We start from the raw sequence: 283812 nt of genomic DNA, 5'->3' as shown, positions 1-283812 counted from the left end.
CTGATAAGGTATTCATTTCAGATCACATTCATGACCAGGTTGGAATAGAGAAACTTTATGAAGATTTTCTGAACATGAACAAAAACAAAAAATGAGTGCATCTGTTTCGGGTAGATTTCTGTAATTACTCCCCCTTGACAATAAATCATGTACCATCGGAAACTATGGAAATGATTTCCCTTTTGCAAGGTGGCACATTTCATAGTAATATGCATTTCTGAGATCAGCTTGAAAAACCTCTTTTCTACTTGTATTATTTACAATGAGGCATCATTGGAGAGACTAACAAACCTGCCTGATGCGCTCAACAAATTTCCCGTCATATATTAATTTCGCTGTGTGTGAAGTTTGGCATGTGCTGTCATTTTAACAAGCATCTTCTTTTTTTCTCATCCAGGCAGCCATCCGAAAGGAGCTCAACGATTATAAGAGCACTGAAATGGAGGTTCACGAAGAGAGCAGAATTTACACGAGGTATATTTTTATCAGATGAGTCAAGACATTGCAATCCTTCATATTGCACTCTCTGTTGTTTCTGTCATACTCGGTCACCGTGGCAACAGAGAGCAGTAGACACATTCACTCCAGAACTGTTCTGGAGTGGAGCTATAAGAATCGGTTCGGGGGTTCGCTCGCGTCGATGACTAGTTTCATGTCTGGAATATCATTTCAAGTGAAAATATGAAAGTATGAGATCTAAATGTTTTTCAGAAATGACACAAGCCAGATTGAGTGAAACCAATATGCCCACGACCGCCACCAAATCATCAAATACAGGTCTTTTAACTGTGAGAGGACATGAGAGCACAGAGAATACCCGTGCACACACAGGGAGAACATGCTTACTATTCAGAAATGCTGCCAAATTTGGAATCAAACTGAAAGGTATTCTCACTGACGTGTTTACCACAGTACCAGACGACTCTTGTGCCAAGTTGAAATTCCTTTAATGTCATGAAAAGATGTATCGACAAAGACATTTCTCCTGAACCCACGTGAATGGCTGCATTTTAACTGTCTAAAACTTTGAACTTATGCAACGTCCGTCGAAGAAAGACAGAGATTTGAGACAGCTGGAAACAGCATAATTTCATTGTCTTTCTGGTTCATCCATCCATCTTCTACAACCTCTTTATCTCACTCAAGGCTCGACTCAGTCTCGGCTAAATGGAAGACGTCTGTGTCCACCAGTGCATCACAGGGCAAACCCACACACATCCATGCCCACATTCACACCACGAGCCATGTGAGAGTCACCATTTAGCCTCGGCTTTTTTAGACTGTGGGAGGAAACGGGAGTACCCGGAGAACGTGCAAACTCTACCCAAGGCCGTGAACCGTGACTCAGGAGTGCTCTCCACCATGCAGCCTCTTCCTTCTTAAACACATCTTAATTGAATGACTGTGGTGTCATGAATCTCTGTAGAAAGCCTGTTAAGAAGCCACTTATTCCAACCAGGCGTGTTGAAGGAGAGACGCCGGGCATCACAGTAACTCTTCAGAGCCAGCAGTACTGCCTTTTTGATTAGAGGACTCAGGCCATTATGTCTGTTGAGTTTTAGGCTCGTGTCACACAATTAAAAAAAAAAAAAAAAACAACTTTATTCCATTGACGAAGCTGAAAGAGACAATCGGGGAGAAAGGAACACAAAAACATTTGATTACTGTAGCTCCACTTTGATAACAACACATGGAATTGTCCACAACCCAAGTGACTGTCAAGACACTGATGGGGACTGTATTTGTTGTTGGTTTTTTAATTTTTTTATTCCGAACCTAAAAAAAAAAAAAACAAACAAACAAAACCGTAGTTGCGTCGATGTTTCAAATTAAAGGACCTCATAAGTCAGGAAGCAAACTCGTTTTTCTAAATATACCAAAAGTAAAGGTGACTATGTTTAGACTCCAGGTTATAAGAGACATAACTTTTGCTTTCATCTGCCCATTACAAAAAAAAAAACTATAGTGACTGTGGGCACATCACTTTTAATCCCCTCTTTATAGATACAGATGTATAGAATGACATCTTTAAATCGAGGGATGTTGCTGTAAATTGTGTCCCATAAATAGCATCGAGATGGGATTTGATTTAATTAAAAGCTTAAGGATTATGTGTGTTCACGCCTCATGGGATCTTTCTTGTTTGTTTAGGTTCCATCGGCCTTAACATCGCCGCCCGTGGATAATGAAGCACTTAAGATGTTTGCGGCAAGAAGTTGCTCCCCGTGCAGACGGATCGCCCTTTTAGATTACCAGAATGTACTGTATAGCTGATCAGGGAATGGCCTGGAATCGACTCAAAACGTGACTGCTTCTCGCTTGCCCTCCATCGCCCTCTCTACTGCATTGCTTTCACTGGACTGAAGTGGTGGCGGGTGAAGACCGGATGCAGTATTTCTCCCGGACGTCAGGGGGGGGGACCACGTGCCAATGAAGTGTGAAGGTGGCAGAGGACCTCCAGGGCCCGCTCGCACCCTGCCGCTGCGTGGTACCCCTCAGGGACTCGGATCTAGTAACAAACTTTAAAGCGGCCTCATTCTGTGTTGCCTTTTTTTCTTCTTCTTTACTGTATATAGGAAAGCTAACTCATCTTGTTAATGTAATAACATACAATAATATCAATAATAATATGAGGATCTGTAATACTTCACACAGTAATAATAGATTATAGGAACAACAAGCTGCATCCAGCGAGCTGGGAGGGTGAAGACTGGGACATTCTGCTTTAGGACTGGACATCTCTGGGATAATGTGTGTTTTATATTAAGTGTGTACAGACCGCTATTGTGATACTCTAGAATGAAACTGGGAAAGATCTAATTACAAAATATTCTGTAATGCACATGGTATTTTATATTGTAATTTTGATCACATGAAGTAGTGACGGTTTTTATTTGAGCCTGTTGTTTTTATTTGGCTTGCCTGTATTTGTGGTCGTGATGTGAGGTGGCCATAAGCATCAAGCTAGTTATAGAAAAAAAAAAATGCCAGTCGGGAGGCTGTTGGTGTTTTCACTTGTGCCAACATACCTAATGCCTAAAGGTCTATAGGATACTGATTTTCTTTTCTTATCACTGATTTCTGCAATCCACTGCATGAGCCAAAACTGAATCCACTACCGTAGGATCTGGATAATCCCTCTTCATTTATACTTTTTTTAATGAGTTTTTGTACTTCCCTTTAAAGGTCGAACATGCAATGCATTCTGTAGCCATTTGGATTAAGGTTGTGCCGATTCTTAAATGTAAGTTGCTGTGAGTGTAGATCAGGGATTCACCAAAACAAGTCAGAAAATGTATAAACGGTCAACAGGGAGTTAATTTGAAACCATGGATTAAGTTTAATCTGGTATGAACATCAGGCCAGTAGCTTACAGGGTTCTCTATACTGTGTACAGGTTGATATGGATTTAAATGATGCTTCTGTATATCTTGTCTTCCTTTCATTTGAAAGAAATTTTAAATATAAAAGTATTATAGGTTGCTATTTTTTTAAGCACAAAATATTAGTTTATGATTAAATGCTAAACAATGGGAATATGTAAAGTGTAACTTTATGTAAAACTAAGTTTGTTTTTAATTGAATGTGGAAATGTTTGAGCTGACTGATTTCCTTTTAAATTGTAAATAGTCACATCTGGATCTAATTAAAAAACATTTTAATTGCTGAATCTTCCATCAAATGACTCTTAATTCACAGGGCTAATCTTACATGTTGGAGCATGAACTGGAATGTTTTAAAGTTTGGGTTACAGCAGCACCTGGTGGCTGTTTGATTTGAGGGGCTTTGGTATTTTTCTCAAAGCTTAAACCTGAGGGGGTGTTTGAGATGATTCGATGTAATGAATCAGCTCAACAACTACAGCAGTACCTTTACAGAGGTTTTAAGATGTTTGGTGCAAGTTTACAGAAAGCCAATTTTTCCAAGAGTGAAGCTGAACCACCCTGAGTGCAATATACCTGGGTACGGTACATCTAAATTTAAAGCAGGTCCATCACAAAATTAAAATATTAATATTGAATCCGAGCACAATGGAAAAGTATAAAGAGAAATACATATGCAAAACAATATATGTAGGTTGCAACAGTAATACAGGCTCAATGGCATACATATTCTTAAAGTCTCTCTCAAATGGATAGATTGTAAATGGTGTGTGTAAATAGCCTATATTATTGTTGATGAGAGGAAAGGGTAATGGAGGGACACTCAAACTGTGTCCTCAGCTGCTGTTGTAAAGCCTGATGGCAGTGAGTACAAATGAATCGCTCATTAAGCAGTGTCCTCTTCGCATCAGCATTTATTTGTAATCAATTTAATGAGACTGACCATTAAAAAAGCATTTCAGCATATAAGTTAAATTTGGGGTTCTTTTACTTTACATATATTGTCAAAGTATTTTGTTTCCGTTAAACGAACAATTTCTACAGTGCAATCTACTCTGCTACTTTTAAAATCACATACCTCAAAATTTGAATGTTCTTTTGGAAGTTGTTCTTGAAAGCCTTCTGAACCAGTCTGATGGGTCTCTTCTGGAGTGTATCACATTAAAGATGTCAGAACAACAACAACAATAATAATAATATTTGGATCACTAATGTTTGACTGCTTCAACATTCACACAAATATAATTGTGCCAAGTGGAGCTGCTATGATAAACGAATTTCCCCATGTGGGATAAATGAAGTCTGATCTAATCTATCAGTGGTACTTTTACAAACATAATTAAAGACGGAAGCGACTTAAACCACCATTTATTAGAAGTTTATAACAGATAAGAGGTTGACAGTTTTTGAAGTAACCTCGTCTCGTGTGTGTTGTGGTGGTCGCGTACCGGAGTGCTCCTGTCTCTTTAAGAGGGCGGGGCTTAACGGTGCCCCCACAGAGCGTGAAGCCTCGCGGGCGTTGCTCGTCTGAAAACCGGGAACAGGCTTTCCTCGTTTCACTTTTTGTTAAACGGCAGGCGCCTGCGTCTCACAGGTTTGTAATTTACCGTTTCCTGTAGAGGGAAAACTGCACAGACATGTCGTACTAAACAGGGCAGCGTCCATCAGCGGGACGTGATGCAGTTTATTCATTTCTGAGGGTCACGCTAGCGATCCCAGCTAGCGAGCAGCGGCTAGCAAACAGTTAGCCAGCCGGAGTTGGACTGTAATTTGTCGACCTCCATTGAGCTTCATTTCAACTGCAGCGACGTGTAGTTTTAATCGTTGATTTCTTGCCGTGGCGATAGCTTGTGTCTCTATGAGCTTTTAGCTATAAGAACCTGTTCGAGCTACCGAACTAAATCCAAGTGGTAGCAAGGACACATGTGTCCTGCCGCACGAGAGCACGCACCTTGTTCATTTTCACCCTCTCCATGTTTGGTCAGTGTTTTCGCTCCGACTGTACCCTCTCTCTGCCATGGGTGTGTTGACCTGAGGTCAGCGCCACGGCTGCAGTTGAATCTGTGCTCAACGTGCTCCACTCCTGCGGACGGTGGTCTCGCAAGCAGCATAACGGCAAGGGCAGATGAGGCACAGCTGGTTGAGGACTGGAGGAAACGTGACACCGAGCCAGACATTGAGATGAGCCCCGAACAGCTGCTGAACCTCGACAGCTTCTACTTAATGTCACGATTCAAATAAAGACTTGCTTGTGCCCGACGGAGCTCAGGCAGCGGCGCCTGGTTGTAGCTGGACTTCCTGTACTTCTGGTTTTACATGATAGGATAAATTATTCGTCATTCGAGGTGTGTCAGACCTCACTAGAGAAAACACGGATCAGACACGGATGCATGGTTTGTTTTGTGTTCCGTTTCTAAAACTTCTGAATTCCAAACGATTCTGTTTTGCCGTGGGGTCCAAGTGACTGCACATTTATGTAAACTGATCAATAGTCAAGCTGCACTACGTGTTTTCTAGTGCACTCTGTATCAGGACAATGATCTGACTTATTAATCTTATTAATAATGGCTTAATTGTTTTACTCACAGTCCAAAAGTGCTGCCACCATGCCTGCTGCCAAAAAGGCTGCCAAGAGGAAGACTGAAGATGTTTTACAGGATAAAATAGAGCCCAAGAAACTAAAAGGTAAACTGTGGGACGGAAGTACACAGACGTTTCACAACTGTAGTAAGTTCTACAGCGGTTTGCAGTTGAGGTCGAGTGAAGCTAAAAACAAATGTGTTTCCAGTATTCCACAGGAGCCATCGTAACGAGGCAGGCATGGTTCTGGTTTTGGGCCAGGGTGACGTGGGGCAGTTGGGGTTAGGCGAGGACATCATGCAGAGGAAGAAGCCGGCCCTGCTGTCACTGCCAGAGAAAATTGTGCAGGTGATAGCTGGAGGGATGCACACTGTGTGCCTCAGCGAGTCTGGACATGTAAGTAAACATCTGTTTGGATTTCTTTTTTTTTCTTGAAATTAAACCTATCTATACCTGTACCTCTTACACCAATGTAAACATCAGTTTGTTTTTGGTTTTTTTTAGGTTTACACCTTCGGTTGTAATGACGAAGGGGCTCTTGGTCGTACAGGACCGGAGATGGTTCCAGAAAAGGTGGCCCTTGACGAGAAGGTGATCCAGGTGTCTGCGGGGGACAGCCACACCGTTGCACTGACAGACAGTGGATCAGTGTACATTTGGGGCAGCTTCAGGGTTAGTTACCAACCATTTTCACCCCTAGAAGTGCAATAATAGCTTACTTTTTTGGGGGATAACCCGAGACCCACAAAAATAGTATAAATGCTCATTTTACCAGACCTTGATTCAATGGAGAATAAACCTAGTGGCTTCGATTTATATATTTAAGAAATGGAAATGAATAATAGTGATTGGGAGTTGGCTAATTGTTTAAAACAATAACTGAGAGGATTCCTGGAGGGGGGGGGTTTGGCGTGTTGGATCATTCCATCCATCTTCTTCACCACTCCATCCAGTTTGTGGTCCCGGCTCGCTGGGTGAAGACAAGAAACTCTTGTCAACACAAAGAGATGGGTCAATTCTAGCTATGAGTCCGGCGCACTGCAACACTCATTTCTGTTCATGTGGCGTCCTTTTCTCCAGGATAACAACGGCGTCATTGGTCTTCTGGAGCCCATGAACACGTCCCGCACTCCCATCAAAGTACCCTTGCTGGAGCCGGTTATGAAAATTGCTTCAGGTAGGAAACATTTATTCAGGTCCATGGGTTACTTAAATTTTTTCCCATATGCTAACTTGAAAAAAATATGACTTAACAAATATTTTTGATAGGGAACGATCACGTGGCTTTGCTGGCTCTGGAGGGCAATCTTTACACGATGGGTACGGCTGAGCAGGGGCAGCTGGGCAGAGTGCCCGAGTGTTTTGCAGACAGAGGAGGCAGGAAAGGGCTTGGTAAGGAACACGAGTTTTTCCAATTTAATGGCAGAAAAGCAGAACAATAACCATCGTATTTCTGCATTCCTTTGAATTGAATTTCTTTTTTCTTGTTTTGTGGCTGCAGAGCGACTCTTGGTCCCTCAGATTGTAAAAGTCAAAGGGAAGGCTCACTTCATTGACACGTTCTGCGGAGCATACTTTACCTTTGCTGTGACAAAAGAGGGACACGTGTACGGATTCGGCCTCTCAAACTATTACCAGCTCGGTCAGTGTGGGATGTTGCTTCCATTTTCAGTCTCTCGTTCTCTTGGATTGTATGTTTCTGTTTTTAAATTATTGCTCTTGTTTAGGCACTAAAAGCCCGAAGACTTGTTTCACACCAGTAAAACTGACATGTTTCAAGAACTCTACCACCTCCTGGGTAGAATTCTCCGGAGGACAACATCACACCATCTGCCTTGATGCTGAAGGTTAGCAGAATCCGTCTGATCCACATTTACTGTGTGGGATTAAAAATTCCACTCGATCCATACCCTCTATTTATTTACCCAATAGAAGTACACACATCCCCCCCCCCCCCCCCCCCCCCCCACCACCACCAGAATGTGTTGAGGCATAAACTGAGAAACCTTTATTAACATCACATATTCCTTTTTCCTTTTAAAGGGCAGGTGTACGGCCTGGGCAGAGCAGACTATGGCCGTCTCGGTCTGGGTCCGGGGGCTGGAGAGAAGAGTGAGCCCACACGCGTGACGCTGGCAGAGCCGGCTAAAGGAGTAACTTGTGGAGCGTCTGTCAGCTACGCCGTCACCAGAGAAGGTAAGGGAAAGTGAATGCAACAGTGGGTCAAGTGATCGCATTTATAGGCCTCATTTACTTAATACAGCAACAAACGGATGTATGTGGCAATTCAATGATGTGTTTTTGACCGCTCGTTTCTATAGGAGTCATCACTGGAGCACATCACATTCTTTTTAAACAGCATACCATCTATAAAGTACAAAATGTCTTGTCAGAGAAGCACACCCATGACCTCACACACATTAACTGAAGGTGTAGTAAATATTTTCCTTTACAGCGAAATCTCAGTATTTCTCCAGATCTATGTGTGTTTGCCTGATTCATACGTCCTCGTCGTGGTGTGATGATTCATCAGCTCTTATATTCAGAAAACGACCATATGCACTGTTAAAATGGTGTCTGTTCACAACCTTGTCACAAAATGAATTTGTCATATGATTACAGCAAAATGCATTCAGACCAAAATTCCTGAAGTTGATGATCTTTAAATGGCCATGGACACACTGGCTAGTTTAGTAAGCACAGTTTAATTAAAGGTATAGGAAAATAAACGTTTCACGACCATGACTCCCCTCATCCTCCTGTGACTCTTAATGCTGCAAAATTAAAATCTAGCATTTTGTTCACATCGTGGTCAAGAAGCTTTTTGCTAACATGTGGCATCCCATCAATTGGGTTTGTACAGTTTGTTAATCAGTGTTTTATTTAGTCTCCTCTCCGTTTCAGTGATCTTATGACAAATTCCTAATATTTGGCCAAAGGAGAGGGGGAAAAAAGCTCAGTCTCTGTGTTTGCTGTGCTTCAGGGTCTGTGTATGCTTGGGGCATGGGCACCAACCTGCAGCTCGGCACTGGAGAGGAAGATGATGAGTGGAGCCCGGCGAAGATGACAGGGCAGCAGCTGGAGAACCGTGTAGTACTGATGGCCTCCAGTGGAGGGCAGCACACAGTCCTTCTGGTCAAAGACAAGCAGGAGAGCTGATGAAAGAAACCCAATTTAAAAAAAAAAAATTCTCTCCACAGCGTTGAGGAGCATTTCAATGCGTTTCAAGGTGGAGCCTGGTTGTGGGTGCTTAAATCTGGGGAAAAGGGGTAAAACGCCCCGGGCTGAGCTGTGTGGAGGTCTCGGCCTCTTTTCGAGACTGCGTTTGTCTTAGCATGGGGGAGTGGAGGTTCATGGCTGTTTTTGGTAGATCATGACAAATGAGAGAATATTTTTTTAAAGAACTAGCTGTTGAATTTGATTAAAATTTAGTGTAGTCATTTCTGTGACTTGCAAAGTTAAAATTGGATGTATGTGATGGTGCATGTATGTAACAGACGAGAGTGCAAGCTGTTTAATGACTTCCCAATCAAGTCTTTTATAATGTTTTCATTAAAGCAATAGTTATCTCAACTCCAGTTCACATGGGAGATTGGCGAGTAAAACACGTACAACTACTGTTCCTTTTTATCCACTGCATATAAATAGTTGCATCTGGACATTTAGTAACACGTCATACTGTATCCTGCATTTTGTTGCTTTTCCTGTCTTGGAATAAAGTTTTTATGTGAAACTTGTTTCTCTCATGGTATCAAAGTTGTTTTTATATTGTTGGGGAAAACAAACCATATGAAAATATACTATATTGTCCATGGATGCAAATGACACATTCTGTACAGGCAGAGTCACAAATGTAAATCAAAGACACTTAAGAATGCTAATGATGTTACAAGTACAAAAAGGTACATCAAAGCCGGGCGCTTTTATTTTTAATGGGAGGCGAAACGCTCGGGGGGGACTTTGCTCCCCTCATCTTCCTTTCATCTGACCATAAGGACTGAAGATGAAGTGTGAGGGCTGAGTCCTCGTGGCAAAAAGCTTCTCCAAACACTTTGAAATGCTCAAGTATCTTTCATAAGCAGTTAATGTATCAACCTGGGCCCTTTGTTGGGTTATTTTCAGCAGCTTGCTCTGTGACCATGCACTGTATATGGTGTCTTCATGGAGTCAGTGCCTCAGACGATCATTCAGGGTGGACGCTAACGCCACAAGACAAACCACCCACCAGCCTCCGATGCCCCACTTTAATATTTTGCTTCCTAAGTAGAAACATTTTCAATTGCCTAATTCATTTCATATTGTTTTTGTATTGGTCCTGATAAAGACTTAACGATTAAGGAGGGTTTATCTGCTTTGCGTTTTCCTGTTGATTCCTGACGCAGTGGATCATTTTCTTTCACATTTCTACTTTGTTTTACTCCAGTTCACCTGATTTCATGTTCTCAAACTTTTACAGCTTTAGGTTCACCTCATCAGCTCTACATTGGCGTGGAATCAATGTGATGGCAAAGTGATCACTGTATCATCTGAAAACATGATAGTCCTTAGACACCGATGTATTCCAACCTGATCTATTAGTTTTACCACAAACTTTCTTTTCTTCATGATGTTGGCTTTCTTTCTTCATCATTCATAGTACTGCTAATCAAACAACTCCTTTGGGACAGTGATTTCGAGTGTGGGAAGATCAAAATTTGATTTGGAGTCCCTCAAGGCTCAATCCTGGGCCCGATTCTGTTAAATATCTACATGCTCTCACTTATATTTTTTGTTGACCCGTTGACTTTAAACTGAATGCCTCTCTTGGCACATCCCTCTCTATTAATCCAGACTTGGTATTGGCAGGAATACTAAACTGGCATACCTCATCCGAGGCTGTATGCTATATTCCTATATAGGAATGACTTTGTACAAAAAAAAATAATAACAATAATAATTCAACAGCTTCTCTCTCATGTATGATACCTTCCTGATTAGTTTGGTTCAGAAAGACATGCAACCTGTATGTGCATGAATGTCTGTCTGAAAGTTTTTCTTCATCTCTGCTTCACAAAAAGAGCTTTTTTTCCCTATGTAATATGCATTGACGGCCTCTCAAGACCCCAGTAATGCTTTCAAGGACTTTTATAAAAATGACATGCAGACACTGTGAGGCCATAATTATACTGAATTAGGTTGTGAGATTATGGAATCCTTCATCAAACATCACAGATGGATGCTTTTGTTAATTTTCATATACTGGAGCGTTGAGTCTGATAATGGTTTAAAATGTTGCACATTTATAACACAAAGACACGATATTTAGACAGGATTTTCACCGTGACATCCTGCCATTAGTTCCTTTCACTGACAGAAGGCAAAATGGAATTTTTCAGAACGCTTGTGGGTGTTAATCTTCTTCTTGTTAAACTAATCACAGTGGAGTGCAAGGAGTCCCGGCCACCTGCACCGCTGCACATTCACTCTCATAATGCAGGGAGGAAAAATTAATCACACCAAATGGCTGATCATCTCTGAGATGTATACGTGGGTTTCAGAAGCTTTTGTTTGGCTAATGTGCTCTTTTGTGTGAGCTTTACACTGCACACGTGTAACAGGCTCTCTGCAGTCTGCAGGATATCGTCAGAAGCAGCATCATACTATTAAAATTACAACCATTTTTGAACAATTTAGCTGTGCCTTGAGAGAGAAGTGGCATATTTGAGTTATCCTACTGCTTTGATGATTAACGTTATCTTTTCATATTATGTTGAGTGCTGATTCTCGAGTATGTCTTAATCAGGAAATACAGAGTTTGTTCATGATTTGAATGCTTTGGATAGGCTTTACTCTGAATAGACGACCTTTTTTCATTTCGTCTATTCAAGGGGACTCTTAGGACAGACCACTTGTAGTCTGTTAGAGAATGTGTGGCAGGCAGTGTTCCACACATTTTACTGTCATTAAATGTGTTTTTAAAATATGACGCAGTTATACAGGTGGACTGATCAGAAGTCCCGAGTTTGCGTCATTCACACCTCGTTCACAAGCCACTACACAGAATACTTATCGATTTGCCATTGTCTATGAATACTACACATTAATGATGAAACTCATACACCCACACAAATAAAAAGCTTTTCTTATTTTTAATTAGAAATACATGCCACAGGTACAATCGATATGGACGTGATTGCTACACCGATTTTACTCCGGAGCGGGTTGATTCATGGTTTGTGTCTTGCAGGTATAGAATGTACATGCATTTGGTAAGAACTGACTTGTTCGGTACAAATGTTGCAAACCTATTTGTGGACACTACCTTAAAATGTTTATAACATTTAAAAATGTTTCAAAACCTTATATTATCACCCTTCAAGGGTGCGATGCTGCTCTGTGTGGAAGCAAGGCAACAGTACCAAATACCCCTGCTGCTGGTGCTCTGAAAAAACCCCACATGTATTTCTAAGAGTGTGTGCACAGGAAATCAAATAGGGTATTATTAGCAAATGAACATCTCTCTTGCTGTTAAGCCGCTGGTCCTCCATCGCCTGCGGACGATGCTTGTAATTACTAGTGATTGCCTTGACAGATTGGACTTCTCGTCTTGCGACTGGAGGCCTCCTCATGAGGCCCGTAGTGAAGAACCGACAGCTGTGCCAGGGCATTAAAGAAGGGCAGATCTCTTGACGTGGCTCGTGTTTACGAACGTGTCACATTGACAGAGTAACACCAGGCATTAAACCCTGTTATTGAACCACTTTGGCGTGTGACTCATACCCTTCAACAGACCTGGATGTCACTGAAAAAAATGGATTGTGTGATAATTACAGAGGTCCATATTATATATGATGGTAGAAATCCTCTCTGTAGACTGCAGGTGAGACGAGCTGGAGAGGCCAGTTTCACAGAAAGATGCCACTGATAAAACCAGGATGAAAGGAATTGGTGAGGGAACTATAATGGAAATAAGTCTCATTTATGATTTTTTTATTTTTTTGTGTGTGTAATCTTGGGTTTTTTACATGTCATCAAAATGATTAATATACATTTGCATGTTTTATTTTGTCTGCACTTGTAGAAACTCCAAATAAATCCAATTCAAGGGAAATGGTTTCACCCGCCCGGACATTTAGAGACCGAATAAAATTTACGCTGGACACGATTTACTGAAGAAGAACAAGCTGAGGTGTGTGAGCTAGTGTAGTTTGGATTGATCGATTGATTGAAAATCATTGACACCAAATTATTGTGACAAAATGTGATTGAATATCCTTCTTTCAAACTGTAACATAGATTTTACAGGGGTCCGTGTGTCTTCGGGAAAACTACCACAACCATTCATAACCATGGGCCACAAGGTATCAAATCCAGCTGGGTCTTTTCTCTATAGAGTTTGCAGGTTCTCCCCGTTCGTTCATGGGTTTCCTCCAGATTCTCCGGTTCCCCACCACAGTCCCAAAAACATGTACTGTGGGTCCCCGAGCCAGACCCTCGATCCCCACCTGCTGCCCACTGAGCGCTGCTCTGTGTGACTGCTACCGATTTGGTCAAAATTGCCCCAAGGAGACTAATACAGTTGTTAAAATAAAATAAATAAAAAAATAAATCCAACAAACTTCTAATAGCCAGAGAGCCAAACTATGTGCTAATATGAATAGTCCAATGCTGCATCTTTTAAGCACAGTATTTCACATTCACCAGCAGTAGCTTTGTGTCAGTATACAGTATATAATCCTTTCTCTGAAAATGTGAGCCCCTCTTCAAAGTAGGTTTTTTTTTTTTATTACTGTGCAGAGCTACAGGTGTCCATGCTTAAGTTACTGTAAGAGGACTTGTCAATCTTGTGAGGAAAAAAATCAAGTTCACTTTGGAAAATTTCCACGTGAAGAACTATTTTAAAGGTCAGATTAAGTTATGGTCAGACTTTAGGATGCTGCCGGAATTAGTTATGACTGATGTTCGAGTCAGTACAGGAAGTGAATAAGTCAGTGTCACATCTCTGCTGGAAACCTGCGTGTGTGTGTGTGTGTGTGTGTGTGTGTGTGTGTGTGTGTGTGTGTGTGTGTGTGTGTGTGTGTGTGTGTGTGTGTGTGTGTGTGTGTGTGTGTGTGTGTGTGTGTGTGTGTGTGTGTGTGTGTGTGTGTGCGCATGTGTGTCCTATTCAAATGGATGATGAGTCTTGTAATACTCCTTAAGGCAATCCAGATTATGTTCATATTTACATTTGTTTACACAATCGGTGAGATGATAAATAGAACTATTAAAGATGCAATAAATGGAGCATATGACCAAACAAACGGGGCAAGTGTAATAGTAATATATCATATGGACATGATGTCGGGGATGGTAATATATGTTGACGGAATACATTATGAACCAAGGATTAAGGCTTGCTTTTCCACAAAATATATTTTTATTTTATTGGTCCAACATAACTGCCAATACAGTAGATGACCCAGTTTCAATCATTCACTCATCAATGGTGCAAAACATTAAGAAATATGGCTTCACAGCAGTTTGATTGTCCGTCATTTTGTAAACATTTCAGTTGAAGTCTGGTGACCTAATTTGTCAGATGGCAACTATTTATACCACAAAGTATCCAGCCCAGTTGTCAAATCTGTTCCTGTATGAGCATCATCCTCCTCCGTTTGTGAACATGTCTAGTTTTGGCTACATGGCAGGGACTCAGTATTGACAGGTTGCACACTTGTCAGTCCGGAGGTGGTGCAGCTCTGCAAGCTTGATTTACAATATGTAGGTGTCTGCTCTGAGCTGTCGGAAGGATGTCATTAACTCGAAATGAACGCTTCTGCAAGATTCTCTCTGTTCTCATTTGCTTCACTTAATTTGAGTGTATGTGTGCCTATAATTTACAGTCAAAAGACAACAACACTTAATTATCGGCATGTCATTCAGTAGCTCGTCTCCTCTGTCCTTATGTGGCTAAACTTTGACAATAAATCCTCTAAATCGAGCACAACAGGAGCCAGATTTAAAAACTGCGGCAGATGCAGGTTCAGTGGGAGCAAATGTCACGACGGCGCCGTATATATTTTGATTGGTCTGCTGAACAAACTGCCTTGGCATTCACAACATGACAAACGTACAGCCAAGCCATAACACAAGCTGGCTTATGGTCTTTGACTACATTATTCATGTTGGTACTTTGCTTTCTCCACAGTGAACACATGGGCACGGGCATGTATATTTCATAGGGAACACACGACAGTCTGTGTTCTGCTGCTTGCACTGTGGAAATCCTTCAGAAAACATGCTCTCTTTATCCTCCCCATCACAAACGTCACTGTCTGTCTTCTGATATGAGCACTTTGAGGCCTTGAATGGAAGCTTTTGAGATGCTCAGACAGAACTCATCTCAATCCTATCATTTGAAAAATGTATTTCAGCCTCTGCAACAGCCAGAAAAAGGGATAATAGGAGACTGAAACCGTCCAATCGGAGTTCTTATTCTCTGCATCGTCAATCATTCAAAGCAGAGAGTGATTTCAGTTGTTAAACATGTGCGTGAAATTAAATTAAAGCTCCCTTGAGTCAAGTCACCTTTATTTATAGAGCACTTTAAAACAGCTGTGGCTGAAGCCAAAATGCTTCACATAATAGACAAAATATAAACTACAATAGAAGAGTAAATACAGTCAAATACAGTAAAACAAACAATAAGGTTGACAACAATAAAATGCACAGGTAGCCAGTGGAGAGAAGCCAGAATGACTTTTTGACACTTTATGACTCCAACATAAAGTGTGTGACAGTCACCCAGCCGTGATATCATAAAAGCATGGATTACTGTTTCAAAGTGCTGCTGTGCCAGAAGCTGAACTTGAACCACTGCCCCAATCTGAGAGTCCAATTTAAAATCACTGTCCATTCTAAAACCTAGGTTTAAAACCACTGGCTTCACATGTGGAGCCATGGGACCCAGTTTGAAAAGAAGGGGTTCACCGGAGCCACTGGGCCAGAACACCATCAACTCAGTTTTGTTTTCATTAAAACTTAGAAAGTTAAAAGTCCATCCAGGCTCTGATGTCATCAAGGCATGACAGAAGAGGCATTTTTCTTTTTAAATGCCCACCAGGCAGGTGCTGCAGCCGGGACATCAAGACATCATGGTCCACGTGTTGAATGCAGCAGTCAGGTCCAGCAGAACCAGAACCACGTGATCACCGCGATCATGTGGTTGGAGGATGTCATTAAACACCCTGAGCAATGCTGACTCTGTGCAGAGCATGCTTGGACCATGTATACAGTGACATTTTAAGTGAGAATGCTCCATTGGAAATAGAATAAAATAGGACGCCACATTTATTTAATAATGTAACCTTGATCACAAACACATCAGGGAAAGAATTTGTCATTTTCAATCGAGCACTCTGCAGGCTTCTCTGACATTTCAACAAAGCATCACTCACTGAAATGTTGAATGCTCTGCCATGTCTTGTGTTTAGACCGCTCATAAAATATTTGCTTCTCTGTTGACACACTGAAATGATTCATGCCGGTAAGTTTATTCAACTCATCCAAATTGAGAATTAAATTTTTAAACATAAAAACTCTAACTCTTAATTTACTCTCTGAGTAAAAAGGACAAATGCTGATTTGAGTCATAGTTTCAGTCACATCTCATGTTGTTTTATTCATGAAAAGATAAAATCCATTAACCGATGGCTGTAAAATTCTTCTGTAGCCTGATGCAGCTGTTTTATCTGTAGTACAGAGCAACAAGTCCATTCAAGACACATTACTCTGATAGTGTCCTTCAAATACATGGGCACTGTGGTTCCCTAAAACATCAAATCGACCTTCAACAGTCCACACCAAAAATTGTTCAAATCCACTTGGAAAAACATGGAGAAAAAAAAATTATATATAATACAAATACAAATGGCTCCAGATATCAGCTGCTGAGCCACTGAAAAGGTGGGAAAGTCATTATGCCGTGAGTGACAGAATAATGACTATGATCTTTTCATATCACTGGTAACATCCTTTAATTGATGAAATGAGCAAATTATCTAAACCGGTGGTGGTTGTCTTTGATTTTAATATTTAAATTTTTGATACTCCCTAAAAAGATGACAAATTGTGACCAGAGATGATGTGCAGTAATTGAACAAAAAGGAATATTATTGTATGTCAATTTCACCAGTATTCTTGTTATTCATATGTTTTACTTTGAGATACACTAAATAATATTAACATTTGGAATCATTTCCATAGAATTTGTTCAAATCAAATCATTCGATCAGTATTACTCTTGCTTTATTTGATCTTATTCTTTCTTCAGTACACTTTGTGTCATATTTTCCAATGAGGGAAGCCTCCTGCCTTCGATAATAAAACCTTCATCCCATCAACTACTTTCACTCACAATACAGAAAATACAACAAAGATTTAAACTTAGAATAAATTACATCAGTGTTTTCAAATAAAAGTGTAAGGTGGAGCCTTTGCTAACCTATATAACAACATAAATACAGTTTTCCAAGGCTGAGGGCTTAAGATATTCACGTGATAAGGTACTTTATATTTTGTAGCCGTGAAACAAAAGTTTAAAGTTCAAACATTATTTAGCCTCATAAAAAGCAAAAGTCGCTCAACACAAAGGTGAATAAGGCATTACGGTACAATTTTTCATTCAATAGACTTAAAGTTCAAAACTGCAGAACTTTTAAATGTTTTTTTTTATATATATATATATACATGACAGTGGTTAAAAAAAGAAAGAAAGTCAGAGATAGTCCAGACAGGAGACAGGAAACATTTTCTCTTCCTGTCATAATTTACAATACATTGTCTGCCATTTATAGTTCTTCGTAGTTATATCATAAGACTTGATCTTCATAATCAGTTAAAAGTGAAGGCTTGCAGTACAACAGCTTGACAGCACATTGAAATTAAACAAATCACATCAACACCGAAATATTCTATGACAGAACAATGTTAGCTTTACATTTCATAAAGTATATATAAATATATAGTGGTTCCCTTTGAAACAAAACTGCATGACTGCAGTGGAAAGATGAGCATCGACTTTAATGTTTTCTTGTATTAGTGAAACAACAACAACAACAACAACAACAAAAGGGCTCCTCTTTGTGCACATCTGTAAGTGTTTACCAATCATGAGTGTAAAACTGTCCATTAGCAGCATTATTATGGAAAGGAAGATTCTTGCAGCCTGCTAATGCATCTCATGGCATTCCAACAGTTACCTCACAGTAATGCCACTTTACCCTCCGGCTCCTCACTTTACAGTCTGAGGATTTCGGTTGTGCACAAAAAAAAAGAGCAGCCTGCCTGCGAGAGGAAACACCGAGTCAGCGGAACAGCAGTCATCATGGCTTCATCAGGACAGCGACATTGTCAGGCTATTTTAATTACTTTTACAAGCGTTTTTCATGAGCCAGAGAAGCGAAAGAAAATGTAACAAATCAATACTGAAAGCGCGGCTGTGCTGTGCTTGTGCAGAAAATCACTTCTTTCATAGCAGCTCTTAACTATGTGTGTGGCCTTGCTCTTTCATTATATGTCCTCTTCTCACCACAACGGCATACATCCTCCACTTATGATCATAAAGGAACTATAGTCTCAACTTAACATTCACATTATCGCATTTTGTATAACTTTCACAGTGTGATTTTGTAGATAAACTATAAAGTGAAATCATGAAGTCAATTGAAAGTCACTATATTCATTGTGTTTTCTGTACTTCAATTTAACCTCACCATCAAATCAAAACTGCACACTGTGTAATAAAGACAATAGAGACGATTCTTAAACTAAAGATAGTCACCACTCAACTCAACAGCAATGGCGTATAATGGAGCATGAACAATTTAAGGGACACACATTCTTTTGAGAGAGTGGCTGAGGATCAAAGTGGAATTGTTTTAATGTGTTGATGTTGATCTGTTTTTCCAACGCTGCAGATTAATAATGCCCGTCCCTGCTGGACCTGTAAACAGGCAGCTGTTTGCTCTCCACTGTGTCATAATGACTCCGGAGGTGATAATGTGTCTTTGTTGTTCACCAGGAAACTGGTCATCATTTGTACGGCAGATGACCCTGCAGATGTCGACAATTAAAAAGCACTTTTGCTTGCAGCATAATGTGATTGTCATCTGTAAATGAATAAAAGCTCCGGACACAGACAAGCAGTGACCAGCAGCGGCTTTGCCTCGGCTGCTCTGTCTTCTCCTTTCTTCTACAGAAGTCGGTCTGGTTTTCATCAAGCACAAACAGGCAATCTGACAGGTCAGGTGACTAATGCAGCCAATCGCACACTGGACACAGTTTCCCCCCATAAAAAGATGCCTTAATAAGATTGTCTGTGTGTTTAGGATCAATGTCTTGCCTGACAGTCTGACCATTGAAGAGATTTGTGTGTAACCGAGACTGAGGCCCAGAGGATTCACCCAATATGAGGGTGAAATACACTGCACCGATGTTTTCTGTTTAACCAGAGCCCGAAATAGACCGATCATCACTTTTGGAACATGTCTGTGTCTTGTTTACACTTTAGGTATATACGTACACTTTTAGAGTGAAATGTTCTTCAGCACAGACACACGCAGGCATGTTTGTGTTTCACAGAGTTTCATCAGATGAAACCAAAAATCACAATCAATCTTCGACTTCCACGGGTGTTCAGACGTCGCCCATCTGTGGATTCAGACTCCCGTGGTGGAGAACTGAGTGATCTCTGTCTGGAGGTCATTCTGGACTGTTCTCCCACCCGACAGATCCATGCCTAGTCATGCAGGCGGTCTCTGCGTGGGTGCCGGGGCACAAACAGATGCGGGCTCCCTGGTGCTGTTGCGTGCCCTGGAAAAACTGCTCTGCTCCAGGCGGGAGCGATATGGCAGGCAGAAATCCCTGAAGCACCTCTTGAAGTTCTCATCCAAAAAGGCGTAGAGCACAGGGTTCAAGCTGCTGTTAGTGTAGCCCAGAGCGATGCACAGGTGCCAGCTGGCCGTCACCAGGAGGCTCTTGTCGTTGATGTCCACCATGGTCTTGACGATAATGAAGAGGTGAATGGGCGTCCAGCAGATGATGAAGGCGGCCACAACCACCAGGACCATGCGGGTGATCCGCCGCAGGTTTCTGTCTTTCTCTTTGGAGCCGGAGAGCAGGCGCACGCTCTTCAGCCGCAGGATCATCAGCCCGTAGCACACGGTGATCACCAGCACGGGCACCACGAAGGCAAAGATGAACACACAGATTTTGGTTACTGTGTCCCAGTACCATTCCGGTGTGGGAAATTTGAGCGCGCAGGCAGTTCTTCCTGAGGAGTTAAAACAATTACAAGTTTAATAGTGCGTCGTGTGGAGAGGCTAATTTAAGGTAATCACCCGGCAGAAATGTTCTCTCTTTTTGTGGTGATTACTCCCTGAAATCAAAACCAAACACCACAGATTCAAAAAGCCTGAACGAACAACTGATATCTTTATACAGTGAAGATCATTTACAGGATTGGGGGGTTTTTTCCTCCCCTTTCGATAATAAAACTCCCTCACCGTCTCTCTCCTTGGTAACGGCCATGACCATCACAGGCACTCCGACGGCAGAAGACAAGATCCAGATGCAGACGTTAATGAGTTTGGCTTTGGCGGGCGTGCGGAAGTCCAAGGCCTTCACAGGATGACAGACAGCGATGTAGCGGTCCACGCTCATCATGGTGAGCGTGAAGATGCTGGTGAACATGTTGTAGTAGTCGATGGCGATTATCACTTTACACAACAGCTCCCCAAAGGGCCATGTGCTCATCAGGTACTTGGCGCTCTGGAAGGGGAGGGTGCTTGTGGCGAGCGCGTCGGCCAGAGCCAGGTTGAAGATGTAAATGTTGGTGGCTGTCTTCATCTTGGTGTACCTGGCAGGTTGGAAGAGGAGGATTATGGCTCACAGCCAGGTGGAGAAGATGAAATGTTTGTTCTGCATGTCGCCGTGTCACATAAATTGAGCCATTTTGTGGCTGACTCACAATTTCTGTTAAAAAGCATGAAGGCTGGCGCCCAAATTATCATTCCATTTCAACCGTGTCCTCCCTTTTATCCACCAATCTGTCACTTCCTCTTTTCGAAATGATTGAGAAGCAGAATGCAGGACACATTCAGTGGGAGAGATCTGTCATGGCAGTACTCTAAATACACACCAGCTTCAGTGAAGCGACGTTCTTCAACCCTGCCTTGGTGTAACAGGCTGGGTTTGACACTACAGAAAATATTCACATCCCATGTTGCTAGTTTTGTTTTCTCCGTTCTTGTTTAACCGGTGCATTTTTGTCTGGATACTTGTCACACTGTTGGCAGTCGGAATGAAGCTGGATTTATCCACGTAAGCCCACAACGTGACACGAGCCGGTCACATCTAACTAAATTGAGTTTGTGAATGCATTTTTTCCTGCCAGACGTGTAAAAGGATAACCGAAGACAAAAGAATGTCTTACCTGTTTTATTTTACTCCCTCACATAAAGAGATTTATTCTATTCCATACCATCCATTGATCTCACTCCAAACGTAATTGCATTGCCAAAGAATCAGGACTGCCTTTTCTTTGTGTAATTGTTTTGAAATTGGAAAAACAAAACTACAAAAACTCTCATATACTTCATCCGCCCACACATCTCTCTACTTCAGCTGCAGCAGAGGGACGTGATAGAATGACACTTTAGGCCCAACACTCACATTATTGCTCAAGCTGATTTAGCCCATGAACATCATTGCAATTACAAACGCACTTTATAGCAGACACTGAATCTCAGTTGTTAATTTAGACAGTTCAATATGCTGGCACTTCCCCCACTCAGATCAATCATTACAGTTCATGGCATAATTCCTGACAGACAGGAATAATTATTGCAATGAAGTAATTTCAAGGCTAAGTTGTTGATCATATGGTCCTGCAGCGCCCCCCCTCCCCCCTCCACACACACACACACACACACACACACACACACACACACACACACACACACACACACACACACACACACACACACACACACACACACACACACACACTCCCTCTCTGTATCTTTGTGTAGGAGGTGCACGTGTGTGTGTGGGTGGTTCAGTTGGAAAGTGGCTCTCAGACACACTGAAATTGTAGACAATTACAGAGGACCACTGCAGAGGTCAGTGTGTGTGTGTGTGTGTGTGTGTGTGTGTGTGTGTGTGTGTGTGTGTGTGTGTGTGTGTGTGTGTGTGTGTGTGTGTGTGTGTGTGTGTGTGTGTGTGTGTGTGTGTGCGTGTGTGCGTTCGTATTATCTAATGGAATACATAACGCATGTCTTTCAGGTCTGAAAATGTATTTTATCGGGTTGTGGGAAACAAGAAACTAGTAAACAAGTTTAATTGCATGTTTTGTTTTGTGGTTGTTGTTTGTTTTGGTTGGTTTTTTGTGTGGTTTTTTTGGTCTTGTTTCCCCATCTTGCCTCTATATCTACGGATGTCACGATTATTCTAAACGTGTTTTTGTCTTACCTAACCACTCCGTACATGACGAGCACATTCCCCAGCAGTCCCACCACGCAGACCAGCGAGTACAGCGCCGTGATGCACACCGCGATGATGAGACGCGTCGTGTCGTTGCTCGCAGCCCGGCTGGTCTCGTTTGAAGGCGCACTCAGAAAATCCTCCACAAACGACGTAGTGTTGTTAAAAGGAGTTGCGGAGACAAAGAACCCTTCCTTAAAGTCGTCGGGAGGAAAAGTGGAAAACTCCATTTTTCTTTTTTTTTAATATATATTAAAATATATATATATATTTTTTTTTTTTTTTTTTTTTTTTTTTAAACAATTTCAAGTGAGAAAGTCGATTTCCAGTGCAGGTGCATAGGAGCGCACAGAAACTGTGGAGCCAAGAGGATGTTGAAGGTTGTTACATCTCTCTCTCTCTTGCGCTCTCTCTCTCTACTTCTCCCCTTCCTCTCACTCTCTCACTCTCTCTCTCTCTCTCTCTCTCTGTCTCTCTCTTGTTTCTCTTTCGCTCTCCTCCTGCGCGCCTCTGCTGCGCGCTCCCCTTGGCGAAGCGCTCTTGTGCGTTTTCCTGCCCAATTCTTGCCCCGCCTCAGCCGTTTTCATTTTTCTTTTTCTCTCAATCGCTTAATTAGACCCAACAACTAATAATGCTTCATCACATCCATTTTTTTTTTTATTCCCTCAACCAAAATAACTGGCTGAAGTCCCACCTGCCACGCAGCAGCTCATCAAATAATGTCAGTCATAACAAGCCTGAGCTTTGTCAGAGCTTTACAGCGTCTTTATTGGGCAATTCCTCTTATTGCCGCACTGTTTTCCAAACCCTGGATCACTTCTCCCACTCCCCATGGCCTTTGGCTTGTTAGGAAAGCTCCATTACTCAGCCCGGTGTTCTCACCAGGCAGCCACCTCAGTGATATTACCTGACTAATCCAGCGGGATGATGCAATTACCTGCCAGTACTACGGCTTATTAAATATTTAAGATGGTTTTCATAGCCTATAGCTGCAGTCAAGTGTGAGGATTTTGAAGTGAGTTCCTACAAATTGTTTCAACAAATTGCCCAGTGAAGTAAATGCTGGTATCAGTTACAGGTGTATGATCACATGCAGTGATGTAAGCAAACAAACAGAGACACATTCATTAGAGAAGTCTGTATTTGCTCAGAGTCAATATTTAATCAGTGGAGGTCATGTTCAGCTGAATTAAATGCAGTTGTATCCCTCTGATGTATATGCATTTGGATAATTTTCATCTGGGTATTTTCACATTTTCATTGTCATTAAAGACAATTCACCATAAACAAAACACTTTTAATTTTTTCAGCAAACCTAATGTATTAATGAAGGCTTTCACTGTTTATTGTCCAGCACAAAGTGCAGGTTGGCACAAATGGCTCACAGTACGTCATTGGTTTGTCTAATTACACAAATGTTTGACCTTATAATCACAGCTGGTGGGTACTTTTGCAAATTCATCAATTATCTGAGGCTGCATTTTATCCACATCATGAACATTAGAAACCATCAGGAATATGCAGCTGCATGTGATCATGTGCGTCTGCTGAAACTGTCACCTACATGTGCAAATGTGCAGTGTGGCTGAGTGGGTTTTCAGCTTTAATGACTATTTTGAACACAGATGAAAAATTATTATTTTAGCTGAGTCTTTCGTGTTCATAATTGTAGTGGTCATTGTGTACTCTACTATCTGACCTTTATAATACTCTCGCCATTAATCAGCCGCCGACAGCGCCGTGCAGAGCATGGACAGTCACAAGAGTATGGCCGTCTTGGTAAACAGTAGCTCCCAAAGCCTCCCTTTTCATTGCTCCATCTAAATATAAATTATGCTTGTCTGCATGGGATGACGAGCGTTAATTGGAATTTTCTGGCTCTTTCTGAGAATTTGTACACAATTTAATCATTATTGAAAGTTTCGGCTTATCTATTCTATGTTGATTATATTTCTTTAGCTTGATTTCAATGTTTCAGGGGCGGATTATGTGGAAATAGGAGCAAGACATTTCAGATAATGGAGTAGTGGGGGACTAATCACATCTTCGAGTGGCTGATTCAGTGTCACATCCATGTGGCCACGGAAATGATGAGAAAAGCAATGTTGAAGAAGCATGACAAAATGTCTGAAGGGATGAAAGTGAGGATAAGCCTGAACAAGAGGACTCAGTCAAACACTGTACATTCAGAGACTGGTTTACTGAGATCTACTTTGATTTTTCTTTACATGCAGATGTATATTTTTTATAGATCCATCTTCAATAGTATTGCATAATCTAAATGTAGATGGAGCAAATGTCATTCATCCACATACAAAACAGACAAAATGTTTTGTGTGAAGAAGGCAGACGAGGAGCAGTGAGTTGTGTTTGCCTTTGACTGCAGGTATGGTTGCAGCCTTCATGTCCTGGGCTCTGTCCAAAAATTAATTTACTGATGAGAAGAGGGAGTGAATGAAGAGGTGACAGGGGTCATCAGATGAACGCCTCCCTTCATATGTGCTTCATAAACTCGACCCACAGCGCCTCCAGAGGGCCCGTCAGTAAATCCCGGCCCGACAGTTGTCTCGCCTCCATACCTACACAACTGTGCCATTGAAGCCTTGATCACAACACTCCATTTGAACAACAACAGTCCTCAAGGAACAGCTCACATCGCCGGTGTAAAATGACTTATACAGCACTTCAAAAACTGGAATCACCCCCACCTGTCTCTGCTCCAGGAGCTGTGGTGGCATAAACCGTTACTTTTAATGTTCTATTCATCACACTAAGGAAGAATGAAATTCTTTAATGTGCGGTCCATAACGACAGTAGATTGAGTGAATAAGATGAGACTACTTCGTGTTTTCTCTGAGTGTGCCTCAGAGAACCAGTGGAAATGTGTGGCGAGCGAGAATACAGGGAAGTGGGTCTTGACGTACAGTCGCCAGCAGGAATCAAATGCAGCTATAAAATGCAGCTTTTGCTCCCGTTGTTTTTAAATTTCTTCCTCTCCCCCCGGGGGAGAATCATTCATGATTAGTCTGTACAGGCGGCATGATTACCCGCATCACTCATCAGCTCAATGGAAACCTGGGGAAGCATTATGCTGATCCTCTGTGCCCACCGACTTTATGTCAGAGAAAAATAAGTATATATATATATATATATATATATATATATATATATATATAGTGTGTGCGTGCGTGCGTGCGTGCGTGCGTGTGTGTGTGTGTGTGTGTGTGTGTGTGTGACACAGTATTGGTGTATAATGATGTAATACAAGTTAATTCTTCCATCACCTGCTGACAATTGATTCATTTTCAATGAATAATCTCTAATTGACTAACTTTATAGCTTTAATAAATTGTCATATGTTGCTGCTGTTGTGGATAGATGTGCTTTATACCTGCTGTCAGCTTGCAATATCTCAGTTGGCAACAGGGGTCATGGTATCAGCTGGTATACTTCACAACTACTGAAAGGTCAGACAATAAAGGGATACACAGAGCCCTACATCTTGCCGATTTATTACCTCTTGTTGCCAGCATCTTTCCTTTGTCGGGCTGTTGCATGGAGGAGCAGCCGAGTGTGTTCAGCTGGGATTTTGGTGATGTTTTAAGCTACCTGTTTGTCCTGCAGCTGTCAGAGCTGAAGCACAGCAGAGCACTGAGCTGCAGCAGGCTGTCACATTTCATCACTATTTAACAATTGCACACAGGCTGTGTGTGGCAAATCAGCTTGTCACATTCAACATGTAATCTTAAGACTCATAGGCAGTGTTATTAGTTTCTCTGGACGCATTAAAGTTCCAAACAATTGCATGTCGTGCCTCAGTGTTCTTGTTTCATCAACAGTGATGACAGGTTGTGGATTGATGTTCCACTGCTTCTCTGCAGAACAGTGTATTTACGCAGGCTGAAAGCCAGACAAAAGAAAAGTAGCCGCTTCACTGATGAATAAAAAAACCAGACACCAGAGACACACTTTGACTTTTTATTCCCAGTTCAGGTCCATTTCATTTGTACAGCATCAGTTACAACATGATTCATCATTCATCATCTCATGGGCCTTTACATTTTAACAAAATGCTGATATATAATAATAATGATAATAATAATAATAATGAAATATCAGTTATCAATATGATCACTTATAATTGTCTTTGTAAGATCAACATCTTCTATCGGTACCAAATAACCAGTAAAAAATTAACCAGAGAGAAAGAGGCGATCATTACGAGCAAAAGAGCTCAGCAGATGAGGACTAAACGTCTCCTTTCATCTGAAGCCCAGGGAGACTGTGCAGCCAGGCACCTGGTTAATTTCAGACTCTGTTGTTCAAACTGATACTCTGTGGGAAATAAAATAAATGTGTGTAAGTGTGTGGGAAGTGTCAGCGGAGAACATCTACTAACTGCCATGGTGACGGGGCCATGCAGAGATAAACAAGAGCACATGCTTTGAAGCATCATGTTGTAGCAGTGTTTTCCCTGCCTGTCAGCTAAAACAAACAAAAAAATAAATAAATCCCGCTTCCTTATAGTGATGATGACAGTTTGTACATTTATGCGTTACTAATTTGTGGAGAAGTCACAGACGCCCTGCTGTGGTATTATGCAGTTGCGGTGCAGAAGTGAGCAGATCATGCTGTGAATCTGTCTCACCCCCCCAAAAAAACATGTCTGCTCTGTTTCAACAAAGAAACTCATGTCCACAGATTTGTTTTCAAACTGTTTTCATGCTGCAACAAGATCTGACTGTAGCATGTTTGCATCGTACGATGGCAGATTCGAAATCATGGGCATTAATAATAAATAAACGGCTCATACGATATGGTGGCAATGAAGCACGGAAAGCAAGATATGTTTATGTTTAGGGTATAAAGATTGGGTAAATTATTAATGGGGAAGTGGGGGTGGGGGGGGGCAAAGGAGGAGAAATCTTGTTAATTTTGAAATTGTCTTTACATTTTTTTGCTCTTTTTCCAACTTGTTTTAGTCACAGGTTAAACTAAATGTTTTCAGGAGTTCTTTTTAAAACCCATGTTGAGAAAATATTGCAGCAGTCAAGTTCATCTTCACTGGAGAATGAATCACAATTTGTATTGCATTGTAGTGGTGTATCAATAACGTCTTTCTTTCTTTCGTTCCTCAGGAAGAACCATGTTATTGATATGGAAAGTGGCTTTACAAAGAGCTAAACTGAGACCTTGGCTATTCAGTGAAGGTTTCATACAGCACAAGCACTTTACATAAAGTGATACCATAAATGACTTCAGTGGGATTGTGTAAGCTGCTCATCGGTAGGCTGTATGAAGCCTGTGGCATTTACCTTTACACCCCCACCCTACAATAACACAATCCAAGCTACAGGTAAACAGCGCTGAACCCGCAACTGCTGTCCTCTGTTGGATAAAATTCTTGATGTTGATAAGGTAGGATGAGATGGTAAGAAATTATGTAGAGCAAAGATTTTTGCCCCGTCTCACAGTTCACACCACACTTTGTTGCTACACAAACACAAGTCAACAGATCCACTCACAGTTACACATACAGGCAGCTTAGAATTGCCAGTTAACAAATATATGTGTTTGGACTGTGGGGACCTGGAAAACGCCAACACGCACACATGCAAACCTTTCAAAGTCCACATACAATAATAATTTTTGGATGTCTGGTCGTGCGCGATGTGGCTAAAACTCCATTTTGACTCAGACTTCGACACCAACTACTGTACGTTGCTTGGCTGCCACGAAACCACGGCTTGCTGTTGCCCAGACGACACACCCGTCACCCGTTTACTGCACAAAATGATCTGCACTTCATTCGACTGCACTTCACATGATTCCGTCTTTCTCTTCAAAAGTGAATAAATCAAAGTCAGAGATTTTCTCTGAAGTATTCGGCCAACCTCAAGGGTTGGCCAGACATTTGGTGCGTGAATGTAACTGTGCAGAGTTAGAGCGAGAGGCGATCAGCTTGTGTATTGAGTCATGAAGTAATTCTCAACATGCCACAAAAGGACTGCTAGTCCACTCCACAAATAATTACATTTCGGGATGAACTACATCAGGGTTTTGTATACAGGACGAGGTTTATTGTCAGGTTTATTTCCATTGGCCTGTTTAGGTCCAGGGCTGCTTCATTTCACAGGCGTGTACTTGCACCTCCCCTCCCCATTTCAGAATCTAATTGATTATTTTAAATTCTTCTCATGATGGTGGTGGAAAGTGTATGACCACCAAACCCACGCATGCATGTTGTCTTCTGCAACTAATGGAAGAGGCGAAGTGAACTCAGCTCAATGTTGGATTCAACACATTTTCTCCATTCAGAGAGGACATTGGCTACGACGTACAGCAGCATCTGGATCCATTACCATCATCCCACTCAACCTGAAGTCTCTCTTATTACATTCATCAATTATCAATGCTGTTTGTGTAAAACTGTCAATTTTACTCTTATATTTCAGAGAAAAATGTTGAAGAAAATGTCAGTAAAAAAAAAAGTAAAATCTGCAATAGTTAGTGTTGAAAAACTGTTGTTGATTATAAAGTGATTTAAATGCATTTGTGCATCTATTTGTTGCACAGAATTATTTTTTTTTGTGACAATTGTTACAGTTTGTGAATTTGACGTAGTTATCAGGTGTTTGTTTTGTTTTTTTCATCCAGTATTGCACAATCAGTTTATACACAATCAGCTATAGTTTTCAAAAATAATGGAAGCAAAAAGCAAAAACTGTAACTTAACGGATGAAAACATTGATTCAAGACTATGTTGTATATTATATGCGCATGCTTTATTTTATTTTATTTTATTTTATTTTTTTTAAGTGTCTTCTCGGGTCAGCTGATCTGTCAGGCTGGGCTGCAAAGAACTTTGTTCTGAAATTATTTTTTTCCTTCAAAAAAGAAAATGCATTATATCATATATTAATTTCAAAACACAGTAAGTCCTTTGCATCCATGTGGTAGAGACATCTTTGAAATACTATAGGCTGGAAATGCAAACGAACAGAAATCTGTGTGAACAAATTACCAAATGAAAGATTAAACACTCACATTATTACAAATCCAGACTGTAATTCTGTTAAACCTGCTGAAATTCCCAGCTACAGTTTTTTAATCATGGCAGCACAAATGAACCTCTTTGAGTGCGTCGACCTCTCAAAATGGCTGCATGTTGTGTGTTTATGCCATAATTGGCTCACTGTTGCTGGAACATTTGGAGTACAGAGAGTTAACATTGGCAGCAGTTCTACAGGCCACTAATATATAGCTCATCTCTATTATTGGCAGAAGACATGGGTAATATATTACCATCATCATTTTGCCATCATGTTTACATTTAATCAATAAGTTGACAGAAAATGCAATTTATATACATATACCCCATCGGAGTTGCATTGTTTTTGTGTTCAAAGTGGGTGACAGAGTCAAGGAAAAATATTAAAGAAATATTCCTTCTTTGGCTCTTTTGCACCACAGTCTACAATTTCATTGTGGAATTTCCCATCACATTGCTGCTGCACTACCTCTACACAAGGCTTTTATACTCTCTAATTCAACATGGAAAAGGCTAGAGTGAGTGTAAAATGTGAAATAAGCAACAACTTGTTTATTTGATCTGAAAATAGCAGTATTTTCCTTCTCGGGATAATTTAGAGGAAATCAAAACATTATTATGTGAGGCACTACAGTGTCCTTGAAGACGTTCAGGCGTTGTGTTTCCTGTACCGACTGAATAAACACTGGAGATTTATGCAGGTCTGCTAGGTGACTGACGGAAATTAAATGTAAACGCTTCATAGAATAAATCAAAAATAACATCTTGTGGATTTAGAATTCATTGAGGCATGCTTGATTGGTTTATGAGAAATTAATTAGTCACAGTAAAAACTTTTATCTATTCAAACATATTAGTTGCACCGGGGCTGCTGATTGCAAAGTTACTGATGCTTGCAAAATCCATTTAGCATTTTTTATTTTCTAGTTTCCTTATATTATAGATGCAGTGAATGATCTACATGTGAAGCCTCAGATAGGATGGCTGCGACTGGCAGGTATTTGCTCTCGGTAGCTGAAGTTTCTGAATAAAAAGCTCTGAGGAGGTTTTTTCCTCTGTTTGCGACAGGGTTTCTTTTCACAGCAATATACCGGAGCGACGGGCAGAGGTTCATCTGACAATTAGTTATGCAACAGTGATTCGTCTTAGTTTTCTGATTCCTGTCTGACAGAGGCGGTCGGCACAGTGCAGACATGACAAGACAGAGGCAGCTGGCACTAACTGAAAGGGTAACACACGTATCAGTCATTAATTAAAGACAAAGTTGTGCTGCTGTCAAATGTGAGGCGAGCGTCTCATTCATTGTCTACGTTTTTGGGGTAATGATGTCACACACGCTGATGACTCAATGGGAATGAGTCAAATGCAGCCTTCAGACTTTGGGTTTGTTGGTTTCTTTTCTTTTTTTTTCTCAGGTTATTCTTCACATCCAATGCTACAGCAGCACTTCTAAAAGAGCCGGGTTACTCATCGCTGTCATCCTGCAATGGCAGGGCCTCTGTCCTTGACCCATAGAGCCACCACATGTCTTGTCTTGCTGCACGCTCTCCGTCACTGCCAAAAACACCCATTATGTGGGATATGAATGCTGTAAAAGGAATTGCTGGGCAGAGAGATGAGTGGCGAGGCACTGAGCCAATAGTCGCATTTTGTGTGCATTGATTTTAATAATGCTTGAGGGGGGAAAAGTGAACGATACAGTGTAAATGAATGCAGAGTGTGGGAAGTAAATGTATGCTTCTGCTAAGGCAATATAAACTTATATGTATATCCGTATTTCTGCAACACAATTCTGGACGCTCAACACAAACTATTTGTCCAAAACATGCTGGTTTTAGAAGACATTTTGACCGCTCGTTGAACCAGTCAGCTGCTCACATTACATACATTCAGGCTTGCAGGTTTGCAGTTCCAGTCCTTGAAAAATGTTTTGTCTGTGTGCTGCTGGAGGTCTTTACATATCTGTCCTCAGCATGCACCTCCTCGCAAAGCTTCAGCTCACTGACACAGCAACTATTATTGTCACAGTCACTGCACAATTCCCTTCGGGGTCGCCGATATCTGCACTAAATCATAGTCACTGTGCAATATGGAGGACGGTGTCATACAGGTGTGAAATGAGACGGAAAAGGAATACGCTCGAGAGACAGAACATTTGTGAGAACGAGAGACTGACAAATATGTACAAAGCTTGTTACAATCCAATCAGACTGTGAAAATAACACAAGGAGGAGGGAAAGGCTTATGTAACACTGCAAAGAAGCAAATATCGCATCTAATTGCACACACGGCTGTGAGAGCAGCAAATGATCATCAGGTCTCTCTGCAACTCGTTAACGAGCATCCAGCTGATAGAGTGAAAATGTGTTTGACTTTCAGCTTCGACAGCAATGCACCAGCGTCAACTTTTAAGTGTTTTCACATTTTAACAGTGTGGAAGGAACCGTGTCAACTGAGGTCAAGGTCTGCAGCAACCACTTGTTTCAGAGAGGAAATAGAAGAGCACTTTGCTGGAATGTTTCTCCAGCTCGTCCAGGTCTTGTAAATCAAAGTTCTCCGCCTCGTTGACTACCTCAGGGTCTTGACGCAGTGCCGGTGGGCTTCGACAGAAGGTGGGTTAATCAGCTCTCTGAGACGGCTGAACATGGACCATACTAAAACATGCTTTGTTTCCAAAATCTTCAGTTTGTGCTCTGTAATTCGTCTGTGACCAGAGAGTGTGAACTGAGCTGTTGCATCCCGGGGTTCGTTTGTCCAAGACACTGAACATGTAGCTGCTCCAGGTGTGTGTGTGTGTGTGTGTGTGTGTGTGTGTGTGTGTGTGTGTGTGTGTGTGTGTGTGCGTGTGCGTGTGCGTGTGCGTGTGCGTGTGTTTGTGAGTCTAAATGTGCAAAGTGCTTTGAGACTGCTAAAAGCGTTTGACATGTAAGTAAACTTTAACTCTTCTTTACCCCTTAAATCTTTCATGCTGTGATACAAATATTATAAAATATAACTGTGAATACTTCTTTCAGCCTAAATCTTACAATTCCATTATCTATCACTTGTTTAAAAAAAAGACCTTGACCAACTAAACTCATTACATCTGGTGCCTTTATGGGGACGGGAAGTTCAATTTGTTCAATTAAATGAGCATCGACTGGGATCTAAATGGCTTTAAAGTTAGTTACAAACCATTTTGGCACAAAAGGAATCAAACTGCCATCTAATCAAAGTGCCACTTTCTTGTTTTTGTACAATGTTCAATTTCATCGTTATTCACACAGGCCTTGTTGGTTGTTTCAACTTGATGTTTCGACACAGTTTTTGAAAGAAAAAAAATGAAAGAAAGAAAAAACAGAAAGGAGGCTTGTTCAATGTTGCTGGGTCATTTGATGTCTCAGCATTATTTTGTGAATATATGTTTAAAATCAATACATTTATTAGTAAGTGAATTTTCCAAGTGCAGTAGGAGAGAATCAGAGGTCTGTTAGTGTCACATGTGATGCGACTAAAGGTTGATGTCCACTCCAGTTGCTGGGCAAATGAGGACGGTGAAGTGAATGAAAGACAGAACAGAGAAAATATTGATTGGGCTGGTGGACCGAAATAGATACATTTAATGAGATCGGGATAACAAAAGAAGAAGAACAAAAAAAGAAGGGAAAATGAGACCGGTCAGAATAGGTGATGAAAGAGAGCGAAGACAGAATCTGAAGAGGATTTACCAAAAAAAAGAAAAGTGCATTTATACTGGCTGGAAAAAGAAGTATGAGTTGGAGGACCTCACTCATCAGTGTGCAAAAAAAAAAAAAAAACAAAGTTGGTAAAATGTGGTCGTCAAGGAAACAGTGTCTAATCTCCATATGAATTCTCCCGGAAAGAACAGGGAAGAGCTCCGATAATTCAGGCTTTGGCCGTTCGCAGGGAGGTCTGCTGCCCTCACTGTGGCATCTGGGCGACGGTGACACAAACTGAGATGTTTACATCAGTATTCAGCTGGCAAGGATGCTGCAAGGCGAATGGAAGGAAATTGAAACTGTAGTTTGTATAAAAGCTTTCTACACAAATGCTGAATTGAAATAAAATATTGGTGTTTTGGGTTTTTTTTTTCATAGTTCACAGGGACGGTCGGATTTTTAGACAAAGTAATAAGCGGTTAGGCTGACCTGAATTGGAAAAGATGCCTGAGTAACACTGTGATTTGTTTCATGAGTTGTGAGCTCGTGTTCAACTTTGGTTTTTAAGAGTGTATTTTCACTTCAGTGGATGAAGTCAAGGACATCAAGCAAAGTTTGTGTGAAATATCAGCATAGAATGACAACTGTATGATTGTTTGTAACATTTGAAACAAACCCTCCAGCAGGCTAACTGTGCTCTCTGCAGACTGAAATCACAGATCAGGGCATTAGCTTTGAAGACGAACAGTACTTTCTGGTCATTTTATGTAATAACCCTCGGCCTGTTTTCTTTAGTGCAAATGCATTAGATGTATTTTGAGTAAATTACCCTCTGATGCTTCGGTTCCCCAGGAAAATGAACAAGACGTGTTCAGAGACGCATTATTGCAAATGTACCACTGTTCCTGCTGCAGGTCCGCAGGCTAATTATGATAGCTTACCTTTTATACAAGATGTACCCTTTCACAAGTGTTTAAGACAGCGTGTTGTCCCAGTGAGTGAGTCTTGAATTAGTTATTTCAACGAAATTACTGAAATTATCACCAGTACAAAGTCTCAGCCGTTTCTTGCAGGTTGTGAATATTTGCTGAAATTGGTGGGTTGCACTTCAAATCGAGCAGTGTTTCAGGCCCTCTTTTTTCAGGCACAAATAAAGCTTTGAGTTGACCAATCTGGAAATGCTTTTCACTGAGTGAGTAAGTCAGAGATCCTCTCCACTGCTTAGATTTCCTAAATAGGAAAGAAAGCAATTCTTCAGAAAAAAGGGGGAAAAAATCATTACAGTTATTTACAACATTGCAAGTCAGACAATGCTGTGGACTCATCAAATTAATTTATTGTTGAGCTCTTTCTGAGAATAAATACAAATGGGACATTACACAGTGCTTAGTTCACAAGAACAGCTTAATTAAATACACAAAGACAACACTGAGGCAGAGCTGTCTGCAGGAGCCAGACAGTCAACAATCCTTCACTTTCTGTAAAGAAACAACAACAATAAAACACCATTCATGCCAACATGTCACACTCCCAACAGCTAAAATAATATGCATGGATTTAAAGCTGTCTCGATTGAAACCCCAGGATACCCACTCAAAAATGTCAGATCTTTTATCACCTCTGCTCTTCAACAATGAAAAGTAAAACCATTCATTCTGTTTCACACTATAGGTTTAGAGCTTGTCTTGTAAAGCAGTTTTTTGCTTGGCTTTTTCCGACAAACTAGAAGTTAAACTTATTACCGTACACATTAATCATGTGAGATTCGGTACGGAAACTTGCTGCTGCCACATCAGTTTGGGTCACTCCTGTACTTCATCACCAAATGTCTCTGACACCTGAACGGGCTCAGAATTTATCACGGATCCTTTCAGATGCTTGGACACTTGGTGAAACCAGATCTGCAAGTGGAAATGCTGCATGTGGCCACAAAAGCAAAGCTGCTTCTAACAGATCATGCTCTTTTTATTATCTTTACTTGTCAAGCTCCTTTTGCTCGAACTGGTAATTCTTGTAAATGGTGCAATAAGATGTGCATCGAAAGTGACGGCCGACTATTAACTCCAAAAAAAGGTTTGCACTGTTTACCCTCTCCAGTATCTCTGAAGCAAACTAACTAACATTTCATAAGTGTTTGTTTAATCTGTAAAACATTTACATTCCTGCTTGATGAGTGACTGTTTACATTCAGCCCGGACCAAGTTCTCCATGTTTACGTGCCACATTCTACACTAAACAATTAAAAAGAGCGACGACACTTTTATCTAACACACACTCATGGTGCAAGTGCAAATGCGAGAGGCAATGCTGGTCTATGAACCCCAGTGGCGGGCCACGCATTTTTGACCTAGGCCTTTACTAGTGCTGGGTCTGAGTCAATCCACCCTCAGTAATGTTTTTATGGCTCCAAAAACCATGTTATGCAGAAGCCACCCAATATACACATCCGCTCGGGTTAGGGTTAGGGTTAGGGTTAGGGTTAATCCAAACCCATTGTTCTTTCTGCAGGACGTTGTATGATTCAGCTCCAATGTACAGTGATGAAAGCTACAAAAACCTTGAATAAATAAAAAATACAACATTCTTTTAAAATCAGGCTGAAGCTATCATACTTTGATTTGTTAACAGTTGGGAGTCAAGAGAGAATAAAAAATAACTGTCATCAATTTGCTGGAAGCTTTTTAAAAGTCCTTTCCTGAAGTCCTGATTTATGATTTGTCTTTCTCATAGGGGTCCAGACGGTGGTTTGTTGGTTGATGCTCTCGCTTTTAAAGAATACCATCTCAGATTTCAGTCTGGTTGAGGGTCTTTGTGTGTGGAGTTTGCATGTTCCTCCATTTATTCAGGTTTTCTCCCAGATTCCAAAGCATGGATTGGAGGTGATCACTTTAAGGTGAAGGTGTGTGAAACAGTCTGTTTACCCTGTGATGAACTGGTAGAGAAGACAATTGGCTTGATGAGTCTTTATCATATTTCCATTACATTTACTGACAAAATGCGTGATTTATTCATGCAATATAAATTTTTTAATTACAATTTTAAAATTATTCCCTGACTTGCTTTCTTCCCTGCTCCATCACAAATCAGAAGCTATTGAGAACCGAGAACCCCCCCCCCCCCTTTTTCTTACCTTCAGGAATCAGCAACATAAGGAACAATAAGACAGAAGTTCAGGAAGAAATCAAGTCTAAAAGGGATGGAAAATACAGACTGATCCGGTATACAGTTCAGTGTGAATTCTGTTTGCTCATCCAGTTTGTCAGCGGATGACTGAATTTGTGTCTGTAGCTTCTGATGGCCACTGACATTTCCAGCTTAGTAAAGGCCAAAGTGCCATTCAGCCGCAACAATATCTGATTTAAATCATAGCAGGCCTGCGCACTAACACACACTCTACTGTTGCACAAGTCCGCTAGCAGTTTTCTTCTCTATCTTAAACGCCATCAATGGTACGCCTCACTATTCACACTTTTTTTTAAAGATTATTGGAGCTGTTAAAAGTGGTTTGGTTGAAGAACCATCTGGATGTGGAATTATGACGAAAGCAGAACAAAGAGGATTAGATTTAATACTGCAGACAGCAAACTGCAGTGGCATAAACTCCAGGGAGATGAGTGAGAAGGATATTATGGAGTTTCTCCAAGACTTGGAGTGACAGAACGTCCCTGAGCGCTCCATTCGAGATGATAAGATGAAACTTTCATGATGAGCATGGAGAAACTGGGTTGTGGTTTTATCAAACAGTGACATGTTACACACAAGAGCATTCATATTTTATCACAGTAATGCCAACATACAAAATGCAAAATGCAATGAATAACATATCGTCTTAAATAGAATCTACATATCAGCTTGTATTGGCAGCTGACAGAAGGGGGGGAAGGAAAACAATCAACAAACTTAAAAGCAGAAAATTATATAGGAGATGTATAATTGTGGAAACAAGAGGAAGTCCAGAGTTGGTCTCAGTCGTAACAGTTTGAAATAAATTGTTGAATGAAAGAGACTTTAAAACAGGCATTAGTGCCGCTAATTGCAACCTTCATTTTTGTTTTAAAACATGCATATTAAAGGCAAATTGTTCAATGGAGGAAGGCAGGCTGGAAACCAAAGCCCTCATTACATCCTCAATGACTGACAGAGCCAACCAGAAATGCTGGATTGAAATAAGTCACCCTGAAGACAGACATGAGGATGAATACCGGGGCTTCCTCTGGCTTTAAAGCCTGTACGTGCAGCCGTCTCACTAAAATCAGCAATCAGCTGTATTTTGAATCCTGTTTATGTCGAGCATCAGTGAAGTTTCTCTTGAAGACGAGAGGCTTGGTGATGGAAATCAATTATTAGACTTTGTTTGTCCTATTGTACCGTTCTGATGAAAGATGAGTCTGTATTTAAACTTCTCAAGGCCCTACAAGGCTTGTTGAATAATTTCCAACCAAAGAGAGGGGAGAATAATTTCCATGAGAATGGTTCCCGACTCATTAGAATAGCGTTGAAGAGGACTGTCTGCAAGTGACATGACATTTTGACCATCATGCATTTGCATATTGTGCAAAGGCTTGATTTTATTCTGCCGTTTGTTGTGTATCTTGAAAAACAACATTATGTTGAAAGGTTGGTTGATCAGTTAAGTTTGCTATATTTGCTTGATTTCATTGGTTGGTTGGTTTCTTCATGAACCTTGCTGACTTAGGCATTCACAGGCTTTCCTTTTGTTTGTCGACAGAATGTACTTCCGAAATGGCAGCATCAAAATGCAATAAAGCTCCGTGTAGGAGCCTCAAACTCATTGACTTTGTGGATTTATTGTTTGGCAGTGTCATATTGTATTCATGTTGTATTGCATTGTCTGCTCATGTTTGCACTTGAGGTTTTTATACAATATGCTCGTTTCAGATTGCCTTTGTGTATCAAGTCTCCTCTCATCAGACGTCACCGCATCAACAAATGTCAGCTCTGCCATTTGCACATATTCATAAAGTGCAGAACACTGACCTGGAGGGTTGAGCTTTTTATGGAGATACAAACTGGTTTCCACACTTTCCGCATGAACGGCTGTAAAAAAAAAAAAAAAACAGGCAGATTTATCTTCCACGCCCAAAGCCACAATGCTATCACACAACCAATATGAAGTCATTTAAAAACATGTATGTGTGGTTTTACATGATGGCAGGATGCCACTGCTGTGTAACAAAAGACAGGAAAGATAAAGTCCACAAACCATTTTTTGCAAGATCCAAATGTGGTTTGTCCTCAAGTCTATTCTAAAAGACCACTGGGCTTTCACCTGGCCCAGGTCATTTCATCCAGTCTTGAAAAAAAATAAAAAAATAAAAAAAAATCATGCATATTTTATCGACTGCTATTTAAGTAACTCTCCCTTGACTCTCTTTCATAAAAATGTGACCTTTCTCTAAAGAGCTTTCATAATCTAAATCCTCAATGGAAACAGACCTTCTATAGACTCCAACAAATAGCCTCAACTATGATGTTTCCATGGAATTCACAGAGTGGTACCAAAGTGAATGAGCTAAACATAGTGGAACAAGGTCAGGTTCTAGAGCTCTTTAACACAGACAGCTGTTGGTGCCACTTTCAGAAACTCTGACGCAAATCTCAAATTCAACACAAACATGGCTCCTGGCTGTTAATTATTAAGCCTCTACCTCTGTGCTAATACAGTTTTCACCCTCCATAGTGCAGAAAAGAGTTCTGGTGACCTGAGGCAGGTGTGGATCAAAAGACTCAATAGGTGTGGCATCTCTAAACATCAAATTAATTTCATCCCACAGTTTTTTTGTTGCATGTAGAAGACCCTGAATCAGCCAGTTCTAACTACATGTCATTCTTTTTTTTTCGTCATTTGAGCACTTTCAACCAAGATACTTTCATCAGCGACAGCAGCAGTAAAGGTGAAACACTAATATTGCATTTTCTGACCATGTCTCGAAACATTCAGCCCTAAGATGACCGTAATCATTTCTCTTAAGCTGCTTAAAATTGATTCCCCCCTTTAAAAAAAAAAAAAAAAAAAAAAAAAGAGCAGGTTTTGCGATATTGTACCAGGAGTATTTTTGCACTGGCTTGCTGGTTAAATAGGCCTGATATCCAAATGGCCACCTGAAGCAGAGCGCTCAAAACTTTCAGTCTCACTAGCTTTCCTGGAGGATGAGAAAGCTGAGGACGTTGAAAGACTTGCACCGGGGTACCGGAGTTCAGGGATGGCACAGTTTCAAACGGTGCAGACAGTCTGAACGCTTCAGAGACCACAGAGGTTACCAATTGAAATGTTTCACAGGGAGATAATGTGTTTCCTGCAGACGGTTGGCATAGCACCACAGCTTTTAAGCTCTGCTGCATGAGCAGGGAAAAGAGAAAGAAAAAAACAGAGAATACCAGCTTCAACTCCAGGCTTCATTAGCTCGTCATACTCAGTCAGATGTACAAACTGAAAGATACTGCTTTGCAGCATACTTTCCTCTGGTTTAATGGCATTTTTTTTCCTAATTCCAATGACCTATTATTTATTATTATTATTATTATGTCACAGTAAATCTTGAATTTTGGCCTCCGTCATAAAGCGATGCTGGTATAGGATGAGAATGAGGCGTTGTGTTGTGTGTTGTTACCAGCAACAACACATGAATAGTTAATATCACCGACACCGAAAGCCAGATTTTCCACTTTTGATACTATATCTACCAGCTGCACTAAAACAACATGAACTGAGTCGTTAGATGGACGCAGTGTAATGTTTACTTTATTTCTTTCATCCTGCAATATTTTTTTTCCCCCAACATGGAGCTTCATGGCCTCAGAAATGACTACTGCTCGGTGTGAAGGCTCAGACTCCTGTCTCGACCTGCGCACGTCATTAACTAAAATGGCAGCAACAGCAGGTCGCCGTCGTCATTTCACATTAACCTAAAGATGGTAAAGAATTGCTCTGTAACGCTTTATTCCCGTGTGAAGCACATTCATAGCTACAAGGTTCCCAACGTCAAATTGCTTTTCTGATTGTGTTATGCAGAGAAAGCTGCATGCACTCTCAAGTCTAATTTATTTTCATTTATGAAGACGGCATGAACTAACAAGAGACAAATGTTACCAGCTCATCACAACACTACAGCAAAGAAATTCAAGCCATTAGAGGAAAAGACGTCTCCCGGTCGCGGAGAAACAAGTGACGAGAGTCAAAAGACGAGAAATCAATACATCAGCAGAATGAGTGGCAGTGTGTAAGCTTTCACTTTAGTTTTTCAAGACAAAGCTTATTATATTGTGCTGCATTTAAGCTACAATTAACATGATATTAAAATATCTCAGCAAACGTATGCTTCCCCCAGACGGTGATGTAATTATGTTCAAATGTTCTGGTGAGTTGTCAAATAAATTCATGATGACTGACAGTGACGTTGACTCCTGAGGTCTGCGTGTCCTGAAGGACATGGACCTATCTGATTGGATGATGGGCATGTACGTGACTGACAGCTTGGCTGACACGTTCCCGAGAAAGACTGCAACAGTTATACCGAGTTTACATCATAGAGGGCTTTTGATTCATGTGACATGCGGCGTCAAGCCATACGTATGGATTCTTGTGAAAAGTCACGTCAGAGAGAAAGAAGCAGCCATAAGGGCTCATGGGTTGCTTCTGCTCAAGATCACATAAATATACGCAGCCTTTCCACAAGTTGTCTGGACAATTATTCTAAAGTTTAAAAAAATGAATCTTTATTTTAAACACGGTTTAGGCATTTCTTAATAAATATTAAATGGTTTCCCATTTAATCGAAACAAGGCGACAAAGTGAAAACTTGGTTCAAATCCCGGAGATGCAAAAGACCAAAGAATTTCAACACTTCACACACGACTGCTCTCGGCAATCACAGCAAGCTCAGTAAAGACACAACCTTTTAATTATTAGAGTATTTGTCATATACGTGGAGGTTATGTTCTTTCATTGAGTTACTTTGCTTGATTAAACGCGACTTCACAACACAGCAGACCTGTCAGCTCCTTCAGAGAAAGTGGAATTATTCCAAGGCTCTGATCACCTCCACCACTTCACCTGAGTGAAGATATTGCTCCTTTGATTAGTCTTGTCAAGTGGACAGCCGAAATCCAGGAAAAGTCCCCCCTGGCTTCACACCTCCTCCATTCCAGTTATTAAGGTCACTGTGCTCCTAAAATCCAGAAATAGTTTGACGCTACTGTCATTTCTTTACGTCCCACTGCAGGACTTCAAAGCTCGATTTACATCCTGAATTTAGGGGCTTACCCTTTCATTTTGAAAAGAAATCCCGATTAGAAAGAATCAATTGCTGAAAATAGAATTTAGTGTCGTAGAGAGAAGAAAAAAGCTTTACTACTTGAGTGTGACAGCTGCAGACTATAAAGTATTTATATATACTCGCAGGACTGCAAGGCGGTGCAGTGGTTGGTACTCTTGGTCCCCTGACAGTCCAAAAACATGCATGTGAAGTCAATCAGTGAGCCTAAATTGCCCCGAGGTGTGAAGGAGAGAATGTGTGATTCTCTACCCTGTCCAGGATGTACTCTCCCTCACTCCACAGTGAGCTGGGATCAGCTGGAGCACCTCACAATCCTGAATTTATGGATGCAGTACAGACGATGGCTTAGATCATGCCTTACCGCTCATAAAAATCCTTGGTCTATTTATAAACCATGTCCAATATTTGGCAATTTCCAAATATAAGCCTACAAGATGGACATAATAACAAATTGGAAGCGAGTATTTCATTTAATATCAATTTGAAATGACTGAAGTTGCATGTTTTTATATGATTTCTAATTGAGCATAATGCAGCAAGCGGGCAATTAAACAAACTGTGTACATTGAAAGTGAGACCTTTAACACAATGGCATGGAAAAGGTGTGAACAACTTTAGTAAATTATATAATGCAATACATTGGAGATATGTCAATTGAAAATAAATATCTGTACGTGAATTATGTTGAACAGCAATTAACTCTGGATTGCTCCAACTTCATTATGATGTAATCAGACAAAATCTCAAAAACTTTGTAATGATGGCCTTCAATATTTCCATGCGACTATTGTGGGTGTGACTCCATCAGATGGATTTGCTGTCTGTTCCAACTTTTTTATTGAAATATGCAAAATTGACTGAAAAGTGTTGCAGTACACACAAAATACACTCCTTTTTGTCAGGGGCCAGATGGAAAAGTTAGTTGGGAGGGTTAAAAAAAAAGAAGACACTGTGCTTTTAAACTTGCATGAAAGGAATCTGCACTTTGACCAGAACATTACTTATGTTGAAATTACTTGGGAGATTTCTTTCTTTGAGCAGCTTTTGTGCTCACGTAGATATTCACCATCTGTTGGAAAAGCAAAAGTCCCCGATCCAAGCAGCTGCCACAAAGGGGAAATATCACGGCATGTTGTAGAATCCATGAATAAATGACAGATCAAACTTGCATTAAAATTAAGACTTATATATTTCTCACTATATGAGAACATTAGATGAGTGGCTGGTTTATGATCATTTATTTTTTGATCTCTAAATATATGATTGTGCTCAATAGTTTAAGTCGATAATCAACACATACATTACTGGTTGGGTGCTATTTTTGGCTCAAGAGTGGATGTGAACACTAAAGTCAAATTAACATGACTGATTGGGCTTTCTGAGCTTGGCCTGCACATCGGACGTCTTTTAATGGTGAAAATGAAGCAGAAGAAGTAAATGAATGCAGTTTAAGCTTACAGGAAACCAGATGGCGGACACTCAGCCAGAGGGCTGCTGGGAAGCTTTCTGCTTCAGTTTCAGCTGAAAAACAAGCTGTACATCCGACAATAGTGTTTACACACGCATGAATGTACTTAAATACAGACGATGATTGGAGAGTAAATTGCATGTTGCCAAAGGAACGAATATGTTTACCAGCAGGAAATGAGATTCACTCTTAAAATGCTGTTAAACGGTTTTGTGATTGCGACAGAAAAGCTTCTGCAGAAGCTCTGGGTGCTTTCACCAGCCTCCTGGACACATACTGAACACATCTACAGTGTTTTCTGGTTTTCAACCTGTGAGGAAAAACATTTTAATTGTGGAGACTGATGGTGGCCATGTTCAGAGTCCTGATGGATTGTTGCCACCTACTGCTTGCTTTAAGTGGTGCAACAGAAAACTTTCACACTCATTGAAATGCAATAAATGTTCCTGTGAGCAGCAGGATTCAGCTTTGAAATGAATAAACTGAGACAGAAGATGAAAGGATGAATATTACCACGCACATAATAGTACAAAACATTAATACGAGATATTGCATATGCATTTCTTTTCTTTAATATTCCATTTCAGCCTAGTATTTAACTCGAGATATCTAATAATGTTCTTTATAAAATGGTTAAAACAAGCAACCTCAAACGGCTATGTACCACATGAGCCATGTTAATATCAATCATCTTGCATGATAATACAGTTACAAGTTGAACTGTGAAACATTTGTGAACGACATCACATCAACAGTATCAGCAATTTTATTAGAATCAGATATATACAGTGTGAAGAGCTGCATCATGACGTATTAGGCTAAATGAATTATGAGTCACTTTACTGCGACGGCACCATGATCATTAGAGATGAGTTCCTGCTGGATTGATTGAATGACTCAGTCATCAAACTGACACTCAAGTTCAGTCATCAAATCTACAAAAAGCAAAACCTGATTATGAACGCACTTAAAAATTCAAAATTTCAAGTAAAAATTGTAAGAACACCCATTTGTTTAAAATCACCGGCTACAATATTTCATGAACTCCCCTCCCCCACAATATAGAAAACAAGGCACACCAATTTGCTCAGGAAAAAAAAAAAAAAAAAGAAAAGAGCTGTTTCACCCTGAAGGCATCAGCAGAACTGAAATGTAAAGAAAAAGTAAATGTTGTCAATCAAACAACAAAGGGCAGTAAATTATTGAGGCACACAGCAGCGAGCGGAGAGGACCCACCTTCCAGCGATTGCCGCACTCATTGCACAAAACAAATGTGGTCATTGGCTCATCAGCGCTGCGCGTTTGCACCTTAACACAGAGAGGATATTCCACTTCAAGTAAGACATTAAACAAAAGGAAAAACTTTCGTTGGCAGAGGCTATCTTTTCACATAATAGGGAGCAAAGTATTTCTTCAATATTGTTGTGTTACACAATACCAGTTTTTTTTTTACTGACAGTATCCAGTTTAATGCAACGCCGCAGCATCGCGGGTCATTTTTCATGATAATGCAATAAGAGCCAGACAAGCTTTTTCTTATGGGATCCTCTTTCAATAACAGTCGCTGCCACAATTAAAGCCTGACTTGCAAAAAAAAAACACGTCAGTTATAAAGTGTGTTTTCTCACACGTCAACTTACTGTAGTACAGCAAGGATCCTAACCAGTTCTTGAGTTGTACCATTGAGGTAACTGAACCATGAAATTATGTGCATACAAAAAACAATAACATGACATGCACTCACACACACCTTTACAAGCACAGTTTTAGTTTAACCCTTTATAGTTCCCCTTTTGAGGTGTTTGGATAGACATCATTTCAACACTTGCTTTCAAAAATATTTACATACCGACTTTTTGGCCTGTTACACGGTTTGTCACGTTCTTGTTTGAGTCTTAAAAAAAAAACGACTGAAGGGTATTTATATGCAACAAAAACATATTACAGTGTCAAACTGACCAAAGCTATCTTACTTTTGATTAAAAAAAAAACCTCTTAGCAGTTTAATCCAAATCCCCACATATTGTAAAAAATACAACAATTTAATAAAAATGTGTTTATATCAAAAATATGATACGATCTGCAACTATATAAAAAAAAGAAAAAAGAAAGAAAAAGCTGGAAGTGACCATACAGGATGAGCCCATCTACCTGGTTGTAAGTGCAGTTCTTCTTTTTGCACTTGCCGCACTGCAGCAGGTCAGTGGAGGTTCCACCAGTTTTGGCCATCTGGTGCTCTCTGATGGCCTCCTGAGTGAGAACGTTCCTCAGCTGCTTCAGCTCGTCGCTCGCCATTTCCTGAACAGGGACCACAAGCGGGAGGGAAACGGCTCGAGGTGAAGTGAAACACAGTAAAGTGAGGTGCGCGAGCGTCACAAGAGGAGCGGTTCGGCGTGTTGGCGGCACACGGGTACCTCGGCAGACATGGTGGCGATACGCCTTAACTCGATGCTTCCGGCGAGCACGTTTCTGCGAAGCCCGGGGTTCTTTGGGTCTTTCAAGTTGCTGATGCGGCTCCGCACCCTGTTCTTATACTTCATATCAGTTGCCTTTATCTCCTGGTAGATATGTGCTTTCACACGGTAAAGGATGAATAACACCAGTGGCGGCTCACTGAGGAAAGTAACAATTTCTCATTCAGTGTATTAATAAAAGAAATGGAGATTAGTGAAACCAGCCGTTATAGTGAATAAGTCATCTGAAGGATATGATCCTCAAGCTCTGCTGCCATGCCATCACAGTTGGCTCCAAAGTCTTTAAAGTCATCTATGAAGAACAGAATATACAAAGCGTCTTAGAGAACAGACTGCGTTGACTTATTGACATGTGACTGTCTTGATGAGCAAGTTGTTCGGTCTCATTCAGCAGAGTGATGCTACAATTGATGAGTCTCAGCCTCACTGTCTGTGCGCAGGGCGGCTGCCATCATCTCAATGCACTTGTCTCTTATGGAGTCTCCGGTGGCCAGGTGAGGGGACAGCGGACCCCCAGCGGAGCTGAAGCCGGGGGACATTGGGCTGGTCGGCGTGGTGGGAGTCTTCGGGGCTTCAGTTTTAACCTTTCTGTAAAAAAAACCCCAAATAAAACACGACAAATAATATATCATTGTCTGAAGAGATATATCAAAGATGCTTGTTTTAATAAAATTAAGAATTTTAGCCTCCGTTTATTTCTTTGAATCACCAATTTATCTACAAATATCTATCAAACTCTTTTTGCATTCTAAAACACATGCGTCCTCTTGTCGCTGCAGTTCAGCATTTCAGTTCAAACCTGAACTTAATTTAGCACTTAATCCTTCTTCAATGTTAAAGTCAGTATCGAGTGCGATAGGAGACCTTGAAACCCTTTTTAAATGGGCTAAATTATCAGTGGATTATGAATCCATTACTCAACCGCAATGTGTTAAATAGTGTATGAGGACTCGTATACCTCTCAACGCCGTCAGTCGAGGGTTTCCTCTGTAGCGGTCCAGGCTGCGGCGGCTTGGAAGAGTGAGACTCCCTCCTATAGTGTCATTCACATTTCATCATTTATTTTCACATGAAACCAATTTAGATGACGGCCGTTCACAGCTCTCTCCCGCTCACCTTTCCCCCGTCAGCTTCTTTCCTGGCGGCGAGCTGCACGTCTTTGCGTCCGCGGATTCCCGTCTGAATGACGACACACACGGAGTCAAAAAGGGCCCGATGTGGGTTTGATGTTTTATTCGCAGTAAACCCCCAAGTGACCGAGTTTCCAAGTCCCTACCTTTCAGGTTTGGAGTCGGACGAGTGGCGTTTCGCAGGCTGGCCGTGTTTCAAGTCCGGAGAGTCCTTCCTGTAACAACATGACACCGACACCCTCACTTGTTTAAGAACAAACAAGATACACATTGAGCTTCATGTCATGTTGTGGATTGTGTTTGCTGGCTTCTGCACACCTGGGTTTTTCCTTTTTCACCTCCAAATTGGGCTTTTTGGGAGGAGGTGGCTTATAGTCAGAGGAATCTTTCCTGACAGAAGGAAACATTTGCATGTGATTCTGATCCTAATCCAGGAAGGATCAATATAATTAGCACATATCCTCACGCACCGAGAACCAGCAAGAGACCAGTTTTAATAATGTTGGCACTCTAAACATTCATTTTCATGCTGCGACTTGCACACCTTTCTCTTTTTGTCTCGTCTGAGTGTTTTTTAGCCACTTTGCTTTCCACCGAATCTTTCCTGCGGGGAGAAAACAGCTTTGGAACCAACGGACTGATGCATGAATGCACATGGTGACATATTAATACAATGCTGCACTGTTTTGAACCAACAGCGATTACAAACTTGGGCCACTGATCCTTCAGAGGGAGCAAAAAAAAAAGAAAAGAAAAAGAAAACCAGCAACAATTGTCATGGATCAGTGAAATACCAAATCATTTCCAGATCCCAGACCTGTCTTTCTTAACGTGATCTGATGGCTTTTTCTCCGGAGGGGGCTTGGAGTCTGCTGGTGCCTTCCTGCTGTGGCAAACAACACAAGGATTTAAAGCACAGAGGGAAACTCCCAACGCGAAGTGAGGGGCTGTTTTCCAGGACGTGTCCATGTAGTGAGAACATGCAGTCTGCAAGTGGAACTCATAGAATCCAGACCTGTCTCTCTCCTTTTTCCCATCCAGAGAGGGTCTCTTTGCAGGAGGTGGAGGAGGAGGAGGGTGGAGGTGGAGAGGAAGTGGAGGAAGAGGAGCATTGGGGTCAGGAGGCTCCTTTCTAAATGAAAACACACCTCTGAGCATCGCAAGTGTGATTATCAGAACGACGCATGCGGGAGAGTCGACGGAGCCTGACCTTTGGGGAGGAGGGTGGAGGTGAAACGGGAGAGGAGCGATTGGAGCGTTTGGGTCCGGTGGAACTTTCCTGACGTGACAAATCGGCATTTGTTTTGAAGTACGTTTCAGAAAACCCTCCCCGAGTTCATATCCACTCCTTTTTCCAAGCATGCACCAAACGACTCCTGACCTTTCTTTCTTTACTTCCACTGACGGTCTCTTAGCCTGCGGAGAGGCGGGTCTTGGGCGAGGATGTCGGGAGGAAGAGTCTTTACTATCCTTCCTGAGATACATTTCACACGAGAACAGATCAGAGCCATGCAGGAGGTCCGGATGATGACACATGCTTGGTGAGGCGCAGCGGCACAGCAGACGACTCATCACAGCATGCAACCGTGAGCAGCAGGCATCGCGTTATTGAGGTTATGTGTCCAGTTTTCACAGAGAACAAATGTCAGCGTAACGCCAAGAGGTCACACGCCGTCATGCAGGCGCGGCGGCGGCGGCGGGACTCCTGACCTTTCTTTTTTCATGTCCAAAGACGGACGTTTGACGGGTAGAGGAGGCCGAGCAGGTCGAGGAGGAGAGGGGAACCGGGTAGGATACAGAACGCTGCTGTCCAACACCCCTCGCCTGGAATGAATAATTCAATCTGAGGCCTGACTGCGCCGTTCTGAAGAGGAACAAGCAGCTTCTGAATCCACCACCTTCTCACCTTTCGAACGTCGACCTGTGGACTTCAGCAGCTTTCTCTTTTTGAGGTTCACATGGCGCTCTCTCTCGCTGGAAGGCGTTGATCGGCTTCTCGTGTCTGCTTTCTTCTCTGCATCGGTCTTTCTTCGCGTCATCGCCACAGCTGTGGCTCTTCAGCTCCTCGTGCCGTTTCTCTTTCCTGACCTCTTCCATGTGTCTTATCTTTTTTGTTTCTTCTGAAGGCCTTTCTTCCCGCGGTTCTGGCCGGTTCTGCTTCTCACTTTGTGGGTCCTGCACAGGTTTCTGTTTCTTGTTTTCCATTTCAAACTTGAGATTCTCTGCAGGTGTTTGTTTCGCTTTTTGGATTTCTTGCACACGTTTCTCATTTTGTAGGTCCTCTTGGTGTTTTTCAACCTTGGCGCCTTCACTGTGCCTCTTTTTGATTTTGCGGTCATCGTTGAGTTTCTCTTTTCTACTTGTATCAGACAGTTTTTTGTCAGGTTCTGAGTTGTTATTCACTGGGACATCCAGTCTCCTGTGACTAACACAAACAAGGGAAGTAGAATTTTGTCATCTCTGTTTAGGGGCCAAATTTCCTTTTTATTTTTTTTCCTTTGCACTATTCAGAACAGATTTACTCGTAATGGTGGAAACAGATACAATCAGACACATTCTCTGTAAAAGTTTCTCTGAAACATTGACATCTCTCCAATTCAAATGGTGGAAACATCCCGCCCAGTGAATGGAGTTTTAGAAAAGAGGCCAGCGCTTTTGTTGAAAACTGTTCATGCAAAAAATATCAGGTTTTTCTTATCGCTGTGACTACCTTGAGAATCATACATATAATAATCACCTCAGTGCAGAATAAAATTTGATATTTAGTTGAGTTTCTTTCATGCAAAGTCAGCATTACAGGTATCTCCAGCTGTCAGGAGAAAACTTCTCCTTTCAAAGTGACGTTTCAATGCCACTTGCACGATGAAGATTTAACAACAGGGCAATTAAGAGGCCCCACCATACAGAAAAACGGTCTTTACTTAACATTTAACAACGTGATGAATAATTTAATAGTGTGTAGACTGATATGTTATAGCCCCCCCCAGCAAACTTTAGATCATCCAATACATTTTAAGTGGCTTTTAAGAGTGCTGTTTATATTTCTGGAGTCAAGCTCTTTTTCCAAGGCCTACAATTGTAGAAATAAGCAGAAATGTGCAATTTTGAAGCCACTTCTGAGGGTCTGACAGTCGACAAGAAGGAAAACTAAGCAGAGCGGTGTTAAATGTCATCAACTGCATCTGTGAAGTTTCTGTGCAACAGCCATAAAACTACTGACCTGCTTTGTGTCTCCGAGGGCGAGCTGCTGGGAGACGTCACGGTTTTGTCGGAGTCCAAACCGTTCTTCATTTCAGCTGCTTTCTCGGCGTGAGAATGGCCAGAATCTGAGTGAGCGTGTGCCGAAGAGAAACCACAGGAGCAAAGCTTTCTGAGTGCCGATGCATTTATTGCACAAACATCAATTTCACTGCTCTGTAAATCTTGTGTGTGTGCGTGTATAAATCACTGCCATGTCATTTACCCAGAAGCCTCTTCCAGTCTTTAATGAGGACCTTTGCCAGGGCAATCACTTCTTCATCTGTGCAGTGCTTCCTGATGCCATTCACAGACATGCCGATCCTCGTTTCCTGACAAAAACACAAATGAATACGGTCAAAGATCAAGGACACCCGACACGACAAAACATTGAAATACCACAAAAATTGCAAACTTGATCACAACAATAAACTGTGGATACATTATTCAACATAGAGAAGTGGGAGAATACTTCAGAATGACAAGTGGCAAGTGTATGGTTGAATAGCAATTCTAAAACTTGACTTTTGAGCTCACCTGGAGAAGTTTGAGTGTCATATTGAAACCTTTGAGTTCTTTCAGCAGGTCCATGGCGCCCTCCTGTAGGAAACATCATTGACACTTCTAATCCGAGTTTTGATAGTCAGCTAAGAAACGTGTTTCTTCAGATTGTGCGACAGATCATGTATCTATATAATCTGTTTATTTAAAAATCTTCAATAACAATGTAAATACATGTTTGATTTGTTTTTATATACTCACTGTTTGTTTGTTTTTTTTTAACTCGTAAAATGTTTCCCAGCAGCCTTTGAAAAGCGGTTTGGAGGGAGTTTATTCTGATCGTGACCTAGAAGTTACTGCAGCCTGCAGCGCTCTAACTGTGCAGGAGCGCCATGAAAATGTCGCGTCTGCAGATTCAGTCACAACACAAGCACGACCTTAACCCGCAGGCCCGTTGTTTACTCTCCGCCGCACGGTTTTACCGCAGAAAAATCTATACTTTTGCAGTAACACGCATTCGAAAGGGAGATCAAACTTGACCCCGTCGTGTAAAGAGTGAATCCGTGACAGAAAAGACGTGTGCGCCAAACACCTGTTGATCGTTCGTTACAACACAGCCCGAGATCGCGTTACATTCCTGCAGAGCCTCCGACCAAACAAAAAAAACAACCGTCGAGGGAAATGAAATCGCGCGCATATTAAAGCCCGATCATAAAGGAAACGTTGTCATTTTCAGAAGAGACGCCGACAGGCCTTGCGCTCAACACGCGGCTGCAGGACAACGCGCCACCTGCGGCTGCCTAAATAGTCTCACCGTGTTATTTCTAGACACCATCTTGTCCAGTTTTTTTGCAATCCGGATGAGATCCTCTTCGCGAGTCATCGCTGCACGTAGTCCCCCATAAACCAGCCAGTGATGTCGAATGGAAGAGTATTATTATTATTATTATTATTTATAAACTTTGTGACATGTGAAAGTTTGGGTCCGCGGCAGGTCGGACTTTACGCACGGTGGACCCCATTCAGCCCAGAGGCGTGTCCTGCTGCGGGATACCAGCTGACACTGTCGACACATGACAACTAAATATAGACTTTGTAGTAGACGCTCCGAAAGAAAAAAAACCCAGATAACCGCACTTTGAATGTGATCCGGACGAAATGTTAATTCGGCGCATTAAAATGCGTCTTTGCAGGAAAATCATCTCCTTCATTTTTTTTTTTTTTTACTTTTCTTGTATTTTAAGAGTTTCTGCAATAACCTATATCAACAAGTCAGTTATAAACCAGGCCTCTGTCTAATGATTAATCTTCTCGAATCGAAGGCAGGACGCGACGTGCGCTCCTCTTTATTTGCACTGTGGCGCCTGGTGCAGCGGTTCACTGTGTTTATTATCGCGTTCACTTTCAGTCTTCGAAGGCACTCTGACATGAGTATAGACTGGATCGGGTCAGGATTCACTCTGCCCATGTCTGTAAGGCTAGAACGCACGGAAACTGTTTAGATATATAGAAAACCACGTCTGTAAATGACAATGGTTCCCACTTTCCGTGAAAGTTTATTGGGTTAGGGTTAGACTGAAAGAAAAGGAAAAAAAGAGAGAACGCTGAGATTGTTTGTAAGGTGGTAGCCACCTGAGGGCGCTGTAGTGTAAGTCACCTTCACAAGTCAACCAGAATCTGACTGGGATGAAACTTTCGTTTTACTCTGAAGGCACTGGACAATCCAGTTTGTACCTACTTTAATAACTATTTCCTTCTGGGGTTTTTTTTTATAAAAGAGTGTGAGAAGCAGGATCACCAAACAATCCACTCCCGTTTATTAAAAAAACATACAGAGAAAGACAAACTAACATTAAGTTGAAGAGCCTGTCCTGTTGGTATATTGGGTTGTCTTGACTTTAACTGTCAGTGTCAAGTCATCCAAGTGAAACACTAAACAAATCTATTGTGCACCTTTGAGTAATTCAGTAGCAAACCTCATGTCAGACAGTAGCCATTAATACTGATGGGAAATTATGTTATCTAAAATGACTTGAGGCTGCAATCTGGTGCCCCTTGGGTCTCTTAGTGTACAGTATATTTGCTGAGGTCAGTTAAACAAACATTCAGACAACAAAATTACTTCAGATCACTTGTGCAAACTTTCTACAAGCTTGATATGCTGGTAAAAAATGTGTTTGTATCTCGTCTCTGACAACCTCTTGGAAGAAGTCACTGACAGTCTGTTTTTATAGAGAAATCTCTTCCAGATGGAAGTACGCTCCGAGGATTTAAAGGCATGTCGTTTTACTCCCCCAGTCCCCTGGGAGCGGGGCCCAGATCTTAGAGATGGCCCTGATGCTTGATTTCTTCTGTCTTGTGTTTCTGCACTGTAAATTGAGATGCAAGCGTCAACAGTTAGCTCGTAAAGCCGTATCAGTTGGATGAACTACCTTGTCTTGAACTATCCTGCAGTTTCTTTACCACATGTCGATTGGATGCTCTTTACCAATTATGTGTATCAGTAGAGAAGTTGGTAGGAACTAAAATCAAGTGAAAACATTTGAGATATTTTAATCGTCAACTGTTGATCTCTGAAATATGAATGACCCATTAATTTAAATCCAAGCTGTGGCGGCTCTCTTATTGTGTCGCGCAGGGATTTGAAGATAAGTGTGTTAATGAGCACAGGTGAAAGTACACGCCAAGACCAAGAGCTCATCTCAAGCAAAGCATATTATGTCTTTACACCACTCTTACACAACAGGCTGACCCTACTACCCAGTGCTGCCTCCAGACAGCAGCGTCTGGCTGGTGGAGCTGCTGCCTGACAACCTGAGAAGTGGGGCAGCTCGCCGTGAGGTAAGAGAGGAAGCAGGACAAGAGGAAGAACCGGCGATCAAGATCAACCCACAACATCCTCTAACTCAATGTCCATTCAAGCGTCGGGCTGTGGAAATGAAAAAGGATGAAGAAATGAAGGCTGTGGCCTTTCTGAAACGTCTGACCCCTTTCCAGGATTCTTAGACTAGATAGACCATCTGACGTGGTCATTTGTAGGAAAAGTAGCGTGTCTGTACATCTTAAAAGAGCCACATTGATCTAATATAGATGTTCAATGTTCATTCCTCAGTGCACACAGATGCATTTATTCATGTTCACAGAGTTCTTCAGTGATTCTCAAAAATATAATCATATGTATGTTGGTTCTATTACATTCTGTTTTGGAAATAGTTTTGCATAATTAAGATGTTTTGCACTTTCCATTTATGCTTCCAGTTCATGATACATTTTTTGATTTTTTTTTTTTTTTTTTTTTTAACTGATCATGTTAGGGACACTGCATTTTCAGTGTCTCTGGTGAGACACAGAGCTCAACTCAGATGTTACTGATTGTGTTTTTGTTTTGTTTTTTTCTTGATTAAAATTAAAAAGACGTGGAATTCAATATAAACCTGCAGCCAGTATTTAGCCGCTCAGCAGAAGTCTTAACAAAACAAGGTCAAGAAGTTGACTCGACTCCGCCTGAAAGTCGACAGCAGTAATTGGACTGACACATAACCTCAAGTGAACTGGCAATACAAGCGCTTTTTAATAGTTTTTATAACAGAGTATAAACAACATGCATGGGTCATGTTTGTTCTATGAGTTTTAAGTTGTTGAGCAGGCAGCTATCAAAAGTTTCGAGTATTTATTGAGCCATTCACTTGGTGTTGGACCACATTACACTTGTATCTGATTCTTGAAAACCTTTAATAATTTAGCAAAATCTGTGTTGCATTTTAATGTATTTACATATAAGGATGAAGCAGAATCACATAGAACTACTTTAATTAAAAACATCTCTGAGGAAACTGGCATATACATTTTCCTATATGAAACGAGATGCTTGTTTATTCTTGTTTACTCCAGACTCATGTTGGTGTTACATATTTACATAACTGCATCGGTATGTGTTTCTATATGAGCCTCTGCTTCTGGGCTCAAGAGTCTATCATTAAACTCTGGGTTCTGACCACATCAAGTCCGATCCAGCCTTTGTTTGAGAGCGCAGTAGAGAGTTAAAGGCCCAGCTGACTGAAGAAAAGAAAGTGCATTCATTACTGTACTGTACTGTACGTGCTTCATGTCTAAACAGACAAAGAATTTGCACGGATCCAACAGGGAGCATCTGCCAGTCTACTTTCCTCCCCCAAGTACCTCGCCCGGCACTGGTGTCTCTGCCAGTCACAGACCAGAGACGCCAGGCCTGCGCAATTATGGCAATCTTTGGATGACATCAGACCAGAAAATGAATGATTTCATTTCGCTGTCATTTTTATTTTATTTTTTTTCTGGATCTGGTGGAGGATTCAGAACCTATAATAGAGCACGTCAAAACAGAGTGGGAGAATTGTTTAGACGTTCACATCTGCAGTTGGCTGGACGGTAATCCCAGGGTGGTGGGGTTGGTTCGTCTGTTAATAATGACCACTGTTCAGCGTCGGCAGTTACAAAAAAAAACAAAAAACAGTAGGTTGAGACTGTCAGAGAGGTTGGACCACCCAAAGACTTTAAGAACATCCTTGTACCTTCAGCTGCGTCTCGGTCTCTACTTACTGCGCACAACACACGCGCACAACACACACACACACACACACACACACACACACACACACACACACACACACACACACACACACACACACACACATACCAAATCTGCCATATCCAACAACGTTTTGGTGGTGCCACAGTTTTCGGCCACATTTGCCCAAAATAACTATTGTCACCACTGTTAGACACAATCCAGCCAAAATAACTAAATGAGTAGCCTAACCTGGTCTGAATTATGCACTGAGCAGTAGATGTTTAACTTCGTTCCTTACAGAAGTATTCTTTTTATATGTCACTGCAGCAGATTATGAAGAAATCCGTCTGTAGTTGAATGGTAGAAGCTCTAAAAGACAGAAAAGGTTAGAAGGGGTTATATAAAATATGTACTATAACTTATCCACAACTGTCAATTACACACTGGCACTCTGGATAGAGACTGACTTATTTGTATGGCGTCTCTGCAAAAAGATCCTGTGGTTCCTCCCAAGGCAGCGATTTGATCCCTGAGCTCTTTTTCATTTGTGCACGAGTTCCAGCTTCCTGCTGACAAACAAGTGCACCAGGCCTCTGGCTTGAAACTGGCAGCAGGAAATAAATCTTTAAAAATAAAGGAGACAATGGATATTCAGTTCCAAAAAAAGACGGTACAATGGCGTGTTGTAATATCATCAAGCTTAACAGCGCGACTTTTATGCCGTTAAGCTTTGCTGTTTACAAACATCATTTTTGCACAAATCCTTCACATCAAAGTGTGCTAATTGACTAAATGGAGTTGCTACGCTAAGGCAGGCTGAATTGTGTTAGTGTGCAAATCCCCTCTTAGTCTCATTTCCTTTTCAACTGCCCACTAATCCAATTACTGCACCATAGATCAAAGCCCCTGACATTTACAGCACCTTTCCCCTCTTTGTGTCGGCCGCTTTTTGCAGTGTTTCATGCTGGAATCACTTTTGTGCAGAGTAACTGCTGTGGTCCAGGAGAGGTCCAGGAGAGGCACTCCATGGAAAATAAAGAGTTGATTAACTGCAGAAATAAAATCCTCAGTCACACATTTGCGAGCTTGATTTTACCTCAAATCGACACTTCATATACTGATGAGTACAATGTTCCTGAGAGCGCGACTCACAATTCAAAGATGCCAACAACACTTTGAAAATGGAAAACAGACTTCGGATTAATGACTGAAAACCTTTGATATCACTTCCTTGATGTATCTGACACACAACACATGTTATCACATCTTTTGAAACATCACATTTTTAGCAGCTGACCCACTCAACTGGATATTAACGAGTTGTGTGTTCACGAGGAGATGAGAAGGAGGAAAGATCCCGTTTCCTAGAGGTGAAACACAAGCGCCTGAACATGGTGAAACTGGGAATTTCCCACTAGGAAAGTGGGAAGCTTCTGAGCGCTCTCAAAAACATAACTTAGCATGGCACAAGTTTCAGTTGAAATCAAGTTTTTCCTCCAAAATCTGTTATTTGGGAGCAAATGTATTTACTTATTAAGTGGACTTGTTATTGATAAGCTCCAAAGCAAAGGTTAACTAATCCAGAAAAAAACTAAAACAGTTTGAAAAGGTCTGGAAGACGTTTGTCAAATCAAAGTGAATACATCACAGTACACTGAGGGGCTGCTGCAATAAAAAAAAAAAAAAAACACACCGCCGTTAACAGAAAGTACACACTATAAACTAGACCTATGCACCATAAAACATTTGGATTTAATAGCAAAGGAATATTTGAAATGAGATGAAAAGAAGCTGTTGGATAGGTTTCAGTATTTTCTTTTATTTTTATGTGTGGAGAAATTTCCTGATTAGGTCGTTGTTATACTTCAGCCATAAAATTCTAAATCTCATCCATATATCAGTGTGGTCTTTCAATCCTGGACATGTGCTTTGTACAAATATCTAATGGACAAGACCATTCATAGCTTCTTTTTTTCTCTCTCACTCTTCCACTTGTTTTCATTTCATTCTTGAATAGTTTTGGGTAGCAGAAGTAACATTTTTAATTGAACACTTTCACTGAACTAAGAAGAAAACAGAAAACAAAAGAATCAATCCGAACCATCCAAAGCAGGGGTCTCCAACTCCGGTCCTGCATGTTTTAAATCTCCCTGCTTCAGCAGACCTGAACCTAATGATGATGTCATCACCAAGGTTGTGAAAAGGTTGTGACTCCTGATCCAACGATTTCTCAGCTGCATACATTTCGGCGTTGTCACAGATTTATTACAACCACATGATTCTTTAAGGTTCAATGAGAAGAAAACTGGGACTGGCCGGTGTGTGCATTTGTTTCTGTTTCGGTTCACCGACGGCACACAATTGGACTCTGTCTACGTGGGGTCCAGGAAGTGAGAGTTTCTCAGAGCAGAGGGGTCGTCGCCTCCCTGGACAGGATGCTTCACTTCATCTGTTCGAGCCTTCCTGTAGGCAGATCATATGCCAACAGTATGTGCTTTATATTTACATTTCCTCTGTTACAGCATTGGGGGAATGTTTTTTTATTTTTTTGATTATATTAGTGGCTGCATATAATGTAGCTCACTGTTTCCAGCTCCGAGCAGAAGAAAACCAAATGGACATCCAGCACATCCGACTGTCCTCAAGAGGAAAGAAAAGACGCAGAAGTAAAACAAAAAAGGATTATGAAGATGAGGAAAAGGAAAGTTATCCAATGAAATCATTAATGTATCTGTGTCCGCAGAGCTTTGGAAATCAGGTTATTGAGTTACATCACCTGGCTGAACACCAAAGGATACGGTTGACACAGGAAACCTCTCCACAGTTGTGTCAGTCCTGCGAGCTGAACCCGGACCAAGTGTAGAAAACATTCCATTTATTAGCGACATTAAGACTAAAGTGAGTGCAGGGTGAATGACAATAAAACATAGTAACAAGTAACAGAGAATTGCAATTTATTGGGTCTTTTGTCTCAGCCTGAACGTGTAGACGTGAGCGTGAGCATGCACTGATTAAGAGTTAAAAACAGGACAAATTAACCAATCATTTATATATTTGATGATCCCTCTATTAGGAGTTATAGATCTTTGAAAAAAAAAAATGAGAGCAAATAATTCGATAAAGTGCCCATTACAAGCTTCCAAAATGAGGGTTTCATGGTTCATCCTTGATGAAAAGCATTCATATAAAAGCTCAGACAGTTCAATGATTTAATATTGTAGGAAACAGCCTCTATTCAAACATACAACATAATCTAATCGACTCATCTCAGAGTCACTGGACACTGAATCTGTCATTACTTTGTAAATAAGAAACAATTTTGTTCTGACTTATGCCGGTTACGTTTTTGAACAAATAACGGGGGTATTTTTCAAAACAAGTCTGTCTATATCTATATCTATATCTATATCTATATCTATATCTTTGTTTCTATATCTTTGTTTCTATATCTATATCTAAGGTAACACTCAAGAGGCATTACTGTATCACCTTTGCTATCATAACAAGGAAAATACTATATCTTTCTATGTACATGCATCAATGTTTGTCTTATTCTTTGTAGTCTTGGCATTCTGTGGTGCTGCCTGGCTTTAGATGATGACCTTCAAACCCCAAAGGGGACTACCTCAGTTTTATTTCTTTCAGTAAAATAACTTGACTGACAGAACAACACTTAAAATTACCAAGGAATATCTGGAACATATGGTAGCCACAAGTTCCAGCCTCTCTCCCTCCAACTGTTTAACAATCGTGGTTAAATAGTTGGAAATATATTCAAGTAATAAAGGCTAAAAGTCATTGTGTTCATGCTGAGAATAAAAAATGTAATGTTCACCTCTGAGTTTATTACTATGCCGGATCAGATATAAGTTCAGTGAGGTTAAACATGTGATTTAGTTTTATTATCTTGTATTTTTAATCAATAAACTCAAGCAAAAAAAATGTTTTTCCCCCACATAAATTGGGCTTTGTTCCTTTCTCAGACACAATCTCTGTCCTTGATTTCATTGCACGTTGTTCAACATTGATGCATTTTCATGTGCTCGTAAAAGATGTATGCTGGTAAATTCCCCCGCTGAAATTGTTAATCCAACAATGTTTACGATAAAACCTCAAAATCAGTCAGTGGTGTTACAATAAACTTCATAGCAGCTTTCCAAAGTGTGACTAGAATTGGGGGAGGGAGGGATAAAGTCAAAGGTTTTATTACATTCGCTATAAGATTTCTGTAAGTTTCCTGCAGAAATGTGGAATGGTTACGGTGTCTTTGTTTTGATGAGGGCTGCTGTGGTTTCTTCTACCATTACAGATGTGTAATGGTAGAGGAATGGCCAAGGACGGTGACAAAAAGTCAGCGTACAGGATGGATCTTATAGGCAGAGGAACAATTTCTCGACAGGGATTAATAAAGTTCTTCGTCCCAATTGTCATTGTTGATACACGCTGCAGATGGACATGGTTTGGAGGTGAACGCATATGTCCCAGCAGTGAAATTCAGACTGGCAAAACAAATCACTGATTTATGTGCTTTGGCGAGGGTTCATTTTCCATCTGATCTCAGTTTCAGATGCAGACGAACCGCAGCTCAGTAGAAATCTTGGTTTGGAATGGGGAAATTGTCATTTTCAAAAGTTCTCCAGTGACCTTAGAGCGACATCAGGACGTGTAGCATTAATAATTAATTAATACCAACAAGAATGGAATCATCATAACCAGATAGCGTGGTGAACTGATAGCCAATAGCACTCACAGCAGGAGGCAGATTGCGGGGGATGAGCGGGCGGACGGCGGGCAAACTTGAAATGTGGAACAATGACCTTCACTGGGCCCCGAGTAAACAAACCCACATCAGATCGGACCCAGGTCCTGGCAAATGGAGATTTTCAACACTGGTACTGATGAAGCACACAACCAAGTCCCTCTCTCAACATTCCGCTTCCTGTTCCGTTAAAGGAATGCAGAAGGGGGACACCAGTGAAAGGAGCCCTCTTGATGGACTCCACATGGCGCCCGACTGGTGGGAAGGTTAAGACGATCTCACATGGTAACCATCAGTTGAGACCACTTCTGAAAATGCTTCAGATCCATTTTTGTGACAAATCTAAGAAGGTAAACACTACTTTACTATGATTACAGCAACCAGAACACAAGGCCCACTACTGTGGAAATGCTGATTATATCACACCATCCATCTCAACAAATAAATCTTTGTCTGGTTTCATGAGTGTAAGAGGATCCAAATCTGCATTTTCTTCTTCTTCTTCTTCTTCAAAAAAGGAGCCTATTTTAACTGATTTCACAAACTGTTTATCTATTTCTTTAAACATCATATTTTAGCAAGTAAAACTAGTTCACCTTCCTCTTCATCACAACAGATTGATTCCGGAGCCATGTTCAAATCCATATGCACAATTGGACATAGAAAGGAGATGGAAAAAGATCTGTAATCTAAAGAATAAGAGCACATGGGAAGATTTACGAAGATTTAGATAACACATTTTTAGATCCCTATATACTACATACATGGCATTCACGTGCAGTTTAGTTGTACATATATCTGTAAATGTAACTCACCTGTAATCACAGACACAAGATGACCTCATGGTATAAACACATTGCACATTGCCTCAAGATCCCCAAAAAACCACTAGAGGTGCCAGAGCTGCACAGCTATGACTTTAGAAGTTTCCGTGAACTTCTTCCTTGTGCCGTGGATAAAAACAGGTTGTGAGAAAATCTGTTTCTGTCCTGCTTCACTGGTGCGGCGGACCGCAGCTCAACAACTCCATGCAGGAGGTGCATTCATACATAGCCCCCAAGTAAACATTAATTTACTCTTAATTCACCCGTAGAGACCATTATTGTGCCCACTGTGAAGTTATAGAACTACACTGCCAACGTGGGGAAAGACATTTTGTCAATAAACAATATTGCATCACTATAATAAGAATTACAAAAATAAGAAGAACAGAAGTTTAAAAAAAAAATCTCTCAAAATCAAAATCCAATCTGAGCTCTTAACATGACAGAGAAACTATTTACCAGAGTTGTGTTTTATTTGTTTTTGCTGTGTTTTAAAGATTTCTGTTCTGTTTGATTTAATGCTTCATCTTTACATCAATGTAAATTGTGTGGCATGGCGGTGAGGTAGAGTTTATTTCTGATAGTCTGGATGGACGTTTGATGGTTAAAAAAAAAAAGAAAGTTTGATCTTGCCCACAAACTGGAGGTTGTCCAGTCATGTTCTCATAAAACCAGTTTTATAGATGAATGAGCTTGATACGAATTTCTACTTTTGAGTCCTTTTAATTCTGGCTGGCTTTTTTAATTCACACAAGCAAATACTTGTGCTCACGTATCTGGAAATTCTTTTATTAACATGCTTCAGTGTATGAATCTTAAAACCAACAGCATCTGTTGCTACTAAAATAAGAACACATAATGTGAAATATAAGATATTTAAACACTCTTAGACTGACAGTTTAAACACTCTGCCATTCTGTAATTTTCTGTGAGCTTTACACTGTAATTTCAGTAACTCACTGGCTCCTTGATTGAATGACGATGATGATGAGGATGATGATGATGATGATGATGCACTGAGCAGATGGTCCCCTCTTAGACTTGATAGCGGTTGGACAGGGACAGAGTGGAGGATTGGGTCAGGTTCTGGCCGCCTCTCTGTGGTTAAACTGTACACACTGCAGCCATTCAGTTGGCCCGGCTCACTGGATAAAGTTAGGATTGTTTGTCAGCCGGCTGTAATGCCAGGAATGCTCAGCGCTACCCCCCTCCCCTCCCCTCCCCTCCCCTCCCCTCCGGGTGCGAGTGTCTCTCACACTTTTTGCCTCAAGAGGTCTCTGCTCTGACACCTAACCCTCTGTGAACTCTGAAGTGAAATGACAGACTCTATTTCTCTCCTGTGAGCTATCTTCATATCATGATGTGCACACAAATTGCATGAAATTACACCCCCCCCCCCCCCCCCTCCCAAAAAAATAAAAAGAGGCTGACCAGTCTGCAGGACTGCACTGGTATTTTGTAGCCGGCCTCATCTGGCCATCATGACATCACTTTCTAAATGAGAGCACACACACACACACACACACACACACACACACACACCCTTGTCTGGTGATTCACATCTTTGGGGGAACTGGTGTCCAGCTGCATGCCAGTCTACTGCTGAACTCCACTAAAAGTCAGCATTATAGCATTCTTTGGATAGAGTTTAAAAAGAAAGTAATCACAGTGCTGATCGTGATTAATGGTGTCATAGATATAAACATTATAAAACATTGTTTAGCTTTGGGGATTTCCATGTTTTCAGATCAATGGGATCAATTAAATGATGACAAGCACTTTGTTAAACAATGAGAATCAAGAAACGTTCCATACGCAGTAGCAATTAATGAGTCCCATATTATGTAAAATTCATTTTATAATGGTTTTCCAACAGTAATATGTGTACTAAATAGTCTTGGGTAGGAAGCCCTCAAAGTGAAGAAAGTCTGTCATTTCCCTCACTTGTTTGCTCCAGTTTTTAGCCAATGTGTTGTCATACAGGCAAATCAGAGATTTTCCCCTCATGATGTCATGCAAGGAAACAACTGCTCCCACTGGTAGTCGATATTCACTTTTTGACCCTTTAACCCAAAAATTACTACTGATATAGTGAATATATTCAGTATGATAAACCACAAGTTACCCTTACAGTTAGCAGGAGAGAGCGATGTGGTCATTACTGTAACAACACAAACATCAAAGTGAGTGATGTATTCCGACACATTATTTATAACTAACCAGTTTTGAAATGTTCTGCTGCAGCCACAGAGTCCAAACAGAATTTCCCTCAACTTGATATGGTTGAATAATTGCGTTACTACGAGCTATAGCGATAAATCAACCATAAACATTAGCACATGGTACCGGAGAGCTGTGTCTTCTCCCGAGGAGTGTTGCGGAGTAGGCGTGGACACACACATCTCATTGTACAAATGCAGAAACAGCGTGGTCTCAGTGGAGCTCACTAGAGGGACTTTTAGATTGGCCGAAATTCAGGACCAAGGCTGGATTTGTGGCAATACACATTGAACACAATGTTGTCAGACCTCTGACACCAATGTGAGATTGATGGAAGAACTGTATACTATGGACCCTTTAAACCCCTAACAGGTAATGTTACATAGAGAAGAAAAAAAAACTTGCCCAACAGCTGTATGGAGGCTTTCCCCTGGTGAGGTGGACGTGCGGACATTTCTCGGCGCTCTGCCCCAGCAACACAACACAACACAACAACACACACATCTGACTCTGCACTGTCAGCTTGCTCCAATCCTGCAGCTCAACAAAGACATGTGTTTCCTTTTTGCACCCTGAGGATGATGTCACATCTACAGAGGCATGTGCCTCTCGAGTGCATCTTAATTCGAAACATCTCCATGTTCTGATTCAGAGCAGTGTGACTTGGATTGAGTCTTAAAGCTTCGTCTTGCTTCGGTGGAGACAACACAAAGAGAGAAACAAACACAACAAACAAAGGCACAGAGTGAGAAACTCCCTGCAGGATAATGGGTGAGTGGGACATTATAATCGCTCCCTTGGGTGAATAAACCCTTTCCTGGGAGAGGTAATAGCACACATACCAGGCCAGGGTGAGTTTGATTTGTGTTGTGGCAAGGAATCGTGAAATCTCTGTCATTACAGCGTCTCTGTCCTGTCATCACTCCAGTTTCACACAGCCCACACACACACACACACACACACACACACACACACACACACACACATTCAAATTAAAGCCTGAATTAAACGTCTCACACTGTTATTCGTGGGACTAAATTTCCACGTCAAGTCTTCCAGAAATTGAAGCTGATAAAAATAATTTTTTACCAACTATATTTAGAATCCATCACATGTTTAGAGTATTTTGGAGTGTTCATATTGACCCAACACTATTGAATTACTGTATTTGAACTTGACTTATGTCCAGCAACTGTAAGAAAAGTGGTAAGCAAACACTTGACCTCTCCTGCCAACACAGATGACTGATAAAGACAGTGTTGCAAGATTGGATACTAAATGCAAACTTCCTTATCAGGACTGAGTCAGACCAGCAAGACATCACTTCCAGCATCCTTACAGCTAAATTACAGCCAGAAAAACCATTCAGGTCAGCACTTTTTCCCTTATTGAAGCCGCATGCTGTTTCTTTTTGTAATGGACAAAAGGATAATCATGTTCAGGGACACACACCGAAGAAGACAAAGAAAAACAAGGGCTCAAATTTTCCATAAACTATGACTGAAACAGCGGATGCAGGTAAATTTGGAAAAGCTGATTGGTGAAAGTGCTGTCATTTTGATCCTGGGCACAGCATGATGGAAAACTCATGAGGACAATCATGCATATGGATTCATGTCACAGCATTTAGAGATTTAAAATGTAATCCTTGGTTCACTATTAAACACAATCTCACTCACTCTGTGGAAGAAAAAAGTCCTTTTTTAACATACTATCCATTTATTAACTATGTGCTTTGTCTTATTTAGGGTTTCAAATAGCTGGAATCAATCCAGCTGACTGTGGGTGAAACACAGGGTATCTGAACAGGTCATTAACTCTATTAAATAGCTAACCCACGGAGATGCACGCATGTGTTTGGTGTGTGGGTGGAGGACAAAGTACTCCTGGAAACCTACACGCACAGGGAGAACATTCAAACTCCACATTTATGAGTCCCAGCTGGGTTCCTCTCGCCGTGACCTCAGTGCTAACTATTACACCACCTTGCAGCCTTGCATAAGACACCATAAAGGTTTAAATACCCACAATACAATGCAAGTTACTTGTTATTCTGAGGGAATTGCCGTCTCTGAAGCACAGCGCACTCAACAAGGAAGGTTACAAAATAAGCAGGTTTTGAGGGAGATGGATGTAGCTTAGAGTTGTGCTTAATCAAAACCATGAGAAAACTTCGCAACGACAGAATGCGAGTACCGTGAGGCAAAAAATTGGGCCTTTTTATTCTCGATTTTCAGATCACATGAAATTACTGAGCCAATCAAGATTTGCGAGGATCCAAGGCCTGTTAATAATTTATATGTACCGCATCATTCCCGGGTTCCGTCTTGTCATCATCTTCATCATTCTGGCTGTGCCTATAAAGATTTGATTTTGAGTCCGACAAAATGACACGGATATAGCATCGGTCAAGAAAACAGGGCTGGGCTTCCAGTGGTAGCATGGGTGGGAGAACAAGCCGGCCTTTGTTAAAAAGCTTTAGTATCACAGAGGAGAGAGAAGCCATTGTGCTTTAGAAAAGCCTCCTTATGGTTCATGTCCCCAGATTGTAATGGATCCTCAGCCCCAGTTTAACAAATGCAAGTCACTCCAGCCAACAGTATATACATTTCAATGGCCCTGGTTACTGGAAATGAACCAACTCCTTGTCATCGACTTATCAAGTGTAGAGCAAACAAACATGGCTCCCTCCCACCCATATTGAAGAGAGGAGGACAAACACTCATTCTATGTCCGAGTTCGCAGCCAAAGCCTCTCACGTTCAACGAAAGCACGCAGTTTATTGTGGCCACGTGACAATATACAAGTCAATTGTACCGAGCTGTGTAGTAGCTCAGATAATGACAGGTTTAAAATAAATGTAGTCCTTACAACCACAGATTAAAATGTCAACAATCATTATAGGCCAAAGTTAACATAAAATAACCACAATACAATATAATCTGGAGGTTTTTTTTCCTTTTTTTAATCTCACAAAAATGAAGGCTTCTGTTCCTGAAAAGAGAGACGGCGTAACCTAGAAAACACTTAATGCACAGCTCTCACTTTACAGATGTTTTCAGAACATTTCATGCTTCATTTTAGGCACTTGGAATTATAACAGCATTCCCTTTCTGAGCTACAAATACATCTTTGGTCCGGTAGGTAATTAAAAAAAAGAAAATTAAGCCAGAGTATAAAAATAATACCAGCTTCAATGTCCTCAAAAATGTATTTCTGACAATGGTTTCCAAAAGACATCCTTTTTTTTTTTTTAATACTTAAATAAGATATTACCGCTACATCTCAGAAATGACCAGCAATCTTACAGATGTTTTGCAAGAGAAACAACTGAGGGGAAAAAAAACAATTTAACTGCATGGGCTCAATCAGATGTACAGCAGTACAGGATTGTTTTAGTCAAGTCACATTTGGCAAACATGGGTCACTGTCGGGTTTTCAGTCCACTTCGCTTGGGAGATAGAGCGCGGACACGCCATCCTCTGCGCTCGCATCCCAGTTCAGCTGCAGGGCAGCCATGTTTGATATGAATTAGTGCACAGCGACACCTGAGGCGCTTGCACATGTGCAATATAGTAGTTACTGAAGTTAATGTCCTGGACGTACGGCGCTGGCTGGTAGTAGCACGTGACGTTCGTTATGGTGGGGATAGCATTCTGCTCAGCCAGCACCTTGAGGGCCAGCATGGAGATGAGGCTGAGCGTCTGGCGCCGCTCGTGGCCCATCAGACACACGGTGCTCTCGTTCACCACGTGGTGCAGAGTCATCAGGCACTCGTACCGTTTGTGCTCCATCCCGGCAAAGTGGTTTTGCAGGTAAGCCTCCAGCTTCCTTTGCTGCTCGCCGATGTCAGAGAAGTCGATGAAGAAGCGCGAGCACATGTAGCGCTGCATCTGCTTCATGTCCGCCTCCGAAGAGGGCCTGAACCCTCGTACCAGCAGGTGGCAGTACTTCAACAAGCCTCCCCCTCTGATTTCTTCCGGGCTGCGTGTGGCTATGGTCCTCTGACATAGGTGGTCCATTGCCTCCTTGAAGTCCCCGTACACGCTCTCCCCGATCACGGTGGGGTGAAAGCTTTCAGACATGGGCGTCTCCGAGCAGCGGTCGAACAGGAGGAGAGAGTCGAGACAAATCTGGAAGGAGTCCACGCTAAATTCAAACTGCCGTCGCAAAGAGTCCACAAATTTAAGCTCCACATTCTTTCCCGTGTTGTTGGACAGTGAGATGAGGCTCCAGCGGTCTGTGTCATTGCAGACTTTCACCAGTTTCTGTACATAGGCCTCTTTGAGGGTCAGTGCTGTGATGCGTTCCTTAGAGACCCCGGCCGGCAGGAAGTCCAACAGGCAGTCCAGCACAACGTCTTTCACCAGACGGAAAGCCTGGTCATCCTTCAGCGACACGCCAAAGATCAGGTCGAGGTCCTTGTAGCCCAGTCCGGTGTCCTGATGGAGCACGTGGCTAGCGGCCGAGCCGTTCAGCCTCACGTCTTTAACACAGATGCCTCTCTCCGCCAGCCTCATTCGCACCACCTGGTCAAGGAAACACACAAAATAATACTTTATTAATGAACAGCAACTTCTTCAGAACAAAAGAGTTTGTTTTGTTTTTTTGTAGTTCCAAAAATGATGTCCACAAGAAGAGGAAATCAATGTTTTTGAAATACATGCAAAATGTCATATGGTCAGATCAGTTAGTTCTATTCTGTATAGGTGGCGCGTTCATACCCCTCTGAGACAGACAGTTCCACCATGTCAGGGTCAAAAGAATCACAACATTGACCACAGACAAAAAATGTAAAACTCTGTTCAGGGCCAGTGGTGCCAGACATCAAGGAAAATCAGCCTAGTGGTGAAATGGCACCGACTCAAGTCTTCAAGGGTCAAAAGTGTTGCCCTTCCTATGGCTCAGTGACCTGCGCAGTGTTTAAACATCTGCATCTCGCCTCAGTGCAGCCACATTTGAAGAGGACGACCTCGAGCCGACGGGGAATGTGCACATTGCTGCAATTAAATGATCAAATCTTGATTGCAGAAATAAGGCAAAAATTAATTTAGTCTGCGAGCCTCAAGAGAAACGGCCGTCTGAACATTTGGAAGTGACACAAGAATTCGGAGGAGTCCACAAGCTCCAGCCTCGGCTGGTTATATGAGGAGTTTGTCGTACCAATTTTTTGTATGCAGAGCAAGCTGACATCACGTCACCACATGAAGCAGAGTGTAAATATGTGCCTTCCTGACTGTGTGCATGAGCAGAACCTGCTAAGCACATTTGTACACAGCAAATAAGCGCAGATAGCTTAAAAAAAAAAAAAAAAAAAAAGCAAGAAAGAAAGAAAAAAGGCAAAATTTTGGATAAGAAATCAGTCACTGGAGCCGATATCCAATCTTCAATCTCTTTTCTCGCGTTGACCTGTCAGATTAGCGTCTATCAACTCTCTCTCCCATGGTGATCAGATAACATGACGGCTCTATTTATACACACTGGGTCAGGCTTCAGGCAAACACACTTTTGAAGGCAAGTCAACTCTTTACCCACGAAAGAGTAGAGGAACAGAAACGGAGGGGAGATGATTTAGCAGCAGGAGCACTGTAACCACTCAGCTATACGATGGAGCAGATCGGGTTTAAATTCTAAACAGAAGTAATGGGGATGTGGTTCTGTACCGCCCTGATACATCACAGCTACATTTAAAGTTACGTTTGTATCTGTAAACCAAATGCCAAACTATTAAAAACCAACGTCTAATCTCATCCAAAGCCGCTTCTGTTTTCTTTTTTTTTTTTTCCTTCTTCTTCTTCTTCCTGTAGATAAATATGATTTTATAAAAACACAGGATGAAAACTATGGGGAAAATGTCTCCCCATAAGTCAAACTCTGTTTGACTGGAGTGTTAAGGAGCAGCAGCAGGTGCTGTTATGAAAAGATTTACAGTTTAAACAGGAAAACTCTTTAAATTCTTTATGATGCTTCTGTCGAAATGACAAGCGTGTTTATTCTGTAACCACGCAGCAGGTCCAAAGTATCAAGAAAGGAGAGGCACAATTAAAAAAGTAATTAAAACACATTTTAACAATATAGTGCCATAGAATGTGTTACTCCCGAGTATTCGTGTTCAGCCAGCTTCTATCCGGCAACGATCAAGGCTTTAGAGAAATAAAATTATATACAGGACTTCAAGAAGTCTGAAGGAAACATAAGCGCTTCCACATTCGGGAGTGCAACCTGCATTTAAGCCTTCTGTATGTTCAGTGGCATATTTATGTTTCCACGACCACAAGCATGAAGTGCCTGGGTTTACATACTTGGTGAGCTCATCTCACACATGTCAGTGTGTGTGTCAGAAGAAATGGAAAAAGGCATTCTGCCATGGCAGTAAGTTCATTTTGAAATTTGAACAGGGCATTTTCTTTGCACTTCAATGCACCGCCAGCCATCCAGGGACACCACAGGGGAAGTGAAAGGTGATCCAGCCACAGTGCATAAGAGGCATCTGTTTCTTTCATAGATTGTGAGCGAAGCCAGTAGTATAGTGTGGTATATTCCTCACTATGGATCCCCCCACCAATCTGCATGTGTTGATGGACACTATGGGCCATTACATTATGAGTATGACACATCCTGAAGGTCATCAAAACAAGCGTGAGGCACAAAGAACTCAAGGTATTTCACAAGGAAAAAGTTTGAAGAAGAAAAGAAACTTAAAAAAAAAAAAGAAAGAAGGAAAATGCGCCTGAATGCGTGATGAAAAAATACAAATAGACACAAGCAGCGTATGAAAGTTGCATTCAGGACAAAGAGACCACCAGGGGTCGTTGAGGGGTTAGCACACGAGTTAGAGACAGCGGAAAGTAACGTTTTATTTAAGTATGCAATTACATCACTAGTTATAAAAATAACCGCATATTTAAACTGGACAGCTTGGTAGATATGTCCTACAATAGACGTAATTCAATACGAAAGTAATTTCACGCCGACTCTCAAAAAAAAATCGCGTGTGAAGTCTTGAAATGAACTCAAGAGTTGGTAGAAGTGTGTACCTGGACGATCTGCCGGGGCTGCACGGACAGCGTGGGGAAGTTCCCCCGGCCGTGGATGGGGATGGCCTCCCCCAGGATGGAGTCCAGGCGCTGCACCTGATCCCAGGACAGCACGCAGAACCGCCGACTGTGATCCGACGCACCAGACATGGTCAACTTCAAGAAAACACGAAAAAAAAAGAAAGAAAAAAAGAAAAATCTCCCAAATAGACAAGAAGCAGAGAAGATGAGCCTCCGCGTCCTGTTTGTATGTATGTGTGTGTGTGTGTGTTGTTGGGTTGGGTTTTGTTTTTTTTGTTTTCTCCCTTCAACAGCGGTAGTTGAGGTTATTCCTGAGTGGAAGCGTGTCTGTGGTGCGGAGGTCTGGGAGATCAGCTGCAGGTTCCTCCTCGGTCTGTGCGCCGCTCAAATCCCGTCCGTCCGCAGAGCGCCGATTCATAAGGAAGCTCCAGAGGGTTTAGAAGCCGCTCATTACCATGAGCCCTCTGATTGGCTGTCGGCTCCGGCCACTGATTATGGAAACACCCTGCATGTGACGCACTGACAGACTCCTCTCCTCAGCTCCAGCCTCTCTGGGTTTTCCTATGATCATTTCAGCTTGCGGCACCACTCGTTAAGCAAACATCCTTATTCGTCACTTCATGTAGGTACTTTATGGCCGGCACTATGCAGTGCCGGCCCAAAAGCCTTTGAGAGGCCCCCGTGCAGACTTTAGATTATTACCAAGGCTTGGAGGGCCAAATCCACATGTTGCACTCATTATCAGCTACATAAATTGTCATAGTTTTATTTGTGCCAATCCTCTTTCATTAAATCTTTCATATCCAAAGCGCGAGGGTGGCATCGGCCAACTGAACTGGTTCAAGAAAAATAGCAAGACTCTGTAAACCAGTCGTCCTGTTTGATGACTTTTGCCCTGGGAGTCAGCAGAAATCCGTAAACAAGAACTTGAGATACATAATACTTTGACGCATTGTTGACAACATAGAAAAACTCACAAACATCTTTGATCAAGTTAAAAAAAATATATATATTTTTTTTTTTTTAAATATATACTTTCAACGATGATAAGAATTCTTGAGAATGCTTGCACAGGTTTGGACCCTGAGTGCGCCAAGGTCCAGGCTCATGTACAGATATAGTATTCGGACATAAGGACGACGTTTCCCTCTGAAATCCCTCAATGTTCTCACAATATTTGCTTTCTAGTTTTTCTGGAGGCCAAGTCAACGGCGACATCCTTTTAAACTATCTCTTGGCCAGTTTGGTCCGATGCCCCCGGGGAGGTTTCATATGCGTCAGGCGAGCTTTGAGCCTGTATGCAAATATGTGTATTGTATTTGTACAGTCTGGTTTTCTGTTCGATTCATGCTGACACCTCTCCGCTTTTAACTTTGCAGTGACGACCTGAGTTAACGAGCCCGTAGGCCTTTTTGTTCTCCACCCATCATTACTCATGACGCCCTGAGGGAAGCAACACGGCACAACCATTTCAGGAGTTGATTGTCTACTTCAAACAGGTCTAATAAGCAAATTAAACTTTGGCTTCATCTGTTGTGTAGATGTAGACATTCACATGTCGGAAGATGACAACAACAAATTCCTAAAATGATGGACAACAAACTGACGATAATCGAGATCGGTATCACTTTGAGAAGCAGATGCTATTTTTCTGTCTTTGGCTTGTTGCAATGGTTCATTCACCTGCCTGTAATTCTGCCATTCCTTTGGTAATCAGGACTGTTGGCAGGCTATTAGTAGCTTTCTCTTCAACGTAAATTCAGAGTACTGATCATCTGAAATAGATGACTCCACCAACCAAACTGTTAAAGCTGATGATCCCTTCAATTATGTTTCTAAACCTTCGGAGTCCGCCTCACTATTAAGAACTGCACTGAAATGCCGGGTTGCATTGTCTATAGGTCAGCCCCAAGTGTTCAAGCAACTTGGACTCGTCATCAGATTTTGCCTCCCGACTTCTTCCCTCCACAATCTTTCATTCATTATTGTTTTCAACGCTCATGGGTGTTATGGGTGTTTACAAGAACATGGATGCTGCAAGGCGTAGTAACTTTGGGTGGAGTTTGTATGATTACCTTTTGTGTTATTCAACTTTCCTTCCATGATCCAAAAAACATACATTTGAGGTTAATTGATGGCTCACAAATTGTCCATAGGCGTGTATGTGAATGTGTGTGGGTGTTGACTACTTTCACCCATTGTCAGCGAGGTTCGGCTCAAGCACCCTGTCACCCTGAATTAAAGCTGTACCTGATGGTTGGATGCATCACATCACATTTTCTTTCGTTTTTTTTTTTTTTTTTGAAAGACCTCGTAGAAGTGAGATTCAGAAACTGCATGTCAGTTTTGAGCTGTGACAACAGGCTATCAAAACTGTGAAAAGAAAAACCAACAATAAAACTGTATAATAATTGATTTTCTAATGTATTTGTTTGTTTGTTTTGTGGGGTGTCGTTTGTGTTTTGCATCACTGATCTTGTCCCAGATTGTGTTATGTCGTATGTTAAGCTGACAAAAAGGTAAATAAAAAGTTTATTTTTTTTAAAAAGGGTATAATATTGCTTGATAATCCACACATTGGGATTGTTATAATCATTATTAGTAGATGTTTAATGTAGAACAAAGTTATCTTCGATGTGTTTCTTCATTCATCCTGTGTAAAATTAAAGTCTCTAGCCACAGGAATATACAGTACATTCACGCTCTTGGTTATGACATGGCTAATTAAAAAAATAAAGAAATAAATAATACTCAGATGCCCCTTCTGCTCTCATTTTCCAGACATACCATGCTGGTATTGTTTTCCACTGTAATCTACAGTGCAGATTGTGTCTCTGATTATTGTGGTATTGATAGAAAAAGACATTCCTCTGGTCCGAACTTGATGCTCTTGTGATTTCGCGTGTAAAAATGTGGAGATACAGTATGTTCATCTGAAGCCGACTTACATTCTTCACTTTTTCTGGGAAAACCTGACTCCACACCTCATTCTCTCTTCTGCCAACCACTATTCATTTTTTGTTCCCACAGGTGTGAATGATGACCACACCTGACTGGCGTTGTGCGTAATTTGGACCTGCATGTAGGTTGTTATGTGCATAAAGGCGCTAAATATCCCTTAATGAGGATCCTTGTGCATTGGTAGTCATTACTCACAATGGCAGACACTACTCTGTCGGTAATGAGGAGGCCATTAGAATGACCTTGTGTATAATTTGAGCGCAAGCCAAGCATGTGTAAACTTAAGTAGTTTCCTCTTTTAAGATATATCATCAGCTTTAACACCCGGCACCTCCTATACCTGTCTGAAAGAAAGTTTATGCGCCTGTAAAATGTTTATAAGAGATTAAAGTTCATCTCAGTATTGACACATATGAGCTTTAAGTAATACCGCAATAAAACACAAACTGATGAAAACACGTGTTCTACTACACCGAGGCAGGGACAGCAACATCATAATCAGACCGTGTGTGTGTGTGTGTGTGTGTGTGCGTGTGTGTGTGTGTGTGTGTGTGTGTGTGTGTGTGTGTGTGTGTGTGTGTGTGTGTGTGTGTGTGTGTGTGTGTGTGTGTGCGTGTGTGCGTGTGCTATGGTCAACAAACCCCCAACCTGAGGTCAACAACAACTCACAAACCTCCCGGAGGACAGGCCATGATTTAATGTGGACTTGGTCTCCAAAGAAGATGATTTCAAATGCTGTGATGTCAACAAAATCCCGTTTCCATGGCAGCACATCCACCACTGTCGAGCAGCGGGGCTGAGGCGTCTCCAGCGGAGGGTGCTGCCAGGTGCCGACGTGAGACATCTGCGTCATCTGCCTATAAATAACCTGCCATGTGGCAGCTGTGCATCCTGAGAGCAGAGCCAGTATTTACCTGAATGTGAAACACTTAAACAGGAGAGAACAAGGGCTGAAGATAAATGTCACTTCTCTCGGAATTTTTTGGTTCCCCTCACATCTTAGCATTAGAGGAAGACATTCAGATGTTGGGAAGTGCACGACGTTTTTGAAGTGGACAGAAATTATTAATCAGAGTGAGACAAAATGAAAAGCTTAGTGTTTCATTCATAAGTTTCTTTTCTGTCATTTCACTGTTCGTATTAACTGTTCGACCCCTGCTGGAGCTATGACAACTGAGACTGTGAGTCTTGTAGGTGCGGTGAGACAGCCATTATTTAAACACACCTTCAACAAATGGTGCATTAAACCTGCGTAAGTTCCTGTTATATCCATAATCAAACATTGTGACAATATCTGTACGCCTGGAGAACGTATCACCAACCACAAATAAAGCTTGTCGTTGTTGAAGAGGCATGATTCTCTTTATCGTCCTTGTGAGCATTGAGATGAGGAACAATGCAGTTAGGCAGGTTTCCCTGACCTGAGAGGATGCTTGTGAAACCCCAGATTAAAATAACATTCCTGAACTCGAAGAAATGAAATGCCAAGTGTGTGGAGATAGATCCTCTTTGTAACATGAGCCCATTTGAGATGCATTTTCTTGTTTGCATTTAAGGATCCATGCAAACTGTTATTTACATAATAAGTTATTTCCTCATAACAGTTTCTTCATTCAACATCAAAGCTCGTTCATACACGTTACATGAGAAGATCGAGTGTTTGCTAAAGTTAGAAGGTGCAGCATGTTCACTTTTAGACCGTGTTCCCATAGCTCAAATAGTGCAGCTGTTCCGATTACATTGCATGTCTGACATTAGACTGTATGTTTCATTTGAACCCAAATCTACTCTGCTTTTGTGAATGAACTGGTTTTGTTTCTACTTGTTTTTCAGGGTCAGTCTGCCACCACATGTCTATATAACCAGGTTGACTTGACCAGTCACCCCGGACGCTGCGGGGCCCACATGTGATCGAGAGAGTGTGTGATAAGAGTGCATTTACTTTTCTGGATTGCTCCATATGACAAATCTATGGGACTGAGGTTACGCAAGCAGCTGTGCTGCTGACGTCAGACTCGCTCGTTTGCTACTTGATTGATTACAGTAGTGCCTAATAGAGGAAAACTGTGCGGCATGAGAAAATATACACACCCAAACATGTTACAGACTGATATCAGGCTCTGTTCACATGTGCAATAGTCAATGAAAGAATGATCAGACTTTGAAACAAAACCGAAAGAGCAAACAACCATTTGACTGCTAATCTTAAGGAGACATAGGTGGGTTTGGTTTGTACTGACAGACACCAGTTTGGTCGACAAAAAGTACATGCCATAAAAATGAAATGAAAACTAGTCTACTAGTAAGACAAGTAACAGATCAGAGTTGCCCAGGATTATGATTTGAAACACCATTACAAAGTAATGTACAAAGTACATGGATAAGTATAGGATCTTGTCTTATTTGCCTTATTATATATAAATGTTTAGCATAGTTTCAAGCATGACTCGCCCCTCCACCTCAGTCCAAGTGTTCACGCGGTCTCTTCAACCACCTCTGGTGTAAAAACCAACCCTTGTTTTCGATCAACTCAAAGCAAAGCATGAGCATTGTTGGCTTGTTTTAAACCTCACATTGAGGCTCAATCTCGCTTTAACAATACTGTGAATGTGTTCTTGTTTTTATTCAGTTATGTCATCTTTTGATGTCACAAGCAGCAGAAATGCTTTCACTAATTGCCCGTGTGTTTCAGGCAGGTTTTGCAGGTCTGGAGTCAAAGGCCTGGCAGCAACTCGGGTGCTGAGAGGCTATAGCATAGTTGAAATGCTTGGAAGCTGAATGGTCAAATATAGTCTAGGACTAAGCATTATGTAAGACTCGTCTCACCTTACTCCCTGAATGGGTTGAAAAAAACCGAAAAAAAAAAACCTTTGACTAAGGACATTTACTTGTGAGGAATGTGTGGGGCGTTGCACCAAGAGAGAAAAAGCACTGGAATCAAGGAGTGTTGAAGTGTTTCGAGGCATGGATTGAATGAAAGGTACACAATAAATCCAGTTAATAAAATGATTTGCACAGCCAATCCATTTCTGAGTCTGTGTGACGTGAAAGAGGAAAGTCCTTAAGCTACATGACCTGCACGGACTTTCTATTATGTATTTCTGTCTTAATCTGAAGCTCCCAGCTGAGCACAAAGGTATTTCCATACTTTTATTCCTACGTCAAGAGGAGCCTATGTTTAAGAGGGCAATGCAGACGCTTCGTAATAAAACATCCTCGCTGCCTTCTTCTGTACGTTTAAGATATCGTAGCTTGGAAAGCTTCCTTAACTGGAGCTTAAATCTTGACGGTCCTCCAGCTCACCCCACCCCACCCCACCCGTGGGATTCCTAAATGCTCCAAATGTCATTGTCAGACACGGCACAAAAAGAAAAATAAACCTGTGGTCGCTTCACTTCACAGCTTTGTTGCTGGAAAAAGGTTGCTGTCACTCCGCAATCATCAAATACAAGCTGCTACGCTACAGCGACGAGAAGCTGACAGCTGCGTACAATGTGGAGATACTGCTGAGTCAACAAATCTAACCATAAAGCCATATAAAACAAACCGGTTCTGTAATTTTCACAACACATGTGCTTGGTGTGGACATTGTATTGGAAAAAAAACCCAACTTCCCAAGCAAAGAACTGGCTGCTTTCGCTCCCTGGAGCATTTACCAGAAGTGAGAGGGAACCCCTTTTTAGCAGCAAGAAGCTCCAATTTCATTCCCAGAAATCCTGTTCCTCCAGCCCCCATATCCAGTAGCTGACAGGAAAAACTGTACCCAAGGAGGGATTAGGAAAAAGTTACTAACCTGAGGGGATTTGTGTCTGCTCACTGGACACCCCTGGGGTCAAGCAAAGCTGCGATACAGAGCAGCTCACCTCGAAACTCTATCTGTTCAGGTCATGATAGCAACAGTACAGTTTGACTTGTGTAAGCGATGCCGCTCAACATGTGAAAGCGGCAGAGCCAGATTCATCCAATGCCCCTGTCGGGTTAGAACCTCTCCGTCAATGTGAGTTTAATAATAAAAAATGTGTCAGCAGCACTTTCGTCAGATCATTATCCAAACTTCTTTAATCTCACTCCAAGAGATTATGGGATCATGCAAATGTGAAATTTTATCGCACTTCAGGTCAGAAAGGTCCCGCTGGATGCTTTAGGAGCTTTTATGATCAAAAGGACAAAGTACACTTACTATAGATGAAGAGGTGTTTATGAATATGGGGGAAACAGGCTTTTGAACACAAACAAATGCTCCTCGACTGTTTTAATAAGTTCATGCACTGCTTTCTGGGAGATTTATGCAGTGTTAAAACTGCAAGAAGGCAGGGCACAGTTATGCTGCACACATGGTTAAAAGCTGCTGCAGAATCACGGAGTGGAGTGCAGAATGTGGGCTCCGTGTTTTAGATCAACAAACCGGCCACTAAAGGGTTTTACAGTTCAAGTAAAAGCTGAGAGCAGTCTGTGTTTCGTTATTAGAAGACATCTCCTCCGCTGCCAATGTCTTTTTGCAACCTTTCCCCATTTTACACAACCTCTCTTGCAGTAACACGAGTCCACACGATAAGCATTATGGAACATGGAGCTGGGCTAGACCGCTTTGTATAAGTCAAACACGCGGGGAATACGTCTGGTCATGCTCTGGCAGTGACTCAGCGCTCACACTCTCTCTATCTGTCTGTCACATCTCCCTGGCCCTTTCAGTTTATTGCGTGCTGCCTACACCCGGGCCATGATCAAGTACATGTGGTTCAGTGGCCTGAACTGGTTATTGCGCAATCATCTATATATAACAAAGTTTTCATAATGTCTTTCTGCCACTCCACACTTATAAACTCCTTAAAGTTTTTTGGGTTTTTTTTCCTTTCAAGAGAGGATTACAGAGAAAGTACAGACATAATATTGGCAAAATATCCTTACCACCCTGTGTTAGTACACATGATTTGGCAAACACTGACAGATAATTATTTTTTCTTAACATGTATATTTTATTGGAAAAAAGGACACATAGTGGAATATAATACAACAGCTGTTAATGCGGAGATTAAACATTTTAAATCGAAATTAAACAACGAAACTGAGAAAAAAAACAGGTTTTATCTCTCGGTGGAAACTTCAATACTCAACCATGTTACGTCACCTTCACCTGTATACAAAAAGCTTGACATGTTTATTCACTCTTATCTTCAAGTCTGTTCCTTTTTAGCCAGGGCCACATGAGCACAAACATTTTCAGTTTTTATTATAATATTGTTTTATATGGTAATTGTGCTTCCAAAAACAGGCAGTTTTCTCATGAATTTGATTAGAGAGAAAAAAATGTGCATTCTGATTATTTTAAGGTTCTATGGTGCAAGTAATAGTTTGGCCCTAAGGTCCATCAGAATAAAAAAATTTAAGAAAGGATTTATCGTGGCTCAACGTTTATCCGTCTGAAGGCAAGTCTTCATTTGTGACAAGCAACAGAAGCATTTTTCAGCAGATTGATCGAGGCCATATCAAACAGTTTTTATGATTAGAGCAGATGTGATAAGGCCTGACCCTCTGGTGCCCTGGTACACTAATCCAGCTCCATGGCACATATTCAGGTTTCCATGGGGAGCTGTTTCCACTTCAACACATGGAGCACATGTATATTTTTCCACTGTAAAAGCCAATGATTTCTCACAGCCATGAGTTTCAGACCTATTTGAAAAGTGAATATTATTCTGATTGTCAAATATACCACACAACGCCCTACATGCCATGTGGGTAATAGACAGTTAAACTTGCTGTTGTTCTGCTTGAAGGGACATAGTACAGGAATAATGCAAAATACATTAAAACAACACTATATCACTCTTCATTCCAACCAAAGAGAATTGTTCACGGCACACTGGTTAAAAACTGCCGATCTGCACTGACTGTTTGACCCTTCTCTGCTCTTTGAACAAGGCTTTAAGGTGAAGCTGACACAAGCCACCATGCCCAAACACAAAGATAATCAAATCCACCCATGTTACACCCAAAGATATTCTCCGAAAAGCATTAAACAAACATAGGATAAGCACTGGCCAAAGCTTTCAAACTCTATGGTGAAAGAAATGTGTTACACACATCCACTTTCATACTGGAAATGCTTTTAAGAAAAGAAAGCCGTGAGGTCCTGACAGCCGCGTTTCAGAAGTTGCAACCACCATGTGCGCGATACCCACGGGCTCCGGTTGTTTCATGTTTCACTGGCAGTGGCAACAAACTGTGCTCGCTGGCAGCTGCGGCCTCCTCAAGGCTGTTTGCCCCCGCTCAGCGCTGTTAATTATATCCAGCTCCACCATCCAGCACAGAGAGGCGCTTTTCAGAGTGATGCTGACAGCGGCTCTGACCGTGAGTCACCTGCGCCGCTTGCAGAGGCACCTCCTCACTTCTGCACCGGTCTGACCAGCGAGCGATGAGAAAAAAGCTTGTGAGAGTGTGACACACGGCTGCACACATGACAGCGAGAGCCAAATGCGGCCGGGCAAAGAGGAAGAAGGAAGGGTGAATCATAGAATGGATGACAGCCAGAGGTAAACTAGTGGTTGGTGAGCTCTTTCAAAGAGGTGGAATTTATTCGTTTTCAGTGAAAGAGCCGGCTTTCCCTGCTGTGAAGGGACTGCATGTTGCTCATGCGTCCTCTGAGACGAGAAGGGATCGGCAGAGAAGAGGTTGGAGCCGAGGGGAAATGAAATAGTTACTCAAAATCATAATTTGATGGGCTCCAGTCTGGAGAATGAACCAGAAATATTCAAATCAAAATGTGTTTAATATTAGATTAAAAAAAACAAAAAAAACAGTTGCACAACTACAATGGATACAAAGAACCAAATAGTCACATCATTGTTGGCGTCAAACTCAAAGAGTCTTCAGAATTTACTAAATAGATTTGAGGCTTTCAAAAAAACAAAGAACACACAACAAAGTTAATATGCCCTGCAGAATCTGCTTTATACCACCTGAAAGAGTTTATCTAAATTATGAACACAATGTAACTTCAGTGTTCAGGCCCTGGAAATGTTATTTTTTTTAGTTTCCGTGAATATAAAGAGATCTAATTAAGTTCAGTTCATTTCATATCAGGGCCCTTTATTTGCTCTGGCCTTATCTTGTATTCCTCTGTTTGTGTGGCACCAAAGCATCTCACCATAACACACGCAATGAATGTATCCAACCTGCCACGTCAGGTCCAAACTGTCGGCTCCTTCACCTTGTTTGCGTGGTTCACTGGCGACGTGGCTCGGGTTGTCGTTGGGTTCAGATTAGGGTGAAAGGTCAAGATCAGGTTTGAATTCTGAGTTCTGGAGATTAGTAAGGGGCGAGGAAATGCATTGCGTCAATGGCACCACAAAGATAGCGCGTGTGTGTGTGTGCGTGTGTGTGTGAGAGAGAGAGAGAGAGAGAGAGAGAGAGAGATGGTTCAGTGGCTAAAAGATGTCACAACACGCAATATAGTTTTATCAGCAATTGACTTATGTAACTGCCCCATATAATTATTATACAAATGCATCAAGCATTCAGTCCTCAAGTTCCACATCTTATCATTTGCCTTCTGTAACCTTGAGAATAGAAGATACATTGAAATTATTTTCTTAACACATAAGGTTAAAAACAACCAGCTTCCATCAAGCTGTTGAGGATGTATCATCACCATCATGGACTGTTGAACGTTTTAGTTTTTGTTTGTCAGACTGAAAAAGTCTCTACTTTCTGGACTTAAAACTGTACAGTTTAATAAAGCTTTGAATTATATGTCTACGTGTGGTTAAGGTTATCCCTGACCATTTCCCAAGCTAAATTCCCACATGTTTACACAGCTGAGAGACCTTCTGTATTGTACTGAGCGTCTCTTCTTTTCTCACTCTTTATATATCTACATGTTGCCGTGACATGAGACTAACCGCTGACCTGTCTCTGGTAACGTGTGGTGTCTCTTGTCTCTGTGACTTACTGCAGGATATCTGACAGAGGAACTGGAAGTTGGTGATCGGTGCCCTCTTTCCACATCGACTCTGCTGTCTCTGCTGTCTGATGTCTGTGTTCTACCTTTTCACCTCCGACTCTGGTTCACGAGAGGTCGTCCAAAAAAATTGTTGGTTTTTTTTTTTTCTTCACTTTTCACCGTCGCTCATGTTGGATTGTTGCCTCTGTCGAAGTGCCATGGGATGGCTACGTTATAATCGGTGCTCCAGAAATAAAACTTGAGTTGAAATTGAATTGTTTTGAAGTCGAAAAACAGCTGTATCATGTTGCATTTAAATAGATGCTCCGATTCTGAATACCAGGTCTTTAAGCAGGCCTCTAAGTACTCGCTGGGTGGCCTGCTCCGTCTCCTGCCCCACCAGTCGGGGGTTAAAGAGCATGGCACACTCGGGCAAGCGAATAATCACCTGCATGCCAGCAAGTCCTCAAAGATTCCCCATCTTGTCACCACTGCTTCCAAATCAACCCACTAACCAATCACCAGCTGTCTCCTCTGGCTCTGTCGAGACAAATGTCAAACTCATCTGTGCACTTCTCCGTTTCTCGCAAGCAGTTTTTCACTCCGCCCTGCCGTGGAGGGCTGTGGTGAAAATGCAACACAGCTGCAGGAATAGTGATGCTTTGGCTTTTTTCCCTGCACAAGAACCTTGAGCCAACAGTTTGACCATCTGCTTCACGTTAGCTTCAGATACACAGGTTGCCATATTGACATGCCTCAGAGGAGAGTCTTTTGAAGTCACATGATTTTTTTTTAAGGAAGTCAGTTAAGTACATAGTTCATAAATATGACATGGTTCTGTTGTGCATCAGTTTGTGCTCTGCAAGTGTGAGGTGTCTGATGTTAAGCCAGTAAATGCTTTATCCAGAAGTGTTCTTGCATCCTTTTTTGAAAGTCACTATTGTACACCAGCTGTCGCATGCATGCAAATAAGTGCCTCCATAAGAGTCCATTTTTGGAAAAGCTTAAAGCAACATTTTCACTTTTCTGCGCACAGTGGTGACATCCGAGTGCAGCCTCTCCTCAGCCGCTGGGGAAACATTGCAAGCCATTTCTTCTCCGGTTTTTTTTCAGTTTCAGTAATTGCAGGCCAAATGTCTTCCTTTAAAAAGGAATATCAGTTACTTACTAGATCAATTCAGGTAATGAGCAGATGGAGTGAGTATAAAGCGAAACTGACACTTTTCATTTGCTTTTGTTTACAAAGCCAATCACACATGATCTGTTTTCATTCAGAAGTCGTGTTTTGTTGGTCACTGCTCGTCCTAACGAAATTAGAGCAGGAGATTTGAAAGAGTAAGGGGTTAAAACAGACGTTTTAAGCCACACAGCGCAATGGTTCAAATGCTGGATTCACTCCTTATTTTTAAAAGCAGTGACAGTCAACAGAAATCAAATTTCTTTAGCGAGATAGACTATTTTAATTTGTGAAAATATTTTTAGAAACTAATAAATTCTCACCCACACACCTGGCTCATTTTGCAATTTGTTTGTAGGAGCCCTACTGCGAGGGGACAATCAGTCTAGAGGACACAGATGAACTCCTCACCCTCTCGGTGCAGGTTTGTGTCAGCTGGTGTCCACACTGTTTGTCTGATGAGCACACTCTCCTTTTTATTGTTGGATGACTGTCTGTCTGAGCACATGTGGCTGACATGCATCTCTTCATTGTTTCCATGAGGCAGCTGTCAGGAAGAAAGAACCCTGTCTGCACCACATTAGTTTTTAAAATGGGTCAGATTGAAGTCACTTGGGTTTGTCTGAACCCAACACAGGCATTTGCTATGTGATTAATACGCTCCTTGTTTGAATCTTCAGAAACAGAAAACAAAGAGAGAAAAAAAGAAAAGATGCCAAACAGTCCATATCAACAAAAATTATCATATTTATTGACCAAATGTTACAGTTCCACTGTGACACTCTAGAAATACTCTCAAACAAGCACTGCTTGTAACTGCCTACACAAGACACGGCTCACGCTGCAGACGGATGAATGAACGAACATGGCTCCTCACAAACCAACAACCTATGTACAGCTCCAAAGTTCAGATGCAAGATAAATTAAAAAAAATAAAAAATACAAATACAAATGAAACATCAAAAGGCCAATCTAATGCTTTTCACATTTCTAAACTGCTGTCAAGCCAGCCTGCAATCAATATTCACATCCTGCCCCCTAGTGGCTCAAAGCGACTCCTGCTGTTTTGCTCTCACGAGGAGGACCTGCACCCCAGGTTGCGTGCTGGGAGCAGTTAAAGGTCGCAGTCAAGACTCATCGACAATCCTGAAACATTAATATGCATGGAAACAGTCCACACATGACCGCGAAAAAACACTGCTTGACAGGCAACGTACAATCCATAGAGACTTCGACGGTAGAAGAAGAAGAAACAAGACGCTCGCTCACAGAGAAACGTATCCAAGTCCGAACATGAACAACAAACAATGTGCCGGGTCCCAACATGTGGCAGCAATATTTGATTCAAATACTTTGTTTTGACAATAGAAAAATATCGGATGAAGGAACAAAGTGAACAATCGAAAATGTGAAGTTACTATTTCTAAAATACTACATCCATCTCATTGTGATATGTGAAGAACCAAACACATCTTACACCTTTGTGCTCATTATCAGAAACCTTTTTTTTTTTTTTTTTCAATTATCTTCAAGTGATACAATCCAAAAACTGCTCAGGGTGATGTGGATGGGGACGACAGCACAGGACATAAGGCTAACTCTTCAGCTGGTCCTCCTGAAATGGCTCACTATCCAGAGCATGCCTATTCAACAAGTCCAACTTTTTTTTTTTCTTTTTTTCTTGCATCCACAGTCAAAACGTCTGTATTCTCAGGTCTAAGTGCCTGTTTGCATAAGATATCAGCTCGAACTCAAACACTGGGGGGGGTTCTGTGGAAGTCGTGGGGGAGTGGCATGTTCAGGGCTGTCATTAAAAAAAGATGCTAAAAAAATATCTCTATTTTGTGCTTCCAAGAGTTACTAAGATTCACCTTCACTCTGAAGGCCGTACACAGCCGGACACGGGTGATGAGACGCAACGCCTTCACAATGACTGCAACATGCATCTTGATCGCCACAACGGAAACGCGAAAGTGACACCGAGCAGCGACGTGTGCAGATGGACGAGTCCACCGTGACTCCCGCCGGCGAGGACGCTCAGTGCAGCGGGGCGAAGCCGACGTCGGGGGCGTCGCCCGGGATCAGCGTGGTGCGGCTGAGCGACGGCGAGGGAGAAGCCAGGCGGAAAGCTGGGTTGATCGAATGCAGCGAGTCCTTCTTGTGGCTCCTGCTGAACAGGGGACAGGGGGAAACCGCGGGCTGGTGGGCCTGCAGTCGGGAGCAGCCACAGGACGGCGAAGGCCCGGCGGTCGGCGCCGCGGTGCTGGAAACCTCCTGGGCCAGGGGGGAGGTCTTTGGGGTCCCTGGAGGGCACAGGCCGTGAAGGTCTGATGAGTGGACCATCCTCTCCAACACATCCTTTGTGCTCTGAGTGCACTGCGTGAAGAAGTGAAAGAAAAAAAAAAAACAAGACCCCTTTAAACAATAGAAAGGAAAGAATTAATGCCAAGCTGTGGTAACGCAAAGATGAACGGCAAAAGCAAGGTGAGTATGCAGAGAATATTCTGCAATGTGATTTTAATGATTAGTTAGGTGAACAGTGAGGCCTGGTGACAGCAACTGCAATCCCAATGGAGAACAGAGAAGAGTGGAGGAGAAGAGTGGCCACAGATCACAAGAGCGCAAACATAATTAGACAGATGTGATTGAAGCTGCGTCAACCTGCGTTTCATGTGACTTGAACACTAAACATGAAGGAGGAAATAGATTCCATTGCAAATGCATGCACAATGCCTTTTCAGAACAGCAAGAGAAAGATCAGCCTTTGAAACAAACAAACAAAAAAGACTAGTTCCTTAGAGCAAAAAAAAACAAAAAACAAAACGAGTGAGCAAATGTTAATAGGAGGACGAACGGACGGTAGTGAAGCATGCACGACATCACCACAAAGCGACCACAAGATCTCCCCCACCCCCCCCAAAAAAAATGCTGGTGGGTCGATGCAGACAAACGACGACGATCGACTATGTTGTGAATGACGACACGGCGAGCGGGGGATGTGAGGAGGTGGCGTGATCGGTTTTCACGTTGAACCCCACTCTTACCATCAACCGTCTACATGCGGCTGTGCGCCTCAGGCTGTGCAGGACAAAGACAAGTCCTGACAGTTCTCCTCCTGGCAGGGTGGAATGGATACACAGCACAACACTGAGCATCAAACCATTCATCCAGCAGGTCCGTTACACACAAGCAGATAGAAATGAGCATCATACGAAAACCCAGCCGCCATTAAAGAATCTCACAACCTGAACATCAGGTAAGTTAAAAAAAACAAACAAAAAAAAAAACAATGGAAAAAATAAGTTAAAACAAAGACTCAAATTTTCAAAATATAAAAAATAATGTTTATTTAATAAAAGATGGAACACTTGAGACACACATAATGTGAATATATAAAAATGTTTTAAGAAAATAAAAACAGTATAAAGGAAAACAGTTCTTTGATAAGTCATGTGCTGAAGATTCACGAGAGAGTCGACACTTTTCCCTGCGTGCACGGCCAAACACCACGTGGAAATGTAATCCTCTGTGTGCACACTCCTTCACCATAACACACAGTACAGGTGCATTTACAAAAAAAAAACCAACACAAAATAAATACAGCGTAAAGGCTCATTTATCCAACAATTATCAATAGTCTGCCAGATATTTTAGATTTGGTACACAAACTGAAATGTTTTAATCTCTTTCTGTTTTTCAAAAAATATTTTTTAAGATCAGATATTTTTCCTATTTCACAACTTAAAGTCATACTTTTCGCAATGAAAATGACAAAAATAAAAATACTTTGAAAGGTTATACATTATGTAAACAGGAATAACTCACAAAACTATGAACCTTTCATGGTAGTCAATTTTTTTTTTTTTTTTAAGAAGCACCTGTAGAAACAAACTCGGTAGTACAAGAACCAAGAACCAAGCACGGCAACATGTTGAACTCTTTCAGGTGTGTCAACCAACGAATGCAAAACAAAATCTCAAAAAGTGCAGGACGGCGATTTACTGACCCACGCAACGAAATGACCGAGACGGAGCTGCAGACGTCAAACGGTTTGACTCAGCAGCTCGACAATGACCTTAAATGGTTACACTTCTGCCAGTAAAACCTCTCAAAAATAACTTGCAGTCCACTTCTCCTGCGTTTTTAGCTGCCTAGTGATGCCAAACAGTGAAACAAGTGGCTGCAGAAAACGTTTTGTTCTGATGCTCAGAAAGCACGTGGACGCGGGTGACGCAGTGCTTAGTCGGCAGTTTTCTTCTCGCCACCTCAGACTCTTAATCACTTTAGCTTCAATGGAGCAGTCAACACTGAGCCCTCATGGTTCCAGTCCAAACATATGAAAACACTTGATATATATATATTTTTTTTTTTAAAAACAACAACAAAAAAAAACATGCATTTCTCTGTATTCACACTTAAATCAATTGAGTCTGCAATGATTCTCACAACACTGGGACAACATGTGGCAGACTGAAGCTGAAGTCTGATGAGGGGGTTGGGGGAACATGGGGGGGGGGGGGGGGGGGGGGGGGGCTACCAACAACACAGGAACTACAAGGTGGTCAGGACTCGTTGGGTGGGGTGGGGGGCCACAAGCTGTTTCACCCTACCATGTTGACGTCACTCTTGGCCACAAAAGGAGGCAGCTCTATCTCCGAGGCGGAAGCAGTGGGAATCGCCTCGTCGGGAGGAACGAAACCTCTTCTGTCAATCAGACTGGGGGAAAAAAAAAAAAAAAAAAAACAGAAGACGGTCAGTTAAGTGTGGTTTCACTGGTATTTGAAGGGGTTGTTAGGTCCTGAGCTGTTGAGGCGATGAGTGAGACATGAGTTTGACGGTAAAGACTCTTGACATCCGTACCCACCTCGGGGGCATGGGCCCACATAAGGTCACACAGCAGTTGGTGATGATGTTATTGTAGCTGTACGGGTTCCCAGACTCCTCTGCTCCTCTTTTGCTGGACCAGGATCCCTTTATCTGCACAACAAACACGGAACGTCAGTCCAGAAGCTGTAAATAGTTAGCGTGTGTATTCAGCTCACTCGCTGTGGTGTGACTGCTTACGTCTTCATTTGTGGTGAGGTTCGAGGCGACTAAGTAGGTATGGAAGCCTGAGAGGCCCAGAATAGACCAGATGGAGAAGAAACAAATCACCAGCTCCACCACAGTGAAAAAAAAACCAAGTCAAGGAACAACATAAATGTTAGAAACCAATGATGACTGAAGAAGTAAAACTATTACAAATTAATATATTTTCATTTAAAAAATACACGCTTCATTCACTTTATGGTCGCTGGGAGTCCACCCCCAGCCAAGTAAGGATGAAGAGGGTGACAAACGTCTCCAATCTGTATTGAAGTCACTTTCTTTCTCAGCTACTTTCTCAACATCCTCCACAGGTGTTTACACTTCACTTTTGGTCTCCGATTCATTTGTGTAGAGTGTACCAAACACACTTCAAAACGTCCTCCAGTGTAAGTCAAGTGAAGTTTGGTAAAAAAAATAATAAAATGCTCTACAGACATTAAAAAGAGGAAATGATTCAGCTACAAATGAGCTGTGTCTTGACAACTTATTGCAATTGATCGATTCCTGCTCCTGTTTTGGCTCCTGTGTACAATTCATAAGCTCCTGGCGCTAACAATAAAACCTTGGCTAATAAAACCTCCACAGCAATGATTCAACATGCGTTGTGTTGCATTCAGCACGGCCTCGCTGAGGAAGTTACGCCAAAGAACCCATATCACAACAGCTTTGTTTACATCAGTGTTGACAAATGGGGTGTAGGCGCAGAACAAACAGATTGAAGGGCACACCTTTTATTTTCTTTTTTAAACTTTGATCTGTACCAGGAAATAGCAGGACACACATGAACACTACCTACAACAGTCTTTGTCTGATTGATCCAAGTATATCAATGTAGTTGTGGGGTTTGTAAAATGACGGCAAATTCAATTCTCATACTTGCAGAGGATACATGATATGACTTAATTTAGAAAATGCAATAGGGGAAAAGCTACCCACATAAATAACACGCACAGTGTATCTTGCATATCACAAGTATATTAATTCACACACAACCTTTCTCAGTGGCTACCCGAGCCCCTCTGTGGTCTATATTTGTCTAGCTACGGACATCATTTCACAAGAACATGAGGCAGCAAACCTACTCGTGGACAGCCATCTGCCTGACAGCACTGCTTTGCTGAAGGGTAACGCTTTGATCTTATTAAGTGTCGGCTTATCGCAGGAGCCGAGGGAAATACGTCTTTGTCAACAGTAACTTTGCTGATACAAAACAGGAGCAAAAACATCTACCGTAATCCATAAATAAAATAAAACAAAAAAAAAAAAATTATATCTGGAAACTGTAAAATATTCAAAGGATATATGCCAGGACTCTCCTGAATGACTTGAACGATGCTGTCACCGGCTTGAGAACCTGTAAAGGAACAAAGAAACGGGAGTAAACCAGACAGGAGTTGTTCATGACGTGACGACACACGGCAGCTCAGAGTACTCACGCAGGGTGACGTGTGTGAGGACGCAGCCAAATATGAACGACGTCAGAAAAGACAGCGAGATGATGAAGCTGTAGAAAAAGCGGTAATTCCGTTTGCCCACACAGTTCCCCACCCACGGGCAGTGGTGATCAAATCGCTCTGTGAGGGTGAGGAGAAGAGCCCACAAACCAGAGATTAGAAGCGCACGATACTTTGAGAAGAAGCTCGACATGTTGTATAAACAGCAGATAGATATCTCCTAAATGGTGCCGACCTAAGGCATGTCTCAAACAGAGGAAACACAGGCAAACAATTTTGTGTTTTGTTTTGGGGGGTTTTTCCAGAGCAAGAGATAATGTACACGATTGGACTGCCTGTTTGATGTGCAGGTTGTGATGCAATCAAGCAAACAATGCAAAGACACACAAGGACAGAAATATTGTGCAAACTTGGAAACAACACTACTAACTAAAAGACAGCAGGACAGCTCGTCGCTAAATATGTTTGCATTACATTTCTGACTGTTAAATCTAAACCGATGAAGCGTGTCCTAACACTTCAGGGACCAACATCCTGCAGGCAACTGTAATAGACGTTTTGAATTTTATGGAACAAAGGCAGCATATGTCAGAAACGTGTTCGCATCAGAAAGTTGTCTGTCCTGGATTCCGTGTGGCTTGAATTAAAAGTTGGCTGATTTGATATACAAGTATTGATAGGACATAGCATTTAATAGAAAACACCCACAATTCTTTTGAGAAAACAGCCTGCGTGGAGCAAGATGACTGAAATCCACCCGTAAGTAATTGTGCCTTCGATTATGTTTCACTTCCCTTCTGTTTAGATACAAGTAGGAGGTTCGCCCACATCCTTACCCACACAGTTGTCACACAGGCTGCAGTGGGAGGTCCGAGGAGGGCGAAACATTTTACAGGTGAAGCAGTATTTGAGCTTCACCACCTGCTGGTTGATGAGGATCTCCTTGGTTCGGGGAGGGGGTCGATAAGTAGAAGATCCTGAGGTATCTTCAAAAAGAAACAAGAAGAAAAATAATACTATTAACAAAAGGCAAGCAGATAATAAAATAAAGTATGAAACAACACAAATCAGAGTGTCTGGATTTTTTTTTTTTTTTTTCCTCTGAACTTCAGCCATGATAGAGTAAAGCTGCTTAGGGCTGGTCTGCACTCCCAACAACAAACCACCCCATATGGCAAAGCTCTTTTGCCCCATCTGCCCCATCGCGGGTGAGCAACTGTGGTAAAATCCTTACCTATCTGTCTCTCTATGTCTGCAGCTTCTTCTGGGGTGGCCCTGGGTAAAATGCCTGGGTCTGTGAAGCTGGTTCTCAGCAAGGATGTGACCACAAACACAAAAAGCACCGCACCGATCACCGGTATGAAGACGGTCACATGCTTCACCAGGAAAGGGCAACTGCAAACAGTAACCAGGTTTTACTGCTGATCAAATGCATGTAAATCAATGCGAAAGCCAAAAAAACCCAAAACTTTACATGTTGCAATCGGGACATAAACACATCCCCCACCACTCACTCGATTGCAAAGAAAAGGCCACAAGTGACAACGATAAGGCCAAGTGTCAGTGGAAGGACACCGCTTTGTCTGGCGAGGATGATCCGTCCATCGCAGTAGAACCTGTTCTTCCCCGGGAAAACCTCCCACTTCCTCCGCGGCCGCTGCTCCGTCCTCCCGGGCTGACTCTGCGCTGACAGCGGGGACACCGCCAGCGCCCGGGGGTCGATCTGCTGGTACTCGCAGTTCTTCATCATGTAAACAGTAGCCTCACGGTTCCGAGGTAGCTAAAGGCACACACGCTGTTACTCGCTCTCCCTCTCAGTGTTTCAGCCTCGGGACATTTAGTTTTTTTTAAATATATATATATCTATATATATATTTCGCTCGCTGCTCGGCGTTCACTTGCCCATCATGGGAGCTAACGTTAGCTAGCTAGCGTACCGACAACGGTCTCCGGACTTCGGCTGAATTAGTTCCCGAGGTGTCTCGAGGTGAACTACCATCTTTGGTAGTTAGGTTACAGCCACATTTCGGTGTCGATACTCATGTTGTTAAATGAAAGTCGCGAACACGAACGGACGAGCCTCGGGATTCTTGCGGCACTTCTCGTTTCCTTTTTCTTTTTCTGTCAGCCTGCCAACGTCACCACGTTGTGATGCTGACGTCATTACGCTTCTCACGCCCCACCCCCGACACTGGAGTTGCTCCTTACAGTTGTCATAGCTACACAACTATTATGAAAAGTAATTTATTAACAAAATAATGTATATTGTGACTATTCTGGTCTTAATGAAGGCCTAAGGCAGTTCAATGTTTCTGTTTTGTCTTCGGAAACTGGAGTTGTTGTGATGACTATGCATATTGTCATTGTTCAGGTATCAGGTATCTCAAAGCAATTTGAGTCGGGCCAACTGGACCTGGTTATGTCTTTGAAGATGCTTCACTCCTTATCCAAGTGGCTTCACCAGTTTCTGCTGCTCCCATGACGACAGCATGAACTAATGAAGTTTAATTTTGGACTGCTGACATGTAAAGATCTAAGGGTCTGCAAAGCAACATTGAGCACGTTTTGCCCTCGTGATATTTAACCGATAACAAGTTGACAGTTTAAAGTGATTTTGAGGCAGTAGGTCAGTACTTTGTGAGCATGCAGTTGTGGCACTGTTTGGATTTTTGACAAGATTGTTTAGTAGTGGTACATGCAAAGTTTGGACTTCGCGTGCAACAAAGCTGTTCATCTGTACAGTTTATTGCATTTGCAGGTACATTTTTTACGTTTGAAGAATTGTAACAAGGTGCAACAGGTTGGCTGTTAAACATTATTTACAAGCTTTCTCGTGAGACAGCAGTGTGTCTGGTGATTATGTAACAGCAAACTCTGGTGGTCTCAAACAGCTGCAACCTGATGTGAGGAAGGATCAATCACGATCTTCCAAGCCAGTCTATTACAGCACCATAAAGGAAGATTTGTGCGGATACAACTTGAAGAAGACAAGCTTTTTAAACAGAATGTTTGAAGTCATGGCTGCTTGGATCCATCATCTGTTGTGTGATTTGCAGGTCTGATTTGTCAGCTTGTACACTTACTATCTTCAGTAATCCAAAGCAATGTAACTGTATGGAATCATCTCAGTGGATGTTGTCTTGACATGACAATAAAAATCCAAACAGATTATTTTACCCATTTATTTTCATTCTCATTAAAAGAACCCCACCTCAGAATGTTTTGGGGTTTTTTTTTCTTTTTCAAACATGCAGTACAACCCCAATAAACAATAACCCCCCCCCCCCCCCCCCCAAGTACAGCCATGGTGTTCCCAGATTTACGACTCAGTAGTTTATCAAACCTTCAGGCAAATTGTACATTAATTATCTAACAACTACAAACACTTGACTTAGGTGTGCAACTCAAAATAGTTCACTATCATAAGTCGGCATCAAAACGTAATCTCATCACATCAATTGTAATGGCATGAGATGGAAGCCTCTTTTTTTTTTTTTTTTTTGCACTTTAATTGTCCAAGTGCAAGTATCAGTGTGTTGGTTTTCTGTATATGGCATCATGGGTAATTATTCTTATGGCAAATCCTTTGTAATATTATTGCAATTCTCACATATTTACAATCCTAACTCCAAAATATTTGGACAAACAAGTTAAATGTATATAAAACCATAATGCAACAATTTGCAGAAACTTGTAATTTATTCACACTACAACACAGACAACATATTAGAAGCTGGAAGAAAGATATGTGTGTTACCATTTTCTAAAAGAAGTGAAGAGGCTCACCATTTTTTTAAGCACTAAATTAGGAAGTGACATGATTCTGTACTGGGAATCAGTCCGTGGCCTCAAGAGCAATCAATGAAAATCAGAGAAGAAATCCTTTTCTGTTAGTTTGCTGTGCAATCAATGAATATAACTTCAAGCTACATCATCAAAAATTAGCCACATGTAAACACAATTGAAAAATACAGCTTTTCTTTTTCCCTGAGCCAATATTCAATTATGAAGTGAGACCCAATTCGAATGAAAGATTCATCATAACGTTAGAATATTTTTGGAGGTGCATCCTTTGGATTATTGTCAGCATATAATACCATTCCGGATGGTAACAGATGTGCTTAAGTCTCTGTGGAGACGGCCTGTGACATATATGAAAGATATTTAGAAGTTTTAAAACATCTGCTGCCATCAAGACATACATTTCAGGAATGGCCTGCAAGTAAAAGTAAAATTCTTGGTTGTGAATCATCCTGCCTGCAGTCCAGACATTTCACCAATAAGATTGTTGCAAAAAAAAGTAAATTAATCGGGGCAGCAACCGCTCTCAATTCTCAGAATTTTAAGACTTTTACAAACGATGGCAAATATGGCCCTATACCAACTTTCTGAGATTTGTTGTGGCCATTAAATCAAGAATGTTTATTACAAAATGAGGTGAAAAGTGTACCGTTTGTTTAGGTTTGTGACAACTGCGAACCACTGCATCCTGTTTTTATTTACATTTTACAAACCAGTCGAATGTTTCTGGATTCAAGGTTGAATTGCCACAATAATTAAAGTTGTAAGCAGCCTTGGTCAGGACCTCGCACTCTTGCCCATCGGGGTTGGCCCAATCATGGCCCCGTTGCTAGCAGGTGGCACTATGCCCGTCTTATGGCTGTCCTCAGATGTGGACTCTCATGCAACGTGTAAAGTTTCGGCCAGATCTGAGTATGTACACCCCACTTCCTGTTTCCAACAGGTAGCGCTATGGCCGACTTTTGTTATTGTCATATGGCTCTGATCAGATCTGGACTCTAAAGCAACGTGTAAAGTTTGAGCCTGAGCAAACAATGTTGTGGGTATTTACAGTTTACTTGCTGTTCGATGGTGAATATTAAACTGTATGGCGTGGCCACAAAGGCAAGTTGCGGACTTACTGTTGGATTTAGGTCAGAGGTGTGAACACGTGATATTTTTAGGTATTTATGAGACGAACAAGTGAGTTTTGGATTGATCTCTCTACGACATCCCTACGGGCCGTGGTGGTCATTAGTCCTTTTAGTGATTCTAGGTGGTGCTAGAGAGCACATTTTAGCACTTTGGGGGTTGATTTTTATATTTTCTTGAACGTTTTTCGCCAGTCCTGAAGAGCTTGCCAAATGAGTTTTGGAGCATGTTTAGAGGGTCAAATTTGGATCCAATGCCACGCCAGGAGGAGAAACAATAATAATAAACATTATAAATACAGGGTCTCACCCTTTGGCCAAGGCCTCCTTTGGAGGTCCTCCCCTCCAGGCACGGCCCCTAATAAATTGATGATTCATGATGAACAATATAAAACACCTTAATGTAGTTGCCGTGTCCCACAGAGAAATATTGCATTCAAACTTCAGGCTGGCAGTTTGAGTCAAGTCCAAGGTAAGAAGTTACAATGCAGTGCAAGGCCCAGTACCCAGTAAGACAGGAAGTATCCGAGGATGCTCTGTGTGGTCGGCGAACAGGCTTTGAAGTATGGCAGCAGGGCAATGATGGGGTTCTGTGGAGTGTGCTGACAACCAGTTCTGGAATGTGTCTGTAGCTGCACATTGGGGTTTGACGTTTTCCTTCGATGAAGAAGAGGCTCGTTGAGGAGCAACAGATGAGCACTTATCCAGAAGGGCACAGGAGACGAGGACGCCATGAATCTGGTTAGAACCTGGAGAGGTAGATCACAGAGAGGAATGAGCCAAATGTGGAGTGGATCAGTTAAAAGGATGATTGCGTGACGTTCTTACCTGCACATGCATGCACAAGGTTCCAAACACCAACAGCACTGCGGAATGCACAACATACACAAACACTCTTGGATTGAAAAACCCTGGTATGGGTTTGTCAAGACCTTTGTTCGCACGTGTCTCCCACAGTCCCAGTCGCATGCACAGGTCTGGATTTGCTTGGAAATATGCATAAGCAGCCATTATGCCTAGGGTAGCCATCGGTAGGGCCAGAATAAAGTTTGGTATCTGCCTCAGCTCAAAGTAACGGAGGAAGCCCACATCCCAATACACATCTTGGATGTGGGAGTACAGTAAAGGGAGCGGTCTCATACACCAAAGAGGTGGTGGACCATTTTCATCTGGAACCCGGTAGCCTTTCCGCTCAGCCAGAGCCAGAAGAGCAGGGGGGATCTGCTCCAAGGATGTGGATGGCGTGCAAAACGTCCTGTAGCCGTAGTACTGGAAAGCACAGAAGGGAAGAGCAATGATCGCAGTTCCCAAGAGGGACGTGAGCAGGAGGCAGACGACCACCCAAATGTAGTGGAAGACTTTAATGTGGCCCGTTGTTGTCGTGCGGTACATACGAATCTGTGAGATGGCGTGCAGAGATGGAAGATATAGCAAAAAGCCAATGTTGACCAGTCCGTTTGACCGTGCCGCTGTGGCTATGCTGAGGGCCAGACAGGCTCGGAAGGTAAATCCCTTCTCCAAGAGGAACAACCCACCAAAGGTGAGGGCCGCGAACAGGCTCTCCGAGTAGCCGGCCGTCATGAAAACATTGGCAGGTGTGATACAGTAGAGCAGGCTGGAAAGGAGAGCGAGACGTCTGTCCTGCAGGACGAACCTGCTGAGGGCGTGCAGGGCGACCACACTCAGCAGGAACAGAGCACTGTTCCCCAGAGCCACGGCGAGCAGCAGCCGCCCACGCACACTCAGCCAGCTGCTCAGGGGCCACAGCAGCGTCTCCGCCAGGCCCCGGAGGACCACCGGGAAGAGGGGGAAAAAGGCGAAGTTGTGTTCGTACAGGTATCCCCTTTCGGCGATGAAGAGGAAGTGCTCAGCATCCCAATGAGAGAGGCCACCAAGTAACCACTCCACCACAGAGTCTAGATACAGAGGTTCCTCAATCCGAGGGGGCTTGAATGCATCAGCGTCATGGTCAGGGATGGCAGCATTCAAGACAGCCTGAAGACAAATGACAAACATTATTAAAACCCCGGTTTTCATTCCAGTGAGCGGTTGCTATGCTTACATCATTCAATATACCTACAATAATAACAACAATGCCCGTGGGCCAATAAACAGAATTACAAGATGTTTGGAATTCACCTGTAAAATCAGAGAGACACCTCTGGTGACTGTGGCAAACTCCAGAACTGCCCTGACATCCATGGTCATTGATGAGACGGACAGAGGGTGACAGAGCCGGTTACGACAGGCGTGAGCACCGAGAGCCGCTCACAGACGCGTTCCTCATATTTCCAATGAATCATAGCGAGCTCCAAAACAAAAACTACTCGACAAACAAACAACGTTTTCCAAGATTCACACTTATAATATCGAACATGATTTATTTTTCTTTTCTGTTGCACCGCGCCCCCTGTCTGAAAGGGTTCGTTAGTTGCTCAGTGGAGGTATCTTTGTCCTCAGATCCTCATCCTGCTGCAGTCGGACTGCTTCTACTCATACGGACACTTTCACTTCCGGTGTGTCCGCGGACGTCACTTCAAAACAAAAGATTCGCTTTAAGGGTGAAAACACAGCGCCTGCTTTTCAGCCACAGAATATCGTAAATTAAATGGTTCGCGTATCCAGACAAATATTGTTTAAAACAACAACAACAACAACAACAACAACAACAAACAGCTTGCTGACTCTTTTTGTTGTTGATCGTTAATCACCCGCCGTCACGACACCCACGTGGTGTTTTGTCCTTTCTCCAGCAGGTGGCGCCTCGCACTGTTTCATGAACTATTTCAACATGTATTTCTCTCAATCATGTTCATGGGTTATTATTTTTTGTTTATTTGTTTTTGAATTTTTTTGCTTGTTTGTTTTTTTAGGGACAGTTTTACTTAAATCTGATATCTTTTTAGTTATTTGAAACCACAAAATGTCATAGACACAGAGACACCAAAAGTATGATGAAACCCATATTCAAGTTCGATGACTCAATATCTCTGTTTTTACCTTCGTCAAATGAAAGTTGGACGAAGCGAGGTCATGCTTTCGTCTGCGTGTATCTCTTATCTTCGCCAACGGAAGTTGGTTGACCAACGAAGTTGGCGGAGAAGGCTTGTTTTCGTCTGTGTGTACTATTTATTTATTGCTTTGTATGGGAAATATTTTTTATGTTTTTTTCACTCATACATACATACATGCATACATACATACATACATACAAACATACATACATACGGATGAGAGAGGCACCTCGTGGAGGAGACCAAAGGAGATCTGTGTCTGTTGCCATGGAGACACTCCCTGCTCAGTGTTTCACAGTGATGTAGCCACCTGACCTACCTAGTGAGCATCAATATGAGATAGCAGCTATCATACTGGGGATGCTAACTTGGTTCTGCAAACAAATATGGCGTGGGTGAAGGTCTGCGCACTACCAAGTGCCCAACCTAGTTTCGTCAAGAATCAGAACAAATACACTTCTAAAAAATAATTTTTTTTCAAAGGTAGATATCTTGTTGAGGTGTGGAGATCACGCAGTTTTAAATCTATTATATGTATTATGTTGATTAATGTTATGTTGACACATGATTTAATAAAAAAAATAAATAAATGGACAATTGACTTGATTTTGAGCTTGAGCTTCATTTCTCGGCTAGATATTTCCTTCAAACAGGAATTTTTCCTTCTCGTCACTCGTGTGTTTCTCTGGAAATTGTTCTTGAGCCAGGTTGACCTTGTGATTTACTCATGTATGGATCTTTCTATAGTTACAGCCTCAACGTGACAGTGATGTGATTCATACCTTATAGTTTATAAATCAAACTAAATTCAAATGCTTCGAAATGTTGCAACACACTTAATTCATCCAGCATCATGGAAACCCACAGAGGTCTTATGCACATTCATTGGCAATTATAACCATTCTAAAGCTATGCTGTATTACACAGTTCAGATTAAAAATATATATTGTTGGCATGTTTTGTCACCCATATTCTCTATTTTTTTATTCTATTCTATTTTGGGTGACTTTGTTTTTTATTCTTTTGGTGATACATGTATACACTGTAGCTGCGCAATAAAGTTGAAATTTTGAACACATCATTTGACTTTTATGAACAGCAAAATTCACACTAAAGCTCACTTTGATGTAGAAAATCCTGTGTATAGTACTGCAGCTACAGCTTTGCAGCATGTACCATCTTAATGCTAACTGAAACAGACAACTGCCTCTTGGGCTTCTTAAAAAAATGTATTCAATTTTTAACAATGCAAACATCAAAATTCAATCTCCTGAAGAGTGAAAACAAAATACATTGAATGTTTTTATCCACATTTCATGTGTATGCATTTCTTCTCGTGTTCAAAAAGAATGAAACCATCAAACAGCTTACGAAGATTTAATGTACATTTATTCTTACCACGTGGAACATATAGTATAAAGATTTCATACTGAATAAATGATATTCATTGAGCCAAAAAAGGGAAGGGGGAATTTACATGTCGTAGCTACATAGTCTGAAATACAAATATGCAGAATTCATGACTGGAGAAAATTTTGTCAAATGTGTACTTCATCTAGTTTAATTTCATTGTACCAGGAGATAACAGGTTTGAGCCGTGTCTGCCATACTACTGAGCTGTGGAGAGACCAGAGGAGTGGGTCTAATCGGTGGGGACTGGAGGCCACGGACCAGAATCTCGTCAGCCCACATCCCGCACCAATAGCAAGTGTGAGAATAGTGACACAGACAGAGACAGACACAGAGAAAGGAAGTATAATGTACAACATTATATATACACCACAGCAAAGCTGTATTTGAAGTTGAAAATCAGTCCTAAGAGGTGATTTCTTTTCATAAGGGTATCCATACAATCAAGGGATAAGAGGAGGTAAGGGTGTTGTAGGTTCTCGATACTTTGGGGAAGAAAGCCATTTTCTGTTGAACACCAAACTAAAATGACCTCGAAATTCTAGAGGAGCTGTCATCAGCGTCTGTGTGAAACGTGTTACAGAATGCTTACACTCAAGAGCAGTACGGTACAGAAAATGTCCTACAATCTACTGCACACTGCACAGGCCTCCCCGGTGAAGGTGTCTATTGACAGTATTTCGTCTACTGTCGGGCTGACTGGTGAGAATCCAACTACAGCAACTATAACCAGTAGGCCACTTGTCAGTCTGCTTCACCTCTGAACGTCGACCAGTTACAGACTCATTGTGCCCTCGAGGGGAGAGCTAGGGCACACTGTGTCTCCCAAACTCACTGTAAACGTGACAGCAACTTTGGTTACAGTTTTTGTTTTTCAGCTATTTATTTATTCATTATTTCATTTATCTTTATTAAAAAGTACTTTTCCCCCCCCCAAGTGCAGAACAGTCTCCCAACTGTGGTGCTCTGCTCTGTGTCATCCAGTTGGCATTCATGTTTGCAAGTAGTGTCACTTTGTCGGCATCTCTCTGGTTTGTAATCCACCACAGCTCTGTGATTACCCTCCTCGGGACTGGTTGGCCTGGGGAGGGCTCAGAGAATGGAATCTGAAGGATTTTCATAAATTAAAAGACAAGTCACTTGAACTTTCCTTGCCCTGTTACACACAACAAGCCAGGATACCAGGGAGGAGGGGACTGGGGATACAAAACCCCAAAACGAGGAGCCACGGCTCCCTACAGCTGTCACGACTGGCCAATCAAAAAGAGTACATCACAGATAACATGAGAAACCAGCGAGTTCATAAGGGGAGACACCGAAAGGTCGAGGAGTCGTGACTCGTGTAGTGTGAACTCCGAGTGGTTCTCCTCCACTTTAGCTAAGGCGTGCAGAGCCCGGGCAGCTCGCCGCATCATGTCCGGGCTTGTGGGCTCGAAGTGCATCCCCTGCAGGTGTAGAAGAGAGCTCTGGCTCTGCTGAAGCTGTGTGGCAGCCAGACTGTCCTCCAGGAAGCCCAGCAAGTTGCCCACGCTGCCTTTCTGGACAGCAATTGCTCGGGCTGCTATATTATCGCCTTGGGCCAGATTGGCCAACAAGACCACGGCCATCTCCCTGCAGACTGCGACCTTCCTGTCTCCAATTAGCCGCACCAGGTTGCCGTACAGCTTCTCCAACCGACTGAAAGGCGGCGTGGCCAGGATGAGGTCCACATTGTTGTCTTGGATGCTCAGTTTGCTTAGCGTCTCCAAGACCAGTCTCTGAGGGGACAACGCACTGTGGGGGCCCAGGGTGGGGAAGGGGTCCTGGGCTTCTGCAGAGGGACAGACCGCCCAGTGGAGAAGACCGTCCAGCAGAGGCAAGCAGATGCTCTCGGGGTAAATGGAGAGGTCCAGTTGGCCTGAAATGTTCGCCAAAGTCACGAGCGTGTTCTCCCTTAGGAGCTCCAAGCAGTCCCACCACCATTCATCCCTTTGGCCCACTCCCTCATCCGAATCTTCATCCTTCTCGTAGGTGAGTGGCGCCTGTTTGCGTTCGGGGTGTCGGTGGTGGAGAAGAATCAGACGCCCCAGTAGTAGCAGCAGTCCCGGATGTTTGGACATCTCGTGGTCGTTGCCGGGCACGAAGGAGAGGCTGCGGACAATGTTGGAGATGCAAACGCAGCGCCGAGCTAACGAATCCTGCCAGTGAGCCAGTGTGATAAGCGGCCCCTCGTCTTTACTGTGCGGCTCGTCCTCCAGGATGGTGGAAGTCTGCTTTGCCTGCTGGGTCAAAATACTGCCACAGGGAGCAACGGGTCTATTATTCTCCTGGTGACTTTTTTCCACAGCTTTTGCCTCCGACTCGGTTCTCTCATCCTCGCTGTTGGCCGAGGAGACGACCTTCTCCTTCTCCTTCTCCGAGACCGCAGACTTCTCCGAGGAAGAAGTTTCCTTCGGCCGTCCTCCTTCATCTTGATGCTTTCCATTTTCTTCCTCAGAAGGCAGACAATTCTCCAGAATATCTTCTTCTGGGATTCGTCTCTTCAGTAAAACGGGGGGCACTGGTATCCGTTCTCGTGGTTCTAAGAAGTCTTTACGAGGTTCAAAGTGGGTCTGGATGTGTTCTGTAGAGTCTCCACCTCCAGCACTCCAATGGAGCAACCCACTATCAAACTCTTGCATTTTGCCATGATTATTTGACTGTGCAGCCACAAAGGGATCTTTCTTTCGTACCACCTTGACAGGAAATTTATCAAACTTGCTGGCTTGTTTGGGCCTCTCCTGAGCAGCTAAGGATAACAAGCTCGTCTTTTCACATGAGGAACTCTTACTCTTCCTCTCCTCGTCTTCAGTCTTCTCATCTTTACCCCGAGAGCACTGTTCTTGAGCCTCTTCCTCTTTCACATGAGCCGCGCCCGCCGTTTCCCGATCCTCCTCCTCTTCATCATCATCTTCCTCTTGCTCCATTGCATGGACTCGTGGTTCCTCTTCTTCTGTGGCAATCCAGTCTCGTTTCAAGGCATCAGGATCCAGTAGTGTCCTCTGGCCAGGGTCCCCAACTTCATACTCCCGAAGAATGCCAAAGATTTCAATGAGGCAACGTCTGAAATACTCAACTACCAACTCTAGTAGGCCAGGTAACTAAAAAAGAACAAAAATATTGCAATGTTAGACATGATCACTTCACTATCTACACTAAAACCATCTTTAAGGGCTCAATTTATTACTCTCACCGTGTTGAGATCGAAGGTAGAAATACTGCTGTCATCATACAGGAGAATATTGATGGTATCTATGGCCCATGTACTTTCAGCCAGTAAACCAGACTTTAATGACATCATGACTCTCCATGCTTCTGGGGTTCCTTAAAAAGCAAGACAAAATACTGAATTGGTACCAATACCCAAGAACTGATGAGAACATAGCACCATTAAACAGTGCTGCTAAATTTAGCCATCGATATGATAAGATGGTTTTACTATTCATGATCAATAAACATACCGATATCTTTCACGGTGAGTCTCCGACGTGGTTTCAGGACAGGATGGGAAGCTTCTACAGAGCCTGGGGGAAAAGGCATATCTCGCCTTATTAGAGGCGACTGCACAGGAGGGGGCACTATGTGAGACGCAGGCACTGGGGGGCCAGCCTTCTGCATCTTCATTACTCCGTGGATGTAGGGAGATTTACTGGGCGAGGTCCTGCTCTCCAAGGGGCGAGGCATGGAGGCTGGGCTGGACACCTGTGGAATGTGGTTCTGCACACCCTGCGGGGGCTGGTAATTGGACTGTACTGAACGAGGCATGGCTTGGCCGGGCCCAGCTGGACCGTACGGAGGCTGCCGAGGGCCCATCTGACCCCCCCACTGGCCGTCATGATTCATGCGCTGCTCCGATGACATCATCTCCTCCGAGCGGTTCATGCCAGGGTAACCGGGTCCCTGGGGAGGGCCCCCTGGGCCACCTTGCCGGCCAGGGTAGTTCTGATAGTTGATGTCTCGAGGTCCCTGCCACATGCCTCCCTGAGGACCTTCGGGGCCTGACTGCATCATCTGAGGAGGCATGTTAGGCTGAGCGGTAGGCCCTGTCGCTCCCTGCATCCGTTCACGACCAAATGGAAACGGGAACTGATTGCCGGGTCCAGGTGGACGGCGATCAGGGCCAGGGTAGGGCCCAGTGTTGCTGTACTGATTGTATGACTCCGGCTGTCCTGAAGAGGGTGCAGAGGTGCCTCCTTGCTGCTGTTGCGGTGGTGCTTGTTGTCCACCAGGGAAAGGCCCACTGTACTCTGGCTCATGACGTTTTGATGGAGGGTATGCCCCTTCTCCTGGACGTTTGTAACTCTAAATATAATAAGACACAGAGAGGCATGTTTATTACACTCAATTTCAGCAAAAGCTTTCAGAATAAATGTCCCTCATTCATTGACATATAAATTCAAAGTCAGAAAAACAATACAAAATGCACTGTGGATATTATTTGATCACTGTGCTGCTGTAGTGCAGATGAACCATTTACCTGTTGTTGCGGGTACATTCCAGGTTGCTGATTTGGGTAGGAGCCAGTAGGGGGCGTTCCCTGCCCAGGGTACTGATTACCATAGGAATCATGCCTGTAAACAATATTCCTTGTCAGTTTGACCATGACAACAGAAGGCATCTCTCTCTCCCTCTCTCTTAAGATAAGCTCACTAGACACAAAGCCAACATCAATGTTTATTGTGACAAATGCACAACCGAGTAGTATCCAGAGCTTTAACTGTTGAACACAGATTGGCTGAATATCCATTCAAATGAGGCTCAATTGTTTTAATATGGTTAATTTTCAAGGGAATGTTTACTGACAACCGTCTTCCTAACACGTAGAAACAAAGAATATTATGATATGATGAGCTTAATGCAGCGTTGAACATCTGCCCCCAAAACAGTCTTGGTAATTGTATGCACATTTCACAATCACATTTACATACAGTGAGCCACACAAGACCAACAAACTGACACTGATTTGGGAAAGAATTTCAACGTTTTCTTCAGTATTTAGTGATCATATCAACACTTTCAAAAAGACTCGGTACGATCACAAAATTAATCAGTTTGTCCGTTATGAGAAAAGCTCAGTTTTCAGCAGGGTTAAGCCGACAAAGTTAGCCAAACAAGAGCTCTGCAAACTGACCGTGGCTGCTGTGGGGGGAAGCGATTTGGCGAATACATCCCCGTGTCGGCGTTGGCAGGCATCATTGGGTTTGGCTGAGGAGCACCAGATCCCATGTTACCTTCTGGGCCCATTCCTTGCTCCGATCTGAGAAGAGCAGCACAATAAATGTGAGAAATATTTTCTCAATTTTGCTCGAATTGATCAATAAAATCAGCAATCACAAAGCACAACTGCAATAACAAGTCAATTATATGTTCGGTGACAAATCAAAATATGTAGTGATTAAAAAAATAAAGACATTTGAAAGCCATCCCCGCTTCATAAAGAAAACAAAATATATATTTTACCTTCTGTTCAGGTTTGTTCAAATTTAAAGACTGCCTTTGGTCCTCTTATCCACACACAATTTAAATGATTTTTAAAGCAAACACGTTTGAATAATCAAACTACATTAGTTATCAGCAATGCTTAATGACCTTGAAAGTGCCCTCTCTCCTTCCCTGAGACATACCTCCTGTCGTAACCTGGTCCGTAGGGATACTGCTGTCGGGGTCCCATTGGCATGGTGCCCATTGCCCCAGGAGGCCCTCTGTTGAATGGGGGCTGTTGCTGCTGCGGCGGCTGCTGTTGCTGCTGCGGCGGCTGCTGTGGTTGTTGGTCACCCACCCCGCTGTTGGGGCCCGGGTTAGCAGGTAGGAACTGCTCCCCGACTGGTGTTCGATTTGAAATGAACGAGACAATTTGAATTTAAAAAACTGAAGTTCAAGCTCAAATGCGTAGAGAAAACCAAGCAATGACCATCGGCTCACCTTTCCGCATGTTACCAAACGGATCCTTGTTGGGTTCGTAAGTGCCCATTCGACCTTGCATTTCTGGTGTGTTCATGCCTGGCTGATAGGTGGAGTTGGGCGTCATGTTCTTCCTGGGGAAAGCTGGGTCACTTCCTTCAGAGAAGGGGTCCTGCAGGTTAACGCTGCTCCTACAAGAGAGGCAGAAGTGAGCATGGAGAAGTTACGCTTACCCAATCCCGTCTCTCCCGAGGCCAAGATGGCCGGGTGAAATCTTGTGGACCGCTCACCTGGACCCAGGAGGCATGGGTGGCATTTGGGTATGAGGAGTGGAGGCGGGGGTGGGAGGTTTCAAGTCTCCTCCCTCAGCCATGGAGCTGCTGGTGGACTGGGGTGTCTGAGGGCCCTGCAGGGAGCCTGACCCAGCTGTAGAGCACAAGGATGCTATAGTTTGGAATAAGAGAGGAGCACACAGCCAAGTTAAGCGCAATTTGATCGACACTTCAATTTTCAGAAGTTTACATGTGCGACTCGCTGAAACGATTAGGGTCAGAGGGCTCTAACCTGGAGAGGGGGGCTGGACCTTTGCAGCTTGGTTCTTTTTGTTGTCTGTAAAGATCTCAGGCGGAGGGTCTTCTCCACGCTCAATTTTGCACTCGAAAGCGTACAGACACTGGATGTACTGTTTTTTCAAAGAACTGGCAGCACTGCTGGAGGTACCCACATTCAGTGAAGAGGCCAGGTCACGCCATTTCTTGTTCTTACTCACCTGAGACACACACACACACACACACACACACACACAATGGAGATAATTAGCCAAGAATGAAACTAGAAAGAAGGCTAAAGACAGTCTTTTTAACCTCATTATTGTAAATAAAATCCATATTAACCTGTGCCATTCCACCGATCTCTTTAACTGACATGTACAGCCGGAAGAGGTCGAGAGGCTTGCGTCCTACGGCAGGCAGGTTCGTCATTCCCATGGCCTTCTCTTCAATGAAAGCCAAATAACGATCCACCCACATCTTTCTGTCTGGCTCAGGCCCCAACTCATACAATCGTGTTATCTTTTCACTGGTGGTGGTAGAAGAGTTGGACTTCTGTTTCAGGCGAGAGAAAGAAACGAGCACATTTTGAGAATACATTGAAATTCTGCAGGAATCAAACAGCTGTTTTGGTTGACTGGTTTACCTTAGATTTAGGCTCAGGCTTTGGCGTTACACTCCCGTCTACTTTGTTGTTCATCTTATTGTTCATCTCTGGGCTGGCAGCCATACCTAGAGTAAAAACAGCAAGAATTAGCAGTAAAATTGGCAAATTTGAATCTGTAAATGTTTGGTGCATCCATCCATTTGCAACTTACCACTTGTGTTATTGGCCATGTTAGGTCCCATAGGATAAGGTGATCCCCCAGGAGTGTTCATCATTCCAGGCATGTTGTTCATCGGAGGCCCATACGGTGGGCCAGAGCCCATCATGCCTGGAGACATGTTGGGGTAACCAGGCATCCTGGACCAAGAAGAAAAAACAAAACAAAATTAATTCAAAAATTCAACAGTGGAAAAACTATCAAATATCCATTTGTTTTAAGCGAGAATCCAGTCTAAAGAGCTCTACAGTTAAATCCACTATGAACCAACCTGTTGTGCATGGAGTTGGTGGCAGGATGTTGCATGGCTGTGGGATCCTGCGGCTTTCTGTTCATCCCTGGAGGAGGACACATTCCTGAGCCCACCTGCGGAGGCATGTTGCCCATGTTGGGGGGCATGTTGGGAGGCATGTTGGGGGGCATGTTGGGGGGCATGTTGGGGGGCATGTTGGGAGGCATGTTGGGAGGCATGTTGGGAGGCATGTTGGGCGGCATGTTGGGAGGCATGTTGGGCGGCATGTTTGGACCCATGGCGGGGCCCATGTTGGGACCCATGGCGGGGCCATAGGGGCGTGCCCCCATTTGATTGGGAGGCATCCTTCCTGGAGGCATGCCAGCATATGGCGGCCCTCCGCCCTGTCCTGCCATGGGGTTCATTGAGCCCATGCCTTGCCCGGGGTAGTTGGCATTGGGCATGTTGCCAAAGCCAGGTTGCCGAGGATAGCCTAGGAATGACAAAGAAAAAAAAAAAACATCTGTTCACGCACTGTGTTGGCATTTAGTGTTGTGACAAAAGGCCACTGCAACAATTTCAACTTTATTTTGATAAAACCATTTTTATAGTTGGTACTTTCTTGATGAACTGTACGAGCCAGACTTTTTCACTATGTGCTAGCAGAGAGAGCTATGCACCCTGAGCAACAAGCCTTTGTCACAGTTTCAGCTCTACTGACAGGAGGCTCTGCTACGTCAGCTGACTCTCTGCTTCACAGCTATAAATAGCCGCAACAGAGTCAGAGGGAGGGACCAACTAGCGTTAGCATGGTATCCCTATGAGGCAAAGGGGATATGTGCCATAGGTTGGTCTCTCAGTATATGAACACATCGAACTTTTCAAAAAGCCAACAAATACCAAGGAAACACATAAAGCTGGTTGTCTATCTATTATTAAACCATAACTTCAGTGCAAACTAAAGCCCTCTCTTAAAGTCAAACCCTTCAGACAATTCAAATGTAGGAACCTTGGGGGCCATATTGTCCTCCCTGCTGTCCATAGCCACTCATAGAGTTGTTCTGCTGATATGGGGCCATCCCAGGATGCACCTGTCCTCCAGAGGACTGGCGAGGAGACAGGGCAGAGGATGACTGGGGGGAGCCATAAGGAGGCATCTGAGGGTTTCTCTGCATAAACCCTGAAAGGCGACAGGAGGAGGAGGCCGTGTTCAGACTCAGCTGCTACAGCAAACAAACATTTGTCTCTTCAATGTCTGTGAACACTTAGCGATCGAAGAGAAGCTCACCTCGGTCCTGGGCCATCGGGGACTGGCTCATTGCAGGGTGGTGGCTCCCGTCTGACTGCACACTTGAAGGCCGTGGAGGCATCTGGGTCCCTGGACGACAGTAATTAAGTTGATTAGAGATGAAGAGCGAGGCAACAAGCGAAGACTCTAGTCATTTCCACTTGTGATTTTGATTGCTTAGAGGCAATACATCTCGGAGCTCTTTAGTCGCAACATTTCCAGGGGTTGTGCAGTTGGAGAAAAAGAAAAATCCCTAAAAACTGCTCAGTTTAGGCTCCATAAACGCAAAAACTGTCATCCGGTGACAACCTCTGATCATAAACCAATGTTTTTACGAAATCAAAACTGAAAAAGTCAAAAATTTAAACGTGAAGGCAGTTGAGTAATGAGATATGGGTTTAATTTTCAGATTAATAAAAACACTCATGTAGACAAGGTTAATACTTTCAGATTAATTCTTCCAATAACAGTGACCTCTCTTGTCCTTAACTTTTTTTTTTTGGGGGGGGGGGACTTAAGTTTTTGGTCATTTTCTCCTGATTTTTGCGTTTCTGACTTTTGCTGTGTGACCACCAGGTATGAAATCCAGTTGAAGTACGACTTCTTTCGTAAATTGCGAGAGTCACAAAGTCTTTGGTGTGGAAAACGTATCTATTCTCTGAATCACTGCGAGTGCTGAACACGCATGACTCGCCTGATCTGTGCCAGAAATGACTTTGTGGCTTGCCGCAAATTTTCCTAGTTTGTCTCTGTCCCTCCCACCGCCATGACACGAAGCTTGCTCAACATACTGCGCAAACCTCAGACACTCGTATCTATCGAGTCAGTGGGCATCTAGACCCACATATATTGTTCTCAACTCTAAATGGGTCTAGAGCTATAGTTTACTTGCTTGCTGCCCACTGAGGTGGGTAGACAAATCTTGTGGGAGGCAAAATCATTGAAGCAAAAAAATATATATATATATTAAAAAAAAGAAAAAAAAGAAACAGTTTTCGTTCCAGTGAGTGGTTTTCATTATAAGAGTAAAAAAGACATTAATGATACAACAGAAAAGGGTAATTAACTTTTGGGGGGTACAAAAATGATCAAATAGTAAAAATTCAACAGCACTTAAGCAACAGTGGTCTATAATTTGATGTTATGCTGTTTTGAGAAGAAAAAAAAAAAAGATCAAAAAAGGGCTGTTGCAGCCAGATTCCACGGCGGGGGTCGGCCCACCTGGCATATTGGCGGGCGACAGTGGTCCTGTGCGGGGCGTGCTGGCGCTGGCCGGGGAGCCAGCCGGGGAAGGGGAAGGCCCTCGGATGCCCGGCAGGTGAGGGGATGTGTGAGGGGAGAAGGGCGACTGAGCTGGGTTGCTCTGCTCGCCCTGGCTGCTGGACACGCCCGACGTGCTCACGCCGGGACTCAGGGCTCCCTCTGCACCTGTCGGCAGGTCATCAATGGACCCGGACAGGTCCTGGAAACACGCAAGTGCAAACATTGTCAGGCGATTGGCAGAAAAAGAGAAAATCTGACATTTTATTCTCAAAGATGCCCTTTTCACTAGTCTCTTTTTGAGAAAGACGCAAGCCGATCAATAAATCTTTATTTTCCTGATGTGCATTTAAAACGTCCTCGTCATAGTTAAACTTCACATGCATGGAGCAGTGGGGGCACTTTGGTCCAAGGCTTGTTCGGGGACCCTCAGTGTAACTTGGCAGAAGTGGGGTCCCTCCGAACACAAGCTTTTTTCTCTAACCTCTAACCCCCTACTGCCCTCAGCCTTCAGGGAAGGGCACAAACCATTCCCTCATTGCCAAGAATTATGCAATGGAGATTCCCAAATTTGGGCAATTGGCAGGAGTCGGCACAACTGGAGTTAAGCAGCTGAGTGTTGACCTACTGTGAGTGAACAACGTTCATCTTATTATCTCGCCTGGCAGATAAATATCATTACAGTAATAATCAAAGAATAACTCTGAAATTTTTTTTTATCTATTCGTACACTGTTTATTCTGTAGATTGTTTAGAGTATCAGCACATTTCTTCTCTCTCAAGATACGAGTGGCAAAGAAACTGACTCTGCGCACACACAAAAACACACACACACCCGGAGGCCTTTGTCCTTATTTATCTTTTTCAAAGCAAAAGTGAGTGTGCATTAGTGCCGGGGGTTGTCATGGTTACCAAGGTTTGTAGGATACAAGCCGAGTCAGCATGTAGCGCCAGCCTTGCCATGTGACTTCAATATACAAACAAACTCTTGTTCTCGTCTCCTATTCAGGGCATTTCCAAACCGGTAGTCTGATCCACACCAAAAATACGATACACTTATCAGGTTCATTTTCACACAACCAGACACATCTGTTTCACAGCAAAGTCATTCAAATTTGGCCACAGACTTACTGATTGGACTGGCTCACTGACGTCGTCTTTCAGTATAAAGATTCACATACAACAAAATTCAATTGTCAAGCCTGGCAGCAGGTTAATACAGGCAATTTTTGTTGTTTTTTTGTATATATGGAACAGAAATAAATGTTTTAAAAATATGTGCAGTTCATTACTTAGGGCCCTTTTCTTATAGAGTGGAAAGAACATTTTGTACAGACCTACTGTGGAATGATTGAGTCTACTGAAGAGTTCGACCCTAAGTAAAGTGACAAGGAACTGAGAAGACAAGCACAACAGACTACATCTTGGACTAAAATCATCAGTATACTAATTAGATGAAATCTCAACACTCACACGTGTTCATGTCTCTACAGCTACCAAATAATTAAGTCGTCTCGATTACGTCCATGAACACTTCACAAACCTTTGATGGGATTTATTTGTCGTGCAGTGTGTGAAGCTCGTTGAAAATCAAACAATACTGGTCCATTTGCCATCACATTGCAAATTAAATTAATCTGCGTTGACCTGGATTATTTTTTTTTTTTTTTTTAATAGCTGGTTCAACTGATTCAACCTCACCAGAGTTTAATTGGCAGATTTCTTATCGGTCTTGAACATACCACATCCTTTACAGAGCTATTTTCCACAAGCATCAGCCACATACAGCATGCTTCTACTACCACAAAAGAGCAGCTAAGCACAAAGTCAAGACACTATTGGCCACAATTCATCAAACTAGAAAGAATACTGTTGTAATATTGTAACGAACACAAATTAAACGTTTAATCTCTTGATCCTGATAAAGCCATGTCTTATAACAATAATGATAAAATTGAGAAAGGAACTATGTTACTAAAAGAAAGGGGAACAAAAAAAAAATCAAAAATGGAGGGAAACGGTGTTTTAAAAAAGCCTGTATGTTCCAGCAGTAGTGTGACAAGCTTCACTGACCGGAAGGCTGGAAGGACGGCCTTGTCCATCCTCTGGCCCAGATTTAGGCTGAGTGGACGGAGGGGCACTGGACTGAAACGAGTCCTGGGACACCTCCTGATAAAAACACGAGCACACGCTTCAGTGTACTGCCGGCGATACAGGAAGACGAACACACAAGGGGAAAACTATTCAGTGAAATAAATACGATCGAAGCTAGAAGACAGTACCTGCTGCGGTGGAGGAGGAAAGCGCTGATAAGGTGACTGCTGTGCTTGCTGCTGCTGCTGCTGGTTCTGGTTCTGTGAGTAAGCTGCAGGCTGCCCCTGTGGGTGTTGGCTATGTCCCGGTGGCTGCTGGGGATGAGACTGTGACTGCTGTTGCTGTGGGGGGGTCTGCTGGGGTCCCTGTGTGGGTCCAGGGTAGTTAGATTGGCCCTGTGATCCAGGGGTAGCCTGGGAGCTTGGCTGCTGTGGGCCCTGACTGGGAGGACCCTGCTGCTGGGCGTAGGGAGACTGGCCAGACTGTGGGGCTGAAGCTTGTGAATAAGGTGGCTGAGACTGTGGGGGCCCTTGGGACGAGCCTGGCAGTGGCCCCTGGGACTGCGGGGGCATATGGGGCTGCTGATAGGGTGGTCCTCCCTGGGTGTGTTGAGCAGAAGTTGGCGGCGGGTGCGGCTGCCCTGGGTAAGGTGTCTGGCTGCCGGGTTGTCCAGGCTGGGTCTGGGAGTATGGTGCTTGCTGCTGACCTGGATGAGGGCCCTGGCTTGGCTGGCCGTAATAGGGAGCCTGGCCCTGAGAACTGTAGCCTCCTGGTCCCTGCTGCCCATAAGATCCCATCTGAAAAGGCGCGCGTCAAAAAGTTGAAACTCACTATTGGAGACGCAATTATGAAAGAACAGACAAATGAGATTACAGTACCTGTGGACCATACGGCATGCCGCCCATGCCTCCAGGGGTACGTCCTTGCATTCCCACTGGGTATCTTTGGGGACCTGGTGGGCCGTAACCCTGGCCAGGGTACCCAGGTCCTGGTTGCGGACCCGAGGGTGGTCCTTGCTGTGACTGCTGAACGTAAGGACCGCCTGCTCCATATGGCTGAGCCCTCATTTTACCCATTGGATCCATGGGACCAGGCGGCTGAACACAGCAAAAACACGACAAAATAAAATCAGTCAACAATGAAACAACAAGAAAAGTTTATGGCGTAATCTTACTTGCCATATAGCTCGCTGAGCAGTTATGTAAATGTGCCTTTAGAGCATCGTTCTTTCAAGGCTATTAAATCCTTAGCTGCAGTGTGTATTATTTTTATAACCAAAAGTTTAGAAAACAAATTTAAATAAAAAAAGGATAGCGAGCCGTTTTAACCTTTTTCCCACGGTCATTACCCTGATTTTTTTTTCCACCTCACTTTGCCATAGTTTCGGAAGTCAACAGAGCTATATATATCTACTTTCGAATGGAGGGCAGTCTGCCCAATCTTAAACATATCCCAGCTGCGCTCCTGTTTTGAGCCTGGTCCAAGTAGTCTTTTTTTTTTCTTCTCCCTCCCCCAGAGAAAGCAGTTTGGCTCGGGATGAATGACATGAGAAATGAAAGAAATACTTTCACAACAACCAGAGACATCAAAATGTACACGTGTATACTCATTTATAACCCAGGGGACAGCAAAGTTGCAACATAGGTATGACAAAGAAAATTAAGTGTAAATAGTTTTCATCTTACTGTGTTGCACTATTCTGGTCTTTAATGGAGGATCCCGTTATTCTCATATATCCAACACAACCAAAAATCAAGTCTCTCATAATAACGACGGGAAAAGAAGACCTATCCAATAGTGAAAAATGGACTCTTGCGTCATCATAGGTACATGTGCACTTTGATAAGAGCGTCCTCAGCCCAACAACAGCCCTTGATTAACAACGTGCAGAATTCCTTATGTGACATTTTGCAAGATGCAAGATAATGAGGTGAAATAAATAAAGAGTGGCACATGGCTAATCTGCATAAGACAGAGAGGAAACTCCCTTGGTGGGTGAGAGATGGTGGACTGCCTTCTGATTGGCTTGGGGGGAGGATTGGGGGGAATTCTTTGCAGTCACACAGTCAAACTTGTGCAGCGTGCCAGACAGAGCAGCAATGCACACTTACACACATCCTCGCCGGCAGAGCGCAGATTTGCCTCTTTGCTGTTGTGCAACAAATTACAGTATGACAAACACAAATGTCAGTGTACAATTCATCGAGGACAGTGTTTACTGAACTATGGTTTTGGGGTTGTTTTTTTTTTGGGGGGGGGCGACATGCTCGGCATCATCTTGTTGCAGTGCACCTGATTTAAACGATTGGGTTTTTAACAGGCGTTTGCACATCTTGATAAAGATGTCAAAGAATAAGACATTAATTACTATGTAAGTAAATACAACTGCAAATATTGAGACCAAGGGCTATAATTCATGCCTATGTTCAATTGGGGGAAAATACACCTTAAACACTTGTACGAGACTGATACAGCCAAGAATCAACATTGAGGTAAACATATTGCACAAAGGACAAACATATTGCTTGGGGGTCGCTTTGACACAAAATCGTTCCAGTAACTTCATCAATGTATGCTTTTTGGACGTAAAAGCAGGAGCAGTCAGGGGTGAAGCTGCAATACCTCCAGTGACCCTGTGATGAGTTAATGCCGTGTTCTTATCAGCAACTGTTGCCTTGCATCACATGTAATTATAAATGGCCATGAGGAGCGGATGAGGAGCCAATCAGATTCCAGCTCGCATGTCAACCCAAGACCAACTATCTCCTGGCTTTGACAGAAGGATTTTACCTCCACAATTCAAATCCCAGAGCAAACTGCGATCTGCGGGCTGCACTCGGTGCTCATAAAGCCGAGCCGCCTGTTTACAGGCGGCGCGCACGGGAGACGCACAACGGCTCTCCAAACCAGTGGAGAAAGTTCACATAATCAACACCGAGATCACAACTAAGTCTTAATGTCCTTTTCTGGTTATCTCACGGTATATTTCAAGTAATTTAAACGGGACCTGCACAAGGCCGTTGGACGAACCGTGCGAGGTTTTAGGCGGCACGCAACGCATTCCTCCCATCATGGCCACGGAATTACATCTTATCGGCGGAGAAAACAATACAAACACGACCCTATAAACGACCGCGACACGATAATGTGTACGAGAACACGCTGTCCTTTATGCATCAGCACAGCCTGGACACGTTTAAAGTGGAATGGTGGTGAATTTAGAGAAATATCGGCGCGGCAGAGCGACCGGGGCAGATAAACGGCTCGTCGCTCTTCGTCTTTTTCGCCCCCTTTTCAAAGTCGGGCCTTCTTGACTCCCGGAACGTCCTTACAATGTACCAACAACTCGTATGTTCACCGAGCGACTCTCTCCGGTCGCTACAAACCGCGAGAAGCACAATATTATACAGCACGTAGTTAATGGTGTGGTGTAAAGGGGGGAAAAACACACACACACACGAGAGGCAGCCATTTTAGAGTCTTTGCGAACTAGTACCAGACAATGGCTGGCCTGCTACGTTGTGAACTAGCTAGGAGGAGACGCGCTAAAAAATGCTCACGTCTCGCTCCGGAGATAATGTGACTTTACCTGGTTTCTAACTAGCGGCTGCCCGGCGCTTCCCGGGCTCATGGGCGACAGGGGATGGCCTCTTTGTTGCCAGCCAGGATTGCTCCCTCCGTACTGGCCGCTGCTGCCCATGTCTGCTGGTCCCTTACTAGCGCCTTCTTGGCTACTGTAGTCGCTAGACGGGTAGTTCGGGTAGCCCCGCGTTGAGCTGGGGGACGTGAGCAGCTTGTTCAGCGTCGGCGTGGACGTGGGCTGAGGGTTCCCAATGTTATATCTCTGGTTATTGTAAGATCCAGCCATCGCCGTAGGTCCTCCCGCTGGTGGCTGCTGCTTAGCTGGCTGCCCCCCAGCTGTCGGCGCCTGAGCGCTGCGAGGGGAGTTCATGGCGTACGCCTGGCCGGGGTAGGGAGTCCTGTTCGGGAATGGGTTGTAGTTGTTAAACTGGTGGTTGGAGAAGCCATGGTCGTGCGAATTGGGTTGATACGGGTCCATCATGTTGCTCGACTGCACGACCGGACCCGCAGCAGCTGCCATGCCAGGGCTTTGTTGTCCGCCATGTTGATGAAAAGGGGCCCGACCGTAGTGCTGACTGTATCCGTACGAGGGTGGAGGGAAAGCGGGTCCGTGGTGATGCACCAAACCGGGGTGGTTATTTCCCTCCGGTCCGACAGAGTCATTCTGGGTATTATTGTTAGCCCTGGGCGGGTTCCCATTCCCGTTCTTCATCTCAGGTTCCCCTCCTCCCCCTGCATTTCCACCGTCGGCCCCGTCCTGCAGATCCCCCCGGCCCGGCGATCCGCTGTCCAAGCCCGGCTGCTTTTTGTCGGACTGCTTCTCTCCCGTCACCGAGTCGTCCTTTGGGTCTCGATCCGGCTTTTTGAGTTCGGAAGGCGGACTAGTGTTCAGAGTGGCGGCGCTGGCGACCTGAGCGGCCATGATATACCCCCCCACCTCTCTCTCCCTCTCTCGGCGAGTCAGTCACAATCAAACGCTAGCATTGAATATAAATAATTGTTTAGAACCATTTATCCTTGTGCCGATTCATTCCCGCCGCTCACACCGGAGCGAATCCGGCCGCCATCCCCGGCTCCCGGCTCCGTAAAAAGCTTAAAGAGATGATGGAGGCGCCATACAATGCGTAAAAAGCGAGAGAAATTGTTGTGGGAGTTGTGTTACTGAGCCCGGGTAGAGGCAGGGAGCGAGCCCAACCAACACGAGGCTCCGCTACATACAGCCATTTTACCGAGCCGCACGGACGGCTGCAAGACCCGCACCGGATCCGCACAACCAGGACCGGACTTTTTCCTCTTTCAACCTCACGTTGTCTTTTTTTTTTTTTTTCCCTTTTCTTTTTTTCCCCTATAGGTGGAATATTTTCTGCACATGATGAGTCCTAACGTGCGCCCAACTCATAAACAATACAATTAGAAATCAAAGCGTCAATCAGGAAAGTGCGTTCGAAAAACTGAAGTATGTACAGTTCAGAAAGGACCAGTGCAGGGATGATTAATTCAGGAAATATATAATTTTATTAAAAATAAAGTGTCAATGTCTTTACATGGCAATGGGTGCCAATGTGACTACCCCAAAGGCAGAAAAGACCTCAAATGAATAATAGGAACTAATTACAATCAGTTAATTAAGCCTATAAACAACTAGAATAAAACAAGATGTTCTTTTTTTTTCTACCTAAACAGTCATCTTGCAAAATCTGAATTCGTGCGTTAGACCTGTTCCCCACCATTATTTCAGTGGTATTTGGACAAGAAAAGGCAACACACGCACACACACACAGGTTTTTCCAGAGCAGAAGGAGGAAGCCTTGCAGCAAACGAGACTACCAATGCACATTCCCTCTTCTTCCCTCCCCTGCCTGCTCTGCTCTGCTCTGCTCTCTTCTACCACCCCCTCTCCTCTGTCTGTCTCTCACTCCGGCAGAAACACTCTCTGCTCAGTGTGGGGGGATGGGCGCGCGGCTCCGGCTCTCTCTCTCTCTCTCACCCTACTAACGTTGAACTAAACCGTACAGGGGGGGGGGAAGAGAAAAAAAAGAAGAAGACAGACCGTATCTAGCAGACAGATAGAGGGTGCACGGACACTTTCAAACTCTCCCAACAATCAGGGAAAATAAGAGCAATGTGTATCCTCCCCCGTTTTTCTAGCCTCAGTTGAAATGAGGCAGACATTTCTTGGCATCCACAGAACGCACAGGGTGTGCGCACAAGCGCCGAAGCAGGGGAGGGATGGTCGTGAAAAAGTGTGCGTGCGAGAGGCTCACAGAGTTTCTGTTGGAAGTAATTGAATGAAAATACACCGAGTTGGGTGACGGAGTGGGGGGGGGGGGGGGGGGGTGTTTGATAGTTCGATTGGGTGTTGATTTAAAATCAAATCTGGGGTGGAAATGGGACAAGAATGCCCCTTGGTTTTGTTTTCTCACTCCACACACACACACGCACGCACACACACAAGTGTGTGAGCATAGACAAACACGCACACAGCCTTATGCTCGCCCTTTCTTTTCCCCCTCACACACACTCTCACACGCATTAAACTGTGTGAGCAGAGACCAATACACACACACACACACACACACACACACACACACACACACACACACACACTCACACACACACACACACACACACACACATACACACAGTCCCTAGCTGTTTTTCAAACACACAAACTTTGATAAATACAATATTTTTGCTTTTACACACACAAACATTTGCTGTCTCTCTAACACTCGCGCGCGCACTTGTTTTCTCACTTACACACACGCACATAGTGTATTGCTCTCTCTTGCTCGCGCTCTGTCTCACACGCGCACGCACACACCACACACACACGCACGCACACACACACACACACACACACACACACACACACACACACACACACACACACACACACACACACACACACACACACACACACACACACACCTACCTCTAGGGGGCTTATAGGGAAAAAAGACAGGAAGTACCAATGAGAAGGCATACTTGATCACATGTACAAACATCGAAACACAATTTAACATTGTGCCTGACACACCCCCCTAACGCACACAAGGCTTTTGCAGGCAAGAACCGCACGTCGTCCACTTGTGATTTCATGAGCACATCATGCAGCACGCACAGGGGGAGGATATGTGACTTCCCGCAAAGAGGATCGGGCTTTATTTTAGTCTTGACTATAACCCCGCATGAGGAGGAGGACATGGAGCCTTGTTGCTGTATGTTGTGCGCCAGAGTGCGTCAGTTTAGATTAAAAAAAAAGAAAAACAGGTTGGATCAGAACACAATCATGTGATTTGAGACAGTGACTGGGCAGCACAACAACAGCACTGCAAACAGTGTAAAGTAAAGAGGGGGAGAGTTTGAAGTTGCGTTGAGAAAGACAGGATCTTCCATCCTAGAGACCAGACACAGGGCCAGTTGTGCAGAAACAGATTTAATGTGGCTTCCTCTCCCCGCCTGACTTAATTTTTCTGCTCGGGCTGCCGGGAAGAATTGGAGCAGATTTCCGTGGAGCTGGACGGAGGATTTGAAGGCGCATGCGCCACCTGCTGGTCGAAGAATGGACGCAACGAATCAAGGGCGCGTTTTGAAGACGGTCACAACTATTTCTAATGGCTTGGCTCCACATGATGCTTGTGAAAAAGATTCAACAATGGACAATAGGGGTTGGTTTCACAAACCAGCTTGTCGCTGCACACCTATGCTCTTTGCCATTCATCCTAAACTTTCCACACAGCTATTTTATTACTGAACATAACATTCTGCCCATGTCACGAGGCACTGGGAGGCAATGCAGTGTCAAGTCCCATTAAAAAATAAACTGCATATCAAGCACCCTTCAATCAGACATTTGCTTTGCTGATGTATGCAAGCACAGGAGGATATAAGGAATGAGAACCGGTGTTTGTCTAAATGCAGGTGCTGCACAGTGGTGCAGTGGTTTCTTCATTAACAAGGAGGTTGTAGATTTGAGTCCAGGCCAGATATTTCTGTATGGATTTGGCATGTTGCATGCTTGAGTTTTCTTCCACGGCCTCAAAAACCAGTCAATCCGTGGATGGATTATAGATGTGGATGTGAGGTTGCGTGATTATGTTTTTGCACTGTGGTGGACTAGTAGCCCACCTATGGTAAACCAGCCTTCATCCATTACCAGCTCCAGTGGTATAGAACTGGATGGATGTCTGAATGTAGCCAACTAATCAACAATGTTCATTAGAAAACACATGTATGCGAGTATGTGTGTGTCTATCCTCGGATATATTGTTCATTTTGTGGAAACAAATTTTCCTGACATATTTATTTACAAGAGGTTTATACAAACGTGCATGTGTCCATGTGTGCATACACGTAAATGGCTGTATACATAGATATATTGAAATTTGCATTGATTTTCTTTTGTATGCATCTGTATTTTGTGAATGCTTATGACATGTCTGAAAGGAAAACATGAAAAAAAGAGACTAGTTTAATTTATTGAAGTTTCAAAATGAACATGATAGATACTGACACAACTGGAAGTTTCAAAAGGATGTTTTAATGGTGTCCTCACATGGGCCGACTCAAAATGAATGAACAGCCTACTTCATTCGAAGAACATACACAGACAATTTACAGAAAGTGTCACCCATTGTGTCACCCATTTAACGACACCTTTACAGAATAACAAAGGATTTACCATTACAGTAAAATAAAATGTCGGCAGAAACTCTCAACAGTTTTCCCTCAATGTAAATTTTGAATTTTTTTTTTTTTTGGGAGGGAGGGGTGTTTCTTTGAAGCATCTCCAGTTCCCAGATTTAGTTCAAATGTCCTGAATTGAGTCCAAGTGTGACGAATGTTACCAAAAGTCCTTGGGTATAAATGTGTGATAGAGGCAACCACTTCTCTTTCTTCTGATTTTCCAGTTCACAGTGTCATCATTTCTTCTTCCACAGTCTGCCCGCTGGCCTCAACGTACCTCTCCTGCACGCCGAGAGTACTGAGGATTCGCGGCGTAAAGGAAAACACACACATTTGTTATTTGTGAAAATCCGAAAGTCATGAAGTGCATCGTCATCATTGTGTCATCAAGTTTTTCAGCCACTTCCTGACAATCTTTAGGGTTTTTTTTGTTTTTTTTTTATCTACGATGAGTCACAGCGAGTCACTGCAGCGACGAGGAAAGGATACGAGCTGAACTGGAAGTCTGCCCCGACAGCTGCTGACATCATGGCCTGCAGATTCCTCTCCTCCAGGTCCCCAAAGCAGTAGCCATTGGCTTTGTCCACCACCCGCAAGACCTGAATCATGCTCTCTTTGTCCTGAAAACACAAAGACGGTCAAGCGACATCCAGTGAAACGACCCTCTGACAAGACATCTTTGCTTTATCTGAGACAGTGTTGCAGACAAATGGAGCTGCAGAGTGAGGTACCGTCTGCGTAGCTCCTCAGCCATTCATAAGGGTCACCGATTATTGTGTATAGAAGCCCTTATACAGTGCATGCAAATGCACACATTTACCGAGAATTGAGTCGGGATCATCACATTGTGAGGGAACCGCACTAACTCCTACACCACTGTGCAGCCCCTGACATTAAATTATTATAACATGACTTGTTTTTTTTTTTTTTTTACACCAAACTAGGTGACCTACTGCATTAAGAGAAGCAAGGGTTAATGATATCGTGTCGACTTAAGTTTGTTCAGCCTCCGTTAAATTCACAAATGCCTAACTTGAGTGGGGGTACCTGCACATTGAGAGGCACGAAGGAGACGAGGCTGTAGTCTTGAATGACCTCTGCCAACTTTTCATTCAGATGGTGAAATTTTTTAAAGAAGGGGTCTGCGGCCAGGTGGTCGAGAAGATAAGTCAGGTCCATGACCTCGGTGTAGAAGTCCAGGTTGAAGGCTGTGCGGGAGTAGAGACAGGAAGAATATTGTCAAAAGTGTGAAAAATTAGTATGTCGTATGAAAAAAAAAAACACTAGTGTAAGATCAATGTAAAAGGGCCCTTTTATGTACCCAGTTTGCCATACTGCTCTATCAAGTCTATCTTGGAGAGAACGTTAACGTGGGGGAGCTCCACATGCAGCATCGTGGACAGAGAGGTGCACAGCACTGAGATGAACTTGGCCGGGTCGGCGCAGTAGTGAGAGTCCACCAGGTGCACCGCCGTCAGCTGGAAGAGTCGAGAGAAGCGGCAAAACGACCGCAATGATCATTAAAACCCAAGCGTAGTCTGAAGCTCAACCCCCCCCCCCCCCCCCGATGCACTCGAGAAAGGCCTCGGAGACCATTGTGCGGTGGGATTCGCTCGGGGGACACTCACCCGAAAATTCCACTTGGCGAGCTGCGAGAAAATATTCTTTACTGAACTCTGGTGGGTATAGAGCTCCACCTGTCCGGGGCAGTCAAACAAAAAGTAACAGTCACTATGATGCTTCAGCTTGGTCTCCAGCCAGTCCAGATTGGCCTCCAGGTACTCCATGCAGTAGAGGAGTCCGCCGTTGGGCCCGAGCTTTAAGCCCTCCATGACATCGTCCAGAGTGACCAGCTCGGAGACATCCACAGCGCAGGGGTACGGCAGTCCCTCGTTGGCTGGGTCCATGTTCACCACCACCACCTTGCGTCCCAAGTGAGTGAGGAACTCCTGCATTCCTCGGCAGTAGGTGGTTTTACCTGAGCCCGGGGGGCCAATGACCACCTGGCCGAACCGCAGAGAGGGTTTGACTCCTGTCTGGACGGACATGATTACGACGGATGAGGCTCCTGTCCAGATGAGACCGGGGGGAGGGTCAGAGGGGCCACATGTGGTCACTAGTGCAGGACCTCAGCATCCAACTACAGGGAGACCTGCGAAGACCAAAGTCTCACGTTAATGCAACGAAAACCGGTGTTCACCTGTCCAACATGTGCTAAATACCCATCCATCCATCCATCACGGTTCATGGTCTGCAGCAAACACACACAAATAGACAATAACACACACTCGCATTTATATCTACGGATAATTGGGAAGCAATTGCTCCAAACACCCCTCTAAGTACGTCAATGCATTAAAATGGTCATCATTACCACTCAGTAAAGTTGTCAGTAAAACTTTCTAACTTTGTCGATTAAAACCGTTTGCGTGTTCACAATAACAACTTCGTATGAACTGCGAAAGCTGCCTGTTTTGATAATATCGTGGATTATAAAAGAAGAATGTCTTCGAAATGGTGTTATTATGATGATTATTACCGCTCGCCACCGGAGTGTTTTCAGGCTTGAAGCTACAAGCTTTAGCGTCCAAAGTACATCCGGGTCACGGAACAGGTGCTCTTTCACAATTAAAGCGCTCCAAACTGCAAACTATCTTTTTTTTTTTAATTTTTTTTAAAATCTCATAGTTATTTATTCATTTAATGTCATATTAACGCCAATATCCTCTCTCTTTTTCCCCATTCACGAAGCATAAACTATAGCATGAGTTCTAAATAACAAGAAAATAGCGGGATGGTTCATTCCAGGGGTAAGATGAGTTTCTTTATCTTTTAAATAGATTTTTAGCAAGGTTTATTTAATTTTGTATCATTCCCAGATGTTATAACAACTTTCGGCTCATACTTTCATAAATGCGTATTAACAGAAGGCTTCTTTCCCCCTATGGTAAATTGCATTATTTTGTTTTTTAAAAGATGGACGTATTTTTAATAAAAAAAACTATTAGGTATCATACTTAACAACACCTGCATTTGCATACGGGTAATTGGGGTATACATATCTTGTACATGTATTGCATTATGATTTAGCTGTTATTAAAATAGAGATAGTTGTTTTCATTGCGAGATTTAGAGCTGAAGTGGTTCTATCATCAAAGTGATTTTTTTTTTTATTACTGTATTATTATTAAAAAACAGGAAGTCGTTTTTAGTGGTGTATCTCAACGAAGTAACATATATGGAAGTCAGGTTCAGTTAAACCCTGAACGTTTCTTTTATAATTGTGAATAGTGATTTAGAATTTGCAGTACCAAATGACTGAGTAAGTGCAATTTCAAATACATATGTTAACCCAAATAAATTATTTAAGTCAAATATTAATTCTAACATGCATGGTTTTCTAGATCCTCACTAGTCACCCTTAGAGTGGGGCGTAAATAACAAGGAACTCACTTCTCTGGAATGTGAAACAAGTCAGTAGTGCCGAAAACACATCAGCAAATCTGGACCGCTGCTCATGCGGTTCACCAGTGTAGTTGCATGTACAGACTTATTTTTCGGTGATACTCAGTAATTATAGCTCAGGCTACACAGATGTGTTACAAAAGGGGACAAATAATAATGCTTCCAAACTTTTGAAGACTATAGAAACACACTTTCAACCATAATTGTCTCACTGTAAAACAGAATCATAGAAGTCAGTTTCTGCAAAACTTAAGGAAAAAAAAGTTCACCCGATACAAATATGCAATCTGTATTTTATCTGATTATTCAATTGAAGTATAATGTAGAAAGCGTTGTGTAATATTGAGTAAGTCATCATGGAATTCAACAAAAAATACACAAAGACATAAAAATAGTTTGAAAATACTTTAATAACAAGTAAGTCAATAAAAAAAATCTACATCCATGATAATGTCTGGAGTTATAGCACAGTTTTATTGTTTTTTATATGGCCCAATGGTGCCACCTGGTTGCCACCCTCTGTATTTTAAACTGGAGCTGGGTTGTCTTCGCAGCAAGGTGTCGCCTCGGTCTATATCCTTGGGTTGATCATAGACTGTAGTTATATGCCAATCTCTTCTGGCCTTTTTAGTAGGATGTAGAAGTAGTTTCTCTCCATGATACCTGCAGAAAAGAAAAACTGTATCAGAACACACTCATTCCAATGCTATGATGTCGTACAGGATATGGCTATTGTTTCCTTATCAACGCTCACCCAAACCCTCTTTTGCAATTAGGATGTTGACCATCATTCTCCAGGGCTTCAGCAATCCCAGCCTGACTGCTTCCTAGTCCTTCTCCGTCCTTCCAGCCCTGTTTCTCCATCACACGACGACCAAAGCCCTAATTCAACCACAAAGAAATCAACATTTAGAATACAGTGCTTCGAAACATTAATCACAAACAACCCAATGTGGTGACATGCTCACTTTAGTGAATCTTTCAAAGCTGCCAATAGCCTGATTGTGCCCAGAGCCATCCATAACGCCGTCCCTCAGTCTCTTTTCATAACGCATTCTGACATAGTCGCGAGCGTCCATGTCGCCTCCATCTGTGAGACAGAGAACGTGGTGAAAAATCCGACTCGGCAGGGCCAACAACAGTTTGGTGCTCAAAGTAAATCAGTGTTATTAGATACACCACCTCGGTTTGGCATACCTTTATCATAGTAAACGCTCATGTCGACGTCCCAATCATCTGCGGTTTGTTCATCAAAATCTGAAAGACAGAACATGAAAAAAAAAAAAAGCATATGTGAACAAAAACACATAAAGCAATTCATACAAAGTAGCAGCCACTATTAAAAAAACCCAACACATTTCTATGTGTTTAATTTTAACAAAAGTCAGAACAACTAACATAAACAGCCTTGAGGTGATCCTACATATATATATATATATATATATATATATATATATATATATATATATATATAGATAAAACACCCTGAAATACTAAACGCCATAATAAAACATGGAGCTCAGTCTGACATCGAGTGATTATGTGAGAAATGTGGATCATGCCAATCACTTCCAAACACTATGAGACACTGTAGTGTTTGCCTTAATTATAACAGGTTTGTCTGGAAAGTTTTTTTTCGTCGCCTACCTCCTTCTTCCTCTTGCCAGTACTGAGCATCCGTGTAGAACACGAGGCCCGATCCGCCCTTTTCCCACTTCAGCTCGATCTCTTCTTCAAATAGCCGCTCTTTGCTGCGTTCCTGGCTCGTTACGTCGTCATGCAAGGCCTCGTGGCGCTCCCACTCTTCGCAGCGGTCATCATCCTGCGACACAACAAATAAATAATAAGCAAACCACTGCGAGGACATGATGACAAGCTTCAGGAAGCACACAGGCTACAAATTCCAACAACAATACTGTATTGATCCGGATGTAAACATGCGTTTTCCTCAAAAACTAGGTCTGGCAAAGTTGTACTATTGAGCAGAAGTGCGTGTGTGTTACCACTCTTTTAAAATGTGAACTGGTGTTTAATGCCATGTGCTTTTTATCATCTTTAAAAAAATAAATAAATATATAATTCATGTTTTGATAACAACAAAAGTTGGGCTTCAAATATTTTAAGCTCTTTGTGGGATCATCCTCTATTCAGACCAATACAGCATACGATCAAGGCAGCGATCAATTTAAGCTATAACTTACATCATCTGCATTCGACTGTGCATCGTCTTCATCTTCTTCCTGTGCCTCATCAGGCTCTGTTGTTTCCGTTTGATCCGCCGGCCATCTCGCTTTTCCTGACAGCGAAGCGGCAAACTTTCCCGGTCCGGATATTTCATGTCCAGCCGCTGTTAAAACCGTCTCCTCTGTGGCTGGAACCGTGTGACTGTTGTAGTACTGAAAAGGTACGTTGCCATAGCGACGGTTCGAGCCGGTCTTAGGAAAAGTCAAGCCCAACTTCCGAATGAGGCGCGGAGGCAGGCGGCAGGCCTGGATGAGCTGGAGAAACACCTTCACCGGCGTGCCAACGTTCCCATTCTGCATCAGAGCGGGCGGATTCAGCTCAGATAAACTTATGAGGTGTGCCTCCGTGAAGCACTCTGAAAGCGCAACATGATGGCGCTGCTCAAACTTTGTCTTATAGGGGAATGATCCATCATCTGAAAAAAGAAAAGCATACAACTGTGTGAATTGGGAAAATGTTACATCACAAGTAAACAAGTTCAAATACAGACCTTAACCTCCACTATCATCCATTAAAACATATATTAACTTTATGATGCACTGTCACCACCTCCTCCTCCTAATACATTCAGGTGTGTATCGTTGCCTTGTCTCTATTCATCAATCCTGTTCTGCATTCATTGCTAAACTCATGTTTGTAAGGTTACATTGACTAGTGAATAATTTCTCACCTTTGCGATATTCCTATCCATGATTATCCCTGTCATTAATCTTGTGCTTATTTTGACTTTGCATGTGTTTTTTTGTTTTGTTTCATAATACTCTAGTGGGGGTCCAATAATAGGGAAAGCAACAGTAGTTATTGTGTGCAGAAAGATACCAAGCCAAAGTTCCATCCATCCATCGTCTATACTGCTTATATACTGTGTTGGGACTGGCTCCAGTGCCCCGTGACCCCGCAAAGGAGTAAGTTGGATGGATGTAATTTTCCTTCCACGTCACAATAATGTGACACCTTGGTCTTGGTCTATCAGAAAATACCAGTAATATATATATATATATATATATATATATATATATATATATATATATATATATATATATATATATATATATATATATATATATTTGTACAAGCGGTTGCAAGTGAACAACGTGGAAAACGTCTGAATGATTTTTCAAGTTATTATGAGTTCATAAATTAACATCTGCGTAACATTCGCACAAATGTCTTTTTGTTACATATGTTGGATGGAAAGTAATAAGTTACCTTTATCAAGTGAGATCTTGACTCTTCTGATCACACATCGATTGGACAGCCAGTTCCCCTTCGAGTTGATCCAGTGATTCCCCGCATACATCTTCATGAACCTCTCGGCTTCTTTAGGGTGGATTGAAACGATACAACAGCACGACTTCCCCGCCTGTTTCGGTTCGGAACAGGAGGTCGAGAGCTTCTCCGATTCGGACGTTTTGGAGTCGCCCTCCTCCGTCTCACCGTCTTTGTCACACTGTCCCCCGGGTTCGGTCGGTTTGGAGTCTCTGAGGACCTCCGGTCGGTGGCGGTAGTGAAAACACTTGAAACCGCCACTTTCTATGAACTGACTGAAGTAATTCCTCAGGTCTGCGGAGCGAAAAGCCACAGGAATGTTGTTAATAGCGAAATAGACCGGAGCTTCAGCCGCACAGTCCGCCATGTTTGTTTATCCTTCGTAAGACGTGACGTAACCGGAAGAACCGTTATAGGAGACGTCATATCCGCTCTAAGGCTCCGGCAAGTTTATGCTCGCCACTATTCCCCACGCTGCAGTTGGTATGATACAATCTGTTTTCATCAAAAACGATGATAAATATTTGGTAGAATTGTAAGCACATTGTGGTTACAACAAATATATTGACCCATTCGTGAAAAGATCACAAATGCTTTCGTTCCATTACAACCATACATGGAACATGCAAAGATATATTTCATTTCATTTCATTTTATTGAGAGCCCCATTAGCTTCTGACTTATTGCAGGAGCTATTCTGCCTGGGGTCTCCTTCAATTTCAAATATATCCATGCATTAATCACAGTTCTACACTTGCTTTGCCACAGTTAGGGCTCATCCTGGATAGGTTACCACTTATTTCTGGAGTCATAGAAAGAGACTGAAAACCCCGCTAAAAGTCACACATCAATGTATGCACTGGCAGTTTGTCATTTTAATTATGTACAGTTTCAGAAGGCCAGGGTACCCAGGGAAAAGGCATGAATAAAATATGCAAACTTTCACATCCCATATTGATGGCTGCTTCATTGTGAACAGTATCCTGTGATACCAGATGATGACTTCCACCTAACTCCATGCACATTGAGGGAGATGAGAGACAACAAGTGTCACATCAGACCATTGGAAACAATTTACATCAGCGTGGTCTGAATGCTGGACGGCCTGCAAGAGTACCTGAACATACCACCAGGCATAAGCAATATCATCTTGCATTGGTCAGGGAACATTTACACTGCAGGGACCTGTGGGCCTCAGTGTTATTCTCTGATGGTAGTCCATTCACTTGGAGCAGAAATGATGGCCGCCAAAGATGTCTGAGACATCAAGGAGAGCGCTATGCATCAGGCACTGTTGTCACCAGATGAGCCTTTGGTGGTGGTGATGTTACAGTTTGGACAGGTATGTCTAGTCAATACACAACTGTACACAACCGTACGACCTCAACAACGTCATTAATGCAGTCAATGTGAATTAGCAACATTGTGCATGGACACGTTTGATTTCAATATATACATAGACAACATAGACAAAAATGCTCAAGCTCATGGAGGATGCATCACTAATGAATGGCTGCTGGAGACTGAGGAACCTCTAATGGAGCAGTCTGCACTTACCTGAATCTCATAGAAAACCTCTGAGATCAGCTGAGTTGCTGTGTAGAGACTCGTACCTCTGTACCCAGAACCTCAATGACGTGAAGGCCATCCTTGAAGAAGAGTTTGACGTCATCAAGCCTCAGCAGACAAGTCCACTCGTCGTCAAACTGTAATTGATGATCATAGGGAGAGCAAATCATTTGAGACTTTGGATGAACGAAGTGTCATCAGAGTGATTCAGTTTCCAGAGTCCGTCTGTAAATGAAATCCTCGGTTTACGGTTCCTCTTCCACAGCCTCTGAGGACGTTTTAAAGCTTGTAATTTTATTTCTTTGTCATTTGCTGAAGTAGAAGTAGTTTGTATAGATTCCAGCTTGTTATATATGGAGTGAGCGGGAACAAAGATAGATCGACTCTGCCACGCAACAAGTAGTGCTTTTGTTATTGTCAAACTGGATTGACTCTGATTTACTGAGAGGAGCTTTGTTCTCTTTCGTCTCACTGCCGTCTACTGTCTTATCATCAGCGTCAGATCAGAAAGTGAATGTGATTAACCGTAACCCAGCATTTAAAGTGAATTCTGCTCTTTTGATAACAATCAAATAAAAATTGTCAAACAGTGGCGATAAACTAAGTGCCTGTGCCCAATCACAGTTCACAGAACATAACTTTCAAGCTTTTTGGATCTTGAATGTTGACTTTGGACACAGAAAACAACCAGAACATAGGCCTTAAAAATTAACCAAAAAGAAAAATTTAAAAGGGTTTCACATTGCCATGTGTTTTTAATCTCTTTTGGTGAGGCAACTGGGAAATATGCTCTACCAGAGTTCAATAACCCAGGGGCTGATGCTTTATCCGGCCTTCACCTCAGCTTTTATCGTTGTATTTTGATAGTAGTAAGCTGTAAAACCGGTCTCAGGTGTCTGGACCCTGACATCATTTTACACGTCATATTACACAGTTTGTGCATTAATCATAGCCTCCCTGGTTTATCATATTAATTTTGAAAAACATATTGTACATGCATAAGTATTCTGATGATCAAATAACCTTGCTATTTTTTACTAGTATTATTAGATAAGATTAATTATCATTCAAAAAACATTACAATATCAAAACTAATGTCGGTTTGTATGATCTGTCTTGAGCGGTACAAAAGTCGGTGCCTCAAATCTCTTTAAGCTTGAAAAAAAAATAACCAGTATAAAATTCAATGCCTATAGGTTTGCTAAAAATGAGGCAAAAAACATTTAAACAATATTCATTTATTCCATAAATGTTCTGCCAATAGAACATGTTTTGGGACGTACAAGAAGAACTGTTGATAAAATAGATAATTTACCCTTCTATAATGAGACCATCATATATGAATTTGTGGGGTTATAAACCAACTGTCATTGTAAAACCGACGAGAAGATTTGAAAAATCTGAAGAATTAAAATTTCTGGAAAAAGAGACAGACCTGCAAGTCTGACTGTTAAACTGATCTGAGGTTGTTGACCTCGTGAAAACAGAGCCGGGCAAATGAACCACTGCTGCATTAGCAGTGGGTCAAGGTCAGGAGTCATGTTCCAGAATATGATGTCTGTCATGCAGTGAGAGTTCACTGACATGGAAAAGCTAAAACTGGAAGAAATAAAAGGCAGTATTGTGGAAGTCAATCTTTCAGTTGGGATTTGGAACTTAGTTGTTGCAGCTCTTTTAAAAAATCATACCAAATTAGATTTTAAAAAATTCTGAAGTTGTTGTTGGACTCTTTTCAAAATAATACAATCAGAGGTATAATTGGCCCAATATTTTCTTCCATTTTTAACATATTTTATTCAGAATGAAAGTTATTTAAGAAAAAAAAAAAAAAAGTACTTGGCTGTTTTTGAGGTTTCCAGTCATTACGTAATGCTCGGTCAGACATGGACTGCTTTATTTCCTTGCTCTCCGAATCAGCAATTGTTCCACTTATAGACTGAAGGACATTTTATTTTTAATGGCCTGTTGGAGATATGCATTTGTCCTCCGTGCCTGTCTCTGCCGGCTCCTAACCTCTATAAACACCAGCCTTATCGCAAGAGTTTACAACTACTGCCAGCATGCTTTGTGAAACTTGATGGCTGCTGGGTGCATTATAGGTCACTCTACATTCCTGAAGACAACATGATGCACTGCATTATGTACGTAAAGCAGCAAAATGAGAACTTCAGCTTTTGTGAGTGTGGCGAACATGAATATTCACTATGTATCATGTTCATATCATGCGAAGGGGAGATTGAGTTTTCTTATATGACATACATGTCGCTTATTTCTCCGTTTCAGGAACTAGGTAAGAGAGCAATGAAGTAAAACAAACACAAAGTGACTGGTGCTCCCAGTTGTGTCTGGGATGTGATGTCTTTATTGGAGTCATTTACTTTACGAACTGACCTTGACTCCAAAGTTCTGTGATTCAGATCTTCATGAAAAAAAAAGAATAAGAGGGAACAGTGTTACTTTGTGTCACCGCTGCCTGCCCTCTGTCTGGATGTGATGAATGTCTAAATGTTGCTGATTGCTCAGGTTAAATGAGATCATCTCTGGGCTGTTTGTTTATTTGTGGCTGTGATAAAGTCATTTGCTTATCTGTGTCAAACCTCCGTGCCAGGCACGGGGAAGATAACAAATTATTTCAAATGCATTGGCAATCAAGACGCTGCACTACCTGTTGTTACACATGTCATAAACGGGATTTTTCAACATTTCAAGGTGAACCCTCACACCAAAACTGTATGTCGCTCCACAGAAATCATTGCCATTACTAAAAATTTTGCCCAGAAGGGAGAAAGAAATAATTTTGTGTGGATTTGCATAAGTATCTGTGTATTATAACATCCTTGTGACAATGGTCGTTTAACACACTTTTAACTCAACTCTTCTGGTCGTTTACTAGTCAGTCATTTCACCTTTGGTTGTATTTGAAAAGGTCAAAAGTGTGTCTGGCGTTTTCAATGTGAGAATTAATATTTTCACTATTTTCCCTTCCTGTATCGTCTATCATCTATCGTCTATCGTCTATCGTCTATCGTCTATCGTCTACCGACCTCAGGTCATCAGATGCAGACAGTTCTGGATTCAGAACTCCAGCCGATATGCTGCCTTCCTGGTGTGGGGGTGTGAATTGGATCGGTAATGGGACAGTATATAGTCTGGTTCACCGCCAAACGAAGCATCAAGCTCCGAAAACAAACTCCTCTATAAACAGTAGAAACGTTTCTACTGTCTACCCCAAACTCATAAACCCCCTGCTTTTGACCACATAGTTGGTTTGTTTCAGTAGACAAGAAGATTAACGCGATTGTGGTTGTTTAAGTTTTGTTTTTTTGTTGGTTTTTTTCCAGAGTTTGTTGACTGCCAATCACATAGTGTGCAATGAACTTTGAGGTTCTTAGGTAATGTGTCTATTCACAGACTGGTGAGGTAATCTTTTACAAAAGAGAGAACAAGATAGTGTTTGCCAATTATCAGGGTATCACTCTTCTGAGCTGGTGTTCAGGAAACTCTGACTGCAATTCTTCATTGTCCCGGTCCCTCCTCTCTGCAGTTCACTTCTCGACAATCCTTCTGATATTTCATTATAGTGTCACTGGATCTAGATCAACCTGCAAAGACAAGCTCTCCAGACGCTTGATGTTCTTGATTAATCTATTATGTTGTTTCAGAACACATCAATTCACACCCTATTCTTTCATAAACTGACCATCTTTACACACCCATTGTGACATTTACTAGTTAATTCTCATATAAAACAAGCATGATTATTCTATCATCCTCTTTACCTGTGTTATTATATCTCCTGCCTTCTCCAGTCAGTTGTGATTTCAGTCTGCATATTTGTGTTGCTTTGTATTATCATATTGTTTTAAAATTACTTACTGATACTAAAATGTGTGAACAACCCTAACATATTTTCTTGTTTGGTCCCTGTCCTGTCTCCCTTCTACCTGATTGTCACAGTAAAAGGTAATTGATTCTTAATGACTTATCCAGTTAACTATACGAGCAATAAAATCAAACCTTAAAGTCACTTGTCACCTAAAAAATATTGTGGAGATTTTTTTACCCCAAACCCATCTAGTAGTGAGTTAAAATGTCTTCTTGCTAATTAACTCACCAGTATCATAATTTCTCTGCCTGCTTAAAAGTCCACCCAACACGACAACAGTCCATTAAGCTCTTGAATATCATCTGTTTTCCATTTATTAAGGTTATTCATCATAACTCAAGGGTATTATTCCTTGGAAAAACACGACATGTGGAAACATGTATTTTAGAAGCGACCATAATTCAAGCTGTAAACAGGGATGGCCCCTATTAGCACGCACCATTTTTCTTTTAATGCATTGTTTGCAGACTTGTGAACCATGAGATGTAAATTAATTGACCTGGCAGGTGTTTCCAACTCGAAAGGCACCAACTTAAGAAAACGCATTTAAATCTATACAAGATACCAAAGGTTCACCAAATAAAGTTATCTAAATCACATTATTGATTTTGAATAACTATATATAAACAATTTTTTTTTAAAACACCAAAAAAACCAACAGCACAGTAGGATTCAACCGAGAGTTCAAAGCCCCCGTACTGCTTTGGCCTCTGTCCAACTCTACAGGTGTGAGCTGGCAGGGTGCAGGGACATAGTATGGGGCTGATTACCTCTGCAGTCCTTGGTAGCTTGGTACGGCCTGGGTTAATGACACTGGCTGGGAGATAAGGCCCAACCTTACTTGATACCCAGGCGTTACTCCAGCAGCTTCTTTTCATTGAGAAAAGCTTATCAGTTTTCCAGGGTTATTCCATCAGTCACCTGGCAGAGCACACGGCTGTTTTTCACTGAGTGTATTGACAAGTCAAGGTCCACTTCGGAAGGTGGGTCGGCCCTATAAATACAGGCACACTGGCAGTAGCAGAGGTACTACTCACAAGCTCATGAAGGACCCATCCTGTGCGAGGACACTTACATCTACCTATTTACTGTATAAAATGGATAACCAATGTCACTGTCCGACCAACAGCGAGAGGCTCTCGAATCCGATTCTCTACAACATCCTCAGCCAAATGGACAGAAGCAAACGCAGCGCAGACAACCTCACCTACAGAGCGGCGTCTCACAGATGCAACTGTGAGGTGCGACGAACTGTGTGCCTGAAAAGGCCTTCAGAGTTCTGCAAAGAGGCTTCAGCCGTGCTGGTTAAAACTCTCCACTTCATGAAGAACTTACCTGCCTTTAACCAGCTGCCGCCGGACGACCAGTTCACGCTGCTCAGAAGCTGCTGGGCCCCCCTCTTCATTTTAGGCCTGGCCCAGGAGCACGTGGATTTCGAGGTGACAGACGTCCCAGCCGACAGCATGCTGAAGAAGATTCTCCTGAACCGCCAGGAGAGGCCCGAGCTGGAAAGAGAGCAGCCCACCATGACTGGTGTGAGCAAACTCAAGTCATGCCTCAAAAAGTTCTGGAGTTTGGATTTGAGCCCAAAGGAATACGCATACCTCAAAGGGACCACGATATTTAACCCAGGTGTGAATGACTCCAGCGTCACATAATTAGAGTAATGAAAAAGCCTTCACATTGTAGCTCTAACTGGTAAACCTTAACGACCTGTGTGAAAATGCATTGAACGTGTGCGTAACCCTTCTTCCCTTTGTTCACCATCAACAGACATACCGGATTTAAAGGCGGGCCTCTTCGTTGAAGGCCTGCAGCAGGAAGCCCAGCACGCCCTGAGCGAGGTGGTCCAGCTTCTTCACCCGGGGAATCAGGAGCGTTTTGCTCGAATCCTCGTCACAGCCTCCATGCTGCAGAGCATCACGCCTGGCCTCGTCACTGAACTCTTCTTTCGGCCAGTCATAGGCCAGGCTGATCTGCTGGAGCTGCTGGTCGACATGTTATTCTGCAGATGAAGAAAAGACAGTCTTCACAAAAAAAAAAAAAACTCAAACAAAGGAAGCTGAATCCTTTATTTATAGAGACAATGCAGAACTTTCTCTTGACATTTCTGTCAATGAAAACAGGGCCGACCTGTTGTCATTACTTGATCTTAAGGTGGAGACCTTTTTCCTCTTTGTTTCATGGTTGTAAATAAGTGTTGTTGTCCTTTACAGAGCCGTTCAAATAAATATATTTTTATACATGAACATAACTGTGATATTCTGATTTGAAATTGACTTCAAAAATGTTAAATGGGATCCAGAGTGAAAGCACTGACAAAGCATTCACGCTTTGAATGGATTCATGCCTATAAGTCCAAAAGACTGTCTCTGTTCCATCACAATTAAACGTATAATCAGATTTTCTTTTTTAAAGTAATCGGCAAAATGATAATCAAGGAGGGGAAAATCATGTTGAGGTCTAAGTAGTTGAATTTCAAGTCAACCTAATTTACATTGTCTTTATATTATAGAGTGCATCAACAAGTCATCTCTAAACTGTTAGTTGTATCTATGAGTAGATAGAGAGGTTATGTTCAATTGTAATTTATCAAATAAGAAGGTGGGATATATGTGTTGTAGACCAGCTTTGTAATTGGTTATTTTCATCTTCATGCTGCATATGCTACTTTACCAAACATCCATCGAGCCATCTTCTATCCAACTTTATAGGCTCATCATTTGCTGAAACGCAGCACGCTATGAGCAAAGGCAGGATACACCCTGGACATGTCACCATTCAATTACAGGGCAAACACAGGAAGGCAGCTATTCACACACACTTAGATTCACACTTAACTACTCCAATAAAAATATTTGGGGACTTCGGGGAGAAAACAACTACTCATAATTGAAAAAAAAAAAAAAGAAAGCACAAATACCACACAGAAAGGTCAACCTGGACTCAAACCAGGGACATTCTCACCATTCGGTGGGTTCTAACCACTACACTGCTGTGTAGTTCTAAAGACAATAGAAAATCAAATCCATACCATGACAATGGAAATATAGACATACAAAATATACACCTCACAACCATATTGAAGTAGTAGATGTGACATTTTTCTTATTGTGTTTTGCTTTGAAAAATCTTTCATGGAAACGTTTTATTGGGGGGAAAAAACAAAACACAAGTATCATTTATGGCATACTATTCAGAGGCTTTCACCATACAAGTTACATTGCCATGCAGTTATTTTGCTAAAGTGATTCAATAAAGCTTCCTGCTGGTTTCTTAGTAAATTGCATCCTTGACTTAAATCGCGGTTACTATTTCTTAATCTGATAAATCTGTAGTTATTAAGAGTTATATAAATCTATATTCAGAGAGATGAAATGATAAATGTAGTTGTGAAAGTCTGCACTTACGTTTACATACCTGCAATGCACAAAAAAACTGATGTTTCTCTCTAGGTACTTTGACTCCCTCTCATGGAAAACCGTGTAAATTACACAGTTCTCAGATAAACAAAGACTTTAGTGACGGGCACCGTCTCTCTCTCTCTCTCTCTCACACACACACACACACACACACACACACACACACACACACACACACACACACACACACACACACACACACACACACACACACACACACACACACACACACACGCCAGCCATTCAAAGTCTGTACATGCTATTAACAGACAGTTCGAATCAAGTCTGCAGTAACACGCTGGTTTTCCTGTGAACAATTTGCAGGATTTACAGGATTTTATTGAGCACTCGTCCTCCAGATTTCACTCTCCTTTGAGGCATGCCTGTTGTGAAACAGTTGTCTCTACATGACACCTCATACAGGTAAAACAGGAATGTGCTGGTGGGGGCAGAGAGCCAGAGGAAATGGGGTTACACAGGGCAACTGCAGCACACCACAGACATGTGCAAGGCTTTCTTCAAAAGTGACTGAGTGAGGGGAAAAAAAATCACAACTTTTTCTAAAACAAAAACATACATTAAGTTATACATTTTAATTTATTTTCTTTTTATATTTTTGCACTGGGGATAAAATCCAGGGCTGTGATCCTTTTAATCTTCCTTTGAATGAAATGAAACGATTAAAAAAAAAAAAAAAAACTATTTTCTAAATCCAAGTTTTGGTTGTTTTGCAGCATGTAACTGTAACTTCATTCACCTTTAACACACACAAAAAAAAATCTGGAATTTCCAATTCATAAAATTGAATAGTAGCCTATACAACTTTGGTAATGAATGGTAATAACACAGGTTTCATGTTTTCCATGGCGTAAATGTGTAATTGTGTGTCTGTGGGTAATTGTTGCAGCAAACAAAAAGACTAATTAGAAAAATCCAAAATACACAGGATGTAAAAATAATCAAAGACAGCGTTCTAGTTTGCTTGATCCAAACAAGGATTTAAAGACAGGTTCCTGAAACGAGGCCGATTCCCTCCTCTTTGCAATAAATGAAAAGACAAACCCCGGGATTTTATTTCCTTTTTGCCAGAACCAGCCAAACAAGTTTCTTCTTTAGCTGAGGGTGGAAAAAAAAAAAGCCTGCCTGCCTGCCTGCCTGCCACAACAGTGACCTCAGGGAGATGAGCTTGACAACAATAATCCAAAAGATAAAAAGAAGTAGGCTTAAGAGACAGAGCCAGAAAAGTATGCAAAAGGCAATGTTTGTTGATGTACAGGAAGAATAAAGCCTTTAAAATTAATTAGGCCGCTTATGTTCAGCCTGTAGAATTTGGGCACATGTGCTTAAGTGTCTTGCAAAAAACATTAGGAGTTCCTACACGTCCCACACTTAAACAATACCAGATGACCCAAGCAAGAGACTTATTTTATTTATTTTATTAAAAACGGTGCTAAAAGGTTAATACAAAAAAAATGTGGCAAAAAAACACCAGTTAAAAAAAAAAAAAAGGAAGCAACAAAATATGGCTTGATAAGATTTCCAGGTAAAAACATGCATCTTAACACAGAAGAAAAGTGGCAGTTGTCAATGCACTCATACAAACAGGCCGCACATGCACAATGGCTTGCATAAACAAAGACAAGAATCAGGATGACGGTTCTTCTTCTTCTTCTTCTTCTTCTTCTTCCGTCCGGCTCGATCCTCCGGACTGTTGCTTTTATAGTGACTACCGTCACTTTACACCCGCATTCGTCCATTATAACCTACACTGTCAACGCTACGTTAAAAAAAAATAATACAAATTTCTGACAGGGTCCTCGTATTGCAAACTTGAGATCGGCTCACAAAGTGGTAGAAGTAGAAGGAACCAGGGTGAAAGGTGCTCCGCTAAGTAACAGCATAAACCCACAGCAAGACAGTCAAATTATCCAAGAAAAAAAACGGCCACATCCAGTGTCGGTAAAGGTGTTTTTTGTTTGTTTGTGTCGTCATTCAGAGAGAGAGCAGAGGAGCACCCGAGGAGTCTGTTTCAGTGTCGTGGTGGTAGGGCGAATAAGTCGTGGTGGCGTTGGAGGAATACGCTGCGAGGGGGGAAAAACAAATGAACAAATTGAAAATTGAAGTGAGACGTGAAACGGTTTGATTTTATCCGAACGCGCGAACGTTTGGAAACACGACGAGGTGTTCGTTCATTCAAAGACGTGTAACAGGAAACCTCGTCCTTTTATAAACGGAGGGAAGAAAAAAAAAAACAAACAAAAAAAAAGGTTCCTGCTGTGTGGTAATCCATCCGTTACCTGTGCTGTTCTCTAAAATGACATAATAAATCAGCAGACATCATGTGGTGTATATTTAATGTGATTTGAGCTTCTGCTTTGGCTGCTGGTGCGGCGTGACCACTGAGCTGGGGGGCAGAACCAGCCGGACTCGTGGGATAAGGTGTTGGGTGGCAGAGATGGGGAGGAGACCTGTAATGAGCTGGGGATTGTAATATGTACAGAAAAGGGCAGGAATGCGGGGCTTTCACTGTTCGGAGAGCGCTATGTTACTGGAAAGCAGAGAGGGGGTGAGAAAATGCCTACAGCTGCAGCAGGCACAAAGATCTGGTCTGAATCACACAGCGGGGGGGGGGGGGGGGGGGGGGGGTAATTAGACCGACACATTAGGTTGAACAAACGTAGGAATTATTACCGGCAAGATGGACATAAACCGTTTTGGACGAGAAACCCTGATATTTACTCACTTCTCCCGCTGTAGTGCCTCATTTTCCTGGCCAGCTCATCTGAGGGCGTCTGCTCCGATACTTTCACCTCTGGGACTGTAAGCAGGGAACAAACCAGACATAATAAATATCAGTTTGGAAAAAAATGCTTATTAAGCTCCCTTTTTTTTTTTTTTAAATAGTTTTTTTTTTTATCTGGTCACCTCTCATGGTGCAGTGTTTGTGTGGAGACCTGTGTGAACTTGCACCAGATAAACCATTTGCTTACTAGGCCATTGGCTGGATGAATGCCTTGCAGTATTTGGTCTCGCGACTATGAGCCAAACAAAAGAGCTTCAGCTGCATTCCAACAGACATTTATGAGTCATTAGGGGAAGACAGGTCAGACGTTTTGGTATATCGAGTATGTTGCAGCCAGGGCTGTTTAGCAGGGACATTTCTCGCTGTATCAGAACGGAACACACTCATGCTCGTCGAGGATAAATCTGCATTTCCTTACAATCACTGCTCCTGAAGGTGGTGGTCATGGTCTCGTTGCCGCTGTCGGGAAGAGTCCCGTCGCTCCTGGCGTTGGGGCGCTGCCCGGTCGACTGGTGGCCCTTGTTTTTGTTCTTGCCCTTGCGCGTGCTGATGCGGATGACTCCGTGCACCAGCTTGCACTCGGCCTCCTGCTCCTCCAGGTTGTAGTCCTGGGCGATGCTGTAGATGAGCTCGCTGATCTCGTTGGTCTTGCGGGGAGAACGACGAGTCGGAGGTGCACTTGGCCAGCTGGTCGATCTGATGCAGCGCGTACAGCTCCAGCAGCTTCTTGGTGATGAGGGAGTCAATGTCTGTGCCCGTGTCGCTCCTGTCGTCGTCATACTCCTCACAGGACAACAGGCTGGTGTTGCTGACTGGCCGCTGGTTCTCCCCTTTAGCCGGGGCACGGGTCCGTTTAGGCGCAGGGGCCGGATACTTTACAGTCTGACCTGCGATGCGCACGTCATGGTAGCGGAAGCTTTCACTCATGGGCAACTTGGAGGCCTTTGGCGTCTTACTCACCTCCAAAGGGATGCCACAGGTGGGGTTGGAAACTGCAACGCCGTTAGGTGGGTGAGCCTCACTGCTGGTTTTGGGGAGAGGGTCTGTGGAGCTCTCGTTAGCGGGCAGACACGGCTCCCGGCTGCCGTAAAACCCACAGGTCAGCACGCAGCAGATGAGAGCCTTACAGCCGCTCCAGCCCACAGAGGCACAGGAGCCACAGGCATGTCTGCTGGGAGGCGCGTTGTCTGCCGACCCCGGAATAAATCCGATCGTCTCAGAGCCCCGTGCCGTACCATTTCGCGGGTGGCCCCTGCGGCTGGTCCCGGCCCCGTACTTGTTCTCCGAGTACCGGGAGGGGTCGACGTGGTGTTCCCGGAGGTGGTCTCCGTGAGGGTCCCTGTAGGAGTCTTGGCTGGCTGAGCTCTCCTTGGACGCGGACCGTGTTTGACGGTACTTCTCCGCCCTGTGGTTGGAGTTGTGGCTCTTGTGGTGGCGGGACGCCTGGGGGGGCCCTGTGCTGTGGCCAGGCATGGCTCATACAGCCTGGGACCTGATGTGGGGGGAGAGAGGGGGGGGGGGGTTGTTTACAACTCACACACAAACAACAAGATAAATCACACTAAGAACTATTCAAAAGTTACGTAGCTTCCAGTGATTTCTATGACATTCAGAGATTGTAAATAAAAAGCAAGTGCATTGATTACCGTCTTGACAACAACTCTTCCCATCATTACTTTTACTAATGTGGAGAACAGTTCATTCAACATGTAACCAAACTTAATTTACCTTGCAAATCTTCCACTTACCGCATAAGAGGAAACGGTCGTGGTTGCGTTTAGGGTTTTATTTTTTGTTTCTGTTTTTGTTTTTTTTTAATCCCAGGTAATTTATCCGGTGAATAAACCGCGGAAGTCTCCGAAGAGGGACAGACGTTGAGCTCGAGACAGAGACAGAGACGGATTCCCACCGCTGGAGGACTGCCGGGACACACGGGCGCACCTGGGAGGGGTTTTCAAGTCTGGCCTCTCGACGGGGACGGCGGCGTTCAGCTCATTTTCGTCGTGTCCGTGTGGGTAAAAGTGATCAGAGTTGAGCCGCGAGTCTGCCAGTGTTTGGCTTTTACCTGCGGCTACAGCTAATCCCAGATCCGACACCCACCCCACAGGTGAGCGTGACGTCACTCGAGGCGGACGTTAAACGCGGCGCAGGAGGAGACGCTCAGAGCGACAACAACAGCAAAAAAAAAAACACTCCCTCCGTGCTGAACAACCCGCAAAAACCAAAGCTTTCAACACAGCCCCTGTTATTTAAGATACCCGTCTCTAATTTCTAATCCAATTGAAGGGAATAATATTCCTTATTCTGCCACAAAAGGCTGCGATCTCGCCTCATAACAGAGTTTTACGTGCGTGTTTGAATGGTTTATCTCCCACAGTCCAAAAGCTTTCATATGAAATTATGGAGCGTCTAAATCATGGGGTGTCTTCATCTTTGGCCCTTAAAGACAGCAAATGAAAACATATGGCATTTGTTGTGAAAGAGAGAATTCACTGAATATTTTAGGTGTGTTCAGTTTGGTTGGAGACGCTGTTCAGGCTAGTTGTTTTTATTGAGGTATTTTCTATTTTTCAGCTGTGAATAGCTCTAGAACCGACCTGTTTACCTTTTATATTCGGTCATGTATGGATTGTTACAAACAATTTGGGGCTACCTTGGCTCATATCTTAATTGCCTAAAATGGTGTTTCTTTGTGATTTAAAACTTCTCAGTGAAGATAAATCCCGACGGAAACATCCATTTGCACGAACACGCAAAAAAAGAAGGAGCCTTTCAAATACAAGCACATGGAAAATAAAAAAAAATTTTTTGTTTGTTTTCTTAGACATGTGCAAATGTAATTTACCATGTACAAACCTCGTGGATTCACTTGGGTTTGTGATTCATGTGTACACTCAAACAATAACAACCTCTGTTAACACACAGGCCTGACAGCCATGCAGGGTTGCACAGCTGCATAGCCAGCAGGTGTATTTCCAAACAATATTTTTCATTCTGCCCTATTTTCCCCTTCACAAAAACACTTAATCACCCACTCTTTCGATTGTAGTTGTAGGGCCACCTCACCTGAAAAAAACACACAGGTCTGAGTCTCGCAGGTAGAATAACACAGAACAAGACAAGAGAATTAAACACGGTTTAAAAAAAAAAAAAAGTTAATGTATTTATTGTAAACACATGCTTTGTATAATTCAGTATTTACAGTATATATTACTGATTAGTTCAAAGAACGAAGGCATACAGGTAAGTAGATGTACAGGTTTGTCACCTGTCATTTACTGAAATGCATGCAATACTGTTCGGGAAGCACAGTAAAATCAGCATGTTGTCAGATATTTGCTAATAACTGCTGTAAAAACCAAATGTCACGATATATTTTTGAATTAACACACTGACAAAAATGACATGCTGATCTTTAATTATGACCATACACACAAACTGAGTAAATTGGGTCACAATTATTATTTGCACTGTATATCAAGTGTAAAAAAAACAAACAAATGTATATCTTATGTACATCCATCATTGGCCACAACAGTAACACTAGGAAAAATCTCACTGCTGTTTAAAGACTTGATTTTGTTCTGCAATCAGGTAGAAAAAAAATACAGTATATGCAGAAAAGAGTGTTGCCAAAGTGACATAGGAGATGTAAAGATGGGTATATCAGATATCAGATGCAATTTTATATTAATCCAGTTTAAGACACAAAATGATCATTTGTAAAGTCTTGACTATCATTAAATCCTCAATCTTCACATTTCTTCTGCAAAGAATAGATTTTGAACCCCCTGAAATACATAAATGGGACATTACCCATCATAGGAAGTACTAATTAATTAATGCACAACTAAATATTGTACAGATTCTAAAACTGACAAAATGCAGTCTTAAGGGTACAATACATTTTCTATGCCACTCATCTGCCACCTACATTACTCTATGAGTACATGAAGATATTTTAAGTTATGATCAGCGTATGTAAACACAAACTAGATGCATTTGACAAATACCATTTGGTTGTGTAAGAGTTTTACAATGTAGCCTATACTCCTATAATAATGTGAGCTAAAACAAATGACTAATTCACATTCCAGTGCCTCAACAACACAAAGGCACTTTTAAGGTGAGACTTACACGCGCATCTCCAAAAAGTAGAAAACAAAGTAAAAGTTATTGACAAAGTTCAGATTTAATACACAGTCAGACATTTTTCAAGCCTCTTAACTTTGATATTCTAATTATTTCAGACGCATCTCAATAGGTTATCACTGTTGTACGTTACAAGTAAGCATTCAGTAAAATGTTAGTTATAACTCTTCAGGTTTTAACTATTCAACTCCAATTAGGGCTCATGAATTGACAGCTGGAGATTTTGTCACCTGTTTGACCGGCGTGTCAGTGGGAGTCTGAACGATACACGTGTCATTGGGCAGCTGTTGAGACAGTGATAACGTGACGTGTCTCTGTGCCCTGCTGCTATCAGACGCCACGCGTCCCCGCCGGGGGTCCGAGTCGATTTCGTACCGGTAGTGGTACCCCTCCAGAACATCTCGACATGCATCTCTCGTATCGGTGATCCACTTCTTCATACCTTTGCGGTTCAGGTAAAGCACAAAGAGAAAGACCATGCCCACCAACCCCAGCACCAGCCCCAAGAAGACGTACGACGTCTGCAGGGAGAGATCCGTGACCTCTGCCAGGACCGGAGCGACACACCCAATGGCCTGTACACTGAGCCCCCGCAGTCGCGTGTTGGTCAACCCACCTGGCGACGCACATTTCACATCATCCACGTCTACTTGAACTCTTGTTGTATTCAACCATTCAACAAAACTGTGGATTTCACAAGAGCAGGAGTAGGGGTTGGCGCCCAGATGGATTCTGACATCTCCAAGCTTCTCCAGCTCTTGAAGAGCGTCGGCCCCGAAGGTCCCGAAGCCGTTGCGTGTCAAGTCCAGCACCTTCAGATGATTCATGCCGGAGAAGGTGCCACTGTAGACGGCCACCAACGAGTTGTTCGTCAAGAGAAGCTCCTGCAGACTGGGAATGTGTGAGAACATCCCCGGGGGCAGCAGGGCGAGGTGGTTCCCGGAGAGGTCGAGGCGGAGGAGACCTCCGAGGCCGCCCCAGCGCAGCGCCGTGGTGAGGTCGGTCAGAGCGGTGAAGTTGTACAGTGAGCAGCTCAGGTTGAGCTGCTGCAGAGGACTGCCGGGGATGTAGAGAGCCTCTGGGTGGATGAGAGCCAGCCGGTTTCCACTGAGGTCCAGGAATCGCAGGTTGCCGAGGGAAGAAAAGGTATGGGACGCCATCTCTGTAATGCTGAGGAGACCACTAATATTTTAATATTTGGTTCTGATTCGTTTCACATTATTCTCATGATGAAAAACAAGTCACGATAAATGAATAAAAAAAAAAAACCCAACATATTAACTGAAATCAAAATTTATTCTATACACATCCAGAGGTTTAGTCACACTATTCAAATATGACTTGATAAACACAAGTGAAAGCATTAAAAAAAACAAGATACATTCTCACCTGTTATTGCTTAAAATAACATTTGTGACATTCTCCAGCTGTGTAAAGGAATCGGGTCCGATCTGGTGTATGTTATTCCCTGTGACAATGACAGTCTTGACATATCCCGGTAGGTTTTGCGGCACTGCGCGCAGATCCTTCGAAACACACTTCACTGTGCGGGTGACGGTGAAACACTCACAGCCCAACAGACACTCCAAGCACTGGCATGGTGCACAAAGAAGAATTCCCCAAAACACACGGAGTGCAAAAATACTCATCTCTAAAATAGTAGCCGATTTTAAAAAAGAACAAAAGAACAAAAGAAAACAAAAAAAGTTTCAACAACAACAACAACAAAAAGTTACCAAAAATGAATTTCAAATGCAGGAGACTAATCAGACCCTGTAGTGAAAGAGAAGACTGCTCGCTTCCAGCCTCCGCCCTCCTTCATGTGCTCGGCTGTGGAAATGAGGGGTCCTGTGAATTGATGGTGGTTCTCATCACAGAGGATCTGCTGGATGGAAAAAGGTGCGCGTGGTTCCCTTAAAGGTACAGAGGACGATCAGGGCATCCACAGCCTGTGACCCACACCACTTTCAGCCAGGGCACACTCGAGCAGGCTCAGTGTGGAGCGCATCCAAAAATGAAGTTACAACGAAAAATAACAAAACACATGTAATAAGGACTAATTTATGCAAGGATATACAGCAGGAAAGAATGATAAAAGGAGCCGTAAAAACAAATGTAAAAAACAGCGTAATGGACAAAAATGTAATGTAGTATTGCTAATAGATTTTCTTATTTAGCAGGACTAAAAGATACATAGGTAAAGAGCAGCAGTAATAATAATAATAATAATTAATAATGATATAATAATACTGTAATCCCTTAACACATACAGACATCTCTACACACTAAAGAAAAAAGCTATTAAGGAGAGAACAATATCACGTTTTTTTTCCCCACATGTGACTCTTCCATCATTCTATCTTTGGTAGCAAGTTCTTATTTCTCAGACAAATGATGATTGATGAATACATTCAGAATTAAGATTCCATGATACATTTTGAAGCAACTCATCACCCCGATGAATATTCGCGAGTCTGGAAACATGTTTATCACTGGCATTCATGAAAAATGCATCTCTACATTTGCTCTACAGAAGCCCAATCTGCAAGGAGATAACTCATTCATTATACTGTAAAAAAAACAAAAACGCTACCACAGAACACAATATGATCAAATGTAATGGAAAAACTTAAGGGTTGTACTAAAGATTTTCAGAGAAAATGATCAACTGTGACATCATATAGTCGTTAACTGGAAAACTAGCCACCACCAGGTTTTGTCCCTAAATATCCTTGAGATCACAACCGACGACAGAATCCCCTCGTTTGTATTTTCTTGACCGACAAGCATCCCATTAAAAAGGAATTACACACGTCAGTGGTGATGCGTAAAGTGTATTCCCAGTCTGTGAGTCATCCCGGTGCAGCTCTCGCTACATTACTGTAGGTTCAATGTCAGGATGAATGTGGCAAGGACTCCGCACAGCATGAGGAAGGGCAGCCAGGTCTTCAGGAAAGCGGCCCAGCTGAAGGATGAAAAGAGGGTAGCGTGTTAACGTCATCGTCAACACCGTCAACACCGTCAACACCGTCAACACCGTCAACACCTGGACATTGACGGCATGGCAGAGAGGGTAAAACCTGCACTGTTTTCAGGTGATACTTTAGACGGAGAAGGGCAACGCGAGGTGTGTCGAGCGATCACATGATCCAATGTCGTTACTCCCAGAGGGCCGCAGAGCTCCTCGCTCGCCGTGGATGCTCCCCCACCCTGCGTCCTCTCGTCCTCTCCACCCAGCCAGCGCAGGGAGCCCCGGCGGAGAGGTGACCTCCAGCGGTGACACAGAGGGGAGGCGCTGCTGTCGGTGATGAATTGCGTGGCTCTCCTTCTGTTTTTAAAAAGCCCCTGTGCTGTGGGAGTGTGAAGGCAGCGCCAACTGTGACGCCAGCAACCTCTATGTGGGTCAGCGGAGAATAATGGGGGGGGGGGGTGTTCTCTCGGCCATATGTTTCTTAACCCGCATCCATCAACATCTTCGCAACATATTTGTGATGAAGATGCTTCACGTGTTTCGCCGAGTATCACCAGGAGGCACATTGATCTTACTGTTTTGATTTATGCACAAAATAACTGAGGACATTTTTAGTATTTGTTTTTTGAAACAAGGCTTCTTGGCAATAAATCTGAGATGACTGAAAGGCCTGATCATTTATTTATTTTCGAAATGGTGCCTCGTGAAAAAAAATCACCCAGTGCCAAATGTGCTTGATGGATCGAAGTCCGAGTAAATAGGACTTATTGGCAATTTACAGACGTATTTATTTAACAGACGTGTGTGTCAGTAGCATGTATAAGAGCCATACAACAGCTTTTCATTGCCTCCTCATGGTGGAGTTGGCAAGCTGACTACTACCAGACGACTCGCACACTGTGAAAGGATCGTGTCAGGCTATCCCATCATCTTCAATTTTTTTTGGAAGGATTTTGATAAAACGTGTTCCGTGGGGGTGGGCATTGCTATCTCAGAGGATAGTTTGGTTTAGAGGTGCGAAAAAACATCTGGTACCAGAGGCTGATACAAATGTGGCCCAATTTAAAAAGACACTTTTTGTGGCTATTTCATTATTATAACTTGCTCCCAATCCTCCCTTCTCCCAGTGGTCTCATCCTCCCAGCATAGAGGGAATAGTAAGTTATAAAGACATCCATTATGATAAAAATGTGTTATACTGGGTTATTTAGACATAAATAACTTGACTTATCATACAACTTGTATAATCATGAACTGCAAAAGTAACAGTAATCTTACACTAAAACCTAAAAGTACAATCTTACTGCACTTAAAAATGAATGGCAGATCATAGAGTATACTGGGTCGCCTCTATTTTGCGTCTCCTTGACTAAGACATCTAAAAATGTGTACGTAATTGAAAAATCAAATGAACTAAATATCTACCAAATCATTGCTGTCTGAACCTGCAATTTTTTTTAACCTTTACTGAAGTAAATGCCACCAATCCAACTGTCCATGGATATAAATGCACGTGTCGTTGTTTGTGTATCTGTGTTTGCCCGGAGATGGAGATGCAACCTGTAAATGTTAGACTTCACTTTTCTGGCATGTATTTGCTTTTTTTCTTCTTCTTTTCTTCAGCAACACCTTCACACCGTTATTCACAGGACACTTTGACACGTGGGCAGAGTGAGATGGAGGATCGGAACCGCCGACGCTGGGAACAGAAGACAACAGTCCAACACTCACCTCACATGTTTCCCGTGAATGAGAGACAGCACACACAGGTTCACCATGTTCCACGAAGTGCTGTTGTCGTAGCGCATGAGGTTGAGGGCCATGGCCACATGAGAATGGCAGTTGTCTAAGCACAAATTGTGCTGCAGTCAGATAGGAGAGAATTGTTAAATATGTTGCTAATGCGGTCAAAGCACGTTAAATACTTGTGTGCTGTTAAACACTGTCTTACCGGCCTGCATTTGTATTCCTCAGATGCATCGTGCACCGCTTTATCCCATGTAGCTGCACCGTTACCGCAGACTTTGTCGACGTCAAGCTTCCAATATCTGAAAAGGAAACATGTTCATCATTGTATTTAAATATATATATATATTTTGAGAAGAAATTATACATTCAAAATACAGATTTTCAAAAATGGACTCACTTTGTGGGTCTTCCAAACCCCATGTTGTCCTCCTGCAGAGAAAAGGTTAGATTTCAACAATAATCGTGCATTTTACCGTTTTAATTAATCATTGTTACCAATAGATGCAGCAGAATTTCAATTCAATTCAGCTTTATTTATACAGCACCGCATACAACACTGTCGTTTCGAGGTGCTTTTAACAGAGAGAAAACCAAACAAATCCATGTAATAAACCGGGAAGGACAGTAAAGGATTGCCGTCACTGCACCTTGGCTTCACAGTAAAAGAGTGCATTGTAATTTCAGTCCCACCGAATTACATGCAGATCGGATTTGCTTACCGACACAAAGTAGGATCCTGCGAAATCCCGAATGACGCCCAAAGAGGTGCAGATGCCCATGTGACCGATGAAGGGAAGCACCCACCTGCAGGAGGCACCCAAACACCACGCATCACCCACAAATGTAGCACAACGTGCACTACAACACGGGTAATTTCCAGAGATATTCATATACACGATGAGCTGAAATGAGCGCTTCTTTTCGCCTTCGCGAAATAACAACCTGCAGCTTCGAGTTGTCACACGAAGCGCTTAAGCTACAGCAAGCGACAGCTATAATGACGCGTTAGTAATCTTACGATAGAAGAGGGATGGGTGTCCACACAATGCAGTAAGGGTAACGACTGATTTTTCTGTCGGTTTTGACGAAATCGCCGTGGTAGTTCATCATTATGTCGATATCGTCCGCCTCCGCCATCACAGCTCGGAGCGACACCGGGGAGACAGCAGTGGCGCACGCAAGCACCGCAGGCACGTAAAATCCGCCACCGCCGCGGGCCGTGAACGCAACACGGCTCAACTGTGTGGCTCGTCTGTGGCGTTTGGGGACCGTCAGAAGCTCGGATATTTTACAATCATGTAGAGTTCAGTCTTACGCTTGCTTGTGGGTTGTTGTTGTTTTTGTTGTTGTTTAGTACCAAAAACGCCAAAGAGAAAATACCAACAGAGTGGTAAAAAAAAATGACTACTACATGATCATCACAAAAGTGCAACGCCACCAAACAATTTTAATGAACCCGAATTTGTGCAGATTGATGTCTGGTGTATTTTCTATAATTTGCACATGCTGGTGTTATAAAGTGCGTGGCGGGATAACAAACTGCTCAGTAATTGAATTATTTGGCTGTCAACCAACCTGTCTGTGTGTCCATCCATCTATCCATCCATCCGTGATCCGATCAAAATAGGAGACTCTAATGATTTATTTCCGAAGGATTTGTTCCAGAAACAGAATGATTCAGTATGGACATGAGTTAATTGCGTGTATATTAGAAGATGCACTAAAATAAATTTAAATATGACCAAAACCCTCATTTGGCTGGGACATCTGTGAAGTCTCAAGTGACAAAACACACCAGGGATAAAACCTATATTAGTGATTAATTGATAAATGTTCCACATTCAGTGTAGTTTAATGTCATTGGGTCATACACCTTTCAGTGGGACACCACCAAATTTCCACCAACTGAATACCTTTATCCTGCTCATATTCATTTAAATAAGGTTTCTTGTTGTTTTTATGTGTGTCAATGTGCAACCTCTATTTTCCAGTAATTAATTTGTGTCTGTTTAAGGGATACTTGCTGAGGCTCAGTGAAAGGAGGACACGCAACAAAAAAAAACAAACCATAATGAACATTTATGAGAAGCTCGGGGTCTCACCATGGCCTGCCCCCAGAAGCTTGTTTTATACATCTCCTCCATAGCTGTAGCAACTCTTAATTTTCAGTAAAACCCCCCAAAAAAGAACTTTAATGTGTTGTCATTGTTTTTAATGATTAATTTATCAAACGTGTGCATAAGGCTTTTTTTTTTTTCTTTGCTTCTCATCCACTCGCCCCGGCTCACTCAGCCATATCACCGTAACCTCCACTCCACCTGAAGCTGGGTCACCTCATTACTGCACAGCACACGAGGAATGAGCGGCTCCCCTAACTACTCATGCTTGCGATGTACTCTGCTCCCATTTGTTGTTCGATAGTCAGCAAAAAAAAAAAAAAAAAACAATGGAAGAGACACTGATAAACGAGAGGAAACTTCACACAGTAGCGTCACAGACAGTATATCTTTCTAACCTAGATAACATTACAGCTGCATGTGTTGAGTAACTGGAATAGCAATAGCGTTTTCCTCAAGAGAACCAAAAGGAGCACACAAACACTGACAAGTCGGTGTTCAGTATTTTATTGTCTTTTTTTTCCCCTCGACAAACTTCAGTACAGGGTTTCTCAAAGAAAAACAACATAATGAGCAAAGTAAGACACATGGAAGCCCTGCGAGTCCGTTCATCAATAGAGAATCGAGGCGTTTTCTCACTTTGATCACAGAAAAACTCCATGCAAGCAGAAGTGAACACCTGGCTGCAGCAGAGCAACAACGCTAAAGCCGCGCTGCGAGGAGCAGCGAGAAGCAAGAAAACCTCGTCACGACTGCGTCCTCTGTGCCCGGCTGTCATTGATCATACAACATCCGCTGTCCCACTCAGACCCGGCAAGTTGGACTCTGAAATGTCAATTTAAAAAGATGTGTGCAATCAGCGGGACTAAAATGAGAAACGGTATGAGAAAGTTTTGAGTTTGTAAAGTAATACCGCTTTTATAACTGAAAATTCGCCTGTGGAAAACAAACGGGAAAAAAAATCAAATAAAAAGGAGCCAAAATGAAGTATCAATGAAACGGACAAATCCAACATTAATCCTTGGCTGTTGAAATTAGAGATGACAACCTTTGGCAGGAGAACCCTCTTGCTTTCCTCACGGTTGTAAACTAAACAAAAGTGTGAAAATACATTTCATCAGACCATCACCGACAACGTTCACAAATCGGTGAGTAACGTTTTTTTCTGAGACTTCCTGTGACCCTCGTCACGGGAAATTAGGCAAGAGTCTAACTTAGTATCGATGACTTGGACAAGCAGCCTCTGAGAAATGAGCGGGCACGGTGACGCTCGTCTCCCCTTCAGTGGATCAAACCAGAGACGTAACACAAGTCCCGCTCTCTGGTGTGTGTGATCTGATGCTTCGCAGTTCACTCCGTGGTCACGGTGACCTGAAAATAGGTCACCAGACCGCAGCATTCTCCTCTTACCTGTTTGTAAGTGTGTGTGTTGAACATAAAAAAAAAAAAAAACCTGTGGAAGGGTCTTTTGTTGAACTCCATCTTTCTTTTGGGAGAAACTGGGGAGTGACGTGAAAAGTGCTCTTCCAAAAGGTGCTCCACCTCCACCCCCACCCTACCCCCATGAGGCAGCGGGGCAGGCTGAGGTGTTGTTGGTGTCAAAGGGGCGAGAAGGGCATGACGTCTGCCCTCGATGAATTCCTCTTCCCAGAGTGGTCTCCCCCCCCGGCCCCCTCAAAGGACGGGGGAGGGTGATGCATAGTGCTGAGATGTGACATGACATTCACTCAGTGTTCTGTCAGACGAGGTGGCGGGGGATTCAAACGGGAGCTGGGAGAGTCGCTTGTTTCTTAAGATCCATTCAACAGAATGGAAGGGAGTGTTTGCTTAGCTTGGCCTGCACTGCACTTGTCCGTCTGAGCTGTCTTCGTCGTCCGAACCGTCGGGGCCGACGCCGCGCAGGCCCGTGATGCGGTAGCCCATGTTCAGCAGCATTACCTCCAGCGGATCGGCGTTCATGCGCCGCTGATTTGCCTGAGCAGCACCCTCCATGTCCTCAACGATTCGCCCGTTATCGTTGTCCGTCTGCCGCGCAAGAAAGCAAGTCGCATGGTGAGAAAAAAAAAATAGAATCCCTCTTGTTAACCCTTTTGCTTCTAGATGCATCTTAATTTTATGGCTGCAGAATTGTGCAATGGGTGGGGAACGGTCAAAAAAACTAAAAATAAACCAGGAAGTTATTCTAGATTGCATCTAGGAAGTCTGGGAGCCACCTCATATTTTAGTACACTACACTTTAGTACATTTCTCTGCTTCCTGGTAGTCTTTGAACGCCAAGATATCATGAACTACGCGCTATTGCGATGAGGAACGTGCATGCCAGATTCTGCAGTGACGGGGTAGCGGGAAAAGAGTCACTGAGGCATTTTAAGACTCAATAAATTTGCTCACCTCTGGTCTGGGGCTCCATAATCGGACCACAGGATCGATTCCACTTGTTGCCAAGAAGCAGTAGCTGGGATGCGGCTGCAGGCAGTTCACTATGGACTCGTCCCCCTGCAGGATCCTCACCAGGTTAGTGGTCTCTTTTTCCCAGATGAAGAACGAGCCATCGTCTGAGCCACTGACGATGTACTGACCTTTGCTGTGGAGAAAAACAACAACAAAAAAAGAAATGATGTTCTTAAGGAAATAATATATTCTCTTGGAAACTGTCTCACATTCACCTTTCACAGTTTGACCAATTACTTCACCAGTCACAAGACATTGGAAGAGTGCACGGGGAATAATCAGATCTATAACAATCTCTCAGAATATTCACATTTTTCAGACGAATCTTTTCCCATCTCATAAAGGCTGAGGTGTTTGTTCAGAATAACACACCTGCCTCTCATTTCTTACCTTCAATGGCGGCACGGAGGTCATTTGATTGGATATTTTGACTGATAACAAAATGTAAAATTACTAACCCTAATCAAAATCACTCATTGCATATAAAAGCTTGTCAAAATGTATGCGAGTGATGTGATTTGTAAAGTCATGTAGGGTGAAAGAAACAGTCAAATATTTGTGGGGGAAGAACAGTTTAAAAGTGGAGTTTGCAATAAGGAGGCAACTGCAAAATCTGAATGACTCATAACGTTCCCTTACTTTTGTTTTCCCCACCAAGACGGTTAATGTTAAAGACAAGATTATACGAGTTTATGTGCCACCAGCTTACCTTTTTAACCAATCTATTATAAACAAAGTGTTTTTAGAGTAAAAAGTATTTCTCCTGGAATGGCTTTGACACTAAAGCTGTTGCGCGAGCATTATACAGCTGGCTTTATTCACCCACCGGGTCACTTTTCATTGCTAAGCAGAAGACTGCCCTCTAGTGAAATTACTGCAGACTGACAGGGAAGTGTGACCGACCTTCCGAAGAAGTTGGCCTCTTTGATATCGGTGGTGGTGTTGCAGTGTCCACAGTATCTGTGCTTGTAGTCAAAGCTGCGTTCCCTCAACACCAACTCGTCCTCAGGAATGGACTCCTTACGGCTGAACGAGTGGAACCGAACGGAGCTGTTGGACTTCTTATCATCAGCTGGAGAGATCAAGAGAAAAAAAACCCAAAACATACACATGAAGACATTTTTGCCGTGACCGTTTACACACAGTAACAGTTTATACATCATAAAACACACTAACTGCTCTCGAGTCACTCAAAGGGTGGTCTTCGGTTCACAATCCGTCTGTGCGCATACTTATTGAACAGAAGCAAACGCCAACCAGCGAAGTGCTTTTTCGCTTTTTGCCCACCTGACTCCGTCTTTGAGAAGAGAGCGGCCTTGATGTCTTTATCCAAGGCATCGCAGGCACTGCTGTGCGCCTGCTCAGGAAACTTTCCTTTGAAATCTTCCAGACACTCCAGAGCCTCGGTGACATACTTGAGCTCGAACAGACAGCGTGCCAGCCTGAAGTGTGCCTTCAGATGGCCGGGGTTTAAAGTCAGCGCCCTCAGACAGTCCCTGAGGGCGTCGTAATGGTCTCCGTCCCTGAAAGGTCACAGAACGAAGACGCGTTGGTTCTTTTTGTCTTAAAACCTTGGCGGAATATCGTAGAACTCGTATGTACCACGGGAACACCTACCACTTGCGTTTCATGTACGCTGCAGCCCGGTTACCGTAAAGCATGGCGTTGCAGCTGGCCTGATGAATGCCTAAACTGTATAGTTCAATGGCCTGCGTCCACTGCTGCCGTGCAAATGCATCGTTGGCTTGTTGTTTTATCCTTTCCAAGTGAGGAGGGAGCTCAGCAGAACTAAAATAAAGAAAGAGACATGCTCAGTGTTGGTAACAAACTAGTGACAAAGGGGAGCCTGAGATCTTCCTCAAAACAACAATGAAATGCAAAAACAGAGCTTCACCTCGAGTGCAACTTATTTCCAGCAAAGTGTCCATGGCTGGTTGAACGATGAATTCCATTGAAGACACCATTGGTGGTCTTTCCATTCTGTACGTCACCTAGAAAAGCAAGAGTTTAAGAAATGAAAAGTTTCCCCCAACATTTAATTGTTATCGATTACTGCCGACTACGGTGATTAGATACCGTTTGTTGTTATAAATGGCATATCATATCTACCTGTTGACGACTGGCATTTCTTTGGAAGCAAGTAGGTATATGGCTTCTGTTTGAACGTCAAGTCAAACAGGTACACCTACCAGAGCCAAATAAAATAAATACAGTGAACCACAGGACTCTGCAAACGAGCATTTCGACTCTAAGCGTTCATGTTATGACAAGTTACCTGTTCCCCGCCCATGTTAACCAGCAGCTCAGTGCCATCCGGGCTGAAAGTTACATAGGTGGCCACCAGCACCCTCAGGCGGTTATTGTAGTCCGGGAGCTTCACCGGCAAATGTCCTAAAGCATTTAGAGAACGTGAAGTCTTCCGTCACATCCAACCTCTTCGTGACCTGCTCATTTACCGCTTTCGTCGTTGTACAATGTCATTAAAAGATATATATCCTAATAAATATTGTTGCCACATACAGACCTGCAACATAATACTGCCCGGCTCCATCTGGAATGGGTTTCTGCCTTTCACAGAACGTGTGCACAGCTGCTGATGAGCCTTGACTCATCGACTTCCTGTGGAAAGAGCAAGAGAGTTGGTTTTACACGCCTTGGCGCTCCACATCGAAACGCCCACATTCAAGCGTCTGTCCAATATCCATCGCAAAGCGGCAGTGGGTTAACCTGTAGTTGTGAATCATCCTGATGTCATAGAGGCGAACAAACGGCCCGTTGGCTCCCACAGCCAGGTAGTTGTTGTCCCGCGGGTTGACCGCCAGACACTTGGCTTCAATCAGCTGACCACAGAACTCCGTCAGGTCGATCAGCACCTCAGAGTGTTTGCTGCTCTCCCTCAGGTCGTACTGCCTGCCACGGCCACGGGGAGGAAAAGGACCATTTGAATTGAGGGGCCAATTAAAGTGTTGTTTGCATTTTATTCACGTGCCAGCCGAACCTGATTATTCCATCTTCTGCGGCGCTCCAAAAGGTGTTGGGCCACATGGGTGCTGTGGCAATGCGCTTCACCCTGTTCGTGTGGTCAGAGAACATGTGGATGGTTTCCTTCACCGTCAGGTCGTGCACGTGGACCTTTGTGTCGGCGGCACCTGTGATCAAGATCCTGTCCCCGGAGTGAGGGAGGAACTGAGAGGATAAACACAAAAGTTTCACATGTATCTAGGGAGCCCAGCTCACACCGTCATATCAACCCAAAGAGTATTATTTCATACTTGGCACCACCTTCAAGTATTTCACCTAAAGTCAGACTGCTATGTGCTCCCAATACAATTCAGTGGTATAGTCATTAAGTAATTCTCAAACTCAAAACGATGCAGATGTCCCTCTAGTGGTACATGGAGGAAAAGGCCCATTTTTAATCATAAAATCTAAATGATTAAAACAAAACAAATTGTATAAAGTATAGAAGCATAATGTTCATATTCAAAATAAACAATCTTTGCATTATTTTATGATAAACATTTGAAGTTCTCCATCACTGTATTTATGAGATTAATACCCTTGTTAAGATGAAGTTAAGTGCCTGTTATAATTCTTTTGCTGTTCTGTACAGTGGTCCCCAAAAATGGTTAAAAAAAAAAAAGTCCTCATATTAGATGATAACTTGTCTCTTTATGATCCGTCGGTAGATAATCGTCTCCATACTCTACGCGTCCACTCAGCGATCTGTGCAGCTTACCTTCACAGAAAATATATTTGCTGCATGGCCTGTGTGCATAGTTGTAAGCTTCTTATGCCTGAATGGGTCCCAGATGATGGCATGTTGATCATCCGACCCTGAAGCGAGCAAACTGAACAACAACAAACAGGACAAATCAAGACAAATATGTGCTAGCTGCTGAGTTCTGATGCCACAAAACGTCTTATTGGATGGAAATACACAAAATTGGCAGTTGCTCAGTGGATCGAGAGCATTGATCACAGGTGCTATTCATACACATCAGGTAGGTGCTATGTAGAAAATGCAGGATTTGATGAGGCCTCTTTAGAGCAGAGACACAATGTAGAGGAACACAATGGATCTACGGTTTAAACTATTTAATAAAGGCTACAATGACAACAATCAGAATGGGAAACACAGTACAGCATTACTAGTCAAATCTGGTGGGTGAGAAATTGAATGAGAAGCTGAGAGGACAAACGAAGCAAACTGAAGTGTACTGCATGGTGCATTAAAACAATTAACGTAATAGTATCATGCTTTATGAGATGCAACATGACGTCTCAAAATGTCATGAGGAGGTATAATTTTTTTAACCGACGATGAAAGATCTGAATCGTCTCTGTCAGGACGAAGGGAATGAGTCACTGTGTAGTTTGACGCGTAATAAAATGAATGTGCATCAAATGTTGCTTCCGTTATAATACCTCTGGGACATTGTGAACCTACGTTTAGGATAATGTACCAAATATAGGAACAAGTTCTGGAAGGACTGTGTGCCGCTCTACAGAAGAGATCCTGAGAGTCAATGGCAGACTGCAGTTGTTTTGGCATGTCAGTGCAACATGTCACTGAAACGTAATGTTAGTCTGGAGACCACACATGGAAATCACCACAGCTGAAGTTTTAATCTATAGAGTTCAGTGTTTGATATGATCATAGTGCATTTCAAGAGAGACTTACTCTCCTTTCTCGTTCCATTCCAAACAGTTCACACAGCCCGTATGGCCCTGTTGGAACAAGCGATTTCAAACAAGACTGTCAGAAAAGTCAATAAATATGACACATAAGTATCTTGTCAAGATTCATATCTTTTTCCACAAAACAATTGTGGAAGTCATCAATGACCTGAAGCTCAGCATCCAGCCCAAGCCTCTTGATGAAGGGGTCAGTCACGTGGTAGGACCTTTGGAAGCCGGATGCTTTGTTGTCCTGAAGACATGAATAAACAGGTCAAAGCTTTGCACAAGAGATTCCGGCATATGAAAAAAGAAAACACGCCGACTGTGCCCTGGTATCATTCAGGTCATGCCCTGGCATTTGTTTACTCACCCTGATCTGCCGGTGCAGGATATCTCTGGTGATGTTGAAAGTCGTCATGGCCTCACCGCACAACATAATTCAGGATCTGGGCTGGAGGTTTCCCGGGGTCAGAGCTCTGGTGACATTTACTCCTATTTACTTATGGCTCGACTGCAGGAGGTGGGGGAAACAGATCAGCGGGGGGCGTGTTCAGTTAATACCAGATGAAATGCCAAGATTAGATACAATAACATTTATGCATTAGGTTTATTTACATATGAAAGGCATGGCCTTGACCAGCGGCTGAACAAAAGCACATCCAACAGTGTTAGCTGGTCTCCAGACTTTGCTCGCTGCACAGAGAGTGTTTGCTCCGGTCAACAAACACCGACCAGGCGCCTCCATGAGCTAACAAGCTAATGATAGCGACGCAGCTCTGCCAGTGCCGCTGCCACACAAGCCAGCTTAGCCGCACGGCGACACTTATTAACACGTTCGAGCCCCGTTAGCCTGCAGGACACGTTAGCCAGCTTTACACCGGGCCTTTCGGGGACCTGTCGTCCACCGAGCAGCGCTAGCGTCCTGACGGAGCCTCGCTAGCGAAACAACCGCCACTTCATGCGACGTTTAGCGTTTGCAGCGCTTTAATTACAACCTGCGACACCTGAGTCATTCTCACCGCTTCCCTGGATACCAAAAGGCTTCTGTCACGAAATGTCCATTTAAAAAAAAGCCACCCAGTGGACTCGGTGCGAGTTTGTTGACAGGTTTGTAGCTAATACCTTCTACGACATGAACCGCCTCCCTCTGACGTCATCACGCAATTTTGTTCAGGCCCGACACCACCAACACTTCCGGAATGCTTCGCAGTTAAAACCCCATCCCGGAAATTCATGATAACGTTTCACATTCAATACAATAAACGTACACAACCAAACTAGTTATGGACTAAACCTGTAGCTTGTATTTCTGCAATAGAAAATGAAGACCTGAAAGTTACCGACTGTTTTATTTTACAATTTCTACTGATTTCTTTCCACATTTAAAACTCTACAGAAAATAAAAAAAATACAAATCATGATTAAAGTGTAGTGCTGTGGTCAGGAGCTCACAATTAATACACTACATTCAAATGTCACTGACAGGTCACAAAAGTAGTTCATGATATGATGACACTCTTTTTTTTTAAGTGTTACTTTTGTCAGACTTGCAAGGTTCAAAAGGTTCAAAAGGTTCAAAAGGTTCAAGACAAATCAAAGCTTTATGGACCAGAAGTAACATTTTTAAGTCAGTTGTTTGACTCTCAGTTTAAGCTCTGGTGTAATGTGCTCCAACCTCCTTGTGTTGCTGAGGGCTCAGTATTCTAGATGAGCTACAAATGTCTAACTTTTTTTTACAGAGACCTTTAAACACTTTGTTACACTAATCCAGCCTAATGAAAATGAATGCATGAATAAGTTACGATGAATAAATAAAGGTAAATCAAGATCCATGGAGCAACTGCAGAGAGACTAAAGAGACACATGCACAATGATATAAAGACTTCCTGCACTGCTCACAGAGGAAGACATGGAGGATCTTTGTGATGCAGAAAGCAGCCAGATGACTGAGCAATAGATTATCAAGAAGCCTGGCACACACAAGATATTTTCAAAGATATTATCAGCGTCTCAAACTAATTGCAACAAAATACTTAGGTTAGTTTAGCAAGTTGTTTTGAAGATAATTTAGAAAAACTATCAACATTTCACTATGTCCTTAATTTGGTTTGACCCATATATGTGTAGGTATACATCATGAGTTTAGGTGGCTCCTTAATCAGTGAATATTGTAGACACCCAGTATATGTTATGTTTTGAATATGAATGTATTATCACTTCGTTAAGAAAATCTATATACATAAAATTTAAATGTGCAGACTGGGTCACTATTGGAAGATTTCAAACTACAAACTGAACTTTGTCAATCACTATTATATTGTGATCGATGCTCTGCATTATGACTAAAATAGTTCTCAATCCGTTTGCTTAAAATGAGTTGTTCTAGAAATATTGATTTGGGATGTAAAGGTATTTGTACTGCTGCTCCACAATTGCCTCTCCTGCGTTCATTTCTTTGGAATTTAGAATGGTTTAGAAGTTCTGTAAATACAAGGACATAAGACTGAGTGAGAGTAACCGTTTCTATTTTATCATTGAAAGTTATTTGTGACTATTTCACTCCAAAACTAATGTATATTAAAGATGTGTTGATTTCTTTTTTTGTCCCTTTGCAAGTCGGCGATGGACATCCCGGGCCTGAACCTGAGCCAGCAGGAATATTATCCACACGTCTACAACAAGATTGACTATAACGCCTCTTTTCCATTTCTGTCCTCCTGTTGAATGTTGATTAAATTGTGTTTCTCCCTGGGTCTCTCCAAGGGACAATATCAAAAGAGAGATTTTAACTATTGTATTTTTTTTTTGTTTGTTTACAAATGTGTCTTTCTATTGAAGCCACGCAGATAATCAGCATTTCTGCTGTACGCTCACCGTCATTCCACTTGTGCTCGTGTGTGTCGATAGCTACATCTTCTGTGTCGGTGTTCAGGAATTTGTGTTTACGTAAGGGTGGTTTCATCACGGTACCCATGGCAACCACATCCAAGCGTGTGCTCTCAAAGATCGTGGGCGACCCCTGCTGTGTTACACGAGTTATGTATTGTCTTCTCGAGTTGTGTGTATTTGCTATCAGAGTCCTTTATCAGAGTATTGTGTAAAGCACTGAGTAAATCACATCAGATGAGTGGGCGGTGATTAATAAGTATGAAAAAAGTACAGCGAGTACTGTGATTTTTCTCTCTTGATATGATGCATGAAAGCTTATGATGATTAACTGTGACATGCTGGGAATGTCATATCGTAATATGCGTACTGGAGACATTATTATTGGACAGTTGCATCCCCTGCGAAATCTTGTGATGACTCGTGATCATCTGTAGAGCCTTGGGCATTTTTAAAGGAGCCTTATCTTTATGCAGGGTGTTTTTTCTTTCGTCTTCTCCAAAAACCAAGAAAACTGAACACCAACAGCAGAGAGCGCTAAATAGACACCTCCACCCATCTCCATGCTGAAAACCACCTGATTCCTATGAGGGGCTCCTCACTGGGGCTTTGGGTGAGGGGATAATCATTTCATTTAGATCCCTGCTTTCTCTTTTATTACTGAAACAGTTCAAGGTTAGGATTACTCTTTACAATCTTGCAAACAAACACAAGCAGATGCTTTGAGAAAAAATGAATGTGTTTTGGGGCTGGTTTACTTGAAATGACAGTTCGTCTGAGTTTAAACTAAATGTACCTTTCAAGACACATATCCACTGTTCAAGAGAGGAAAATCGTGGATTTTTGATATATCAAAGCTTTATTTTAGCTCCAAATCACAATTTTGTGAGTGCTCTCTGCTGTTTGCATGCTGTCCGACCTCTCTCGCTGCTCTTGCTGTCTCTGCTCCCTCTCCCGCTGCTCTTGTAAGTAATCAGATTACTGAGTGTAGTTAAGTATATGAGCTGAAGAAAAAACAATATAGCAGGAATAGCAGGTGTGTGTGCGTGTAACAAAGAGAGAGATAGATAGAGAGAGAGAGAGAGAGAGAGAGAGAGAGAGAGAGAGAGAGAGAGAGAGAGAGAGAGAGAGAGAGAGAGCGAGAAAGAGAGATGGAGTGGGCCTGGGTAGGGAGCTTGGAAAAGCACACACACACACACACACGCGCACACACGCACACACACACACGCACACACACACATCCATCGTGCATTTACGTAAACACACGGTCTCTTATGATCGCTGGTACCGGGACCTGAGCGACGGTGTGACGGGAGGAATCCTCCCGGTGAGCCCCCGCTGCTCCCCCGGTGCAGGTTGGTTGGAGCCGGAAGGGAATTTCTGGGTTATTCGCCTTGCCAACGCATCTCGGTTGGGTTGGTTTGTTTTGGGTCGCTGTGCTCGTATACTGTCATATGACATACATCCCCCAAAAAAGTAGTCGGTTTTTTTTAACGTTTTGTATACGTTCACATTCATTTTTCTGAGATAGTTATGAAACATTAGCATCTTGATTTTGCACTTGTAACTTGCACAAAAGTTGCTTGTATTTTGTGCTGAGGGAATTCCGGCACCTTTTTTGTCAAACAACCCGAGCCTCCGTCGTCGAGCGGGCGGCGCTATAACGTTAAACAAGCGCACCCAGCGTCGTCAACGGGTCCTGTGCCAGCGGAGGGGATCAGTTGGCTATCCGAACAACAGCAGCGGATGGTACAGATTCCGCCTCAGCTCAGAGACTGAAACCGAGATTTAACACCGCCTCCAATGTTTTTTCTCAAACAAAAGGTAAAGTAGTAGTTTTCTTATTAGACGCGGAAGCCGGGGTATTCAGTATAACACTGGTATAAAGGCGAACAAGCGGGTGTAAACGTTAATGTGAACTCCTGCGGTAGCTCTTTAGCTAGCTTGTTCGACGAACACGGATTATTCTTGGATTAGCTCAAATGGTTGTCGGCGGCGTACATCGCAGGATTACACATGTGAAGGGGCTGAGGCCAGCAGATCTGAAACAAACTGCCCCACATAAAGCCACCCCGGTCGTGGAAGGAAGAAGTTGGTGGCGTGGAGGCTGTTGTCTTGGAACAAACAAGACGGTTCGTCGAGCTGGTTAACGAGTCGTTTCCTGTGTGAATTAGCTCGTGAAGAGGATTAGTCTCAAACTGCCCGCCCGCATCTTCTCGTCCTGCCATGTGTGTGTGTGTGTCCTTCAGGGGTCTTTTGTTTGCCACAGATCACGTACGACTCCCTGGAGCCTCTTCGGGTGGGGGGTTTGTGTAAGATGTTATGTAACGGTTGGACATGTGCTCGTGTTGTTATATTTGTGTCGTTGTCGTTGAGGGGCAGATGCATTTGATAGGTGAGTGAATCAGTCGATAGCCGACAGCTGCTGACTCCTTGGCCACGACCGTCCACTTCATGCTGTACTCCAGGCAAGAAAGAAGGCTTTGTTAAAGGAGAGAGAGAGTCTGCTTCTGAATACAGCACATCAAACACACTTCACCCTTTGTTTTCCCGCGTCAGATTTCTTGTCGGAATATATTTCCTTGTAGATTATTGTTTAAACAACATGCAACTTTGACTGCTTTCTGGTAAAAAAAAAAAAGAAAGAAAACACAGTAGGTGAAAGATACTAGTAAGGCAATCAACTTGAATATGGATACATATCTGCTCAATTCGTTCAAAATAATACAACATTGAACAAACCAACGTCGGGTGTTTAGAAACTAAAAGCAGCTTCTGCATCTTTGGTTCCGGCTTGAGGAATAGAGAAGCGGCAATGCATTTTATTATGAAAGACATGGCAGTATAATTTGAAAACAAAGAAAATAACTGTTTGCGATCCAGCTTCACACAATAACATGCATATCCCTTGTTTTGTTTTCTGTTCTTTTTCAGGTTGCTTTACATTGTTTGGAATGACCACCTCACAAAGATACATTGAATCGAAGCCAGTGGGTAAGTTGACACTTGTCCTGTCAAACTGCACGAACTGCATCAGTCCCCTGTGTTTTTGTGTGTCACTCAGTTGTCCATTTTTCTCCCAACGCACATCAGCTCGTTTTGCTGACATGGACTGGCAGACACCAGCCGTGTCAGAGAAGTTCCAAAGCCGTTTTGGCCGGCGGCCGGGAACATCGGACAGCGGGGACACTGGTCTTGGCACCTCGGCATCTGACAGCGCAGAAGGTGGTGACTTCTGCTTGATCTCCCTGTGCTTTTGGCGTGTGCTTTTGGCGTGTGCTTTATAACGTTGTTTTGAATACTGTCTGTCAACGGCGGACCCCCGGCCTGCTTCTTATGTATAGATCGGCACAAGCGCGGTTTATGTTGAGAGACACCGTCAGACTTGAAACATTTTGTTGTGGTGAATGTGGAGCTTCTGGTGTTGTTTATTTGGCTATTTATAGAGTGAGGAAATGTTGATAATCCACTGCAGGCGCTCCAGAGATTTGTAAAAGGTAGATCAAATTCCCAGGCAAAAATGAGCCGAGGCAGATTATAAAAGTTACAATTATTTAGAAATTGGACCAACGGAACATGCATGAAGACAACAGATATGGACTGTGCTGGTTGGAATTGTCGCATTCCCCATTTTAATACTTTAAATGGGAGTATCTCACTGTGATGTGTACTCGTACTGTATGTCCACAGTGGATGGTCAGCAGGGATGGGTGGTCCCTGTTTCCACAGGAAACAATCTGAAATAATACTCTCAACAATGATCAGATGTTCATCATCACCGTGGAGTTTTTGAGTTTCAAAAACCTTTTTTTGTTTTTTCATGGAAACACTGCCAGGCAACCTTTTGGGTCTCGCAAAAATGTTCGCCGCGTAATGCTGTCCTCGAGTGCGCCCCTCCCAGTGACCAAGTGAACAAAAACAGACAAACTGAGTTGTGCGCTGGTGTTTTTCCCCACCCAGTATCTATGGTGAAACAAACAATCGCCCCCTCCCCAAGCTCTTCATCTGAACCTGTGGTGTGAACATGCACGTGTTCTAAAGCTTTCCTGGAACTCGTGGCACTTTGTCAGGGCACACAAGCTCTGAAAACATCACCCATCTAAGTCATGGCTGATAAAGCAAAACATTTTTCAAGGGTATAAGCTACATTCAAATCAATAGTGACCTAGCGTGTCATTTGATACGTGGTTGGGTTTAGACACTGGACATGGTTTATCCTCTCATACATTTCCATTAAAGTTGTGCCTAGCAACATCACAGTCCAGCTCAATTTCAACCGTAGCAATGGCTTTGATAGGCGACACTGTGAACAGTGGGCAATCAACGAGCTTTCGCACACCAGGCAAGAATATAAAAAGCTTTGCTTTTGTACTGTTGTAAAATTTCAGGAGCAGGAATGTCTTTTGAGCAAACGCCTAGCAAATGGTCCTCTTGCTGAGTAGTTTAGACTTGTTCGAGCCAGTCATGAGTCTGTGAAGCCTTTAGGCTCCTTTCACATCCAAAGTCTCATGCTTCAGATATTTAGTGCTGTTCTTTTCTTTTTTTTTTTTACATATATATATAATATGCTGATTGATGATGATTCCGATTATTTTCTCAGCAATTGCTCGCGGTTTCTCGTTCGATCAAGTTGCGGTTTAAAAGTGAGCGGGGGGGGGAAACGAACCATTCAAGTTTCTTCTGGATGTACACATGTGATGCGTGTTGCAGTGGGACGAGGCAAGGTGCTTAAATAAGCGGCACCCACAGATCACTCTGTAACTTGAGAGGTGGGCTATAAATACCCCTAACCTTTCCTCTGTACGCCTGTTTGAATGCATTTGCTCCGGGCTTGGTACGGACAGCTTTTGGTTTTTTGCGAGGACAATACAGCTTTTGGGCACAGGGCCTGCTCGCTGCGCCGCTGTCAGTCTTCACCTCAGAGGTTGTTTCATGCCTCCCGGAAATGCGGAAGACGGTTTTCTGTTTTGATTTAAAGCATTGTGCCGCCGTACCCCGCTTTAGAAAAAAATGCCTCGGCTAATGATCTGTTTGCTGCGTGCGAGTGACTGCCCGTTTTCCCGACTTCAACAGGTCTCTCAGGTTTGTGCCGTTGTTGGAAACAGTTACGTAACTTGAAATTGTGTTGAGGCTTGTAGAGATGTTTGGTGGTTGGCTGCAGTGATCTTGCCGTTTTCCCGATGTCAGGGTTTGCAAAGGAAGGTGTTTTTGTTCGTGCTTAATAGAGTGGCTTTAGCATTGCTCTGGAGCAGAATGCGAGGAGACTAATCTGTGGATACTGGACACTTGGCGGATTTAATTAGCATGTTATACTGAGATTTTATTCTGTACTCTGCTCGATGTCTATTAAAAGCCTATTCCCCAAGTCGAGTCAGTCGGAGCCATTTAATTCTCTTCGTGGTGACGCCTCATCATCAAAGTAGGCCACCCATAAACCCTTCGCCATCTATTTGACAGCACTGACTGAAAATAGGGAAAAGGGCCTGCAGGACTGCTCTCGATGTTGAGCTCGGATTTAACAACACACATTATGTATTGCACAGTGGATAGATTGCATATAATGTCATTTGTGGTGAAATTCTTTTCCTTCACTATTTACAGATTTCTGCAGTTCCAGCAGCAGCCCCTCTTTCCAGCCCATCCGCAGTCAGATCCCCATACCCACTGCACATGTCATGCCATCCACGGCCGGAGCCCCGGCCTCCAAGCCTGAGTTATGCGTCCAGGAGGACGCCCTGTCCTCAGCCGAGGGCCTCAGGTCTTCCTCTGGCTCCAGAACCCCAAGCGGCACAACATCCAAGTCTTCCTCTTTGTCCAAGTCCGCATCTTCACCCAACTTGGATGCTCAGGCCGGTGTGGGAGGTGATCCTGTCGGGCTCAGGCCAGACTGCCTGAGCCGCTACCGCAGCCTTGTCAATGGGCTGGACCACTCCCTTTTCCCCACAGACTATACGCGGGTAGAGGAGGGCCAACGCTTCGACACTCCTGCTGTGGAGCCCACGCTAAATCATTCAGCTCTGCTGGGGGGGTTGTGCCCTGATGTCAGACTCCGATTACAGACCACTGGGATGAGAGACATCCCAGACTGTGTGTCTGAGGCCTACAGAGGTGCAATGGAGCACAGCTATAAGGTTCTGCCGGAAGCCAGGCCTGCCATTCCTGGGCCAGCGGAAGCCTCTAATCAGAGGTGCGGTCAGCCGGGCGCAGCCGGAACCACTGGAGTTTACACGAGTCCTCTAAGCTTGCAGACACAGGCCCTGCTGAGGGAGCATGCGGCATCCAAGAGCTACGAGACGCTGCGGCAGGACAGATGTAGTGAACTTTCTAGCTGGCAGCAGCAACAGCAACATAAACAGCAACTGGAGAGTTTACGCCTTCAAGTGGAACAAATGCAGGCAAGTATTCACTTTAAATAGAGATTTCCCTACCATGCTGCTAATGAAATGATCAACTTGCACCTCTAGATTGAAGAAATAAACACATTTGCTGCTCTTTTTAGCTCATATAGGAGCTGGTCGTTGTCATCTGATCACATAATAGGTTTGCTGATTGCCAAAACTTTGATTTCGGCTTTCATGAGCAGTGCATTTTCTGGGAAAAGTACTATCATTAAAAATCAGATCATATTAAGATGGGGGTCAGTTGGTCATGTATATTGGCGAGCAATTCAGTTCCTGCACGCATAGTATGTAGGTCACCATCGGCTAAATAATGTCCCACTAAAAAACAGCCTAAAGGCAAGACGGTGCCTTGTCCTAATTTAAAGAGGGATCTGTCAAATCAATCCGCTTTCCTGTCGGATACATGTTAATACATAGTGAAATCACAATATCCCGTTTCCTTAACATGCCTCTGTTTCAGGTTCTAAAAAGAAAGAGCTGTTGAAATAGTGAAAAAAGAAAAGCTGTTGAAATGGTAAAAAAACCACAAAAAAACCACAAAAAAACCCCTCTGTTGCTCAACAGCTGTCAGTATTTCCTGCTGTGTTTTCAGCTGTTTGATGGCAGATGCTGACTGAGTGCTACTCCGCAGTGACAGTTGACACTTTGCGCTTTCTACATGTGACGTGGTGACACTTCAGTTTCACCGCTGTAACTTTTCATTCAAACCCAATATTGGTCGCTCCTTCCTTTTCATCATTAGAACATGTAATCTGTGCTGAGCGTTAGGAGTGTATCGCAGAGTGCTTGTAAAATGTTTGAGATAACAGCTGTCAGCAGTCTTTACTCGATCGGAAACCATTGGACACACGATAGGTACATCTCAAGCAGGAATTGTGGTATTGCTCTTAATGAAAATATTTAAACCATTTATTGGTTTAAATGATTTAAGAGAAATCTGATTATTTTGACAACTATGTTAGTTTCATCTCATTTCGATCTCATGCCAGGATCATTAAGGCTACGTGTGAATTATGAGCTGTTAGCAATTTGATTTGTGGTCTGGTCTATCTATAGTGTTGTTTCTGCCATCAAGTATCACGGGTGTTGCATACAGTCTATAGATTTGTCCACCCTGGTCCTGGTGTAACCCGGCACGTATCAAGCAAGCTTCTCAGAAACCCCTATGGTGATGCATTTGTTTTGAACCAGGTGTGATACCTCTGAAATCTGATTAGAAATTATAATCAAAGGTTGTTGGATTAAACACAGGTGTATTTTGTTAAAACATAATGTGGGCTGCAGTCAGAAAAAGGGGCTCAAGTTGTTGCGTCTTACATCATTTTTGTGCTGTCTCTCTAAAACAAGTTTTTTTTTTATGTGATATTTCCCATTTAACATGATTCTGTGTCCATGTTATGTTTTTGGTAGTTAATGAGTGCAGGTGTTGGTCAGCACCCAGCGGTGTATTCCACCCCTGTACACTCGGAGTCTGGGAAGTGGGACGCTCTGGTCAAAGCCAGTGAGAGTCTGCTGAAGGAGAAGGAACTTGTCATCGAGAGGCAAGTGTTTCAAACAGTGAAATGTTCATTATGCTGCTTTGCAGACGGGGGTTTCGAATGCCATTTGCCCCTTTTCTTTTCTTTCCTTCTTTTTTTTGTTGTTGTTGTTGAGTTAATGGTTGGACCTCATGTTTACGCAGACAAAAACAGCACATGACTCAGTTGGAGCAGCGCCTGAGGGAAAGCGAGCTGCAGGTCCATGGTGCCCTCTTAGGCCGAGGTACTTCATATGGGGACATGTGTATGCTTCGCCTTCAGGTTGGTGGAAAAAATAAATAAATAAAAGCTCTGCGATAATTATGCAACTCAACAGAAAATACGCTCAAACGCTTTCTTTGAATCTTCGCCGTCACATGTTGTTGCAGGAGGCTCAAAGAGAGAATGCATTCCTGAGGGCACAGTTCACAGAGCGCACCGACTGTGCTACCCTGGAGAAAGTGGAGGCCGAGCGCAGGCTGGGGGCAGTGGAGGCGGAAACACGCCGCCTCACTGACAGTCTGAAGGAAGCCTGCGAGAGACACACAGAGGAGATGAAGAAACAGGAAGAGAGGGTTCGTGGTTACCACATACCTCTGTAACGCGTGATGTGATCCAGACAGCCACTGAGACTGAAAACAGAGACACTGACGACTAGAACCTTTGCTTTTATTCTGATTGAAAGTATTTGTAGAAAAAAAACCCATGTTTTTCATAAGTTAATGAAATGCTCCCGACCAAACGTTTGAACTTGATAGAACCTAAACATTTATTAAGTCTCATTAATCTGCACAGGAAAGTTTTTTGTACTCGGAGCAACCAAGATTTTGTAAATAAGATGACAATTCAATTTAGAAGATCACTGAATTTTAATTGTCACTGTAATGTTTGTGATTAATGTTCCCATATCCATGTGTGCAGATCCGCAATCGAGACAAGCACATCAACAACCTCAAGAAGAAATGTCAGAAGGAGGCCGAGCTCAAGAGAGAGAACCAGCAGCGCATTGAAACCCTGGAGCGCTATCTGGCTGACTTGCCCACTCTGGAGGACTACCAGAGCCAGAACAAGCAGGTTCTGATTGCTTTTTACTGCCTCTCGACTGATTCCACTTCCTTTGACTCAGTCAATCATTACACTTGATTGTTTGTTTTTTGTTTTTGTTCTTCTTTCAGTTACTGGAAGCTGAACAGGAAGCAGCTCAGCTTCAAGACAAAGTCAAGGAGCTGGAGGCGTGTCTGGAGACGACGCGCTCGCATATACGAGACAAAGACGCTCAGCTGGAGGAACAGAAGCGCCGGGAGAGAGACCTGCTGACCACCATCACCGAGTATGGACTTCTGAAGTCATATTTCTTTTTGTCCCCTGTGTGCACAAAGCCTTTATTAACTCGGCATAATGAGTGCTCTGTTTGGATTTTTTGTCTTCATCAGCATGCAGCAGCGTGTGCAGCAGGGCCTCGAGGACGGCGCCAGACTCCCGTCTCTGGATCTTGAGAAGCTGAGAGGGGAGAACAACACTTTGAGAGAGGAGCAGCAAAAACTCAAAAAGGTCTTTTGTGTTAAATGTGAAGAGTTTGTGTTATTATTGTCCCAATGTCATATTCATGATATTGTTTACACTTTATGAATGGAAAAAAAAACACGGATGATAGGACTGGCTGGTAAAACCTCTTTGCACTCCTCTGTCGACCTACAACTATGCAGTTCTTGTTTTTAACTTCAATACTTTTCTATGCAGGTTATTGAGAAGCAACACCGGATGATGGAACAACTCGGCTCCCAGATCCAGGTGTTTGGCTAGTTCTAGTCAATCTAAATCATAGCGTGGTTGTTGATTGCCTGTTGACATCTTTAAATCTTCTTCTTTTTTTTAATTAAAATTTTGTGTTTTGCCTGCAGGCTTTGGAGGAGCAGATTTCTCAGGAAGAGAGTAGCTCCCAGGCTCTCCGAGAAGAAGTGTTGGCGAAAGAGCAAGATGTGGTGGAGCTCCACTCGGCTCTGAAGGAGGTGAGTTTACCACCTCATCCGTCCCATCTCCTGCACAGCTTTATCCCTCTTCATGGTTTGCCAAGCGCCAGAGGTAATGCTCATTCTTGTGTTGCAGCTGTCGGCCCAGAACCAGGAGCTGATGGGGCAAAATCTGACCCTGCAGGAGCAGAGGAGCTCCGACCAGGCCTCGTGCCACGCGCAGCCAGCCGCGACTCACCTGACACAACGGCTACATGCCGAGATCGCCTCCTGCCTCAGTGACCTGCGCTCCCTGTGCAGCATCCTCACCCAGCGAGCTCAAGGACAAGACCCCAACCTGTCCCTGCTGCTCGGCCTCACCTGTGAGCGTTTTCAACGACGCGTTTTAGAAACGTCTCCGTGAATTACAGTTACAGTAGGCGTGAGCTGTCCAAACTTTGTCTTGACAGGTTCTTCCGGCGTGACGGAGCAGGGCGAGGACTGGATGAATCCCGACGTGCTCCAGAAGAAGCTGGTGGAGACCCAGCAGCTCCGTCGTGACGTCGAGGAACTGCGCAACGTCATTCTCGATCGCTACGCTCAAGACATGGGTGAAAACTGCATCACCCAATAACCTTGACCCTCAGGTGACAAAGGACACTCGGACGCGTCTGTTCACCTTTGACTCGTCTAACAGGCCTGTCCTTCGTACCGTGTCATTAAAATCAGAACGAGCATTGGATACTTTTTTTTTTTTTTTTTTAAATGAGGACAAAGGAATACTCCTGTTCTCAACTGACTGAGTCTGAAGCCTCCCTGTAGCTCAAATCTCCCCTCCCCCGGTGAGTTCATCTATTTCAGTCCAAGGGCTAACAGAAAATAACTTACCTCGAATACTTGATCCTTGAGCGTTGTGAGAGTGTGAGTCTGGTGTGTTTTTTTTAATGACAAAGTGATGCTGTCAGTTACCAAACAGTCTTATAGTTTTTTTTCGTTCCACTCCTCGTGGATATCGTTTTGTGTAGAGGTCCCACGTAATTTATTTGCATTTCCCTCTTTAGGGGAATTATCCTCCAAGTGGTTGACAATCAACTGGAACTATTTTAAACCTTTGCTTCCAACTAAATTTGCAAGCAGACGATACTAATGCGCCATTATTTAAAATGGCGGGCACTGTAATACGAGTTGCTGCTGTGAGCTACAGGATGGTAACGACTGAATGGTTTAATGCCAAATCAGCTTCCCACACCGGCCGGCCTACAACCGTTTTGAATACCAAAGAAACTCTGGTGGAAGCAGCCGCGCGAGTCTGCGAATGTCTGGGCGCCGCCGCAGGCGCCGTTCTGAATGAACACCAACCTGTGCCTTCCCGTCACGTTCACAACCGCAACGCTAATTCAGTTCGGAGCAACCACAAAGGGCTGTCTGCAGCGGACTCTTCCAGTCACGACCTTTCTCCCAGCATAACAACCACAGTAGGATAGTGGATACATTCCCTGACTCTGAATGTAGTAGGAAACGTTTGGTCACGTCGCAAAGCCTGTGGAGGGCCGACGCGCATTGTTCCTTTTGTAGACGAATGAAGTGAACTCTTTAGTCCGTTTATCTACGTAGAGTTTGCTCCATGTAGATGTAGTTTCGTGTTGATAACCGCTAACGAGAAATTTTCCGATACGCATATGACTGAGAAACAGTGTTAATCTTCAGTATTTTTTGTTTTTCTGTTCTTTGTTTTTTTTGCATTGACAACTCATTGTGAACGCTTTCCTCCCAACGTTGTGCTGATGTGGTTTGAGCGTCACATCGTGTAAAGGTCCCATGAAGTGCATTTTATTTTGTAGGTTGTTTTGTTTTGTTTTTCTCCCCAAGGTCTGTTTTAGATGTGAGAAAGGAAGACTTTCTTGAGGTGTCGACGGTTGGACGGGGTTGGCTGGCTCATCCTCCCAAATCGCACATCGCTGGAATGAATGGAGTTTTTATATTTGCAGATTGCATTTTAAGCCATTACGAATAGAACTAGACACTTTACTGGAAGAGAAAAGGGATTTTATCGTTAAAAATATGCAACTTTTTTCCTTTTGATAAAAATGTGCAAAAAGAAAATAGAACCCAGGGACACAGAAGCCATTTTTCATTTCATGGGACCTTTAAACAAAATAGCACAAGGTTTCTCTTTGGAAAGTCAGGCTCCGCATGCCTTAACATCTCAAACATTTTTGCAAAAAGGGAAAAAGACATTTATATTTTCATACTTTTGTCCTTTTGTTTGTATTTGCGTACTCTGGAAATAAAGATTTTCAACATTTGCTTGCATTGAAGTTGTATTGTTTCATTATGATCCATTTTGGGGACAGGGGGTGTTTATTGCTTTGCACTGACAAGATTGGAGCCGTTTTAACAGTTTAGTTCCCATTAGATGTTTATTTAGGGCCTGCGTACACAACAATGAATACTAGTGTCCCGAACGGACCTCCCCTTAAGGTAGAAAGTTTTGCAGATACACTCGTTCCTTGTCGTGTCAACGGGGCCTTCGAGTTCCTGACGTCGGTCAGTGACTGACTTGCGGCTTCTTTTGCAGCAGCAGAGTCGTGTTCGCAGTCAGTCCGTACGACTGAAGTGTGTGTGCATCATCGTAGTGTCTCTGTGGGCGGGCACTGACGATATCATAAGCAGATGGCCCCTCTCCTCCTCTGAAACAAAACAAACCAGCATCACATGGCAATCGGAACAATAAAGAGAAGCTTCCAACAGAAACGGAGAGGAAGTCGTCCGCTCACCTGTGGTCGTCAACGTACTTCCGCAGGTGACCGACCGTTTCTGACAAGCGCATCTTCACTATGAACGTTGTATCCCCGTCCTCAGACCTCACCTTGAGCGTGATGATGTCACGGGGAGATGACCGGTGGCCACCAACTGATGTCAGTGGTCTGGAGGTCATGCCAACGAAAGACAAAGGCTTTTGTCCATTTCCTTGTATTAAAAGATCTAATCTGTGTCCTTGTGCACCTGTTCTTCTCGCAGAAGCTTCCATCCCACACCGATTTGAACGCTCACTGATTTGAGATGTAATTCGGCTATAGATCTGACCAAAGCTTACTTTGCTGACTGTAATCAGAAAGCAACAAGTGTCCCTGCAATCAAACACCATCTTCGACTTTTCATGCCCTATTTTTGAGCTCTTCACTCAATCATCACGACCAAATCAGGATTTAATCAGGTTCAACAAGTGTGGCGTTCTTGATTTCAGCAAGTAGCGAAAGGTATTTTGCTAATGTTGCTTTTCGATTTAACATGTTTCCAAGGAGAAATGTCTTCCACTGGTGGACCCAGTGTCTCTGAGATTACTGTGTAGATTTAGAAGAATGCCTTTGCCATCAACTTGAAATCACAGCAAGAATTTGTAGTGACTGACCCCTGCTGGCAAGTCAGCCAAGTTTGAGTTTGATCATCCAAATATTGCAAGTTATTGAATAAACAATCACCTCTCTGTTAGGTCCTGCAGGGCTGGCGTCTCTATGAGAACCGACCTGCTGCTCTGGACGTCAGATCCACCCTATAAAGAACGCAAGTCAATGAGCAGTGTGTTGTGTGTGTAATGTATAGTTGATTTTAGTATGTATTTCTGGAATAACGCCGCTCCCGCCGCACCTGCATCATCGCTCTTATCGGTTCTCTTATCTTGATCACGCGACCGGATTTGACCACCATCGTGGGTAGCTTGTTCAGGAACTGATCCCCTTTCGGATTGACTGTGAATCAGAAGGCGGCGCATTAACAAAGAGGATTTCCAGCACAGGCTGAAACAAAGAGAGGATCACACAGCAGACCGGGTCGCTTATGGCTGGCTGTGTTGGCTGATGGAGTTGTCTCGCCTCTGACAGCTTGTCCTACACCGGGAAATGGTTCCCACTGGGGTTTGGGGATAAATTCCTCATCTCGCCTGTCATAGGCCTGGAAAAAAAATATTCTTTAAAAACAAACAAACAAACTAGTAGCCAACCCCCCCCCCCCCTATGAAACAGACACACCTTAAAGGGCGAACCCTCTGGAAATCTGTCTCGAAGCTCAGAAGGAAAATACCCGTCCATTAGCTCTGTCATGCATTGCTGCAAGAGAAAGAGACTTTGAAACTCCACCGACTCACCCCGTGGAGAGTTTGGGGTTCCTCTGAGCTCACCTGTGTGCACTGCTCCTGATAAGAGCGGAAAGGACCGTCGAACATGACAATGCCGTTGCTGTAGAGACTCAGACGGATTGGCTCCTTCTGGGCCAGCTGTGCTCCCCTCGCTGTTTTTTGGACAAACGACTCTCCTTCCCCTGCCAGGATGTTCAGGTCTCTGATCCCCTGCAGCACCAGGTCAAAGTTCACGAAGAAGCGTCCGTCTGCAAGGAGAAAGAAGTGCGTCAGACAAGTGAACCTACTCAGCACATTTTTTTTGTTTTTTTAACTTCAGCAGTCTCAAAGAGCTCGACATCATCGAGGGATGACGCAGGACAGTAAAGGTGGCACGACCTCGGCGATCTGCGTCCGAGTTGCGTGTCCGCTCCTCGTCAGATAGCCCCCCTTCCTCTGCATCACCCACCCAGATCAAACCGTAGTCGCTCAGAAAGTCCTGCAACGTCAAGGAAAGCTGAACTCAATGTCCGCTTGGACGACGGCACGCTCACGTGTTTCACGAACTCGTCTTACCTCCATTTCATACACCTGATTCTGCAGCTGTTGGCACCTTTTGTTAAGATCCTCGTTGCCATTTTCGCTCCCTGAATCAATCAAAGTCTTCAGTTTTTACTTATTCAACGACATCAACTCAGGGATGCTCATGCTTATGTCTTAATACCTGATTGCTTCCGAATCTTTAGTTTCCTCTCGAGTGCTGAAATCTTTTTGTCCTTCAGATGACATGAAAAAAAAAGAAGAAAAAAAAACTCAAGAGAGAGTTGGAAATGCTCAGTCAGTGCCAGGCCGTTTTGTATTTCCTTCAGAGGGAGAAGACTCACCCGGCTCTCTATCTCCTGTGCCTGGCGACTCACTGTCTCCCTCAGCGACACCACTCGCTGCATCATGACAGACAAGAGCTCAAAGTCGCTTGGAGCAGAGCCTTTAATTTCGCAAACAGATCAGACCCACACATCAGATTTTCATGTTCTTGTAACAATCCAACTTCGCCATCAGCACAAGAGCACCAATGTTACACCTTTTTTACGTGAAGGTTTGCATTTTGAAGCGGTGTTGGCAGAGACGTGAGATGATGGTGGAGGTCCGCCGTCAGAGGAACCATGAGGAACCGACGCTTCCTGAAACGCTGAAATAAAACACGTTCAAATAGAGAAGCACGTTCAAGGTTGTCTGTGTAAGCTAAAGGAAACAGTTTAATACCTACAACCGTCTGTTTGTCAGAGTCAACCACCTGATGATGATATACCACCTTAACGACTACTACTATTCTACTATTCTGCTGATCTTTTTATGTAATTTACCAAGATTTATACTGATTAAATGTGACCACCACTATTCACCTCAAATAATTCTAGGTCGATTTGTATGTTTGTTTTATTGACTAATTGGACAAAACAAGCCACTTGATATTTTCATCATGGCCTATAGCAATGTATATACACTGAATACAATAATTAGTACAAGCCTCATGACTTCTTTAAGTAATTAGAAGCCAGCATTTATCTGCAGCTGAATTGACTATAAAGATTAGTTGCGGCTCAAAATGATCAAATACTACCAAGTATTTTATGGGGTGATATATGCACTGACAAAAAGGTTTGAATACTCTTGAGGTTTACTGCACTGTGAGGTGTGGGTGCAGCATACCTGGCGAGGGATTCCCCTTGAAAGGCACTTTTTGGTCGTTCCTGCAGGTAAAATAAAGTTACATTTATCCCGCCTCTCAGTAAATTGGACACATAAGTGAGTCACAGCCACTTCAGGTGACATAACCTACCTGTGCTCAGTGGCACCCGGCAGAGGAGCGCGCCTCGTTTTCTTCAGCATGGACAGAGGGGAGCTCATCTTAGTTTTCCGCTGTTCGAGGTCACAGGCCTGTTTAGAGGGATTTCCTGGTTTTTTTTTTGGTTTTTTTAGCAGTTTGTTTGAAGTCTGTTACCATTGGCAACACACAGCCGTTTGTCATGGAGGCGATGAGAGTTTCCTCCACCAGAGGGCGCCCCCATCAGTTTTTTTGAATGAAACCTTTAACTCTTGCAATAATTTAACTTTGAGAGATTAAATACATTTAGATTTAGAGGCTGTGATAATGACTTTATGGATCACCTTGGTGATGTTTCATCAATACATGGCAAATTGTGAATTTCTTATTATTTCAGAGCCTCGTATAATAATTCCCTTGTGTCTGGCAGGTTATCTCCTTTGGGAACATGCCTGTTATTCATAATAATATTTTTTAATTGTATTGAACGCGATGTCTGAGAGGTGTGTTTTTATTGAGTTAGTAGTGTTTTCAAACACCATGTTCCTGAGGACTATGATCCCGGATGGCCGCTAGTCGGCCCGGAGCCTCCCGGTGCCGTCGCCTCGCCTCGCCTCGCCTCGCCTCGCTGCTGGAAGAGAGCGCAGCGGCAGACGGGAGAGGATGCGGAGGCCTGCCGGCCCCACACCGACACATCCACCATCCACCCGGGGACAATAGGCCGCTCCGGGCTATGGCTGCACCCATCGCTCATTTCGACGAGGACTGGCCGAGCCTGGGCGTCCTGAGCGCCGCCGCGGAGGCGGTCGCTGCCCCTGGGAAAGGCCGCGGCAGCGAAGCGGCTCCGCGGCGCCTCCTGAACGGTGGTGGTGGTGATGATGATGATGATGAGGAGGAGGAGGAGGACCCCCCAGACGGAAGCTTCCCCCCGGGGGGAGCCGCTGGGTTCAAGTCCATGGAGGACCTGGTCAACGATTTCGAGGAGAAATTGTCTCTGTGCTTCCGAAACGTGCAGGTGGAGACCGGGAGCATCGCGCCTGTGAGCGAGATCAGCGAGCACGAGCTGCTGGAGAAAGACGAGTGAGTGTGTGTGTGTGTGTGCGTGTGTGTGTGTGTGTGTGTGTGTGTGTGTGTGTGTGTGTGTGTGTGTGTGTGTGTGTGTGTGTGTGTTTCTATAAGACAAATGCATGTCCTGCTGCAGGACATTGCATTTAATGCATGAATTAATGTATTTATGTTGATAAGAAAATGGTTATTATCATTTTTTTTTAATAGCCAATTTTCCTTTTTAAATGAGCTGTTTTGTGATTATTTCCGTTGGTCAGTTTTTGTTTAGTCGCTCATATACATTGCATGGAAGTCTATTTTACGTCTTATCATATTTGGGCTCAACAGCATGTGTATAACAATAAGCCATCATTATTCTTTTTTTTTATTTATGCTTATTTGAAATATCAACAGCATTTATTGAACGGATCGTTTTTTGAACTTTGTAAATCCTGCAGACCACCAGAGATCAGAGGCAGGGCGACACTTTGGCTGTTCTGAGTTTGGCTGAACTATATTTTCAAATCCATCTCGTATACCGTGCAAATTGGTATCACGTGATGCCGGAGCCTTTCCCAGCAAACTAAGGACAAAGGCAGGGTACACCCAGGACAAGTCAACAGTCCACCACAGAGGAAACATAAGAGCCAGACACACATTCGTATGTTTTTTTTTTAAATGGGGAAGAACTTCAGTACGCACACACAGAAAGACCTTTCAGGATCTAGACTTTTCTCACTATGAGGAAAGAGAGTTCAATCACTCTGGGGCCCTGGATTAATATTCTACAACTTCTAGAGTGTCAAAGAGATCGAGCAAACTGCTTATTGCTTTAATGAGTGTTTCCTCCAGTCTTTGGCTTTACTGTACAGTTTTGACTTTTAGAGAAAATCTGGAAAAGATCCAAAGGAAAAAACAGGTTGCAGCTCCACATGATGGATATTAAATGATAAATGTTGCCGCACTCGACTCAACATGCCACTCAGGAATCCACAGCTTCCGCTTCAGGCTGCAGCCATCCGTCCCAATGTCATCATCCGAACCATTTTCAACTTGATAAGCTGTGTTGGGGATTATACTTTTAACATCAGCATTAGCGCCGTTTAATCTGCCTGATTTATTTTTAGCCATCATATTAAAATGTTTTTCGGTGGAAGCCTTGCTAGGTAAAGGAACAACACAGAGGATCGGGGAGGCAGAATGTAGGTCAAAGTTCAGAGACACTCGGTCCTGTGTTTACATCCATTTTCCATATGTTTATGTTTTTTTTTTCTCAGCGTCGCCGGTCGACCAAGCCACTGCCCGCTCACATTGCATCTCTTGTTTTGTTTAAACTTGTCTCACTACTGGATGATTCCTTCACGAGGCAAAAATGTTTGTGGAATCAGTGTCCAGGCAAACCTTTCCTGTATCGGCAGAATCTGGAACGCCTTAACCAGTAACTACGGGCGTGTGATGCCGGTGGACTGGAAACGGTCTCGAGCGTGCTCCCTACACGTCCCCGCCGTCAACCGGGAAGACAAACCTGTGAGTGTGACGTCCCCCCTGTCCCCCCATCTCTGTCCCACTTTCCCCTTGTCCCCCCCCCCCCCCCCCCCCCCCGCTCCTCTCCCTCACCCGCCAAATCTCATGCTCTCTCTTTCCGGCACAAATCTCATATGCTAGTTGTGTCGGGGGGGTTTAGCGCCCTGATTAATTTCCCTCCTCCCGTTGGCTTTGCTGGCTAGACAAAACCCGCCGTGGCCCCGGAGCAGTCGGATGACGAGGAGCTGAGGGAGCAGCTGGACATGCACTCCATCATCGTCTCCTGCCTGGCAGAGGAGCCTCTTTTCACAGCGGAGCAGGTACTTTCACACGGGGCAAATCTTCCCGCGGCAGTTGATCCCCGACGCAGTGAACACCGCGAGAAGCTTTTAAAATGCGGGGCAGCGGCTTAGCGTGGCTCGCGTCCATCTGGGTCCCATCGGCGCGCTATTTCCGAGGGCTGCCTCTCTCTCTTGACGACTTGATGCCCGGCAGGTGATTGAGGAGATTGAAGAAATGATGCAGGATTCCCCCGACGTGGAGGCAGAGCACAACCCCTCCCAGTCGGACCTGTCCATGCTCTCGGTGGACATGGAGCGGACCAACTGCAGCACGGGCCTGGAGGAGAGTGAGTGTTGGTCGGGATTTGGAGCGAAGGAATCCACTGATGAACACACGGTTAAAAACACAGGAAGGGGATTTGAGTTTGCTCGCAATACACTGTTCACTATCAAAAAGCTGCACTACTTGTCTTTTAAATGTGAAACCGAAGGCATGACTGCTTTTATTCTTGAATCTTAATACGAAGCAGCCCTTCTGATGAGGATAAAACACAAGGTATTAACGACACATTAGAAAAAAAATATAAATAATTAAACTCGCATTTTAAGTAGTCAATAGAGGATTAAGAGCAACCATAGCATACAAAATAATGAAGGAGTGACACGTTGTGTGTTGGATTGCCAACACGACAGTGAGCGTGGTGTTACGTGGTTTAACGGCGTTCAGCAGAGACGGCAGAATAAATATCGATCAACCCTGCTGCTCATCCCACAAATGCATGTTCCTTAAAAAAAATGCTGCGCTATTTGCAAGAAAAATAAGGATCTTCACCTTCTGAATAATCCACAATTTAAGCATCATTTCAGTTTTTTGCGTGATAGACGTTCTGGTTGTCACTGGATTTGTGCGTCTTTTGGGTTTTTTTCCAATGGCGGTTGCAGGGGTGAGGACCCTGAGCGTTGCAGAGCTGAACGTGCGTCTGCAGGACACCGAGACCAACATCCGGAGGTTTTCGGAGGAGCTGGTGCAGCAGCTGGCTCTCCGGGACGAGCTGGACTTCGAGAAGGAGGTGAAGAACTGCTTCATCTCGGCCCTCATCGACGTGCAGAACCGGCAGAAAGAGCACCGCGAGTCCCTGAAGAAGAAGAAGAAGCTGAAAGGCGGAGCGGGAACGTCGCAGGGCCTGGCAGAGAAAACTCTTGGATCGGTCAGCACTTCACATTCTCACACGTTTTCAAGACTTATTCCACCTTTGAGCCCACGGTATTTTCCTGGAAGCTCTCACCGCCTTTAGGGTGATCTCGCCTCTTCTCTCGTGGTTCTTCACCTTTCTTCCTTCCTTTCCAGCGTTTCAGCATGGAGGGTCTCTCCTCCGTTATTCAAAACAGCTTCAGGCAAACCTTTGGGAGCGGGTGCAGTGAAAGACAGGTCGCTTTCTACCCCTCTTAACTTTATCTTTACCCCAAGTTTCCTCATCCGAACCACAGTCAAAGTCAGATTGTTTGGTGCATCTGTTGTTTAGTTTTTCACCTCCCCTGACTTCTTTTGTTTATCTACAGTATTTGACCACAGTCATTCCTTACGAGAAGAAAGGACATCCGCCTTCCATTGAAGACCTCCAGATCCTGACTAAGAGTGAGGCTCTTTTTTTGCACCATTATATTCGATCTTTGTTCCGGTTTTTTGTTGTTTTTGTTTGCCATTAAATCATCACTCCTGATTGATAATTCATTTTATCCAGTTTTACATGCGATGAGGGACGACAGCGACAAGGTGCCCAGCCTCTTAACAGACTACATCCTGAACGGTGAGCGGTTTCCTCTCTTGTTAAGACAATCTGTGTTTTGATATGTGGCCAATATGTCAGCATAGTCGTTCCCATTTCACAGAAAGCAGAAGATCAATAGAGGCCATTTGTTGGTATCTGTGCTGATGATGTAACCTTAAAGGACCACGACTGTTTCACTGTAATACACAAATGTTTCACCTTTTTTTTAATCAAATTATATCATGTATTTATTACAACCCTAAGTCCAAAATAGTAGGGACAGTGTGCAAAATGTAAATTAAATGATGACTGTAAAGAAAAACAAAATGTGGCAATACAACACCAACAACATGGCAAATGTTGGGAAAAACATATTTTGCAAGTTCATAACCCTAACCCTGCTCTTTTTATAATTATGGTTGTTGGAAATATAATAAAGCCGTAATACCATGGCCAACAGTAACTTTAGTCTTTGAGCAATTGAGCTAATAAATGTCAAGCATCCATCAATTTCCGTTCAGACAATTATGTCATTATGAACGTCCCTCTGCTCTCATTCTTCTTGGCCTAATTTGCCAAATTCATTAATTGCATTTGCCTATTATTGCATTCGCGCCTCCTTTTGGAATCAGTTCATGAAGAGACATTCCAGGTCAATCCCAAATTAGACTTTGTTTTTTCCCGAGCAGCACCTTTATTATATGCTTGAAAGGTGAATGTGATTAGCGAGGAGACATTATTGATCGTGTGGAAATCCTAATAGAGCCACTCAACTTAAGGGTTTAGAATGGTGGGGCCCATAAAAAGCATTTTTTTTTAGCCCCTTAATTTTTTTTGACAAGAAATTGTATTTTAAAAATGTGAAGGAAGAAAACATACATTGTTTTGTTTTGTTTTTTACATATTTATTGTAAGTGTAAATGTAACAGTTGCAGATTTAGAACTGAATCCAAGAACAAGATTTATTATTTGTGTCTTTATGCAAACGGACATAATAACAATAATACATTATGAAGTGGAAAACAATAACACAATATGGAATTTGGCTAGAAACATGTAAAACTTGGAGGGAACCGAGTGTTTTAGTTTTTGAGAGCTTTAAAAGCTCCTGCTTTGTGGATATTGTTTCTTCGACCTAAGAGACTCTTAGAAAACACAAGTCTAGCAGAGACTCATGAGATCATATTCGTCCACAAATTTTAAGGGCATCAAATTTGTCGTTAAAAAAAAGAAAGTCAACATTCTTTTTGTGTTTTCTTGCTGCCACATCTTTACAGTCTGTTTTCCATTCCTTATTTGGTCTTTCTGGACTTCTCATGCTCTGCTCTATCTTAATTTTCCACTGCCTTACCTTCACTAGCGCTGGTGTGACCCCGCGGACAAAGGTTTGTAACGTTCACTCGTGAAACACACCGGTGTAGTGTTGTCACACTCACAATAGGGGAGCGCCCCCTCTCCACCATCCAGCTGTAGTGCAGTGTGACCCTTCACTCCTCCTCACCTCCCCCCTCGTCCCTCACAGTGAGCGGCTGCACTCTGTGTTTGTGCTTGTTGTTGTTTAGACTCACAAACAGCGACTCGCATCGAGCTCCCAGTGTTCGCCACGCGGAGCACTGCACTTTGCGATACGTTTTGTTTTTCCAATGTGTTTTCCATTCAAGTCTTTGATTATTTATATTTTTTCCTTTTATATTTTTTTCCTCTGCTTTCTCTCCTTACTTTGTTATTTGTATCCCCTTGTACTTTGTGGCTGCTCCATCAAACCCTTAGTCATTATTAAATCTCTCTTTTCATTCCAGTGCTCTGCCCGACGTAGATCAACAGGACGGCGCCTGGCGCTCTGCAGACGTTTCAGAAAGTTTATTACCATCACCAGAAAAAGGGGACTCGTATTTTTTTTTTTGCAGACATAAAGCACACTTAATTTATTCCTGTATATTCTTACCTTTTGCGTGTTTTTTTTTTTTAATGGAGTTGCATTTCTTTTTGTGTGGAACAAAGCTTGTGCATTCCCGTGTTTTATGACTTTCTTTTCTTTGGTGTTTTTGATTCTCTTGCACTGTTGAAAATGTTTCCTCAACATGAATGATATATGAAGTATGAGATCTGCTCTTTGGTGATGAGTGTTGAATTATACAGCGAGCAGTGAACAGTTGCATGAAGCGCAGTGGCGCAGAACCCAGCAGTATAAGAGAGTTTTCGCAAAAGTATTCAAGGAGTAAATCTGTGAAATGAAGAGTACTTCAAGACGAAAATACAGACTGGATTGATCCTCAGTATTGCAGCAGGGCATTGAGCAGATCAGAACAGAATCACAGAAATCCATTAATATCTTCCATGTCACTGTACTGACTGCTTCTATCTCTTTCTGGAGGTAGTGCAAATGTGATGGCTGGTATCTGATTAACTTACGAACTATGCATTTAAGTGAAAATTGAATTTTGACCCTTGCACTGTCTCAACTTTTTATGACTGACTGGAAACACCACCAATGGGCATTTTTTGTGTGTGTGCGTGTGTGTGTGTGTGCGCGTGTGCGTGCGTGCATTTCAATATATATGACTCTGTACAAGCTGCCTTTGCCTTTGCCTGAACTTTTCTACATTATAAATTACTTATTTTCAATGAAAGTTTGTTATGAGAGTAGACTCCTAAGAAAACCTGCTTCATTGTTTATTTATTTTGTAAATATTGTACTTCAAAAATATAGATTAAATCGAATCTCTTTTGTTTCTGTCTGAATGTCATTTTTGTAGAAAATGCAAACATGTTCAATAGAACCCGTCTTCACACGTTAACATGAACATGCTGAGATATGCACAGAAATGTACCAGAAATGTTGATCACTTACATCATACACTGAAGTTCTGGAAAAAACAAGTGGATTGATGAATAGATGGATGTAAACATCCACTGTTTGTCATGTAAGAGAGAATTTCCATTGTAAATAATTAATTGAGAGCAGGAGTCTGCAACCTTTATGACCTGCAGAGCTGTTGATACTACTTTTCATCAAATACAATTTGTATGGAGCTGCAAAAAAACCCCTTTAAAAATGCATTTTAAATTGTATAGTTTTGTGAGATATACTAAAACTATCTCATATTATTAAGTTTCATGAGCCTGGTCAGCATTTTATTATCCTCGTTATTATTTTAGCTTTTTTTTGCCTCAGTTTGTGTCATTTCGTTATATCTTCCCGTTTAACCCATTTTATCCTATTCAATTGTTTGACAGCTCGTTCTAGCAAATTTAGCTTTTGGGGCTATTTACCACCCCCCCACCCCCACCCCCCTTTTTGGCAATTTTAGCAATTTTATTAACAATTCCAGTCATTGTGAGCATTGTTATCTGTTTGATTCAGGAGATAAATCTATGTTAAGTCTTCTTAACTTATTCATCAAAATCCATTACTGAAATCCCAGTAGATATAAGCAGGAATTGTTAAAAGAACAAACTTATGTGCAAAAAATACCAATTATTAATTATATTACAATGACACTACATTACATTTTACTACAACTTGTATTTGTTACAGTGATTTGTAATTTACTTATACCCTGAAGAAATCCTCCATTTCTTTACATATATATATATATATATATATATATAATCAGGGTGTATTTGCTCATGTTTACGTGCATAGATTTGACATCTCTATAGTGTGTTATTTAGCTGTGAGCAATTCGGTGAGTGGCATGGGTTCACCAAATTGGTAAAAAAAAAAAATTAATAAAAAAAATGTATACAGAAAACATTAGCAAAAGTAATTACACAACAGTATTCATTCATTATATAAGTCTGTTCCAAATCTCAGCTGTGCCTCCTCCAGCTCGCTGAGCAGATCCAGATGTGGAGTCTGGGAGGGACCCCGGGACCTTCAGCCTGTGGCCCCTTGTCAAGAAACACAACAGATTAAATCTGTCTTTCGAAATGGAGGTAACTTCTTTCAAATGTTTGGGAAAATGTTTTAAACGTTACGGTTCTTGATGTTAGATGTGTGTATTTGATGTTGATAAATTCATTTCTATTAAATGACCCAAAAGGCAATGGCTTATGGAGAAACAGGCGGGTCCCCCCCCCCCCCTCCTGTGTGATTTACTGTTAACTTACAAACATGTGGAAGCTCAAGTCATGCTTGTCTGAACCTTGTTAAACACCACAAACGCCTGCTCACCCCCCGTCTCCCCCCTGCAGCCATTTCGACAGCAACACAAACGGCTGTTAAACATCTGTAAAGCATTTGTTCTCTGAGATAAGATTTCCTCATTTAGCTGTGTGCTTCCACTCCGACTCCGTAAAGCACAACGGTCTGGCCAGGACTCGGAGCTGCGAGTGGACTCAAGTGGTGTTGCACAAAAACTGTTTCTTCACAGCGGATTCGTAGGACTGACTTTAATGAGCATAATGGAAGTTCGAGGCATGCGGATGGTGCTTTGCTTTCTCCTGCTGACACACTGCTCACTCCAGCAGACCTCCAAGAAGAGGAATGGCAGAAAAGGTAGGAACTGATATGAGCCTGACAATAAACTCCATCCAGTGTTTCTCTGAATATCAACACCAAAACACTGCATGGGATCATTTGTGACGCTTGTGTTTTTCCAAACAGACTCCGCCACCAATGCTGCTATTGAGGAACTGAAGACACAGATTAATGACATTTTTCAGGAGTTGAATTTATTGAAAGAGCGACAAGCTTTGCAGACAGGTATTTTTGAAAAGAGTGTGAAATATTCTACAATTGTTATTTTTTTTTTGTATTAAAGGAATGTGTTGCTCCTGAGAAGTATGTGTTGGGAGGACCTCACTTGGAGGGGGTCAAAGGGAAAATGTTGGGGTCATGGGGATGTATTTTCACAGAATAATCTTTGTAATTAAATTATTTACGATGTCATGATGAAAAGAAGTGAAGACCTAACAGGTCTCATTCTACCACTTTGAAAACCCTGGTCAAGAGAAAAATATAGCACGGTCCAATTGAACTATGTCTGTGTGAGTTGAACCTAATATTTTCAACTTTACAGTGATGTAGAGGCAAAAACCAAAAAAATAATCTATTAAAATTCCTCTGTAGTTTGCCTGAGAGGCACAAAAATCCCCGGGAAGTGTTTCCTTGCCGACCCGGTGAAGAAGACTTTCCACGCTGCCAGCGATGACTGCATCGCCAAAGGAGGCACCCTGGGCGCCCCTCTCACTGGGGACGAGAACGACCAGCTCTACAGCTACGTACGCCAGAGCATCGGCCCCGAGGAGCACATCTGGCTGGGCGTCAACGACATGGTGACCGAGGGCCAGTGGGTGGACCAGTCCGGCTCCGGCGTGCGCTTCAAAAACTGGGAGACGGAGATCACCTTGCAGCCAGACGGGGGCCGGGGTCAGAACTGCGCCATCCTCTCCACCACGGCCAACGGGAAGTGGTTCGACGAGAGCTGCAGGGCCGAGAAGGCCTCTGTGTGCGAGTTTAACATAATCTGAGGGATGCTGCGCTGCCTTCACATCTATAAGTTACTATAAACACCTGCAGCATCTTTACTCGCTGAGAAGAAAGTTTAGAGCGTTTTGGAGCTATTATTCATGCAATGCATTGAAAACTAACTATGTGCAGCATCTTTCTTTAGCTCACATTGACTAAACCTTTCCAGATGTTGGTCCAGAACAGAAAGACTATACAGTGATCTCTGATACAGCATGTTGATGTATAAGCTATTTAATCCTACAGCAATTCAAATTCATCGCAGTAAACACTGGACAGCTTTATGTTTCCACTTTTGAATTATCTGCTCGTCAATACAATGAATGTCTTTCATACTGACAAGGAACAATCATCCTGGGTTTTATTTCAATGCAAAGTTATGCTGCTTACATGTCATTATATAATGTGAATAAACATGTATGTCATCACACGAGCCTCCTGTTGCCTTCTCGCTCAAGTCAGAAAGAGCACTGGATCCCCACAGCAGAAAAACTCGTTATGTAACGAGAGCAAAAACAGTCAGACTAACAAATGGCTGGTGGTTTCTCTTGTGATCTGAAACTTAAGATCATAACTTGTAGCATTGGATGATAAAAACGTGACTGGTGCAGTAATGAAAGAGTCTAATTCATGATTAGTTTGACCTTTACTCGTAACAAAAATCTAACACAATTGACTATTCCTATGAGCGTTAATGGTTCAAGCTCTTAAATTATTTAAAACAGTGGCAGTTTTCAAGGGTTGGGGCAGACTTCCACTGGGAGTGCCAAAAATGAAGAAGTTTATATGTTTTCAGAAAGATTTCCCCAAATGAAGTAAACATAATGTGGGAAATGTATTATGTTTCATTAACACAGTTTAAAAAAAAAAAAAAATGTATTGAAAGTGTGACAGAAAATTATATTTTGTACCAAAAACTGTAAGAATTACAACAACTGCTATTTAACAAAGAATTTGAACAAACAAATACTTAGTGTCTCCACCCACATATAGTTGCTTCATCAGAAAATAAAAAAATAAAAAAAGTCCCAGTTTTTGCTAACATTAGTCACCCCAAGGAAGGAAACATCAGAACAAAATGTTTGGACGTCTCCATGGGTGGTTTCATAGTGTGTCGTCTTCTCAGCCCTTCAAACATTTGAAAGTGAATACAGACCCACTTCACAAATCTAAAAGACTTCTCTGCTATACAGTAAGACATAACTGTGGGGAAATAGGAAGGGTCGAGCTTGTTGGAAGACTGAACATTTGTTTCCCTCTGCTGCTCACCGTCTGAACTACAAGCAAAATCATGGATCTGCCAGAGAACATGTACACCATATTACAGAAGAACTGTCAGTCACTCAAACAATAATCACGGTCAGTTCACAGAATGCAGCTTCGTCTGTCCAAGCATTTCATTGTCATTCAGAAGAGGCAGTCAATCAGCTCTTACCATCGCAGAGAAAAATCAAGTCACTGAGCAGTGATTCTCATTGATTGCAGCAGACAAAAAAAAAAGACAAAATATGCATGAACGTGAGAATAAGATTTTTTTTTTTTTTTTACATTAGCACATCAGTATTATATCCTATAAAGTCCAAACTGAAATATTCTCCACTTTTCTAAAAAAAAACAAAAAACAAAACCTATTCAAGACATACAACCAACACCTTGAACAGGACTCACAAACCTCTGTAAGGCACCTCTATGGTGTACTGATAAAACCAGGAAGACTTTATTTGCACCACACCAAACTACACACTGGTTAATTGATGCAATCGAAATGCAGCAGTAAAAGCTGCGTTTCCCCTTTATCGCCGATGGAACACCAAACATGAGAAACTCGCCCTGTAAATAACACAAAGCAGTTCCCCATCTACTTTCTCATAAATACGTCTAAAAGTACAAATAAAGACATGTCAAATGAAAGTGGTCTTTACCTAAAAATATCTTTCTCGATGCTACAACTGATATGAACATGAATGAAGCACCGCTTTCTAAAGAAAAGTGCCTTCTTTTTTTTTTTTTTTTTTTTTACAGAAGACATGGTCACAGCTAAATATGGGTTTGAAAAGGGTTCCGAGTTTGTTTTTTGTCTCACTTTTGGTGAAAAAGCTCCACTCGAGAAAGAGAGAGAGAGAGAGAGAAAAAAAAAAAAAGGCCTCTGGCTAGGCTCAACCGCAGGCAATCGCACAGACGCCCGGGAATGAATATCCCAAAGTTCAAGTAGGTCAAATGAATATCAGAAAGCTGAATCCAATCTTCTGCTCAGTTTCCTCCCTCTGGCTCCATCCGCGCCCCGAGATTTGAAGAATCTCCCTCTCCGGTTGGCTCCCGTTGTCGGTAAATCTCATTGTCGACGAGAGTTTGCCCGTGGCTCGGAGGCCTGTTGGGAAGAGGAGGGCCCGGTTGAGACGTCTGTCTCATCGGCCGCTGATCGTCCACCTCCGTGTCATCATTTTTAGACACCAGTGGCTTCTGCGAGTCCGAGTGTCCCGGGAAGGGCCGGTATGTGTCAAAGTCTCCGTAGACGCCAATCTCCGCACCCTTCTTCAGCAGGTGTGTGTAGACCAGGGACTCTTCAATGGAGGCGTACACGTGATACTCGCTTTCATCATCCGACCTGGGGTGTCCGTTTGGTCCCGGGAGGAAGCTGGTGCCGTTTGGATTGTAGACGTCCACCTGGTGCTCAAGCTTTTTCTTCTTCTTCCTGTTTGTGGGGGGAACATGAAAGTTTAAAAAAGGTCAAGTCGAACATTTGTCATCTGAGGCAGACGTGAAGTTCATGGAGGAATTTAAAAAGAAACTACCCAAAAAAGAATGAATGAAGGATTGAATAAAAAAAAAAAAAAACTCACCTCACCACCACACAGACCACCACCAACACGATGATAAATATAGCGAGCAGGGCCGCCACCACGCTCAGGATGATGGGCAGGAGACGGTCTGAAGAAGAAAAAGAAAATAAATACCACTGTAATACGTCTGTGTGAAACACTTGAATGAACAGATCTTTTAATGAATAACTGATATTACGAAGGCTTGAAGTTGCATGTTTCAGGTTGTTGATACAAAAAAAAATAATAATTCTAATTAGTATATTGTCAGCGAGCTTCATGGGCCTAGTTATAAGGCATTCATTTGAATCAGCTGTTGGGAGTAGAGACACATGTGAAATACACACATAAACAACAACGCTGCCCAAGAGAACAAAGACCGAGGAGCACCGATATCGCTGAGGAGCCATTTTGATATGCGATGATGTGAAAAGAGACTCAAATTCAACATTTTCATGTTGCCGGTGCTGGAAAAACAAACCAGGCTGAAGTAGTATTACCATAAAATAACCCTCAAGCTTGATGTAATAAAAATATGAAGAATGAAGAAGGCAAAGTTGTGGTGGACAATAAAGCAGTCCATACCTTTGTGTTTGCATGCTCTCTTTGTGCAGTGTGTTGGTAAAGTGAGGCTTTCTTGCTTTAACTCGCAGTATTCATTTGCTGGTGTGATTTGAAATACAAGTCCAGCCTTAGTACAAAAATATAGATTTATTTTTAATAACCAAATTTATGAAGGGAATCTGGTGACGTATGAGAGCTAAACTGCATGAAAGTATCTGATGGCAGAAGGTTTTTGAATATGTTTAATATTTCTATTCATAGCCTTAATAAATGTTTTTGTGCACCAATCTTAAAAGCAAATGTTTAAATCAAACCTAAAGTACACCTGTTAGATATGTTTTTTCGGAAGGGAAGGTATCAGAACATAGGTTTGGTAGCAATTTGAATCGAAATGGGACACAACAGTGAAAAAACCGTGAAAGTCCCTAGTTCAATTTTAATCCCATTACATCTATTATTTCACAAGAATTATGTAAATAAACCAGCACAAAATGGCAGAAAGTGTAAATTTGCTTACTCGGGGCCTTCTGTAGGGTGATCTTGGTGAGCACGCTGAAGTCGCCTCGCTCAGGCATACAGTTGGACATGTTGAGGTAGAAGCTCTCGGGGACGGTGATCTCCGGCTCGGCCTCTTCGTCCTCCCTGCGGCTGTAATCCTCCTCGGGACTGCCGACTCTCTGCACCTTGATGTTGGTGTGGCGGTTGCTGCACTTGGGCTGGCTGACGTTGGCGAACACGAGACGAGCCGCCATCTTCGGGGGAACGGAGACGATCCAGGAGACGGTGGAGTAAAACTCCATTCCTACCGGCCAACCAGGAGTAGCTAAAAGCACCGGGGTGTCTTTCACCGGGGATACGGTGAATATGTACCTTTCTGAAGAGAAGCACACCACGACAATGGTTATTATCATGAGAAACATAATGCATTTATCTTCTCATTTGGTTGCCAGAGGTGGAGCTGTGCGTTACCTGGTATTTCCTTTTCAAAACTGGCATTCAGCACATATTTGAAATACGTTCTCTGTATTCTGCCCCGCATGTTGGACGACCACGTCACGGTCACATTGGTGTGGATTTGGATTTTCTGTACGACCCCCCGGGGGCAAAAATGTCCGATGGTGCCTCCGCCTTCCTCGGCCACTTTGAAGAGGATGCTGTCATTGCATACTTGTCCGGGCAGCGACTGTTTGAGGGGTCCGGAGGGACAGGTGAGCCGAACGGTGCCGTGATGAGCAGGACGGAGGGTCCAGGTCACGCTACTCAGAGGGGTGGGGAGGCAGGAGGGCAGCAGGGGCACCAACAGAGGGACCGGAGTCTTGGGGCAGTCTTTTAGGTCACTACACCCTGATAACAAAATAGACAAGAGGACATTTATTTCTTTTTTTTCTTTTTTAGGAGCTAAAGTAAAAACATTTAATTGTACTGGGAGTAAAAGAATAGTTTAGTGGGCAGGTTTTATGAGCATTGTAAGACACCACCGATTGACATTCACACTTGACTCATACAGAGTAATTGAGAGTTTTGGAGGTGATGGCGTGCACCCAGTGACCTCTGATCAACTTCATGAAGTCTGTTCTCCTCTCATTCAATTTGCATCGAGCTATGCAACGATCAACTGTATAAATGTTTGTTTGAGACCATCCAGTTACTTGAGACTTTTGGACGGTGCTGTCCGTGTCAGTGTGTTGTACGATGTGAAGTGTTAAAACGGATACGAGAGATTAAAAACTGCTCCTCCAAACTTAACGCCTCCCGTCTGGATTTACCAATGATTCCCGTGGCCGTCACGTTCACGTCATCGGGGAGGCAGTCTTGGAAGGTCAGCTCGCTGGTTGAGGTAACTGTGATCTTCTCCTTCAAAACGGAGTTTATTTTTATCTCACAGTCTGAGGCCGGTCTCACTTTATCGATGTGGAGGGAAAGACCTTCCAGGTTGCTGGTAGCCACTTTGCACTTCACTGGAAGGGAGAGAACACAAGAAATCAGTTTCCTCGGTTTTTTCGTCCCATGGTTTCAAACACACTTGCGATTTCAACCGTGTGCTTTGCCACCTGACTGATGTATACGTGACTGATGATGTGCTGCTGCCATGAGTCAAGAGGTGAGGAAATCTCAGAGCTCCCCGTCACCCCAGGGCTCGTTTACCGGCTACAGCCCACACTCCTCCTCACGATTACTCATAACGGCAAAAGTCTGGGACTCTTTCACTGTACTCCCGACTTGTGAAACCTCATGCTTGTGATCAGAATTTGGGGAAAAAAAAAAAAAAACCTGCTTCAGAAATATACCTGTCACAGCATGTAAAAGTGACGTCACTCTTTATCAATGTTTTTTTAAACAAGCCCATCAGACAGGAAATATTTGACGTGTTCACAGTCTGAAATTCTCAAATTTTCTTATTATAATGGATTGTGATGCGTATTTGTATTTTCTTTTTGTATAAAGAATTGGTTTTACTGACTTATAAATATTTTTCAGGAATAAATATACTTTTGAAACACAGCGACTTTGTTTGTTTTTTTTAAAATATGGGACTTAAATAAACAAGACTGTTGTGAAACACAAGCACAACTGTTTATGTCGCTAAGGTGGTTGGTTGAGCCTGTTTTGACTTACTAATGCTATGATGACTTAAAGTCCAACTTTCACTTTCTTTTCATATGAATTTAGATATCTTTTCCACAAGGGAACAAAGTTGAGGTAAAGCTTGTAAAAAAAAAACCCCAACAAAAGCCTCAAATTGAGTTAATGACTTGTAATTATGTGTGTCTGAGTGAAAATCACTGGGAGTTTAGAGCTTGTTGGCAGGAATAAGTTGCCACCCATTAAGTCTGAAAAACCAAAACAAATGAAGATAGAATTAAAACAGTCAAATCAATAAAGTTGAAGAAAAACAGACATAAAAATGCAAAAACAGTTTCTAAATTGGAGAAGTCTGGGATGAGAGTGTGTGGTAATCTCACAGCATCCTTCACATCACACGCGAAGTGCTTTCGTCATTTAATACAATACTCAAATACAGTTAAGAGTTATAAAATCCATTTGTGATATACATTTGTGTTAAAACATCCAATAATCTAATATTTTGAGAAAAAATATTGATCATTTTTATGATGTATAAGTGAAGATAATAATGGGAAAAAAACATTTTAAATAATATTCCAATTTTGCAGCTTGAATACTTTCAGGGAGTTAAAAGAAATATACATATAAAAATTTTTTCCATCTAGGTTAATATTAGAAAAAAGTCCCATGAATGTCTGACAAATGTTTAAAAGAATAACCAGTCAGAAGGCCATTATTATGACAAACGCTGTGATGCAGCCGAACCCAACAATGTACAAACCTGTCGAACTTGTGCTTGATGCAGACACCTTGATGTTGAGAGACAGTCCAGGGGAACCGGCGCGTCTTCGGTCCATCTCACAGTTCCTCAGCGTCAGAGAAAAGTCCCCCTGATTCTGTGACGGCTGGACATCCGCCAAGCCCAGAACCAGCGCCCCCCTCCCTTTGCTGTGGTACTCTACAGCCGTTTCCTTCTTCAAACACTGAGGCTGTATGAGATTCAGGAAGCGAACAGACGTCTTGTGATTCTGTGGCACCTGAAAGTACCACTCCATCACGTCGTCGTCAGGAAAGGTGTCCGGATAGTTTGGCGAGAGCAGCTCCGAGGACGAGGTCCCTTTTGGTAATGTGAGAGAAACTCTGGCCAGAGCTGGGAGAGAGAAAAGTAAATGAGACTATGAGTCAGACAGACACAAGAGAGAAGCTGTTCAAGTGGGGAAAGAAAAAAGAAAAGAAACTAACTTACATTTGATTTCTTCTCCTACAGACACGTCAAACTGGCTACTTTGCAGCTTCTGTCTTGCTGGGATTTCCAGAATAAACCTCCCCTGATTCAGTATCTGAGCACTAGTGATGGGGCCCATTCTGCAGTATTTCCCCACAGCCACCTTCCCCGTAGTCTGAAAGACCTGGAGCGTGTACATGTGGCTGTCTGGACATCTCTCGGATGGATTAATCTGCCGCAGCCCCGCCTTGCTAAAGTCTATCTTAAATGCTTTTGGTGCTGAAGCCTTCAGATTCCAGATAAATCTGCGGGGAAAGTCCAACAGAGGGAGGGAGCCGGAGTCCGCCGGGACGATGTGGTCACTGCAGGACTTCACAGTGCACTCTAGGAAGAAGAGTGGCGAGGACAATTTCATGTTAATAACAGCAACATGGACATTCTAAAGAATATCATCAACACAGAGCACTTTGTCTGTCCCTTAAAGAGACAGTGAGAAATTAGGAATCAGCTGAAAAGTAGTGGAAACGATCCATCTAATACCACTACTTCGTTTTTTGCGAGTGTATATAGTTTATGCTTGTGGAATTTTTTTACATTTTTTTTACCCAATTGTATTATGTTGTACAACAGAGCCAACAATCCTTACATTGCAGAAAGACATTGCATGGAAAATAAAAAGCTCGACATGGACATTGAGAAACTTGTTCAGTGAAGTCAAAGGTAAGAAGAGTGAAGAATATTACAAGAAATTAAGATGCATAGCAAAACACATATACATATTTTTTAATATGACATACTCTTTATGAAGAGATATGTTTTTTTTTCCAAAACTGTGTTGAAGATGTAGTTTTCAACAGCTGAAATATTTTATGTGAACCCTTTAGAAAAATGTAGTATAACTTGAGAACCTGCCCTATTTCTCCTCCAATGATATTTAAGGACACAACTTGCTAGAGTTTCTACCATTATATTGAAATTACCATCCCACATTAAAAAAAAAAAGCTACCATTCTCCATGGGTCAAAGTCAAACAAAGAAAAAGGTATGAGGAACTATTTTTGACTGCACAGATAAAAGGCAAAAGTATGTTTTGACAAGTGACTGGATGTCAGACACTTCTTGTCATGAATGCCGTTTCTATGTTTTAGGGGGAAAACAAATAGGGCAGGATCACTTCTCATCCGTAATCTGAACTGTGGAACTATATACAGACCCTTGGTTGTGGACCTTGAGCACAAAAAAAAAGGTTCAAATAATAAATTCGCCTCTCAAAATACAAACTCTTACCGATATTTTGCACAACTTCCACGGTAAATACATCTTGAGGCCTTGTGCAGTCAAACGTCAGTGAGGCTGGAGTGTTGCCTTTTAATGACAGGGACACGCTACATCTCCGTGAGCGTCCTGATCCTGTGCACACCTGGCATCCTTTGCCTTGACTATTGCTAATGTTGAGCACGGTGTCACGGTCAGGGGAAATGGTGAACTCAGACACTCCTGGGAAAGAAAAAAAGCATAGTCACGGTCAGAAAAGGGCATTAAGACAAAGGATAAACATGCTCAGTCATTATCAAATCATCATTTGGATGAGACTGAGCAGAATACATAGACCTCAGACATCTTGTGGTTGTATTAACAGCTGAAAAAAAAAAAACCAAAACTTATTGTGACTAACTGTGTTGAGAGATGAGTTTAACAGCTAGGCTTTACTTCTCTGACTAAGCAGGCTTCCTCTGAACAAACAGGGAGACATGTTCCCGCACAACAGCACCTTAATGTTCTGGTTCACTCACTCGATTGTTATCCTCGGTAACCTGGTTTACACTGCCATATTTCTCTGTCTATAAATAAGTGAAGAAAACAGACACAACCTGCCATCATCTGCCACATGACACATCACACTACCTGGCAGGGTTTTCTTGAACTAGCTGCACAAAAACACCCACAAGGCAAAAAAAACAAAACTCAACACTGTCCCACACTGATCTTGCTTCACAGGCACATTCACGCACAAGCAGGAAATAGTTTTGAAAAATACATCGAATTGATAGAATAGTTTCTCTTTAATCTGAATGACAGTATAGAATTGGAGTTCCACCGTTTCTTACAAGATTTCTCGGTGAATCTCCAGCGCTGGTTAATAATTGAACTCACCTGAAACCGTGGACAAGCCGAGCGTGAGAAGAAAAATCTGCAGGGAGACTTTGCCTGTCGGCGAGAACATGCTGTCTTGTATTGTTGGTTACAAACTTCAATCCTGGGACGAATCAGAGCAAATATTGCACGTCTTCCGTCTGAGGAACTGGGACCTCTGTGCGCCACATTTTTCTCCTCTCCTACGTGAAGATCGGCTTGTAGGTGTTGAGTCGCAACTCGTCCACTTCCGAAAGTGTGTCAACAGGGCGCGTTCAGCACAGGTAAAAAAAGAAAGAAAGGCGTGGCCAGGACAACCATTTTAGTAGGGACAGTGCGCGTCCGTGCGCCTTTTACGCACGGACACTGCAAGGCCCCGACCGGTCAGTTTGAAAAAGGAGCTCCACATATTTCACGGAAAGTTCATATGAACGTATGTATCCATTTAGTTTTAAAGAAATTGGTAATTGTTTGTTAAATCAGACGATTCGTTAAAAAACAAACAAAAAGAAACAACAACTTCTGATTGCCGTCATTAAATATATTTGTGGAAACACTTCTAAAAAGTGGTATATACTTAATCATGAGTGTAAATATAATTGAAAAATATTTAATTATTTACACCATACATGTAGACAACATATAAACTAAAAATGTAAATGTTTTTTGAAATTTTAACTGATTACCCGATTACAGAATTTGAAAACTATTTGATTTTATGACACAATATAAATATTTCAAGATACTTTTTGATGTGTTTCATTGCTTATCAGTTGAGAATAAACAATACAACTTATATATATATTCAGTTTTATATAATAAGTGGAAATTACAGGGACGATTCACAGTTTGAAATAAACTTTTTCATTGTGTTCTGGTACCAGTGTTACCTACATTATTTCAGTTCATTAAAGGAAAAATGCCATTTTTGGACCTGTGGCTGTACCAAAGTGAGTGGTATTGAAATAAAGCTTCAAAAAAATTCTGTACGTTTTTGAAACACTTCTGGGCAGTCTTGAAATGTTGATTGGGTTATTAGAAGTAACTATAGTTAGAAATTTACAAATGTATTGATTCCTTTATTCCTTACAAAATACCTTTTGTAAGAGAATTTCTATTTTTGTTGCAAGAGTACAAATTTAAGATTTAAACCTAAAGGTTTGCAAGGCAGTTGTTGGATACAGTACAAATCAAAATTGAAACAAGTCATCATGGTCAGTCGGTGCTGATTTTTCACAGAATCACATTTTGTTATCGATAATCACAAACTTTAAACAGCTGAGCCAGAACATGCAGTCTGAAGCTGATGCTTTATGAAACTTCAGTTTGTGCAAAATACATAAAAGGTATCTCCATGATTCAAACCGTGTATTTTTCAACCAATAGTTTTGAGGGGATTATGCGCTTCTTTCTGTCTGTGATAGATTTTTGATAGATTTTCATTTACCTCCACATCATAATGTCCTATTTGGTTTAAAAAGAAGCAAAGCAATTGACATAAAAGTCTTTACCTAACACAAGTTCGGCCATTCACCAGGATGGTGAGTAAAATGATTTTATATACTGTTGCAACTGCAAATTGACATTCTTTAACATGCTTTTTGACCATAGTTACATTTAAAAGCAAAGCTTAGTTTTGTTTAAGGGTTTTCACAAAGTGGTCAGTCAGCTCCGGGTACAAAACAAGCTGAAGAAGTCCCTCCTTCCTCTACATGCTGCATTGCTAACACTATTGCAAAAGAAATAAGAAATAGGATGGAGCCTATGTTGTAAACTTTTCTTTAGCTTTTTCAGTTAAGGAAACAAGTTAGTGTGCAACTTCTTTCTGTGGATAGACCTCAGGTTATATTTGTGTTTACTAATACTGATTTTACAAATCTTACAACACAGTGAGCTTGAATAAAGTTATGTCAGTTGAACTACTGATGTATTCAGGACAATCCAGACCAATGTCTGTTTTCTGTGTATGTCCATCCATCGATCCATCCATCCATCCATCCATCCATCCATCCAATCCAATTAAACAAGCTGAATTGAGGCTCTTCTACATCAGTCAAATTTACCGACCACAAGTTACTGGGGTTTCCCTCAAAAATTAGTTGGGACTATGTTGTAAATGATTTTAATGTAATTAGATAACGTCTTACTTTGTTTGATGAATACACATAAACAGAAAGGTGTCCCTGCAACTCATTACATGTGACCTTCAGTCTTCAGTAAGTCTAAGGTGAACATATTTAGACTCCACAGAACAGGTCAGAAAGACTCTGATAGGCTACAGTCTAGTCAGTTTTATTTTCATTTAAACCGTCAAAACATGATTACAAATCAACACACCTATTGAGCTTGACAATAGAAATCTAACAATATAAGTATTGAAATTCGCTCAATGTCAGTCAAAAACAACATCTATTGTTCGGAAATAATTGGAGGAAAAAAAACTATTACATGTGCATGGGCATGACTATATGTTATATATGTGATGGCACACTGTAAAGTTCAGCTGTCAGTGCAAAAGTCCTACACGTGAGATAAGGCAAGAGACTTTCTAGAAATATTAAAAACTATACAAACACTGTTTAAAGAGAAAGGTTTGCACAGTCTACGCTTACTAATAGGAAGGCCTACAAGGGTATACAAAACACATTGGTGTTGGTCCCAGAATATAGATTACTATTGGCTAGTATAATGATAATAATAATAATAATAATCCTATCATACTTTACCTTGGTTGTCCTAAAGAAGAGGAGGTATAGGGGTCAAAGAACATCCAAAACTAAGTCATTTCATCAAAAAGTCCAAAAGTTTCCCCAAACCTCCACAATCATTCATGAGAACAGTTGAATGGCTACAATTATAGTATAGGCAGCACAGGCTATAATTATTAGGTTGATTATTTCAGTTATCTCGGTCTCCTCTGCTCCATCCCGTTGGGCAGAAATCCTGCAATGATCGGTACCGGCCATATGAGAGCAGCAACACTCCACACAATGATGACCAAAGTCATGAAACAAGCCACAAGTGTCGACTCGATGGGCTTTCTGTTCAGCCTCCAACTTTTGTCCCCCTTCAACTCGTCCAGGCTGAAATCCACGCAGCAGAACGTGACCTGGTCCCCGGCCTGCTGGCCCCGGGACCTGCCCTGACCGAACCTCCGGTACCGGGACATCCCGCAGCCCACGCACAGCCGCAGCTCCTGCTGACCCCCGGTCACCCCGAGGTGCTCGATGACCACGGGCGAGATCGCCCTGTTGAAGGACGCGGAGAAGAAAGCCCTGCCGCGGTTGGTGGTGTAGATGAGCACGTCGCACTGGAAGCCGAAGCTGCTGTCCCAGCGCGCGACCAGCGAGGTGGGCAGCAGCCGCTCCACGCTCACGTTGCACTGGGACGCGCTCTGCGGCGAGGACGCGTCGGCCGACGCTTCGCTCTCCTCCACCGACCTCTTGGAGAAGCGCACGTCCACCTCCAGGTTCGCCAGGAACCTGTTGGAGGAGTTGATGGGCGGCAGGAGCAGGTCCTCATCGCTCCAGCCCGGGCACGGCGGGAGAAGTGCGGCCACCGCGGTCAGCGCCAGCAGCAGGGCGGGAGAGTTGTTCAGCATGGCACAGGGCGCGTCTCTCCAGCTCGCATGGTGCTCACACGACGCGCAGACGACGGACAGAGATGCTCAAATGCTTGAGTGATGCCAGTAGCTGGTGATTTGAGAAAGGAAAAAAAACAACGCAGCCCTGGAAGAAGATTCTCATAACGTCCACAGCATCCCGTCCCCCCCCCCCCCGTCCCCTCCCTCTGGGTGTCTTCCAAGGGGGGAAAGCGGGCTGAGCAGCTCCGCGGTGGCGCACAGATCGGAGCGTCACTCCCCTCTGCCGGGCTGCTCAGGTGTGAGGCGCGCCGAGCACCAAAACACAGAGGAGTGGTGAGCTTGCTGGCTGGGAGCGCCAGTGCGCAGGGACAGAACGAGCGTCCTCCCGACATGCACATGCTCAATGAACTTTCTCAGTGCCTTGAGGGGAAAAAAACAACCTCAGATTTATCTCGAGTCTGAGGAGCGAATCAACAATTATCCCAATTTTCATCTTGCAAATGACAGCGGAGAGGGTGTCCTCGGTTTGTGTCATCAAAGTCAGCTGAGAAAAGAAAAGCAGTGCCACAATAAATACCCCTCTGAGTTGTGAAAGTTGATGACGAAAAGATGGAAAAGACTTTTGTAGGTCTTTTGTCTATTGTTGTTTTAAGACCTATATTACATTTCCAAGAGGGAAGGAAATTCATCCTCAAAATTGTGGGCATATTTTTCAGTTTTTGTGTCAAAAGCATATCACAGGAGAGCAGGAATGTAAGATTCATACCTGGCAACGAAACAAAGACAGATAATATGGATTACAGTCACTCATCATGAATAATGTGGGATAAAATATACCTAATAGGAGGGACATAATTGACACTTATTTTGTAAGTTATTCTTAAAACACAAAAACACAGTTTCCTCCTTTCAGCCAGGGGCATGCAAGTTGTCAGTCCTTCACAGTGAAAAAGAGAGACAATCACACGTCACTGGAAACGTTTGACTTTAGACTTTAGATATGAAAGTAAGATTAGAAGTTTTGATCCCTGTCAGATGACAAATACAAATAATTTTTAATGGGCAAAGTAGTGCAGCATATCCAGACAAATCACTGCTGTTTCACTTTAACAACTGACATGATAAAATAATCTGCACCAAATTCAAGAAAGATTTACTTTTGATCAATGGAATCAAGCTCAGGCCTGGCCAGGGCAACCCTCTATACTGAACTAGATTGTAGATCATTCAATGCTTTGCTTTAAAAGGATTATTTAATCCTGGTGACAAAGTAAAAGGTAAGGCCAACTCTCCCACAATGAATCATCACGTCACTCTAAACACTTTCTAGGCTGCCACAGAATCTGTAAGCTTGCATGTGTAGTGAAAAATGTCGCAGTAATCTTGAGAAAATATTAGTTCAGCGAAGTCAAGTCATTTGAAAGTGTTTCCCTCTGCACAGTGTCAAAGCCTGCAGATGGAACATCAAGTGGTGTCACTCTCCCTCTGAGCAGTGTTTGCACCAAAACAGGGACTCATGTCATCCAAAACCATCCCACGTAAACTACGATTCAAACATCTGCCAGTTAGTCGTAATAACAGATCCTCCTTATACAAGACTAGTTACTATAGTTACCTGGAGAGCTGTCGGTGAAAAGAAAAGGCAGTATTGTGTCTGCTTTTTTCAACTGTCTTGAAATAAAAACACCCCTTGTAATACAATGGGGAATATTTTAGGATGGAAAATCCTATTCAAGTTAAGGTTTTTGTTTAAATCAAAATATAAATCAAAAGACAAAAGTCTTTGTGATTTAGATGTGATTAGGGCAAATCAAAATTATATATTATCTGAAGACTAAGGATATACGGTATCTTCCACGTTCAACATGTTTTAAATGATCTCCAAAAACACACCAACCACAATATATTTTAATGTGACATTCACTAGGGAGTCTGTTATTCAACCAAAACTGTTTGAAACGGGTTCAAACGAAACGACTTGACTGTGACACTGTATGTTTCCTGTATGTGATCTTGCTAATTCTGCAACTTTCCCTCTCAGTGTGTGAGAGTCGGCAGCGCCGTTCCTTGTATTTCTGGTCTGCTGGAAAAGTAGCATTAGTATGTGGTGAGAGGGAAAGAGATAAAAAAAAAAACTACTTAAGCAGTGAATTCATTTTCATGAATGTAATATGAAGCAATGTCATGTGGTAAAATACAAAGGATGGCGCCTCCAACTCAGCGTCATAGTCATAAATTCTCATCCGGCGTCAGTTTTATGATTTTTTTCACTTTACGACACACATCCTTTCTTCATATATGTGTGATATTTCCCGTTTGTGTGTCATCTTGTGTGACTGAATGTGGTGGGCGCTGCTGGTGCTGACCCTGTGTTTTAGTATTTTGCTGTGACTCGCATTTTGGGAGGATTGTGTTTGCCATGTCATGTATTATGAGAACCCCCCCCCCCCCCCCCCACACTAAAACAAAATCAAAACAAAAAAATGATTGCACCTTGAAAGATGACATTTCTTTGATTTTGTGCTCTCCCACAGACAAAGGAGAACTCAAAGAGAAAAGAACATTTGACTGAAGTTTAAATAATGAATTCAGTTTCAGTTGTTTTCCAAAGTGTTCAGTTTTATCTCGTATTTGTGGCTGCTGTTGTTGCAAAGGTAAACCCACCCACCGTAATCCCCTGACTTGTTTGTTCATCTGCTCTGTGCTCTGTGAGCTTTCTGTATGTTGGTGCTTGTTTCTCTCATTGTGCACTCAGGGGAAGCCACACACGTCGATAAACATGTGCCTCCGCGGTGCTGTAGCAGCAGGGGTTTTCGTACACAGTGTGTCTCACCTGGCTGCTGAGTCTGATAGGGAGGATACAATCAGCCTTCTCTCCCCCATCTCTCCCGCCCCGCCCCCCCTCTTTGTGTTTTGGATCCAGCACTTTGATCACAAACAGCAAATCTGATTCCACTTAGCCAGAGACACAGCTGTGGTGACTCTCAATTTCCTAGAGTTTTAATAACTGTTTAAATATTAGGCGTACCGGTGGAACACCTGGTCAGTTTTTTGGCCTGGAGGGTTTAGCGCTGCGGTCACCGTGAAGAGGCTTTGGCTTGAATCTCGCTGAGGCCTGAGTTTAAAAACACAAAACAAAAACCAACATGTGTATCCAACTCAGCTTTATAATGCCAGTACAGACTGTTTATCATTAAAATATTCACATTTTCTTGGCAAAATATAAAAAATTATGCAATTTACTGGGCAGCACAGTGTAGTTATGGGTCTGTGTAGCCGCAGTTTTTAAAGTTTGACCATACAAAAACGTGTGCGTGTGTTTTGTGTGTGTGTGTGTGTGTTCTGTCCAGGGTGTACCCTGCCTTCGCCCTCGGGATCGGCTTCCTCGCCCTTTGACCCAAAGTTGGACGAAGCTTTGTGGCGGATGGATGAAACAATAGTGGACTCCCCTTGTTCAAACTACATTTATCATCTTATAGCCAATGTTTACTTTCATTTGCTATATTTCTTTTCATTGTTCATCTATACTGTGAATATTACAGATGTTTACTGGTTCCACAGCGTCAACATGCTTTACACGATCAGTCATGTACATGTGTATCAGTCATACACTCACACATATACGGAGATGGCTTTTGTCTGAGAAAAAACAAAGCAGGTTATGCAGATGACTGCCATGCAAAGTGCTCACACACTATTAGGAGAAACACAGGGTTCAGCGCCTTGCCCAAGGACCCATCAACAGATGATAAGATGGGGAATAGACGGACCAACTAAAGCTGCTCTTCACAGTCAAGCTCATTTGTTTTTTTCTTCTTTTTTTTCTGCCCTTTTCACACAAGAATTCTTCTAAATCTTACACAAGATAATACAATTCACTGCAAGAGCTTCAAATCTGTAAAGAATCCAATTAACACCTGACTGACCTGTTTCAAAATAAAACGTGGACACTGTTGACTTCACAAGGTGCAGAGATGTTTTTATTATTTCTTTTGTTCTTCTCTCTGTCTTCCTGACGGTCAGAGTTATGAGAAATCATTCTCGTTTGTCAATCACTTATTGGTTCAAAGCATCCTGCCTTTGGTAACTGCTTCTTAAAGGGTGATACAGCGGTGACTGAATAATTAATTATGCTTCCTCATCTGTATACTGTACTCTTCCTAACAACGTATGTATAATGCATCAGAAAAGATAATAAGCTATTGACAGAACTAGGTCATTGACCAGAAGTGAAATCCAGATGAATTATTCTGTTTCATCTTGGCAGACAGGGAAACATGAACACCACTTGCAATAATGTTTTTTTTTTCTTTTTTTTCCTGTGCTCTTTGGCGTAATTTGCTCTGCAGGCCTGCCTCTGTGTATTTGATGTGAGGGCCAGCGTAAGTGAAGGATGCTTTGGCCTCAATTTGCACCTGAATGCCCTCATCCCCTTATCTTAGTTTAATCATGGCGGCGCGTTCGGCTCAACCCTTTTTCTTTTAAAACAATCATGTAGTTGTTTCTTTCTCTTTCTGTTCACTTTGACATCTCTCTAGTGCTTGCAAACACTCCCACACATTTCCAAATGCTGGCCCCTCCGCATCAGATATGCGCCAGACGAAGTGCTGGTGAACAGAGCAAGGAAATGTAAATGACTTTCTTGTTCATTAATTATGCTATAAAAATGTAAATTGCTTTGGTGACAAAAAAATGCAAATGGGCTAGGGTAAAAGTGTATGAAAGATTTATTTTCTCCAAATGTGGCTTTTTATTCAGGAAACTAAAAGAAAGGACCTGCAGCGTCTCCTGGCTGGCCTTCATCAGCCCTGCGCTCGATCACACTCTGTTAGTCTGACTGGCTTAATTAGAAGTTGGGGATTGGTAAAATGCGTCTTTGTAGTCGGAGGGTTTATCTCTTGTTTTATATCTGAGCCTGTTGAATCCTCTATCTGTCTCCAGCAGTCTTGTCATACCACCAATCACTGCCAGGACTTATCACCACGGCAACAAAACTCCACAGAAGCAGGGAAGTGGCGGGGCGTTGAGGAAATACACATTTTTGTCGAGCTCGTATAACGATGACATCGTCTTTATTACAGTTGTCATGTGTGCTGCTACTGCCGAAGATCCGAACAGACAGAAACATTCAACACGTGATTGTGTTCAAAAACAATCCGGGGCAGAAGGTTGGTCAGAAACAATACAAGTCTGCAAAAACAAAATCAAAGTCATGGAAGCAAACCATGATGTGTTAAAGATAACATAAAGAGAAGTGAAACAAAATGTTCGAAGAAGTCAGAAAGATCAAATGGCATGCAGCATATTTTGTATGTTTGTTTGTTTGTTTGTTTGAAACGAGCCAGAGAGTGTGTGTGCTTGTTCTCATCATGTAACTGAGATCTCCAAGCAAGTAAATTAGCTCAACTGATCTTAGTTCTATGAAACAAGTACATTTGCGTTAATACTTCTATATAGTCAAGTAATTATAACTGATCATATATATGACGAGTTGTTTTGATTTGAAGTGAGACAATAATAAATGATTTAAAAGAAAGAGTGGACATAGTGAAGGGAAGAAACATTTATCCTTCAATTAAATGGACGTGGCACCTTTTTTTTTGACTCACTAAGAGTTATAGCATTATGTCATGATGTGTTCGTATCGTCCACCCTGTTTAATTCTCTTTGGTTATTTCAGATGTTTATTTTCTCATTGTATCCTTTATGTTTTCAAATGTTTCCCTTCTTTTAGTTTTGCTCAATGATCCGTGAAGCATTTAACTTTATGATATCAATGAATATTAACTGATTGATGCACTTAAAGCAGCCGTGTTCCTTTTCTTTATTCATATTGTGGAGTTTCATTAAAGTTACTCTTCATAAATCACATAAAAACTCCTTAATCATGTCACAGTGGCCGTCTAAACCTTCCTGTCATCTTCTGCCCGAACTAAGCTCTTCTACCTTCTGTCAGCCGGCACAATTCATCGAGTCTTTGTAATTTGAAAACAGCTTCATTGACTGAGGTGGTTGAACAAAAGAATTGGTGCTTTGCATTGTGGGATCTACAGTAATTGGCATTTTTAGAGTTTGGCACAAATGAGCCAAAAAACCTGTTTGTGTTTCTTTAACCCTCTAAAGAACCGTGAATGACAATGTGCTTTGTTTATTTTTCATTTAACCCATATTTTACCGTCTGCTGAGATAAAATCTCTTTTTTTGAGGAAGAACTGGCCAACTGGTACATATACAGCAAGTCATAATAAAAAAAACTATGATGTTCTTCTATTCTGTCATATACGGACAGATATATGAATAGGCTTATAATATTGAGATTTCCTCAGCCTAATGGATTGTGAGTCAATCTGGCAGCAAAATCATTGTTTCACCTTGCTGGCTATTAATGATGCTGCCCACCTCTTTTGAAATGGATGAATCTAATTCACAACATATTATAACAAAAAAAAACCCCAACACAACAATGTGACTTTGGCTGTTTTCTCAGTTTTAGGTGGTGCTCTTCTTCTGCAGCGTGGTGCTACATTTCTTGATTATTCTTATTAAAGCGCCCTTATGTGAGCATCATTTTACACCACATGACTGGTGAGTTAAATTAAATATGAGATGATTCCCGGTAATTGAACTCATAGTAGGAAGCTGGTGCGAGAGGAAATTTCGACAGTGAATACAAATCCAGACTGCTGCTGATGTTTCGAGTTGCTTTTAATAAACGAGCACAAGTCAAAATCTGGCATGACAGCATTGAGCATGTCAAATGGGTGTAAAAAAATAAATAAAAATCTAAGGAGGATGTTTTAGCTCTTTTGGAGTGAAATAAAACTCTTTTCTGAACCCAAAGAAATACTCTTACTTGCATCTAATTCCAAAATAAGTCTTACACTGTGAATTATTTAGTCATGAGCTTCGCTATCGAGCAGTTATTTGCCGCTTAACATGCGATGCAGTCTTAACTTTATTATTTGCTTTTAAATGACAGCAATTGCAATATAATTTCAACCCGAGGACACAAGACGAGGATTTAGAACTGCTTTGGACCCATTTCTTAATCAGATTCTCACCCTGGGCAGACTTGGAGCTGGTATGAGAGCGAGTATAACTCTACAGAGAGATGTGGATTCGAGGATGTGAGGACTCCTGCACTAATTACACGCATTAATTGCTAAGTGGCTGTGCTAAAATCAGGCGAAGTGAACGGGGAGACATAACAAATGTGTATTTAGTAGAACAGCTTGTCTGTTCTCATCCAGCAGTGTAAAGAAATGAGGGCAGGACAGATCGCTCTCGACAGAGATGCTGCCAGGGAGCTCCCCACAGACTGGTGGAGAACTTGTTCCGGCGGCAGACTTCTTGTTCTCCTTTGTACCACCGTTGTTTCTATAAGGCCTTAGTCTTCCACGAGTACAGATAAGTAAAGGACACATGGGACTGTCAATGTGAAATAAGCCCCGGAAATAACATCACACTTATCAGGCTCCCTGGACCTCGGTCAGCGGCATGCAGAGACCTATCAGCCGTCTCCTCTTCAGACTCTGGGAGCTGAGATGGTGTGAGATTGCTTCTCTGTGGCACCGTAGGGCCCCTTCTCATTGATGTGGATTGTGAATCACACACCCGTCCACGAAAGGTCGCCTTGGACAGGTAGAGACAAGTCAGCCTCCGACTCCCCTCATCTGCTTTCTAGCTAAGACATTGCTGCTCTGGCAGCTCTGTGTAGTCGTTTGTCATCTGGTTCTCTGCTGGTGAAAGGCAATCGTCCTCCGAAACGGGGAGAGGGGATGATGATTACCATGGGTTGTTTGTCATTGTGAAAACAAGGAGGCAGAAGTGGGGACAAAAAAAAAAAAAAGAGGATGATTGGTTGCTTTCTAAAGTGATTTGTTTGAAAAACAACCCAGAGCCTGCTCATTCCTGAGATGGCATTATAAAAGTACAACTTTAATCCAACCAGAAATAACTCATTAAAACGACTTTGCTCTTAAATTGAGGACGGACACCATGAAGTTTTTGTTTTTTTAAAAACATTAATTAGAGAAAAATATAAAGAAGTGCCGCGCTGAGACAAAACTGGCAACAAGAAAGAGGACGAGACTTTCACAGAACTGATTCCATGTTTGATATCAGTGGGCTGTCTCTCCACAGATTTCCTGCAATAAACCAGCTTTGTTCGCTCGGAAAGTCCCCGAGGACACCAGGCCTCCATCTGCTCCTGTTATATCATACCTATCAATTTAACTGAAGTGTCCCATTATTGGCGGGAAACAATTTTCAAAAACATATTGACCTGGAGCTGCCAATTTTCAACAAGTGCACTCCCCGCAAGACTTAAAGGCAGTTAGATGTTCATAAGATTGTCACTTAAAGCCTTAATCAAGATTAGAAAAAAAACCCAAAAACAATAGTTTGTTTTGGGATAATTGACATTTTCATTTGGTTCTGACACTAAAAATCCCATTTAAAAAGAAAGAAAAAGGTACAGCCCCATCTAAAAATCTTTGATTGGACTCAAACAAGTTAAACAGCAGTTTTAAAAATTGTCTCATAGTAAAAAGACTGTCACCCACTTCAACCTCTGGACCATATTGACATTATTTTACGTGTATGACCTCCAGTAGCTGGACCCAGTGTTATAGAAAGCAAACAAGCTCGTCAGCACTGTCAACTCATACACTACAGTTTTCATATTTTGTTTAATGGCACCTCTGCACCAAATGCATAATTTCAAGTAGCCCATGACTCTCACTGCTGATGACCACTCACATTTACACACTCACAATTTGCCACTATGGGGTCTCAGAGCAAGGCCCTTGACCCCCAGCACACCTGCAAAAAACATTACCATGGTAACCATGAAAATCTTTTTTCGTCTTTTTTGTTGTTGCTCTGTTTGATGCCAACCCTTCATTGAAACGGTTCCCATGTTGTTCAGATTGCTTCAAAATTCAAATGGCCTGAACTATATTGTTCACACCTCATCAGTAGTAAGGTGGATTAACTCGTCTCTAAAAGTATGGCCCAGACAGAAATCTTTAAAGCATATTTTGTGCAGCCAGCATCACATTTATGGCAAGAGCACCCTAAAAGGCAGTCTGTGATTTCAATGTTTAGTCAAAAAAAAAAAAATCTTAATTCTTCAGTTTCTGTGTGATTTCTTCATCTTGCTTTTGTTAGTTAATTCAGTCTCTTGCTGAAAAAGTTTTAAACTGTTTTTCATCTTACTGCCGACATTAATATTAGTTTGGACGTGTCCTCACATTGCTCTTTTCAGGATCTACTTTTTCAATGCCGACGGTGATCTATTAATCAGAGTCCTGAGCAAAACGGGAACAACACTTATTTAGCCAGTGCTAAAACACCACAATAAGATATGGACAGTGAAATTCCAGACATAAGGACTCAATAAATTCACAAAAAGCTTGATTCAAAGTGAAGAATGCTTCTGAGATTGTAACTTCATATAAGCCCATTTTGATACTGAATAAAGAAAGAAAGCCAATTTCATTTTATTCTGAGTCATCGAACAAAGTCTAATCAGAACAAATCAGCATGTTCTGACCTCTGTGGTTCCTACTGTTATGAGCTTTTGTGTTTTGGTCATCAGATGAGTCAGTCATATTCAGCTTCCTCTCCACTGCTTCAGGTCTGGTCGAGTTCAAACAGTATTGATTCTCAACGGGGAAGCACTTCAATAAGGCCTGACCCAGAAAATGTGACCTTCAAGCTGAGCTTCTACAGGCCACCTTTCCTCTACATCATATGGTCAAACACATTTTGGTTCAACTTGGCATGTAAAACACAATAATTATGAACGTGTTTTAAAGTAAAAATGCTCAAATCTGCCCTGAAAATGTGAACTGGTGAAAAATTGATTATCAGATTCGTTCACTGGGGAGCCTTCCTTTGGGAGACGGGGAGAGTCACAGCGTCTCCGCTGTGTCGGAAACCCATTCCCCCTTCATCCCTCCTCTGCAGCCACATCCTGTGACACCCTGGGCGGAGGCACCCGTTTAACTCTGACATACGGCGACAGCAGGACGGAGCAAAGCCCCAAGGGTTAGCTGACTTTATCCCCTGCTAATGATGTCGCACCTTGCTTTTCTCTCAATGACTTTGACTTCTTTCCTTCTTCACTGCTTCAGTCTGCATGTCAGATCAAAGGTGAGAACCACGGGGGAGAGCGCTTTAGAAAAAAAAGGAAAAGGCTGGTGAGACTCTGCCGCCCCCTCCTCCTCCTCCTCCCCATCCTCCCCCTCCTCCCCCTCCTCCCCCTCCCCCTCCTCCTCCTCCTCCTCAGTGCCTCTCTGCTCTGTGATGAAGAAGAGAGTGAACTGAGGTGCTATACCACTCAGCAATCGCTTTATGCTGAAAACTGGCATCAAAGCAATGGCGCTGCTCTCAGAAATCACATATAATGAAAGCCCCTCCTGAGGATATGGCACTTGAAGCGCTGCTGGCAGTGAATCTGTGTCACAAAATTATTTCAGAGGACTGCTAATGGCAACCCTCCCTGTGTGGACATGATTATTTAATGATTTGAGCTGATTACTTTGGTTTGAGTTAAGTTTGACCCCAGAAGATTAAAAACACACTTCTGACAAACAAACAAGTGGGTTAGAGAAGAAGGTTCAACTTTTCTGGTCCTAAATTAAAGATCAAATAAGATCTTGACAAGAATACCAGACGCCCTTCACAAAGGCGGCTTCACGTTGCGCTCAATGAAATGTTAAGAAATGCTTTACAGATCAATAAACATCCATTAATAAGGAAGCATCACATTTCCACAGTATAATAAATGGCTCCTGCTGCATTAAGGCTTCATGACTCATCTGTTCAACCATCACGCTTATTTTTCAAACCGAGAATACAAATCATTTTATGAAAACTGCTATAGATATGCAAAGACTGATGGGAAATACTTTGCTGTCTGTTTGTGGTCAGTGTATTTCTTTCTGTTATCATTCTGCGGCTCTTCAAGCACAGTAGAATGGACTGCAAATTGACTTCACTTCAGCTGTTGGTTTTCACCACTTCAGTCTTTTCAAAGTGGCTTTTTTCCCATTTGTACACACACTTACACAACACTGACAATTGCAGCCATACAATGAAGAGTGTTGTCTCGCACAAGGCAGGCCTTTTTTACCTATTCTATGTCTGACAAATTTCGTGTTATTTGGTCGGTTGTTTGTCATTGAGTTGCTCTCTAAAGTCTTTGCTTATGGTTGTTTGTGAAGATTCGAATGTACTCATACACACTGTGTTGAACTTTCTCGTGACAGTTTCCTTGTTATGACCGATTGTAGGACAAGTCATCCACAAAAATACAACCCAGAGTGGACAACTCATCCATGGATGTGATTTCAGAATTGGCCAGAATTGACACTGGCCTGGTCACACCTCAGATCAAACCATAGCCCTTAAAGGCATCTTCATAATGGAATATATGTTTCACTTTTGTTTAAAATATACATGATGATTCGTCCAAATTTGCCAAATATACTTTTAAACCTTTCGTCAGCTTGTCCAAGCATTGTTTAGATAAACATTTCCATTATGGTTCAACAAAATATCGACCAGTACCATGTGAAAGCGCTCATTTGAGTATTTCCTGGAATTCAGCGGGAAACGTCAATTCCACTTCCCCAGAACAAGCCGAAACCTCTGCTGTGAAGCTAATGTCATCAGACAGATGCCAGTCTGCAGCATAGTGAACACAGACGTTGCTCTACTGATGTGGATGCATTGAGGTGCATGAACCTGTATACACCATTATTATGGCAGGATCAGATGAAACCCATGAGCGAACCCATTCACTCATGGTTGCAATACGATTATTAAACGAAACAAAGCGAAGCGAAACGAAATAAAGCGAAACCAACTAACAACTAAACAACAAAAACACAACACAACACAATCACTAACGACACTAATAACAACATAACCCACAATAACGGCATTTAAAGTCTAAACAACCCAGCCTCCCATGGTGCATTGCAGCACAACAGTTCAGTCCTTGCGATCGATTGCTGTTCTGTGTTTTAGCAACTGTATCATTTTCCTGGTAATTTTTATGTCTCCGTGTTATTTATTTTGGTGATATCTTTCCTTGTCTGTGATGTTTTTTTGGCCAGTGCCTGTTCGATCTATTCACTAATACTTGTGCTAATTTTCCCTTTTCATTTGTTTTGTTGAATTTGTACAATTCAGCAGCTATCGCTTTTCTGTCTATGAAGGAGAGGTTTGATCCTTTGCTGAAATGTGCAAGTCTGGCATTTATGTCACCATAGTGAACACAAATTAAAAAAAAAAAAAAAAATTTTTTTATTCATTTAGAAATATGTCCAAAAGAGGCGGTCAACAAGCATGTTCAAAAGGATGAAACAATGACTCAGTCCAATAAAACCTTGCCTCTCTTTTTCAAAAGTGTGTCTTTGTCGACGTTACGTTGTCAATAAAGATTATTGAAATCCAAGATGGCGGCGCCCTTCGTGGGATCGTGATGTGTAAAGACGGGAAATTCACAACGCTTATGAACTCGCCATGGGATATTCTTGACATGCGTTGTTGGTTTGATCTCTTCGTGACATTAACTCGGAAAGAAAGGAGCTAAAGGTCGACCTGTAAGTACCGTCAGAAAGACGTTATTCCCGCTCACGTCCTTCAGCTGACATGTAAACTGACTGAACCGGTCAGTCAGGAAGAAGCTTCAACAAACTCTGCGGTCTCTTGCAGACTCAAAAAGTCATCGATCAGTGTTTTGTTAGCTCGTATAAGGCTCGCCTTTGCCCTTTCTCTGTTGGTGAACTATGACAACTCTGTTACTACAAATGAAACGAAGATATCGAATGTACTTGTAGTTCTTCAAATCACAACTTGTTTATTTTATGTTATCATTTTATGTCACTAGTTTGTCTATCCAATGTCACCCACTTTGCAATAGTGAAGCTCGGCATTAAATGTAGCTCATCTTTCAGTTAAGAGGAGATCACATATTTATTCTCTGGATCTGATTTGTAGTCCTGTAAGTCCTGTACAAATACAATCACACGCAAACACACCACTTTGCTTCTGTAATTTCTGTGTTGTTTATTGGGAGATGCACTGCATTTATAAATTGCATTTGTTCCCGTTAAAAGAGGACTCATCCTCTTCAAATGAGCAATATGTACAATTTTTAGATCAATGTGTGATTGACATAACCTGCTGGCTGTTGCTTACTCAAAGAAGAAGCAGGAAGAACACTGAACACAACAGTGACCGAATCTCTCTGCGGCTGCAGTGATGTGGATTATGTGATGAACAGTCATACACCATTTATCCAGTCACTCTGAACTCCAACCGAGAAGAAGATGCCACAACTCTGAAAGCCACCAAAGTTGACTAAGCGATGCCACTCGATGCATACCAGAGACATGACAGAATATTATATAATACAAGTGTGGACAATACTCTCCTTGAGATATATTTTAGGCTGAACGAGAAGAACAAGTCAGGCAAAATTTGAGGTACTTCTCATTAATTATTTGTTGTACTAACTAGCTTAAAACACATACATTTTTCTTTGAAAACATACATTGTAATGTGTGAATGAAATTGTGCAGATGCTTGTTTTAAAAGCGTTGGATGGGTGAGTAAAAGTCTGACTCAAAGATACACATTCATGTCAGGTGCTTGAAAACTCTTACTTTTGCCTCTGATTTGAAGGTAATTAAAATGTGATTTTAGTGATTTTTCAGGAAAGGAAAAAAAGTACTTTTTTTATAAACTAGTTTGTCTCCGTTATTATTGTCATATATTATTATTTTAAGTTCTTCATTGTATAGTTTGTGCTTGCTGAAGCTATATTTTCCTCTTCTGTTTTAATGATGATATGCACTTAATTTTTGAATTGAGTAAACAATAACAAACCCTATTATGAACAGCAAACTGTAATTGGAATTGTTCAAAGGGAATACGCTGCAGGTCTCAAGTCCTTTTGTTATTTGCAACTTTTCTGTATTTCACAGTTTTATCTATCCAAACAAATGAGAACCTTTCAGATTTGGTTGCAAGGTTGACGATTAATAGGCAACTTACGTCGCTTATGTGATATTTTTGCATTTTTAGATGACTTTTGTCAAATGTTTGAGGATCAGTTAGCCATATGTATCATGTATCATTTGTTGTTGTGTCTTTTAAAACATGGCATTCAACCTGACATTGATATTAAATAATTAACATCAAAATACCCCAAATTCAGAGGCCATTCATACTCTTGTTTACATTTTGATATTGCAATAGTTATTTGAAAATTTTCAATTAAAAAAATTGAGATATGTTTCTTGAAAAAAAGCTCAAGTTTAAGAATGTATTTCTGTTGAGTGAAAAGTTATTTGGTTGCTGTGTTTCTAAAACCCATGCAAAGTTTTCCCCTTTGTTCCTAATTTTAGAGGCATTGACCTTGGCCATCTTAGATCTGCCATGCAACCCCCCACCCCCCACCCAATCTGCATAACCACAGCAGAGCTGGGGGACTGTTTGCATACGTTTTCAGTGACTCCACATGGGAGGCACGCAAATGGATGAGTCTGGTTTCCATGGAAACATTATCTCAGTCCTCCGCCTCAGCCCACTCACTCGCACCGCCAGAGATGCACAGTGTCTTGAGTGCGAGGCTCTCCCAGCCTCAGCCTGAGGGAGGAGCGTTCAGCGCTGTGATGCTTAGCTTGTACTTGGGGGATTTTAGCGAGAGGATGAAAAAAAGAAAACAAGGGGGAAAGTCTTTCCTTGAAGCAGGTGGGTGGAGGAGAGGACAGGGGAGGGCAGGAGCACAGAGCAAACAGAGAATCAAAGCGGCTATTTACACTCACGTGGTTAATAAGTTATTTCACAGAACATTTCTGTTGAAACAAATTGCTGTTTTGATGCTGATATTTAACTTCAGTCTGACAAATAAAAACACTTTATCTTCCTCCTTGCGGGACTCTTATAACAGGATGTATATACAGGAATAATTAGTTTTCTAACATTAAAGTACTCAGAATGACTTTTTCAATGAGTCCCTCACAACAGTCATATTTATTTACCTAATTTACATTTCCGTGTCAGTCTAATGTCAGGCAGGGAGGGTTATCACTTCTTCCGCTCTGCGGTTATAAAGGTCTCACTGTCTGAGATCCAGATGCGTCACTGCTGTGAAATTATTTTCTTGACAGGTCAGGTTAGCAGCAGTTGTCCTCCACAGCCAAGGATGCAGAGATTGTACCAATATCTCAGGTTACCTTGGAAACTGTGTTTTATGTACATATCTGCCTGTGTGGTTGTTCTGAATGAAAGACACTTTCAGGTCAAATAGTTTTTATTACATACATTGTACGAACTGGCCTACTTAAAGTCAAAAGAAATAACCTGTCTGTACAAAAATAGCTGAGGATAATTAGTTTTCCTTCATTCAATCTTTTATATCAGAAGTCTGGTTAACTTTTCGCTTGTTCTCCAGTATCTTCTTACTTTGGCATTGTATAATCAATATTTCATCCTTTTGGGTAAAGCATGATCTCGCTGATGTCCTGAAGCAGCTGGAACTTTTAAACTGAATGCATTGAGGACATTTTTTTTTTTTTTAAGTGCCGGATTTGAAGCAGATAAATCAGTGTATTATGTAGCATTTGTGGAGTGTAAATGCCATCCTCACATGTGTACGAGCATTTCATAACCAACAGTCCTCGCGGTGCAGCTGAGCTGTAGTTACATCGTGCTTAGTAAACCTCTGATTTCACACTGTCATGCTGTTGTGTGAGTGACGCGGTGTGAACAACACAAAACTGCCAAACGGCATCAGTGAGGGGGGAAAAAAAAAATCCTCACTGTCACTCAGGCTGTTCGTGACAAGTGGAGTTATCAGCGTGTTGATCCACATGATCTGAAAGCAGTTCAACTGACGAGGAACAAACTTATCAATGCATATTTGTAGAACTATCAGAAAAATACAAATTAAAATTGAGATAAGGTTTCTATCTTCACCTTGTTTGACATCACAACTAAAAACATAGAAAAAGTATCAACTCGTGTGGAGAGGGGTTTTTTTTTTGGGGGGGGGGTTCTCTGGCTTTCTTCCACAGATCAATACACAGCAATACACAGTGTTTGTCTTTAAGTGGCAGCTTTTCGTCGATTGTCAAAATAAGACGACTCCTCGAATGAAACGGTTGACGACGGGTGACCCGCCGTGTCAGCGCTTCCACCCTCTGCCGCCCCAGTTAACTCCCGGCTCATGTTATTCCTTCTGTTTCAGGAGTCATGCAGGTGTATGTGAGAGGGCTGGCTCTGCGCCCCCTGTGTGCAGCTCGGGCGAGCCAAGGTGAAGGTGCTCTTCTGTGCCGAGCGGCCCGCCTCCTGTCGCCCAGCGCCCGCACCCTGTTCAGCAAGACGGGAGTATGGGAGCGAGACTATCGAACTGAGACCAGACACAAAGTGGAACAATGGTGGCACCCGCGAATCATGGCACAGTGGCAGAAGGATGCACAGGCAGACGTGAGCGCAGCTTTACTTTTTTTATTCCCATGCCCATACCCGGTTTATCATCTCCACTAAAGCTCAAATTGTATAAGTAAGCCAAAATATAAGTTCGTTTTTGCACTAGCTTTCTTCACAAACTGTTTTCGTGTGATTGTTTAATTCCCGTCCTACTTTAGACGGACACGGATGAGCTCATATTTGCACGACACAGCTTCTGAGCATTGTCTACACCCCCCCCCCCCCCCCCCCCCCGATATCGGAAAATAAGTGAAACTGCTTTTCAGAGCTGAAGCCTTCAGAAGTTTGCTTTCAAAGCACAAGATAGAGCTGCAGGTATTGATATATGCAAATTGGCATTTTAGTCCCAAAATAATTTAAACAAATATGAAAATAGTTGCAGATTAATGTGCTGTCACTCCACAAAACAAAGAGAAAAGGTTGTGGAGAAACATCAATGGGTACTGATGTGAGTGGCTGCTGGGTTCAGAATTTATTGCAATTTGGCATAAAGTTCTGTACACACAGATACATGATGAGGTTTCTCATGCTTCCTGTGCAAGCTGGCACAACCAAACCTCTATTGTCTAATAGGTAAAACTCCTATTTCACTCAAAGCTGGTTTAATTGAACACCCCTCTGACCCTCGAGACCTTTTCTACTGTGCAGGTTCTGGTCTATCATCGTGGGAAAATTCCATCTGTAGCATAGAAGTTTCAAAGTGAAGCATGACTAGTTCATGCTTGTTCATAGCTGTGGTGCTATTAAGACATCAAAATGTGACAATTCTTTCACCAGTGTTTTTTTTTTTTTTCTTTCTTTTCTGAAATGATGACCAGTGAAAATGTTGGCTGTGAGCGAGGAGGTTTATTCATAACATCGGCTCCTCAACTATGTATGATTCATAGACTCGACCGTTGTGACTACTGACACGGAATTTCTGCTTTTGTTTCTCAGTGGTAAACATCTGCAGCGCGAAACAGCGTCCACTTTATACGAACGATTGCCTAAATCCAAAAATTCAAATGATCCTCCCAACTATTAGCGGCGCTTGTATTTCATTCCAGGCTCTGAGCTGAGGCTGATTATGGACCCTAATGGTCGGACCGCGTGGCTGCCTCGGACACGCTGACAGTGATTAAGTGCCTTTGTGACGAGACCCTGGTCCTAATTAATTTATTGAAAAATTCATGACTCAGGTTTCCTGTAATCACCTACGGCCGGGTGTACCCAGTACTCATTCCGTTGCCGTGGTAACAGTGTTGTGACTGTAAACCATTTATAATCTGCTCCACCACCATTTAGACCCTGACACCGTAATCAGCCGCTTTGAGCCGCGCACAGTTTCACAGCAGAAGTCAGTCCGAGTTCCCTCTCCTCTGTCTGGGATGACTTATTATTCCTGTCCTGACCCCATCAGTTTAATGCACTCTCTTTTATTCAACACTCATTCAGAAGCCAGACTGATAATGGAGAGAAGATCTTTGATGCCACTCTCTCCGATTGTGGTCTCTCAGGATTGATATCGAGCTTTCTCCCGATTGGCTGTGTACATTATTTGATTGTGTTCCCGGTTCTTCCTCAGAGCTCCAACAGAAAGAAGTTCTATGTCCTCTCCATGTTTCCGTACCCGTCGGGGCGACTGCATATGGGCCACGTACGCGTGTATACCATCAGCGACACCATTGGTCATTTCCAGAGAATGAGAGGTCATCAGGTAAGTCTGCTTTTAGTATACGTGTATGTGTGTGTGCGCGTGTTTGTGTGTACTGTCTCCCAAACAAACAGTCCGGGTCATCACACTGTGCACGTCCAGCAACACCTCACGTCCATTCAGCTGCCTGATGCTGCAGCCATGTATGAAAACTCACTGTCTCTCTGTGACACCCGTATAGAAGAGAGCACTGTTAAAATTTTAAAGAGCACCTGTATAAAGGGAAAAAAATAGTCCTTCTATGCTTTTGGGTGCTGCAATTATTTATAAAGTACCTACCGACGGTTTCTTTTAAAGTTCAGCTGTGCTTTGTCCCCCCAAAAAAATCTGTGTAAGGATTTTCCAAAGTAAAATCTGATATGAAAAGGTTGGGGAAATCGATTCCCATTGTTACATATCTGCCGATATCTAAGACCTTTAAAACCAAAACTCTTCAGAAGCAGTAGATATATGAGTCTTTCTAAATAGTGGATCAGTTTTCACTGCAACGCCAACCGAAAATACATATTTAAGTCCCAAACAAAAGAAATTAAGCGACTTATAGTCTAGACCAGCTTCGACAGACCCTGTGGACAAAGTAAGTGGATGAAATGTAACCTTCTCAAATAGGAATTAAAAAAAATAATAAAAAAATTAGCTTTTAATGAACATTTGAACTTCGCTGCATTCAGGGGAGCCCAAATATAAGATATAAACACAAAATTTGAGGAATAAATACTTAGTGTAATTATCTGTTCATGCAGCAAGTAAATTTGACTTGAGAATATTTTTATTTATTTTTTTTAAGTCTAGATTCAGAATTATACTGTAATAAAACAAGCCGAATCATCTTTCATGTCTAAAAATAAGGTTTTACATGTTGGCAAGTGCCAAATAATTTGCAGCTTGCGTGCGTGTACATACATGACGAAAGAATGTAATCTATCTGCCAAAGTCACAACGACTGAACAAAATGTGCTCAGGACTCACCATGAAATTAAGAGCGTGTGCTTGTTAGTCTGAAACAGTCAACAAAGAATAGTTAAGCTCCAAAGCATTTCATGTTCTCATAAAAACAGTTGGATTGAGGAAATACGGAGGTCATTAGGTCTTCTCCCTCCTCAATGGACAGTGTCTGCCTCAGGATGCTACTTTGTGACATGAAATATGACATACAGATGAAATTCAATCATACATACAACAAACTAGATTATGATGAGGGTGTTGAAGAGAATTAGGGTACACTTTCACCAGTTGACGCTCTTGCTGGTTCAGGGATTTTAACCAAACGGACATTAAATAGATCTTGAGCATCACATTTCAAAATAGGCATTAAACAGGGAATTCAGCAGCGGAAAACACATTTAAACTCCATGAAATGTCATTTTAACAAATTGTACCATACTCAACAGAACTGTATCAAGAGTTTTTGTTTACGGCACACTGAGACTTTCACAAGCATCACGAGCAGCCTCGCAAATGTGAATGCCGCCATTGTAATGTCATTATTGAGTGCTGTTTTGTATCTAATAAGAACCTTTTAATTTATGGAAGACTGACCGACTGTTTCCGCATTTCATGGTTTCCCAGGAACGTTATAAACCACATTTAATACCAGACAGGAAGGAGGATGTCTCACAGTAATGGTAGTTTCCTCAAAGCAGCTTCCAGGAAGGCACATCCTTTGTAGATATATTCTGGAAGTGTTTATGTTTTTAAACTGAGAATTGTGGCAAAGGAAACATGACTATAAAACCAGGGCTACAGTTGAAGTTGAAAGCTTTTCATGTGTGATTGGCTCATTGTTAAAGTGACAGGAATATACTGTGAAGTTTAAGTCTGAATGTAACCTTTTAACTCGAGATCTCGCCCGTGAAAAATGTGCATGAGCAATTATAATTAATTGCATGTTCCATTTACATGCCACTGGTATGAATTAAACACAGTTGGGTAAAAAGAGACCCTCAAGAGATTTTTTTTGGTTCAGATTTGAAAATGACAGCATCACACGTCGCTGCAGATTTGTGACTCACACCTTCTTGATGCCAATTTCACCACACACAGATCTGGTGACTGTGTCCATCTGAGCAACGGCGAGCTGGAATCCGTCTGAGATGGTGAAAAATGTGCCACATGGAACACGATCCTGCTGAAATGAGCCATTAGAAACCTGTTACACTGTGGTCACAATGGGACGGACATGGGCAGTAGCAGCTGCTGGCATTTAAGTGATCCCCACACAATAAGATAATGAGGGACCATTCATGTGCCAAGTAAAATCCCATTTACCATTATACTACTGCCATCACCATCATTGCGCCAAATTCTCTCTCTACTATCTGGATTAGGACGCAGTAATCAAGACTTATCGGACCAGGAAACCTCGAAAGCTCTTTCTCACTGGGCTGGAGCAACTTGTGATTCGGTTGGAGACACAGAAATGCAACAACGTATTTGCACATTAACCAGAGGTTTACTTGGAATTGCAGTGAATGTTATGTCGCACAATGTTGCACGGGTGCTGCACAAACTCACACACACCTGTTGCTTGACACCCACTTGACATTCACACAATTCAAGCTTCAGATTGACTCAGTATTTCCCAGTTAAAGTTAAAAATTCCCCCGACATTGTGCCAGTTTTGCAACGAATGCATAATGTGATTTACAAAGCCCCCCCCCCCAACGGTTCTGTGAGACGATTGAGAATTCTTGACCACATGCATACGGGCCCTCACGAAGCTCATAAAAGACGTGCAGTGAAGTTTCCAGATGAGGGCGAAGAACAAACCGACATTTTCTCATTCGCGTGATATAGATTTCAGACATCTGCAATAGCTATGAGATTACTGAGCAAAGTTGAAAGTTGGAAAGAGTCAAGGAATGTATTGGTGGTCCTCAATCACTTGCGCAAAGAAATTGCAATCCCCTGTGAATATTTTGAGATCGGAAATTCCTTCAGGACGAGCTGAAGGAGTTGCCACTCGCTCACTGCAGTCTGGGCTTCTTGTTGTGAGCTGGCAGAAGCACCGTCTGTTGGGGTCTTCATACTCTGGTGCCCATCTGCTCCGAGGGTTCACCATGTTTTATCCTCACAGAGGCTCCTTTAGAGACACTCACTGTAATCAGCGGTTTCTTTTTAAAAAATTTAATTGGCATTGGTTCATCCTCCACTCACTCCTCTCAATGAGACGTTTCCACGAAGCAGACCACTGCTCTCACCATGTTTTATTTTTGATGAGACAATTTTCTGTGAATCCCAGTAGATTCTTAAAAAAAAAAGCTCATAAGCTGAGTTGCTAAACACAAAGTATCTTTCTTTTTTTTTTAGCCAGAGGTGTAATATCACACAATTTGGAAAAATGCACCAAACATTTCAGTTAAGTTGTTTACACAGTTGAAATAACTCTTAAAAATAAAATAAAAAATCAACATTTCAATAATATTGTATTTTTTTGAGGTGCACCTGTATTTCATTGAAGGTGACAAGTTTCAACAATAAACTTGTCTAATCTGTATTTTATACCAATCAATCTTTACATCTTCAGTAGATAAATATAAAAAATATCTCCCAGTGGACATTGTCATCAAGCATCAATTAATAAAAAGAAAAACCCTTTTTAGAGGCAAAATTTTGCCCACTTACACATCACAGAGGCGATAGGACGATTTATGTGAGCCGTATGGGAATAATGAAAAGTATGTCTGTTTGTTTGTTGACGTTTTCAGTGAAATAGTTCGGTCCTCTCTGAAATGCAGCACATTTTGACCTGATATAGCTATTTACTGTTCCCCACTGAGCTCTCCACTTCACCACACATCGTGTTTAATATATTCAGAGTAGGAGCACGCTTTTTATGTGAGTGCAGCTGTTATCTAATGTAACAGTAAATGGAATAGGACATCTAAGTGTTCGAAATCCAGACGCATCAGCTCAGAGTAGCCAGCGTGACCCCGATTACAAAAGTTGCTGTTTCCCGAACAACGTCCACTTCCCTTCTCCTTCCGTCTTCTCACTCCGCCTCTCCACACTCCATGCCCACATCCCCCTCAACGACCGCTCTCCTCGACAAACACGCCAGACAGCGTCTCGTTCACTCATCTCTATAGCTCTTCGTCCGTGCTTTTCTTTTCTCTCTGCTCACTGAGGGAGAGAGAGATGAGATGAAAGCACAGAAGTGGAAGGCGTGAGCAAAATAGAGCCGAGGCATAGTGACAAGGAGACGAGGGCTGGAGAGGATCATCGTACGGACTCTCAACAGGTCTGATGTTTCAGACGAATCTGTATCCTTGGTAACTGCATGGGCCTCATTTGTACAGCCGAGCTGGATGGTATTGGGCTGAGAGAGCTCAGTGTAGCACACCGGTGTGACTGCTCGGGAGGAATACAGGCCAGCCGAGAGCAAGGGACCCACGAAACACCACTTATGTAAATATCAACGGAGGGGGGAAAAAACCCAAAAACGTTCATCCGTTTAGGATGCACGCTTATTAATACATGTAAATGCTGGAAGTGAGAAAGTGTTAATGTGCCATCCTTGCATTAACAAGCATTGATGGACAGGCTGTTAATGAGCTAAATAATTTGTTTTTCACCTCCAAAAACTCCAGATCATGAAGCCGAGTCGGTATAAGGCAGTCGGTGCATTTCAGAGCTTGAGTGACAAGAGACTGTGGAAGAAGGATGTAGGAGTCCGTGATGAGTGATTTTTTTTTTTTTTATGACAGTCTGTCCGCTGTTAAGTGAAACAAGTCGGTGCCAAACCGGAGATGGATACGTGCATCCACAGCTCACCGGGTGACAGGGAGGACAGGAGTGCTGCGAGGCTGCGGAGTCACTCTGCTACAGAACAAGTGTCCACCCACTCAGCTCCAGCCACAGCCCGGCTCCACTCCGTCTGTGGCAGCTTTGAAATGCAACTTCACCTGTGTTTCAGCACAGAGTCGAACCAAACCGTGGTAGTAGTTTTCATGTACTGAAACAAATGTAGTTATTAGTAAAAGTGTATTAGTTTCCCTGTTTATGCATCAATTGGCGCAGACAACCTGGTGCCATCTTTAACAAGCGTATGAATTTAGGTTTAATTGTGTCGGTGGAAAAAGCACTTCTCGACAAATGATTTATCCAACTCAGGGTTGCAGGTGTGCTGGAGTTAATCCGAGATGACGACGGGTAATGACGAAATACCCTCTAGACAGCTCGCCAGTCTGTCACAGAGATAATACAGAGAGGCAGACCGTCACACTAACGGGAACCCGACTACCCAGAGAAAATCCACACGTGCACATTAAAAAAAACCTCTGCACTGAAAGGGTCCAAAACTGAAGGGGAAAAAAAGCTAATCGTAGTCAGGATTTAGCAGTGCTGGAGTCCAATCAATGAAATGAGATTTGACCAAGGTATGGAGCCACGAAACATCCTCACTTTTTAACTGATATTCGCACAAATCATCTGCTGACATACCTCATGTGAATGAAGTTGCACTCTTTTTCTTTCCTCTGCAGATGTAGCCCTTGTGGTATTTAATTAATGAGATAGTTTTGGCCACAATACTATCAAAATTTAATAAGAAATTTGATTGCACCCATTTTTATGTCCATTTTACCCCATAATTATGCAAATAGTGTCCACTGCTTTTATATAGTTTTGAATGAATGCAACAGCTCTGTGCAATTCACACCTACCCCACAGTGTTTCTTCAGTCATAACGAAATTATAGCTGTTGCATTTTACAGTTTTTAATGCTCGTGCATAGAACTTTTGCAACCACAAGAAGAACTGCTTCTGCAAATCATACAATTGATCACCTGCCCTGTCAACAAGCAAGTCTTTATCCTAAACATATGACAAATATGCATCACTGGATCCTAGTTAATATGTTTTGACTTTGTGGAGCATCGTGTGGTGAAAGCAGTGTAAACAAAGTGCCTTTATCCACTTTCTCACATGAGGTTACATGAAAAGGGTGTTCGGCTGTATTGTATGGTAAATACAAAGCAGATGGTAAGAGCATCTCTCTTAATTAGACGACGTGAATGGAGTAGACTGTGCGCATGAGGCAGAACAGGGTTCGCTTTCTGACAGATGCTGAGGGAACATACACTCCTGGGCAAGCAGTTTCCAGTCAGGTGAAACTATGTGTTTGGGGAGAGACGGCAAACATAAGACTCTCTCTGCAGGCAAGGGAGACGATGCACATCATGGAGTGGGAAATCCACAAGGAGTTACAGCATTAAAAAAAAAAAAAACTCAGCAGGGAGAAGAGGCTTGTCAAGGTTTAAGTTTTTGTTCAGGTAAGAGAAGATTGGTTGTTGTGAAGATGGAGGCTGGAGCAGAAAGCGCTGGTGTCACTGCAGGAGCTCAGTTTGTCAGGCAGATGCAGGCCACAGCTTCTTCATTACCCGCCGTTTAGTGGAATCAAACAGGGCTGCTGCACATCGACCTGATGGCTTTGATCTGAAACACAGTCGAATCAATGCAACAATAGAGTGCTTGAGATCAACCGTATGGATTGGGCTTTGCTTACACCTAAATTTAGCCATAGAAACAAGCATCATCTTCGGTTTTTCTCCAATTGTCAGCTTGTATAGAAGTTGAAAACACTTTCTTGTTTCATGAGCAACTCCATCACTCCATTTTCAAAACACTCATCAGGAATAAGGTGCAATAGAAACATGTCATCTCATAGGCGCTCAGGAAACTGTTCAAGACTTTGTAAAACTACTTTAAAAAAAACTATATAGAACAGGTTGTTTTGTGTTATGTATTTGGACCAACGGTCTCTGGAAAATTATGCCATGATCAAAAAGTTAATTGATTAATTAAGCTGCTTCACTTTTGAAGGGATGACAACAGCCTATCATTGCAACTTACAACGTAGACTTGGTTGGATTTTTGCACGAATGCCTTTCTTGGCACAGCCAGGGTTTCCACAGTGCAGGTCAGGACTGACCCACGCTGCTAGCAGGAGTACAATCTGAAATCTCATTGGTTAGCTTCAAGCTCACTAACATTTGTTGCGACGTCACTTATTTTTCCTACAGCGTGCTTTCTGAAGCCTGTAATTTCACGGGCGACACAGTTTCTGGATTAATATTAATGTAGTTTCATGAGCAAAAGTCTAATTACTTCTCATGACTTAATTTTGTTTGTTTCTAATAGATTGCTGTTAATATCTTAATTGTTATTTTTTTTTTTTTTTTTTTTTTACACTTCGTAGCACTATCTGGAGGGCTGGATTGGACTGTCTATTAGTCCCGTTTTGGCCACATGTTTCACTAAACTGCTTTAATAGTAAGCTGCTGACAGTCCACACTGCCAGAGGAGCTCCAGCTCGCTTCATCAGCTTTAAAATCACTGTGAAAGCCTCATTGTTATCTAAAGACCTTCTTATAGTTAATTAGTTTTGAGACACCACTTTTGTCTTTGGACCTCAATTATACACGCACACATACACAAACACACACGCACACAAGAGCATATTCTCTACTTTCTACGACTTTTACCTTTGCCGCTGTGTTAGTTTTGATGTCAGTTTACAAAACTTTTTGATATGTTCTATATACCGTAAATAAATGATATTATTATTAGTCAACGAACCTTGACTATTACGATCTTCATCTTCAGGTGTTGAATCCAATGGGTTGGGATGCTTTTGGACTTCCAGCTGAAAATGCAGCCATAGAGAGAGGTCTTGATCCAGAGGAGTGGACTAAAAGGTACACAAACCTACACATCTATTACAAGGAGTGTCAATCCTTTGTTGAAATCCTCATTATGCTGCTTCTTTCTCACTCCCCAGTAACATCCAGGCCATGCGGGAGCAGCTGGACAGCCTGGGACTTTGCTTCAACTGGGATCGGGTGGGTGGGAACTGAAGTAGTAGCGAGCGCCAACCAGAGACTCAAGTCTGTTTTGCTTTGAGGAGGTCTGGTGTGACCCCCTGGTTCTGCCGAACTGACTCTGCTGCCTTTCCCTTCACAGGAAGTGACCACTTGTCTTCCAGACTACTACAGATGGACGCAGTATCTCTTTATCAAGCTTTTTGAAGCAGGCCTGGCATATCAGAAGGAGGTGGGAATGGCCTTTGCACTGAAGCTTATCCTGGTTTTCCTTTGGAACGACTAATAAGATGTCCTCGTGTTTGAGGCCGCTGACTGTTACAGAAATGATTGAGGCAGCTCACCTCGCTACTCTTTGAAGAAAAGGAATCAAATGAAAAAAAAGTGAGCGGGTGTCGGACCCTTTTGATTATGTGTAATGAAATGGGACGACCTTGAAATAAGCCTTTGGTCTGCCTATTAAATCCAAGCTTCTTCCTAAGATCTGCTCTTTCATTTCAACTGTGTGTGTGTCTGTGTGTGTGTGTGTGTGTGTGTGTGTGTGTGTGTGTGTGTGTGTGTGTGTGTGTGTGTGTGTGTGTGTGTGTGTGTGTGTGTGTGTGTGTGTGCATGTGATTCTACATGACTGTGTGTGTATGCGTTATCCAGGCTGTTGTGAACTGGGACCCCGTTGATCAGACAGTGCTGGCTGATGAGCAGGTGGATGAAAATGGCCACTCCTGGAGGTCTGGAGCTCTGGTGGAGCAGAAACTACTCACACAGTGGTTCATCAAGACGACAAACTATGCCAAGGTATTACTGTTGAGTGGATGCGTGTCTGTGTGTGTGTGTGTGTGTGTCTGTGTTAGGCACGTGGCGTCCGAATGGCTGGCCAACACCATTATGTGGACCAAAAATGAGCCGTGGATCCTTTTGAAAAACAATCATGACTGACACTTCAGTAGCAGCAGCTGCAACTCGGTGCTTCTGCAATCAGACCCCCGGCGACCGTCATTCGCAGCCTTGCGTCGTTCTGTCACAGTTGAAACAGACCAGTCGACTCGGGGTACGACCACCAGGTGGCCTGGCTGGCTGATGAGAAACCTTCGTGTTTCGGGGCTGAGCAGGTCTGCAGCAGAGAGAATCAGACCCAAGAATCACACCAATCAGCCACATGAAGACCGACAACGTGTTTTAAATGCAACTGGCTAGTAATCCGTTGTAGCTTATTAATTTGGAGAAGATTCTAAAAAAATACAGTATTGTGCAAAAGTATTTGGCACGCGGGGAGAGAAAGTATGAAGCAAAGTATGAACGTTTTGACAAATTAAAGTGTTACTTGTTTTTTTCTTTCCTGATTAAGAAAATGCAATGTGAGAAGAGGAATCAAGTTCATATTTGGTGTGACCACAGTTTGACACACTTTTTTCTCACAGTCCAACACAAAAAAATATCTTTCTACATCTCATTTCCTCTGTCCAATAGTCTAAATGTAATTTCTATTACTGTGTTGTTGTTTTTTTAAGTAATGCATTTGCACCCTTATGCGAATGCAATCAATTAATGGTGCTTACATCAAGCAACAAAAGAATTCCACTCTTTTATACCAAGAGAAAACATTGCACGAATCTTGAATCTCTTCACCATTGTCAACCGACGCATTCTTAATTTAAACATTTGTTGTCAGTATGCAAATATGTTCAGTCTCTTAAATAATGGCAAACTTCCCAAAACCCGTTTGCCAGTTTGCACTGATCATGCAGTGTTTCAGGTGCGGCGCTGAAGCCACCCGTGCTCGTCCATACCAGAGGTGTGAGTGGAGGTGGAGGCAGCCCACTGTGACAATGTGTTCCTGCATTTCTAATTTTCTCTGATGATCAGAGCGGTGTGAAGGAAGGAAGAGGAATGTGTTAAGGGAAATAAGTGAGAAAGACAGATGGAGAGAAACCAGGACCATATCAAAGCAGAGCTTGCCAAAAGGGAAAAAAAATAAGGGAAAAAAACAAAAGTCATGTAGTTGGACTGAGATTTCCTGCATGTGCGTTTTGTCTGCTCGCCTCGACATGAGTCCGAGTCTGTTAGACGACATTAACCTCAAACAATATTTACTCAGTTCAGCCGTGAGTTGTTACGTGTTGTATAATGATTCTGTCATTTCTAAGATGTTTTGTTTTTTTTCCCCCCAGCAAGATAAATTATCACACGGCAGAAGCAGGCTTTTCAATTTCATGCATAATCACACTTGTTGCATTCAGACACATTTTTCCAGCCTCTTACATCACGCTGACATCTAAATGATTCAACAACTGAGAACTCGGTGACGCTACAGCTCATTTATTTTTGTTCATAAAGCAACAATTACAACAAGTAGCTTCACTGCAATTAACATTTATACAAAACACAGAGGGAAACCCCCCCCCCCCAAACAACCCCACTTGGGCTCTTTTGTTTCTAATGTTTGGTTGTTGATCGATTTCATTTCTGAAACCTCCAACACACACACACACACACGCACACACACACACACACACACACACACACACACACACACACACACACACACACACACACACACACACACACACACACACACACACACACACACACACACACTGACACTTGTCCTTGCTTTTCACTATACCGTGCATTTTCTCTTGTGCTTTCTTTGTTGCCATGGAGACTCCTGTCCTTGCTGTTAAAAATTTCACTTACACACTTTATGTGCTAAAGTATATTTTGTAGTCTCGTCCAGTGAACTGGAAATATTTTTACTTAACTGTTATTGCTCTTTCGGGCTTTTCCTGTTTCTTGCTTCTTCTTTTTTTTTTTTTCTCTCGCTCTTGTCAGTGTGTCTCCCTCATGCTGACACAAATTCATTGGAATGTAGGATTCCTTTCTCCCATTCTGGAGCAAATCCATAACTGACACACTCTGCAGACATGTGAGTGCTGACGATAGCCAGTGTTTATGTTTGTATTGATAACTTTCTCATGAGGTGCCACACGCTGAGCAGTGCCACGAAAGGGATTATGGGTAATGGATTGTGGCAGGCTCAGAATGGAAGAGAACTATAAGATCTGCAGCCTCAGACCAGCTGTGGCTTTCTGGCCTGAGCCTCATTGATATGCATAGCTTATTTTAGTCATATAAAAATACTGTTAGGGTGAGTGTGTCTATGTGTGAGGGAGAGAGAGAGAGAGAGAGAGAGAGAGAGAGAGAGACTGTACACTTTATAGGTGATGGCTTTGTGATATCCATGTGAGTAGAGGTCAGGTTTTTTTTTGTTTTTTTTAATAATCCCCTTTGTCTGCATAATGTGACCTGATTGGCTTTGTTGCTATGTCAAAATAAATTGCTTTTTTTTTTCGGAGGGCCACACTGAGTTAGAGTCAATTGCATCATTCTCGACAGCAACATCCATTTATCTATCCATCCATTTTCTCCATTGCGTTATTCAGCATAGCGTTACACCATGCTGAGGCTGATTACAGTTGACTGGAAGCGAAGGCAGGTCTCAGGTCACAGCGACTCGCATTCACTTCTCTGGGCTATTTCGAGTCACCAATCGACCTTCAACGTGTTTTCGGGCTTTGGGTGAAAATCTGTGTACCTGGAGAATTTTGTTTAAATGTGGTGATTTAGAGTTCATTTTTGATTTGACATTTTCACATTAAAGAAAGATAACCTGAGTTCGTACCACAGAATTTTGTTTGTTCTCAGGTTATTGTTGTCTAATATCGCAATTTATATTTGCAAACTTGTGTTCTTGTTCTTGCCTCCCCTCCATTCAGCCTCTACTGGACGCCCTGCAGGACCTCCCAAAGTGGTATGGGGTCAAAGGCATGCAGGCGAACTGGATCGGAAAGTGCACCGGCTGCTACTTTGATTTCAAACTGAAGGTGAATCCCAGCCCACTTTATAATCATTCCACATTTTGCACGTTGCCTCAGTCTCCTTTCCGCCAACTGTTTTCCTGTTGCGTCCTCTTCAACTCCTCTGTTTTTCATCTTTTTCACTCTATGCACCGATTGCTTGTTTCTGCAAGCTTCTGCGACGCCTCTGTTTATTTATTTGTTTCTATTGTCGAGATAGAAGTTGCGAACCAGAACATACAAATCCTGACTTTAATCTTCATCATCAGTGGGTTCATCCATCTGCAACTTTACACAAACACATTGACGTTTCTGAGAGACGTATTTATACTTATAGTTATTTCAAACTGAGTGGTGAAAAACGCAACACTAAACTACTGTCCTTGGGTGGGAAAAGAAAATTCAAAAAGATTACTCAAGGCAGCCCTTAATGCAAAAAGTCTGCACGTTTTTTAAGTACAGAATGCGAGCGTACGTTTCTGTTTTTATGTCTCTGGTTAAACAAGGTGTTTATCTGGTCGTTTAAATAATTGAAGCTTAAACCAGAGGTTGTTTAATTAATTGGGTGGCTGCTTATGTTATTTATTCATTATACATTTACAGCAACTCTTTAATGAATTATCCCCTCCGAGGGCCAAAGATATGTATTAATGTCTTAAATGTGATGTTTAGTAATGACCAGTTAAAACTGCCTTGTGTAAGTGTGTATCATCTGTAAATCATTATGGGATTATATCTGGCATTGTTGATGTATTGCTGGATGTAGGACAGATATACGGCTTATACATGTTGGCTCAGGCTCAAGATCCAGTTTATTTTTTATATAGGCTCCAGTGGGAATTTTGTAACTGATTGTGATCATGTGATCTCCTACTTTGATTAATGATTAAAAAAGATACAGATTTCTGTTCACTGGTTAATGACTCTATAGTCAAATCTATGTAGCAATGAACTATGATGTAAACAGAAAGCCAGCAGGTCTCTAAACCTATTGTATATTGTTCTCTCGTCTCCCAGGTGAACGGTGAGGAGACAGGGGAGACCCTGTCAGCCTACTGCTCCTCCCCAGAGATGGTATTCGGTGGGGCTTACCTGGCGATCCTGCCCTCCCACAGACTGCTCAATGGCAGCAGCTCAGTTCGCCCCGTTCTGCAGAAAGCCCTGCAGCCTGGTCGAGGTGAGCATATCTTGACAATGCACAAAATGAGTTTTCCTCTGAGAAAATGATTGCCCGCTTTCAAAAAGCATAAGGAAGCCTTTCATTTTGAGATACATTTTCACCTTTTGAGGTGTTTACTCATCAGCAATATGAGATGTCACAACACAAGTGCACTATGTGATGTCATTAATAGGTTATTAAAAGTCTTCTTTTAAGTCTTCTTTGTGATCTTTATTGAGTTAATTAAAATAATTGGCTGTAACATGAAGTATCCCTCATCCTGTATTGGAAGAACTTTGCTATGTGCTTTATAATTAAACATGCATATCAATTTCACGTATTGCAAATCACCATTGTGTGAATGTACTACTGACTTGGACTTATGGAAATGTTGGTTTAGCCATTGTACTGTCAAATTATGGCGGTAGAAGCTTCTGTGTATGTTAATTGGACTTCCCTTGAAGTCATCGCAGCAGTGGATAATGAGCTGCCAGGGGAAGCCGCGATGCCTCTCTTACACCTCCCACCATTTGCTCCCCAGACTCCCTGACAGAGGTCGTGGCTCACAACCTGTTCACTGGCCAGGACGTTCCCTTGGTCATCTCGCGCAGGGAGGCTTTCGACGACTATCTGGACACTGTGCTCGGTGAGTTCCTGGAGCTTGTGTGGGCGAGTGCGTCTCACATTCATATACAATTTATTGGTGGTACCTTTGAATTGGAAGTACAAACAGAATATATAAATGAGTGAAAACATGCGATGTCTTCAAACTGTCAGCGGTACAGAGAACGTGCGCCTGTGCTCAGCAGCATTGTTGATTTCATAGAGATGCGAAATGTGTGGGTGTTTGTGTCACTGAGTGGAGGCGGGGCCCGGGGGATTGTTAACAGTTAGTTACATCACCACAGGTTCCTTCATGGGTCATTACTTTGTACCCGTGTGCACATTTATGTCTCTTTCTTATCACTTCATGCTCTTGTTTGACAGGTGTCCCAGACGGTAACGAGGACGATTTGTCTGTCGCCTCTGCTTTAAATCTGAAGTGGACCACGGTGCTGCAAACCAACGGCGATGGGACACACACTCTGACCAACTCTGCAGAGGTCTTCCATAAAAGTTGACAGTTAAAAATATGCATAAGACCTTTATTTTCCCTGCGTCGTCTTGTTCCCGAACATTTTCGTTTTTTGTGTGCAGTTTTCGGGCCTCAGCAGAGAGCAGGGCTTTGATGCCATAACCCACAAAGCCAGAGAGCAGAAGGTCGGGGGACACTTAACCAGCTCCAAGCTCAGGGACTGGTTGATATCCAGACAGCGGTACTGGGGCACGCCCATTCCCGTGGTGCATTGTGGGTCCTGCGGTCCAGTTGCTGTCCCTGAGGAGGAGTTGCCAGTTACTCTGCCGAAGCTGTCCCTCACGGGAAAAGGCGCATCACCCCTGGAGGCTGCGCACGACTGGGTGAACTGCAAGTGTCCCAGGTGAACACAGAGAACTGACACAGATTCGTTTCAGTGTAACAACTGAAAACAAAAACTCCCAAATACAAATATAAAGATTCATCATTCAAATAGTCAGCCTTCTCTTAACAGGAGCTTCATTGAGCCTTAACTGCCCATGAAACGCTCGTCGTTTCACCGCTTTTCTTTCCTTGGACAATTATAGATAAATACTGTCTTGTGCAGACTGAACAAAGTCTTGCTGTCTGGCTTTTACAATTCCCGATCCTTGTCACTCAAATCCTTCTCCTGCTTCTAGCACATCATCTTTGAGGACAAACTGGTCACTTGCTTCCTGCCCACTAAAGGCACCATCATAACAAGATAGTCAATGTTATTATTGTTACCTGCATGGGGGTTGTAATGGTGTGGATGATGAGTGAATTTGGCATTTAATTTTCTTCTATCTTCATGAACATACTTGCACGGTGAGAGCAGAAACAATTGAGCTCACTCATTTCACTGTAAGTCCTGATTGAGCTGTGGATCTTTGACCCCATTTGCACAGTGAGAAAACTGCCCTTCTGAAGTGCCCTTGAATAAGACACTGAGTAGCTATCCTCTCCAGAAGCTCTGCGAGCATTAGTCCCACAGTAGCTCTTTTCAGTTGCGTGAGATTGTACATGGGATGCAGTATTATTTGCTTTTGGTGCACTGTAAGAGATCTGATGGTGTTTGAGGAGTGAGAATTGAATTTTGTGTAAATCCTCTCCAGTGGCTGCCTCTCCTCTGCACTTCCTGTGTTTCCTCGGGAGAGCAGCACTGACTAAGTGGACTGACAGCTTTACAGGAACACACAGCAACGAGAAGCCAGCCTGAAAATTGTGTGATGAATACTTTTGTTCAGGCGGAGTTGCATAATGAATGGCATCTGTGACAGGAGCAGAGCAAGATGATGATGGCGGTTACATAAGCCAGCTGTGTCTCAAGTGAGACCCATAAATACGGTGCGCGCATGTGCACACACGTTTACCTTTTGGTGATTCACTCACACACACCTCCTACTCAGTTTCATCTCCGCGACTGTGTTGAATGCAGAGTGACTTCTCAACTGCTTCCTGGAAAGACCCTTGCTGACATGGGAGTTCCTCTCTGAATATAACTAATCACTGTCATGGAACCATGTTGATTAAAGCATAGACCCGCTTAGACGCAGATGGCAGAAGTCATCAGATTGTGTTCACTCACTTCCACAAAGCTGCTATAATTTCCCCCATCAGCAGTGATTGATGGCTATAATCGCAAAGACGCCGTTATCTCCTCTCTTCCCCTCTCCCCTCCGTTGTTAAGTGTCTGTCGAAATTTGTTCCCTTCACTCGTCGACCATGTCCAATTAAAGTTTGAGTGGAACACAGACGAGCAGGATGATGAGAGATGGGTGGCAGAAATGGAGTTTTATCTGTCCTTGAGGAAGTCATTTCCTGTGTGCTCATCTCGTCTCCCCGACCCTCTGCACCACTGGAAATTGCCCTGCCAAGTGAACCCTGCCTTGGTTTAGACTGATTACGAAGGTGTGCATGCATTGTGTGTTATTCTATGAATACCCAGGTAAAGACGGAGAGAGCGCGAGGCCAACACACACACACACACATACACACACACACACACACACACACACACACACACACACACACACACACACACACACACACACACACACACACACACACACACACACACACACACACACACACACACACACACACACACACACACACAGCAGATGGAGTGCTGATTTCCTAGGGAAAAATAGCTTTCGTGGAGTGGGCAGCTGCCTCCCATGCTGCATCTGTTTGAGAGCCTTTTGACTCTTTCTGGCTCATGGTCCAAACACACATTGACTCTTCACATACTGGTCCCCTCAGATTTACTTACCTGACTTTGCGGTTGAACACTTTTTCTTGCTTAGAGAAAGGAAACATCAGAGCGAATCCTCTCAGCCTCATCTGACCTACTCACTCAACCAAGCTGTCGTAACTAGTATTGACTGTCTTAAAAAAAACAAAGCATGTTCTTGCCTCTGATCAGAAAGTCTTAAGCAGGAGGGGATGTGGGACGTTGAACCTGCTCAACCATTTTGAACGGTTTCGCTCTCCATAGTGAGAGGTTTCCATTTTCTAATCCTGATGTCATTGGAGGGGCCTCACTATTGTGCAGAGACTTTTCATTATGGGAAATAACACCTGGTTTCCAAATATTAACCTTGCTGCACCGTAGCCTTGTTGCTGGGCAACCTCCAGCTCTAACTTCATCATTACATCCTTATTATAGACTAGTAAGGTAGGTCGAGGAGGTTTTTTATTTGGGAGGGGAGGGGCTTGCTACATATGAATGTTTGTGTGTCACACTGGTACAGACAGCGAGACAAAACAACAACGTCCCAAACAGTCCACCACACCAGCTCCATTCCACGGACTGCGACCCAGCTCGGGGCTGTTTCTTTGTTTATCTTTCTGGGACACTGCTTTCAGGTCTGTTGAGACTCATTATAAAGTAAAAGGCAGATGCTTTCACTGTTCCATTAAATGATTTAAATCAGAAGCAAAGAAAAAAAGCTCCGTTCCTCCCATGTCTTTGTGGATGTCCTCTTCATTACTGCGAAAGCGTTGGCAGATTTGCGTCACGTACCCTCCGTGCTGTTTGGCTTGGATGGAAAAAGGGGCACGAGGTGGCATTTCCAACACAAACACATGATCATGTGTGCGGCCTGCCAGTTCGCTCCCTGTTAGCACAGCCTGTTAGTCAGGGCAGGAGAACAGAGCTCCAGTGCCAGTCTGGCATCAGCTGTGCTCCTCTGCAGGGACGTGACCCCCACAGCCAGATGGAGCCAGCTTTGCACACTTTTGCATGTGTGTGTGTGTGTGTACACACACGCGCACATAATGAGCCATTTCTCTAAGCATACAAACCCGGGCTCATTCATTTGTTTGCTTTGTAATTTGTCAGATCAATATTAATTTCATACTCCCTCTGCTAACTCTCTCGTTGCCTCTTTGTCTCGCTCAGATGCAAAGGCCCGGCCAGGAGGGAGACTGACACCATGGACACATTTGTGGACTCGGCGTGGTATTATTTCAGATACACAGACCCTCAGAACAAACACAGGTATGAACAGTCGCCTCCTGAGATCTCATTATTGCTGTTTTCATCTATTCTTGACTACTTGAAACAACAAGTGCAAACTTATTACTTTATTTATTCCTTTGCGTCTCTGTTTTTTTTTTTTTTTTCCACTACAATAGATGTCGGCAGGAATGGCATCGAATGTGTTTTTGGTTTACAAATTGAAGAAAAACTTGCTCAAGGTTTTCCAACAGTAGGTAGACAACAATATCTGTTAGTGTAATCCAAAAGTACACTGTCCTTTGTGCATTCTATACATATAAATACAATCTGGATTTTCTCTCATGTTTCACCCATGCATCACACTTTTCTCTATAGGTGCTATTTGTGAAAGATATACTGAGGCGCATAATTATGCTCTCTGTAACATCACCCACTCTCTCACTCTTTCCTGCTCCAAACATTCATAAACTAGACGCGTGCGCATACACACACACACGCACGCACGCACGCACGCACGCACACACACGGCCGTCACCTGCTGGGATGGTGGCGATACCCTGAGCTTAACAAAAGAGATTAATTTCCCAGTGCCCTGACCTAGCAGTAAAGCTGCTTTAAAAGGAGGGGAGGAGGGAGGAGGGGGGGGCTCTCTCCAATACTTTTCTTAGCTGGACCGATTACGCCACAACAGAAAAAGCAATTACACTATTTGTGCATTTCACTTGGCCGGGTGAGCCTTATGGGGGCTGTGAAGAGGGATGAAAAAGCAAGAGATGTTGAAAGTAACAAGTAAGAGGAAGGAAATGAGAGCTTGTGTTGCATGGGAGTCTCAGTGTGTGTCTGTGGGAATGGGTATATTTTAGAGTACATTGGCCTCTTGCCAGTAAACCGGCTAAATTATTTTCAGCATTGTAGGTTTATAACTTTTCCCTCCTACGGGTCAATTATCCGGAGACGCCGTCAGCCCAGAGGGAGCCTGAGAGGTGGAGAGGTGTGAAGGAGAGTAATGACTTGTGCGAAAGGTGACCACGGCGTATAGCAGGCTGCCCTAAAAAGCATCATTACTGCTGACCGTCATGACAGACAGGCTAAGCACATGTTGCCCCCGCCTCAGCCTCTTGGATAAAAAGATTATGAGGGCGAGAGAAATGTCTCCACCATAAAATTGAACAACATTTGGCTGTTTTTCGGAATCCCAGTGAAATAGAGGTTTTGAGGATAATTCTGTTTGCATGACGTCCCGATTCCTGAGTATTAGATGGAGCCTGCCCCCTGGAGGAAAAGTGTGTGCATGTCTAACAAAGCGTGAAACAACAACAGTGACAAAATGCTTTCTAAGAATATGTTGTACAATTTTATATCGGTACAAGTTTACTGTGGTGCTCTCATTTGCAGAATATTTTAAAAATGAGGTGTTTTCACTGCCTCAAGTACATTAAACTAACAAAAAAAAGACCAGATGATGCATGCATTGTTCAGGTGTCCAGTTTACCTCAACAATGTCTTTTTGGACGATTGAATGCAAGTGGATTACCAGAACGCAACCCACACATGCACAATGAGAACATGCAGACTCCACTCATTAACCTCTGAAGCCTGGACCTGAGCCATGGCACGCCCCTCCTGAAGCGTGCGAATCACCACACCACAAAATATAAAATGAAAAAAAAAAAAAAGAACATATTTATGTAAAATTACTGACTACACTTTAAGTTTAAGTTAACACAATAAATAAATGTTATGAAAAGCAAACATTCAACCACATAAAGTTACACAGATCCTATTTAGTTTATCTCAACATAAAATGAAAGAAGCTGTTAGATTTTGGTAGACAAATACAGGTTAGTGGTAGAATAATTAAAAGGCTGAACATAAAATGATGAATATACAGTACATAAAGTCACCTCAGGAAGTCATCCTTTGGAATAATATACAGTTTGCATGAGCAGCAATCAGCTGAAAAGTCAAAGAATGAATAAAAGGCGCAAAAGAAACCAGTTTGTCAAAAATTCGTAACCGTTTTGTTGTAATGTACGAAATCAGCTGAGATTATGAAACGTGATCTGCAGAATATATATAGATATAGAGATATTCATTATTGATTTTCATGATTAATGACATCAAGAATAAACCAAAAAAGGCTTAAATATTTCATTGTATTAAAAATAAAGTATCTGTAAACTATGGGGAATAAACTAATTTCATGCTGCGCCTGTTCATATCTATTTACATGTTTCTTGTTTTTATATCTTCCTTTCATTTGTTTTTTTTTTCCCCCTGCAGGCCTTTTGAGCGCCGCCTGGCTGACCACTGGCTGCCAGTGGACGTATATATTGGAGGGAAGGAGCATGCGGTCATGCACTTGTACTACGCCCGATTCCTCTGTCATTTCTGCAAGGATCAGGGTCTCGTGGCTCACAGGTGGAGTACACTGACATACATATTGTCTTTGTGTGTCTGTACAAGTCTCAGTGTGTCGTGTAACCTTCTTTTAATCATCCAGGGAACCTTTTTGGAAGCTCCTTGTCCAGGGACTGATCAAGGGCCAGACCTTTAGACTTGCTAACAGTGGGCAGTACCTGAAACGAGAAGAAATAGACTTCACAGGTAAACGCTACCTGAATCTTGAGAGTGATTTCTGAATCTTAACCCACTGGTAAAATATGAGAAGGAAAGACGATTCCTGCATGTGGTCATTTCTGATCTAACGGTTAATGATAGACACAAATAAATGAAGAAATACTTGTATTCTACTGCATTTGTTTTGACACCTGCTTTTGGTCTTGGTGCATCTGAATTGCTTTCACCAGGTAAAGAGCCCGTCGCACTGGACGGTGGTCGTGTTGAAGTGACGTGGGAAAAGATGAGCAAGTCCAAGCACAATGGGCTGGACCCCCAAGAGGTGGTGCAGCAGTACGGCTTGGACACAGTGCGACTCTACATCCTCTCGGCCGCGCCGCCTGAGCAGGACATCCTCTGGAACGTCAAGAGTGAGCCAAGACGCCACCGCAAACTTACAATGACACATCAATAGGCATCAGAAGACGGGGGACACAGTGGAGTAGTGGTTTGAGCTCATGTTGCAGAGTGGCATTATTTCTGGTTTGAATCAATAATTATTACTTTTATGACATTATTTCAGGTTGTTTCTCTTTAAGGCAGTTTTAATTGAGCTATTGTTTGCCAGAGTCCGTGTCCGGGGATCGGGTCGTCGAGGCCCCTGCCGTCGACTGCCACCCAATCCACACTTACACACTGTCTTGGACACTCGGGTAAAGAGAGGGGCAGAGCTGTCAACTGATCACCACCTGGTGGTGAGTTGGATGCGCTGGACTGGGAGGAGGCCATATAGACTCGGCAGGCCCAAACGTGTTGTGAGGGTCTGCTGGGAACATCTGGCCGAGCCCTCCGTCCGCGCAGCCTTCAACTCCCACCTCCGGGAGAGCTTCTCACAGATCCCGAGGGAGGTTGGAGACATTGAGTCCGAGTGGACCATGTTCTCCACTTCCATTGTCGAAGCTGCTGCTCGGAGCTGTGGCCGCAGGGTCTCTGGCGCCTGTCGTGGCGGCAATCCCCGAACCCGGTGGTGGACACCGGAAGTAAGGGATGCCGTCAAGCTGAAGAAGGAGTCCTACCGGGCACTGTTAGCTCATAGGACTCCCGAGGCAATCGACAGGTACCGGCAGGCCAAGCGAGCCGCAGCCCGGGTTGTGGTGGAGGCAAAAACTCGGGTCTGGGAGGAGTTCGGAGAGGCCATGGAGGAGGACTTTCGGTCGGCCTCGAGGAAATTCTGGCAAACCGTCCGGCGCCTCAGGCGGGGGAAGCAGTTCTCCACCAACACTGTTTACAGTGGAAGTGGGGAGCTGTTGACCTCAACTGGGGACATTGTTGGGCGGTGGAAGGAATACTTCGAGGACCTCCTCAATCCCACCACCACGTCTTCCATTGAGGAAGCAGAGACTGGGTTCTCAGAGGTGGACTCGTCCATCTCCCAAGCTGAAGTCACCGAGGTTGTTGTGAAGCTCCTCGGTGGCAAGGCACCGGGAGTGGATGAGATTCGCCCAGAGTTCCTTAAGTCTCTGGATGTGCAGGGACTGTCGTGGCTGACTCGTCTCTGCAACATCGCGTGGCGGGCGGGGACAGTACCTCTGGACTGGCAGACCGGGGTGGTGGTCCCTCTCTTTAAGAAGGGGGATCGGAGGGTGTGTTCCAACTACAGAGGGATCACACTCCTCAGCCTCCCCGGGAAAGTCTATTCCAGGGTACTGGAGAGGAGGGTCCGGCCGTTAGTCGAACCTCGGATCCAAGAGGAACAATGCGGTTTTCGTCCTGGTCGTGGAACACTGGACCAGCTCTATACCCTCCGCCAGGTGCTTGAGGGTTCGTGGGAGTTCGCCCAACCAGTCCACATGTGTTTTGTGGATCTGGAGAAGGCGTTCGACCGCGTCCCCCGAGATGTCCTGTGGGGGGTGCTCCGGGAGTACGGAGTCCGGGGTCCCTTGTTGAGGGCTGTTCGGTCCTTGTATTCCCGGAGCAGGAGTCTGGTTCGCATTGCCGGCAGTAAGTCGGACCTGTTCCCTGTTCCCTGTGCACGTTGGCCTCCGGCAGGGGTGTCCTTTGTCACCGGTTCTGTTCATCATATATATGGACAGAATTTCTAGGCACAGCCGGGGGCCGGAGGGGGTCCGGCTTGGGGACCACAGAATCTCATCTCTGCTATTTGCGGATGATGTGGTTCTGTTGGCCCCATCAAGCCTGGATCTCCAGCGTGCACTGACACGGTTCGCAGCCGAGTGTGAAGCAGCTGGGATGAGGATCAGCACCTCTAAATCCGAGGCCATGGTTCTCGACCGGAAAAAGGTGGCTTGCCCCCTCCAGGTCGGTGGAGTGCCCTTGTCCCAAGTGGAGGAGTTTAAGTATCTTGGGGTCTTGTTCACGAGTGGGGGAAAGATGGAGCGTGAGATCGACAGGCGGATCGGTGCAGCATCTGCAGTTATGCGGACGTTGTATCGGTCCGTCGTGGTGAAGAAGGAGTTGAGCCAAAAAGCGAAGCTCTCGATTTACCGGTCGATCTTCGTTCCTACCCTCACCTATGGTCATGAACTATGGGTCATGGCCGAAAGAACGAGATCCCGGATACAAGCGGCTGAAATGAGCTTCCTCCGTAGGGTGGCTGGGCGTACCCTTAGAGATAGGGTGAGGAGCTCAGTCACCAGGGAGGAGCTCGGAGTAGAGCCGCTGCTCCTCCACATTGAGAGGAGCCAGCTGAGGTGGCTCGGGCATCTATTTCGGATGCCCCCCGGACGCCTCCCGAGGGAGGTGTTTCGGGCATGTCCCTCCGGTAGGAGGCCTCGGGGCAGACCCAGGACACGCTGGAGGGACTATGTCTCTCGGCTGGCCTGGGAACGCCTTGGGGTGCCACCGGAGGAGCTGGAGGAAGTGTCTGGGGCGAGGGAAGTCTGGGCAACTCTGCTCAGACTGCTGCCTCCGCGACCCGGCCCCGGATAAAGCGGTAGCCAATGGATGGATGGATGGATGTTTGGCTGCATAGACCTGTAGTTGTTGTGATTGTGCTCTGGTCTTATACCGAGATCAGTCCAGTTTCTCTCTGGGCTTGGGGGCTTTTCTGTGCAGAGTTTGCATGTTTTCCCTGTGTGTTTACTTTTGGTTTTTCCTCTCACAGTAAAAAAAACCCAAAAACCCCAACGGGTTGATCTTGAGTTGAATTAGGCGGTTTGAAAGTGGATTCATGGATATATTCAAAAATGTCTCTGTTTGTAATTCTGAACAGTTTTTCCAATTGCCCTTTCAAATCTCTGTCTGTGCGTTGACCCTCTTCAGCGGACACTCTCCCGGGGGTTTTACGATGGCAGGCTCGACTGTGGCAGCTGGTGACCAAGCTGAGAGGAACGCGGCAGTTTGAAGACCCCCCTAACCCCTCCCTGCTGAAAAAGAAGGAGCTCGCAGAGGCCAAGAAGATCTGGCAGAACAAGAATTACACTATTCAGGAGGTAGCTGCTCTGTATCCAGAAACCAATATGGGTCTTGGATAAATGTCTAAAAAAAAACCTCATGGTTGTTTTATTATTAAACAGTGGCAGATTGCAACAGTGCTTACTGGCAGTGGTCAGTTATGAGTTTGAACTCAAAAAAATGTGTTTTTCCATCAGTTCCCATGAGCTGCAGCAGTCGATATGAATAAAGCCTGATATGGATTAGTTTACTAAATAAATGTAGCATGAAGGTGTGATAAGATGGCTCGTCCCAGTTTCAAAGTTCAGTGTGACAGCATGACGTTAATACGTCACTCATTATACAGCCCTGCAGTACATAGTCCCAAGGTCCATGCAACGCAACTGTAAACCCTCTTTGTAAAGAGTTATGACAGAAGGGGATGAAAATTGATTTTAAATCCGCTCTATCTCCTTTCATAGTTTATAAATAGCCTCTATTGGCAGCCAGGTCCCCCCCCCCCCCCCCCCCACCTCCCTCCCTCCCAGGGGCCAGTGCTCTTAAAGGACCTCAGGCTGTTTGCTTTAAGCCCTCAAAGCCAGCGCTGTTCTTTGATCTGTCCCTCAGAAAAGCTTCGCTGATCAACCTCCTGCTCCCAAAGGCACTTTTTAAATACGTTCTTCTTCTCAGAAAAGCTCAGCAGAGGAATGACACACATGTACATTCAGCTCACAGTGACTCCTCTTCTCCAGATGCCATTGTCTTATTATTAGAGGCTCAAATCAAATGTGATGACAGTCAATACAAATTGAAGCGTTCATGTATTCCTTCACCCAAATCTTTACACATTATCTACTTTATTTTTATCATCCGACTTGTTTTTAGGTTACGGCTCAGTTCACTGAGGACTTCCTCTTCAATGCAGCCATCTCCCGCCTTATGGGACTCACCAACACGCTGAATGTGAGTGTGCCTTTAAAAGAAATATGTTGCAATTATTGTTCCAATCTTATTGCTTTGGAAATCACATTTGTAACCCTGTCCATGTGTGTTTCAGAGTGCAACCGCCAGAGTGTTGCAGCACAGCGTGGAGTTTGAGGAAGCCCTTGCTGCCCTGGTCATGATGGCAGCACCCATGGCTCCTCACTTGGCTTCTGAACTGTGGGCAGGTTGGTGACATTCGGCGTTCACTGATAGGAAATTGCGTTCTCCTGCACATGTAATCCGATGGAAAGTTGTCACCTTTCATACGAGAAAGAGTACATGTGGCGCAATACACGTTTATCTGCTGGTTTTAGGCTCTACGTCATAGAGCAACCTCACTGTGATAAAGGGGTGTGAAGTTTGTGGTAAAATTGGGTTATTTTCGATGTTTCAAAGAGGAAGTGAACCCGGGTCAGTTTTGTTTTTGTTTCAAAGATTGGGGAAGGCCTCCCTTGAGACTACCATCTTTATAGGGACTGCATCATATCTCAAAGGGGTCAGGGGGATTCTGTTTCCCAGTTTCTGGATAGAACCTTGATTTAAAAAAAAAAAAGATTCAGTGTGAAACCAGTAATTATTTTGTTGAATAACACACATTTTCACTGCTGAATTTGTGCTTTAGTGCAATAACCATAGGTGCGACAGCAGTTGCAGTTAGTGTGAGAGTCAAATTGTGCAGCAGGACAGTTGGGTCATGGGTGTTGGAGGGACATAATTTCATACACTTAAAACCAAATATACAAGACTTTGATTACAGCTCTTCTAATACCAGTGGTTTATTTGCACAGTCCAAATTTAAATTGTTATACATTTTGAATTTCTGAGAGTTTGCATTTTACCACTTTGGTTGAAATGCCACACTAACTATTTGAGTGTCATGTTTGCTTGTGGTTGAAGCCTCTTCTAATGAGGCATTAAATCTACATATCTACAATGAAATGAGTGTGGGGGGGGGAGCAGCTGTTTGAGGTCTTTTGTAACAAACAAACAAACAAAAAGGAAGAGCTTGCTGCATTTTCCATGACCCCCGACCCCCCCTCCCTTGGCATCTGTCCTCCCGTTGGCCTGAAGGACATCCCTGTATTGTTGTTGACGCTTTTACACAGGCTCTCAGCTGAGAGCAGCGAGGCTCCGGAAACCCAGCACCTCAGCTGATAGTCGGTCACAGACGGAAGACGGCTACGAGGGAGTGAATGTGTGTTCATAAAAAGTTGCTGAATGTAAATAAATAAATGAAACAGTGCAGGCGTTAGTTAGTATCCACATGTGTACGGTTTTAAACAGTACGTCCATGCGACGGACACGTGACCTCTGCTGCCCTTCGCTGTGCTTTTCACTCTCGCTCCTTCTTTGTAATCTTAAACACATGTTACAGGATAGAGGAAGTTCACATCCTTCCCTCGAGCCTGTCGTAGGAGGTGCACTCACTGTGCTTGCTGAGAACGAGGAGGCTGCAGAGTAGCTGTCGTGTGACCCTTCATCGAGATATTTTCTCCGCATGGAGGATCACAAATAAAAATAACGTCAGAGTCCGATTACTTTGTTCTAATCTATTTTCAGACATATTCCTCCTGGGCTGACATGCTATAACAGCTCTCAGCTCTACACGTGTTTCTTCCCCTGTGACAAGTATTGTTAGCAATGCCCCTCTGGTTTTTTGTTTTTTTTAATTCTTTAATGTCAGGCCTGTGCCAGGTGAAAAACCCCCTCAGCCCAGTCCTGAAGCGGGGAGGAGACGTCCTGGAGCAGACCTGGCCAACCGTGGACCCCGAGTACCTGGAGGTCCCCGACTTCGTAGAGCTGTCTGTGTTGGTAGGTTCTCACAACCAGGTGATCAGGCCGGAACGTGGGAGAGAAGAGCTTAGTGAAAGAGCCTGAAAAAAACTCTTCTTTTCCTATCATGTCACCAGATTAATAACACACACAAGTGAACACAAATTCACAAAAGAGCACACATTCAAAATAAGTGCTCCATCATAAGAGGGGGGGAAGGTTAAGAGTTTTGCTTTGGTAAAAAAATGATATTCAAAACATGTTTCCTAATGGGAATATGTGCATGTTCACTCTTGCATTTGCAGGTTATTCTCTCAAAGCTCCACTCATAAAGTCTTATTTCCATGATTGCATTCATAGGCTGCAATTTTCACGAGAACCTATGATTAGCCCGTGTGTGTGTGTGTGTGTGTGTGTGTGTGTGTGTGTGTGTGTGTGTGTGTGTGTGTGTGTGTGTGTGTGTGTGTGTGTGTGTGTGTGTGTGTGTGTGTGTGTGTGTGTGTGTGTGTGTGTGTGTGTGTGTGTGTGTGTGTGTGTGTGTGTGTTAAGTGGACAATTTGGTCAATAAGGAACCGTCAAGAGAGGAATTACTGCGTTGTGTTTGACTCGCCGTTACTCTGTCAGTCGTTTGTTGCTCACAAACACCAAAGGACCTGAGTTCGGTGTGGCAGCGTGTACCATCATCAAGAGTTAAAGTGAGCGTGTGCATTTCAAAGGCAATCAAACAGTCGCACGGAGTCAAACATGGTGACACACGCGCACACACACACACACACGCTGCCGTAAACATCAAGTGAGCTCATAGATTAAAGCTCAAACTGCTTGACTCTGTTTTCTCTGCAGAGCCGTATCTCCTGACAGAGCGTTCTAATCCCCATGTGATATGTGATGACAGAAAACAGTCAGATGAATAGAAGTTCTTGTGACAAAGAAAAACACGGTGAACGAGAGCATACTCCTCGTATGTACTTGTGTGTGAGGGAAGCGTACATTTACACGATTAAACTATACAGGGTGGGAAAAGTAGTATTTCATTGAAATACACATTTATAAAACATAATTTTAGTTTTTTTTTTTATGTCAGTTTATGCCAGATATTTCACTGAAACCAGAAATCCATTCAAAAATCATGGCGATTCAATCAAAATGACAATATTTTTAGTGGGAGGCAAAGCGTGTACATCCAGGAAGGAGCTGTCAGGGTGGGAGGACGCAATGTGATTCCATATTTCTGAGCTGGGTCACTTGAAAAACCATGGCTAACTAAAACTTAACTACTTTTGGGGGGGTAAATCCTATTTTTGTCCCCACTCCAACGTGAATCTCATTTAAGGCCTCACCAGTATAGAAGAACAATGACACACACACACACACACATTTCGAAAGAGAGTATGTCAGTCTATATTTGAGTGCGTACTCGATGAAATTGACGTTGCCTTTCCCTCGGAGTGGGCTCTCTGTTGTGGGCCTCCTCGCTCAACTCTGTCCTCTAATCACGTTTTTTTGGGTTTGTCCCAGAATGGAGGCCGCGGCTCAGCGGCCTCAGAAACACACCCACACCATTTATTTGCAACCGCTTCCAGAGATGGGATCATATTTGCCCTATGCACACATGCGCTTGCGTCTAAACATACAAGTCCCGGTGGCTCTCCCCATACCTACCACTAACTACGTGTTTGAAGGGTTCAGTAGAAATGGAGGAGAGGCGGGGTCTGTTATTTTGAGACCAGTTGTGCCCAGAAGAAGCGAGCACACGGCCCCCGCGTGGGAGTCTGTTTGGTAAATGGGAAATAAATGAAGAGAAAAGGTATCTTCCGAGACGATTAGTAGTCTCTCTGATCTCTTCCCTTTCATTTTCTGCCCCTCAGATAAACAACAGGTCCTGTGGCACAGTGACTGTTCCCCTGCAGGTGTCTAAAGACTGCAGTCGGGTGGAGCAGCTGGTTTTGGAGAGCTCGATCGGGAAGAAGCTTCTCAGCGAGCGCAGCGTCAAGCGAGTCATCCTCTCCCCGAGGACTGCTCTCATCAACTTCCTGGTTGATGACTGATGTTTGGCCTTTTGCCACTTTTTTTTTTTTTTGCCACTAAATGGATGTGAACGTCTGTCACTCAGACTCAGCAGAGACTAAAGAAGTGAATTTCAAAATGTCCTAACTTTACAGAAAATATGTAAATCAGTTTACATCAGCTGTTGTACTGTCAATGTAAATATTTAAAAAGGCTTTTTATTTATATTGTTTTTAAATAAAAAAAGATTTTTTTTTTTTTTTAAAGCAATGGGTTTTTGAGTATCTGTATGGAAGATCGAGCACCTGTCTCTTTCAGATGAGCCTCCCATTAGTCAGATCCTGACACTCACATGAGCTCAGACACCTACTTAGCGTCCAGTCATTTTTCACATTCTCGCCATTCTCCCATTATGCCCCTTTCAGCATTGCACCCATGACCACAGCTTCACACCTCTCCGTCGGCCATATGGCTCAGTCCTCTGTGTCTTATCCGAGTCACGCCATCATCATCAGCAGCAGCAGCAGCCTTATCGGAGCTTGTGTCCACCTCTGGTGCTGCTTTTAACCGGTTCGTCTGGCCTCGGCTTTGACTTCTCGGTGCTCTGCTGTGCTCTGTCCCCATCCAAAGGTTCACCGCAGATAACTAAAGAGCCTCGTACGGTCGGGGGTTTTTTACACTTGGTCACAGCAGCGTAATGGTTCACTGCAGTTGTGACGGTCACCTCCAGCAGTGCCTATTCATCAGCTCTGTGGCCACCATGACTCAGCCATTAGCCTCGGCCTGGTACTACACACACGCCGGAGGAGCTGAAATGTATCTGTGCGTACGCCCACTGGGCCTATCTTTAAAGCTCGTGTGAGTAAGCAGTTATCTGATACATACAAGCAATCGCCTTTCACGAACTGCGGCGCTCGCATCTCTTTTCAATCGGAGATTTTGAGAGCTGCAAATGTCTGTCATTTCTGCCAGTGTCGGTTTGTTTCAACTCGATGTAATTTGATCCCTAAAAAAAATATAGATATATATAATGCTCGTCACGTGTAACTTGCTGAGTCAGCTCCCGTTTGAAGGCATGTTTTTATTTTAATACTATCAAGATAGCATCTTCCTTCTGATAAAATAACGCTGTGTTTTATTATATGACAGATGTGGTGACTTTAGTCGACACAAGAAAAAAAACAAGACATTCCTGACTGATCTCGCTCACCTTTTCTTTCCTTTATCACTGACCATCAGGTGACTGGAAACAGCTCCGAGGACAGACAGAATAACAGGAAGAGAAACCCGGAATATGGAGCACAGCCCGGGGCCAGAACTCTACTCAATATTCTCTGTACTGTCTCGGATTACATGGATTTTTATCTCAAACAGATGCTGTCACAGCACAAAACACAGGGAGAGCATTGCACAGAGGCATTTTATCTTCCCTTCTCTGTGTCTTGACAGCTTTTCTTTCACGCCTTCAGTCTGGCTATGTGAATTAAGCCATCAGATCCATGGGAGGTTGTTATTAACCCCTGGTCCCTTCCCTTTGTGTTTTCACTGCCGCTCTTCTCACACCTTCCCCTCACTTTCCTCTGTAGCAGCAGCTGATAAACACGCCTGAACTTGAGCTGGCCTGAACAATGGGACGAAGTTGCTGTGTCATTAAAAGGAGCAACGGGATGGCTGTTTTTAGATGTGGCCACGATGCCAGGAAACGGTTCCCAGACTGAAGTTGCCCTGCAAAGCTTAAGTGGGATCATTCTGCAACAACGTTCTTGGTTATAAAAAAAAAAAGAGAGAGAGAGAGAGATCAGAGCTTTACTCATGCATTTCCTCTAATAATTAATTTTGTCACTGTCAGCCCCCAGGCTTCGTTTAACACTTCTCTGCTCTGCAGTTTCCATGACGACAAGGATCATTGACTAAACATACAATTCTCCGCTGTGACTTACTTCTGATTTGGACCACAGCTGTGGCATTTGTTTCACACAGGAGATGTGCAGCATGACAATGATCTTAGACGATCCAAAGAATACGATTCCCATTCCTCTTGGAAAACTCCTCCAGTGGGAAATAAAATAAGAGTGGAGCAGCCAACGCACACACACACACACACACATGCTTGATCCACATGAGTCCTCTGATTGAAATGAGCTTTCTCACAGAGGGGGATGCCTAAATGCCACAGCTCACCATCCTGCAGGCTGACCTCAGGGCTGGTTAATTTGGTCATCCACGGATGCTTTTCGTGTGAGCTCATCATGTCAGCAGATTTTCACTAGTTTCATAGTTGTGCTCAGGAAACAGCTGAACTCTGAGCATGGGTGTGAATTCATGACACTCGCTGAAGTTATTCATGTATTTACTGACTTTCTCCATGGAGACAGACCATTAGTCATGTTGGAAGTTGTCTGAATTCATTTATTTACTGTATTGGATACATCCCATGCTGTGTACAACAACACACATGGGAAATGGCATCTGCTCTCCGTCATGCTGTCTATGAAGGTTGTACGAAATGATGACTATTATATCACTGCAGTAGATTGTGTTTTTTCCTCAACCCCTCCTCTCATTTTATACTTGGATGCAGTTTTCTTTTGACTCCATCTCTTTTTGTCCAGTCAGTCAATCAGTTGTCTGTAATTGCACTTTTTTGCACATTAGAGCAACTCATTTCAGTAAACTACATAATTAAAGCGTGAACCAATGAAAACCAAAAAATAATGCTTTCCTCAAAGTGATCAGTGATCTGCTTTTAATAAATTCTACAGCCGGACAGATGATGTATGTCAGAGGTTTCCCGAGCTTGTACTTCACCTCCCAAATCTCATACAGAAGATGCTTTGTCTCACGCCAGCAAGTGATGTGTGGTTGAATGCTAGAGTTTTACAGGTTATCTGAAATTATTGTTATCGGACTTTTTGTATAGCTGGTTAGATGCTAATGATGATTTGATATATCTGTTCAGTCTTTTTGTCTTTTTCTACAGTTACTTATACTGTTAGTTATTTGTACAGTTGGTGATCACATGGTTTTATTTCATAATTTGAAAGAACACAAGATAGGACAATATATTGCATTATGAAAAATTCCAATTGTAACAGTTATTTTGATTCACATCACCACCAACATTTAATTGGTTCCTCCTTTGATCAAAATGCAGCTGAGCACCAATTTCCAAGAAGATCCCCACATTAGTTTTTGTGATGTCTTGTTAACAGACAGACAGACAAATAAACGTGGGTGATTTCATATCCTCCTTGGCAGAGTATTAACATTTGCCCATCTCAAGACTGATGGGAGTAATGGATATATTGGAAGTTGTAAAATTGGGTTTCTTATAACTGGTAGTCTACATTTTCTCATTTAATGAGATTCTAATGACACAATTAACATGAGTTTTAGTCATCAGCACACATTCTCATTAACCCGAGAAGCAGATGGTTTGATAAGAAATGAAACAAAACGATGAGATTTGCAATCAGAAACATTACCTACAGACATAGAAATGGTTGCTTTATGATGCGTAATATCATGTGTTGTTTTGTCTTTAAAAGTATATTTAATGAAGCTTGGAGTTCAATGTCATCATGTTGGGTGCTTCCATATGAAAAATGTAGGTCTCACATCTTGTGTTGAGTGTGTTTGTTCTAACAACATATCACAACTGTGTTTGACCGGCTTAAGCTGATTTGCATGTTTGTGATCTTTTGTGTCAATAGCCTCACTTGCATATAATTAATGTCTCAGGCTTTCACTGCAATAACACTCCCATCTGTTGGGGAAATATGTGTCCGAAGGAAAGCAACTTAAGCTCACTGTGGGTTGGTAATGTCTTAATGGAGCTGTTTCCTTAACCCTTTATCAGGCAAGTGGCCATATTTGGAAACACCCTCATTTCTTCCTGTTTGGTTCAAACTAACTTCAATGAGTTGATGACAATCACAGAAACCATGCAACAATATGTGCTGCTCTTTATCATTGATTGTGCTTGTGTCTAACAACTTCACTTTCCTCCTTTTTAAGGTTTAAGGGTATGTTTTCGTACTAACTTTTACACGTATCATCCCCTGGGCCAGATTGGACCCTCTGGCGGGCCAATTTTGGTCAGCGAGCCCTATGTTTGACACCCCTGCTTTTGCTAAACCATTAGACTGAAGCCACATGTTGATGGACACACCAACTATCTGGACCAAAGCAAAGCTGGAACCTTCAGTATTGGAGCACATTGTAGGTTCCCTCAACAGTTTCTCTAGATTTTGGATTATAGATTTCCTTTACATAGGAAAATTTGATTTAGAGAACCTGAAAACATGCTCATGTCTTGCACCTCCTGGATCCCTCATTCGTTCATGTAAGCCTGTTTTTTTTAATGGAACAGAGTGAAAAAGGTTTGGTTTGACTGAGAAAGTAGTGGCTGACTCATCTTAAAGTTATTTTTAAGGATGACACAAGGTGTGCGTAAGAAGCGGAATACATTCAGTAGATGTGGGTCGCCTGGGTGTGCGGTCTATGTTGAACGGTTGGTGGGACAGAGGTTTGGATTGTCCTCGGTGTTCTGCGCCTTTAAAAAAAAAAACAAGCTGCTCCCTGTTCCGAGTCCAAACGGTGGGCCGGTGGACACGTTACAGCTCCGCTGCGGCTCCGACACGGTCCTCTGTCCCGGTGCGACTTTCCGCACGCTTCTTGCCGCTCTCCCAACACTTCTCGGTGGAACGGAGGACAAAGTTTTGAATGAAGGTTTCCCGGCTGGGGCTGTACGTCGGGCACAGAGAGGAGGAGGGGGCAGTTTGCGGGGTCGTGCGGGGTTTCTGCGGCTCGCTGTTATAAGCGCTGGGACGCGGAGCGGAGCGGGACGCAGCCGGACGCACGCACTTTCACCAAAACTTTTCTCCGTTCACCGGCGGAGCCTGGACGGAACTACAGGGGTGGAAATATAGGAGGAAAAAGTTGTCTCTTTGTTTTCTGCAACTTCTCAGAGGGCTCACTTGTTCTCCCTCTCAGACGTTTGTGATTTAAGTTCAACCTTTACTTAACGCAACTTTTCTTGGCGCTGACGCGAATCGGCTTTTTTCTTCTTCTTCTTCTTTTTTTTTTTTTGTTTAACCCCACAAAATGGATAAATACGAGGATTTAGGACTGGAGGCGAGTAAGTTTATCGAGGATTTAAATATGTATGAAGCGTCCAGAGACGGTTTATTCCGGATGAGGAGGGATGCGGGAAATAACCCGGACTTTGAAGAGACGAGGAGAGTTTTCGCCTCCAAAATGAGTAAGATACACATGCAGAAACAACAGGAGGAGATGGCGAAAAATAACCAGGCCATCAAGATGAATGGGGGTCACGGCAGCACACTTTACACCAAGGACAGACCGCCCATCAATAGTTACAGACAGCCGGGGGAGGCGGCGGCGAAGCCCCCGATGCTGTCTGGCCCGGTGCCGAGCGCCGCCGCCGGGAACCAATACGCACAGTTGGACGGCCAGAAACACCACACGGCTCTCCAGGCTGAACTCCCGGCTGGCAGGGCTTATGCCTACGGAAACAATTACGATAATAAAGAGCGCTTAGAGCCGCACTCGCCCCAGCACAACACCCCTTCCCCGCCCAGTCCTGGAAACAATTGCGCGCCCACACATGCCCGTCATGCAGCCAGCGCGCCGGCTGCCTGGGCCCCATCCAGAGAGAGCCAGCGTTCCCCCTCGTTGTCTGGGTCAGCGGGCAGCAGTGCAGCTCATCAGCGCCTACCAGAACTTTCCACCGTCAACAGCCTTCCATCCCACCAGACTCAGGCTGTCCATGTTGCAGCCAGTCCACCCAGGAGATGGGCTGAAGAGCCCTCTGGCGCACCAAAGCCAGACCCCATCCCTGCCCTGCCTCTGAGTGCCTTCACTGGAGGAGCAGACTTTCATGTGCACCAGCCTGCAGCTGCTTATCCAACTTCCAGCCATAATGGTCTCGTGGCAGCGTCCTCTGTTCCACCTGCGCCCTCTGAAAAGCCTCAACCCAAAGCCCAGTCACCTGCCCAGAGCCCGGCCTGTGTCTCCAGAAGCTTCAGCCAAGGTCAAGGTCAGAGTCAAGTCCCTGCCTGTGGACAGGCTGAAGTCCCCTGCTCCCCTAAGGCGGTCCAACTCGCCTGTCAATCCCTTACCACCCAGCCCCCTGAACAGGGGCCTTCAGCAGCTGAAATGAAACTGGAAGTCCTCACAAAGCGGCTGGAAAAAGAGATGGATGCCCAACCAAAGGCTGACTACTTTGGTAAGACATCAGATTAGCAACACCAACATGGGGGGGGGGGGGGGGGCTCTGTCAGTTTTGTATCTGCTTTCAAGCCACTGGAATGACTGAGGCACCCACCCACAGTTCAGAACATAAACCCAACTGTTTTTGACTTCATATCTACACGTGCACACGCTGTCCCTCTCAGTCATCTCTCTGGTGGGTTTCCTTCAAACACGGACACACTTATCTGGTGTGTGTTTCTAAATGGCTTCATCGGGAGTGCATCCCCGACGTTAAAGGTCTTTGGGAGCATTTAAAGTCAAACTCAAATGTCAAATGCTGACAATCATGCTTTTCAACAACAAGAATGGAAAAACATGAATAAATGAAGTCACGAGTTAAAGCTTGGTCGCTTCGATCAGATCTGAGTTTGTGATTTTTTACATTTTAATTCCTGTGTTTACTTTGTTTGGATAAAGCTTTTACATTTTGTTGTAAACGCACATTTTTCAGGACTCTCTGAGCATAGCAAGCATACTTGTGCACATGTGAAAGCGAGAGTGTGGAAAATGATTAGGAATAATAGCACCTTTGACTGTCAGTGTGGGCATGATGGGAGTCATATGAAGAACAAGTAACCATTAATGTGCGGCTGCAGAGGGTGGAGGAGGATGTCCATCATCAGCAGAATATCTAGTTTCTCTTCCTCATATCAGTGCTCGTAGCTCTTTAGCTGCTCTCCATGTGACTGGCAGAGCGTTGGCAGGAACCGATTATAAACTTGGCTTGGTTGTGGGATGAGTTGACACAGTTGCAAGCAGTATGGTGTTTGTTTCCGGTAAAGCTGACGCTCGTCTGCTTGACCATTCATAGAAATGCGACGTCCTGCTTCTCACATGAAGCACAGCAGGATGGGAAACAGTGCGAGTTGGGTGATGTTTTGTTGGAGGCCACAAAGCCCCTCATTACACACACAGACCCTCCCCACCTCCTCACTGGAGGAATTTCCTGGTGGAATGCCATGATTGTAATTCACAAAGTCCCCCCCCCCCCCCCCCCCCCCCCCCCACTGTGTGTGTATGGATATGTAAAGGTAGACTTCCTGGCGTATGCCGCCAAACCCAGAAAGCTTCATCAATAGCCTTGCAGCATGAATGTTACTGGTGTGTGGGAGTGCACAGCAGAGGAGCAGATTTTAAAGTAGCACAGTATATATCTTTTCTCGGCCACACACACACACCCACACACACACACATTCCCACACTGAGCTCCTATAAGGACTTTCCCACCAGACTATGGCTCATCCTCTGAGTCATGCTTCCATGCCAGAATAAAAAAACTTGTGTAGGCTAGTTTCCTGCGCTTTAGCAACTTGATATAAGGCGTTTGTAATTATTCATAGAAGTCTTCACATTTTGAACAATTTTTAGGTGTGTTTTCTCGTACAATATTTTTAAGGTGCTGGTCGGTTGCACTCTCGCTTTGTGGAATCCAGAGGCAACATGAACTTTGCTTTTCTAAGCCTCTGCCAATGCATCAGAGATATTTACATGATATCTCAGCTGGTACCATATGCAGGGTTGTGTCCATTTTGCTGATTGGCACAAGTGGAATCAGAGGTTCTGGGAATATGAGTTCAGTGCCAAACGGCTGCACCAGGGGAACACTGAGGAATGTCTGCAGGACGACAGCAAGGAATTCTAGAAATGAGGTCTTCAGAAACAAAAGGGAGGGGGAGCCTCAGATGAGTTTTTTGGGGGTTCCTGTGGTGTGGTTGAATGGATCAGTAGACAAACGGGACAGATTTAGGGACAAGTTCTCGGACGCCTCTTTGTTCTTCGCCAAAAGAGCTCGAGAGGATGTGAGATTTATGAACAAGTTCATCCAAGAAGGGAGAAGTGGAAGGACATCCCCTGTGTAACGCTACCCTCCTCCTGATGCACACACACACACACACACACACAGTGGAGCGTTTACTGTTGTGTTAAGATGGAGGATTAATTTATCCCATCTGGCTGTTGAGTGGAAAGCTTTGTCTTAACTCTTCCCGGGGATTCGTGGCTTGTGGCAGACTTTTGGAAGCTTTCTTTTTTTCTTTCTTTTTTAATGTATGAATGTGATATTGTCTCAGGCATGTCTGTATCTTTTCACTGTTGAGTAAATAGACTGCGATACTTGACAGAATTTTCTTTTTAAAGCTGTGCCACTTGTGGGTGTGGTGCTTTTAGCACGTTTTAGTAAGTTGGACTGGCTACAGTACATGTGCAGTTTTTCTACTTTTACATGTGGATCATGTGGTTAATGTGCTGTCAGACTTATAGTTGCCTTGTGTTGCTCAGTCTTTTGAATATATATATATATATATATATATATAATTTTTTTTTAATATTATTACTGGGGTCTGATATAAAAAGTTAGAACTCAACATCACCTCTGCCACACTCTGAACGCAGACTTTACACTCCTTCTACCACATAGAGTAACTTGTCACGTCTCATTGCCATTTTTCCATCAAGAACACTTGAAACGTTTTCTGTAAGGTCCCGTTTACACGACAACGAATACGAGTCTATCCGCAAAACTTTCTTCACTTATTGGGGGGGGGGGGGCCGTTTACACGGCAACGGTGTGTGTGGAGCCACTGTATCTGCAAAGTTGTTTTTCTTTACCGGCTCCCATGGTGGAAAGAGTCTTTCACGGCCGCGTTTTCCCCCCTGCGGAGACTGCCTCAGAGGCTATGGAGTGCTCTTACTGTGCATGCACATACTATAACTTCCGTGTCCTTCCCCTTGAAAATAGTTCCTTCTGCTAATCCACTTGTAAACAAACATGGCGGACCCATAGTGGTATGACTTGCAGTCCGTATTCAAGTTTTATAGTTCATGTCAGTAGTTTGATTGTTGACACTCACCCCTGATAGCATCCAATTTGTCATCAGTCCATACGGATGTCAGGGTCTCTCAATTTTGTTCACTTTTGTTCTCTGCATACAAATCTGTGTGGTTTCATTTACAACAAGTACGAATCGCGCCCTGCTGAGGCCCGACATACTAACTACATCTTTGTCAGTGTGTCTGCTGCTGCAGTGTAAACGCACCATTTAAATTTTTTTTAAACAGATAAAGTTAAAGGTATAGTAGAGGATTTTCTTCTTCCGGGTGGATCATCAAAATAACTGGTCCTCCCAATTGTCAATCATTCTGGTGATATATGACGTAAGCCCGTCGTACGTGCCCGTCCCTGCGCGCAGCTCACTCCACACGGTCCTCATCAAGCCGGTGGCCGACCCGACGCATTATTCTCGGACATTTTTACACAGTTTCACCCCCTCTGGTGCAAATCTTCTTGTAAAGTGAGCTTATGTGAGCGATGCCGACTTATGACTTGTAAACAGAGCGTGCACGAGGAGAACTGGGCTCGTGCATGTCTCTCGCACGCGTTTTAGTAGGCGTTCCGTCTCGGGAGCAGGTACAGCGTTGCGCATGCGCACTTTTTTCAAAAGGTGGAGAGGGCGGTTCTTTCCTAAAATTCCTGAAAATCCTCCTGTATACCTTTAAACACATGTGTTGTCATGTAAGAGAGCGAGTCTGTTCATTTAGCCACAATTCAGGGATAAACTTATGTGAAGTTACAAAAACAAGAAATGTATGACTTGAAATATTTGAAAACATCAATCAGAAAATAATAGAAAACCTCTCCTCTTATATTACATAGAATAAAATAGATGGATCTCACTTACTTTACATACATGATGCAATCTAGAACCAACGGGCTCATGAGTATCCAGCACCTGTTTTAGCACATTAGATTCTGATCTGCATGCTTTTGTGAAATGCAGGTTTTGAACATAAAATTGAATATCCAATTTTAGAAGTGATACCAGCAGCAGCTACAGTTTTTTTGTTTGTCGGCGGCCTGCGAGCAGCCAGCCACCGCGAGTTTTGACAGCTGGCTAAGGTGAGCGGCGGTGGAGGGAAAAAGAGGGGAGAGATTTGACTGCATATTTTGCTTCCCTTCCCCCACAAACTCCAAGGCAGTCTGTCCCCATGAATAATTACACTGTTTTGGGATATGAGACTAGCCCAAAAAAAGAAAATATATTTCTCGAAGCCAAATTGGCTGGGACTTTACAATTAAAATACAGAAGTTTTACCTTAAAATGTAACTTTCTATCGTTTGTTGTATTTTATACAAATTACAGGCGCAAATAAACTAGAATGGTGAGTGTACCGTCATGTCTGTATGCTGTTTCTTTACTTGTGCTGCTGGTTCACACTGAGAGGATGTGATCTGAAGACCCTTCTTTCACTGGTTTGTCCATTTTGACAGGATAACTACTTTATCATGTGTTCATGTAAACAAAATAGCTTACATAAGAGCAACATTCTTCTGCCTTCTATTAATATCCCTTTATTATCTCCAAATCTTTCCAGCCGTTGGGGCCCCTGCCAATGTGTCCTATGTGGTGGCATTAGGAGGGGCTTAGTTGTATTATATATAGGCCCGTTGTATATTGTGTTACCGAGAGTCGGTGGGGAGAAACATTTAACAAAGGTTATAAAACGTAACGGCGTGTTTTTGGAGGCGGCAGCCGTGTGATGCGTGTTGGATACAGTGGAAACAGAAGTTTCTTTGTTCGCATTCGAGGAGGAGCAGGGCTGGGCTGCTGCTTCTGCTCGGTGCTATTTCTCAGTCTCTGGGGAGTTTTTCTATAAAAACACATAAATAGGCTAATGCCAGTACACACACGCACACAAACACACACGTGCACGCACACGAACAGTCTCTTACTAAGTGAAAAAAACAAAAAACTTCAGGTCTCACTTTTCATCAGTGTCATCCCCCCTGTTCCACACTTTTCACTTCTTGATCGGGTTGTTTCACACCCTATCATCTGATTGATTATAGCAGCCAGCTGACTGCTCATTAGGGTCACCAGTGATGGACAGTCCAGATGTCAGCTGCCATAATACATCAAGTCACACAATGCATGCTCAGAGCGAGACTGGCAGGGAAAAGTGATGATGAATTGGTGATGTTTTTTTTCACCAGGTCCTCGGAAAGTGTTGCATCCTAAGCAGCTCTAGATAATCAGAAAATAGCTGCGCGTTGATGACAGGCAGACTTTGTGTTGCTCAGGAGCTGTCCAAAGTCAATGGAGAGATTATGTAATTTGCCTGGCATTTACCCATGTGATCTGCTTTCTGCAAGGCCTGAATGCATACTCTTCAGTCAACACGGGGGAGAAAAGAGAGTCCTTACTTCCATGCATTTCCTCCTCCAGTTTCTTCTTTCTGACATGCTACATTCTCTCTACACATTTGAGCTCGTCTTCTTTGGCTTGAATGAGTGGGAGGATTTATATCAAGTAGACTCAAAGTGTTTGATATCAAGTCACACAAACTGCGAGTGCTGGGAGTAGAAACACTTTGATTTTTATCAGGGCTTTTATTAACAGAACTCCCGTTCCCTGAGCCAAGCCAAATAAGCAATCAGCAATATATTTCCCATTTCAGTCCGACAGCTTACTGAATGGGCTGCCTGACATATATGAAGTTATCTTTTCTTTGTCTTCCACAAACTGATAGTATAACCTGATTTGTGGGTGTGCAAATTGGTTCATTTGTGATTCAAATATATATTTTAGTGGACTGCTTGTACTTATCTTCCTGTGACTTTCTCTGACTTGCTGTCTTGCCCTAGGAGCCTGCGTGAAGTGCAATAAGGCCGTGCATGGAGCAAACCAGGCCTGCCAAGCAATGGGTCGCCTCTACCATGACAGCTGTTTCACCTGTAGTGCCTGCAGTAAGTACACACAAGCACATACACACTAACAGACTTTGGCTCGTAAAGCTCCCGTCACCTCCCGGCTCCTACTACTTCTACTCCTGAATGAAAGTGGTGCCACCCTCCTCAGTCATTCACAGCCTCAAGCTAAAACAGTTATTTAGGAATTACTGTCCTGCACTCGCTGCCGGTGTTTGGTTTTTGGGTGTGCCAGTCCCTCCCCCAGCCCACACAAAGATACACACAGCGAGGATTTAAGGCTGAATAATTCACCCAGAAAAGTAGCTTTCAGATTATTATCGGATCTGCATCTTATGAAGAGGTTCAGACTGTGAAGTCAACGTTTAAAACGATAATCATGTTTGAGAAATATGAGCTCTGTGCCACTTATATGGCAGAGAGGTGGCCAGAGAACCGCTCCACACCAATGTAGATTCTTTAAAAAAAAAAAAAAAGTTGTACATGGAATTGAAAGAAAAATAGACAGATTAAAAGATATGAAGTTCTGAAAATGTATATGATGATAGTAGAGACTGACCATTACCAAAGTGTTGCTACAATCGTTACATAATATGGAGGAATAAGAAAATACCTTTTAACTCTAAAACTAAAATAGCATTGTTAAGTAATGTACATCTAAAGTCTAAACATATGTTAAATTGTTTTCTTTGGTCTTTTTCTGTAATGAATATGAGTGTCAAATATCCAGGTTTTATTCAAGGCTCATGATCATCAGATGGCAGATTTTTTTAGATGACTTGCAAACTGATGGCTGTTCATTTGACTTTATTTCCCCTCTCCATCCTTTTTTTTGCCCATGAAGTATTGTGCTATTTTACTATAAATCCGGCCTTTGCAGTGATGTACTGCACTGTTCTCACTGCATAGTTAGGTTGCAGTCTTACCGTAATTTAACCTCCACTTGGCAGTATTATCAAAAACCCTTTTCAAACATTTGCTACTATATCATCTACATTTATGTGTATGTTTCTACATATTTTCCCTCTGAATTTCTGGAAACCACATTAGCGAGTGCTTTACTCTAAACGACACGTTTTTTTTTTTGTTTTTTTTTAATGGATCTGAGTTTGACCTCTGTTCTCTGGCCCTCTCACCCAAAGTTGCACTGGCCAAGCCTTTTGGGTGTGCTTGTTCAGCTTAGATGACCAATTAAGTCCTGTCAGACATCAGCTGAGGTTCCTGACCCCTTCTGCACCGTCCGGCTTGTGGCTGCTCGGTATCTTCATGCCTTGGTGAATCACAGCCTGCCTCTCTACTTCAACCAATTAAAATCTGTGTCCCGGTTATCAGATTGTGGGTATGCGGAGGATTTCTGGCATGGTGGTGACCCCCTGCGACGGCTCATTATTTACATCACTCTTGACCTTACAAGTTACACACTTGAATCTGTAATTAACATGGTTGCATTTGCCCTCTGTACTCTGTGTGTGTGTGAGTGAGAGAGAGCGAGAGAGAGAGACAGAGAGAGAGAAATGTTGTGACACTTGGTGAAGCTGATGTCTGAAGTGGACAGGGAGTCAGGGAGGCTTAAACACCACATACCTCTCATAGCTTGCTCCACGTGAGGGCATTAGGGTTGTGTTTGCTGAGAGTGGCCCCGGAAAAAAGCATCTCATCTGGGGAGGAATGCAGGCACAGGGGGGGCCCTCAGTAGGTCGGGCTCCAGGAGGGACAGTAGATGCTGTTGTGTCAGCTGGATATGAAGAGGACAAGCAGACCATTCAGTGCGAGCACCTCACCCACTCCACACAGCCACCGTGAAGTGGCGCATGCTTACATGTACATATGCATGTTCACTGTGCATCTTTTCGCACGATAATGCGCGGAACATTCACGATGCCACGTGTTATGAGAGGCATAATTTCTTCCTCTCCTCCATTGTTCTGCTTGTTGGGTTTCATCACAAGTGTGTAAGACCGCAGACCTCCCATGTGAGCGGCAAGAGACCGTTTGTGGTGGATTGAGGAGCTCAGGCTCCTTTAAATTCAGCTCTTCGCTGCAGGGGAGCTTCCCTCAAGGTTAATCGTTACCCATGCTCCCATTCAATGGCGCAAACAATTTCCAGTTAGTGACTAAGCTTGATTTAGGCAATTTCTCAAAGTAAAGCAGGATGTTAATCCACAAATATTCCTTCTTTTAAGGAAATGTTTTATATTATGCTTATGTTAAATTAAATGCAGTTTAATTATACTTGTTAGCCTGATGATTACTTACGACACTCAAGATGTGCTGCACATTGGTACTGTGAACACAAAACGACATACAGATTCCTCACTCTTAATATCAGCCCCGCAAGCTTTGAGTACAGAAAAGGCCCTGAATCCACTGGTATGTTAACATCTGGTGGGGAGATTGTCAGGACCGTAACTTGATGATCCAGGTGTAGTTCACAGTCGTGAGAAATGCCTTCAGACTGACAGAAGTAATTCCCGCTATGATGTCTAAAGTGTCAAAGAAAAGGCCTTGAAGTGGTTCTAAATTGCAGATAAAATAAGACGACGTTCAAAACTAGAAAATGGTTGGACAGGTAAAAACACTTGAGGGTATTTAGCTTGTGACAAAAAAAGGAATTTTCCTTTTGAATTGACATTCATGATCACGACGTTCAACTGCCTAAAAGGGCAATTTCACCAGGCAGTCATGCGGCAATCATCTGATCAATCAATAATTTCTAGTGCTTGTTGTAAAATAGCCAATAAACTACATTTTTAAAGTTGGTTTTAAAAAGAGTTGCTAATTGCTGAAAGGTCTTACTTGACTAATTGACTTACAGGAAGGACAGAGTTAAGCCTTGACTGTTAAGTCATGGCATGGTCATTTTGAATTGCTTATTTTCTGAATGGGATTACATGAGGGAATTCATCGAATAGTTTAATTAGAAAGTGGCGTTGTGTTTTGTTATGTCCCTCAGGTGCTTTACATTTTTATGAAAGCGTAGTAGTCGTAGCTTATTCTGGTGCTTTTCGAACCGTCAGTCCTGACTTTAATTAAGCTCTTATCTTTCCACAAAGCTTAAAGCTTTCCTTCCCTGACTCGCTGGGAGAAAAAAAAAAAAAGGAGAGAGAAGAATGTGAAGAGGAATGGAGCATAACTCATTTCCATCCTCATGATTCTTCCCCTCCTTCCTTCAGGGGATGCAGTTCGAAGTTTGTCTTGTCAGTAAGTACCTGAGGCGAGTCGCACACCTTGGCCTGATCGCAGTGGCTCGTCTCTTCTCCGTCGTCTGAGCGCTTCGGCCAGACCTCAGCAGCTGCAGCCGTTCTTCCGTCTCCCATACTGCTTCATCCAACTCTGGGTTGCAAGGGAGCTGAGCTCTGCTGAATATGGGTGAAGGCGCGATACACTGAGTCGACCATGCATCGTAGGGCAAACACTGAAGAACAGAAATGCTCCCTACACAGACTGAAGTGGGACACACACTATGCAGGAGAGACTAATAGCTACTAAAACACTGTGCACTGGGCTCGGCAGCTTCAATATGATTATTTTTCAGTTATTTTAAGATAATGTGCTTGTGAGTAACCAGTTCTGACTATACTGTATGTCCCTTTGTTTGTTTATCCTTGTTTTTTTTGTTTTTTTTGCAGTGAGTATAAATCAAAAATGAAAGAAATCTAGGCTTTATTCTTTTTTTCTCCTAATAGATTAATAAAGATTTTAGCAGAGGAAAACAGTACAACTGGCTGCACTCTTATTCTATGTACCAAGACTGAACTCGCCATTTTCTTCACTTGGTAGGTTTATTGCACTGAGCTGAGTAACATGAAATGTTGAAATGTATCCGATGTCTTTGTATCCTACTGGCCCTCTTGTTGTCACAGAGCGGCCGGGTAAAGTCAATGACATAATAGGAATAAAAAAAAAAAGTATACATGATGCATTCGATGCAACTGTTTGCTTTCATTCTGAAGGAAGCAGCTTTAGTTTTCCTTATTGTAGCTAATTCATCATTCTTCATCACGTTGATTAGCAGAGATAACAATTGTTACCTCTCAAAAATTAGAGTTCACGGGGTTCAAACTACAAAAACAGGATGTGGTCAGTTGGTGGTGAACAAACTCCTATGTTTGAACGTTACAATTTACATCATCATTACACAGAGATACTAAAACGAAATGAAGAAAGCAAAACAAGAGTGAAACATTGTACTTTTTAAGAAGAGATTATGGAGAATTGGGTTCATGTTATTGTTCTGCCCTCAGCAATCTGAGTGTGTCATGTGGGTATTTAGGAAAATGAATCGCTCTCCCCTGCTTTGGAGAGACGGGCAGACTGAAAATAGCGTGGATAGAAATAATCAGGTAAGCAGAGCATGAGACATAGACTGAGAGATAAAGAGAGCTGCTGTCCACTAAAATTAACCCCTCCTCCCCCTGCTGTCCCCTCCCTCACCTCCCCACTTGGAAAATGTGAGGAATGTTGCCTCTTCCTGTGGGACCTGAGCAAGAATAACTAAGTGAAGTTGGCTAAAACATTTTGTGTCTTTGTGTATGTGCTTGTGTGTGAATCATGTATTACTAGTGTTGTGAGGACCTCGGCCAGTTCGCACGTCCCCATAAACTGCCTGCGTCCGCTTTACGGGTCCTAAAACAAGTCTGAGCTGCATTAGATTTTAGGGTGGCAGCTTGTATTTCAGGTAAGGCTGAGGTCAGGCATCATTTGAGGATACGGTCAAAGTCAGGCTGAACATAATATGTTTGTGACAGACAGCAGAATATTCTGCTGGGACAAGAAGCATATCTGGATCAAAGACAGGGGGAAAAACTGATTAAATCCACTTACAGGACAGGTGTAACATTAAACGCTGCTCTATTCATGGCAGATCACAGGGAAAAGTCGACAACAACCTGCCATTCTTTGTTCTTTTTTTTTCTTTCTTTTTTTTTTACACATGCTGAGCATGCTTCCTCTCTTCCTGTCTACAGTCTGGATTTAGTTTTTTTTTATAGCCACACGCACACGCACACGCACACGCACACGCACACGCACACACACACACACACACACACACACACACACACACACACACACACACACACACACACACACACACACACAGAGTCATATTTCCATTACCTTGGCGGACATTGAATTGACAAACATCTCTTTCTTATCGTCTGAGTCGATCCTTTTAAACACTACTTCACATTATTTGATTTATGTGCGCTGGATTTAGCACAGTAGGATGAATGTTGCAGAAGGGTTCATTACCTGAGAATGGTTTCAAGTAATTACCGTGTACCTCACATCAATAGTCTCTGAGCCTTGTCATTGTGTTTTCTTTCCCTTGTCAGATTAAACACATATTACCAAAAGTGTTTGATATTGTCCCAGTCAAATACATATGCTTAACCAAATACACGTGTTCCGATGGTTCTTGTTTGAAATTGTCTAGTTTATTTTTTTTCTTTTAGTGACTCACAAAAAGCACAATAATGCTACAGGTTTTTGTTCCTGTCCCTGCAGGTCGGAGGCTGAGGGGGAAAGCTTTCTACTATGTTGGAGGGAAGGTCTTCTGTGAAGAGGACTTCCTGGTGAGTGGTCTATAATCAATATGCAATATTTAGTGTACATCTGCTGTGTGTGTGTGTGTGTGTGTGTGTGTGTGTGTGTGTGTGTGTGTGTGTGTGTGTGTGTGTGTGTGTGTGTGTGTGTGTGTGTGTGTGTGTGTGTGTGTGTGTGTGTGTGTGTGTGTGTGTGTGTGTGTGTGTGTGTGTGTGTGTGTGTGTGTGTGTGTGTGTGTGTGTGTGTGTTTCTTTCTGGAACCCTTTGTTGTGACTTCAATATGCATTAGAGAGAGAGAGCCTATATTTATTTATAATATCTGTTCTGATCACCAATGTTAATGTGATCAACATTTTTATTCTCTCATTAGTCAAAATCTTTTCACATTAGCTTACAATCAATAATAACAAAGTGTGAGTTTGTCATCGACCTTGTGACCGAGTTTGAAACCTCTAATGCAGGCGGTTCATATCAGTTCGCTCCCTAAAGTGCAACTGGATGAAGGTCGGTAACCGGAGACACTTCTCTGCTTTGGTTTATTACTTGCAGGGCGGCCAGCCTGTTTACACTGCCGCAGTATTGACGGCATTGCAAACACGTTGAAACTTTCAGTGTTCATATAATCATGAGATGCATTATAAACTCCACTGAAATCCTCTGGTAGAGTTTGACCATCTATTTCATTCCAGCTTGCTTTTTATAGCTCGCATACAAACGTTTGTTTTCCTGACTTAGTCTTTTATTTACACTCTCAGAGTGTCTGTGCATGTTTACCCTTTTGTGTAAAACCTAATCTAATTGCCCGTTCACCAAAAACTCTTCAACTGGCTAATTAGAATAAAATTATAGCAAAATTAAACTTGCTCCCTGCATGCAGAGATAATTATATGTAGTTTTCACTTAGGCAGTCAGCATGGCCTCCCTATGACATCAGTCAGTCATACAATACAAAATATTCCACTCATTCAAACAGTGTATGTGTATTCAGTGGAGTTAAACCCAGTTGTCAGCCCAACACACCAGTACTGACACTCACTGATTAAAAGCAAACAATGTCCATTGTTAGAAGTTATAGAAACTGTTATGTGTGTTTTCAGTCCGTTTTAAAAACAACAGTTTTAGTTCAAATACATGTGCTTAACCAAACATGTGTTCTGATGGCGTTTGTCAGACATTGTTGAGTTTGTTTGTTTTTTTTAGCACTCTACAGTAAACAAAGCTGAAGAATTCAGTCATGCCTTCAAGAGATCCTTCCCAGTGACCTCACTGTTGACTTTTCTTTCTTCTGTTGCAGTACTCGGGCTTCCAGCAGTCTGCTGACAAGTGCAATGCATGTGGACATCTGATCATGGACATGGTGAGAGCGTGCGTGTGTGTCGGAGCCGGGTCTACTCATTTACTTCACCCTCAATGAGTTTTTTTTTCATTTTTAAATTTTTTATGTGAGCCCCTCTGGATAAAGACTTAAGTGGAAGTTCAGCATGCATACGCACGCGCGCACACACACACACACACACATGCGTGCGCCTGCGGGTAGGAGAAGGGGAAAAAAAGGACAGACACATGCTGTCATCCGTAGTCAGCTGCTGACTGATTTCGGGGCGACTGTGGCTCGGTTGGTCGAGTCTTGTCTCTCGATCAGAAGGTTTCATGTTCATTCTTCTTCTAAGTGAAATCCATTTACCAATAGTGAGTCCGTAAATGTTCTCTTTTGAGCAGACACGGTGAAGAAAAGGACTTTGTTCTTATTGTTGTCGCCACACAATAGAGTTCTTACTGTCGTACAACAGATCATTTGTCTTCATCTTGCAATTCCCTGAGGAGACAGTTTATGTTCCCAAATTGCGGGAGGTTTGAGAAAGGTTTGTTATTGAGATTTACAAGTAATAAAGCAAGTACTTGTGAAGCTCATCCTCTTGTATTGTTTTACTCATTGCTGAAATGACAATTGGCGAAACACACAGGGATTATTAACCAGTCGCCTGGAATTTTTTAATTTATTCACTGATTATTTTCACTATTGTGCATTCAACTCGAAAGAAATACGACAGAGCACTAATAGCTGCAGAGATAAGGTATTAATGTTTCATTCACTGGATTCATTTGTCTCTGAAGATCCTGCAGGCCCTCGGGAAGTCGTACCACCCCGGCTGCTTCCGCTGTGTCATCTGTAACGAGAGCCTTGATGGAGTGCCCTTCACTGTGGACACTGAAAATAAGATCTACTGTGTCAAAGACTACCACAGGTGAGCGAGACCCATTACACAGTTGTTTAAAAGACCACAGATCAGGATTTATCCGCGCTCAACACGACACTGGAGGAAAAACAATGTCTTGGTTTCAAATTCCTAGTGAACTCGCAGCCGTATTCTCTTAAGTCTGCTGCTCTGCTGTGGGATCAGATTGAGAAGGTCTGCGCTGGGTTGACTGAGTTTCCCTGCCACGTGTGGCAGACACATGAGAAGTTTAGTCTGGCATGAAAGAAGAGGGAGGAAGAAGGAAAGGGGGAGGGGGGGGGGGGGGTCACCGTCCAGTTAGAGGTGTGAAGCAGCGTGAGGCCAGAGCTGTCCCTGTCCGAATCGGACGGTGACGTACTTTGTCACAACAAGTCACGGTTTTCGGACACCCGTGTTAAGATTCTAGGCATTGTGTGAGAAAAAAACTGATTTACCGTCCATGAAATACATACACAACCGGGCCTCACATTTGAGCTGTCAGCAGTAGCACCTGCAGACCCTCAACAGCAGCTCTTTTCCAGCTGTTCATCTTTCTGCTGGGACGGTGTATTAGCGCCCAGTCAGACACATGGCCCACCGCCGCCTGGCGGCCCCCCACGCACCCCCCCCTCACTGATTAAGTCAAACCGTATTGTGTATACGGTTTGTGTGTGACTGTTCCCTGCTCATCCACACTGAGAGACCCTTTGGTATTGCCTCAGACTTCCAGGTGCCGGCCATGTGTGTGGAAATAATGAATTCAGCTCGGCCTTTTCTTTCCTGCTTGATGTTGGATTTGGGGAATCACTTGTGTGTCGGGAGAGAAAGCGCGCACATCTGCAAACCTGGCACCTCCTCCGTTCCGTCGGGATCTGTGAATGTAATCAGAGAGGGAGGCGAGAGGCTCAGCAGCTTTAAAGTTTAGAAGAGGGACTCCGTGTATAATTTGTGATCTTTAAAGTCTGCATTTGAATTCAACTCTTTTATGGACTGCATTCACTCAATTTGATATAGTTTGAACAATCCTGTGAGACTCTGTTTCTTTTCATCTCACTCTCTCAGGGTCCTTGCTCCTAAATGTGCCGCCTGTAACCAGCCCATCCTTCCTTCAGAGGTAAGACACCTTTTTTAATTATTTTTTTTTAAATTAAGATTTCACTTAAATATTTGTGTGGGCCACACCTAGTTAATAAGCAATATTGACAGTTTTTCAATGTCACACTGACAGGAGATACTCAAATGACTGTTTGGATAAAGACAAACTTAAGAGAATCATTTAGTCTGTCAATTTTATTATTATAATGTGATTATGCTTCAATGTTTTTCTTTGTATTCTGGCTCTTGAGAATGTGTATCCAGGAGTTCACAAGAGGAAAAAGAGAGTAAAGACGGTGAAATGATGTCATGCATATAATCAAGCAGAGAGTCCAAACATGGACTGGTCTGTTAAAGGGCTCAAGCTGGCCAGTTGGGTGACCTTACAATGTGGAAAATAACAATCAACATGAGACATTTTAGTAGTAAAACTGTGTCTCACAGTTTCAGTGAGTGGAGGACATGCAGTGATAGATGTGAGGCTGAAAACTTCTGGAGCTTCTATGTAGAGGATATTTTACTTGCATGGGAGATTTCTGACGCTGCATGTAGAAGTAACTCAAAGACGTCTGCATCAGCTGCAAGCAAGAATCTGACTGTACCTTTAAACTTTTTTGTTTGAAGTTAAATTTGGGTTCTCTGATGCTCATGAATAAGCAGTCCACTAGAAATGGACCTCACCACAGCTAATTTTAAGACCAGTGTTTACGTGGGCCCATAAAAGCAATTATAGCTTCTGTTGTAACAAACATTGTGGCAACCAAGAGACGATGGCATAGAGTCACAGTTGTGTGAATCCCGTTCTAATGTATCGCATGAATGAATGAATTACATCCACAAGTTTTCCACGTGCGGATTTTCAGTCAGTGAGTAGTCTGCAGGATATTGTCTGGTCATCTTATCAACTTCTTCACTTTCATACTCGCCCTAAAGGCACCAATAACAGAACACTCAATAAAAGCTTATTCGCCACCAGGCAACAGGTCAAAACAACATGAGCACGAACATCGCTCAGCTGCAGTTGGATTTGCTGGGTATTGGGCAGAAGCACACAGAGACAAGACATGCAGGCTAATAAATAGAAAAGTCCCCAAGTTAGAGTTGGAGTTTGAGTTCTGTTTGTTCAACAATAAATTCAGAAGGCTCAAAAGAGTTTTGACAGAAAGAGATGATGGTTGTTGATCACTTAAACTCTAAAGTTGTAAAACGGAATGTGTTGTAAAGCACAGACGATTTAATTCTTGCTTTTCATCAATGTCCCCCTGCTTTTTATTGATCTTTGGCGCGTTTGTCAGACTGAGGATTTGAACAGAACGAGGTGGCTCCTGCCGCGTTTCACTTCACCTGCGCTTGTCTTGATTTCTCCCCAGGGCTCTGATGAAACCATTCGAGTTGTGTCCATGGACAAAGATTACCATGTGGAATGTTACCACTGTGAGGTGGGTAAAAGACGTTTCTGAGATGGCATCTGTTTAGTGGCTCTTAGCCAGGGATCCTCTGAATACCTCATTATGAGAAATTATAATGAGTCGATCTTAATTACAGCCTTGGTAATTGTGCGTTGCTGAGTAGTGCAGGTATCCAACACCTCATCATCCATATCTCCCCATTTTACTTAATTGCCTCTTCATTTTGTTTTTTTCAAAGTCAGACTGGCAGAGCTGTTTCTCTTCATCCAAATATAATCAGTGAGCTCTCAGAGGAGCCGCTGGTAGATGTACTGTTTGCTATCGTGTGGGGTGTCCTTATGATTTTTCAAATCTTATTAGTTTTTTCAGGAAGAAGGTTTTTAGTCTTGTGTACATATTTATTGCTAATAATTATAATGAAGGATTAATCACATAAAGGACACATGTCGAGCAATGGATGATTTCAAATGTTATTCTTCGTCAGAAACGAATACAGACCTCTTATGTAGCAGTTCAACCTGCTGTTCCTTGTTTTGTGCCGTTCAGGATTGTAAGATGGAGCTAAACGACGAGGAGGGTCACCGTTGCTACCCTCTGAAAGGCCATCTCCTCTGCCACTCCTGTCATCTAAAACACATCCAGCCTGGCTGTCCCTCTCCTGTGGCTGCTGCCTCCTCCACCTACTAACTGCGGTGTGGGCTGGGGGAGACACCTGGTGGACATCTGGAGGAACTGCTTAATGTGGATATTTACAATTCTTGTTGTAGAGGGTTGATTTAGTTCAATGCATTACATTTTACTGTTGTTTGATGCATATTTTTTTTGACAGGAAATTTAATGAAGTGTCCTTAATGGGTATGACCCAGTAATGAAGTATTGTGATATACCAAAGCCTCTTATTTGGAAGCATTGAAGAGTTGCATTCTGACTTTGCAGAAGTGCTTCCTTATGGTTATTGTTATATAAATATCAGTTGCATTGGCTGTGTAAATATTCAAACTGTCTGCTGTTTTTAGATGCTGTGTGCCTTCTACTACACAATTTTGCAAAGAACCCGTGATTTATGACAAGAATCAACATATTGATTTACAGAGAATACATGAAATCTGCAAATCCACCGGTACCTAATGTTTCATTCTCGTATGAAGGGTAATCTGCTCCTTCACTGAGATTATGCAATGTTCATTGGATTCTCAGAAGATGTTCTGGATCACGATAATCTCCACACTGGAAGTAGCACGTCACCTTTTACCCAATGCCAGCTGATGTGTATTTAGATACAGGAGTGTTTCTTTTTTTCTATTATAGTCATTGATTGTGGTGCAAAAAAACAATTTGTTTTTCTTTCAAGCTGGTGATCTGCATGTTTGAAGGTTACACAGTAGATTCTTAATCTGCACACAGTCAATATTGTAATTTTTGAAATGCAAACTACTATCAATTTTACCAAACAAATACTTATTGAGTTAACCACCTCATATCAACACTCAACAGTGTGACTGTCCTCCAGTAGCTACACCTCTCTGAGTCGAGGGTCAGTTCTAAAATCTTTGCATTCACTTCAATTCTACATAAATCTGGGTAACCGTGAATCCATTATTCGTCCCATACGGTGTGTTCTGAGCACTTACAGATAGCAGTGTGATTTTTCTATGCACATACTTGGACCTTGACTAGGCCTGCAGTTAGTTGTCTTTTATTATATTGACAAACATGTTTTAAAAATATTTATATTACAGTCGCTAATCATTAGTTTTGTTTTAAAATTCGATGCAAGTCCCATTAATTACTAACTTGATTTGCTCTGTGAAGGACAATGTTTGTCATGTACCTTTCAAATTCAAACATTATATGTGTCTTGACAGGAGTTTACTAGCTTGTCATTTAAAGTCCTTATTCCATAGTCAGCTGCAGATTCAGTAAAAATGCATATATCTATGTGCTGCATGATTGTTTAAAATAAAATATTTAATAAATACTTTGCAAAATGCCCACTGGTTATTTCATTGTTTCATTCAATTTCCATCCAGCCATCTTCTGAGCTTCAGGATCCAAGTTATTGCTGCATGGGACTGGAGCTGATCCCAGCTGACTATGGGTTCAAGTCAGGATACACACAATAAACACACGCCTATGAGTTGTGTGTTTATCTAGTAAACACCTATGAGGTGTGTGATCTCAAATGCCTTTGAACTGTGGGAGGAAACTATAGCACGCATGGAAAACTCATTTACAGGAAGAACAGCACACTTCACAGAGTTAAGTGTGAACCATAACACTGCAAAAAAAAAACAATATATATATATATATATTTTTTTTTAGGTCGATCATTATATCATAAAACAGCAAATGATTAGTCATAAATCTTTTATCGATTTAGTATGGTATACCTCATACATTGTACAAATCGATTTTACCATTTAAAAATGTTATAGTGACAGTACAAAGTACTCTTCTTAAATACCTACATAAAGTATGATATATTTTTAATAACACGTAGTTGGTATATATATAGTAATTTGTATATTATGTCGTTAGAAACTCACGAAGTACCGGAAATATCACTTTATTTTGAGGGGGCGCTGTAGATCCGCGAGGAGCAGCTGCAGTTAGCTGTTAGCTACAGGTTGAGCGCACGTGTTTACACGCGTGACGAAGTTGCAGCGCATTTTAGCCATGTGCTCGTATTTATTTGACAACTACCCTCTCACAGAGTCTCGAGTGGATGCTCGCTCTGCAGTTAATTACAGTAAGTTGGCTATACCTTTGTGAAATTTTCGTGTAAATACATTTCAGTTAGTCAGTCAAGAACAAACGTCATGCATAATTTACCGAAAAGTTTTCACTTTTCGTAGATCCAAACATAAATACCCAAGCATACATGCGTGTGTCCGTTTTTATAGAGAAGTATTTCAGGAATGTGGCACTCCCTATTTCGTCATCGGGCCAGTGGCGCAATGGATAACGCGTCTGACTACGGATCAGAAGATTCTAGGTTCGACTCCTGGCTGGCTCGAAACTTTTCATTTTTTCCCTTTCACTTGAAAGTTGGAGAAAAGGTGTGTTTGCAGGATTACATATTTTCACGATATTTTGGGAATTAATTATGTATCAGTAATAAAAAACTATTGAAAACCTTAGTTAAATCGCATTAGTTAAAGGGGCGTCATCATAGAGCTGTCGTGTAATAAGGAATCGCTGTAGAGATGGGGGGAGGGGGGTTAAAAAAAACCTGTCTGGGAAACAAAAGGTTTAGCGAACACAACAGATAATACAATCTTCCTAAAGTGCAGATACCTCAAAATTTTAATTTAATACGTTGACGATCACGTATGTGCTGGATCCAACCAGTAGATGGCAGCAGAACACATTCATCTTTTTTTCCATTATTGTCGAACAACAGTTTCAACGTGACATGCAGCCAGTCACCCGCTCACAACATACTAAACTAAAACTAAAATTGAAACAAAAACTGAGATGATGAACCTTGATTCACAGTTGTATGTGTGCGAAAACCAGTGAATCCATAAAAACGTTGTGTGAGACATGAGTTTATTTAAAAAAAAAAATGTATGTCACATGGTTTTAATAAGCTGCTGTTCTCAGTCAGTATCTGCCTGATTTTTGTCTCATTGTTGTAAATCTAACTCTTTTCATTGAACAATGCAATCTGCTGTTCAAAAAACAAATATATTGTCAATTTATTTACCTTTGAAGTTTGTAAATAGCTACATTTATGCAAATTGTGAAGTATCAAACAAATCATTACCATTTTGTCCATCATGAATGGGACTGTTATTAGCATAGGCACGAAATACTTACACTCTTGACAGATGCATCATTTTCTATTGACTGTACATGAGTCGGTCTCAGACAATCGCTGTATGTCGCCTGTCGGGCATACACTCCAAGGTCCGTCTCAATAAAATGCTTTGCTTTTGTTCCAAATGGATAGTTGACTTGTTGAAAAGTTCTGTAAGTTCTTTAGTTCACAGACCTAAATGATTTGCTGGTTATTTTATGTCATAATGTCATAAAACAAGAAGTTATTAAATTAGACATGCACAAATATTTAATCCAAAACTTGTTTTTACACACTGAAATTAAATCAAACATTTAGCAAGGAAATACCCCCAGTCCGGTGCTTAAAATTGACAAACAGATTGAAATTTGATTAAAGATTTCAATTGCTACAGTTGGACTCTAATGTCAACAAATGTTTGTTTTGGTTCATCAGGGCTCATCTAACAAGTGATCCAAGTATTAGGATCTTTGCTCACATTTTTACTGCTGTGTATATGCACTTCCTCGACATGCCTGTCTCGTTTAGCCTATAAGCACATTAATGCTAATATTATTATGACTGCATATAGAACAGGTGGTGTCCAACACACAGCTTACAGACAAACTTGTTAAACTATCAACAAAGATATTTACAAATAATCAGAGATGTCTTTGCTGACTTTCATTTATGGAATGATTATTAAAATTATTATTATGATGATTGTTTAAATGATGCTTCCAGTTTAAACATGTCAGATTTCTACCACGGTAAACAGTTTTGGAGAACTGAGCCTCTTCAGAAATATGAATGTCTGTTGTCATTAATGAAAAACATGCAACTGGAATTATTCAGGAAGTTTACAATATATATATCAGGTCTCTTCTTAGAGTAAGAGATACTTAATGCCTATGGTAAAAAAACATATTTTCTTTATTCTTATGTATGAGAGACGACAAGTTCTTAGAAAACCTCATTTAAAAAATCCTCATAATGAAAATTTGTATTCTATTTATTTGAAATCTTAGTTGTCAGCAGTAATGTATTGTTGGCCCGTAAGATCTTTTCTAAAGTCAAAGCAGTTCGTGGTACAGCTCCTCTGAGTGTGTTTGTGTGTCTCTCTCCCCTGAGCTCTGACACTACTACAATTACACGGTGGCCTTTTGTGCCTGAGAAGGGGTTTGGGTGGGTGGGTGCATGTTTGTGTGTGTGTGTGTGTGTGTGTGTGTGTGTGTGTGTGTGTGTGTGTGTGTGTGTGTGTGTGTGTGTGTGTGTGTGTGTGTGAGCAGGCAGACGATGGGCTCCAGGACACCCACCTCGCTGCCGCCTTGTGCCCACTGGTCCTGCCCTGGGCTGCCCACAGGATGCTAGTCAGCTTTGATGCCCCCCTCTGATCAACAATGACACACACACACACACACACACACACACACACACACACACACACACACACACACACACACACACACACACACACACACACACACACACACACACACACACACACCAAAAGATAGCCAATATATCCTCAGAAGATCCTGTAATCTTGTTAAAGTTTGTAACTGTCAGACGTCCAAGTCCTAACTTCCACCTCTGAGAGCAATCTTCACATTTATCCGATGAGGCTTCAGTCCAGGCAAGCAAAAGTTTTGTTTTTTTTGTACTCAGATATCAGGGGTGTTCATAGTGTGGGAGGATGAGCTCCCTCACTTCTGAAATAAACAATAGTTTTGTCCTCTGATTATTATTTTTGTAAATTTTTCAACTTCCTTTTAAAGATTAAAAGGAAAGAAACTCCTTTTTGTGTACACAGCCCAAAGGGAGGCCCAATGCACAATTTGAAAACCACTAACTTAAGTACAAATTGGAGTCCTCTGTCAAAGGTCTTTTTGCCCAGGTGTACTGGGAACTGTTTTAGTCTTTAATTTAATCTGTCAAAATGAACTTGAGTATGCAAACATGTAATCTCATATTTCTCATCTTTATCTTGATTTAAAGTGATCGCAGAAAGGAAGGTCAAACTATTAACAGTACTCTCATTTCTGTACAGTAAACATGACATTATACGTGTAACTTTGCATACATACTAGGAGCAACAATAGTGTTTGGTCCAGAAAATGTAAAAATCCTCAATCTTCCTGTTTGATTTGTAGATGAAAATTTGCCGTTGTTGGATATTGTTTACAGACGTAAAATAGCAGTTCTGACTCTCGTGACAAGACGATTTGACAAAAGTTGCTTGCTTGTCCTTTCACAGACGACCTCCAGCAGTGAAAATCAACTCCATTGAACACTTAATGTTCAGTGTCAAGTGTTAGCACAGCAGCTTGTGTGAAAACACACACAGCAGTGTGTGAGCAGGCTGATGACCACCGTCAGGCCGCGGTACCAGGCTGTTTGGACTTTGTGGTTCATCCACATGCTGCTGAGAGAATGAATGCATTGTTTTAATTGACAAAAAGTCTTTTTTTTTTTTCCAGATTGTAATCATCCAATGTACTGAACGCCAAACCAGAGTGAACAGAAAATTTAAGTTTTTTTTAACCCATGTATTAATTTCTGTTGCTCATCCTCCAAATGCAATTTATTTACAATTGTTTTATTGCTTCGAAGCATTGTTACAATGAAGAAATAATCCACTCAGCGCAAACTACTTGGCTTCTTATTCATTATTGTCTGGCTTCAGGATCGACCGTCACCCCTCAATAATAAGCTGCGACCCACATCAATAATAACTTTTCAGATTCATTGAATAAAAATAGGTATAAATAACAGATTGAACTGTGTTTAAAAAAAAAAAAAAAAAAGGATAAATTTTTAATGGAGGTCCTCACTTTAATGACATCCTTACCTGATATTCTTCCTTGTGCTTTTGTTTCACCATGCTCCATTAGCGATGTTAAACTAACTGTCTACATTGTCAATTGATGGATCTCAAGTCACATCACAATGCTTTATGGCCAGATACTGTTAAGGAGTGAATAGATGACATTACACGACTTTGTCTCTTAACTTTTTGACCTTTGACTCACTGAGAATGGGCCAGTGACACAATTTTGACCCACCAGTTGAGAATCACTGGTTTCGATAAGTACATTTTCTTTTGTTTTTCAAAACCCCCATCACAAAAGCTAAAATGCCTGGAAATTAGGAGTTTTGGGAGTGTACAGGCATAGCCTGAAGTAGGCCAGATAATCCATTAAGCCTCTGCATCATTAGCGTAGCCGCACATATTAGACACATTCAGCCTTCTGCCGGTCCTCCCCAGGGTCATATCGCCCAGCCGAGACATCTGCAGATGGACGCACGATAACATATAGTGCAGCATCTAAACATCCTCTCCTCCCTGTCTGTATGACACAGGGAAGTCATCAGGAAGACAGATGAACCGTCACTGCAGCGTGCCTGTTGCATATGGCACATGGCATCATGGTGACGCACAGTAAGTGTGTGTGTTTCTTATCTTTTATAAACGACACGCAACATGTTTGAGCGCACATTGTGTTCGTCTTCACAGATGCTCTGACTTATGGCTTCTTGATCACTGCTGCATTTTTTCCCATCTTGATTTAGACTTCAGACCTAAATCAATTGAATTACTTCCCTGTATTGTATTGCGTAGTAGCCAGTTCACAGATGTTCAGCCAGCTTTCGCTGTGTACCTTTTCTATTCTCACAAAGCATACGCACCTATAATTGTTTGACTATATACTATTTCTCCCAGTATCATCTCTGTGCGCTCTCTCTCATATCTTCTTTGAATGTCCATCAGAAACGGCACATAACCTCAGGACAGAGTACACAGTGGTCAATACAGAGATGTAAACAAGTAGGCAGCCGTCATAGATATGTGAATGACTTCTACTTCTCAGACACACACACACAAATGCACACACACATACTCTCCTCAGTCACGCCCCACCCAGGGTGTCTGCAAAGTTTCTGGCTGTGGGGCAATTAGCAGTAATGGCAGGAAGCTAGTTAGTGTTATCTGCTGCCACGGCGGCCTCCACTGGCACTGACAGACCCTGGACCGGTCACGTAGAGACAGAGACAGGGAGCCTGGAAGGGAGGAGGATGTGGACCAGTTAAAATGCCTCAGGCAAAGAGCCGGAGAGAACATTACAGTCGATTATTCACCTGCTGGACTTTTTTTTTTTTTTTTAATTCTTTTTATTATTAGAAATGATATTTGAGGAAATTAGGATTCTTGGGAAAACATATCATCACCAGTGACACTAACAGAAGAGAATGCCCAAATTCATATTTCATGTATTTCGGATGACAAAAAAAATGACCTAACGTCTCATTTGTGTGCTCCTTCTTCGTCTGCAGTGCGTCTCCTGGCTGCAGTCGAGATGCCTCTCTATTGTTCCAGCAGCATGCCTCTCTTCCTGCATGCATGACACGGTACACATCCCGAGCAGTGGGTGGGTGTGTTATGGGGGGGGGTGTGTGAGGGTAATGACGGTAGAACCAGCATTAAAAAGCGTAAGAGGATGTAGTCAAGGAGGCCCAAAAAAGACTAAACAAAATAAACAAACAGAAATCCCAGAATGGGGCTCAGACACAACAGTCACGTACTGCAGGTTTCACCGACTCCAGGTCACATTGTCAGACAAGCAGGAGTTTCCAGAGTTCAGTGGGACTGCACGCAACTAATCAGACTGTTCAAAAAATCTGAAAAAAGATCAATGTAAGATTTTTAATGTATAGTAATAATGATATTTATATTAATAATAATGGAGCGGTAAGAACTATAAATCATTAAGTCCTACTATTCCAACTAGTGGTCCAAAGTTACTCTTCTTATTACCTCACTAAATAATAATAATGAACAAAAATGCAAAACACCCAGAACAAACAAAAAAAGAACCAAAAACAAAACAACTGGAACCTCAGTACCAGTCACTCCTGACTTTATTTATTTATCTTGTGATGACCCCAGATTAAAAAAATACAAGCCTCATCAGAAATTAAGTTCAGTTTACGTATTTAATAAAACAAAACAACAACATATGGTTAAAATGATTTCAGGCACATGTACAAAGGTCGAAGCGATACATACATTCTTCTATATGGTTCTGACCTGCAGGGAAAATATTAATTCATTTCCCAAGAAGACAGTAATTTTATTACAATGTGACAGTTTCATTAAAGAGAAGAATGCTGAAATTTCTAGTTAATTATAATGATTTAAAACAAGAGCTCGCTACTCTATTGCTTGCATTTGACATTAAAACCGTAACACGGGGCTAATTTTATTTTTTCGAAACATGCGTGCTACTTGCTGCAGAAATGTTACGTTATGGGAAATGACAGACTTTGCCACCACTGAAACAGAAAGAATTTCAGATCACACTTCTGCAATTGGTGTCAGTCCTAATAGATCTTGTGTATCATTTAAGAAAAGCAGGACTTCTCAGTATTAATCGTTTATTATGCTATTATTTAATGTTCTGCACTGGTGTGACACAGTGAGTTGGACACCTTGGGATCAAATATGTCAGTGCCGCTAAAAGTCAAACGTCTGCTTCAAGACTAAAACAGTTTGTCACTAACAATATGTAAAATATTCTTCAAAGTGTCTGCTGTGTTGTGTTTGATGGGTGATGGATGGTTATTGTGTCACAAAGCATAAAACAAAGTGTTTGTTGTTGTGGACACACATTTATTATCTGAATGTGTAATGGTGTTTGTCTGATTTGTGTGTGTGCTATAATGATTATTTACCTTTCTCTTTTTCCTTCATCATTTCAACAGTCCAGTAGAAAGAAAAAGCCTCAGTCAACAGCAGAAGCTGAGATAAGAGGTGAAAAATACCCCAACAAACAGCTTACAGTAAAGCTGCTCCAAGAGGTTACACGGGGGCTTCCCGTCACTGTTTGGCTGAGAGCTGACCCCACATCAGTGAAGCTATTAGTAGTTTTGCTGAATTCTCAAATGTAAATGTTTAAATATCCAGTAGAGGTTTTAAAAAAAACAAAACAAACCAGCATCAATATAAATACTCACAAGTTGTTCCCAATTACATAAAGACTTTAAAATAATCCCAGCGCTCAACGAGTGGCCACATGTGTTTGGATGAAGACATCCTTCACGGAAATTGTAGTAAAACACGGGCTGATGGCAAAGCACTTGCACCGTGTTGCACTGTTTGCATATGAATGCATTCATTCATTCATGCAAAATAAACTGTAAGTAAAATAAACAGGGCTCCGTTTCGGTGCGGTATTGTATTTGTCTCTCTGATTTGGGATGGGGGTCAGCTCAGAATGTCAGTGGTTATTTATGTAATGTACTGTATTACTGAATACACTAAAGCGCAGTGGAAAGCAACCTTTACTTGAATATTGGCTGAACAAAAGAACAGGTTTAAATTTCCCTCATTCGGTGTCGTGGTCAACGCTCTGGCCTCGTAGTGAGATGATGATCAGTTTGACTGCACGTTGTATCTGTGGAGTTTGAATGTTCTTCCTGTGTGTGTGCAGGTTTTCTCTGGTGACTCAGGATTCCTCCCACAGTCCAGAAACATGCATTTGAGGAGAACTGGAGAGCCTAAACTAAATTGTCAACAACTGCCCATTTCATGTAATGGCCTGTCTCTCTGCATTTGCCCTGTGATGGACTGGCACTGGTCGGCATTCTGACGTCGCCCATTGAACCACAATCCTGAATAGGATGAAGTTGTACAGACGTATTAATTGATGGATGGATGAATTCATGCATAGATAAACAGTACATTTCCTCCATATAAGCAGGAGGATGCTAACCTAGCAGGTGAGTAAATGGCCATACTGCCATGCTTGCCTACATGAAAGAGATGAATCGTCAAAGCACATGTGTAAAGATGCTTAATTGTGGACTGGACAGTCTACAGTCTGTCTTCCTTCTATTGTTTTTGCTGATTGTATTTTGAATTGTAGTGACACGCAAACATTGGCAGACCCCATTATAGTGTAATTAAATCGCGCGCAGTGGCTTCAGATGACTGATGATCAACTGAACGATCGAGGGAGATTAGTTAGTTCACTAATTTTGGCACTTTTCTACGTTTTTGTTCCAGAACAGACCTGAAATGATTACTGAGCTGCGTATCTTTGGACAATTTAGCAGAAAACAATGATAGAGCTTTCTTAAAGTTAACAGAATACCATTTGGGCCAGATCCTCTTCCTGGTGTGTATTTCACATTGCTTGGTTCTCACACTCCCAATGTTGTTGGCTATATTTTTATCCCATTACCCACTCATCTGCAGCTGGATCTGCCACTGTGGGTTTTGATGTCTTCGAGGTTCAGATGAAAGATCTGGTGAGAGATTTAATGGCGACGCTCGGGATTGTTTAGACTGTGCGGCCGTTTGATGGCTTCAGCTGGAAAATGACCTCTTAGATCCCACTAAACTTTGTTCATTAACTTCTTGAATTAAAAAAAAAAAATTTAAATGTTAAAAACTTATTGTTCTGGGGTCTCATGAATACAAGCGGGACGTAATGTCCGCAACCATGAAATCACAGATGTTCAGAGAAATCCAAGCAAACAGTCTCACATTTAAAGGCCACCTGTCACGGTCCTCTGTAAACCCACCACAAGCTTCCTGCACGGCATAAGATGCCAGGAAGATAGGACCCCCAAGCAGGAAATGGTGGGGTAACTCCCATCATTGCCCAAAAAATGAGAAGGTACACGGGTCAGACAAAATCCTTGACTATTCACAGAACAGCCTCATACAATGCGGTGCACATGCGGGAAAGCACACTGCACTGTTTATTAGTTATTTATGTGACAACAATGATTGGCATAAACAGGTCTTGATGACCTCGGGGCGCCTGCTTCACTGTCTTCTCTGTGAATAAATAGAAGCAGGATAAATATAGTAACAACCTGCATTGCTGTCACTTTCACGTTGGTAACAATAGGAAGAATAGAAGAGGAAGGAAGTGTGTTTTTTTGTTTGGAGGCCACTTCGTTAGATATTTTGGTGATAGTGATTACGTTGCAGACGTGAGCACAAGCTCAGCTTCGCGTGTGAGGGACAGGCTGAACTTTACTCACTGTGTCAGTAATTACTTGGACTATATTGTTACAATGATGACTTTAAAATAGTAATGAAATCCCAGTGCCAGTTCCTGGTCAACTCAAATACAGCCAAGTGTTTTTTTTTTTTTTTTTATATATATATTAGTATTGAAGTTGCATACTTACACACTCAGTAGATTTCAGCTGACATTTCTGTTCCACTTAATTGTAACAGTGACTGCATGAGAGGACACAAATAGATAAAGACCTGGTTCACCCATTTGAACTCTTCCTTTAAAAAAAATTAAAAATAAATATTAAGCTTTAGAACCACAACTAGATTCATTATTTCTATTGTTTATAGATATATTTGATACTTCTCTTCTGACATTTGAAAGAGGATAGATGCTTTTTGTAAAATCAACATATTTTTGTCAGCCTCAAATTATTTTGAAAGAGGCAATTATTTCTGATCTGTGAGCATAACACATACTGGATAGGGATTATGGGATGAACTATACCTTTGACTTTCCCACATCACTGTTGATTGGTCCAAGATGTTAATAAAAAAATTTTTCCATCTGTTTATGACAGGAAGCAGTGTTCTCAGCTTCCAAATATAACAGGTGCAAAATTCAAACAGGAAAATGTAAGGAATAAATACAATACAATGTGTACCTGCGTTGCAAAATAGATTCAGATGGGACTGTTTACTGTGGATTCAGTCATATAAACGAGGAGAAAAGCTTATGAGTACAGAAAAGAGACTTGAGGACAAGCGAGTGCACACTCAGGTCGCACACGGAGGGGGGCGAGGATGTGCCGTCCCCTCTCACGACAATCTATCTCTGTCTCTCCCTCCTTCCTGCTTGTCTCGTCCTCAAGTCGGCAGCTGATCTACTGTTGTTACTGAAAGCCTCTGTCGGCCATCAGAGACTAAAATAACTAAGTATACTGGTATACAGATGTCTCTCAGCTCAGATACTGCAGTGAATTTAAAAACCAACAGAAGCATAGAGAGATATTTGGTTTTATATCACATTATGTGTGTGTGTGTGTGTGTGTGTGTGTGTGTGTGTGTGTGTGTGTGTGTGTGTGTGTGTGTGTGTGTGTGTGTGTGTGTGTGTGTGTGTGTGTGTGTGTGTGTGTGTGTGCGCGTGTGTGTGCGCGTGTGTGTGCGCGTGTGTGTGTGTCTGTCTCTGTCTCTCTCTGTCTCTCTCTGTCTGTCTGTGTCTATGTCTGGACATCTGGTCTTGTGTAGTTGACTAAAAGAAAATCAAAGATAGAATTTTCTGACTTCCACTGAATTTTAAATATTAAAAGTTTTATTAATTGGGGCGGTTTAAGGCTTATCTTTGGTATTGCATCCGATTTTCCAATCAGAGTTCCATCTGCCATTCATTTCAAAGCTGTTTCAGAATTACTGCGAATGAAGTAACTTCCTCAAGAAAACCAAGTCGGTCAGAGTGTTCCATAAAAACGTTATAATAATGTTGATGACATATCCTTTAGATATCGTTTTCTCCTGCACTTTGTGGCTGTAACATCAATCGAAACAGAGAGAGTCCGTTCAGATTTGGTGAGTTAGCGAGCGAAAAGCAGCTGAGAGGAATGTGATGGAGAGAAGCTGTCAGTGTGTGTCCACCCTCGTTAATGGCACTCATTATGTGCACACTCCATTTTAATGAGCCATAATAACACCTCCTGATAACCAACCTGATAGGTGGCCCCTTTGGACTCGCTAACCTTTGATTGGCCAGTTTGATGTTGGTGCGGAGACACTGAGAGGCTATCAACGGGAAAGGCAGGAGTGGCAGGCTGGCTGTTGTCCAATAGAAGTGATTGGACCCAAAGGAACCGACTTGACTGCCAGTCAAGCACTAACACCACATAGATGAAAGAGCGGTGACGTAAACTGTGTGTGCTCGACCTCGGGTGCTGCATTTGAAGAAGTTGATTTGATCGATATCGTTTATCTCATCGTCAATCATTTTTTCATGCTTTACCACAACATACTCCCAAGTGTTTTGTGTGATCATTCAATATATGTTTATCAGAACAACAGATTAATCTATTCAACAACAAGCAAAAAAATAATTGCACTTGACATCTGAGTAACTTCATTTTAATCCTGTCTCATCAGCACACTTCGGTTCAGCAAAGCCATTGTTGTTGTTGAGTTTTTTTAATGGCAAACTTAATCAAATTCTAAATTGACGACTACTCCACGCAAGTAAAGTAAAAAAAATAATAATATTTTTTAAAATTATATAGTGTTATTCATTGAAACCAAAAAGTGTATATTAAAGAATAATCCATGGGAACAAAAGTCATTAACTCATTGAGAACTAGATTCAGAATCATACTCAAAGTCAAAGTGAAAAAATCTGGTCCCAGCTCATCCAACAACTCCTAATGTGGCTCAGTTGTTTGTATTGCCTCCATTTGAATGTCGCCTTGGCGTTTCTTACAATGTCTCAGTGGTTCAGGTCAGGAATGAGCAGGCCAGTCAATAGCCTCAATGCCTTCATCGTGTAGGAACTGTAAGATATTGAATTGTTTTCTTGGAAGAGAGGCAGAAGCACTCTTGTAAATTAACAATTTTTAAGTTATCAAGTCAAATTAAATCATGTCGGTCTCGTAACGCAAGCATTTATTTACATTCATGTTTTTCAGAAAGTTCGGAGCTGGACAGAGAATCAGCATGCAGAATTTTGTAAAACCGAAGCATCCAAAACATTTGTCTGCCTGTATTTGTGTGTGTTAATATCTTTAAATCTTAATGTCTGCCTGGCCGGCTTTTTACAGTGACGTGACATATATCAGGCATATTATTGTCAAAAAAGCTAAATGTTCAAACTGTTGTTTTCAACATGTGTTTGAGTGTAAAACTTTGATTAAAGTCATGGTGTACCTATGAAGTTCATTTTGATTTGACTTAAACTGGACCATTTACTCAGACGATTAAATGTAGACAACTGAGCCAACAATTATCACCGTCAAACTCTTCCGTGTCTGCAATCACAGAGTATAAGCTGTTTGGCAAAGTTAAGGGAAGGTTTCCTTGGCAGGAGCGAGGGCATCTCTGAGGTTCGCTGATTCCAGCATCCTACAGGATGTGAGCTTTCAGCGACACATGAGCTGTGGCAGTTCGTTCATTTTGGCGAGTGGTATGTGCAGTTTGATGCGTGTGTGCGTAAAGAATGCAAGCTTTTTTTTTTTCTTTTCTTTTTTTTTACAAGAGAGGAAAAATGATGGAATGATAGAGGTATCTCCTGTCCCTGGAGAGCTGCCTCCTGCTTTCATCCGGTAGCTTGTTGAAAGCGACGGGCAACAGGGCGGAGAAGGTGACAGAGAGAGAGAGAGAGTAAAAGAAAGCAACAAAAACAAATAAATAAAGCAGATACTTTAAAAATCAAAGATAGTTGAGTTTCATCCCATTGAAATTTAAGAATTTATGAAAGTAATGGGATGGACAAATATTGACCTCATCTCTTGCCATGAATGAGCAAATTTAACTCAGGGTTGTTTTGAACATTCCAGAGTCTCTCTCTCTCTCTCTCTCTCTCTCTCTCTCTCTCTCTCTCTCTCTCTCTCTCTCTCTCTCTCTCTCTCTCTCTCTCTCTCTCTCTTCCCCCCACCCCTTCTAATTTCCTCTCATCTCATCTGCTCTTTTGCCCCTATATAACCCCTGACAGAGACCCTGTTTCTGTCATAGCTGTGTTCGGTGCAAAGGAAGCTCAACGCATCTGTGTGACACTAAGTGACAGAGCCAAGTTTTTATTTTGTAGCTGGCGTTTGTATTTTTGTGTTATTAATTAGATGAGCATTTAAGCATTGTGTACCATTTTAAGATTTAGAGACCTGCAGTTCTGTGAACATGATGAACCAACCTGCCATATTTGTGAAAATGGCGCTGCTGCTCCTGCTGCTGGTGTACAGCTCAGGTAAGTCGTGTTGGCATTTATTTGAAATATTGGATGGAAATGCACAGTTAATTATTTAATCTGAGTGGTTTAATCATTCAACAGTAAGTACAATCAAAGAAATTGGATTGCTTCTGTCCAAAATCTAAAAGGTCTTTATAAACAGGAAAATGTACTTTTCAGCTGAACCTGTCTGAGAGCTCAAGATAAGATTTGTAGTTTAAAATATGAGTGCAAATGAATACTTTAGTCCACAAACGTTTGAATGGTTTGCCAAAACGTTGTCATTAGGCTACTGAATACTTTGAATGACTGAATTTTGTTCCTGCTTTCTTCTCCAGATGCTAAGATGAGCATGATTATCAGCAAACAAGATTTTCACATTGGAGAGGAGGTTTTAATGTTGTGTAAAGGTGAGTCATCTATATTTGAAGATTGATAGACTAGCCTGCTTGTATAAATGTATTTAGCTTCAACCTGCTCTGCCATGTTTTATCCTTCTGAGTCCGATGAGTCCACTTCGTCTTTTGAAATGCATTTCTTTAAATGTTCGTCCTCCTCTCTTCATTGTCTTAGCTGGAGGAGAGGGAGACATAACCTGGCAGAAGGATGGGGAGGACGTAGATGATGAAGAAATTGTCTTCAAGGTGGATGAAACCTCTTCCAAACTGATCATCAAAAAGGCCGCAATGGAAGACGCAGGCAAATACACTTGCCTGTGTGAGTATGAGAACGGACACAAAGATGATATTCCCACAATGCTGTATGTTTACGGTAAGTGACGACTGCTAAATAAGCCACGGTTAGACGCACTTATATACAATAAAGGGATTCTAACAAGTGTCTCCTTTTGTCAGATGGTCCATCATTTGGAAGCACGGCCACCTATCATGAGTTTCTGGAGGGCACCACTGGAGGGCTGGTGCCATGTCTGGTGACGGGACAGCCAGTGGTGGATGTTCAGTGGATCAGAAACAAGGAGGAAATTTCCTCTGATGGTATGAGTGGCACCCAGGGTGGAAATCCTCTGCCATGTTTTTAATTGTTTTTACACGTTATGCCTTTTGTTGAATGTGAAATTGTGAAATTGGCATTGCGACAATGCCAAACTGGGTGAATAGTTAAATGACCGTCAGTTCGGATAATGTTGGGCAATTACTTTTCCCAAGAGCACCATATGAAAACCTCGGACGACTTTGACGCACTGAAACATGATTTCTGTAGTAAAATGAAGCTGATACCTTCAAAATATATAAGAAACAATTATATTGCAATATCTCGTTGACCGTTTGTGGGCCAGCCACACACAAAGCTCCAATTGGCATATTTCTTGTTAATGATGTTTACAGTGGCCTAATGTGAGATTTAAAAAAAATAAGACTCCCGCAGTTTATCCAAACTGTGACTGAAATCAACAGCACATAATCTTCACTTACATTTTTGCAGTAGAAAACTTGTTTAAAATGATTAGTACAATTATTGGTTTCATACTACATTGCTGAACATTGAGAAATACACCCCATTATCAACATTGTCCAATAACAACCCTCCAAAATGGTGCAAGTTTGTCTTTTTGTGTTTGGCCATGCCGTTATCTTCATCAAACATTTTATGCTATTCCGTCTGTCTCTGCATTTCTCATCTTCTCCAGTGGGAAAACATCTGCGCCAAATGCCCGATAACACACTGCTTATCGAAAAAGTGACGCGAGAGGATGCTGGGACTTATATTTGTCGTGCCCAGATCAGAGGAAGGCCGATGTTTCAAACACTCTCAATTTCTGTCGTCATCAATGGTAAATTAGTATTACATTTATCATGGTGAATATTAGAATTGAATAGAATTTTGCCTCATCGTCTTCTCTGCTGACTGTGCAGCTCCTCCTACTGTGCATCTGAGAGAAGAGGTGAAAAAAGTGATTGCAGGACCAGAGAATAATGTCTCTTTGGTGTGTTTGGTGGACGGTCAACCAAAGCCCAACATCACTTGGACCATGTAAGTCTGGATGTTTACATTTCACTGATAGTATATTAGTGTAGTTCAGATATTGTCGTGTCTAAAACGTTTGCCGAAAATGACTGAAAAAAAACACCTTTTATTCTTTAATTACAGTTTGTGTGGTTAAATTCTTACCTGTATTTTCAGCTTATACATTTTTTTGTGATGAATAAAGCCATGATTTTATGCATTACCACCTTGGCTGAGAAAAAGTTTGCTTTCCACAACAAAACTGGGTTATTTTGTGTTGATGTTTATTCGAACTTCACTGAACCGCTGTGTTACCAATGTAGCATGACATCTTGTCTGTGTGCCAGTGGGTGGAGTTGTGTGTGTGTGTGCAAAACGGAGGTAGAGAGATTTCCTTATCAGCGTTCTTAATGTCCTGTGGCTGCCCCCGTCTCTCCCTCTGCCTCCTTCTCTGGTGGCCTCATTCCACCTTCTCTCCCAACACTGGAAAGATGATCCCACTGCCATATATCTTGAATCCAGATAAATAACAATATTGTATTGTGTTATTAAATTCAAACATTTCGAATTCCAGGCCGGTGACATTTGACCCCTCCCACCATCAGTTCAACTCGGACCGCAGCCAGCTGACCATACAGTCTGTTATGAGGGCTGACTATGGGGAGTACATCTGCACGGCCACCAACAAGATTGCTGAGAGCAGTACTACCATTATGCTTCATGTTTTTGGTTAGTCTTATTCAATAGTATTTGTTCACGTCAGATTAGCATGTTGCACCACTGTGGTTGCTCAAGTTTTTTTTTTCTCTCTCTCTCTCTGTAAAAACCTTGCTGAGATACTTGCTGAATTAGCGTTATGATTTCAGAGGCCCCAGAAGTGTTTGTGTCAGTGGAGCGGCAGCATGTGTCGGTGGGCGATCACGTCGCCGTGACTTGTAACGTGTCTGGACATCCTCTGCCTCAGCTGCACTGGCTCAACAAGCAGAACGGACACACACT

At 42.7% G+C, this 283812-nt stretch overlaps 24 protein-coding genes across 32 annotated transcripts in view; 9 read left to right on the top strand and 15 right to left on the bottom strand.

The window, feature by feature from the left end:
* phactr4b (phosphatase and actin regulator 4b) overlaps nucleotides 1-3620 on the top strand; it is a 28875-nt gene extending 25255 nt beyond the window's left edge. The window contains exons 14-16 of the mRNA XM_080500227.1: nucleotides 1-8; nucleotides 398-474; nucleotides 2152-3620. The exon at nucleotides 1-8 is cut by the window's left edge and continues 130 nt beyond it. Of these exons, the coding sequence (XP_080356353.1) occupies nucleotides 1-8; nucleotides 398-474; nucleotides 2152-2167 (101 nt within the window). The 3' untranslated portion in view covers nucleotides 2168-3620. The remainder of the gene's footprint in view (nucleotides 9-397; nucleotides 475-2151) is intronic.
* A 1269-nt stretch (nucleotides 3621-4889) lies between these two features.
* rcc1 (regulator of chromosome condensation 1) lies at nucleotides 4890-9696 on the top strand. The gene is made up of 10 exons (XM_080500938.1): nucleotides 4890-4977; nucleotides 5972-6068; nucleotides 6172-6359; nucleotides 6468-6635; nucleotides 7044-7140; nucleotides 7233-7355; nucleotides 7465-7605; nucleotides 7691-7810; nucleotides 8007-8159; nucleotides 8947-9696. The coding sequence occupies exons 2-10, from the start codon at nucleotides 5990-5992 to the stop codon at nucleotides 9120-9122; spliced, it is 1245 nt and encodes a 414-aa protein (XP_080357064.1). The 5' UTR covers nucleotides 4890-4977; nucleotides 5972-5989; the 3' UTR covers nucleotides 9123-9696.
* Nucleotides 9697-19723: 10027 nt separating this feature from the next.
* On the bottom strand, nucleotides 19724-22693 carry oprd1b (opioid receptor, delta 1b; the record flags this gene model as incomplete). The annotated part of the gene is made up of 3 exons (XM_080501557.1): nucleotides 19724-20253; nucleotides 20486-20838; nucleotides 22452-22693. 3 exons carry the CDS (start codon nucleotides 22691-22693, stop codon nucleotides 19724-19726), a joined length of 1125 nt encoding a protein of 374 aa, XP_080357683.1.
* A 20498-nt stretch (nucleotides 22694-43191) lies between these two features.
* Nucleotides 43192-51294, bottom strand: tcea3 (transcription elongation factor A (SII), 3). Of its 5 annotated transcripts, none has more exons than XM_080500261.1 (21): nucleotides 51095-51294; nucleotides 50317-50379; nucleotides 50006-50111; nucleotides 49763-49868; nucleotides 48449-48967; nucleotides 48253-48366; nucleotides 47924-48016; nucleotides 47753-47821; nucleotides 47558-47674; nucleotides 47360-47428; nucleotides 47087-47146; nucleotides 46861-46932; nucleotides 46689-46757; nucleotides 46529-46591; nucleotides 46371-46445; nucleotides 45840-46000; nucleotides 45649-45704; nucleotides 45353-45508; nucleotides 45090-45236; nucleotides 44175-44246; nucleotides 43192-44083 (listed from the first exon to the last, which is right to left on the bottom strand). In XM_080500261.1, exons 1-21 carry the CDS (start codon nucleotides 51161-51163, stop codon nucleotides 44075-44077), a joined length of 2265 nt encoding a protein of 754 aa, XP_080356387.1. In that variant the 5' UTR covers nucleotides 51164-51294; the 3' UTR covers nucleotides 43192-44074. The 5 variants fall into 5 exon arrangements, with proteins under 5 accessions (XP_080356387.1, XP_080356388.1, XP_080356384.1 ...); XM_080500262.1 differs by having other exon boundaries at nucleotides 47360-47425; XM_080500258.1 differs by having other exon boundaries at nucleotides 47360-47674.
* A 14279-nt stretch (nucleotides 51295-65573) lies between these two features.
* tent5ba (terminal nucleotidyltransferase 5ba) lies at nucleotides 65574-70078 on the bottom strand. Its single transcript, XM_080500877.1, has 2 exons — nucleotides 69670-70078; nucleotides 65574-67161 (listed from the first exon to the last, which is right to left on the bottom strand). The coding sequence occupies exons 1-2, from the start codon at nucleotides 69817-69819 to the stop codon at nucleotides 66133-66135; spliced, it is 1179 nt and encodes a 392-aa protein (XP_080357003.1). The 5' UTR covers nucleotides 69820-70078; the 3' UTR covers nucleotides 65574-66132.
* A 12491-nt stretch (nucleotides 70079-82569) lies between these two features.
* On the bottom strand, nucleotides 82570-90082 carry zdhhc18a (zDHHC palmitoyltransferase 18a). Its single transcript, XM_080501235.1, has 9 exons — nucleotides 89827-90082; nucleotides 89547-89707; nucleotides 89149-89298; nucleotides 88295-88432; nucleotides 88161-88212; nucleotides 86835-86937; nucleotides 86635-86747; nucleotides 86381-86486; nucleotides 82570-84146 (listed from the first exon to the last, which is right to left on the bottom strand). The coding sequence occupies exons 1-9, from the start codon at nucleotides 90060-90062 to the stop codon at nucleotides 83808-83810; spliced, it is 1398 nt and encodes a 465-aa protein (XP_080357361.1). The 5' UTR covers nucleotides 90063-90082; the 3' UTR covers nucleotides 82570-83807.
* A 3389-nt stretch (nucleotides 90083-93471) lies between these two features.
* pigv (phosphatidylinositol glycan anchor biosynthesis, class V) lies at nucleotides 93472-95484 on the bottom strand. The gene is made up of 3 exons (XM_080501011.1): nucleotides 95383-95484; nucleotides 94072-95238; nucleotides 93472-93992 (listed from the first exon to the last, which is right to left on the bottom strand). The coding sequence occupies exons 1-3, from the start codon at nucleotides 95449-95451 to the stop codon at nucleotides 93705-93707; spliced, it is 1524 nt and encodes a 507-aa protein (XP_080357137.1). The 5' UTR covers nucleotides 95452-95484; the 3' UTR covers nucleotides 93472-93704.
* Nucleotides 95485-97645: 2161 nt separating this feature from the next.
* Nucleotides 97646-114612, bottom strand: arid1aa (AT-rich interaction domain 1Aa). Of its 3 annotated transcripts, none has more exons than XM_080500874.1 (20): nucleotides 113422-114612; nucleotides 110711-110929; nucleotides 110021-110629; nucleotides 109812-109907; nucleotides 107700-107940; nucleotides 106479-106568; nucleotides 106200-106370; nucleotides 105230-105683; nucleotides 104953-105098; nucleotides 104781-104866; nucleotides 104480-104689; nucleotides 104151-104355; nucleotides 103877-104030; nucleotides 103608-103777; nucleotides 103310-103508; nucleotides 102817-102942; nucleotides 102163-102256; nucleotides 101147-101987; nucleotides 100879-101009; nucleotides 97646-100786 (listed from the first exon to the last, which is right to left on the bottom strand). In XM_080500874.1, the coding sequence occupies exons 1-20, from the start codon at nucleotides 114334-114336 to the stop codon at nucleotides 98912-98914; spliced, it is 7032 nt and encodes a 2343-aa protein (XP_080357000.1). In that variant the 5' UTR covers nucleotides 114337-114612; the 3' UTR covers nucleotides 97646-98911. The 3 variants fall into 3 exon arrangements, with proteins under 3 accessions (XP_080357000.1, XP_080357001.1, XP_080357002.1); XM_080500875.1 differs by having other exon boundaries at nucleotides 103608-103771; XM_080500876.1 differs by lacking the exon at nucleotides 106200-106370.
* A 3323-nt stretch (nucleotides 114613-117935) lies between these two features.
* On the bottom strand, nucleotides 117936-120695 carry gpn2 (GPN-loop GTPase 2). Its single transcript, XM_080501349.1, has 6 exons — nucleotides 120643-120695; nucleotides 119732-120255; nucleotides 119425-119581; nucleotides 119151-119311; nucleotides 118593-118723; nucleotides 117936-118401 (listed from the first exon to the last, which is right to left on the bottom strand). The coding sequence occupies exons 2-6, from the start codon at nucleotides 120149-120151 to the stop codon at nucleotides 118329-118331; spliced, it is 942 nt and encodes a 313-aa protein (XP_080357475.1). The 5' UTR covers nucleotides 120152-120255; nucleotides 120643-120695; the 3' UTR covers nucleotides 117936-118328.
* Nucleotides 120696-121995: 1300 nt separating this feature from the next.
* Nucleotides 121996-125448, bottom strand: gpatch3 (G patch domain containing 3; the record flags this gene model as incomplete). Its single annotated transcript, XM_080501404.1, has 7 exons — nucleotides 121996-122231; nucleotides 122323-122450; nucleotides 122537-122658; nucleotides 122766-122825; nucleotides 123216-123390; nucleotides 123770-124227; nucleotides 125022-125448. 7 exons carry the CDS (start codon nucleotides 125446-125448, stop codon nucleotides 122042-122044), a joined length of 1560 nt encoding a protein of 519 aa, XP_080357530.1. The 3' UTR covers nucleotides 121996-122041.
* Nucleotides 125449-131633: 6185 nt separating this feature from the next.
* nr0b2a (nuclear receptor subfamily 0, group B, member 2a) lies at nucleotides 131634-132551 on the top strand (the record flags this gene model as incomplete). Its single annotated transcript, XM_080501117.1, has 2 exons — nucleotides 131634-132168; nucleotides 132310-132551. The coding sequence occupies 2 exons, from the start codon at nucleotides 131634-131636 to the stop codon at nucleotides 132549-132551; spliced, it is 777 nt and encodes a 258-aa protein (XP_080357243.1).
* Nucleotides 132552-135478: 2927 nt separating this feature from the next.
* On the bottom strand, nucleotides 135479-138747 carry kdf1a (keratinocyte differentiation factor 1a). The gene is given in 5 exon segments (XM_080500438.1): nucleotides 135479-136039; nucleotides 136702-136776; nucleotides 137180-137414; nucleotides 137416-138253; nucleotides 138510-138747. Coding segments are annotated over 4 exon segments (1218 nt in total). The 5' UTR covers nucleotides 138235-138253; nucleotides 138510-138747; the 3' UTR covers nucleotides 135479-135950.
* A 2366-nt stretch (nucleotides 138748-141113) lies between these two features.
* LOC308133236 (trophoblast glycoprotein-like) lies at nucleotides 141114-142562 on the bottom strand (the record flags this gene model as incomplete). Its single annotated transcript, XM_080500537.1, has 2 exons — nucleotides 141114-142083; nucleotides 142303-142562. The coding sequence occupies 2 exons, from the start codon at nucleotides 142560-142562 to the stop codon at nucleotides 141114-141116; spliced, it is 1230 nt and encodes a 409-aa protein (XP_080356663.1).
* A 308-nt stretch (nucleotides 142563-142870) lies between these two features.
* Nucleotides 142871-146786, bottom strand: LOC308133638 (transmembrane protein 222-like). Its single transcript, XM_080501103.1, has 6 exons — nucleotides 146652-146786; nucleotides 146353-146437; nucleotides 146031-146062; nucleotides 145836-145932; nucleotides 145616-145746; nucleotides 142871-143878 (listed from the first exon to the last, which is right to left on the bottom strand). Exons 1-6 carry the CDS (start codon nucleotides 146768-146770, stop codon nucleotides 143791-143793), a joined length of 552 nt encoding a protein of 183 aa, XP_080357229.1. The 5' UTR covers nucleotides 146771-146786; the 3' UTR covers nucleotides 142871-143790.
* A 1455-nt stretch (nucleotides 146787-148241) lies between these two features.
* wdtc1 (WD and tetratricopeptide repeats 1) lies at nucleotides 148242-156026 on the bottom strand. Of its 2 annotated transcripts, none has more exons than XM_080501525.1 (16): nucleotides 155904-156026; nucleotides 155255-155395; nucleotides 155051-155134; nucleotides 154886-154932; nucleotides 153941-154052; nucleotides 153200-153387; nucleotides 152929-153111; nucleotides 152726-152820; nucleotides 152477-152592; nucleotides 152311-152386; nucleotides 152096-152192; nucleotides 151819-151989; nucleotides 151489-151724; nucleotides 151105-151273; nucleotides 150142-150334; nucleotides 148242-149775 (listed from the first exon to the last, which is right to left on the bottom strand). In XM_080501525.1, the coding sequence occupies exons 2-16, from the start codon at nucleotides 155318-155320 to the stop codon at nucleotides 149578-149580; spliced, it is 2031 nt and encodes a 676-aa protein (XP_080357651.1). In that variant the 5' UTR covers nucleotides 155321-155395; nucleotides 155904-156026; the 3' UTR covers nucleotides 148242-149577. The 2 variants fall into 2 exon arrangements, with proteins under 2 accessions (XP_080357651.1, XP_080357652.1); XM_080501526.1 differs by lacking the exon at nucleotides 155904-156026 and adding an exon at nucleotides 155500-155870.
* Nucleotides 156027-159481: 3455 nt separating this feature from the next.
* On the top strand, nucleotides 159482-169950 carry cep85 (centrosomal protein 85). 2 transcript variants are annotated; one of them, XM_080501370.1, is made up of 14 exons: nucleotides 159482-159594; nucleotides 160705-160764; nucleotides 160864-160995; nucleotides 163372-164165; nucleotides 165582-165712; nucleotides 165853-165970; nucleotides 166078-166263; nucleotides 166610-166762; nucleotides 166864-167018; nucleotides 167122-167239; nucleotides 167429-167479; nucleotides 167590-167697; nucleotides 167795-168020; nucleotides 168108-169950. In XM_080501370.1, exons 2-14 carry the CDS (start codon nucleotides 160725-160727, stop codon nucleotides 168269-168271), a joined length of 2376 nt encoding a protein of 791 aa, XP_080357496.1. In that variant the 5' UTR covers nucleotides 159482-159594; nucleotides 160705-160724; the 3' UTR covers nucleotides 168272-169950. The 2 variants fall into 2 exon arrangements, with proteins under 2 accessions (XP_080357496.1, XP_080357497.1); XM_080501371.1 differs by lacking the exons at nucleotides 159482-159594; nucleotides 160705-160764; nucleotides 160864-160995 and adding an exon at nucleotides 162618-162852.
* Nucleotides 169951-170185: 235 nt separating this feature from the next.
* On the bottom strand, nucleotides 170186-173709 carry ubxn11 (UBX domain protein 11; the record flags this gene model as incomplete). Its single annotated transcript, XM_080500536.1, has 14 exons — nucleotides 173592-173709; nucleotides 173462-173502; nucleotides 172833-172940; nucleotides 172636-172736; nucleotides 172476-172527; nucleotides 172328-172398; nucleotides 172151-172250; nucleotides 171815-172020; nucleotides 171666-171743; nucleotides 171465-171588; nucleotides 171286-171386; nucleotides 171120-171190; nucleotides 170415-170564; nucleotides 170186-170327 (listed from the first exon to the last, which is right to left on the bottom strand). The coding sequence occupies exons 1-14, from the start codon at nucleotides 173657-173659 to the stop codon at nucleotides 170186-170188; spliced, it is 1413 nt and encodes a 470-aa protein (XP_080356662.1). The 5' UTR covers nucleotides 173660-173709.
* A 600-nt stretch (nucleotides 173710-174309) lies between these two features.
* fez2a (fasciculation and elongation protein zeta 2a) lies at nucleotides 174310-180850 on the top strand (the record flags this gene model as incomplete). The annotated part of the gene is made up of 9 exons (XM_080501691.1): nucleotides 174310-174656; nucleotides 176042-176150; nucleotides 176351-176467; nucleotides 176643-176775; nucleotides 177371-177636; nucleotides 177777-177857; nucleotides 177989-178064; nucleotides 178171-178236; nucleotides 179997-180850. The coding sequence occupies 9 exons, from the start codon at nucleotides 174310-174312 to the stop codon at nucleotides 180011-180013; spliced, it is 1212 nt and encodes a 403-aa protein (XP_080357817.1). The 3' UTR covers nucleotides 180014-180850.
* A 1662-nt stretch (nucleotides 180851-182512) lies between these two features.
* clec3ba (C-type lectin domain family 3, member Ba) lies at nucleotides 182513-184928 on the top strand. Its single transcript, XM_080501407.1, has 3 exons — nucleotides 182513-182698; nucleotides 182807-182905; nucleotides 183272-184928. Exons 1-3 carry the CDS (start codon nucleotides 182596-182598, stop codon nucleotides 183670-183672), a joined length of 603 nt encoding a protein of 200 aa, XP_080357533.1. The 5' UTR covers nucleotides 182513-182595; the 3' UTR covers nucleotides 183673-184928.
* Nucleotides 184929-185373: 445 nt separating this feature from the next.
* cdcp1a (CUB domain containing protein 1a) lies at nucleotides 185374-193067 on the bottom strand (the record flags this gene model as incomplete). Its single annotated transcript, XM_080500535.1, has 9 exons — nucleotides 185374-186362; nucleotides 186511-186598; nucleotides 187571-187927; nucleotides 188023-188397; nucleotides 188820-189011; nucleotides 190400-190768; nucleotides 190865-191227; nucleotides 192131-192340; nucleotides 192998-193067. The coding sequence occupies 9 exons, from the start codon at nucleotides 193065-193067 to the stop codon at nucleotides 185921-185923; spliced, it is 2466 nt and encodes an 821-aa protein (XP_080356661.1). The 3' UTR covers nucleotides 185374-185920.
* A 2276-nt stretch (nucleotides 193068-195343) lies between these two features.
* tmem158 (transmembrane protein 158) lies at nucleotides 195344-196715 on the bottom strand. The gene has a single exon (XM_080501109.1). It carries the CDS (start codon nucleotides 196575-196577, stop codon nucleotides 195879-195881), a length of 699 nt encoding a protein of 232 aa, XP_080357235.1. The 5' UTR covers nucleotides 196578-196715; the 3' UTR covers nucleotides 195344-195878.
* A 12333-nt stretch (nucleotides 196716-209048) lies between these two features.
* lars2 (leucyl-tRNA synthetase 2, mitochondrial) lies at nucleotides 209049-243081 on the top strand. The gene is made up of 21 exons (XM_080500690.1): nucleotides 209049-209176; nucleotides 212830-213068; nucleotides 214636-214767; nucleotides 222370-222461; nucleotides 222545-222605; nucleotides 222727-222816; nucleotides 223233-223376; nucleotides 226355-226462; nucleotides 227453-227612; nucleotides 228136-228240; nucleotides 228582-228697; nucleotides 228792-229072; nucleotides 232097-232195; nucleotides 234440-234577; nucleotides 234660-234763; nucleotides 234967-235146; nucleotides 237998-238167; nucleotides 238994-239071; nucleotides 239166-239277; nucleotides 240777-240904; nucleotides 242734-243081. Exons 2-21 carry the CDS (start codon nucleotides 212835-212837, stop codon nucleotides 242911-242913), a joined length of 2712 nt encoding a protein of 903 aa, XP_080356816.1. The 5' UTR covers nucleotides 209049-209176; nucleotides 212830-212834; the 3' UTR covers nucleotides 242914-243081.
* Nucleotides 243082-247484: 4403 nt separating this feature from the next.
* limd1a (LIM domains containing 1a) lies at nucleotides 247485-267107 on the top strand. The gene is made up of 8 exons (XM_080501687.1): nucleotides 247485-249122; nucleotides 254790-254891; nucleotides 260361-260428; nucleotides 261694-261756; nucleotides 262515-262645; nucleotides 263678-263729; nucleotides 265081-265149; nucleotides 265666-267107. The coding sequence occupies exons 1-8, from the start codon at nucleotides 247979-247981 to the stop codon at nucleotides 265804-265806; spliced, it is 1770 nt and encodes a 589-aa protein (XP_080357813.1). The 5' UTR covers nucleotides 247485-247978; the 3' UTR covers nucleotides 265807-267107.
* A 14082-nt stretch (nucleotides 267108-281189) lies between these two features.
* ncam3 (neural cell adhesion molecule 3) overlaps nucleotides 281190-283812 on the top strand; it is a 5947-nt gene continuing 3324 nt past the window's right edge. The window contains exons 1-7 of the mRNA XM_080500534.1: nucleotides 281190-281258; nucleotides 281422-281619; nucleotides 281703-281843; nucleotides 282497-282640; nucleotides 282723-282840; nucleotides 283388-283542; nucleotides 283680-283812. The exon at nucleotides 283680-283812 is cut by the window's right edge and continues 1 nt beyond it. Of these exons, the coding sequence (XP_080356660.1) occupies nucleotides 281195-281258; nucleotides 281422-281619; nucleotides 281703-281843; nucleotides 282497-282640; nucleotides 282723-282840; nucleotides 283388-283542; nucleotides 283680-283812 (953 nt within the window). The 5' untranslated portion in view covers nucleotides 281190-281194. The remainder of the gene's footprint in view (nucleotides 281259-281421; nucleotides 281620-281702; nucleotides 281844-282496; nucleotides 282641-282722; nucleotides 282841-283387; nucleotides 283543-283679) is intronic.

The sequence above is a fragment of the Blennius ocellaris genome, assembly GCF_963422515.1.
Source record: "Blennius ocellaris genome assembly, chromosome: 8".
NCBI lineage: Eukaryota > Metazoa > Chordata > Actinopteri > Blenniiformes > Blenniidae > Blennius > Blennius ocellaris.
This window is presented reverse-complemented; position numbering and strand designations above follow the sequence as displayed.

Excerpts from the sequence above, each read along its gene's own strand:
- rcc1 (XM_080500938.1), top strand. The coding sequence starts at position 5,990 with ATGCCTGCTGCCAAAAAGGCTGCCAAGAGGAAGACTGAAGATGTTTTA. Across the intron at positions 6,069-6,171 it reads AGAGCCCAAGAAACTAAAAG|TATTCCACAGGAGCCATCGT; the intron begins GTAAACTGTGGG and ends ATGTGTTTCCAG. Across the intron at positions 7,811-8,006 it reads CATCTGCCTTGATGCTGAAG|GGCAGGTGTACGGCCTGGGC; the intron begins GTTAGCAGAATC and ends TTCCTTTTAAAG.
- tcea3 (XM_080500258.1), bottom strand. The coding sequence starts at position 51,163 with ATGACTCGCGAAGAGGATCTCATCCGGATTGCAAAAAAACTGGACAAG. Across the intron at positions 50,112-50,316 it reads TGACACTCAAACTTCTCCAG|GAAACGAGGATCGGCATGTC; the intron begins GTGAGCTCAAAA and ends TGTTTTTGTCAG. Across the intron at positions 49,869-50,005 it reads AGACTGGAAGAGGCTTCTGG|ATTCTGGCCATTCTCACGCC; the intron begins GTAAATGACATG and ends ACGCTCACTCAG.
- tent5ba (XM_080500877.1), bottom strand. The coding sequence starts at position 69,819 with ATGTCTGGTGCGTCGGATCACAGTCGGCGGTTCTGCGTGCTGTCCTGG. Across the intron at positions 67,162-69,669 it reads AGCCCCGGCAGATCGTCCAG|GTGGTGCGAATGAGGCTGGC; the intron begins GTACACACTTCT and ends TTCCTTGACCAG.
- zdhhc18a (XM_080501235.1), bottom strand. The coding sequence starts at position 90,062 with ATGATGAAGAACTGCGAGTACCAGCAGATCGACCCCCGGGCGCTGGCG. Across the intron at positions 89,708-89,826 it reads GGCCTTTTCTTTGCAATCGA|TTGCCCTTTCCTGGTGAAGC; the intron begins GTGAGTGGTGGG and ends TACTGTTTGCAG. Across the intron at positions 86,938-88,160 it reads ATTCAGGAGAGTCCTGGCAT|TGTGGTGGAGCTGGTGATTT; the intron begins ATATCCTTTGAA and ends TTTTTTTTTCAC.
- pigv (XM_080501011.1), bottom strand. The coding sequence starts at position 95,451 with ATGACCATGGATGTCAGGGCAGTTCTGGAGTTTGCCACAGTCACCAGA. Across the intron at positions 95,239-95,382 it reads GTGTCTCTCTGATTTTACAG|GCTGTCTTGAATGCTGCCAT; the intron begins GTGAATTCCAAA and ends ATTTGTCTTCAG. Across the intron at positions 93,993-94,071 it reads CCTTGTGCATGCATGTGCAG|GTTCTAACCAGATTCATGGC; the intron begins GTAAGAACGTCA and ends CTACCTCTCCAG.
- arid1aa (XM_080500874.1), bottom strand. The coding sequence starts at position 114,336 with ATGGCCGCTCAGGTCGCCAGCGCCGCCACTCTGAACACTAGTCCGCCT. Across the intron at positions 104,867-104,952 it reads CATGGCCAATAACACAAGTG|GTATGGCTGCCAGCCCAGAG; the intron begins GTAAGTTGCAAA and ends TTTTTACTCTAG. Across the intron at positions 104,356-104,479 it reads AGATCGGTGGAATGGCACAG|GTGAGTAAGAACAAGAAATG; the intron begins GTTAATATGGAT and ends TGTGTGTCTCAG.
- gpn2 (XM_080501349.1), bottom strand. The coding sequence starts at position 120,151 with ATGTCCGTCCAGACAGGAGTCAAACCCTCTCTGCGGTTCGGCCAGGTG. Across the intron at positions 118,724-119,150 it reads TCGTGCCTCTCAATGTGCAG|GACAAAGAGAGCATGATTCA; the intron begins GTACCCCCACTC and ends TTGTGTTTTCAG. Across the intron at positions 118,402-118,592 it reads GCAGACTTCCAGTTCAGCTC|TACTCTCGGCGTGCAGGAGA; the intron begins GTATCCTTTCCT and ends GCGAATCCTCAG.
- LOC308133638 (XM_080501103.1), bottom strand. The coding sequence starts at position 146,770 with ATGGCGGAGGCGGACGATATCGACATAATGATGAACTACCACGGCGAT. Across the intron at positions 146,063-146,352 it reads CAGGATCCTACTTTGTGTCG|GAGGACAACATGGGGTTTGG; the intron begins GTAAGCAAATCC and ends TTTTCTCTGCAG. Across the intron at positions 145,933-146,030 it reads GGGTTTGGAAGACCCACAAA|ATATTGGAAGCTTGACGTCG; the intron begins GTGAGTCCATTT and ends TTTCCTTTTCAG.
- wdtc1 (XM_080501525.1), bottom strand. The coding sequence starts at position 155,320 with ATGTTGTGCGGTGAGGCCATGACGACTTTCAACATCACCAGAGATATC. Across the intron at positions 154,933-155,050 it reads GGCTGGATGCTGAGCTTCAG|GGCCATACGGGCTGTGTGAA; the intron begins GTCATTGATGAC and ends TTGTTCCAACAG. Across the intron at positions 151,725-151,818 it reads GCGTACATGAAACGCAAGTG|GGACGGAGACCATTACGACG; the intron begins GTAGGTGTTCCC and ends GTGACCTTTCAG.
- cep85 (XM_080501370.1), top strand. The coding sequence starts at position 160,725 with ATGACCACCTCACAAAGATACATTGAATCGAAGCCAGTGG. Across the intron at positions 160,996-163,371 it reads GGCATCTGACAGCGCAGAAG|ATTTCTGCAGTTCCAGCAGC; the intron begins GTGGTGACTTCT and ends CACTATTTACAG. Across the intron at positions 164,166-165,581 it reads TTCAAGTGGAACAAATGCAG|TTAATGAGTGCAGGTGTTGG; the intron begins GCAAGTATTCAC and ends TGTTTTTGGTAG.
- clec3ba (XM_080501407.1), top strand. The coding sequence starts at position 182,596 with ATGAGCATAATGGAAGTTCGAGGCATGCGGATGGTGCTTTGCTTTCTC. Across the intron at positions 182,699-182,806 it reads GAAGAGGAATGGCAGAAAAG|ACTCCGCCACCAATGCTGCT; the intron begins GTAGGAACTGAT and ends TTTTCCAAACAG. Across the intron at positions 182,906-183,271 it reads GCGACAAGCTTTGCAGACAG|TTTGCCTGAGAGGCACAAAA; the intron begins GTATTTTTGAAA and ends ATTCCTCTGTAG.
- tmem158 (XM_080501109.1), bottom strand. The coding sequence starts at position 196,577 with ATGCTGAACAACTCTCCCGCCCTGCTGCTGGCGCTGACCGCGGTGGCC.
- lars2 (XM_080500690.1), top strand. The coding sequence starts at position 212,835 with ATGCAGGTGTATGTGAGAGGGCTGGCTCTGCGCCCCCTGTGTGCAGCT. Across the intron at positions 229,073-232,096 it reads GTGAACTGCAAGTGTCCCAG|ATGCAAAGGCCCGGCCAGGA; the intron begins GTGAACACAGAG and ends TGTCTCGCTCAG. Across the intron at positions 234,578-234,659 it reads CAGGGTCTCGTGGCTCACAG|GGAACCTTTTTGGAAGCTCC; the intron begins GTGGAGTACACT and ends TTAATCATCCAG.
- limd1a (XM_080501687.1), top strand. The coding sequence starts at position 247,979 with ATGGATAAATACGAGGATTTAGGACTGGAGGCGAGTAAGTTTATCGAG. Across the intron at positions 263,730-265,080 it reads AGCCCATCCTTCCTTCAGAG|GGCTCTGATGAAACCATTCG; the intron begins GTAAGACACCTT and ends ATTTCTCCCCAG. Across the intron at positions 265,150-265,665 it reads TGGAATGTTACCACTGTGAG|GATTGTAAGATGGAGCTAAA; the intron begins GTGGGTAAAAGA and ends TGTGCCGTTCAG.